The sequence below is a fragment of the Mirounga angustirostris genome, unplaced genomic scaffold (assembly GCF_029215605.1).
Source record: "Mirounga angustirostris isolate CCGP_5_RB_7025 unplaced genomic scaffold, mMirAng1.0.hap1 SCAF_5, whole genome shotgun sequence".
Taxonomy (NCBI): domain Eukaryota; kingdom Metazoa; phylum Chordata; class Mammalia; order Carnivora; family Phocidae; genus Mirounga; species Mirounga angustirostris.
Genome location: NW_026991713.1, coordinates 88,856,987 through 89,112,011, shown reverse-complemented (window position 1 = coordinate 89,112,011; position 255,025 = coordinate 88,856,987). Strand labels below are relative to the sequence as shown.

Sequence of the window (255,025 nt, the reverse complement as noted above, 5' to 3'; positions counted from 1 at the left end):
TTTAAGTACTCAGGAAGTATTTCTTAAATGAATCATTACACCTCCTAGAGCCCAGGTATGACAGTGGAAGCAGAAGTGATATGTCCCAGTGACCCTTATTTAAATAACTAGTAAAGTTGGTGATGACTTTTGAATATTAAAAAGGTGATACTCAGGAACAACTGTGAATAAGGTGTCAGTCCCTGCCTCACTTCCTTTGCCTTTGTCATTGCCAGCTACTTCGGGTCACAGGGAGCCCCACCTACAAGCTTAAACTCAAATGAATTCTCAAACCAATCGTAGCATGAAGGAGAGACATAAGCAGATGCTGGAGCCATGATTGAAATGGAGTTTGTAAAGCCTTGGTTATACCCAAATGGCTTAGACAAAGTTTGCTTAAATGGAAGGATCAGCCAAAAAATGCTCCCCAGGCAAGCATTGACTCTCACCATAGATAATGAAAGACTCTGGTTCACTAGAAAAGAACAAGGACATCACACCATTTGAATGATGCAAGCAAAGTTTTGAGTCACTATTATTAAAGATAGTGAATGGAAATGGTCTCCCACTTGGCCCATTCCCGGGGTCTGGTCAATAACCTGGGGCCTTGAAAACTGATCCAGAAGATCTGGCAGGATCTTTGGTAGAAAGAGTGCTGGAGCCTGATAGTCATTACAGAAAAAGGATTTCTTATTCTTTTCTGATTGAAGATTACAGGATGCTTAACCGATTATACGGAGTATGGTGTATATTAGGGCATGGAAAAGAAGTAAATCTTTTTTGGCAGAAATCTATGACCTTAGTGTTAAAGAAATTACATGGGCTATGTCATAGTATAAAATTATCAGTATTGATTCTCATTAACTAAGGATGTTATTACTTGGACCACAAATCTTGACTCTGGAGTTTCCAGGTTGGTGAAGACGTGGAGGTGCTGGAGACTAGGACACCCAGAGAGGGTATGGAAACCCCACCCTCCTTTCTCACACACCTTGCCCTAAGCATCTCTTCCATCTGGCCATTCCTGCTTTTGTAATAAACCAGTGATTTCAAACACAAGACACACAGAGAGGATACCACACAAAGACAGAGGCAGAGATTGAAGTGATGCATTTATAGCCAAGGAATGCCAAGGATTGCTGGCAACACCAGAAGTGAAGATAAAGGCATGAAACAGATTCTTCTCTAGCAACTTCAGAGAGAGCACAGTCCTGCCAACACCTTGATCTTTGTATTTCTAGCATCCAGAACTGTGTGAGAATAGATTTCTGTTGTTTTCAGTCACCTAGTTTGTGGTACTTTGTTATGGCAGCCCAAAGAAATGAATACTGGTTCCTTTATGTGCTGCCACCCCCACTTGTAAACCAACCACATCATAACAAAATTTTCCTCTGACACAGCATTCCCTTTATGAGGAAAAGAAGCACAACAATGGTTTGGTTCTTGGAGAATTCATTGTAGTGGCCAGGTTGTCTCTTATGGAAGGATTCAATGCATTTACAGTTGTGATGGGTTACTGTGATAAGATTAAAGGAAGGTGATTGGAACATGTTCTTTTCTGTGAACATTATAGAAATAAGCATGAAAGCTTGCCATTTGCAATGACGTGGATGGAGCTAGAGTGTATTATACTAAGTGAAAAAAGTCAGTCAGAGAAAAACAAATATGATTTCACTCATATGTAGAATTTAAGAAACAAAACAGACGAACATAGCAGAAGGGGAAAAAAAAAAAGAGAGGGAGGCCAACCATAAGAGATTCTGAACTACAGAGAACACACTGAGGGTTGATGGACGGAGGTGGGTGGGGGATGGGTTAGATGGGTGATGGCTGTTCAGGAGGGCACTTGCTATGATGAGCACTGGGTGTTATATGTAAATGATGAATCACTAAATTATACTCCTGAAATGATATTACACTATATGTTAACTAATTCAAGTTTAAATAAAAGCTTAAAAAAAAACCATTAAAATGTGAACTATTTAACTATAATTTACTTTGAATTTTTAATAATAGAAAAAAATCTTTACTGTAATTTTGTCTCTGCTTTCATTTATGCTTTTAACCAACACTGTAGCTAAGATTTAAATTACCATTTCAGAATTAGTACATTGAAAATGACACTAGAAATGGGGGAACCAAGGTGGCTTCCTAGAAATTAAAATTTTTCTGTTTTGCAAATATTAGTTCTACAAGAAGGTTGTGAAAAAAAAAAAAGAAGCAAACATATGTAGTGGAAAATGCACCCATTGTGTTGTTATGTGTGAATTAGAATATTACAGCCTCTGTCATAACCTGTAATAAATCTGCTTTAACTTTTTTCAATCAAAAAGAAAGAAAGAAAGAAAGAAACATGAAAAGAAGGACCTTCAAAGTTTAATTTGTAATAGTGGATAGAAGATGAGAATACAATTGGTTTAATTGCTTTCCAGAGATAATTTGTAAGTCAGGATTTTAAAATATATTGCCTTTTCTGACAAAAGATACATCTCCATATTCTCAATTGTATTCTACTGGAATTGCAAAGTTTTGATGTAGGACCATGAGGACTTAGCTAGACAAATAAGTGATAAAACAGATAACCAAAAAAATACCCACTTAAAACTATAAAATAAAAATAAAAGGCAACATCAGGAAGTTGCTGGAATGAACAGTGTCAAAGCAGAATAGAAGCTGTATTTTATACAACATAATATAGGCATTTAATAAATGTGAATGTTTTCACTAAAACAAAGAAACCTTGACTCTTTCTCTCACAGCCTCCATCTAATCCATCAGCATATTTTGTCAGCTTTTCCTTCAAAACATTCTAAAACCTGACCACCGTGTATCACCTCTACTGTACCACGTGGTACAAGTTTCCATCATTTCTCCAGGGGATTATTGCAATATCCTCCTAATTTGTGTCCCTTTGTTAACCTCAGATGATCTTACTCTTTTGTTCAAAACTTTCCAGTTGATTTCCTACTCACTCTGAGTAATAGCCAAAGTCTTTACAATGTCCTCAAAGACCTACATGACCTCCCCCGTGCCCACCTCCATCTCTTCTCACTTCATCTCCTACCAACCTCCAACTCGATGACTACACTCAAACCTTGGTGACCTCCTTGCTCCTCTCTTCCCTGAAATGTTCTTCATGCAGGTATCCATATGGCTTACTCCTTTATTTCCTTCAGGACTTTGATAAAATGTGACTTTATCAATGACACTTCCTACAGCTCATTATTTTTCTCCACAGCTCTCATCACCATGTGCCACACCATGTATATTATTTGACTATGTATCTACTCTCTCTGTCCCCACTAAAATGTAAGCTCCATGAAAGCAGAATGGGGGTGCCTGACTGGTTCAGTCGGTAAAGCATGCAACTCTTGATCTCAGGGTCAATGAGCTCAAGACCCAGGTTGGGCATAGAGATTACTTAAAAAAAAAAAAAAAAGGCAGAAATATTTGTGTGTTTTTTTCACTGCTCTAGGCTGGTCTTTAAGACACTGCCTGGAACACAGTAGCACTGTAAATAAATATTTTTCATACACTATACTTCTACATTTTTCTTGACTCCTTCACTAGACTCCATGTAAAGGTTATGTCTTATTCATCTATCTCTGTGATTTACAGTGTTCTTTGGATGAATTAATATGAAAGGTTTTTAAAAGAACTGCACAGCTCTACTTATTTCGAAAAATCACTTTACATTCACACCAAATTGCAATTAATAGACACAGATGGTGTTATTTTTAAGTTTGTTTGTTCGAAAAGATGAGAAAAATAATTGAAAAGCAACCAATATTCATTTTGAATACTGACTTCTAATCTTTTTATTTTAAAATTCAAATTATGCTCTGCAATGCACAGGACTGAAGCAGACATTTTTAATTCTCTAGACACTGAAGCCATATTTCTTAGTTTGATGCAAAACTTAGGCTCCCTGTTCTCTTATTTTAATTCTCCTTTTTTCCATTTCTATATGCAGAGGATAAAGAGAAACATTCATCCTCATAGAGTGGCAGAAGAGATGAGGGCTGCTCTGTAAGAGGATTAAACACACAAAGAAGATAATTAACTTGCTGAGGCTCCACAGAAAATCATGGAATAGCAAGAACAGCATTCAGAGCTTCTGTTATCCTAGGAAATATTCTGTCCAATAGCTCCAGTTCATGTCACAGAGTTCATTTGTAGCCTGAAGTGTTAACATAAATTAAGAAAAATATTGAACCTTACACATAATGCAAAGAAAATAAACTGTTAATAATTTACCAAACCGGCTTGTTCTTAAATATAGGTTGACATCTACTTTGAGAACAAAATGCACTATATTTTTTGCTATGGTCTTTAAAATCATTCCCAACAGCAACAGAACTCCAAATAAGAAAATGTCACTGGGGAAAATGATGAGAATGCAGAGATCCAGATTTACTACTCTAAATACAAACCCTTATAATTGGATATATATTATGGGATACTTTCCCTGGGTGGGGATATTAAGAGTGATTTTAAATTTTCTTCTTTGAGCTTTTGGAATAAAAAATTTTATAAAGAACATACATTTTTTTAATCAGAAAAAATATGAAAGTTATAAAGTGCTTATATATTCTTCTCTAATATATAGTAATTCCCCTTAAACATAATGTTCAGGCCTTAAATTTAGACATTAAAAATACACCTCACGTTTTGGAAAGCAAAAGCCCCAGTCGATCTGAAAAACAGCTCCAAGTCTTCCAAATTTGACTTATTCCCTGTTTATTGTAAATTGGAAATGTAATGCCAGGCAGATAAGTCATCATCTAACTAACGTGAAACATAGAGAGGAATTATTTTTTAACAAGCAATTGGACTTGGAAAGAAAGGCATAGAGTAAGAAAGAGAAAACAACTGGAGAGGATTTGGGATTTCTTTGATGCCTGCAATATCCTATATGCAAACAGCAGTGAGAAATGGGCAATAATTAATTTTAAAAATCATGCCTGAAGTTCTGGTATCCTCTAAAAACTTAAAAATAAATATTATCAACATCCTTGAATATATTATTTCAGGAAAGACTTTAAATCATTCTGCCATAGATATGTGTCAGTAGGGCATTCTTCACAGAAATATCCTTTCTCCTACTACTGTCTCTGACTTTGGAAAGCTTGACCAAATTCTTTTTTATTTATTTATTTTTTTAAGTTTTTATTTATTTGAGAGAGAGAATGAGAGACAGAGAGCATGAGAGGGGGGAGGGTCAGAGAGAGAAGCAGACCCCCTGCTGAGCAGGGAGCCCAATGTGGGACTCGATCCCAGGACTCCAGGATCATGACCTGAGCAGAAGGCAGTCGCTTAACCAACTGAGCCACCCAGGCGCCCCAGCTTGACCAAATTCTTAGGTCTCTGCCAACATGGAGTTAGTTGGTAGTCTCCAAGCCCTGAATAACATTAGCTAGACTAAGTAATTCCTTTGGGTATCATCTTTAAGCCTAAAGGTCTAAATCAAGAATAAAAGCAAAAGGAAACTCAAGCATGGAAGGAATTTCTGCCATCTTCTAAGTAGTGAGATGGGGCTATTAGAAACAATTGTTTGTGATGATACCAGTGAGTGTGAGGTGTTTAATAGGAAATGGACTTAAATTTTAGATAATTAAAAACCACAATTTTCTTAGCATGTATTGCAATATCTCCTAAAAATAAATATGTTATAATTTGTTGAAAAATAAAAATAAAAATCTTTATGTGAAGCGTGCACAATCCCTACAAAGGCACTTCAAGGTTATAAATGGGCCAACACATGTGAAGAGACTGCCATCTAGTGGCTAAAGAAAAGATATTTTTGCGTAGGACGGGGGTAAAAACTTGTTTAAGCAAATGTTAATATTTCCCCATTATCCCATTAATCACTTTTACCTTTATTCAGGAGTCAAAGAGGTTCAGATAAATAGATGTATCTTGTGTTTTTAAATATATAAATGATTTTGCTAATTTTATTTTTTCTGTTTAACTGTGTAGGTCAATGTAAAAAATTTCTAAACTACAGAAAATTATAGAAAGTAAAATCTATAAGCCTGCCACCTAGAGACAACCATAGGTAACATTTTAATTAATTTTGTTCAAGCATGTATGTTCAGGCATGTATGTGGGAAGTGGGAAGTGGGGAGCATGTTAATCTTCCTTTAGATTCATCACCAGTGACACAAACACATTTAGATATATTTTTTGTTTTCCCTATTATAAACCTTTGGGTCAGCTAACTTATCTTAGCTCCACCCACCCTTTAATTATCTCCTGCGTAGTGGGGGACACCTGGACTCTGCAAACCACACAGTAGGCTCTTCCAGCAGGGGCAAGAAAGGAAATCTACAATACGAGAGGAAGAAGGGATTTGCTCTTTCCTGTTTGATTCTTGGGTGCTTTCTATCTGCTAGGGGTTCTACTAAAAATCACTCTGGCCACACTTGTTCACCCCTGCAGCAGTCACGCTTTTCTGTGGCAGCAGCTGAATCCAGTTCGCAATTTTTTAACACTTGCAGAACCAGCCTCATCGCCACCCCGCATAGACACCAGCACTAACTGGCTGGTCTCTGCTCCCCAGATGTCTAGGTTTCAACACCCCAGGGCCCCTTCTCTACGTTTCTAAGTTTTTCTCTTTGTTCCTTTAGGCCTATACCTGCTTCCACTAGACCTACCTTACAAAAGAGGCTTAAAAGAGTTCTTCAAGCTGAAATGAAAAGATGCTAATTAGTCACATAAAAACATACAACACCCTGGTAGAGGTGTGTTAGTACCTTAGTCAGGAATATGATGGAGTGTTTACCACTTAACCCTAGAATAAATGTTAAAGTATCAGAGTATTAAAAAAATAAGTATAGCTGCAATAATTTGTAAGCGATACATATTACAAAGGTGAGGTAAATTGACATTAAAAACATAGTTTTTGTATGCAATCGAAGTTAAATTGTTATCAGCTTAAAATAGACTGTTGTATTTATAAGATGTTTGATAGAAGCCTCATGGTAATGACAAAGGAAAAAGCTAGAGTAGATTCACCAAATATAAAGAGAAGGAAACCAAAGAATATCACATGGAAAATCACCAATTTCAAAAGAAAGCTGCAAGAGAGGAAGAACAGAACAATGGACTTACAGAACAGCTCCAAAAACAATAAGATGGCATCAGTAAGTCCTTACCTACACGTAGCCTCAAAGTAAAGCTATAAAAAATATGTTCCATGCAAGTAAAAACCAAAGAGGCAGGGGTAGCTAAACTTACATCAGACAAAATAGACTTCAAGCCAAAAATAATAATGAGAGACAAAGAAGGTCATTATATAATGATAAAGGGGTAAATTCATCAAGAGGATATAAAGTTATAAATATATATGCACTCAAGTCAGAGCACCTAAATACATTAAGCAAATACTAACAGATCTGTGGGTAGAAATGGAAAACAATGTAGTAATAGTAGGGGACTTCAGTGCCCCACTTTCAACAAATGATAGATCATCCAGACAGAAAATCAACAAAGAATCATTGGACTTGACCCATATTTTAAACCAAAGGGACTTAAAAGACATACAGAACATTTTATCCAACAGCAACAAAATAGTCTTCTCAGAGAACACATGGAACATTCTCTAGGAGAGATCACATGATGTCACAAAACAAGTCAGAGCAAATTAAAGAAGATTAAAACTGTGCCAAGTATCTTTTCCAACCACAACTGTATGAAACTGGAAATAAATAATAGAGGAGAAAAGCTAGAAAATTCAAATTTTTTAAAATTTAAATATTTTGTTTATTTGACAGAGAGACAGTGAGATGGAGAACACAAACAGGGGGAGTTGGAGAGGGAGAAGCAGGCTCTCCACCGAGCAGGGAGCCCAATGAGGGGCTCAATCCCAGGACCCTGGGATCAAGACCTGAGCCGAAGGCAGATGCTTAACGACTGAGCCACCCAGGCACCCCGAAAATTCACAAATTAAAAGATACTTTTGAATAATCAATGGTTCAAAGACAAAACCAAAAGGGAAATCAAAAAATATGTCAAAGAAAATGAAAATGGAAATAAAACATACCAAAATTTATGGGATGCAGCAAAAGCAGTTCTAAGAGGGAAGTTTACAGAAACATTAAGAAAAAAGAAAGATATAAGGGCACCTGGCTGGCTCAGTCAGTAGAGCATGACTCTTGATCTCAGGGTTGTTGAGTTCAAGCCCCATATTGGGTGTAGAGATTACTTAAAAATAAAAAGATCTTGGGGCACCTGGGTGGCTCAGTCAGTTAGGCTCTGACTCTTGATTTCAGCTCAGGTCATGATCTCAGGGTTGTGAGATCAAGCCCCTCATCAGGCTCCATGCTCAGCACAGAGTCTATGTGATATTCTCCCTCTCTCTCTCCCTCTGCTCCTCCCCCTGCTCGCATGCTCTCTCTAAATAAATAAATAAATAAATAAAATCTTTGAAAGAAAAAGGAAAAAGAAAGACATCAAGTAAAAAAAAAAAAACCTAACTTTGTACGTCAAGGAACTAAAAAAAAAAAAAAGAAAAAAGACAAAGTAAGTCCAAAGTTAGCAGAAGAAAGGAAATAACAAAGATCACAGGGGGGAAAAAAAAGGGAAAGAAAGAAAAAAGAAATAGAACTGAAAAGACCAATGACACTCACAACCGGTTTTTTTTTGAAAGACAAACAAAATTGACAAACCTTAAGTACATTAAGAAAAAAGAAACTCAAATAAATAAAATCAGAAATAAAAGAGGAGATACTGTAACATACCACAGAAATAAAAAAGATCATAAGAGACTTTGAACATTTATCCATTTATATGCCAACAAACTGGATAACCCAGAAGAAATAGATAAACTCCTAAAACATACTTACCAAGATGGAATCATGAAGAAATATAAAATTGCAACAGACCAATTAGGAGTAAGGAGATTGAATCAGTAAAAAATTCTCCCAACAAAAAGCCTACTTACCACATGGCTTCACTGGTGAGTTATACCAAATATTTAAGGAAGAATTAACACGAATCCCTTTCAAAATCATCTAAAAATTGGAGAGGAGACACTCACAAAGTCATTTTATGAGGCCAGCATTACCCTGATATGAAAGCCAGATAAGGACACTACAAGAAAACTAGACAAATATCCCTGATAAATATATATGCAAAATTCTTAACAAAATATTAGCAAATCAAATTCAATAGCACATTAAAAGGATCATACATTATGATCAAGTGGAATTATCCCTGGGATGGAAGGATAGTTCAACATATGCAAATCAATAACTGTGATATATCACATTAATAGAATGAAGGATAAAATCATATGATCATCTCAATAAAGGCAGGAAAAGCATTTAACAAAATACAGTATCCTTTCATGATAAAAATGTTCAATTTGGGTATAAAAGGAACCTACTTCTACATAACAAAGGCTTCATATGACAAGCCCACAGCTAACATCAAACCCAATGATGAAAGGTTGAAAGCTTTCCTCTACAATCAGAACAAAACTATGGTGTGCACTCCCACCATTCCTATTCAACATAGTACTGGAAGTCCTAGCCAGAGCAATCAGGTAAGAAGCAATAAAAGCCTAATGAATCATTGAACACTACATCAAAGACTAATGATGTAATATATGTTGGCTAATTGAATTTAAAGATTTTATTTATTTAATAGAGAGCTAGAGAGGACACAAGTAGGCAGAGTGGCAGCAGAGGGAAAGGGAGAAGCAGGCTCTCCAGCTGAGCAGGCAGCCTGCTGCAGGGCTGGATCCCAGGACCCTGGGATCATGACCTGAGCCAAAGGCAGATGCTTAACGACTGCGCCACCCAGGTGCCCCTGGCTAATTGAATTTATTTATTTATTTTTTAAATTTAATTTTATTATGTTATGTTAATCACCATACATCATTAGTTTTTGCTGTAGTGTGCCATGATTCATTATTTGCATATAACACCCAGTGCTCCATTCAATACGTGTCCTCTTTAATACCCATCACCAGGTTAACCCATTCCTCCACCCCCTCCCCTCTAGAAACCTCAGTTTGTTTCTCAGAGTCCATATTCTTTAATGGTTCGTCTCCCCCTCTGACTTCCCTCCTTCATTTTTCCCTTCCTACTATCTTCTCTCTCTCTTTTTTTTTTTTTTTAACATATAATGTATTATTTGTTTCAGAGGTACAGGTCTGTGATTCATCAGTCTTACACAATTCACAGTGCTCACCATTGGCTAATTGCATTTAAATAAATAAAATAAACTAAAATAGCACAGAGTTCCTATAAAAAAAATCAAAGTCATTCAAAACAGGAAAGAAGAAATAAAATCATTTTTGTTGGGGATGATATGATTTCATATATAGAAAATCCTAAAGACTCCACCAAAGAACTGATAGGACTAATTAATAAATTCAGTAGAGTTGCAAGATACAAAAACAACATACAGAAATCATTTGCATTTCTATACATTAACAATAAAACTTATGAAAAAGAAATAAAGAAAATAATCCCATTTACACTTACACCAAAAACAATAAAATACTTAGGAATTAAGTATTTATTTAACCAAGGAGGTAAAAGATCTATATACTAAAGACTTTGATTAAAGAAGTTGGAGAAGACACAAACCAGTGAAAAGATATTTCACAATCACAGATTGGAAAAATCAGTATGATTAAAATGTCCATACTACCCAAAGCCATCTATAGATTCAATGCAATCTCTATCAAATTTCCAATGGCATTTTTCACAGAAATAGAAAAAAAAAAATCCTAAAATTTGTATGTAATCACAGAAGACCCCAAGTAGAGGTAACAATCCTGAGAAATAAGAACAAAGCTCGAGGCATTGAACTTCCTGATTTCAAACTATACTACAAAGGTATAGTAATCGAAACAGTATGGTACTAGCATTAAAAACAGGCATATAGATCAATGGAACAAAATCAAGAGCCCAGAAATAAACCTTTGTATATAGAGTCAGCTAATACTTGATGAGGGAGCTGAGAATAGACAATGGGGAAAAGACAGACTACTCAATAAATGATGTTGGGAAAACTGAATAATCATATGCACAATAATGAAATTAATTTGAAATGGTTTAGGGACTTAAACATAAGAACTAAAGTGATAAAACTAGAAAAAAATAGGGGCACCTGGGTGGCTCAGTTAGTTAAGCGTCTGCCTTCAGCTCAGGCCATGATCCCAGAGTCCTGGGATGGAGCCCTGAATCCGTTTCCTTGCTCAGTGTGGAGTCTGCTTCTCCCTCTCCCCCTCCCCACTGCTTACTCCCTCCCTCTCAAATAAATAAATAAAATCTTAAAAAAAAAAAAAAAAAAAAAAAACGAAAACAGGACGAAACGCCTTGACTTCGGTCTTGGCGATGATTTTTTGGATATGACACCAAAAGCATAAGCAACAAAAGCAAAAATTAGTATGTGAGACTACATCAAATTAAAACACATCTGCACAGCAAAAGAAATAACAAAATGAAAAAGCAACCCATGGAATGGGAGACATATTTGCAAATCATATATCAGATAAGGAGTTAATACTCCAAATACATAAAGAACTCAAACAATTCAATAGCAAAAACTCAATCTAATTTAAAAATGGGCAGAGGAACTGAATAAACATTTTTTCAAAGAAGGAATACAATGGCCAGCAGTTACATGAAAATGTACTCAACATCACTAATCACGAAGAAAATGCAAATCAAAACCATAATAAGATATCATTTCCCAAATCTGTTAGAATTGGGATGCCTGGGTGGCACAGTCGGTTAAGCCTCTGCCTTCGGCTCAGGTCATGATCACATGGTCCCGGGATCCCCACATCAGGCTCCTTGCTCAGTGGGAGCCTGCTTCTCCCTCTGCTTGCCGCTCTCCCTGCTTGTGCTCTCTTTCTCTCTGACAAATAGGTAAAATCTTAATAACAAAACAAAACAAAAACCATTGTGGCAATGGCACTGGATAAAAATAGAAAAAAGGAACAAAATAATAGTCCATATACAGAAAAATCTAATTAACGACAGGGCAACACTGTGGATTAGAGGGGAAAGAATAATATTAATAAAGTTCTTGATGGAGATTGGAGGCAGATATTTCCCTAGTTCAGCTTCCAGATGAGGACACAGTGGGCCCACACCTTGATTTCAGCCTTTAAAATAGTGACCAGAAGTCCCAGTTAAAACATGTTGGGCTCCTAATACACAGAAACTGTGGGATAACAAATTTGTGAAATTTCAAGCTGTTAAATTTTAAAAATTGAGGTATAATTGACATATAATAGTTTCAGGTATACAACATAATGATTCGGTATTTGTGTATATTGCAAAATGATCACACCCTTTGAATATGCAATACAGTATTATTAACTCTAGTTGCCATACTGTACATCACATCTCCATGGCTTATTTATTTTAGAACTGGAATTTTGTACCTTTTGACCCCCTTCACCCATTTTGCCCCCTCCCCTTTTCTCCATGCTCCACCCCCATCTTTGGACACCACCAATCTGTTCTCAGTTATCTATCAGCTTGTTTTCCTTTTTTAAATTTAGATTCCACATATAAGTGAGATCACAGAGTATTTATCTTTCTCTGCCTTAGTTAACTTAGCATAATGCCTTCGAGTTCCATCCATGTCGTTACAAATTGCAAGATTTCATTCTTTATGGCTGAATAATATTCCATTATACATCTATACCACATTACATATATATCACATTTTGTTTACTCATTGATCCATGGATGGACACTTTGGTTGTTTCTGTATCTTAGCCATTGTAAATAATGTTACAATGAACATGGGAGTACAGACATCTCTTCAAAATACTAATTTCATTTTCCTTGAATATATACTCAGAAGTGAGCTTACTGGATCATAGAGTAGCTCAATTTTTTTTTTCTTTTAGAAAACTCCATACTGTTTTCCATAGTGGTTATACCAATTTACATTTCCACCACCAAGGCACAAATGTCCCATTTCCTCCATATCCACACCAACAATTGTTATTTCTTCTCTTTTTGATGATAGCCATTCCAACATATTTTTTTCCCCAAGATTTTATTTATTTGACAGAGAGAGCACATGCACAAGCAGGGCAGTAGCAGAGGGAGAAGCTTGCTTGCTTCCCACTGAGCAAGGAGCCTGATGTGGGACTCGATCCCAGGACACTGACCTGGGCCAAAGGCAGATGCTTAACCGACTCAGCCACCCAGGCATCCCACCAATTTCAATTTGAAATTGAAAAAAAAAACTCATGATATTTAGAGAAGTCTTCTCCCTTGTTTTTCTTCTTTTAGAGTGTGTCAGCTAGTTTTGGTCTTTTGCTATTCTATATATTAGCATTAGTATGTCAAGTTTCATTTTCAACAACTGGGACTTTTACTTGGAATTGTATTGAATCTGTGTATCCAGTTTGGAAATATTTTAGTTTGCTCTCTTTCAATTGCCCACTCAGATTTATGGTTAGAACCCCCATCTTCTCCCTGGGTTTCACCATTTCTTGTTGGTTACTTTTTTTTTTTGAGAGCGAGAGAGTGAGAACACGTAAGGGGTGAAGTGGAGGAGGGACAGAGGGAGAAGGGAATCTTAAGTAGGCTCCACAATCAATGTGGAGCCCCACACTAGGCTTGATCTCAAGACGCTGAGGTTATGACCGGAGCCAAAATCAATAGAGGCTTAAGTGACTGAGCCACCCAGGTGCCGCGTTATTGGTTACTTTTGATCCTTACTACATCTTGGTAAATGATCTGTTCATTAAACTCTCCTCAATTTCTACATTTCAATGTGCCAGATTTTTTTTCTGCTGGGAAACATACTCGGTCAGATTTAATTTCAAGTACTCTTTATGTCTTGATGCTATTTTATATGGCGCATTTTAAAATTACATTTTGTTTGTTGTTAGTTATAGAAATTCAATTAGTTTTGCAATACTTTTTTAAAAAATCCAGCAACCGGGGCGCCTGGGTGGCTCAGTCGTTAAGTGTGTGCTCAGGTCATGATCCCAGGGTCCTGGGATCAAGCCCCGCATCGGGCTCCCTGCTCAGCGGGAACCCTGCTTCTCCCTTTCCCACTCCCCCTGCTTGTGTTCCCTCTCTCGCTGTATCTCTCTCTCTCAAATAAATAAAATCTTTAAAAAGTTAAATAAATAAAAACCCAGCAAACTTGCTAAACTTTCATTACTTCCAATAATTTATATTAGATCTTTAAAACATTTTTCTTTATATATAATCTCCATAAATAATCTTTAAATCATTACAGATTTGTAACTTTCAACACTTATGCCTTCTTGGATTATCTAAACATCTAATAGAATACTGTGTTGGAGTGATATTACATTAATTGCATTAATCTGTCTTCTAATATTAAACTCCCCTTGAAGCCCATACCATTGATCAGGATGCATAATACTCTCAAAAATCACAATCCAAATGAGGAGGAAGTACACTTTTTAAAAACCAATTTTCCCGTTTCCTTTTTTTAAAAAAAATTGAAGTATCATTGACATACAATGTTATATTAGCTTCAGATGTACAACATAATATGACAATTCTATACATTATGCAATGCTCACCACAAGGATAGTTACATCTGTCACTACATAAAGTCATACACATTATTTAGAGACATATCAGTTATATGCTTATCTACACACAATGAGCAGCAAATGGATATATATTAGTATTTTACTGACTAGCCGTTTTGTCTTTTATTTATGTCCATCATTAATGTAGTTATCTAATCAGTAAACAATCGTTTGTTGAGCATCCACTAAATGCCATTCGCTCTTCAGTACTAGAGTACAAAGATGCCAAAGCCATAACCATTGCCATTAAGCAGCTCATATTTTTTTTTTTTAAAGATCTTATTTATTTATTTGAGAGAGAGAGTACATGAGAGGGGGGAGGGTCAGAGGGAGAAGCAGACTCCCCGCCGAGCAGGGAGCCCGATGCGGGACTCGATCCCAGGACCCTGGGATCATGACCTGAGCCGAAGGCAGTCGCTTAACCGACTGAGCCACCCAGGCGCCCAAGCAGCTCATATTTAAGTGTATGAATGGAGTCTCTGTGTGTGTTGGACCATAGGGTGAGGTTGGCACAGAGGAAGTAGAACCAAAGATAATGGAAAACATATGTGGCAAGTCTGTACTATAGATGGATGAACAAAATAGAATGTGGAAGTACTTCAAGTCCTCATTCAAGACTTGAATTTTGAAATACGATACATGTTTATTACAAAAAAGATGACGGAGAAGGAAACATTCAATCATTTGTGCTGATTTATCGGTATGTGCTAAGATATTACGGTACTGGGGATAAAGTGGTGAAAGAATCACAAAAATCTGTCTTCGGTTTACAGTCTAGTATCAAAGGAAAGAAACAACTTGCCCCAGATAGGACGTTTCCTGCTTACAAAGGTTTCGTATGAGAAAACAACAAAGAAGTCCGGTTGTTACACAGAGCAGCGATACCCATACCCTAAGTGGGCTGCCTGCAGAAGATAATACCAGGGTTTCTATTTATATTTAGTTTATATTCTTCTAGCCTGTTTTTGCCTAATTATAACGCACATGCATTTAATATACACATTATTATCCCCATGATGGGAGTGCAGACTCAAGTTTTACTGACGTGAATATTTGATCAAAAAAGTTTGGGGACCACTGCTCTAGAGACCTTCGAAGTCCTTAAAAGGGAAAGCGATTTAAATTTAACTATTTAAAGTCACATAACACTCATGTCTAAAATGCTAGCAGTACAGGAATTTTTACATAGGAGTCCCTGGAGAAATTATTTTTCTTATGGGCCTTAAAGACAACCCCAGAGGGCCCGCCTTTGTAGTTGTTAATAAGAACTGAAAGAAAAAGTTCTTGGACGAGGTTTGCTGGTTTGGGCCGCCGCCGGGAACAACTCTGGTTGTCCATTCTAGATTAGATGTTCAGACAGCAAGCGCAGTCCAGCCAGCTGGATTGCTTGGCGCCTAATCCACAGGGGCCGCCAGGTCCAGAGTCTGAGACGAGCAGGCACAGCTTTCGCACTCACCAAACTCCGCCCGGAGACAGAAAGGCCGTTTCCGGCTGGTCAGAGCTCGGCGCGGGGGAACTCCGCGGCGGAGTCTAGAGCTCCTCCATGCGTACGTAGCCGGCGGGGGCCAGCGTCACGTGCCCAACGTGCGCTGATCTCGCGCCTGCGCGCTGCTGTCCTATTCGCTCCGCTACCGGGCAAACTTGCCTTCTCGCTAGATCGTCACTTCCGACGGACGCTTGGCGTCATCGGCATCGTCACTTCCTGCCAGTACCGGTGTGGACGGTGCGGGTCGTGGCTGCCGGTTCTCCGGTTTTCCCCCTCCCCTACTTTCCTCCCTCCCTCCCTTTCCCTCCCTTGGCGGCTGTCGGTCGCCCGTCGCAGACTCCCTGACCCATCCCCAACCCTTTCCTGACCTCGGTGCCACCCGATTGGCCTCTTTTTCTTGTTTCTCGGCCCAGCCCCGGCCCCCAGTGTCAGGGCGGGGGCCTTGAGCCAGAGGCTCTGCGGCAGAGGAAGGAAAAGACAAGACGACCCTCGGCTCCACAGCCGGATCGCTCGGTTCGCCGCCGCCATGGCAATGAGGCAGACGCCGCTCACCTGCTCGGGCCACACGCGGCCTGTGGTCGATTTGGCCTTCAGTGGCATCACGCCCTATGGCTATTTCTTAATCAGCGCTTGCAAAGGTGAGCAGGGTCCCTAACGACTAGGACTGGGCCGGAAGGTAGAGTGGCGGGTACTCCCCAGTGCGGAAGGGGGGATCTCAGTCTTTGAGATTGGGGCCAACAGTGGTCTGATGGGGAAAACACTGTATTAGGGATTCCGCAGCTGGAGCCAAGGGAGGCTTTTCTGATTGTCTGACGAGGCTAAATACTGCCCCCAATTGGGCCTCTCATTTCGCTTTTATTGCTATTTCTGGAGAAGCGGGACTGTACACTTGCCTGACGCCTCTGTCATCATATACTGTAAATAATCTTTCAAGGATATGGGGAATAGAGAAAACAGGAGGCCAGGCGAGTAATAACTTTCCTTATTTTAGAGACTTGTCATTGCCTTTATTTTACTGGACATTCCTATGTAGTATTAGCCCCATTTTTCAGTTGGAAACTGAGGTTCAGGTTAAGAAGTTGGTCCAAAATAAGACTCAAATCTAGGTTATTTTGATGCAAATCAATATTCCCACCGAATTACAAATGCTTCAGCGAGAATGTCTGGCTTGTCTCTTCAGTTAATTTATTTCTGAACGTTTCTTAGTGACCCCAGTGAATGAGAATAGTTACACAACAAAAGCAGTTTAACACTTTGTTATTTGACACGATCAGTTTATGTTTGAGTCTTAGATTTTAAGTAATTTGAACTTCTAAATCACACTTTTTAAATGTGTTTTAGACGGGAAACCTATGCTACGCCAGGGAGATACCGGAGACTGGATTGGAACATTTTTGGGTCATAAGGGTGCTGTTTGGGGCGCGACATTGAATAAGGATGCCACCAAAGCAGCTACAGCAGCTGCAGATTTCACTGCGTAAGTATAGCCAAATCGGCCAGTTTCGAAGATCTCCATGGATTGTGTTGTGAAGTACTCAAAACTTCAGCCTCAGTTAGTCATAAAATTCTGACCCAAAGCCTACCATGTAGAGCACGTGATGTTTGATCTCACTAAAACTCTACTCTGGTCCTTTCTGCTTTTTTTTTTCTCCTCAGTGGTTCTCATCAATTTTCAGAGACTTTAAATGACTTATTCTGTATGTCTGGATTGGGACCCAGGAATTTGCATTACTGACAAGCACTCTAGATAATGAATCTTGGTGGTTGTGCTTAAAAATGCTCAATGTAGGGCGCCTGGGTGGCTCAGCTGGTTAAGCAACTGCCTTCGGCTCAGGTCATGATCCTGGAGTCCCGGGATCGAGTCCCACATCGGGCTCTCTGCTCAGCAGGGAGTCTGCTTCTCCCTCTGATCCTCCTCCCTCTCATGCTCTCTGTCTCTCATTCTCTCTTTCGCAAATAAATAAAATCTTAAAAAAAAAAAAAAAATGCTCAACGTGTGCTTCTGGAGTGATATCACACATTTCTGTGATGCCCTAGTGCTCATGGCCCAGATTTTTAGCCCTGTCTTACTCTGGTTTTGTTAACTGGCTTTACCCATATTTAAACTCAGTTACTCTTCATTTTCTAAGTTTTTTAAGTTGAAATTTAAATATTCTTGATTTTTTTCCTTACGTCTGCTTTGTTGATTCTACCAGCAGAATGTTCTCTGTTTTTTATGCCTCTGCCACTAGTACCTTTCCTGTCTTTTCATCTTCCATAGTCTTCCTAAAAACAAATTTCATTGGGCGCCTGGGTGGCTCAGTTGGTTAAGCGACTGCCTTCGGCTCAGGTCATGATCCTGGAGTCCCGGGATCGAGTCCCGCGTCGGGCTCCCTGCTCGGCGGGGAGTCTGCTTCTCCCTCTGACCCTCTCCCCTCTCGTGCTCTCTGTCTCTCATTCTCTCTCTCAAATAAGTAAATAAAAGCTTTAAAAAAAAAAAAAAATTTCATCATGTCACTTCTCTAATGATCTTCCTGTCTTCCCTCTGCAGTTTCAGTGGTTCATGACCTGGGAAACTCGAGTGAACCCAAAAATAACCTGGGAAACTTTAAAATATTCAGATGCATGTGTCTGACAAATTCTGATTTAACTGGTCTGGGGATGGAGTCCCCAACATCTGTTTTTTTCTTTTTTAAAGTTCTAGTTGATTCTGATGTTAAGCCTTAGAATCACTGGCCTAAAGGTTAAATTTCACTTGTTGGCCAGTTTAAAATTTGGCCTCATCCTAGTTTATCAGTATTACCTGACACTGCACATCATATGCCCTACAATCTAGTTATACTAAACTTCTTGCCAGAATACACTTTACCTGTTTTGGTTTTTGGCTTTTGCATATGTTAGAGTGACTTGCAATGACCCACTTTCTCCTTCAGGGCCCTTTCATATTTTACATAATCTTGGTATTCTAGTTCCTAATTGTGTTTATGACATAGCAGACCCTTAAATGTGTAAACTGATGAAGGCAACATCAAGAGCTATTGCATATGGTAGTAAACCTTGTTAGACTCAAGTCTGGAAAGTAAAGTAGTCTTGTTTTTCTTTCTCCTTTTTCTTTCTTCCACAGAGTTCCAAACTAGGAGCAGTTGTAAATGTGCTGCTCCTTTGTTTTAAGCAAATCAAATATACGAAATTTATTATAAAAAATGAAGGCAGATTGATTGTGATGATGGATACATGACTCTTTGCATTTGTTGCAACATGTAAATTTCTATACCACAGAATGAATTTTACTGTATGTAAAATTAAAAAACAAGTTAAAAGTTTTTAAATAAGGAGAGGGTGATATGGTGCTTACCCGGTATTAAATTTGAGATGATGAGAGATCCGTAAAAAAAGTTATAAATGTCAGCAGCCTGAACTTTTTTCTGTGCCTTCAATGAACAGATTTCTAGTATGTCTTTATGCATAGCCATTGTAAGGCTTTGTGCTGTGCCCTGTTTTGATTGTATGTAATACTGATAAAATAAAGAGCTGCTTGAATTTATATAAATCCTTTAATGTCAACAGCTTCAGGTCAAATGTTGCTTTAGATGTCGGCATGCTACTTGCAATGTGTCATTCTCCTTTGTTAATTTGGTAAAAGTGATTCTCAGATGGAAGGCTTACGGTGAAAGTGTTCATTCCGTGTTCTGTGTTAAAACTTCTGGCACTTTTCGGGCGCCTGGGTGGCTCAGTTGGTTAAGCGACTGCCTTCGGCTCAGGTCATGGTCCCGGGGTCCTGGGATCGAGTCCCGCATCGGGCTCCCTGCTCTGCGGGGAGCCTGCTTCTCCCTCTCCCACTCCCCCTGCTTGTGTTCCCTCTCTCGCTGTGTCTCTCTCTGTCAAATAAATAAATAAAATCTTTAAAAAAAAAACTTCTGGCACTTTTATAGTACTTAATTGATTTATGTGTTCTTGCTTCTTGAGGTCAGGTTATATTTTTTATATTCTCTGGCTTATTTAATACCTTATGTTTGTTGAGTAAATAACTAGAGGAAGTTTTCTAAAGTAGAGGGTAAAGAATGGGTGAATTATAGATCTTGGTTTTGCTTCTGGAACACTTGTGTCTGATTGCCATGAGTTTAGCTTTTTTTTTTCCCCTTCACTTCTCCAAAGTTTGTTTTTTGCTCAGTCTAGTAGGAACATTGTCATTGGGAATGAATGTCATTGATTTTATAACAGAGGTAGAAATTGGGATTTTCAACTCTAGATTTCAGAGGTTTGGTGGGTGGATTTTAAAAAATGTCATTACTGAAACTAGGTCCCAGTGTGCTGTGGTAAGTTAATAGTTAATAAAGTGGTATTTTAAATTAAACATAATTAAGTTTTAAATGTAACAAGATGTTAGAGACTATAAACAGCATTAAAAAAAGACAGATTTTTGAATTGCAATTCTGAAAGGATAAGTTTTTGTTAACCTCAATTCTGGGCCCTGTCCGTCATTGTTAATTATGTGAGTAAAACGCTCTGTCACCTTCTGCCTGATGGTCTTGCCCTGATCTTTAAGAGACTTGTGCGAAAGCTTGTTGGGAAGGATGCCTGTCTCTGTAAAATCTGTGAAGACTCTCGGTTTGTACGTTTGATCGAATGATGATACCAGTCCTCTGGAAGATAAAGAAGTAGACAGAAATTACTGCATGTGATAACGGCCTCTGAAATGGAGAGAAAAAAAGGCGTGAAAAAATATGGCACTTTAAATACTTAATATATTGAGTCTTGGAAAGAATAGTCAGGATTGTATCTTGCTGTCAGAGGGACAGTTATCTTTATTTAGGTCACTTACAGAGCATTCATAGCCCAAGTCCCACATTCCAGGGCATGTCTCTGGATAGGTATTCAGTGTTGTTTTTATGCTTAACATTTCAAGTCTCAGTGTCTGTGTTTACAAGTAGCATTAGAAGCGTGAGCCCTGGAGCCTGATTCTGCATCCGAATCCTGTGACCTTGGGAATTTATTTAACCTCTTTTTCTCAGTGTCATCATCTATAAAGATGAGAATAGAAATAGCACTTATCTCAAATGTCAGTTGTGAATATTAAATGAGTTAAAATGTTTCTAATATTGAGAACATTGCTTAAAACCTAATGAGTATGTGTTACGTGTGTAAGGTCACAATGATAGCTCCCATTCGGCTAGACCAAATTCGTATTTGTCATTTTGGAACTTCTGAGGCTAAGGCCATGGAACTTTCTGGTTTTGTGCAAAGAAAGTTCTTAAATATTAAGAAGAAATGCTTCCCCCCCCCCCCCCCCCCCAATTCCCACTATATCATGGCAAGAAAGATGTAAGCATTCACTTTGGTTAGGTCTGAGTCCATGTGCTAGCTATGCTTTGTGTTTCCAGTTTGATCATGGGTTGCTTCTTAAAAGTTCGGCTTTGGTATCCTAAGATGGGTGTAAGACCACATGGTTATTGGGAGGATTTGAGAGATCTTTTTCCACTTATATCCTTGGAGTCTAGCATAGCGTCTTTTGCGTAGTAGCTGCTCAATAAATAGTAGCTGAGTCTTACTCCTAGTTTGTTCAGTGTCTGTCTTTGAAGAGTGGGAGTGTTATGTATATTCTCTTTTAATGATTTGTATGGAGCTTGCTGTTATGGAGCTTGAACCAGCTAAAGAATAGCTTCCCCAACTTAACCTGATTAATCATAGTTGGTATAAATCATTTTTAGGAAGTTCTCCCCACCTCCCCCATTCTTACGTTTCTCAGAAAATTCATTAATGTCATGTTTATGTAGAAGAAAATTTGGTTCTTTTGGAGCAGAGTTGGTCTGTGGGTCATTTGGGAATGTTATCTTGAGGTAATTCGGGCGGTTGTGTCAGGTGATGAGGACCCTATTCCCTGAAACCCCCTCCTCTTATTATCTTTTAATTCATGAAGCTAATATAAGCTTTACTTCCCATGATCCTCTTAGCATCTCCACTTTCCTCTTGTTAAAATCATCTGGAGGGAGTGCCAAAAGTGGAGAAGATAATTGTGCTCTGTTCCAGAGGATGATTAAATAGATCTGGAGTTGGGCCCTGAAGTCTATAGATAACCAAAGTGTATGATCACTTTTCTCTCTTGTAAAAGACAATGGGAAGATCAATTTTCCTCTGAATAAGGTTGTTGATAAATTGAAGGTGGTATTACCTCCTTTTTGATGACTTAGTCAGCATGTTAAGATAGCTAGGCAATGTTTTTCACCCAGAAAAGCTTAATTTTTTATTAAGGCTTTAAAAAAGGTAAGTTAAGTAAATAAATAAATTAATTAATTAAAAAGGGGGGGGCGTCTGGGTGGCTCATTCGTTAAGCGTCTGCCTTTGGCTCGGGTCATGGTCTCAGGGTCCTGGGATCGAGAGCCCTGCATTGGGCTCCCTGCTCTGCGGGAAGCCTGCTTCTCCCTCTCCCACTCCCCCTGCTTGTGTTCCCTCTCTCGCTGTGTCTCTCTCTGTCAAATAAATAAATAAAATCTTAAATAAAATAAAAATAAAAAAGTTAAGCATCTCCTCTTTTGAGACTTGTGGTAAGTCTGTTCTCAGGATATGAAAAGTATTGAACAGACAGCATTAATATATGCACGAAACAGGGGATATAAGGTGGGTCAGTAGTTGAGGGAGGTGACAAGTACTTCTAGAGTTGTGCAGGCAATAAATGCTGCAGGGTTCGCTGAGGAAAGGATACTGTTAATGATGCTTCATTGCCCTGATTTGAGCCTGCAGCCAGCTACGTAATACCACTTTCATGCCTGGAGATTGAAAAATACATTAGAAAACACTTAGGTTATTCCAGAATATTTTTAGGGCTGTAAGCCCTTTTTAGGACTCTTAACTGTGAATAATGAAATAGGCCCAAAGTTAGTACAGGTGATTAGAGCATGCTCTGTCAGAGCGTGTCATCTTCAATTTTAGTGGTGTTTCTAAATAGGAGGGAAAAGACTATAGATCTCTTGGCCCTACTTTGATCATGCTCTCCCCCCCAACCCCCGCTTATTGTTCCCTTTAGTTTTAAAAATAAATGTCAATTATATTAAAATGAAAATCTTTATGGAGCATAGCTTGTTCACTCTTAACAGTTCTTTTCCCAGTAAGCAAAGTTTTCGTTTATTTTTCAATGACCTCTTCTGTTATAAAGTGAACTTTTTTTCCCCTTCTCTAATCTTTTTTATTGAGAGAACCTCTTACAGTATTTTTCTAATGTATTATTTGACCATTAACCCCTAATGTAATGCATACATATATATGTGTATAGACACACAACCACACATATATTTTGGGTTGGAGGGGGTCAGAGAAACGGTTGAGAGGTTAAAAATCCTGTGTTAACATTATATAATCAAAGGTTGTGGTATTTTGGGGGGAAGTTAATTGGATTAGAATTTGAGAATTTTAAGAGTCAACTTTGAGGAAGACATGGAGAGAATATTTTCTTCTTTACTGTCTTGATTTAAAATTTTATGTAACCTGTATCAGGGCCTTTCATTCTCCTGTAAATTCTTTTTAGGATTTCTTTTTTGTTTGTTTGTTTTGTTTTGCATGTACATGAGAATAGAGAAACAAACTGGAAAGATGAAACTTAAAATTAGTTAAAATGTCTTACAGTCTTGCTAAAAGGATATTATGGCTGTAGGCTAAAAGTAAGGATGGGCTGGTTCATTGATCTCATTTACTTAAATTTGTAGATCTTTTCCATTGTCAAAATTAGATTGGTTATATGGCTTCTACGGGGATAAATTTCTTTTAGAATCATTAAAATATTTAATCAAAGGAATCTTAACAGTGAGGGATATTAGAGAGAATGGGAGACTTATAATTCATTTATATAACATTTTGCATACCTAACTTATTTGGTTATCATCAGAATTACCATTACATTTATTTTTTAACTTTACTCTTTACTTTTAGCAAAGTGTGGGATGCTGTCTCAGGAGATGAATTGATGACCCTGGCTCATAAACACATTGTCAAGACTGTGGATTTTACGCAGGTATCAGAAAATGGAGTATATTTTAGGGAGTTAAATTGCTGTTATTATAGGATGTAATAATGGTCGTGTATTTGATTGGTTTGTATATTCTATATTTGTTTGGGGGTGATATTAGGTGTATATTGACTTATATATGATTTAATTACAGATTAAGCATACAAATTTAGTTACTTGGTTAATCCTAAAATACCATGGAACTCTTGGATCAGTTCTCCATCAGTAGCAACAAACATCTAAAACATGCAAATAATGTTTCCTCACTACTTTCAGAAGAGAGAGGATAAATTTGAGATCATTAAAGAGGTGTTACTTAGGAGGGAGAGGATCAGGGCAGCTGGAGAATATTCTTGTGGTAGGTGGCATAATACATTTGAATGGTAGAGCTTAAAGGGTTTTGGCAATTATGAGAAGGATAAATGTTCTCTAGTATCGTCTCAGAAGTAATTGGCCTGTGTTGCATTTCTTTGTGATGTCTGCAAACTTTATTTGGATTTTAATTGGTGTTGAAGAAGTTTCAAAGAGATAGTAGCTATTAAAATGGCTCCTCCGTAAACAGTTTGCTTGTGTGTATTTTCAGGATAGTAATTACTTGTTAACCGGGGGACAGGATAAACTGTTACGCATATATGATTTGAACAAGCCTGAAGCAGGTAAGTGTAATTTATATGTGTTTATATTATATTTTCTTTTAATTTAAATAAGTTTTCTTGATTAAAGGAATCATGTTCAGTACTCAAATTTGAAATTAAAGATAGTCACGAAGAGAAAAATGAAAACAATTCATCATCCAGTATTAATCACTATTAGTATTTTTTAATTTTTGGTTCATAGTCTTCCAGTCTTTTTTTTTTTTTTTTTTTAAGATTTTATTTATTGACAGAGAGAGCACAAGCAGAGGGAGAGAGAGGGAGAAGCAGGCTCCCTGCTGAGCAAGGAGCCCGATGTGGGACTGGATCCCAGGACCCTGGGATCATGACCTGGGCCGAAGGCAGCTGCTTAACTGACTGAGCCAACCAGGTGTCCCTTCCAGTCTTTTTTCTATGCAGATATCTTTTTTTAATGTTCCTACATTGTGCTTTCATAGTTTCTTTAAAAATTAAAAATTCATCTTGCCAAATTTTTATCATTTAAGTTTAAAAAGGTACATAGCAGTGTTACTACTTTTTGGTAAGAAAGAATGGTTGTCTAGAAGGTGAGAAGTGAGAATTTTAGTGTGTGCATATTTTGTTCAGATTTTTGAACCATATGAATATATTAGCTAATCAGAAGAATTTTTAAAACTTAAAAAATTACAATTTTTTCATGTATTTAAATATTCTCTCTACTGTTTTTAATGACTATTGTTTTTTATGCTATGAATAAGTCGATTAACCAGTCTCTTACTGTGGCCCATTTGGGCTATTTACAAATTTTAAATATAAGTGGTGTTACACTTAACATCCTTATAGGTGCAGATATTTCCACAATTACTTCTATAGAATAACTACACAGAAATAGAATTGTTGGGACAAAAAGGGAGGTACACTTGGAAGCCATTGGTAGGTATTACCAAAGTGTGCTCCACCAAAGTATAAAAATATATATCTATAGCTAATCTCTTCTGGCAAACACTGATAACTTTGTCTTTTCCAATTTAATAGAAGAAAAATGATTCTGTGATATTGTGAACTTGAAAAAAATTATTCACGAGATTAAAATACTGTTGAATACCATTTTAATGTGTTCTTTGTGAACAATAGTCTGTTCATGCCCTTTGCCAATTTATCTGTTGTGATGTTCATCTTCTTATTGGTTTTAAGGTTCTTTATTATATTTTGATTTGTCCTTTGCTTTTAAATTTTGTTAATAAGGTTTATGGTATACACATTGTAAAGTTTTTGGTGGTGAAATTTATTTCCTTTATGAATTCTCTTACTGCACGGAAGTCATAAAAGATGCCTTTTTCCCCTGACCCAGATATTCATCTCTTTTGTAGTATCTTAATGCTTTTCTAGTCACATAATATGTAATATTATATATTTCAAAAGCTACCAGATTATAATGAACAGGATTTTGTTTTATTTATTTTATAGTCTTACGTTTTGTATCGTGGGTATTATTCATTAATTTATGAATTTCAGAAGTTTGTAGGAAAGTCAAAGCTACATTGGATATTAAGCAGTTATTCTCAAGACAGTCTCTTTCCTAAAAGCATTTCTAAGGTGAGCAAACAGACTACATTTATAGATTCTTCTTCATTGGCATCTGGAGGTATTTCTCTTCATTCTCTTTTATAACTTTACGCCAAAACATAGCAAAGTACTCGGACCTACGTCATTGTGCCTTTCTGACTTAGCAAGTTAGTTCAGGCCTTAGGCCCTTCTCAAAGCTGCTTTCTGAAAGTGGTTCTTCTGCTGTACTGGCAATAGAAATAATAGCAGTTAACTGCTTTTACTGTATGTCAAACTCCAGGTTAGAAACCTTAGGTGTATATTCTCATTTGATCCTCATACTCAAACTGTGAGGTGTAGTAACTGTTGTTATCCCATTTTACAGAAGAAAAAATGAAAGGGCTAAGTAACCTTTACTTCAGCAGGTTAAGTAACTTGCCCCAAATCAAAGTAGGGTTGGTTGGATGGCTTTGCCTCCAGAATCTGCTTTTGCCCAAAGATAACACTGAGCAGTTGTTCTTTTTTTTTTAATCTTTTGAAGGGAAAGTCTCCAACAGAGATAGGTTCCTGGTGGTGGTTTTGTTTTGTTTTGTTTTTTGAAGCTTTGATCTCATTGTAGAAATATTCTTGGGAATTACTGCATTGTTTTTTACTCTCTTTTTCTCCTGTCAGCCTGCTTCCCTCTTTTTTCCTGTTTCTACCAACAGTGGCTTGGACGAGGGTCCCAGTGTTAGTGGTAATGTTGGATTAGCTTTTTTTTATTTCATTGTGCTACAGTAATGCTTTTGAAAGCAGAAACATAGCCTGGAGGGAGTGGTGTATTCACTCCCAGATACATATAGCAGCATTGTTCTTGGGTTCTTTGTCATGCAGATAAATTTTTGTTCCAGTGTAGAAAAACCACATGTATTCTGTGGAAACAGTAAGTTTGCATTGTGTTGGGCTTTGAAAAGTTGCAGTTTAATTTGAAGTGTACTTCTTTTCTTTTTACATATTTAATTGTTCCAGTATTGCTCAGTTTAAAAAAGCAAATATTAACAAATGTAATTTAAATTGTTTCATTTTAAGAACCTAAGGAAATCAGCGGTCACACCTCTGGTATTAAAAAAGCTCTATGGTGCAGTGAGGATAAACAGATTCTTTCAGCTGATGATAAAACTGTCCGGTAAGTAATTTTTCTTTAGTGATTTAAAGTTGAAAAATATTTGACCTTAGTGATTATATTTTAAATATTTCTCATAACTGTATGTATGAAGGATTATCTCTAAACATTGAAACTTAAGCTGCACATAGATCACATTTTTCTGGAGCTGCCCATACTGTTATAAACCTAGAGCAGAATCCACAAGACACTTAATTAAAATTACTGACATCTTTATAAGCCTGTGCTCTTAACCTGATTCACTGGACAAGCTGGCTACGGGGGGGTCCATGAAACTCCTGGTATCGTATACATAATTTTGTGTGCTGATACCTGATGTTTTTTCCTGTGGAAATATATATAGCTATCATCAGATTCACAGAGTGTAAGAACTGTTCTTTAGAGTGATGCTAAAATTGGTAAGATTAGGACTTACATGTCTTATAGCATAGTTTGCTAAGGGAGGTATATTTAAATATTAAAGTTGACTTCACCAACAAGATACCAAGTAATGTAACATTGTATAGGAATCCCAAATTTCTCTGTATCATCTATAACTTATGAATTGGAATATAGGAGATTTTACTACAACTGTGATTATTCTTCATTGGTTAATCTGTAGATATAATTGGGAATTAAGCTTTTTCTTAAGTGAGTAAATACCACCATATTTTCCTCTTCCTTTTTTGCAGCCTTTGGGATCATGCTACCATGACAGAAGTGAAATCTCTAAATTTTAATATGTCTGTTAGCAGTATGGAATATATTCCTGAGGGAGAGATCTTGGTAATAACCTATGGACGATCTATTGCTTTTCATAGTGCAGTAAGGTATGTCCAAGAAATACCTTCTTTTTTTTTTTTTTTGGTATCTTAAATATTGGAAGGCACATGTGAAAGGTATTTAACTCTTTTAACAAGGCAAATCTTGGCCTATACTATATAATATGGGGAAAAGTTTCCATGCCATTATTAATATGTATTTTAAGAATTTGATATACTGAGGAATTAATCCAATTAATTTCCAATATTTAGGGGACATTATTGGTAAAATTTAGTAACTTCTAAATTTTTTCTTTTTTTAAATTATATTTTCCTTAAAAGGATTGCTAGACTGGTGTTATAATTAATGTGCATTACTGTAAAAAGCCACTGTCATCTTGATTCTCTTATTAATTTTCCTTTTACAATTTTAGAGAAATAGTGATTTTTTTTCTTCTATTCCGAAGTTTGTGTAGATCTAATGATGTTTTTTAAAAACAGATTTAATTTTTTTGTGACTATAAGTGTAGTTAAATGCCCTTGTTGAAAATTTGGAAAAGATAATTTTAAAAAATTTACCCACTGTTCTTCAACCATAGATGCCAGACTGTTAATGGTAGTTGTATTTTCCATTAGTCTTTTTTTCTTTGTTACACATGTATAACATTATATGTGTGTGTTTGTGTGGGTATTTTCTTTTTAGTTACTAGGGCCCTATGAGTGTAATTTTGATTTTTTATTTTAAACTATTCTTAGCTATTAAAAACTGTTTGAAAATATTTTTGCTAGGTGTATTGATAGGTTTTACTAAATTATGTATCAGTTTCTCTGAAAAGAGCTGATGTCCAAACTCATTGATGTTCATGTGCATTGATTCTTATTATAGCTGTAGTTCCAAATTTGGTTATTCTTTCAAAAGCTTGATAGTAAAAACGGAACCATCTTTAGCAGTTTTTATATTTTTGTAGTATTGAAGGTTTTGTTGCAGAAGCTTATAAATTCTCAGCAATTGAGAATAATGTATAAATAATCCATTATGTTAATTACTTATTATAAAACATTTTCTGTTCTCAAAGATGCGTGGTTGTCATGGAAAAATCAAACAATACAGAATTAAATTTCTTTCAATGCAAAAATCCAAATATATCAGCCATACTGTTGTTAATTAGCCAGCACAGTCATTTCCAGGAAAGCACTCACTGCACAAAGTGTCTTTGTATTCCTGGAATGAACTCCACTTGGCATAGTATCCTTCTGGACTTTTTTTGCTAATATTATTTAGAAGGCTTTTTTTTTTTTTTTTTTTAACATCACTATTTATGTTTGACTAAATGAAGACATAATCATTTCTTGGGTTTCAGAAATTAGGAACAGTTTAAAAGTAATTGTTTCCTGGTATTGTTTATGTAGTCAAAATTTATAAATATTACTTAAACTATTTTCCAGTTTGGACCCAATTAAGTCCTTTGAAGCTCCTGCAACCATCAATTCTGCATCTCTTCATCCTGAGAAAGAATTTCTTGTTGCAGGTGGTGAAGACTTTAAACTTTATAAGTATGATTATAATAGTGGAGAAGAATTAGGTGAGTTGCTCTCTTTTTCCTCCCTTAAAATGATACGGTTACATTTATCAAATGGTTTTCAGTAATTAACACCTCAGTTAGCAAATTTTTCAGCTAACTAAAGCTTGTTATTTCCAAGTGAAAAAAGTAAAGGATTTTTTTCCACTTTTGGTAGAAGTATTTACAGTGGTGTAAATAAAGCATGCCAGACTCTCAATTTTACCTTTTCCTTTTAACTTAAGTTCATTGTATTCTGGTAGTCTGTACAATAGGGCAGTATATTTATTGGGGGTAGGAGGAGGCAGTCGTACATCAAAATCATGTTAAACAGATGTAAGGGTATTTGTTTTTTCTGAAGTATAGTGCTGGTATGTAGTCCCATCTACCTGGCTCCCCCTATTGCTAGTGTAAGAATCTCTAAGCTCTGTTGAGAATAGTGTGGGCGAAAAACAGCTATGGTGTATTACAGGGATACCTTAGGCATCTGAATTGGAGGGGATTTTTGTTTGTTTGGATTTTTTTGGAGTCTGACTTTTGCTTCCACTTTCATAATAGTCCTTCATAAAGGCAGAGGAAGGGCATGTAAGATTAATTTGAAGTTAATGTACATCTAATTTTACATTTATCTGATTGAGTAGGTATGTCATAATCATGGTTCTCAGTGTCTACTTTTAGCCTTCACAAAATTTGCTTTTTGAACTAGTATATTTAGTTTTTATAATTTCTTTTTCTGTAAGCTGCTACTTTGTCTAGCTGTCCTGCTTTACCACCCAATGAAATTAAGCTTGTTAGAATTATGCACAAAGAACAAAAGACAGCCTTATGTTTTGTTTTTTTGGGAAAACTAATGGATTTGGGTTGGACTAGTGGAAGTTTGGTGAATGGACCATATAGAATCTATTATAATTGCTTATGGTTCACCCTTTATTATTTGAATATGTGACTTTTAAATCAGAGATCCTTTTTTATTATTTAAGGTCAGTTTTCAGAGTTTCAGAATGTTGTGGTCACGTTTTTTATTCTTTTTGAAAAAGAGGTAAATTATTTGCCTGAGATCTGTGGTCACAGTTAGTGAACACCAGACCTTGGACCCAGCTTATTCTCATTCCAAACCTCTCATATTCTTTCTACTCTCATGAAAATTTTTACTGTCATGATAATACTCTCTTGATTCTCTCTGGTTGGACAGAGATGGGGAAAGATGAGGGTCCTTGGGTTGAATGGACCTGAAAACAGAATAAAGCATTGGTCTAGTAAATACTAAAGACTTGGAAAACACAAAGGTGATGAGGCATTAGAAAATAGAAGAGGAAAGTTCATAAATAAGGATATGACTTAAACAGAACAATACTACTACTTATCTGTACATTTTCTCATTAAATTCCCCAGACTAAAATATTTAAGGAATGGCATTGATCTTGAATCTTCATGTTCTGTGTGACAGAATGACTAGTAGACTCTAGTCTGGTGGGAAATTAAGAGGCAGTGTGTGTAAAAGAGCTCCATCTGGTGGCTCTCTGTGGTCATAATAAGAATTGGTTCCCTGGTAAATAGGCAGTGAGTTTAGGATGTGGAAATTGGGATCAAACTGACAGACTTTAGATCTGCTTTCTGTAAAACTTACTCCCTTCCTTTACCCTTTTATGGGACATGAAGCCTTATATATATATATATATATATATATATATATATATATTTTTTTTTTTTTTTTTTTTTTTTTTTTTAAGAGGGACAGTATGACACCATAATGTGTGCTAGAATTGGAAGAGGGTAATTTTACAGAGAAATGGTAGACATTATATACCACTTTGTGATAAGAATCACTTTATTTTTAATGAAGTTTAGTTCTTTGAATTTGCACTTAGGATTTTCACATCTTCCCAATAATACAGACAGTATTTTCCTTAGTGTATCAATACTTAACCAACATTTAAGTATTAAATTATCTAATAGCCCTTCTCTTTTTCAGAATCCTACAAAGGACACTTTGGTCCTATTCACTGTGTGAGATTTAGTCCTGATGGAGAACTCTATGCCAGTGGTTCTGAAGATGGAACATTGAGACTATGGCAAACTGTGGTAGGAAAAACATACGGCCTTTGGAAATGTGTACTTCCTGGTAAGCATCTGTATTCAAAGTTAATCAAGTTAAGGGGGGGGTGCTATAGATTTTAACTTATTTGATATGGTTTAAGCAGAGAAGCCCATAATTATAAATTGGCTACTGTGTTACTTTATTTGGTTAAATTTTTTTGTTGTGTTTTCTGTGCTTCGTGTGTGTGTGTGTGTGTGTTTTCTATTCTTGAATTTTTTTACACCAGATCATTTGGTGAATGACATGGACCTATTTCAAAATTTGCTAGAGGGTGATATGAAGAATTTCTAAGTAAATGTATTTAATCTCTGGTATTACTCACTGATTCTTATTAATAAGGTAGACATGCTTTTAATAAAAATACTTAGTTATTGATCCCAAAGTAGTTGTGGTATGAACTTAAAAGTGAACTTTGATGGAAAGACATACTATTTTAGAGTCACAGTTATTAAAAAAGGGGAGGTTCCTATTGGGTTTTGTAGCTCATTGCTTAGAATAGTGTTGGTGTACTCTTCTTACTTATTAAATACTGGAGGTTGCTGGTAATACTGTAATTCACATAATCATGATTGCTTTTCTTTTCATAGAAGAAGATAGTGGTGAGCTGGCAAAGCCAAAGATCAGTTTTCCAGAGACAACAGAAGAGGAGCTAGGTAAATACTAATGAATTAACTTTTGTAGAGTCCTGGGGGATTTAAAATTGAAGTGTTAGGTGACTTTTACTCGTTGACAAAGGAAATTTATTAAATATGAACATACTTAAATAATGGAAAGTTTATGTATATGTATTTTTTATATACATATGTATTTTTATATACATGTTTATAAAATATTTTAAGTATCTACTGCATAGTACAGTCTCGGAGATGTAGTGTGGATCTGAGGTAGTTACTCTTATAGTCCTTGGAGTCTAACTTGAGGCAGTTGCTAAAATAAAAAAACAAATTGTCACAGTTACATTTGTTATTTAACATTTATTAAGCGCTTACTATGTACCAAGTGCTGTTTCCCAAATCTAGAATTACAGATTGTAAGATGCACTGATCATATAATATTGTTTGAAACTTGAATAAATAAAGGAGGGGGCCAGATCTTTCAAGATAAGACTTTAATTCAGTGCTTACTAGATAGTTGGAATCACTGAAAGCTTAGCCTAGAAGAGGGGACCCTGGGAAGTTCAGTTATGGTATAGAAGAGTTTGATGGGTGAAATATAGGAACTATTTTTTCATTGCATTTTCAGTGCCATGAGTCTAGTCATGAATGGTGTGTGCCCTTGTTCTCTTTTGCCTCCCCTCACCAGCACACTGAAAAAATCTTTTTATGCCTTCGTTACACAGAAATTTTCTTTATTAAGTTGACTAATGTGGGGTTTTTTTAATTGTTATTTTTTCATTACAGAAGAAATTGCTTCAGAGAATTCAGATTCCATCTATAGTTCAACTCCTGAAGTGAAGGCCTGAGCATTGGGCATATGCCACAGATAATGTACAAGTTATGGACTAAAACAAGCAAGCAGAGAGAAGCATCAGCCTCCCAGAGTTACTCTCTGCTTAAGGCAACCATGAGCAGTAAATAATGGGGAATGTGAATTAGCTCCAGTGCTGGAACTAACTTGGTGTAACCTGTACGTGAAAAGGCAAGAGTATCAGATGAAGGCAGGTGGAATTAGGCTCTTGTGGTATGATGGCCTGTTGTCTTTTTAATGAATATGTGCAAGCCAACATCCAATTTCTCTTATTACAATTAGATTTCTTGTAGCTGTTTATGTTATTATGGAGAAGAAAAATATATTGGCCTATTTTTCTGACTTTTCCCTTAAAGCAGAAAGCCTTTTTTTTTTTTTTTTTTTTTGCTTTAGTTGTAAAGAAGAGGAAATACATGATAAAGTAATTGGTTTGATTTCTCTTTCATTGTACATTGCTTCTGAATATCTAATTGTTTTAGTTGTCTAAATAAAATGCTTCTAAACAAAACAATGTTTGTTTCCTGGGAAAAATACAGATTTGAGTTTATAAATGGAAATTGCCAAAAGTTTTTCTACATTATAACTATATCAAAAGACAATATGGTTAAACAATCTTTAGTAAACATATTGTTTCCTAATTTTGAAATTCAGTTACTTGTACTGGATTTTTAAAATTTCCATGTTTTTCGCTGGGTTTGCATTTACTTCCTCTTGCATTGGATAGAAATGCTTGACCTGCTTTTTAAAAAAATTTCAGAGTAATGACTTACTTAAATGACACATGCTAGTTATAAGAAAAAAAATAAGGTGAGTCAGAATTGGCAGAAAGCAGGAAAATCGCTTGAAATCGCACCATCCCCCAAATCTGTTAAAATTCAGTGAGCATTAATGGCATTTTTGTGTATCTGTATGTGTGTATGCAGATAGAAAAAAGTGGGATAATTGTAGATCTGCAATGTTTATTTTACTTTATCCTTTAAGTGCAGATGGCATTCAAAAAACCTTTTTACCAGCCTTCTAATAAAATGGGTCAACTGGGTTTACACTTGTACTTATTTTTTAAAATAGGAGTATATTAAACTAGTGACAGAAATACTTTAGACCAATGAATAACATCTCTTGTCAAATTGCTTTTTGTCTCCTTATTCATCTTGTGAATGACCCTTGATAACTTTTTTTTTTACAAGAAATAACCAAGCAAAGAGTAAGTTTCCAGGGATTTGTGGTAATCTTAAGAAAGCACTATTGGCTGTGACAGCCAAGAGAGGTATGTCATGGGGATAGATAGCCACTGACCAGCCACACACGGTCTCATAGGATGGTAGTTTTGTGTCCTCTTGCCACATGCCTGGTCCTCTGCTTTGCTGTAGCAATATTGTCTGTACCATGGGCTGCTTAGAGTCTAGTCAGAATCTGACTTACCTTAAAGTTGAGATTTATATGCGCCAGAATGGAATCAATGAAATTGCTGGATATTTATGAAATTTATGATTCAAGGGGATTTCGTCTACTTAGGTTTTATAAAAATCTAAAGACCATACACAGATACATGCTTACACATCACTGGGTGGCAGATAGCTTAGAATCTATGAAAGTTGTTTTGAGTTAAGTTTGTAAGTTGGAGAATTTCAGGCCATGAAGTTCTGTCATACTACGCCTTGTATTTATTTTGTGACTAGAATGTTCATGTTGGTCACATCTCTGGGTTGATACAAACTGTCACGTTCTTAAGCTTTTAGCCCATTTTTAGATACTGGTTACTGAGGTAAGTCATATCAATTTTCAGCTTTTGCCAGATTAATAGAGTTGTTTTTGAACATTAGCTACTTCTGTTCTTGTTTTTTTTTCTTAAGATTTTTTTTTTTTATTCGTAAGTAATCTCTATATCCAATGTGGGGCTCAAACCTACAACCCTGAAATCAAGAGTCACATGCTCCATGGACTGAGCCAGCCAGGCACCCTGCTGCTTTTGTTTTTAATAACAGGGCATGTTTTCAGAGATTAATCAAACTCTGAACTAAGTGCAGAGCCCAATGCACGGGGCTCGATCCCATGACCCTGAGATCGTGACCTGAGCCGAAACCATGAGTCAGACGCTTGACTGAATGTGCCACTTCAGGTACCCCTACTGTTTGGCTCTTAAGGCTAACCTTGTTTTTCTTCGTAATCATATATACTGGGTATAGACCACCTAGGAGACTATGGAAACAACCAGTTTGGTATCCTTTGTGTATTGATTTTCTATTGCTGCTGTAACAGATTATCACAAATTTGTCTTACAATTAAGGAGGTCCAAAATGAGTCTCACTAATCTAAAAATCAAGATGTTGACAGGGTTGCATTTCTTCAGGAGAGCCTCTGGTTCCTTGCATTGTTTTGCTTCTAAAAGCTGACATTCCTTGGCTTATGGTCTCTTCCTCTGTCTTCAAAGCCAGCAGCTTAGTGTCTTCAAATCTTGGACCCTCCTGCCACCCTCCTTCACTAAAAAAAAAAAAAAAAAAAAAAAGGCCATGTGTGACTACATTGGACCTACCTGGAATAATTTCCCCAGTTCAAGATTCTTAATGACATCTACAAACTCTTTTTGCCATATAAGGTCATATTTGTAGGTTCTAGGAATTAGGACATGGACATCTTTGTGTGTGTGTGTGTGTGTATGTGCGTGGGACCTGGACATCTTGGACGCTATTAGTCTGCCTATCACACTATGTAATGGTAGAATCTTCTAGTAGAATTAACTTTAGCAAAAAGGTCAAGTACATATCTAAGTTGCACTTGTCAAAGTCTCCAGTGTTCTTCATGTTTCTAACCTATCACTTTTCTGTTCTTGTTTTACTAAACCTTCGGCAGCAATCAATAGTTGTCTGCTTTTTTTTTTTAAAGATTTTATTTGAGAGAGAGAGAGAGCACAGGCCACGGAGAGAGGCAGAGGGAGAATGAGACTCCCCGCTGAGCAGGGAGCCCGATGCGGGGCTTGATTCCAGGACCCCGGGATCATGACCTGAACCGAAGGCAGATGCTTAACCAACTGAGCCACCCCACCCAGGCGCGCCTGACTTGTTTTTGAAATACATTTTTTTCATTGCTATGAAACCACACTCTTGGTTTTCCTTATACTTTTCTGACTGCTATATTTGCCAATTCTTCCTTTTCCGCTGGGCTGTACTTCCTAGTTCCATTTCTCCAAAGGAATAAAAACCACATCTATTATTATGACATTCAGTATTTTCTGATACCTTCTAAATTTGTATATCCAGTCTGTCTCCCTGAGCACCACGGTTTAATGGCATAGTTGAGTGTTGCCCCTTAACCTTTATAAGTATCTCCGACTTAAGACAAATCTTAATTTTTCAACGAAACTGATTTCTTTCTCAACTTATTATTTATTCCAGTAGCCAGCACTACCTATTACTTGTTTAAACTAAAAGAGAAGTCCTTGGGGCACCTGGGTGGCTCAGTCAGTCAAGCAGCCGACTCTTGGTTTTGGCTCAGGTCATGATCGCAGTGTCCTGGGATTGAGCCCGAGTCAGGTTCTGTGCTCAGCACGGAGTCTGCTTGAGATTCTCTCTCTCTGCCCCTCTCTTGCTCATGCTGTCTCTCGCTCTCTTGCCCTCTCCCTCTCTCTAGAATGAATAAAATCTTTTAAAAAAATAGAAGCCTTTGAGTTCATTCTCATCCCCATTTCTATTTTGTACACAAATCCTGTGGGCTCTTCTGAATCTACCTTGCCTCTTCTCCACTGTTAGCCCTCTAGGCCAGGCTCTCTTTATTTCTCACTTGACACTATTGCCATGCCTTGCTGACTGCCAGGGGATTGCCTTGTATAAATCCGTAGTGGCTTCCCATTACACCGCTTTTTCTCATGATCAGACTTTGGCCTTCTGTGACCTCTTCATTTTTCCTTCGCTTGCTTGCACTGCTGTAGCCATGGTGGCTTCATTTCCATTTCAAGGCCTTTTCACTTGGCTTGCTATGTCCACTACTTGGTCCACTCTTCCCTAAATATTTGCATGGCTAACCCTTTCTTGTGATTTGGGTCTCAAGTCCTCCTGTATCCCTTCTCTTGTCACTTAACTATTTTGCCTTTGTTTTATTCATAGTTCTTATCACTATCTGAAATTATCTTACCTATTTTTCATCTTCAACAGTACTACCCTTTGCCTAGAAAAGAGGCTGGTATGCTAGTAAGTGCTCAAAAGTTGTTGAAACAAGGTCCTAAATTAGCACCAAATCTTATCAGACCAGGAAGATAATTTTCCAGTTATTCCGCATGCAGCAGACATCCTGTTCACTGAAGAAGCAGACATGGTAGGAATCCACTCAAAGCCCTTGCCCAGGTACAGCCAAAGGCAGCCTGAGGCCCATTTACCTAGGAGAGTCCGGCTTGTATGATGGTCTCATCTCCACCCACTTTCCCATTCCGTTTTTCCTATAGAGCCTCCTCTTTATGTCCTACTGTGCAGTAGGTCATGGAAACTGAATTCCCACCTAGTTTTTAGTCATTTCACTTGTGTATCATTACTTCTCAATTTTAGTATCATCCAGAGGTTTTGCCCAAGAAACCAGGATTGAGTGTGGTCAGTAAATTGTCTTGAGAATTTTTCCTATCAGTAAAGTTCAACACATTCTTTTAATGGCTATAAAATAGTATGGTAAATATGTGCCATAATTTATAATTTAAGGTGTTATATTTTTAGTAGTTCAAATTCAGTGGAATTATTAATTGAGCTGCCTTTTCTTCTTTGAGACTAAGGGTAGAGGGATAGCGCACATAGATGTAATTTTCCAGAAGGAGCAACAACAAAATGGGAATTGAAAATGCAGACTAGGGGAAAACATTTCTTTAGTAGCTACCTATGTTTTACACCAGGAGGATTAACATTTTGAAACAAAAAGTGATCCCTATTGGGTTGCCATATAAGTTACTGTACATGTTGGCTCTTAAAGTAGGGGGATTCACTTTTCCTTGTTCATAGGAATGCACAATTGCCAGTGGGTAGAGTACCACCTAGACCAGGATAGAATCAACAGAGTTCCTGAAGACACAAAGGAGGCATCTAACAAATTTACCTGTGGAAACAAGGCCGAAGCCTCTAAATGAACAGTAATAATACTTTACAGGTTGAGTCACTCTATATAATTAATGAGAGAATAGAACTTTCTCAGGATATCTTCAATAACCCAATGAAGGTAAGATATTACCCATTTTATATTTGGAGAACCTGACTTTCAGAGGTTAAATGGGTGGTCTAATGAGTTTGGCTTCAACAGGATAGTGGGAACAGCACTTGTGTAGTCTGTAGGATTATATTGCCTGGGTTTTAAACCATCCTCTAGAACTTAGACTAATTTTTCTGAGCCTTAGTTTCTTTCTGTGAAAGGAGATGACAGTTCTCCCACAGATTTTTTTTGGAAATACCTGGTTTTCTTTTTTGAAATAACGATAATTGATGTAAGAACTTAACTCATAGGAAGCACTTAGTATTATCTATTTATTCTATCAATGATTCTCTAACTTTGGGATTTTGTGGACCAATCGATTAAAGAAGAAAAGGAGTAGATCAGGGCAAGATAGAATGGTTTGCTTCTAATCTTGACAAGTGAGGTTGTTACATTTTTTTTCTACCACCACAGTCTTCGTAAGAGAAAAGACATTTTTAAATATCCAAGTTGGTAGTGAAAGACCCGGTCTCAGAATAAAGAACTGTTATTTAAATTGAATAAGTTTAGCTTCTATAAAAAACTCAATATAATTCTTACTCTCTTATTTCACCATGAAGTAGGAATTAGATGTTCTCTAAGTGTCCTTCCAGTTCTGAAATACGTCAATTCTGACATTCATACTTTTGCCTAGTTCTCCTTGCTTCTACACCTTCCTTCTTTTGACTTAGAAAAACTGGTTACAATCCATAGTCCAAGTCAGTATTTACCTAAGGAATCTGTGCGTGCTCTTAGAAATCACAGGATGGGAGACTGCAGGCAAATGGAATTGGACTGGATAAAACTGTTACCACTATAAGAAAAATAGCCCAGCCAGTAATATACAGTCATTCATCTAACAAATAAAGACATGTAATTACTATGTGACAATGACCCTAGGCAAATGAAGAACCAAACACAAAGGGTCTATGCCCTTTGGAAGTTGACAGTTGAGTTACTCCTAACTCCCAGGCCTTGTAGGTTCTTGAGGCTTCAAGATAAATATGATATAGTCCTAGAGCTTTAATTTTAACTGAAGGAAAGAGTGGGAATGGGAAGAGAGGTAATTTATCTGGCAATTTAAAAGTTATATTAAAAAAGGAGTAACAAAATTTGCATGGATTAAAAAAATAACAATACATAATACTTGAAAGAGTTTTACTCATGTAAGAACCAGTGTGGGCCATAACTCCAGATTGGCATGCATGGTTTACTCTTCTTTGCCCCTAGGTTGATGATTCCTTTCATTTAGGTTGCATTAACATCATGTGAAGGAACTTGTTAAAAATATGAATTCCAGGGTGCCTGGGTGGCTCAGTTGGTTAAGCAACTGCCTTCGGCTCGGGTCATGATCCTGGAGTCCCGGGATCGAGTCCTGCATTGGGCTCCCTGCTCGGCGGGGAGTCTGCTTCTCCCTCTGACCCTTCCCCTCTCATGCTCTCTCTATCTCATTCTCTCTCTCAAATAAATAAATAAAATCTTCAAAAAAAAATATGGATTCCAGGATCCTAGAGATTCCAATTCAGTAGGGCTGTGGTAAAGCCTAGAATCTGCTTTAGAAAAAATCTCTTGGGAGATTCCAGTGTAGTAGTGGTGGTCTACAGATCTTTCTTTGAGAAGCCTTTCCTTAGGGATACTTCAAAAGTTTGTTGTCGGGTTCACACAACAATTATGGGGCTGAAAAGGAAAAGTAATCCCAGTCTTACTACCCTACACTGAGCTGCCTCTCTGCTTTGTCAAGACATAGCAGAAACTTTCAGAAGTTTCAGAAGGCAGTAAGTTTAAAAAGGAAATTCACGAAATGAAACGTCAACACTGCTCCATCAATTTTTTTCATGGGGTGCCTGGCTGGCTCAGTTGGTAGAGCACGCGACTCTTTATCTCAGGGTTGTGAGTTGAAGCTCCGTGTTGGACAGAGCTTACTTAAAAGAATAAATAAAAAGTAAAAAAAAAAAAAAAACAAACAAACCCCTCACCTTTTGCATTCTATCCCTACTATCCTTCTGAATCCTGACAATTTAACTTATTTTCAAACTATAGAGATTAATTCCAGATTAGTATTAGCAACATGTTAATTTTAGACAAAGTCCTTGAGAAATTTTTGTCAGAAATACATTGCTAGGGGCGCCTGGGTGGCTCAGTCGTTAAGCATCTGCCTTCAGCTCAGGTCATGATCCCAGAGTCCTAGGATCGAGCCCGCATGGGGCTCCCTGCTCCACGGGAAGCCTGCTTCTCCCTCTCCCACTCCCCCTGCTTGTGTTCCCTCTCTTGCTGTGTCTGTCAAATAAATAAAATCTTTAAAAAAAAAAATTAAAAAAAAAAACATTGTTAAAATGTCTGCTGTTGGAGGCTGCCCTGATTCTGGTATTTTAACTGAGTTAGGATCTCACCACTTTTGTTTGTTTTTAATAAGTTTACATTATATGTGGATGTATAACAAATGGCTTAGAATCTGGCTTAGAATTGTATCTGCCCCTAAAAACAAAATTCCATTTATTGTCTTTGTATCTCTTAGGGATGTCAGGGCTTTCTAGCTGACCACAGGAACACACCTGTAGTTGGATAAATCTGGGTTTATTGATTTATTGGAATAAGGAAGAACACTTACCATGTGGCACTGTGAGCTGTCTCAGAGAGTGTTAGAAATGACATGGGGGGCGCCTGGGTGGCTCAGTCGTTAAGCGTCTGCCTTCGGCTCAGGTCATGATCCCAGGGTCCTGGGATCTAGCCCCGTGTCGGGCTCCCTGCTCAGCGGGAAGCCTGCTTCTCCCTCTCCCACTCCCCCTGCTTGTGTTCCCTCTCTCTCTCTGTCTCTGTCAAATAAATAAAAATCTTAAAAAAAAAAAAAAAAAGAAATGACATAGGATTTGAGCTCATGCTACATGATTTGGAGAAGGTTCAAGGAAGCAGAACATTACTCTGGATTGGATGCTGGCAGGAAGTGGTGATAATTCATGACAGGGCATCTTAATATTCTTATTTAAAATACAAGAATTGCCAGGTTCGGTTAAAGCTGATGGATAAAGAAGTGACAGTTAATTACATTAGCCAGGATAGGAACTTTTTGTCATTTTTGTGGTTTGGGCATATTCATGTTTTTTTCTGTGTTCAAACAGGATTATGCATGGTCTTATTTTTGTTGATTCATCACGGTTACGGTGACCTTGGCTGATGTTGATGTTCTGTGAAGTTGTTGATGTTTTACTTGGGAGCACCATGGCCTAGCTGCAAGGGCTCTGGACTGCCAGGGCCTGTTTTTTGCTTTTTCAGGGTTAAAATAAAAATAAAGGGAAAATGCTATCATATGAATGAGTAGAATGTGGACACATTCAAAATACTGAGCAATAGCTATGTCTTGACAAAGCAGAGAGGCAGCTCAGTGTAGGGTAGTAAGACTGGGATTACTTTTCCTTTACAGCCCCATAATTGTTGTGTGAACCCGACAACATTAACAGCTTTCATTTGTTGAGCATCTGCTACATGCAGTAACCTTACTTTGGTGCTTTACACACATTCAACAGCTTTGCAAGGCATATGTATTTTGATCTCTGCATTTTCCAGACAAGTAGACAGTAACATTCCTGGAACCACCTAGTTATTAAGTGGAATTGCAAAGGGGTTTAAAGGGGTTTGAACCTTTCCGAACCTACTCAGTTTCCACTGTACCAGGATGCCTCTTTATTCAGAACCTTGGTGTCTGCAGGTATAGCAATGGAGATGTAATACGTACTTGGCAGGATTGTTCTGAGACTGAAATGCTATTCTACATCTAAAAGCACCTAGAGGGGGGCGCCTGGGTGGCTCAGTCGTTAAGCGTCTGCCTTCAGCTCAGGTCATGATCCCAGGGTCCTGGGATGGAGCCTCGTATGGGGTCCCTGCTCTGCGGGAAGCCTGCTTCTCTCTCTCCCACTCCCCCTGCTTGTGTTCCCTCTCTCACTGTCTCTCTCTCTCTGTCAAATAAATAAATAAAATGTTTAAAAAAAAAAAGAGCACCTAGCGGGGTGCCTGGGTGGCTCAGTTGGTTAAGTGTCTGCCTTTGGCTCAGGTCATGATCTCAGGGTCCTGGGATCAGGCCCCACATGGGGCTCCCTGCTCAGCAGGGAGTCTTCTCTCTCTCTCCCTCTGCCTCTCCTCCCTGCTCCTGCTCACACTCATGCGCGCGCTCTCTCAAACAAATAAAATCTTTAACAAAAAAATAAAATAAAAGCACCTCGCACAGTGACTGGCTCATGGTGGACAAGCCACAACTGAGTTTTCTTCCTACCTCTGGGGGTAGAGATGAGTTGACTAGTAGTCTATGTTGAGTGACTCTGGACAATTTTAACCCGGTTACAGAAGAGTTAGGCTGAAAAAATGTTAGTATCACAGATTCAAAGTTTAGGGCTCCAAGAAATTGTCAAGGTCATTTCTAAGAGATGAGGACAATGAAGCTTAGAAAGGCAATTGATGTGCCCAGTGTCCCACTTAATTACTGTCAGTGCTATGCTGAGAAACCGGACTTCTCACTCCTAGAGCCCCCTCCCCGTCCGGCCCCCTCTCCCCAGGCAAGGGAGCGGCTTCACTTCATGAGGTCTAGGTTAGAGTCACAGAGTGCTCTGAGCCCTATTTGCTCGCTGGCCGCCCTTACACGGCGAGGGGATCGCCGCTGCCCTTCACGTATGGGGCTGCAGAGCTCTGCGCTTGGTCAGTAACTGGCAGGGATCCTCCCCGCTCTCGTTACTTAATCTTACAGTGAAAAGTTTCCAAACGTCTTTATTCAGTGCATTTGGCAATTCAAACATTTTAAAACGGGTTTTGGTAGCATTATTTCGGGAGCCAGGACTCGAGTCCCGCACCTGGGGGAGGAGGGCAGGAGAGGGGCGGCGCGACGTCCCCGCACGGCTGCGGGCGGGAGTCAGACCGCCGGACTGCGATCCGCGGCCCCGCCCCCAGAGGGAGAGGGGCGGGGCGAGCGCGGCGACGCCGCGGGGCAGGCGGGAAGCAGGAAGGGCGGGGCGGAGGGGAGCTCGGCGTTGAGGAGCCGGCGACTGCGGCAGCTGCCCCGCCATGTCCGCGCGCAACCGGGGCACGGAGCTGGGTAAGGGCCCCGCGGGTCGTCCCCGCCCGTCTCCATCGCCTCGCGCGCCCCCGCCCTCCGCCGCTCGCTGGGCTCGCCTCGCCTGGTGCTCTGGCGTCGGCCGCCGGGGGTGCTCGCCAGGGCCGGAGGCGGCGGCGGCGGCGGCGGATCCGTCCGCACCCACCCTGAGCAAAGGCCGGTCCACCCAGACTTAGGAACTCAAGTGCACATTGGCACCCAGGCCTTATGTGGTGAACGGAAGACGTGGGAAAGGATTCGACTTTTTCATTTTCCGGCTTAATTCGTTCACCTTCTAGCTCCCTGGTTGCAAAAAACAAACCAAAAAACCAAACCAAAACCCAAGCCCAAAAAACAAAAAAACAAACCCTCAAGCCCCCCAAACAAACAACCCAAGTAAAACAAGATAAAAGCCTTCCTTACCCACTCAATGGAACCCCTGTGCGATTTAATGCGGGATTTCCGTAGATAATTTTACCACTGCTGTATCCCTAAAACGGCCATGCTGGTGGAAAAGTTGTCAGGTCTTTGTACTGTATAATTTATTGTGAATTGTGTATGATTTTAGAAGTACAGAGGTTTGTGAAAGTGCCTGAAGTATTTCATAATTTTTCATCTTACAGATATTATCAAATATGACTGGCAAGAAAAATTTAGTTTTGATTTCCTAAAATGTAAAAAATTTGTAATTCAAACATAAGCAGAACCATAATCAGAGCCAGAGGATAAGGATCTCAGTTTAAGTATTATAGCTTGGATATCTGTATCCTGGATCTTCAATTTAGCTGTGTGACTTTGGGCAAATTACTTGATCACTCTGTGCTTAAATTTCTTAATCTGTAAAATGATTATACTTCATAGGGCGGTTTGGAGGTCGAATGAGAGGATTTAAAGTGTTTGGTACTTTGTGGGTACCTAGTAAGTTAATTAATAGTAGTATGATACAGAATTCTGATTTTAAGGCCTGATTTTCAGAAAATTAGCTATGATTCTATATAACACATACAGGCACTTTTTTTTTTTCCTTTAAAAGTGATTATTCTAATGAAATAGGCTAGACTTTAAGAGGTAGTTCAGGAATTCTGTTAAAAGGTAAGTGTCTGTCTCTATAAAGACACTTGATTTCTTCACCAAATTGATTCTCCTTTAGTCATTGCCCTTTAGCATATTATGTTTTAAACTCTAGTTGCATCCCTGAAATGTGGACTTTAGTAGTAAAGGAGTATTTCCCTAGACTAGGAGATCCAGAAAGATGGTGGATGGAGTACAGGGATGGTGTAGGTCTTACCTTGGTATCCTCAGGGATATGGCTCTCTAACTCTGTACACATCGAGGATTTAACGATTATTTTTCCAAAACTTAGACGTTTATTTATTTATTTTTCAAGAAATGCAATTAAAGCCATTTTTACTTTATTTTTTTTAATTGGTGTAATTGACACATGACATTTTGCTTTCTTTATTTGCAAGAATTAGCGTCACATCCATACATTTGTTGAAAAGTAACAGTCAAGACAAAAGACAGTTGCTATGGGGCGCCTGGGTGGCTCAGTCTTTAAGCGTCTGCCTTCGGCTCAGATCATGATCCCAGAGTCCTGGGATCGAGTCCCACATCGGGCTCCCTGCTCAGCCGGAAGCCTGCTTCTCCCTCTCCCACTCCCGCTGCTTGTGTTCCCGCTCTCGCTATCTCTGTCTCTGTCAAATAAATAAAATCTTTAAAAAAAAAAAAAAGACAGTTGCTATGTAGAATAATAGTAAATTTGATTTTTATGCAGCTATTTAAAGGATCATAGTTTTGTTTTATTCTCTTTGTTTAAATAAAATCATACATTTCAAGGATTTTTTTTTCCTTCACTGGTATTAATCATTAATCCAGGCAGAGGTTTAGCCTAAAATGTAAAATAAGTTATTTGAATTATTTATGTACTAGGAAAAAAAAATCATTCAGTATTAATTTATGTGGTATATTAACTGATGCCTTTTATAGTTTTCTAATTAAAAGTCTTTTTGAATAAACACTCACTTTTTAAAAATAAATTAACTTGTATTTCTTTATTACAAAAGGAATTCATGTTCATTGTAAAAATTTTAGAAAATACAATTAGCACAAAAAAACTAAAATTATTAATAATCCAATCATTTATTTATATTTTAGTGTATATACTTCTAGTTAATAGACTTTTTTAATAAATAGGCTCATTTGAGACTGAACCTCACCCTCATGATAAAACCCTTTAGGGAAAACATTCTTTTATCATGGCATTTAGGTATGTGAAAGAAAGAACACATCCTCTAATGTTAATTTTTATGTCCATGTTTAGTGATCAGTGCTGTCTGCTTAAGGTATTTTATACTTAAAATGTTCATTTCTGATTTTCTCCAACTCAAACATAAAGCTGAAAAACCTTTTCATTGGGCAGTGTTTGCCCTAAGTGGATAAAAGCTTGTCAGTTTGGAGTCAGAAGGGGAAAAAAAAAACCCTAAATCTGGGCCTGGTATTGAGTAGCTGAGGGTTCTGGCCAAGTCAGTGGTTGTCAAAGTTTGCTTCCTGGACTAGCACCACTGACATTGTATGAGAGCATATTAGAAGTGCAAATTCTCAGGCCCTGTTGAGATCCTAATGAATCGGAAGCTCTGGGGTGGGTGTGGGCCTTCTGAGTATTGATTAGTCCTCTGGGTGGTTCTCAGCACACCCAAGTTTGAGAACCACTAGCTTAATGATCTCCATGGTGCTATGGAACACTTCTGGCCCTACATATTCTATTAAAATGTTCTTTTCTTTATTCTCCTAGATGCCTCCAAAGTTTTGCCTAAAATGTAGGTACAGCACAGGCAGTGATCTTTCTTTTTGTTCAGTGATGTATCTCAGGCACCTAGAATAGTGTCCACCACACCAGAGGCCCTCAAACATGTCTGTTGAATGAACAAATTAATTTAAAACTACTCCTTGCTTGGGAGAACTGGGGCATCCACATAGGCCTTTCTGTGTAGGCAGGTGCTGGTGGATGTACACCTCCCCCTTTTCTGAATATTATTAAAGTTTAGATTTGTTACTTTTGTCTCAAGAGGCTTATGAAGGATGTTGACTATGGGGCTTCCTTTCAAATGTGATTTTCTTTGGAGGCATCTGGAAAATGGGGCTGTTGTCTTAGGTGACTTCTAAGGACCTCCCTACTCTGTATATCTGTAAGCTCTTGTGTGCAGAAAGAAAAATTTCAAAGATATCTGAAAAACAATAGGAAAAAAAGTAATTGAAAGCTGATTTTTAATTCAGAGGGATAGGAACAGTTCGGTGGCTTTCCTGTATTGCATTAACAAGAGATGGTTTTAAGCATATATCCTCAGTTGGAATAATCAGGGACCGTGATTACTGAGGAATATGAAGATTATTTTACTCTGTGGAGGCACTTTCTATAGTGCAGGTTAGAACAAACAGAAAGGGTAGTTTATTTGTTTAAAACACAGATAAAGGAGATTAGCTTTGGCTAGTTGCCAAACCAAGAACTGTGATGGGATTTTGTATTTTACAAAGCACATTTATTCATTCAAAAAGTAGTTATTGAGTACCAGTTGTGCACTGGGTAGTATTACCTTGGATACAAGATGGACGAGGATAGTTCCTGCTTTTACAGACCTAGGTCTGATGCAGGAGCTGGGCATCACGCCAGAGCTACAATTAAAATAATTACAAATGTGATAAGCAGTTATTTTTCATTTATTTTTGTCTTTTTAAGAAATTAGATGTGCCTAAACTGTACCGTAAATGGATTGTGATAACCAAGTGTTCTGCCTTCTTATATTATAACTTTTATTTTTCCCTTGAAGAACTAAGATAAGAACCAAGAATGTAGGGAGTTCCTTTTTGCCCCTCCTGCTAAGGCATAACTTGGATGTAGAATGTAGATTTTGGTAATAGTGATTTTTCCACTGCAAAGTTATATTTAAACAATTTAAAAAAATATATTTGGAATGAAATTTTAAATCTTAAAGTTAGGCCAAGCACAGGATGCTTGAGAATAATTCTAGGTACAAAGATAGTGGTTAACATAGAGCTGTAGCTGTGTACCAGGCCCTGTGTTAAATACTTTTTGTGTTACCTCAGTTACTCTTCACCACAGCCTTGTGAAGATTCTATTATGATGCCCTTTTTACAGATGTGCAAACTGAGGTACAGAGAGTTTTAAGTAACTTGCCAAAAACCAGTTAGGCAGAGCTTAGGCAGAGCTAATGTGGCAGAGCCAGAATTCAGACGTAGGTGGTTTGGTGCTGACGCTGCGTGCTTAACCACCACCTATTGTCTCTGGGTGCTAATTGGGGGCATTCAATCTGTAATACAAGAGAAGGGACGTCAGTAGCTGGTGACTCTCTTAGGTTTTGCTTGTGTCTTTGTGAGAGCTTTTTGTTTTCTTACCATAATCCACATCTTTTTTTTTTTTACCTTTTTCTTTCTTCTTCGTTTTTTTCCTTTTTAAAAGTAAACTCTAGGGGCGCCTGGGTGGCTCAGTCGTTAAGCGCCTGCCTTCGGCTCAGGTCATGATCCCAGTGTTCTGGGATCGAGCCCCGCATCGGGCTCCCCGCTCGGCGGGAAGGCTGCCTCTCTCCCCTCCACTCCCCCTGCCTGTGCTCCTCTCTCACTGTGTCTCTCTCTGTCAAATAAATAAATAAAATCTTAAAAAATAAATAAATAAATAAATAAATAAAAGTAAACTCTATGCCCATTGTGGGACTTGAACTCATGACCCTGAGATGAAGACTTGAGTGCTATACAACTCAGCCAGCCAGGTGCCGCCCACCTCCCCCTTAATCCACATCTTTTTTTTTTTTTTTCATAATCCACGTCTTAACCATTGCAATTTGTTTTAGAGAAGATGAAGTTTATCTTGTTGTTGTTTTTTTTTTTTTAAGATTTTATTTATTTATTTGAGAGAGAGAGAATGAGAGAGAGCACATGAGAGGGGGGAGGGTCAGAGGGAGAAGCAGGCTCCCTGCCGAGCAGGGAGCCCGATGCGGGACTTGATCCCGGGACTCCAGGATCATGACCTGAGCCGAAGGCAGTCGCTCAACCAACTGAGCCACCCAGGCGCCTGAAGATGAAGTTTATCTTGAGAGAGAATGGAAATATCCAATCTTTGGCGTATTAGGAGAGTAGGTTTACATGTCACTGAATAAGACATTTTCTGGGATGACATGTAAAAACCAGCCTTCCTCTGGGAACTTTTTTTTTTTTAAGATTTATTTATCTTGAGAGAGAGAATGAGAGAGAGAGCAGTGGAAGGGGCAGAGGGAGAGAATCTCAAGCAGATTCCCAACTGAGCATGGAGCCCAAGGTGGGGCTCGATCCCATGACACATGGGATCATGGCCTGAGCCGAAACCAAGAGTTGGATGCTTAACCAACTGAGCCACCCAGGTGCTCCTGGGAATTCTTAATGTAGATGTGCTGATGTGCCTCAGAGCATCATGGGTGAGACCTGGGAGTGATTGCCAAGTGATCAGAGTAAAGGGGTTTTAGGTTTTTTAATTTCTTTTTCTTGTCTCTTTGTATGTTTATAAAACCCCAGTTCTCATGTTTCAGTCTTTGGGCTGACCTTGGCTTGCTGGGTTTAAGAACCAATCCTGTCTCTTGATGTCATCTTAAGATTAAAAAAAAAGAAAGGAAATAAATACTGAAAATTTGGGGCACCTGGATGGCTTGGTCAGTTAAGTGTCTGCCTTTGGCTCAGGGCATGATCCCAGGTTCCTGGGATTGAGCCCCACATCTGGCTCCCTGCTCAGTGGGGAGTCTGCTTCTCCCTCTCCCTCTGCCACTCCCCCTGCTTGTGCTCACTTGCTCTCTCTCTCAAATCAATAAAATCTTTAAAAAAATAAGTACTGAAAATTTGTGATAATTTTGTTGATTTGAGATGACTTTTTTGTCCATTTTGTTTTTTTGGATTTCTAAGTCTGAGACCTCTCTAATTTCCTGAGAACTGAAATCTCTTTAGTTGTGAACAAGGCAAACAGTTTAAGGAGTCTATAGATTTCAGGGGAGAAATGACATAAATCACTCTTCAAGAATTCCATTTATTTATTTAGTTAGTTAGTGAGATAGAAGGTTGTTAAAGTTTGTCTTTGAGTTACAAAAGTCAATCCCTGCTTAAAAACAAAACAAATTGTAGGGTAGCAAATCTTTATTAGGTGGCATATGAAAATTTGGCTATAGTTCAAGTTAGGTAAGAATAGAATTTAAAAATTTATAGATTTCTGTAGGGAATGGCCCAAGTGGAGTTGAGATATTTTTTTTTAACATTAAAATTGATTTGTGCAATATTTTAAGTTAGTGTAAATTTTGTATCTGAATCCAGTATTTTTTCTCCTTAATACTTAACATATGTATATATTTTTTAGGTTTAAAAGGGTAATTTTGCAAACATTTTCTCTCTTAATTCTCCTAGTAATCCTTTGTGGAAAGATACTAATTATCTTATAGATGAGAAAACTAAAGCATTGAGAGCATAAGTAACTTGTTTAATGTTTCATAGTAAGAGTTGAGGTCATGATTCAAATCCAGAACTTCTGGTTGAAAGTTCTTTGTACCATAGCTCTGTGTGTGTGTGTGTGTGCGCGCGTGCACGCACACGCATATACACTTAACGTACGTGTGCACAATATTCTAGGTGCTAGGGAAGAAAGATAATATGAAAGTAATTATTTTTATGTAATTATGATGTTGGTAATGATGCATTTATTATCCTCCCATTAAATATAGATTATAAATCAGAATAACAAAATTTTTATTTTTTTGCTAGACTTTTTTCTTTTAACCTTTAACTTTTAGCCTCAAACTTTTAGGAAAGTCATAAGTATAGTTGATTTTTTTTCTCTGAACCATTTGAGGAAAATGGCTGATTGACATGATGTGTCACTACCTCTGGATATTTGAGTATTTCCTTGAGGATATTTTTCTCAATAGCTACAACAGCATTGCAGCCATTAAAATGAGAACATTAACATTGATGGATTATTACCATCCAGTCCATGAATTTCATTCAAGTGTAGTCAGTTTTTCAAATAATGTACTTTATTAAAGAAAAATCCAGCTCAGAATCATACGTTGCCTTTGTCATGTCTCTTTAGTCTTCTTCAGTATGGAGTAATTACTCAGCCTTTCACTGACTTGCAGGATCTTCATGCTTTTGCAGTCTACAGGCCAGTTACTTGGTAGAATTTTCCTCAGTTTCTGTCTGCATTGTTTTTTCGTGATTAGATGTAGGTTATGCATCTTTGGTAGGAATATCAGAAAAGAGGCTGTGTTGTTCTTTTTGCATCCTTTTAGGTAAGTACACGATTTTGATTTGTCTCATTATGGATGATGTTCATTTTGATCACTTGGTTAAGGTGGTATCTGCTAGCCTTCCCACAGTAAAGCTCATTTTTAACCTTTGTAATTAATATGTATTTTGTGGGGGTGGTACCTTTTTTGGGGGGGGGCATGGAGCCCAACACAAGGCTTGAACTCATGTCCCTGAGATCAGGGACTGAGCTGAGATCAAGAGTTGGATGCTTAACCTGCTGAGCCACCCAGGCATCCTGTGGGGTGGTACTTTGAAACTATTTAAATACTCTGTTCCTCCGCAAACTTCCAATTTATTTATATTTGCTTATTTATATTAGTATGTATTTGAGGTTTCTTATCTTCCCAATGGGTCATAATTGTTACTATTATTATTTAATATTCAGATTGTTCCAGATTTTGCTAATGGGAGCCCCTTCAGCCTGGCTTCTCTCTCTTTTTGACCTGACCATTACTTTTAAGTACTTCCTCATTTTCCGGCTTCACAGGTTATTCCAGGCTTATTTTATACTTTCTCTGCCCCAGCACCAGAGCCAGTCATTTCTCCAAGGAGTGTTTCTTTTGGTGGATAATGGTATTTAGAACTCAAGATATGGGCGGTTGGTATGCTCATGGTAAATGGAGTGTCTCTGTTCCCAAGCCTCCCACTTGGCAGAGCTAGAGAATGTATGTACTACCCATCCCATACACACACACACACTTACTTCTATATTCATCTAATTATCATCTATCTATATCTCTCTCTATAATGAAAACCTTGCTTATGCTCTCCCCTCCTCTGCCCTCCCCAAACAATGGTCAGGAAGGGAAAGGGAAAGGGGGGACAGAATAAACTTTTAGAATTTATTTTTATATATTATAAATTCCTACAGTTTTTTAAAAACAAACTATGTGGAGTGCCTGCTGTTCCTGGCACTTGTTTCTGGATGTTTATAGTGATGGCTGGGGTATCAAAGTAAGCATTACCTGTTCTCTGCTCTCCCCGGAGCTCCCAAGGGAGATAGTCCTGTAAATCATTACAGAGAAGTAGTCAGATTGCAGAGATACGGAGGAATTCATAGACAGTTCAGGGGAGGTTTTTTGGTAAAGGATATTTTTGACACGGAGTAGTTTCTGCAAAGGGACTGAGTAAAACCAGTGTGGCATGTTTTGTTAATCATAGGAGCCCAATTTTTAGGTTTCTAGTGTAATCTTCTCATTCTCTTATAATGGTTAAGAGTAATATTTTAGTGAAGAGAGAAAACAATCCTTTGTATTCTGTGTATGAAATACATAGTCAATATAACGATTATGTACATTTTCAGATTTTAAATTGGGCATCCTTTTATGAACGCTTTGATTTTTACCTTATAAGCCTTCTCCTTATAAGCCACTCCTTATGAGTGATGAGGCTGTCTTTTATTATTCTGATGCTGTTCTGATAAATAGAAAAAAAACTATAAAGTAATAATTGGGCTTGGTCGTGTAATTAAATAATTGAAAGTCCTTCATGGTGCCTCCTAAGTTAAAAAAATTTTTTTAAGCATCTAAGCCCCGTAGATTTTAATTGTTAGGAAGACGAACCTCAAGCAATCACTTAAAGTGGGATGCCTCTGCCAAGAAAGAAAGACTAGTAAATAGGACAGCAGATAGAGCCTTAGAGGATGCGATTTAAACATGTCACTAGAAATTGTTTAAGTGGAGAGCTCTGGCCCTTTTAAAACACTGTGTGTCACTTGAGGATTGGATCACCTTGAAATGTGTTCGTCTTTGAGTTAAAGGCATAAAAAGGCACTTTGAAATTTCTCAGTTAACTTTGGTGTGTGTTGTGTCTGTTTCTAACGGATGTACCTCTCGTCAGCCTGCCTCAGCTGTAAGTCGGTCCCCTGGAAACCATAGTGCTTGCAAGAGAAGGATAAATGTTTCATCTCAGCTCCAGCAAGCTATACAGAATTTTTAAAATGTTGAGACACTGGCTGCAACTTCTGACTCTCTTTGTATAGTCAGGTCTTCCTCCCCTAAAGCAAAGTCTGAGATAAGAGTAGCTTCTGGTAATTACTTCCTAAAAGAGTGCCACTTAACCCGTGCTTTGGTTCTTTTGGAATGTGGTTAATGATGTCAAGATTGTGGTCTTTAGAGTCTGGTAAGAATATCCGAATTAACTACTCTTGTAATCCAGATTTGGATAAGCTTTTCAGTTGAACACCTAGTGGACACACTCCTGCCCCCATGGCCACAGGTAGGAGAGTGTGTGTGTGTGTGTGTGTGTGTGAAATTTCATTCAGATTTAACATTTGACACTAAACTCGGTGTCCGGCATACTTAAGGTATGCAGACCCCTCATCTCAGATGTTGAGTTCCTTGAATGAACGTGTTTGAGCCCCTCAGTAGCTTTAACTATCCATAGCAGGGGGAGGAGCCCAGGAATCTGCATTTTCACAAGCTCCCCAGACGGTTCCTTTGAACACTTCAGATTCAGAACCCTTCAGGAAATTGTAGAGTCATCCAGATTAATTAGAGATTCAGAGAATCTTCAATTACTGTATATCATTTTTGACAAATCCTCTGTCACCTTTACGTTTAATTACTTTATCATATTTTTTATATTTGGTTAGCACCATTTCTGTAGGCAAATTTAAGAAGAAATTAGCCTTTTATTTTTTGATTGCAGGAAGTGAAGAAATGAGCATGAAGGCATCTTGGAAAAATCGGGGGGTGGTTAGGCAGTTAAGTAGTTGCATCTAACTGAAAAGTGCATTGTTTCTGAAAAGGAGCATATTTTATTCAAATAGTGCTGGTGACTAATGGGAAATCGAAGTGCTCTTCATGGTGATTTTGGAAATTGACATGAGTGTATCTTCTCCATGGTCTCAGGCACTGGAGCGGACAGACCCTAAAGATTTCTCATTACCTGAAGATGCAAGATGATCTACTAGAAAGAGTGATTTAGTTAATTTCCTGGTGGAAAAAAAAAAAGAACATGTTGATGTTTCCTTGGAGATTATTAAGTTTGTATTGTGAATTCAGTGGGAAGGTAGGTTGTGACAATTCTCATTATATTTGTATTTGGCAAAGTAGCTCAAGCTCTCTCTGTTTTGATGTGTTGAGGGAGGTATTTTTTCTCTTTAGTATATAGGGAGAAGCTTCATTGCTTCTGATAGTTTTCCAAAGAAGAAACAAGAAACATATCTTAGTCTTCTTCTTTATAAGCAGAGTTTGTTTTCCTTTTTTCTTTTAAAGTAAGCTCCATGCCCAGTATGGAGCCCCTTGCTGGGCTTGAGCTCACGACGCTGACATCAAGACCTGAGCCGAGATCAAGATTTGGATGCTTAACCGACTACCCAAATGCCCCTATTTTCCTTTTTATTTTTTCAACTTTTGACTCTTCAGGATACAATCATTATTATAATTCACATTCTTTTATTCAGCAGGTATATATATAGAGAGGGTACCTACTGTATACTCTGTACTTCCCATGTCTTTGTGAAAGACACAAGAGCAATAGAAGTTAGGAGGCCCTGCCCTCCAGAAACTTCCCTTAATCAAACTAAAATATCACTGGGGAAGCGCACTGCTGTACACAGAGCAGACTTTGCTGGTCCTCAGCATATGCAGCTGCCCTGTTTCAAATGATGAACCAATCAACATTGGATTATTAACCTTTAGATAATCAGTTTAAAATACTGTGGGAAATCTCTTCATATAGGCAAAGATCTGATACGAACCTCTATGAGTGAAAACACCTCCATAGATCTGGCTCCAGGAAGAAAAAAAAAATCAGTTTCAATCTGTAGATGGATACTGTGTTTGACTGATTGTGGTATTCCTTTAGTAATTACATAATATAGAGACTCTGTGGGACATAGTGATTCGCATGTAGAGTCTAGACAATAGGCATCGATGCTAACAATGCTGACGATGTCCCAGAGAAAAGCAGAGTTCTCTCTACTCCCAAAAGAAAGTTGTTTTGGTACATGACAGTGGTTACTTGTACAGACCAAGTTGAAATTTGGTGTCCTATGGGATGAATGATGGGAATACGTACTTGGCCATGTAAACTTCACTGAATGCGTTGTGGTTTATTTGGGAAGAATATAGGATTGGGACTTCAGCATTTTGGTCCTACCTCTGCATCTGGCCCTGTGACCTTGGGCAGGGGACTTCAATGTACTGGTTTATATGATGGAGGTTCATCAGTTGTAACAAATGTTCTTCTCTAGTGGGGGATGTTGATAACGGGAGGAGGCTGTGCATGTATGGGGGCAAAGAGAGATGGGAAATCTCTGTACCTTCTGCTCAGTTTTGCTGTGAACCTAAAACTTCCCTAAAAAATGAAGTCTATTTAAAAAATTAAACAAAAAAGCAGACACATGATCTCTGAGAATCCTTTCAGTTCTGAACTTCTTCGAGTCTTCTGATCATTACTTAGAATTACTCTTCTGTGGAATTCTAGGTGTGTGATGTTCCCTGTGCTTAGAATTCATACGTTTTTATTCCTCCCCTGGCCATCACAGTCCTCTCTGGCTTTTGAGGCTCTAAGTTCCAGTGATTGGAACATTCCAGTGATTTACATTCCTCCCACCCCCTTTCTCTGATGATTGAACATGATTGAATACATAACTATATATTTTCTTTCTCTCTAGATGTTTCATGAGTGTGCATCTTGACTTCATAAATCTTGATGTAGGCAGAGCCTTTTATTTTGTATTTATTCCTCTGCATGGCAGAGTATTGATTATAGTCTTACTGTACCGTCCATAAAAAATATCTTGTGGATTCACCCTTTTCTCTTTTCTTTTATTCCTGTGCTTGGCTTGTTCTATGACACACCTAAATCACAATGGTGGCCTCGTAGCTGATTTCTCCACCTCTGGTCTGTCTTATCTGCCTGCCCCAGGAAAATCTATATTCAGCTAAACTTTTTCTTATTGTTTGTTCACACAAAACAAATTATATTTATCTTCTCAGATTTGCTATTTTGGTTATTTGGTTTCTTTAAGAGTACTTCCATTTCATGAGAAGTATCTACCCCTACTTAATCAAATTAACATAACCACTGTCTTTAGTCAAAGGAAATACTTGAGTTAGTGGGGACAGCCAAATAGTGCTGGCAGGAAGTGGTGAATGGCTTTAGCCAGGGAGAAATTCTCACAAGACTGGGAATAGAAATGTCTGTTAAATTCTGTTAAGATTGTATGTCAAGTAGTTGAATTAGTAAATGTGTTTCTCACTCTACTGATTGTATGTATAGCATTCTGGAAGTAAATTGGGTTTGGAATCCTAGAGACTTGTGTTTGAATCTTAGCCCTGACGTGTCCTGCGTGATCGTGGACAAGTGATTTCATCTCTGAGTGTCAGTTTCCTCATCTGTAAAATGGACCGAATGCCTATGTGGCAGAGTTAGTGTCAGTATTTAATGAGAAATACAGTTGGATCACCCTTAACTTGATGAGTGACTAATAGATGGTAGCCATTATTCCAGTAATCTTCCTAAAATACTGCTTACATTATTTTATCTCCTCTGTGAAGACTCTTTGTCTCCTCTGCTGGACTCATCACTCATCTGCTGAGGTCCTCTGCCTTCTCTTCTGATACCTACTGATTTCCATCTTGTGATTATAAGTTATAATGATACTTTATTAATAAGCCACTTGAGGGTAGGACCTGTGTTTATTAGGCCTCTGTATCCCTCCTTGCACTTAGAACAGTACTTTTCATGATGTAAGTAATTTATCAGTGTTTATTAAATGGAATGAATGAAGAAACATTGTCGCCTTTTCTAGGAACTTACAGAGTGGCTTTTTATTGCCTTGTGTGCAAATTCCAACACTTCTGCTTTTTCTTTCTTTGAGGATCCTGGGTCATTTGGCCTGTTCCTGCTACCTCTACCCACCTCTGCCCTTCGAGGTCAAGTCTGATCCCCCCTCCCCCTTTCATGAAAACTTACTCCTCTTGTTTGATAGAAGTCTGTTAACAATTATTTTGATTTTTTTTCTCTACAAGTTTTCTTTCTTCTCACCATTTTTATCACATTTTCCTTAACACCAAGGACAATAACTACTATATAAGATACATACCTATCTGTGAACTTTGGAGAATGGATCACTGTGAAATGATTTAAAATGTTTAAAACTTATGTCACCTGGGATGAAATTTTCATAAAATTAAGTATCTTTAAAAAATGTTTTGGTCTACTTACAGAGGTAATACACAGTCATTATAGAAGTTTTTGAAAATTCATAAATATAAAGAAGGAAATAAAAATTCCCTGGTATCATCCCTTGGAGCAGTAGAACTCTGAAAGTTTAGTTCCTGTCTCAGGAAGAGTACACTGAGTAGAATTTTAAGAGTTTTGGGGGACTTGGAGGATCATCGTTACAAGCCTGTAACTCCTTGTGAGTTCTCAGTATTGTAAATACTCAGTAAATATTAACTTCTAGTATGAAAGGCATAAATGGACTCCTGAGGCTTTTAGAGCTACTTCCCTCTAATTAGGTGGCCAGGCTGCTCTGCTTTTTTGGTTCACTGAGTGCATTTTTAATAAACTTTTAAATTTCTCTCCTGTGTTCACTCCTCTGCTCTAGAGATTCCTACCTTCTGATTTGTTTGTAGTTTCTACTATGCTTGAGACAAGAGCATCAAGGTTACTAGAAATAGAGCAAGAGGGTTCTGTGTGGAGGTTCTAGCAGCCTTCGGCAGTTGGGGTTCTGCATAAGAATTAAGCCTTACTGCCCTAAGGCATCCATTATATATCACAAATTAACTTCTCTCTGATGCATCCGGAAGGGTACTAGTTCTCCTTTGGGAGGAATGAGAAAATAGTCATTCAAATCATTGTTTTATTCTCTGGTTCAGATGAGGAACCCTGTCTGAGAAATGCTGCTGGGCTCTCCTGATGAGTCGTGTGCATAAGCACCATCTGTGGATGCTGTGAAATCCCTATTCACAGATCAAAGCCCTTTCCTTTCCTTGTTCTTTGATTCTTGGCAACATGCCAGAAAGGTAAAGTTGATGCCTGCCTGCTTTTTCTTTTTAAGCAATGGTTAACTGTTATCTCATGTCACCAGTTCTATATTGGGCTCCTGGAGGATTCTTATTATATACTGATGGACCAATTGATTCTTTTTAACCTTTTAATTATGAAGGTTTTCAAACATTCACAGAAGTGGAGAGATTAGTGTAATAAACTCATATACCTGTCCCCCGGTTTCAACAGAAATCAATTTTGCCACCCTTGCTTCACTAGCCCTCCTTTTTTGCTGTAGTAACTTAAAGTAAACTCAAAATGACATCATGCCATTTTGCCCCTACTACTTTGATACGAGTCTCTAGAAAAACATTCTGTTGTTACACAACTACTTGATTGTTATCATGCTAACAAAATTAAAATTGGTTTACTTAAAAGATTTTGAAAGGGAGATGATCTTGTCGTCGTGAAGATAATATAAATATGATAAAAGTTAATATTTATCGAATACTTAAAATATGCAAGGCATTGTGCTAAGTACATGGAGTAGCCTGTGCTTTACTCTTCCCAACAATTTTATGTAGTCAGGTTTCATCCTGATTTTACAAATCCGGGGGCTGAATTTTGAGAGGTAGAGCATCTTGTGGTCATACATCTAGCAAGAGAGTGGTGACTTGGAATTCATCCCTGGTCTCTGTGACTGAAGAGACTGCTCCTACCCTGAGAACCACACTGCTTCTATATTATTTAAAAAAAAAAAAAAGTTTTTTTTACTTATATTTTTTGTTGTTGATATCACCTCACATGCCACATATGACCACTTGCTCATGACCTGTCTTAACTCGAAACCTGAAATGAAGGGAGATAGGATATTCTATAGATAATCTCCAAATGTTATTTTATTTTATTTTTTTATTTTTTATTTTTTTTAAAGATTTTATTTATTTGACAGAGAGAGAGAGCGTGCACAAGCAGGGGGAGTGGCAGGCAGAGGGAGAGGGAAAAGCAGGCTCCCAGCGGAGCAGGGAGCCCGATGTGGGACTCAATCCCAGGACCCCGGGATCGTGACCTGAGCCAAAGGCAGACCCTTAGCTGACTGAGCCACCTAGGCGCCCCTCCAAATGTTATTTTAATTAATAATTTTTAAATTTCCTGTTCATTCTTCCTCCTAGGGGGATTTTAAAACAAAAATGATTAAAATTCAGCTCTGTATATATACATGCTGGACATGCCATGGGCAAGCAATGAGAACGGGAAAAGGCCAGGGGCCTAGATCAACCTGTTTGGATCATCAATCCCTGAGTAGTTGAGAGTCAGCTGGTGTCAGGGATACTCCTTGTGAGGCAGGGGAAATTTTACCTCTGGGTGCACCAACCTCTTGTTGCACACTTTCTGCACCTCTGAGGTGTCTACTTTCAGGGTACCCTTCCCCTTGTTTAAACACTCTGGGAGAACAGAAAATTCACTTCCCACTCATGTCTGAGAGATTGATGACATCAAGAGCTGCCTTTTCCTGGGAATGCTAGATTGAATAAGTACCAAGGAATGATACTTTAATTGTGTAATTTGGAATATTTACCCGTAGGGAATATTGGGTGATGGGGAGCCTTCTTGCTAGACCTGAAATCCCACCATTTTCTCTTGTGGCCGCTCTGTGTTTTGTCTAGTCGACCTAAAGTCAAGTCTCTCAGCCTTCTCGATCTGTGGCTGTTACATCCAGCCTGCACACAGGGGTAGCCTTCTCTGTGAAAATTGGGCAAGACCCAGCTTCCCTAGAAGGCTGACTCAGTCACATGACTTCCAGAGCTGCTTCAGGTTGCCCCAGCACCAAGGAGCAGGCTGCGGGAAGCCCAGGGTTCCTGTGGTGCCCCACCAGGGGGAATGCTTCCAGATGAACGTGGCCGCCGCGTTGTTATCGTAGAGCTCACTCAGACTAACTTCTGAGTTGGCACATCTAATGACTTTGTAAAAGGAAGGGTGGTGGGGTTTTAAGTTTCTGGTGACTTGTCACAGAGCATCTGAAAGCACTGGGAAAATCAGCCACCTTATCAAAACCTGCGCCATGAAAGAACTTCCTGAGGAGACATTGCAGAAGGAGATGAGGTGCTTGGGGGAAGCGGTGTTTTGAATCAGCACCCAGCAGGTGGTGAATACCACTCAGATTCAGTTTGGAACAGATATTCCCAGGCAGTGTTGGCAATCGTTGTGCTCCATAATGTAGCAGGGGTTTGTTTGTTTTGGAAGACAATATCAACTCGAGCCCTGTCTGCTTACAGGCAGGGTATTTTAGCACATGTTAGATGCCTGCTGCTTAAGGGGTACACCTACATGCCAGGCTCCTTCTGCGTGTGTTTAAATATATTTTGAACACAGATAAAGGCATTACCAGAGAGCATGAGACGGTGGTAAGTAGGGATCTGGAAAGCATTTGATATTTTCTGCAAATCAAAGGGTACAGAGGAGGTGATATAAGGCTTGTGTTAATACATATGGTAGCTCTACCAGAAATGTTTCTCGTTTTTAAATTTTTCTTTTTCTCTCAAAACTTATTTCACTTTGGCTGTTCACTTAGTTCACCTAGTTCAAAGGATGATCTCTTATTTAAGTTTGAGAATTTGCTTCCGTAGTTCTAGATGACCCGGATTAAAATTTTCTGCAAACTAATCTATGCTTGAGATGGTTACCCATTTAATTAAATAGAGGTTTTTGGGGGAAAAGGAAGTTGGACTTTGAAGTCAGACTGCCTGGGATTCAGATCCTGATTCATCCATCTATGATTTTTGAGTTTGCTCACCTAAAATAAAGTGGTGGATAAAAGCTAGGTCATAGAATAATTGTGAAGATTAAATGAGGTATTACAAGTAGAGCAGCTGGCATGGTGCCTGGAACGTAGTAAGCCACAATGAGAATAATTTACCCTTCCCTTTACACAGATGGTGTAGGCATGTTGGAAAGTTCTGACCTTAAAGCCAAAGAACAACTGATTGTGAACAGGGGTATTTGTTGACTAGACTATAACATGGGATTATGAGGAAGAGATTCAAAGGGTCTGGAGCAAGTGGAGCCCCAGTATATGCTGGAAGGTAATGGGGGTTGAAACTAGATATATACTCAATACCTTTATAGGGATTTGCTTTCCTTCATATTGAAATGTGATAAAAAGTAGATATCACTGTTTTTTTTTTTTTTTGCCCAGATGGGAATTTATTCATCCCATGTTCTTTTATTTTTCTAATTTTTTCTTCTGCTATCAACATCTGTGGAAATTGATCAGTACCCAGACTGTGGAATAGGTGTTCATTCAGTAAGTCTCCTTGGTGCCACTCTATGACCATTTTAGGTAAATAATCATAGACAAGTGCTTACATGCCATTCAACTGAGAATAGCAATATTTTTTGGTAAAAGTAGACATGGGTTTCAAAATCCAAATATACAGATTTTAGTAGCAGAATTGTACTGATTCTCGGTGGGTCATTTAAAACATATTTGCCCAAAAGGTTAAGTATCAGGAATAATATAAATTCACAAACTTTTGGAAATAATTCAACATCCTTTATAAAACTTGTCATTCATTGTTTACTATATCTTATTACCATAGAGGTAAAACTTAAAAGTATAGGTTCCTGGGAGAGGTCATATATTACCTTAAAATCATGAATAAAGTGCAAATGACCAATAATAGATTTTTCCTGAAATGAGGTTTAGGTGAGATCGTGTATGGTGAGAGCAGAAGGACATTGCGTACTGGGCAGTGGAAATGGGGCAATAGGTTTCAGGAAAAATAGGAATAGGTTTTATATAAATCCTGGGTTTCGTTAACAGGTTTATTCTTTCTTTTCTTTTTTTTTATTCTTTATTTTCTTGAGCTTAATGTACTCATTTAAATGTAACTGAAATAGAGTTTATTATTATTGTTCGTTCTGTTCTGTAGCATTTAAATGATGTTTCTAATATTTCGATGGGGTGAGTTGTTTTAGCGCGTAAGTGTCCTTGCAGACTCTTAACTTGTGTGACTAGCACAGCATCCGGCACTGGTAGCAGCTTTATGAATAATCTTTTCTGTTGCCTTATGGTAGGAACTCATTAAGTAACAGGGCATTTTTGGACATTTTCAGATTTTAATTTAAGAAAGTCTGTCATCAACTTCTCATTGGGAGGAAAGAGTTAAATAGATTTTCTTGGCAGCTCTTAGCTCCTGGAATAATTAATCAAATCTTCTCAAAGGACTGAGAGTTGTATCTTTACCCAACAGGGGGCCACAGTTGTCTAGCTTCTTGGTGAATTTCTCTGAGGTCTAATGATTCTTTCTGAACACCAGGCACATTTAGGGGCTTGGGGAAATTCTCATCAGAAGTTTTCCCGGAGTACATTAAATTGAAAGGCTGTGTATTTGGAAATCCAGACATGGTGTATCTTCATGAGAGTGTAAAGGAGTAAAACCAAGATCTTGGCAATGAAATATCTTGTGATATGGGAAATTTTGTCTATTAGCAATTTTATTTGAGATGTTAATTTGACTGAAGAGCATGGAAGAAGTGATTTTTAGGTGACAGTTTCGAAGGGTATTGTCAGTTTAAGGATTAATTCACAGCAGTGTTTGGTATGTAAATGTGTGTGTGTGAGTGTGTGTGTGTGTGTGTGTGTTTCAAATTTGACAAGCGTGTATGAAACCCATGTAGATCCCTAACTTGCTTTGCCTGAAAAAGTCACAGGCACAGATAGAGGTGAATAACTAATACTTGATTTAGGTGGACAGAGTAAGTTCATTTCATAAAGGTGAAGGATAGGCCAGTTAGACAGTAAAAGAAACTGTAAAGGGGCACCTGGGTGGCTCAGTTGGTCAAGCGTCTGCCTTTGGCTCAGGTCATGATGATCCTGGGGTCCTGGGATCGAGCCCCAAGTCTGGCTCCCTGCTCAGTGGGGAGTCTGCTTCTCCCTCTGCCTCTGCCCCTCCTGCCCCTGCTCATACTCTCTCTCTCAAATAAATAAATAAAATCTTAAAAACAAACAAACCTGTAAAGAACTTTTTGTCTTCTTGCTTCTGGGATACTTTCTCTTATCCTTATAAAGCAAAGCATCTGGAATACAGTGATATTTCAGTCATGGTGTAAGTCCATATGTTAAGTCTCGAATGTAAGTCCTGATGGTCTGTAAGAAAGGAAGAGCTGCCTCATTTAGGAATATAATGGTTTCTAAGGACGTTGCTGAAGTAGAGGGAAAATGAAGTAGCAAATGGAACTAGAGAATTATTGGGAGACAATCAGTGACCCTTAATGTTGGATATGTCCCTGGCAGCAAATCTCTTGGGGGAATTATTAGAGTGATAAAGGAATTTGTAAATATCCAGTAGTTTATAAACACTGAGGAGAGGTTGGCTCTTTGGTTTTAATCTTGGGCTCAAACTCTCACACCTGAGTTTTTTTGTCAGTTAGTCCTTTGAGAGAACAAGAGAAATGTAATAATATTCTCCACACCCTTTTGTTGTAAGCTTGCTGGTATTGTCTTGATTAATTATAAAATGCTTCCCCTCTCCTCCCTTTTTTTTTTTTTTTTAATTTATTTATTTGACAGAGAGAGACACAGCGAGAGAGGGAACACGATCAGGGGGAGTGGGAGAGGGAGAAGCAGGCTTCCCGCTGAGCAGGGATCCCGATGTGGGGCTCGATCCCAGGACCCTGGGATCATGACCTGAGCCGAAGGCAGACGCTTAACGACTGAGCCACCCAGGCGCCCCTCTCCTCCCTTTTAAAATATTATTTTTATTGACCGTATGTGTGAGTATGTGTGTGTGTATGTATGTATATATATAAATATATATATATATATATATTTATTGACCATAGGTTATACTCTCTAACTCCATCCATGTTGTTGAAAATGGCAAGATTTCATTCTTTTTTATGGTTGAATAATATTCCATTGTATGTATATATACCACATCATCTTTATTCATTAATCTATTGATGGACACTTGAGGTGCTTCCATAATTTGACTATTGTAAATAATGCTGCAGTAAACATAGGGGTGCATATATCTTTTCAAGTTAGAGTTTCTACATTCTTTGGGTAAGTACCCAGGAGAGAAATTACTGGATCATATAGTAATTCTCTTTTTACTTTTTTGAGGAACCTCCATACTGTTTTCCAAGTGGCTGTACCAGTTTGCATTCCTACCACAGTGCACAAGGTTCCTCTTTCTCCACATCCTCCCCAACACATATTATTTTTCCTGTTTTTGATTTTAGTCATCCTGACAGGTGTGAGGTGGTGTCTCATTCTGGTTTTGATTTGCATTTTCCCCTATGATGAGTGATGTTGAACATCTTTTCATGTGTCTGTTGGCCATCTGTGTGTGTTCTTTGGAGAAATGTCCGTTCATGTTTCCTGTCTATTTTTATTTTTTTATATTTATTTGTTTTCTTTTTTTTAAAGATTTTATTTATTTATTTGTCACAGAGAGAGAGAGAGAGAGAGCACAAGCAAGGGGAGTGGCAGGCAGTCAGAGGGAGAGGGAGAAGCAGGCTATCCCCTGAGCAGGGAACCTGATGTGGGGCTTGATCCCAGGACCCTGGGATCATGACCTGAGCTGAAGGCTGCTGCTTAACCGACTGAGCCACCCAGGCGCCCCCTGTCTATTTTTAATTGGATTATTTTTTGGTGTTGAGTTGTGTAAGTTTTGTATATTTTGGATATTAACCCTTATTGAATGTATCATTTGCAAATATCTTCTGCCATTCAGTAGGTTGTTTTAATTTTGTTGATTGTTTCCTTTGCTGTACAGAAGCTTTTTATTTTGATGTAGTCTCAGTAGTTTATTTTTGCTTTTGTTTCCCTCGCCTCAGGAGACATATCTAGGAAGATGTTGCTATAGCCGATGTCAGAGAAATTACTGCCTGTCCTTTCTTCCAGGATTTTTATTATTTCAGGTCTCACGTTTAATCCATTTTGAGTTTATTTTTGTATACAATGTAAGAAAGTGGCCCAGCATCATCCTTTTGCATGTACTGTCCAGTTTTCCCAGCACCATTTGTTGAAGAGACTGTCTTTTTCCCATTGCATATTCTTGCCTTCTTTATTGAAGATTAATTGACCATATAATTGTAGGTTTATTTCTGGGATCTCTTTTCTGTTCCATTAATCTATGTGTCTCATTTTGTGCCAGTACCATACTGTTTCGATTACTCCAGCTTTGGTAGTATGTTTTGAAATTTGAGATTGTGATGCCTGCAGTTTTGTTCTTCTTTTCCAAGATTGCTTTGGCTGGTTGGGGTCTTTTGCAGTTCCATACAAATCTTAGGATTGTTTGTTCTAATTTTGTGAAAAATGCTATTGGTATTTTGATAGGGATTGCATTAAATCTGTAGATTGTTTTGGGTAGTATGGACATTTTAACAGTATTTGTTCTTCCAATTCATGAGCACAGAATATCTTTCCATTTGTCATCTTCAGTTTCTTTCACTGGTGTTTTATAGTTTGCAGAGTATAGATCTTTCACTTTCTTGCTTAAGTTTATTCCTAGGTATTTTATTATTTTTGGTGCAGTTGTAAATGGAATTGTTTTCTTGATTTCTCTTTCTGCTGCTTCATTATAGTGTATAGAAACACAACAGAATTTCTGTGCACTGATTTTGTATCCTGTGACCTTACTGAATTTATTTATCAATTCTAGTAGTTTTTTGGTGGAATCTTTAGATTTTTCTTTTTTTTTCAAAAAGGATTTTATTTATTTGAGAGAGAGAGAAAGCGTGTATGTGCATTTGGGCAAGCGGAGAGGAGAGGCAGAGGGGGAGGGAGAGGGAGAGGGAGAGAATCTCAAGCAGACTCTGCTGCGTGTGCACCAACACGGGGCTGAATCCCATGACCCTGAGATCATGACCTGAGCCAAAACCAAGAGCCGGATGCTTAACTCACTGAGCTACCCAGGTGCCTTGAGGTTTTTCTATACATAGTATCATGTCATCTGCAAATAGTACAAGTTCTGCTTATGTCTTTGGATGATTTTTATTTCTTTTTCTTGTCTGAATTGCTGTGGCTAGGACTTACAGTAGTATGTTGAATAAAAGTGACGTCTTGTCTTGTTCCGGATTTTAGGGGAAATCTCAGTTTTTCACAGTTGAGTGTGATGTTAGCTGTGGATTTTTTCATGTATGGCTTTACTATACTTTGTACTGTACTTTGTTGAGGGCTTTTTTATCGTAAATGGTTGTTGTACTTTGTCAAATGCTTTTTCTGCATCTATTGACATGAACATACAGTTTTTATCCTTTCTCTTGTTGAGGTGATGTATCACATTGATTTGCAAATATTGAACCACCCTTACATCCTAGGAATAAATCCTACTTGATCGTGGTGAATGATTTTTTTTTTTAATATATTGCTGAATTCTGTTTGCCAATATTTTTTTGAAATTTTTTTCATCCGTGTTCATCAGAGATACCGGCCTGTAGTTCTTTTTTTTCTTTTCTTTTTTTTGTAGTGTCTTAATCTGGTTTTGTATTAGGGTAATGTTGACCTCATAGAATGAATTTGGAAGTTTTCCTTCTTTTTTTGGAATAGTTTGAAAAGAATAGATACTAACCGCTCTTTAAATGTTTGGTAGAATTCACCTGTGAAACTGTCTGGTCCTGGACTTAGGTTTGTTGGGAGTTTTTTGATTACTGATTCAATTTCATTGCTGGTAATTGGTCTGTTCAAATTTTCTATTTCTTCTTGCTTCAGTTTTGGGAGGTTATATGTTTCTAGGAATTTATCCATTTCTGGGTTGTCCAATTTGTTGACATATAATTTTTCATAACATTCTCTCATAAACCTTTGTATTTCTGTGGTGTCAGTTGTTATTCTCTTTAATTTCTGATTTTGTTTGAGTACCCCTCCCCTTTTCTCTCTCTCTTTTTGATGAATCTGGCTAAGGGTTTATCAATTTTGTTCATCCTTTCAAATAACAAGTTCCTGATTTCAGTGAACTGTTCTATTGTTGGGGTGCCTGGTGGTGCAGTTGGTTAAGTGTCCGACTTTTGGTTTTGTCTCAGGTCATGATCTCAGGTTTGTGAGATTGAGCCCTATGTTGGGCTCTGTGCTGAGTGTAGAGCCTGCTTGAGATTCTCTCCCTCTCCCTCTGCCCCCAACCCCGCACACTCTCTCTTTCCCAAATAAATAAATAAATCCTTTTTTTTTTTTAAAGAAATGTTCTGTTTTCTTAGTTTCCATTTTATTTCTGCTCTAATGTTTATTATTTTCTTCCTTCTACTGGTTTGTATTTTGTTTGCTCTTCTTTTTCTAGCTCCTTTAGGTGTAAGGTTAGGTTGTTTATTTGAGATTTTTCTTGCTTCTTGAGGTAGGCTCTAAAATTCCCTCTTGGAATAGCTTTTATGGCATCCCAAGATTTTGGTCTGTTGTGTTTTCATTTGTCTCCATGTATTTTTTCATTTCCTCTTTAATTTCTTGGTTGACCTATTCATTGTTTAGTAGCATGTTATTTAACCTCTATGTATTTGGGTTCTTTCCAGACTTTTCCTTGTGGTTGATTTCTAGTTTCATGGCTTTGTGGTAGGAAAAGATGCATGGTATGACTTCAGTCTTTTTGAATTTGTCGAGACTTGTTTTGTGGCCTAATACATGAAATATTCTGGAAAATGTTCTGTGTGTACTTGAAAGAATGTGTATTTTGCTGTTTTAGGATGGAATATTCTGAATATATCTGTTAGATACATTTGGTCCACTGATCATTCAAAGACACTGTTTTCTTGCGGATTTTCTGTTTGAATGATGTGTCCTTAGATTAAGTGGGGTGTTAAAGTCTTGTAGTATTTTTGTATTCTATCATTACTTCCTTTATGTTTGTTACTGGTTGCTTCATGTCTTGGGTGCTCCTGTGTTGGGTGCAGAATTATTTACAATTGTTACCTCTTCTTGTTGGATTGTTCCCTGTATGATTATATTGTCCTTTGTCTATTGTTACAGTCTTTGTTTTAAAGTCTGTTTTGTCTGACATAAGTAATGCTACCTCAGCTTTCTTTTCCCTTCCATTTTCATGATAAATGGTTTTCCATCCCCTCACTTTCAATCTTCATGCCTCTTTAGGTCTGAAATGAGTCTCTTATAGGCTGCATATAGATGAGTCTTGCTTTTTTATACATTCTGGCACCCTATGTCTTCTTTTTTTTAATATTATTTTATTTTATTATGTTATGTTCGTCACCACACAATACATCATTAGTTTTTGATGTAGTGATCCACGATTCATTGTTTTCGTATAACACCCAGTGCTCCATGCAGTAATGCCCTCCTTAATACCCATTACCGGGCTAACCCATCCCCCCATCCCCCTCCCCTCTAAAACCCTCAGTTTGTTTCTCAGAGTCCATAGTCTCTCATGGTTCACCTCTCCCTCCGATTTACCCCCCTCCATTTTTCCCTTCCTTCTCCTAATGTCCTCCATGCTATTCCTTATGTTCCACAAATGATATGAAACCATATGATAATTGACTTTCTCTGCTTGACTTATTTCACTTAACATAATCTCCTCCAGTCCCATCCATGTTGATGTAAAAGTTGGGTATTCATCCTTTCTGATGGCTGAGTAATATTCCATTGTATATATGGACCACATCTTCTTTATCCATTCAGCTGTTGAAGGGTATCTCAGTTCTTTCCACAGTTGAAAGTGGGATAATATATTCATTTATCAATTCTAGTAGTTTTTTGGTGGAATCTTTAGATTTTTTTCCATTGTATATATGGACAGTTTGGCTATTGCAGACATTGCTGCTGTGAACATTGGGGTGCATATGGCCCTTCTTTTCACTACATCTGTATGCTACCCAGAACAATCTATACCTTCAATGCCATCCTGATCAAAATTCCAATGACATTTTTCAAAGTACTGGAACAAACAATCCTAAAATTTGTATGGAATCAGAAAAGACCCTGAGTCGCCAAGGAAATGTTGAAAAAGAAAAACAAAGCTGGGGGTATCACGTTGCCTGATTTCAAGCTATATTACAAAGCAGTGATCACCAAGACAGCATGGCACTGGCACAAAAACAGACATATAGACCAATGGAACAGAATAGAGAGCCCAGATATGGACCCTCAACTCTATGGTCAAATAATCTTTGACAAAGCAGGAAAAAATATGTAATGGAAAAGACAGTCTCTTCAATAAATGGTGCTGGGAAAATTGGACAGCCACATGCAGAAGAATGAAACTCGACCATTCTCTAACACCATTCACAAAGATAAACTCAAAGTGGATGAAAGACCTCAATGTGAGACAGGAATCCATCAAAATCCTAGAGGAGAACATAGGCAGATGTAGTGAAAAGAAGGGCCATATGCACTCCAGTGTTCATAGCAGCAATGTCTGCAATAGCCAAACTGTCCATATATACAATGGAAAAAATCTAAAGATTCCACCAAGAAACTATTAGAATTGATAAATGAATATATTATCCCACTTTCTTTTGCCCTACAAGGTTTCTGCTGACAAATCAGCTTAATAGCTTTATGGGGTTTTTCTTGTATGTAACTGTTTTCTTTTCTCTTGCTACTTTTAAAATTCTCTCTTTATCACTACGTTTTGCCATTTTAATTACTGTGTGAGTTGGTGTGGACCTACTTCGGTGATTTTGTTGGGGGCTTTCTGTGCTTCTTAGATCTGGATTTCTCTTTCCTTTCCTAGACTCATGAAGTTTTCAGCTGTAATTTTTTCAAGTCATTTTTATGCCCCCTTTTCTCTTTCTTCTCGTGATTGCTATAATGCAAATTTATTATGTTTGATTTATTATTATTATTTTTTCTCTCACCTGCTCAGCTTGATTGCTTTTCATTACTCTTTCGTCCAGGTCACTGATCCATTCTTCTGCCTTCTCTAGTTTACTATTTATTCCATCTAGTTTATTTTTAATTTCAGTTATTGAGTTCTTCATCTCTGGTTTTTCTTTACATTTCTGTCTCTTTGTGGAGAGTCTCACTGAGGTCCTTCAGTCTATTCTAAGGTCCACTGAATATCTTTATGACTATTATTTTAAATTCTCTGTCAGGCATGTTATTTATTTCCATTTCATTTAGCTCTCTTGCTATGATTTTTGTCCTCTTCTTTCCTTTGGGACATATTCCTCTGTCTCCTCAATTTATCTAACTCTTTGTGTCTGTTCCTATGCGTTAGGAAAGTCAGCTATGTCTCCTGCTCTTTAAAGTAGTGGCCTTGTGAAGAAGAGATCCTGTAGTGCCCTAAAGTACCATGTCCCCTGTTTACCAGAACCTGGCACTGTAGGGGTGTCTCCCATGTGTGTTGTGTGCACCCTGCTGTTTTGGCTGAGCCACTTTTGCCTTCAGTCCAGTTGTCTGCAATGGCTGTCTTTGCCTATTGTGGCCAGGGTTTTGTCCCTGTGTTTTTAGTGGGCCAGTCTGGGACCACCTTGGGCTTGAGTTGAGTCAGACCAGGCATTTGCCAGAGATGCAGTAGCACTGAACTGTAGGGCACTTTCCTTGTGTTGTCCCCTGAGAAGTGTTCTTTGGTCAGTGGGGCCTGCAGTCAGACCAGATGTCTGCCCCCAGCCCACTTCTGGGGCCATAGTCAGACTGGTGTGTGTGGTTATGTTCCCCTCTCCTCAAGGCAGGAGTCACTTTGGGGTGGTGCTGGCCCCTCTCAAGGCTGCTTGCATAATGCAGGCTTGTGGCACCACTTTAGATGGGATGTGACCAGGGTTGTATAGGAGGGGGCAAGTCTGCTGGTGAATGCTGGTCTGTGGTACACAGTGTTAGCAGGGTTCGTATAGGTCTGCTGTGGGAGGGGACCTGGAGCCATTTTAGGAAACCCATGCCGCAGGACTGGAAGGGTGTGGTGAGTCCTCAGCAGAATGCGGGGCGGGGGGGGTGCATAGTGTTAGCAAGGTTTGCGGGGTCTGGAAAGGAGACCTGGCTGGAGGTGGTCAGTGCACAGGAGAATGTAGGGGTGGGGTGCTGTTAACAAGTGAGGTGGAGAGCATTGGCCGGTGCTGGTTCCTACCGATGTCCATGTGTCTAGGTGGGGGGCAGAGGAGGAAAATGGCGACCACTAGCTCTTTGGTTCTTGGAGAAGTCTGGCAAGGATCCCTGCCTCTCCAGCACACTTTCTGAGATTAGTAAACAAATCTCCCTTCCGCATACCCCAGGCATTTTCAAACTGCTGCTTCTGTGCTGTATCTCCCCAGGGGCTGCTTGTTGTGCCCTCTTTCCAAGGCCAGGACTCAGTTTCCTCTCCCTGCTGCCCTCTGACTCTCCCAGAGCTGAGCCTGCTGATTTCTAAAGTGTCAGGTGTTAAGCCCTGCTGATTGTAAGGACTCATGAAATTAGGCCCGTCTGGTTTTCAAAGCCAAGTGTTACGGGGATTCATTTTCCTGGTCTGGGTTCCCTGTACCTGGGGTGCTTGGTGGGAAGGTCTGTTTTTCTCCCCTCTTTGCATCTGCATGTCTCTCCCTCCTGAGGACAGTCTGGTGGTCTGCCCTTCTACCCTCTTCTGTGTGGCCTCTTCTCTGCATTTAGCTGTGGAGAGTCTGTTCTGCCCGTCTTTGGGTTGTTTTCTGGGTTATTTACACTGATGTCGGTATTATCTAGTTGTATTGTGGGAGGAGGTAAGCTTAGGATCTTCCAATTCTGCCATCTTCCCCAAAGTCTACCGTATTCTAGACTCTATCGGTGTTCCTATTGACAAATTTGTTACTATTCTTTTTTTTTTTTAATTTAATTTATTTATTTGACAGCAGGAGAGCACAGGCAGGGGGAGCGGGAGAGGGAGAAGCAGGCTCCTCACTGAGCAGGGAGCCCAATGCGGGGCTCAATCCCATGACCCTGGGATCATGACCTGAGCTGAAGGCAGTTAACCAACTGAGCCACCCAGGCACCCAAATTTGTTCCTATTCTTATCCCTATCATATAATGTGAGCTCCTTTATTTTTCTTTATGGAAGGTGGAAAAATTTTCTCATTGTCTTCAGGGTTCTGAAATTTCATGGTGATGTACTTTGGTGGTGTGAACTTCTCATTTCTGCCATCACATTTTTAATTTCTAAGAGCTCCTTAGCTTTATAAATGTTTCTTTTTTTCTTTCTTCTCTCTCTCTCTCTCTCTTTTTTTTTTTAAAGTAACCTCCATGCCCAGCATGGAGCCCAACGCAGGGCTTAACCCCACAACCCTGAGATCAAAACCTGAGCTGAGATTGAGTTGGATGCTTAACTGACTGAGCCACCCAGATGCTTAACTGACTGAGCCACCCAGGTGCCCAACGCAGGGCTTAACCCCACAACCCTGAGATCAAAACCTGAGCTGAGATTGAGTTGGATGCTTAACTGACTGAGCCACCCAGGTGCCCTTAAATGTTTCTTTTTCTTTCTTTCTTTTTTTTTTTTTTAAAGATTTTATTTATTTATTAGAGAGAAGGAGAGAGCACAAGCAGGAGAGAGGAGCAGAGGGAGAGGGAGAAGCAGACTTCCCGCTGAGCAGGGAACCTGATGTGGGGCTTGATCCCAGGACCCCCGGGATCGTGACCTGAGCCAAACGCAGATGCTTAACTGATTTGAGCCACTCAGGTGCCCCAAATGTTTCTTTTTCTTAATAGCTTTCTTTTCTCCCTTTGTGGATGAGGATGTTACTTACAGTCATTTTCAAGTTTTCTTCTGCTTCCTACGAAACTTCAAGTTTTCTTCTGCTTCCTACAATGTTTCATTTCCTCTAAGTGGCCTCCACTCTCTCCTCTCTACTCCCCTCCAGTTGTTTTTATTCTGCATCTTTCTTATTAGAAGCTTTCCTCATATATCAGGCAATCCTTTTTTGTCCATTTATATTTAAGAATGAGGCACTTGTGTGGTAAAGAATTTAGTCTTGTCCAAAGAGGTGTCTCTTTTGCCCTTGGCACATATGAGGTAATCTTAAGCTCCTGAAATGTCTTGCCTTGTAGAGTGTCTTTGTTTATTTGGGGGCTTTGGGCCATGCCAGATAGTCTAACAGTGTGGTTCATGTTGAATGCTTTGGGTCAAGTGGTCTCAGTTCTTACCCCAAAGGGCTTGACCACATCTTTGTGACCAACCCCCAGTAAAAACTCGGGACACCAAGGCTCAGGTGAGCTTCCTTGGTTGGCAGTACTCTGCATATTCTCACACATTGCTACCAGAAGGTGTTAATGCTGTCCATTGCTCCACCGAGAGAGGACAGCTGGAAGCTCTGCATTTGAAACTCTCCTGGACTCTGCCTCATATGTCTCTTCCCTTGGCTGAATCTAATCCATATCCTTTTGTTGAGATAAACTATCACCATGAGTATAACAGTTTTCTAGCTTTTGGTGAGTTCTGTAAGCCTTCTGGTAAATTACCAAATCTGAGGTGGTCTTGGGGATCCATGCCCCACAAGCTTGCAATTGGTATCAGAAGTGAGGGTTGTCTTGTACATTTCCTCCAAGCTTTGTAGCAGTAAGAAGCTCATCAGAAGCTTTCTGGACATGGATGGGCTTATAAACCATAGAGTGATCTTGCTGGGTCGTTTCAAGTTCAGTGTCTGTGGGTCTTTTTTCTTGGCCTGGGCAGTTTTTGCAGAAATGAATCCTCCAGTCTTTTGCTTAGGCGAGCATAAACCTAACTGCTAGTATGTTCAGAGTTGAGTAGGGGGAGGGTAATAGCACTAAATATTGACTTTAATTTATTCCTTTTATTTTTCTCTATAATAGTCTTGACAGCAGAAGCAGCACAGGGCGTTGAGGGAGTACATTAACAGGGACACTGAATGTATATGGGGTATCAAGGAAAGATTCATAGAGAATGTTTAAATGGATACCAGTGGGTGGGTAGAGGAAGCTAGCTAGGTGAGAATGGAGGGAATGGTATTCTAGGCAGAGGGCTCATAAATTTATTTGAATATATGTGTCAGTTTTACTTGGGAAGGGGGAGCAAGTAAGATGTCAGTTTGTTATAATGGTCCATATAATCAGAAAAATAGTACCAGGGATATGATACCATAGGCAATTTGTAGATTATAAGCAATACCTCTGTTGGTGGTTAATTGTGTTAACTAGTCAATACCATATCTTTTTCATATATGTATATAAAGGCATTGAGGACCTAAAGTAAATTTTTGTTTAGGAGTCAGGATTTAAACTTACCACACTGGGTAAGTTGAATATTTACATGAGTCATATATTTTCTTGTTAATCTGTATTGAGTTCTTTGTTGAATTTGGCTTCCAGATATCATGAGTTTTTTGTTTTACAGTGGTAACGTGGCCAACTAGAGTAGTTTTAAGTAGATACTGAAACTTAGATTAGCTATTGCTTATACCTGAGTATTTAGATGGCTTGAAGAACTTTTGAATTTACCTTTAGAATACTAGGGCACTAGTAATATACTTCCCAGGTTTAAAACTTTCAATGTCGGGGCGCCTGGGTGGCTCAGTTGTTAAGCGTCTGCCTTCGGCTCAGGTCATGATCTCAGGGTCCCGGGATCGAGCCCCGCATGGGGCTCCCTGCTCGGCGGGAAGCCTGTTTCTCCCTCTCCCACTCCCCCTGCTTGTGTTCCCTCTCTCGCTGTGTTTCTGTCAAACAAGTAAATAAAATCTTTAAAAAAAAATAAAACTTTCAATGTCTTCCATTTGTCTATGGCATTAGATTCAATATAGTGTTAATTTTCCAATCTTCACCTTTCATGATATGTTCCCAACCTGTCTTTCAGCCTTTGTTTCTGTCTGTGTTTAAAAAAAAAAAAAAAAGTTTGATTATTTCTGAACTAAATTTGAGTTCTTTCCCCTCGGTGTCTTGCTTAGAATGCTCTTCTTGCCTTCTCAGCCACCACCCCCCACCTTAGAGAATGCATGTAAGTGTTCTAAGTTATACTTGTTCAGAATATCCCTTCAGGATATCCCCATTTTATTTACATCTTCATTTGACATTATAATTTGATATCAAAGGCAAAAGAGCCCACCCATTTGGCCCAGCCCCCTCCCCCATTTTTTACCTTTTTCTTTTAACCATTTTATTTATTTATTTATTTTAAAGTTTTATTTATTTAATCTCTACACCCAATGTGGGACTTGAACTCACAACTGTGAGATCATGCTCTTCCGACTGAGCCAGCCAGCCGCCTGTCTTTTAACCATTTTAAACTAAGCTTTAGTTTTTCCCTCCCAGGTTTTTAAAGGAGTAAATGTTCATTATACAGAACTGGGAGAAATTTGACCATAGTTTTTCTTTTTTCCATTCTACCGTCTACACCAACTGATCAAATAAATTAATAGTGACCCAATATTTCAAGTCTGCAGTGTCTTGTGGCTGAATTTCAGGATTCTCTGTGACCTGGTACCACCTTACCTGTGCAACCATATATTTACTCTCAAACACACCTTTTTGCCATTGTTAGTATTCTGGAAACGGGCTATACCCATTCCTATATTGGTCTTCATTCAGATCATACCCAATAGTTGAAATGTCTTCTCCTTGACCTGTAATTAATTTCTACTAATCTCTCAGGGCAGGTTGGCTTGTCGAAACCTTCTCTGGCCAGCCTGGAGTTCTCATTATGACAGAGTTGGAGCTAGTACCCGGCCTCTTGCCTTGTTTTTCATTGTCATGCCCTCTGCACTGTTATGCCAGATTGATTGAATGATGCCTGTGGTTAAGGTAATCAGAGAAGACCTACACTGTCAAATTAGGTATACTGGGATAAAACATTATAGGACCCCTATTGAGTGCCTGGCATAGGGTCGGTGCATCATCAACAGTTGTCCATGGTTTTCCAATTCCAAATCCAATGATGACGCATATCACAGAGCCAGAATGTGGAATTCCTTTCTTTCTGGGTAGTGCTGTGTACCCAGAGCTGACACCCCCACGAGCCTATGAATCTGCATTGTTGCCAGTCCGGTATTAAGCCCCAGTAGATAGCTGATGGGTTCGGGTTGTTACCACTCTACTGTTGAAGCTTTACTGTAAACTCACTCAGAACTATAGTAAATTAAAAACGAAATAGGTGGGAAACTGTTTAATATTTTAACTGCCTCTTTCTTTCACTTCTTGATTCAAGCCAAGAGAACATTTCTCAAACAGCTTTGATATGTGGATTGCTGAGGAAAACTATAGTGTTCCAACCTGGCAGGTTAAGAGTTCTTTGAAATAGTTAATGACATGCTTCATACTGGGAACCTAGTAGAAATACTTAGTTTCTGAAAAACCTTTTGATAATGCTTCCCTTAAGAGTTTAAGAAAAATGCCAACAGAGTAAAAAAGTACTGCTTTTTTCATAGATTTGAACATATTTAAACAATAGTAAAAAAAAAAAAATGCCAGTGAAAAGCTGCTGTTCATTCCCCAGAGAGGTCAGTCATTGGTCAACACCAGTTTTATTATAGTGCATGGTATTTTCAGTGCTAACAGAACTCTTTGGAAGACAGTTTAGAAAAACAATTGGTGGAGATCAAGTTTTGAAAAGCTAAAAAATACGCAAGCTTTGTAAATAAATTTGGCTGAATTTAAAAACATGGGTGTCCATCACAATGATATTTAGCTTCTAGAGTTTCACTAATTTCTGAAAATAAATTTAACTGAAGTAGGTCTTAGTCTGTCCAGACTGCTGTAACAAATACTGTAGACTGGGTGGCTTATAAACAACAGAAATTTATTTCTCACAGTTCTGGCGGCTGGGGAGTCCAAGATCAAGGCACCAGCAGATCTGGGTTCGGATGAGGACTGGCTTCCTCATTGATGGCTGTCTTTCACTGTAACCTCATATCTCTCTGGGGCCTCTTTTATAGGGGCACTAATCCCATTCTAAGGGCTTCATTCTCATGACTAATCAATTCCTAAGGGCCCTACCTCCAAATGCTGTCACAGTGGGATTAGGTTTAAACATATGAATTTGTGTGTGTCAGGGGAAATGACATAAACATGCATTCAGACCATTAAGACATAATATATATGGTGAGATGTACTAATCGTAAATGTATGGATACCTGTACAAACGAGTTTCAGTATAATTTGATTTGTTCATTTCCATTAGTGGAGTGTTAAATATTTACATTTTATTTATTTTATTTTTTTAAAGATTTTTATTTATTTATTTGACAGAGAGAGACACAGCAAGAGAAGGAACACAAGCGGGGGGAGTGCGAGAGGGAGAAGCAGGGGGAGTGGGAGAGGGAGAAGCAGGCTTCCTGCTGAGCAGGGAGACCGATGTGGGGCTTGATCCCAGGACCCTGGTATCCTGACCTGAGCCGAAGGCAGACGCTTAACGACTGAGCCACCCAGATGCCCCAAATATTTATATTTTAAAGTTTGGGGAAAAAAAATAACTCTTTGTCATTTTATACTTGGGACGCTGTTTGCTGTTGGCACCTTTTCATATTGGTTTTTGTATGTTATGTATTACTGTGAAATAAATGGCTCCAAAGCTTAGCAACCTAAAACAATAACCATTTGTTATCTCACAGTTTGGGGGGATCAAACTTGGGAGTGGTTTAGCTGTGTGGTTCTGGTTTGGGGTCTCTCACAAGGGTGTAGTGAAGTTACCAGCCAAGGCGGTAGTCACCTCCGCTTTCAAAGTGGCTCCCTCTGATGGTTGGCAAGTTTAGTGTTGGAAACTGGTCAGAGCCCTCAGCTCTTTGTTATGTGGACCTCACCCTAGGGCTACCTGAGTGTCCCTGTGACGAAGAGGGATACAAAGTAGTAAGGTCAGAGCCACAATGCCTTTTATTACCAAACGTTGGCAGTCATACACTATTTCCCCAGGATCTTAGTGATAGGTCAGTCCTAATCATTGTGGAAGGAGCATGAATACCAGGAGACGAGAATCACTGGGGGCAATTTTGAAGACTATCACGGTTTCCCTTATTCATGATGTTATTTATTTTAGCTTGCCTTTGTTTACTGTTTCCTTTAATTACTAAAAATTTCAAACATTCTGAAAAGTACGACTAATGTAAAATCACCCATAGATACCAATCACCTAGAGGTAATAGCTGTTAATGGTTTACAGTTTGCTTTGGCAATTTTTTTCTGAAATATTTCAAATTAAAATTACAGACATCATGACATTTCATTTATAAATACTCATTTGTGTCTTTAAGGAATAAAGATATTTTCTTACAATATCATATCATTATCACAATAACCAAATCTGAAATAATTCCCTGATATTATCTAATGCCAAGTCTTTATTTAGATTTCTTCACTTGTCCCCAAAATATATTTTGTAGCTGGTTTGTTCAAGCCAGAATCTAAGTTAAGGACCATGCATTATATTCAATTGTTGTATTTGTCTCCCTTCGTCTGGAATAATACTCGCTTCTTTTACTGCCGTGAGTTTAATGATTAGGGGTTATCTAACTTGTAGATTGCCCCAACTTTAGGATTTATCTGATTATTTCCTCATGATGTCATTTAACTTATTTTTCTCTCTCCTGTATTTCCTTTAATTTGGAAGTCATATATTTCGGTTCTCTAGAAAAACAGAATCAGTAGTAGATATATGAAGAGATACAAATATAGATGAAGAGAGTTAATATAAGGAATTAGCTCACGTGATTATGGAGTCTAGGAAGTCCAAGATCTGCAGTTAGTGAGCTAGAGACCTACGAGAGCAAATGCTGCAGTTCTAGTACAAGTATGAAGGACTGAGAGCCAAGAGAACCGATGATATCAATTCTAGTCCTAGTCTAAAGGTCTAAGACACAGGTGAGCAGATGGTATAAGTTCCAGTCTGAGTCTGAGAGCCTGGGAACCAGAAGAGCCAAGGCTGTAAGTTCTAGTCCAAGTCCAAGTCCGAAGGCAAGAGAAGACCAATGTCCCACCTCAAAGACAGGCAGAAAGAATTCTTTCGTACTCAGCCTTTTATTCTATTCAGGCCTTCAGCGGATTGGATGATGCCCAGCCACATTGGGGAAGGCAACCTCCTCTACCCAGTCTACTGATTCAAGTGTTGATCCCATCCAGAAACACCCTTGTAAGACACACCTGGAAATTATGTTTAAACAAATGCCTGGGCATCCCGTGGCGCAAAGTTGATGTATAAAATTAGCTATCACATATTTAAAACCTGATTAGATTCAGATTAAAGAGTTCTGGTAAGAGTACTTCATAAGTGATGCTGTATATTTTATATCATGAGGCTCATAATGAGTGTCTGGTTATCCCACTATCAGTAATATTAAGTGTGATCATTTGTTTAAGGAGATTGCAGCTGCATCTGCCAATTGTATAATTCCAGTTTACCACCCCCTTTTTTTTTAAGATTTTATTTATTTATTTGAGAGAGAGAGAGAGAGCAAGCAGGGGGAGCGGCAGAGGGAAAGGGAGAAGAAGGCTTCCCCGCTGAGCAGGAAGCTGGATGTGGGGCTCGATCCCAGGACCCTGAGATCACGACCTGAGCCAAAGGCAGACAAATGACTGAGCCACCCATGCACCCCTCCAGTTTACCCCTTTTGAGCTACAAGTAATGTATGAGGTGATACTTCCATATCATGTGAATATCTGGCTCCCCACAAACTTTTCACTCAGTGTCTTCTGCATCCAGGTCTCTGGGGATTAATCTCTCCTACAGCATTGATTCGGGCTGCCCTTGACTCACTTTAACCAATAGAATGCAGCAGAAATGAGGCTTTAATAGCTGTTTTTATGATTTTGGGAGCCCTGAGCTGCCTTATAAGAGGTTCAGCTACCCTGTTGGGGAAGGCACTTGGAAACGGAGAGGTTCTGGTCCCAGATAGAGACCTACCTTCCCAGTAGAGCTTGCCTGTGTCAATTATTAAGTGTGGCAAAATAATGTAGTTTGTTTTAATTTGAGTCTTTGTGTTAAGTCCCACATTTTTCTTCTCCCTTCCTCTTGGATGTCAATACTTCTTCCATAGTCTTTGCTGTTTTTGAATCCTTCTTCCTTGTCCTTTCATTCTGAGGTTTTCTCAACAGATAGCTATGTGATGAATCTTGGTTAAGTGAACAGCTGTTAATTCTTTTGTTCTAGTGTATCAAGGCTTCCTCAGACTGTCATTCCCCTTTCTCTATAATCTATGTGCGTTTTAAAAAAAGATTTATTTGAGAGAGAGAGAATGCAGGGGGAGGGGCAGAGGAAGAGGGAGAGAGAATCTTACACAGACTCTGCCTGCGCTGAGTGCAGAGCCCAATGCGGGGCTCGATCTCACAACCCTGAGACCACAACCTGAGCTGAAACCAAGAGCTGGCCACTCATCTGACTATGCCACCCAGGTGCCCCTATAATCTATGTGTAATCATTGATTCTTCAAGTGTTTATAGATGATTTGCTGCGTGTCACTTAAGTGCAGTGATGGGGAGCTGGGCTGGGGGAAGTAGAAATTTGTATACTAATGAAATGGTCTGAGTCTCTTAGCTTTGTGGAAGCTTCTCATGTTGGCAACATCTAAATTGTGCAACAAACAGTCCAACATAACCACTAGATTATGGGCTCGTGCCTGATACATAGTAAACACCTAAATATTTGGTGACTGACTTGGGTAAGAATTGTAATTGTATATTATCTATTAAGGTTCTAGTGGAGCCCAAAGGAAGGTTTTGTGCTTGAAAGGCTTGGGTAACTTGCTCAGGTGAACATAGAGTAGGAGTTTTGATAGGGAGAACCTAGTGTGCAAACTAGATACTTTTGACAGCGAAAAATGGCGTTAAAATACTTAAAATGATATAATTAAAAATATTTATTTATTGACTGACAAATTGTTTTTATATTTTTAGTGACCTTCTATTCAAGAGAAAATGGTTCTATTCAAAAACTTTAAAAAAAAATTTCACTCTAAAACAAAATATATTCATGTACATCAAAGCCAAAAAATGTATTCATCTTAATTATCTCAACATATAAAACAACGTAAGTTGAGTCATTGCTCTGCTTTAACCAGTTTCTGAGCTGTACCAATCTGTTATGTCATTGGTATCTTTTTGAAGAACATTGAAAAAATTTTTTAAGTAATTAATGTGTTCGTCAATTTTTTTAAAGTTGCAATTTATGTTTCTTAAATTTGAAACTCTTGACAATTCTTCTCTGTGGAACATATTATTTCTAATTGAGAAAATATTTTCTCTATGGATGCTGAGGTATCTGGTAAGCTTAGAGCAAATTCTGTAAGTAGAGGTTGTTCTTAGTTCTCATTTTTTAAAAATTGAAATGTATAAATATTTTGGCACAAATAGTTTCACAGCTAATGTATTTCTCCTCTATGCCAAGGTAAAATAATATATATTTTTATAAGATAAAACTTGTCAAATAAAATGTCTGTTTAAGGTTCTTTTGAATGTTTTGCTAAATCTAAATACTGTAAAATCTCAAGCCTTCTCAATTTCATTTCTTTCCGGTACAGAATATAAATGTATCCTATTTAAAATAGGAGTTTGTGGTAACTAGTCTCCAAAGATGGACCGGGTCTCTTGGATTGCCGTCCCCTATAGCATTGATTTGGGCTGCCCTTGATTCACCTTGACCAATAAAATACCTCAGAGGTGAGGCTTTAATAGCTGTTTGTATGATTTGGGGAGCCCTGAGCTGCCTTGTAAGAGGTTCAACTACCTTGTTGAAGAAGGCACCTGGAAAGTGAGAGGTTCTGGTCCTGAATGGAGAAAGAGAGGGACACCTAGCGTCCCAGCAGAGCCCAGTCTTCTAGCCGCCTTCTCTAAGGCACTTGGGTATGTGTGTGAAGCTCTATTGCATGTTCCAGTCCCACTCAACCCACAGAATCAGGAGAAATAATAAAGGGGTTGTTGATTTTAGCCGGGACATTCTGTGGTGATTTGTTTTACAGCAGTAGATAGTCAAAACAGAGAAGTTGTGGTATTCCAAAGTGCAATTTTAGACTTTTGAAACTAAGCCTTGTTTACTGGTTGAAATGCCCTCCTCATTTAATTTGTTGAAATCTTGTCTTTACTTCTGTAGGGATACATTTTAGTGTCTTCCTGTTTGCATCGTTTACAAACAATTGTCATCAGTAATTGTGGTTCACAAAGTTTCAAAAGCTGGAGGCTTTTGGTGTTTTATTTACTTAACAGGTTTTTTTAAAAAAAAGATTTTCAACTGATTTTGAAAAACAATAAAGCCAGCTTTAAAGGTCTGATTTACAAAATAGTTCAGGATTAGTTGTACATCAGCTTAGATTGACAAAATGGTTCTTCCAAGAGTCAAAATGTTTCTAATATTCAGCTGATGATGATCAGTAAAGAGATAGTACATACTGCCAGGAAGAAGTATTTATTTTTAATTAAACATCAGCTTTCTCACAAAGATCAGGTAGTTCACTTATTCTGTGTATATGTAAAATATTTAAAATTTGACAGCTACAGCTTGCACTTTGTTACAATATGGAAGCTTATTTGGATGAAATTATAAATTATTTGTCTATCACAACCATATCCAAGTATATTTCTGCTCTGTAGGTTTCTTAATAAGAAATTTGTTTTTATCATGATACTATATTCCAACAAAATTTGTATCCATGTTATCATTGCAAAATCAAATAATTATATGTTCAACACCAGCCTATTTAACTGAATTTATGGGGGCAGTCCAAATGATGTCAGATGTTTTACCTTCAACAAAATAGACTTCTAAAATTTTTCTTTGGGCACCTGGGTGGCTCAGTTGGTTAAGCGACTGCCTTAGGTCGCTTTGGCTCAGGTCATGATCCTGGGGTCCTCGGATTGAGTCCCACATCAGGCTCCCCCTACTCAGCGGGGAGCCTGCTTCTCCCTCTGTCTCTGCCCGCCAGTCCCCCTGCTTGTGCGTGCTCTCTTTCTCTCTCTCTGTCAAATGAATAAATAAAATCTTTAAAAAAAATAAAAAAAAATTTTTTTCTTTGATTTGATAAATTAGATTTTTAAAATGAGCCAATATTTGAGTTAATCTAATAGATTTTCTCTTTGAAGCACCTGTGCCTCTGATTTAAAACTGGTATTTTCTAGTTGTGAAATTCTGCTTCTGAGGCCAACAAATTAATAACCATTTCTTTACTTTCTATACATATACTAGGAAATTTGGATGTAAAAATGAGCTATATTTAGAGGACAGATCTTCCTCGACTTATGGTGGGGTCATGTCCTGATAAACCCGTCATAAGTTGAACATATTGTAAGTCGAAAGTGCATTTAATACAGTCACCCACCGAACATCATAGCTTTGCCTAGTCTACCTTAAACATGCTCAGAACACTTACCTTAGCAAGTGGGCAGGATCATCTAGCACAAAGCCTAGTTTATAGTAAAGTGTTGAGTAGCGCATGGAATATATTAAATACTGTACTGACTGACGGTGAGAAACAGACTGGTTGTTGTGGGTACAGGATGGTTGTCACTGGTTTGGTGGTTTCCCCTCGTGACCACATGGCCGGCCGGGAGCTGTGGCTGCCGCTGCCCAGCATTCCGAGGGAGGATCCTACCACATGTTGCTAGCCTGGGAAAAGGTCAAAATTCCACATTGGAAGTATGGTTTCTACTGAATGCGTATTGCTTTTACACCATCATGGAACTGAAAAATTGTCAATCGAACCATCGTAAATTGGGGACCATCCATACTCATTTTATCTAACTGGAAAGTCATGCTTCAGAGCTTTCTGTCACTGCATCTTCTGAGGCTGTGTTAAATTGCCATCTTTAAGTGCAGGCTTCTTAACATAACTGCTAATTTTTGCAGTGTATAAAGATGCTTGTTAGCAGATTTGGGTCTTGGAGTCAGTGATATCTCTTTAGAGCTATTTTGGCACGTGATGTTGAAAAGCATTTTGTACAAATTACAAATCATCAACTTTTCTGGGAAATGGAAATTCAGAATTTAATATTTCATTAAGCATCCTTTTTTGGAGCTCATTGTTGCTAATAGATTTTTTTTTTCAAAATGAAAAGGGTAACCCTAAATAGGTTTAGATTTATAGAATATAAAAATGACAAAAGCATTGCTTTCAGTTAGTTCCCCTCTAGGAATCTAGATATTCATACTGATTATTTACCTTACCTATAGGTTCTCATACTTCTCATCTCCTACTGACTGGGGGCGTGGTGTGTCTGTGTCTTCTCTGGGCTTGGGCCCGGGCCAGGGCACAACTGGCTCGTATCTTCAAATGACTGCAGAGACAAAGAGCATCGCGTACTTCTACCACCACCCAAGACTGGAAGGAATCAGCTTTCTTTCTTTTTTATTGTTTCTTTCTTTTTTTTTTTAAGATTTTATTTATTTGTCAGAAAGAGAGAGCAAGTGAGCACAAGCAGGGGGACTGGCAGGCAGAGGGAGAAGCAGGCTTTCTGCTGAGCAAGGAGCCCGATGTAAGGCTCCATCCCCGGACCCTGGGATCATGATCTGAGCCAAAGGCAGATGCTTAACGACTGAGCCACCCAGGCGTCCCAGCCAGCCATTTCTAGCCATAAAAATTTCAAGTGCCCTCAGTTGTCTGTGAGTGCCCTGCATGCCGGAAGTGTTAACTTTTCTATGTCTGGGAGATGGGGAATAGTTGAGTTTTCTCCTTACCGAGTGAACCACATGTTCAACTGAGGTCTCTCTGTTCACTGCACTTTCCTCTTACCCTACGACTGGAGAATGTGGTAGAAGCTGGTGTCTACGAAACCCAGCCTGGTTTATGTTGTTTATTAAAAAATGAAATACAGAAGCAAATGCTCAACTGGATGGGACAGGGAAGGGTAAATAGGGCACATCCTGGGCAAACCAGGATGATGGGGTCATCCTGGTGAGGACCAGAAGCTCAGCAGACGGAGGATTGGGAACAGTAGTCGATTTTACTCCAGCAGTCAGGGCCTGGAGGCAGAGGGCTCAGCTCTGATGGTTTGTTCCAGTCTGTGAATTCTTCCACACAGAGACTTATCTGAGCACATTTATGGGTCCTGACCAGAGGGAACTCTTCCTTGAATTTTGTGCTCTGTGAACCTTGGAGCTGCTTCTGGAATATCAACTTTTCTTGGACTGTTCACTCTCCAGACCAGAGAATGAGCAGCTCGTATTTGTTTGAAGGCAAATTTTAAAGACAGAATACAAATGCTACAGCCAGTGCACTGATGAGATTTTGACCATTCTGTCCTCCCCACTACTATTGTTCTGGTTCAAGCTACCACTTGCTGTTGGCTTACCCTTAGCAGCCGGAGGGGCTTTTTTAAAATGTAAATCTAAGTCAGATCATTTCATTCCTCTGCACAGAGTTTCTGAAGACTTCCTGTCTCACATCTAAAGTCCTTTCCATGCTGAAAAAGTCCTTCTTGAGGGGCTTTCAAACCTTACGGGCCATGCCTCACAACAGGCCATGTATTTTATATTGCCACACAGGACATGCCTACATATGTATAATTGAAACAAAATTTCTGTAAATGACCCCTACTTGTAGTATATATAAGGTGTCCTGATGTTTTCCATTTTATTGTTTCTTCTTCTTTTTAAAAAATACTAGTGGCAGCTAACAAATTTGATTTCATGACATGTCCATGGGTCATGACTAGAGTTTGGAGGACATTTATATGATCTGGTCCTTGCCCTGCCTCTCTGACTTAATCTCCACCACTCCCAGTCCTCCTTGCTTACTGTCCTCCAGTTACACCTGTGTCCCTACTCTGCCACAAATATGACATGTTCACTCTTGCTTTAGGGCTTTTGCGTTTGCTCTTCTCTCTGCCTAGAACACAGTTTCCCCAGGTTGATGGTCTCATTGCTCATTTCCTTATTTTTTTTTAAAGATTTTATTTATATATTTGACAGAGAGAGAGAGCCAGAGAGCACAAGCGGAGTGAATGGCAGAGCAAGAGGGAGAAGCAGGCTTCCCACTGAGCAGGGAGCTTGACATGGGGCTCGATCCCAGGACCCTGGGATCATGACCCGAGCCCAAGGCAGACGCTCAACCATCTGAGCCACCCAGGCACCCCTCCTTATTTTTTGTTTTAAAGATTTTATTTATTTGAGAGATTGAGAGAGAGAGAGAGAGCACGAGGTGGGGGGGGCAGAGGAAGAGGGAGAAGCAGGCTCCCCACTGAGCAGGGAGCCTCACGTGGGGCTTGATCCCAGGATCCCGAAGAGGATGAGCCGAAGGCAGATGCTTATCCGACTGAGCCACCCATGTGCCCCTCGCTTCATTATTTTATAGGGAACTCTGCACAGTTGTTTTCTTATAGGAGACTCCCTGACCATTCCCCCCATCTCGCCACTATCCATTCTCTTATCCTGTGTAACTTTTCAATGTAGCCCACATATATTGTGTAATAGATTCGACATATATTTACATGTTTGTCTCTTCATGAGAAGAAGCTTTGTGAAAGTAAGGATTTTGGTTTTTCATTCACTGCTGAACCCACTGAGCCTAGAGCAGTGCTGGCATCATTGTATGTATCCCTTTTTTTTTTATTAGTTGAATGAATGAATAAAGGTAATTCATAGACAGATGTATATTGACTAAACTTTCTAGGAGCAAAGTCCCTAACCTGTCTTATATCTTAAGTTTAAGGTACGGACTTTGGGTCGGAGACCTCTGTAGACTCTGGGAGCAGACCAAATGACATTTGGTCTGGGAATTCTGGGGTCCTGCGCACCTTGCACTTAGACTGGAAGGAGAATGTGATCTCGGGGAAAGTCTGGACCTTTGACTCCATAAACTCCTTAACTATGGGGAAGGGCATTGCTATGGGCAGGCCAATGAGGGCCCGTCTCACTCAGGTGTGATCTTTGTATCATCTAGGATTTATATACTAATCAGGTTCTGTCTGGTGGCCCGGGTGCTAATGTTTTAGTGATCTTTTCTATGGGAGCAATAATAGTGGCGTTCAGAGGTTATCATTTCTGCCTGGCATCATGCAGCTAAGTCAGACTGGATTCGTGGAAGGACTCAGTGGCAGAGTTTGGTCATGACAGGTTTGGGGTGTGAAATGCCCCAGGGAGGCGTTGTACGATGCTGATGCCTGGACCATAGCAACAGCCATCTTGCTGGTTTACCTACTGTAGTCTCTTTCTACCTGTCTTGCACACTGCTGCTTGGCAATGCCTCTCAATTGAAAAGAGTTAAGTATATTTTGTTTTTACTGCTCAATAAAGTAATGCATACTCTTGGTAAAAATTTTCAGTGTTATGGAATTGTATAACATGAGAAAGTAGAAATCTTACGTAATTCTAGCTCTGAAGAGAAACTCTTCTATCAATTTGGTATATATTCTATTATTTTTTTGCACAGGTACCAACAGATATATGTTTTATACTTGTATTTTTGTTTTTATAAACATTTTTATTTTAGAAAATCACAGCTGTGCAGGCTACTTGTTTTCACTGAGTAAAGTATCATAATTGATTTTCCATGACAGTATTTACTGATCTACCTCATTCTTTTTAATAGCAGGTCATATTCTGTATTATGGATCTGCTATATTTGAAGCAATCATGGATCTTGGTGTCACTTACAACAATACTAACATAAATACCTTTTCATATTTGTACTTGCATATTTGTGTAAGCATTTCTATGGGACATATTCTGTATGCTGATTATTTTTAGAAAATACTTCTTTAATTCTCTTACAGCCCAGTTTGGAAATCTTCAGTGGCTTTGATCACTTACAGGATAAAGTCTAGCCCAGTGCTGTCTAATAGAAATATAATATGCAACAAAAGTAATTTAAGATCTTCTAGGGTGCACATTATAAAAGGTGAAAAGAAACAGGTGAAAATAATTTTAATACTTTTTATTTAACCAAATGTATTCCAGGTATTATATTTTTGGTGTATAATCAATATCAAAATGTAATTACAGAGGGGTACCTGGGTGGCCCAGTTGGTTGAGCATCCGACTCCTGATCTCAGCTCAGGTCTTGATCTCAGGGTTGTGAGTTCAAGCCCCACATTGGGCACCACGCTGGGCTTAAAAAAAAAACCCAAACCAAAAAACATAATTACAGAGATATTTTGTGTTCTTTTTCTGTATTAAATCTTTGAAATCTGCTGAGTACTTTACACTTAAAGCACATCTCAAATTGGATTGTTCCACATTTCAAATGCTCAGATGGCCACATGTGACCAGTGGCTACTGATTGGATAGCACAGATCTAGACTCTTAGCCTAGTACTTAAGAAGCTTTACAGATAAGCCACAGTGAACCAAATAGAGCCAGATTGCCTCTGTCTCTGACACTCCTGTTTCCCATTTTTCCCGAATCCTGCCCATCCTTTGGGTAGGGTTTCTCAGCTGTGGCACTGTTGACATTGGGGGCCAGTTAAGTCTCTATTATTGGACTGTTCCATTGGTCCTGAGACTGTTAAGCAGCTTAACAATAACCCACAACCCTCGGACCAACTTGGTCCTGAGACTGTTGATGGTAGCGCCCTTGGTTAGGAATGCCTGCGGTACTCACTTGGGCACATCACCTGTGGCAAATTCCATAGACAGTTCCCCTCCCGGGGCTCCTGCTTATGGGTGGTCCGTCTCTTCCGGTTCTTATTATGACTGCAGAACACACAGTTCAGCAAAAACCATCAGGGATCTCTGAGGATCAGGATTTATTACTCACAAGTCCTGGAGAGTGCATGACATACCCAAGGGCTGCACTGTGAGGTTTCGGGTAGAAAGAGCCAGTGTGCACACGCAAGCAATGACCTGAGTCTTATTAGGGTCTGAGGGTGGGATATCTAGGGTTTTGTGGGTTAACTCTTTATTGGCTAATTTAAAGCAAAAGAGCAGGGATTGGGGCATGCGAAGGGGAAGCAGGGTCACTCGAGCAGGCAGTTATTTAGGTTACCCAGGGCTTTCTGAAAGAGGAAGCTTCGTGTGTGGGAGCTGTCTAGTTTCTTGTTGGTTGGTTTGTTAGTAGCTGTGTCATACGACTGGCCATATGTTTATTCAGGATGGATGTCTTTTGAAATGGATCCCTCAGCAGTCAAAAGCTTAAGGTCAGGCACTTACGCTACAATTAGAAAGCTTAGTATCAGGCACTTACACTATTGAGAGACTGTCTTGTACATTGTAGGATGTTTACCTGGCCTCCACCCCACTAGGTGCAAGTGGCACCAAAGATGTCTCCAGACTGAGAACCTCTGCTTTAGCATCAATTGCACATCTCCACTTGATCCAAGAGTTTTTTTTAGCCAACTGGATGAGCCTACTCTGACCTTCCCTTTCTCTGAACTTGACTTACTGTCCATCCAGTGTGGTAAGCATATGTTCCAGGGAAAAAGCCATTTGTGGTCAAGTGTTTGAGAAATGCCGAATCAAAGACCATTCGAGAGATTTCTTTCCTGTGGGACTTTGTCATAGAGTCTAATGTGCCCAATGCTTTATGCATCTCCAAGAGAAGCCAACCCATCTAGCATGTTCCAAACTCACGCTCATTGTAATAGAAATTTGTCATTTTCTGGCTGGCCAGCAACCAACACGTGTCCTCTTAGTATTGGGTCATTCTGTCTATAGAACGTAGATCAGGTTGGAGGTGCTACAGAGGAAGGAGTGGATCTTCCCTCTTCCCTGCCCCCCACAGGCATGCATGGGTCAGGCTTCGGATGCTTTCCTATGGAACCTGAGGCTCTGAGTGAGTTGGGGTAAACGGCAGTGGTGTTGTCTGCAGCCGCTGCTGTGAAATCTCGGCCAGGCTGTTGCTGATCAATGCTGGCCTTGTTCTTCTAGCTTTGTCTCTGTATTGTTGTCTTCGATTCCTGTCTGTTGTCTGAGCTTGTTCTTCCAATCTCTTCTCAGTTATCTGAGCTTTTACCATCCTTCCCGTTTTGGTCCCATCACCAAAGTCAGTTTTCATCATTTTTAACTGAAAGATTCCTGACTGATGTGACCAGTGGGACCAGTTGGAGATGTTGGTTAAATGCATTGATTGCTCTTTGTCCCCATATGTTTGCTTATATTTTCTCTAATTCAACTCCGCCAGTTGGTGGCGTTATTCCCTGAGCTTTGTCTGGACAGCAGCAACCTATTTCAGGCCACTGTGTTTCTCGCATTGTGTTGCACGGAGCCTGCACACCAGAAAGGCTAAAGTATGCAGAGCGGTAGGACTTGCACATGGGTGCCTCCCTCTGCTGAGGGCTCGTGGCTCTCTAGCTGCCTAACTGCAGCCACCACCTGCTGCTGAACCGTGGAGGCTGGTGACTGAGTGGTGAAGGGCATCCTGGGAACAAGTGGAACAGAAATAGGCAACCTGGGGACTGCACCGAACAGTATGTTGATGTCAGAATAAGTGACTAGGTTCTCCTTCTAGTGCCTCGATCAACCTACAGACATGAGCTGATGATTGAGAAGGAGAGTAATCGACAGAAATTGATTAGTAAAGAGCAGCGGTAGCCGGGAAAGGGCTAATGTCTCAAGGAAGGATGAAGGGTAAGAGGAAGGAGGGAGACCTTAAAATCCCCACATGATGCTACTATGTGAAGCCAGGTCCAAGAGCACACGTATCTTGTAATGTGAACCCAGACTCTGTTCCACTGTGATGATGTGTTCTGAGAATGTTATAATCCATGTGGCTGTGGATACAAGACATACTGGAAATGACAGCCAAAGGGAAGAGGAGTATAAGCAGAGAATATTCAAGGTTGGTACCAAAGGAACAAGTGAGCAGATCACGTTGGCCTTTAGCTTGGTGCCAGAAATCTACGTTGAAGAGGGTGTAGTAAACTCATCACTCACCTGGACTTGGATTGATATCCTAAAGAATGGTTAGGGATGGAGAATGTATGTGGGATGGGAGTTGGAGATTAGGGTCAGAGCAGCTGTGGGAAGATGTCATAGTAGTAAGGCTCTGTGAGCGGTGGCAGTATATGCTGTCAAGTTGTTGGTGTCTTTGTTTCTAGACCATCTCTCTGGGTTCTAAGGATTGGGCTTACATGGTAGAGTGTTAGAAGAGTTGGCTCGTGTCCACTGGGGGCATGGATGCCCTAGAGAGCTCACCTGGGGCTTATGGGGTGGTAGACTAGACTTTGGGAAGAAAACAAGTTCTAGTTTCTACCTGTTAGTAAGGATGAAGCTCCCGGTATGGTTTCTGTCTTGTGTCTTTGGTTAGGAACTGGACAAGGTCGAGTCTGCTCGTTTATAGAAGTTGAGTATCTTCTGAGCCTGAATGGATCAGGCATGCACTGACATCCAGGGCTCTTTTTTCTAGCCAAGCTAACCTTTTCCAGGGCTAAGATTGAAAGACTAGACATGATCAAGTTGATATTTCACTGGTTTCAGTGTCTGAGGTAAAAAATAGATGTACTGTGATGCAAGGGGCTTATTGAGCAACTATTTCTATGCTGGGCACTTGCACATATGGGAAGTCGTGGCTGATTCCCGGGAAGTTGCAAATTAGAATTAAAAATAGAAAGAATGAAAAGAGAAAACATGGGGGCGCCTGGGTGGCTCAGTTGGTTAAGCGACTGCCTTCGGCTCAGGTCATGATCCTGGAGTCCTGGGATCGAGTCCCGCATCAGGCTCCCTGCTCGGCAGGGAGTCTGCTTCTCCCTCTGACCCTCCCCCCTCTCATGTGCTTACGCTCTCTCATTCTCTCTCAAATAAATAAATAAAATCTTTAAAAAAAAAAAAGAAAAGAGAAAACATGGGAAATTTAATCTTTCTTTCCCCAAATTTGGGAAAAAACAATCTCTAATAACATATCACAATTTACTTCTCTCCATTAGGAACAAAGGTAAAATCAAAATGCAAAATAAACCCCCCTTCACAGAGTTATCGTTTGGTGTTTGTGTTTGAGAAATATTGTGAAGAAGCGCGAGAACATCCATGGAAGCATCAATGGACGTGGCAGAAAGACCACGTGGTGGATTTGTAGGGAAGTGATTTGTCTCCACTGAGACATAGGAAAAATAATAATAATAAAAAATTGTGAGAAGAGTATTTGAGAACAAATTTATAACTGACAGAAGGGCCTGAAAGCCACCCAGATGACATACTAAGAGACACAATAGGATATTTTTTCACGGGAGAGTTTTGAGAAAAGAGTATTATTGCTTTCCAATTATGGCTTCATGTCTCTTCTCCCCAAAGGCACGTGTACTTGAAACACTTCTTGGCCCCCGTAAGAGAAGATTCTGTGGTACTGATGAGATTGTGTGCATTAGAATCACTTCTCCTGGAAAGGAGATGCTAAAGGGTACTCGAATAAAATATTAAAAATTATGAAGGACATAACAAAGGCCAATCAGTCCTTTCTTTTCCCCAGACCCCATAATATGAGAACAGGGGTTATTTGATGAAATTAAAGAGTAGCAAATTAAGTGCTAATAAAATGAGATAGTCACTTATATAATTCATTACCATGGGAGGTCACAGAGGCAAATTCTGTGGCTGGATTAAATATGGGGCCGGATAATTTTATGACCGCTAATGATATTTTTAACAGTGGAGGCTGATATTGCAAGAAGAATAATCCTATTACGTCCTCCAGGAGGTGGTTCACAGGGACCTCTGGCAAGTGGTGTCTGAGAAGTGTGAGAGCAGGCCTCGTGGGTTCTAATCTTTGGTGGGGAATTGTACTAAAAATTAGTTTTTAAGGTGGATGCCCTCAGGTATTCTGTTCATGCGTCAGTCCCAGCTTCTCTTGTGGAGATCCACAAGTTCTTTAATCAGAAGCAGTTGGGGTACAGAGTTCCATCATTCAAGGTGAATAAGTTCCAGAGATACAGTATACAGCACCATGACTATTGTTTTATGTTTTTTTTTAAAAGATCTTCTTTATTTATTAGGGAGAGAGAGAAAGTGAGCCCGGGGAGGAGCAGAGGGAGAGGGACAAGCAGACTCCGTGCTGAGTGCAGAACCTAACGCAGGGCTCGATCCCATGACCCTGAGGTCATGACCTGAGCCGAAATCAAGAGTCGGACTCTCAACCGACTGGGCCATCCAGACACCTCCAGTGTGACTATTGTTAACAATACTGTATTGTTTGGTTGATATCTGCTGAGAGAGGAGATCTTAAATGTTCTCAACCCACTCAAAAAAGGAAAAAAAAAAAAGGGAAATGTGTGAAGTGATAGATACGTTAATTAGCTTGATTGTGGTGATTATTTCACCGTGTAGATGTATATCAAAACATCAAGATGTATATCTTGAACATATACAGTTTTTGTCAATTATACCTCAATAAAGCTGGCGGGGAGGGACGTAAACACTAAAAGTTTTTTTTTTTAGAAAAAGCAGTTGGGAAAGATATTGCCCAGAATTTGATCATTTCTGGTCTCGGGGAACTATTCATTTTATTTATTGAATGCCACCCACGTGTCAGGCACTTTGCTTGGAGTTTTAAAAATCTGTTGGGACTGGGGCGCCTGGGTGGCTCAGTTGGTTGGGCGACTGCCTTCGGCTTAGGTCATGATCCTGGAGTCCCTGGATCGAGTCCCGCATCGGGCTCCCTGCTCAGCAGGGTGTCTGCTTCTCTCTCTGTCCCTCCCCCCTCTCATGTGCTCTCTCTCTCAAATAAATAAATAAAATATTAAAAAAAAAAATCTGTTGGGACTGAAACATTTTGACAAATCAGTGCATTCAGAATAAGGGGCCTTCACTAAAGGTAGACTATAAAATTGCATTAAGTGCATAGAAACAAAGGAATAGCTCAGCCTGTATGGTTCAGAGGAAGTTCACAGAGAAGGTGGCATTTGAACTAAGTCTTAAAGGTTGGGTGGGAGTTCACTCTGTTGGCAAGATAACGAAGGGCAGAAGGAATAACCAGCATGCACAGGTCCAGAGACGGAACGTGACATAATTGCCGATGAACTCCTGGTAGTTTAGAAAGGCTGTACCCCAGGGCTGGAGGGGCAGAAAGGGAGAAGAGGGGTCTTATGAGGGCAAAGGGAGCCAGGTGGTGAAGTCTTGGGATTGCCGGAGGCGTCTCTCCAGTAGCCAGGCTTCCTATGGTGGTTGTGTGGGTGGGGAGTAGAGAGGAGGCGGGGAGGGGTATCCAGGAAGGGTCATATGATGGATAAAGGACAGCCCCTCAGAGCTTTGCCCCACCAACACAGGCTTCCCTCTTTTGGCCACTGTCAACAGTTGCTTGTTGGTGAGCCTTGTGTTTCACACAACTCTGCCTCATTGACTGTCGGAAATGATCTTTACCATAAACCTAATCACGCTTAACAGTTGTTTTTTTTTTTATAAAAAAGAATCTCCCCTGCCTTTGGGTGGAGAGGGGTTCTTATAGGTCTTGTAAATTAGGGTGAGTCTGGTCTTATTTCTTTGGGCTTTACCTAGAACCCATCTTTGGATGGGGAAGAAGAGGCAGATACCATTTGCTTGACCTTAGATTCTGTGATGTTAGCTCAGCAGATGAGCAGGAAACCATACAGTGTCTTGGAGGAGCAGATGGATTGAAATGATAAAACTCTTGTTTTGTTAAATGATTTCAGCTAACAAAATAATTTAATTAGGAGAAAAAAAAAAGCACCCAGACTCTGCTCCTTATTCAGTGGTATTTAAATAAGCATATCATTATTAATCATTCAGACTCTGACTTGGAATTTCTACAATATTAATATTGATAAGAAGAATCAATTGGAAATGAGAGAGAATGTCTTTTGTAGAAACGTGGTCTTATTTTTGTGGTGGATGCAAATACTGTATTATTATTATTATTATTAGTTTGGTTACGTAGTGCAGTATGCAATTAGCGGTTTCCCCTCCACATTATAGAGAATTGTGTATGGTAGTCCCCTCTTACCTGTGTTCCAAGACCACCCCCAGGGGATGCCTGAGACTCTGGACAGTACTGGACCCTACCTATATATATACTATATTTTTTCCTATTCATATACACCTACGATAAATTTTGATTTATCAATTAGGCACAGTAAGAGATTAACAGTAGTAACTAATAATAAAATAGAAGAGTTATAACAATATGGTATAATAAAAGTTACGTGAATGTGATCTCTCTCGGGATATATTATCGTATTGTAGTCACCCTTCTTGTGATGATGTGAGATGGTAAAATGCCTGTCTGATGAGAGGAAATCAGGTGAATGATATAGGCATTGTGACATAGCGTTAGGCCGCTATGACCCTCTGATGCCTCAGAAGGAGGATCATCTGTTTTTGGACTGCAGTTGACCACGGGTAACTGAAACTGCAGAAAGGAACATCATGGATAATTGGGCCATATTTCCTTTTCCACAGTAGTTTTTTACAGCTCTTCTAAGAAGAAGGTGCTAGAGGGATATAAAAATAAAGTTAGTTATAGAAGGTAAATGGGTAAGTGCTTAATTTACTGTGAAGTCACTGTTGTGATAGAGTGTTGGTGGATAAAACTGAAATACAATTGAAATACACCCTGTGTTTGGTGTTAGTCACTCAAAGATAAGATCGTGACTCACAATATAGTAAGTACAGGAGACCATTTTACCATGACTCCTTGATGAACTAAATCCCAGTTTTATAGTACAGCTGTATCCAGATGTTAGCTCTATCTGGGGATCTGGCAGTGTTCTGAAGCTAGGTGTAGGCTGGGTTTAAAATAGAAATTATGTTTAACTCAGAGAGATGGAGGGTAGGATCGGGGTGGGGAAGAGCCTTTTAAAACAGAAGCAATAGAGATGTCTCCCAGAATTTTGAACACCTTGGTTTTTGTTTTTTTTCTTTCCCTTTTTCTAACTTCTGTTCTATCAATGTTGTAACTTCTAATACATTCTGAAAAAGTCCCTTTTGAGGAAAGCATGGGCTATATCATATCATATCATATATCATATCATATCATATCATATCAGCATCTAGTAGATATAAATCTTATCAGTAAGGGGAGTAGTGATCAAGGATTCCTTTAAGCCCCAACATTAATTCACTTAAGTATTTATTAATCATTTGTTCTCCTGGACTGGGCACTTACAAATAAGTCTTTGCTGTCAGAAGTGAGGCACGAGTAATATAACATTTTTCTCCCCTGTTAGACATATCTATGTAATGAATCAATACAGGTTCTTCCAGTTCCAAATGTACTTGATTTTACATGAAGAATGCCTTTTCAGGGCTGGGTTTCTTTCAACAGGTTCTTTATTTGTAATTGTGCAAAAAAGAAGCATAGGCTTTAAAAACAGCTTTGATGCAAAATGGTATATCCTTTCAAGGACCACGTAAAAATAGATGAATATATTTAATAAGAAGTGTTCCTCTTTCCCCTTTAGACCTTAGCTGGATCTCCAAAATACAAGTGAATCAACCAGCAGTTCTGAGGCGTGCAGAACAAATCCAGGCTCGCAGAACCGTGAAAAAGGAGTGGCAAGTAAGGTTTCTTCTGGAGCATTCTGTTCCTGTAGTTTGCAATGCTTGGTCTCTTCCCTCAAGGCCACAGTATTGAATTTCACTCAAGAAGCATCTAAACTTAAAAGATTGCAGCTGTCCATGACTTATTTTAATAATTCATATATGATGATGATGGGTTGGAGAAAGATAACACATTTATCCAAAAAAGTTAAAAATCATACCACTCTTGAGTGGCAAAGCCGCAAATGAATTTGAGGCATCTTTATTCATGAGTGAATTAAATGGCATATTTCCTCAACACATTTATTCAGTTCCTTAGACATACCTTCTTTGGTTGTCTTCTATTTTAATTTTTAAACCATAACATCTAAACCTGGTGTGTCTGCTCTTGAGGCACTTAGGCATAAGAGTTGACCTCCTTTGACCATTGTGTTTACCTTACTATTAATTTTCATAAATCATTTCCCAAAACTCAAAAAGTGATGTTTCATAGGGTACTTGTGGTCAGCATAGCCTTCAGTGTATACTGACCAAAGATGTGCTATGCATCACAGGACTAAAAGGAATTCAGAGTTCATTTCACAAGTGAGGCAAAATAGTGTGATTGAATCCTTTAGGGTGACATTTTACATTTTGTTCATCCTTGGAAATATTCCGATTGAAAGATAAAAGGAAATTCATTAGAATGAGTTATGAACTATGAATATTGTTTTAGAAATGGAATTGGATTAAAGCGAACAACAACAACAACAACAACAACAACAACAAAATTAGAGACTCTTCTTTAAAGAGTCTCATCCCAGATTCCAAGGCTGGAGGTAAAATATCAGATAGAGACCCTCTTTTTCCCAGGTTCTGTCATATGGTAGCCATCAGGGGCCCCTAGTGGAGGAGATGGAGAGGTCTGGTGTGGAGAGGCTTGATCTATTAGGGATTTCACTTTGGGATAGCTATGGAAGGAAAAATAATTTTTTTTTTAAAGATTCTATTTATTTGGAGGGGGGAGAGAGCATGCATGGGGGGGGGCAGGGAGAAGAGAGGGAGAATCTCAAGCAGACTCCGTGCTGAGCCCAGAGCCCAATGCGGGGCTCAGTCTCACAACCCTGAGATCATGACCTGAGCGGAAATCAAGAGTTGGACGCTTAACTGACTGCACCACCCAGGCACCCGGAAATATTAATTTTTAAGGCTACTCTGTATCCCTCTTTTATTTTGTTCTATGCAGTGTTCATCTTGTTGGTCACTCTTGAGCAATGTTTGTATCACATGTGAGAAGGACATGCCTTAGAACAGGGTAGACGTCAGAAATTAGCACCCACGTTTGTCTAATGATTTTCTACTAACTAACTGGGTTGGAGATGAATTTTTTTTAATCTTGTTTTTACTTTCTTTAAACCAGGCTGCTTGGCTCCTGAAAGCCGTTACCTTTATAGATCTTACTACACTTTCAGGCGATGACACATCTTCCAACATTCAAAGGCTCTGTTATAAAGCCAAGTATCCAATCCGGGAAGATCTCTTAAAAAGTTTAAATATGCATGATAAAGGTAAAATCATTGTGTATAATCTGTCTGTGTTTACCTCTTTATGGTACTAATCACTAAATCTAAGAGGATTTGAGAAGATTCAGTTGCTAAAATGATAACAGCAATAAAATCCACAGTAGAATTGTGTACATAGACAAATAATTGGGATTCTTCTCTGAAAAACAGCAGGGAGAGAATCTGAGTCTCATTTTTAGGTCAGTTCTTTCCATCCTGGATTAAAGTTTCTGGTAGAGAGTGTCTTTATTTTTCTTTCCAGTTCTTCAGTGTGGGAAATTTTCTATCTAGTGACTCTAAAATACTGATTCTCATTCCCTAGCCACATGTGCAAAAGCCAGTCTCATTACTTAATAATCACATCTCATACATAAAGTATTTTCTGTGAGTAAATGAAATACTTTTGAGAATAAAATGCAAATGGGGAATATTGCGTGCTCGTATATTAGGTTAAATCTTTTGAAAAAAAGTTATATTCACTCTCTTAGTATACTTGAAAGAAAGGACTTTCTAAAGTTGCCATAAGTTTAGAATCTTAACATCTTAGGAATGGAGGAGACCTTTGAGAGTTGATCCCCTATTTCTAAACGAGGAAACCGAGTTCTGGAAGGCTAAAGGGTGTTTCCAAGACCATGTGTCCTGGTACTCACTGGGCTGATTTTAGGAGCCACATCTTTCGATGGAGGGATGCTTCATGATTCCCGAGTGCCTGTTGGTAATGAATATGCAAGTGGAGATGTTGCATTGGCCCAATGCAGGTATTTTATCCCAAATAATTTGAAGATAATTTATAGACCTAAACAACTCCACAGCTTTTGAAAAATATTTATTATGTGTCTTTTGGGTTGACAATAAAAACACCACCTATGTATAGGCATTGTTATACAAAATTGTTGAAAGTAGCAACTTTATAGAAGTCTATGTTTTTGCTTTGTTTTATAGTGGCTGTTTGATTTTTATTTGATTTTTTTTAATTTAAGAGCTTATTCCTCCAAGTGAGGGCTCCAGATCCAGATTGTATTATTTCTTGCAAGAGAGGGAATAGGATCAGTTAAATGTCGTTTTGCTATACTACCCTCTCAGGTTCTCATTCACTTTTTTCATCCACTGTCTGTTAGCTGTACAAATCTGGATTTTGTTACCTACATGAAATACAATATTCTCATTGAGTCAAGACCATTAAGTTTACCACTTAGGAATCTTTAAAAAGTGGCATTATATTGACCTCCAAGACCAGTGCATCACAGTTATTTTATTCCGTGTCTTGAACATGGAGAAAAAGATCCCTATTGTCAAGAACTGGAAGGGAATGTTAGGGAGTCAAAACTTTTTCATTCAGTGCAGTGTCGCAGGGGAATTATTTCTTCTCTCATTTTGATTTCTGCCAGGGTGGTGGTGTAAATAATTAAAAGCCTCTTGTTCAAGGTGAACTTCCCATAAAGCAGGCTGTTACGATTTCTTTCGTCACAGGCCTTACGACCGCTGCTGTTTGTGTCTACCCCGCGCGGGTGTGTGATGCGGTTAAAGCGCTGAAGGCCTCGGGCTGTACCATCCCAGTGGCTTCCGGTAAAATTGTTTTGGCTTTTGCTCTTGTCTCTCAACCTGTTTCCAGTTCTTCAACTCAGACACCTGGGGGTTTTATATACAGTTTTATACTATGATTTTAATTAGCTTTATATATTTAACGATTTCTATTTACTCATTCTCTCCATATCTGCTTGCCTCCTAAGTAGCAGACCACATTCATTCCCAAGAATATAGAACCTTATCTCCGTCCTTAAGGAAACTTGGTTGTTTAGGAGGAATAAGCAAGTTTAAAACGTGATAATGCAGGATATGTAGTAATATATATGAAAAAGATGACAATAAAGATACGCAGAAGGTACAGTTATAACTCGGAGCAGGGAGTGATTTATTTTGCAGAGGTTGGTGACACTCAGAGAGTAAGGGAAATTCTTTACAGGGGAGATGATAACTGCTGGGGGTCTCAAAGGGGAAGGGGGAGTTGACGGTGTTGGTGAGACAGGGAATGGCATTTTAGACAGAGGAATTAGCCTGTGTGAAGGCACAGAAGCACATTCAGGGAACCACAAGTGGTTTGTCATTGTTGGATCTGAATTGGGATGAAGTGGGGGGTGGAAGGGGGCTCTGGGAGTTGAAGCTGGGAAGGTAGATCGGGGCCAGATCACATAGGGGAAAATGGCCCGGTGGTGGCATTTGGGCTCTATTCTGGTGTTGGGGAGGATACTGCAAGATTTTCAGCAAAGGCATGTCATGATCCGCTGCATGATGTAGTGAGTTACGGGGGTGGTCATGGATCCAGTAGAGGGGGTGACAGGGAGTTAGGGAGACTTATCACAGTCCAAGTGAGACGTGTGAGGAGTGCCACTCCAAAGCCTGGGAGGTAAAGACAAGAGAGTATGTTCAGGAGTTATTCCCTTAAGATAGACTCAACAGGACTGGGCATGAAAGACAAAAGAGTCTTTAAAACTTCTGTGTAAGTGAGTGTGTGAGTGTGTATGGATGGATAGATATAAAATTAGATTGTACTTTTAGAAGATGTTAAGAGGAATATCTTGGTTCTTTAAAAAAGGAGTCTAAAAAGATGATTAATTTATTTTATTAGGGATACATCAAAACAAACACATAGTATTGATATACAAGCTATTTGTGAAGATTCCGAAAGTGTTTGGCAGCTACCTTAAATTTTTCATCAGCCTCATTCAATTCAGCTTTTCTTTTATACAACAGGGAAACATGCTTTCCTCTAAGATAGCAGACCCAAGGAATTTAATAACATCAAGGAAATACAAAAGGTTATCTTTAGTAATGGAAATGGGCTTAATGATGCACGTGTAAAAAATGTTAATGGTTTTTCAGAAGTGTAGCTGTATTTTCATTTTTTTTAAAATATTTATTTGGCCTTGCTCTTCCCAACTCGCCCCTGCCCCAGTTTTGTGGACAATATTAGGTCTTTTTCCCTCTTGCAATTGCTTCCCTTTATTCTCATCTGCTTGGTCTTCATTTTAAGATAGGCAGTGGGAAGAACCTATATTGCAATTTGGTTGCAACAGCTATAAATGTGAGTGATTAAATCAAGAATACAGTGGTAACCAACTTAATTAAGAGTAGGATCAATAATTAACCAGTGTCCATCAGGACAGGGCTATAGCTACTATGTTATGACTATCACTGTGAGGATACATATTTTCTTAATTTCTATTTACTTAAAGCCCCCTCATGAGCATCTCTGCAGAAACTTAATTTCAGGTTTTTCAAATTATAAAATACTAATATTCATCTTAACACCAATACTATATGAGATGACATTCTATTTCTTTGCACTTCTCTTTGTAAGATAGGCGTGAAGCTCTTTAGTGTCATTAATGCTTTGGTCAAAATGCTGTTTTGTTTTTTTGTTTTTTTGTATGAAATTCCTTATTGAGATACTTACAAACTGAAATTTGTCTTCCTTCCTTCCTTCCTTCCTTCCTTCCTTCCTTCCTTCCTTCCTTCCTTCCTTCCTCCTTCCCTTCCTTCCCTCCTTTCTTTTCTCTCTCTCTGCTAGTGGCCACTGGCTTTCCAGCTGGACAGACTCATTTAAAAACACGATTGGAAGAGATCAGATTGGCTGTGGAAGATGGAGCTACAGAAATCGATGTGGTGATTAACAGGACATTGGTGCTGACTGGCCAGTGGGAAGGTATGTGCAAGTCCTTACCTAAAAGGGAGACTAAGTTTTACCTGCATGAATCAAATGGTGAGGATTGGAAAAGGGGCAGCATGTTTTGGAAGTCGTTGTTCTAGGTTACAAGTTACCAGATTAGAGGGTGAATTTCAGAGAAAACATGGCTGGTATTGCTCATGGCTTGTTCCCCTCATAAATCCTAAGCAGTTGCCCACCTGCATGAACTTTTTAGATCCCTTTGAGTGCTTAGGTGATGGTTATTTCTATGCAGTAGGTTATTAATTTTTATTCTATTCTCTACTATTTTATTACTCAATACATAAATCACTCTAGGCAAGTCATTTATGCAAAGTTTATTTTAATAGGTGGAGGAAACTTCCCTTTTTTAATGTTAATCTTTGTGGATTTTGAGAATGTGGGATTAGTAATGAGTATGCTAAGTCTGTTTTCACTCCTACTGTTCTTACACATAATTCCTATGGATACTATTTTGTATTTACCTTTGAGATTCATGATTTACTATCACACCAATTATGATAAAACATTACCCATTTCAATAACAAGCTGTTGTTTTTATAATTAGATATTAAAAAAATAGATTTGACCTGTGCCTTAAATATATTTTGTATATTAGAGATTGTTGATAGCTAAAAAAAGTATAATTTTCTACTTTGAAAAAATCATTATAAAAGTAGTCCAACTAAAAATTTTTAATAAAATCATAAGATAAAGCCAGAATAATATGTTATCTCCTTAGATATGTGAATATCAAATACGTGGCATATTTTATTCTAATTACAGAGGTTATACCTGCTCGCTGTTAAAAACAAAAATTCTAACCAGTAATAAAGGAAGTAGATGTTCTACATAATGTCGTCCACTAGAAATAACCTCAATAACAGTATAATGCACAACTTCTCAGACTTTTTTCTCTTCATATATACACATGCAACTGACACCCTTTTTAAAAGTTTAAATAAAAAGTAGGATTATACTTAATGTATTTTTTCTTAATCTACATATTGGACTTGCTAGTATTTCATGGATATCTATTTTTAAAATTTTATTTATTTATTTATTTATTTATTTATTTATTTATTTATTTGAGAGAGAGACAGAGAGTGAGAGAGAGACAGAGAGCATGAGCAGGGTGAGGAGCAGAGGGAGAAACAGACTCCCTGCTGAGTGGGGAGCCCGATATGGGGCTCGATCCTGGAACTCCGGGATTTTCTTTGTGTAAGAAGATCAAGCCTGGAGGTAGGTATTTCAGGGGTACTGTGGCAGTCCCACAAAGTCCTTGGTGACTTATGCTACTTTGATCTTCCACTTCTAAAGGATGTGGCTTCTACCCTCATACTTAAGGGCACTCCATTGTCTAAGGTGACTTCTGATGCTCCCGCCTTTCCACCCATCTCCCAAATAACAGGAAAGAAGGGCTGTCCTATTCTAAAAACTTCCCACAGCACTTTTGCGTCTACCTCCTTGGCTCAGACTGAGTTACGTGGCCACCTTGGCTGCAAGTGAGGCCGGAAAATGCAGTCTTTTAGCTTAGAATATTAACTACGTTCCCGTACATTCTTAGTAAGTTAGATGGTGTACATTTCTGTGCCCAGATGGAAAGGACTGAGGGGAGTTCTAGCACGGAAGGACAGTGTGCCATAGGAGCTCAAAGGGGTCTGACAGTAAAAAGCTTAATAGCAAAGGGCCTTGTGAAACAACAATAACACAAATATTTAAATAAAAAGAAATAGGAAGTCAAAAGGCAGAGCACTGTTAACTGTGGGGTGGGTCACCTCAGAGATTTCAGCAGCTCGAAGAGCATCACAATCACTGATACCACAGTTCTGAATGATCTAGAAAAAAATGTTAAAGCCATTCCTATTGCCCCATACTCCCAACTATACTCATCAACATTTTTAATCCTTACCCTGTTTAAATTCTTGACTGTTCATAAATATCTTTTTGTGCTTTTGATTTTTGTTCCTTTTTTTTTATGGTTCATGTGAGCTTTGGCCAATTGCAATCATTCTTAAAAGACATACTTTAAATAGATGTCCCTTATCCCTATATATTGATTCTTGTTTCCTTCTAGTTATAGATTTCAGTTAGGATTTCAGGCCAGAGTAAGAGGGAAAAAAATGAATATGCATAATATTGAAAAAAATTTGGAAATAAACTATACATGATTTAGATAAAAAAAAAACAACTATATGCCCTTTATGTCTTTTTTTTTTTTTTTTTTAAGATTTTATTTATCTGACAGAGACACAGCGAGAGCAGGAACACAAACGGGGGAGGGGGAGAAGCAGGCCTCCCTCCGAGCCCCGCCAGGCGGGAGCCCGATGCGGGGCTCGATCGCAGGACCCAGGGATCATAACCTGAGCCGAAGGCAGACGCTTAACGACTGAGCCACCCAGGCGCCCCGCCCTTTATGTCTTTTATTAAACAGTTGTAGACATAGAAGTGTAGTTTCTATTATAACTTCTGCTCTTGTCTCTAGAATACTAATTGGGAAATAAAATATAATAGGAGATGGGTTTTGATGTAATTGTCTGTCCCTTAATGAACTAGCAATGGTTGTTTTTAGGAACTGATTATTTCCTAATAACAGGCATTCATGCAAAATATAATAACACATCTTTGTCCTAGACCATACTTTTCTATTAACTTTTTTATGGTGTTAATAACCTCTTGACCCAAAACAAATTGAAAAAGAACATTTAATACTAGAAATTTAATTCTGAATAGAAACCTGCAATGACTGAAGCCTTTTTTCACTGCAGTATTTTGTCTTAATTTGCCTCAATTTGATTACATATTATATTTTTCAGTGTTACGCTTTCATATTAGCTGTTTACTAAAATATGAGCCTAAAATTGATTTCTTGGAATGTGCTGACAGAAGTGTCTGTCAGGCTAATACACATTCAAATCCAGGTCCCTCTCCTCTGCGCACTGAGGTGTGTAGGGCACTGGTTGAAGCACAAAAGAAAGAATCCTGTTTTTAAAGCTGGCCATTCAGAGTGTATCCTAATCATTTCTCATGGCCGCAGAGTCCACAGTTTCCGGGGTGAACTCAAAGAGGAGACTGGAGCGGGGCTTGTACTCCTCTTGAATTCTCCCTGGTGACAGTTTAAAATCTCTGCTCTCCTCAAGCTTCTAATTCTTCTGTTCACCTTGAGGCCCATTCCCTCTTAGCAGAAGACCTAGCTGCTATTTCTCAGAGAAAACAGACACCATTAGACAGGAACTCCCCCAGGGTCCTTGCAGCAGGGTCTGCCTGCCTTTGTTCCTCCCTTTCTCCTCAGTCCAGTCCCTCCGCTGTGTGGTGGCTCCCATTTCCTCCCGCATTTTCGGAGGCCTTACTCCATTTGTCGGCCATTTTTTTTCTGCTGTGCCTTTAGTCTTTGTCTCTACTAGCTCATTCCCATCAGCATCTAAACATATGTAAGCTTTTCTTCTCCATTTAAAAAAAACTCACATGCCAACATTCCCCCTCATCCCCAGCTAAGTCTCCCTTTCTGTTCTTCCCTTCATGGCTAAAGTTTTTAAAAGAGTCATATGTATTTGTTTCTCTTGAATCTCTACTAACCAAGATGCTAATGACCTGTTATTTTCCTGTGTCCAGGGAATATTCTTCAGTTGTTTGTTTAGCTTTACCATTCAGCATTTGACACAATTCACTGTCCTCCTTCTGGAAACACTCTCTTGTCATGCTGTCCGTGACCCTAAATTCTTCAGGTTTTCTTCCATGTTTCTGATTACTCCTGCGTCCCTGTGCCTTGTTTGCGAGCTCCTCTACCTCCTCTATCATCCCTGAAGTGTTGGTGGTCCTCAGGTCCTGTTCCAGCAACTCTCAAATTTCTCCTCAAACTCTGCGTACTCTCCCTGTCCTCACCTATTTCAGCCACATTCCCTGTGCTGGACACTACAAAACCTCCTGAGCACCGGAACCTACATCTGCTGACTCTGGAACTCGTGCTCTATTTCCCTGCTAAACCATGTTGCTTTTCATGCATCATTTTATAATTTTTTTAAAGATTTTATTTGAGAGAGTGAGAGAGAGTTTGCACAGGCAGGGGGGAGGGGCAGAGGGAGAGGGAGAAGCAGACTCCCTGCTGAGCTTGGAGCCTGCTGCAGGGCTGAATCCCAGGACCCCAGGATCGTGACCCGAGTCGAATGCAGATGCTTAACCGACTGAGCCACCCAGGTGCCCCTCATGCATCATTTTTACATAAGTAGAACAGTGACTCTTGATCCAGTCAGAGAATCTAGCCATTTTAGAAAGAAACCCATTAAAAAATATTTGACTTGAACGCTTTCTCTTAAATAGTTTAATTTCAGAACTGTGGTATCGGTGACTGCATTATCCTGGAGCACAGTGATGCTCCCTGAGCTGTGGAAATCTCCGAGATGACCCACCCCCTGGCTAACAGTTCAGGCCGTTGTGCCTTTTGACTTTATATACCTTTTTATTTAAACATTTTTGTTATTGTTGTTTCGCCTGGCCCTTTGCTGGTAAGCTTTTTACCACCAGATCCTGATTTGCTCGTTATGGCACACTGTCCTTCCCTGCCTGTCCTTCCCTCAGTCTTTTCTATTCGGGCACAGAAATGGACACCATCTACACCATCTAACTCATCCCTCGGGACCATAGTTGTAACTAGATAGGGCACAGAATATATTGCTGGTTCTCAGAATTCCCTGACAAATGTTTTCAAATTACTTGCCCCCAGTCGTCTCCTCCCAGAAGCTAGCCTTTCCCTCCCTGAGTGTAGGTACTGTCAGAACTGGGTGTTGGAGGTGAGGGCAGTAGATTCCTGGGCTGCGAAAATTGCTCCAGGTGATTTTGATCCCACCCCCGCCCCCACACCATCCTATAGTCGTAGAGAATCACTAACTTTTAGCATCTATTTTTTTTTTTTTTTTAAACATACTCCTTGTTCTTGGTTCCACATAGTTTCGATGCAGGGTACTTGAAGCATTGTTGAATTTATATGTTGGTTAATTAGTACAAATAGTGTTTCCTATGTGTTTCTATTTATTTAGCCTGGATCTGCAGTTAGCTGTAACAGAAGGCTTAAGGGATAAAGAGTTACTGCGGCAAGTTTAGCCAGAGAGTACATCTACCTCTTAGGCTCTTGGGAAGAGGATGGTTTTCCTCTCCCTGGGAAGGCTGGGCTGGACTAGGAGAGAGGTGGGGGCACCCAGCCAGCCAGCATAGAAGCCAGTCATGACTGGAGGCGGTCAGACCCAGAGCTGACCCAGAACAAATATACTGTGGAGTAAGAAGGGAGCATAACTCTGGGAGACTAGAGGGTTGAAAGCACATCTTTACATCAGACAGACCTTGGTTGGAATCCGGGCGCTACCATTAGTAGCTGTTTTCTCTTAGGCAAGTTACTTCTCTGTGTCTTCCGTTCCTTCTCTGTGAAATAAGAATAATGGCATACACTTTATAATGGGGATTCAGTTAGATAATGTATGTAAATCGATCGTCCCAGATGAATCCCTCCGTACCAGCTGCGGTTTCTTCTCTTTCCTTCTCCTTCTGGTGCTGATAGTATGTTATCAAGGGAAGTAACCATGATAGTACATGTATTGAGTAAATGAAGTAGAACTCTCAAAGACTTGGATTTTAGTCTTTGTAATTTTGCTAATTTATACCTAGTCCTTGGGCAAACACTTCACTTCTTTCTGCCTCCATTTAAATAAGCTACCAATGAGAGGATAAAACTTAATGATTTCTACAGTCCTTTAGAGCTATAATGGCCTGTGACTTATATATTTGGCGTTTTCATTGTCTGGGAGTATTATTCCCTTGATAAGGACCTGTAATACAGTATTTTTTCATGATGATATTAAAGTTGACATCTAAGTTGCATTTCTTTAAACAATTCTTTGAAGAAAGCGTTCACCAGAAGGGGTTCATCATCTCATAAATCTTATTGAACAGGTTTTGAAAATGAAATGCATTCCATGCTCTGTAAATACAGAGGTGTTCATTTTTTACTTTTTTTATGACCTCTCTCTGCTGCATATATTTACCTTAACATATTACCAGTGACTTGGAAATGGTATCAGATTCCGCCTCTTTCAAGAATCTTCTAGTTCTCTGAGCTCAGGACCTAGAGCTGAGTTTACTAGTTATTGGAAACCCATTCCCTACTGGAGCACCATCAGACACAACCCCAAAGGTGCTTCTTCTGTGACATTTTTCAGCATAGTGTGTTCAGTGTCGCACTTGGAAATATTGTTTGTGTCCTGTATCCAGAGCCCTATTTTATCCTCTTCAGTTCCTCAGCCCTGACTTGCTCTCCTAAACTTGGTTTGTGGAGTACATGCCTCACACTATCAAGAGTTTTAGGGTGAGAGAATGAAATATTTGGGCCAATGCCACAGTGTCTGTCACTGTGTCTTATGAAGTGGATCCTGAAAATCTTGCATCCGGGCAACAATTATTTTTCTTATTTGCTTGTTTTTGCACAGGAAGGATGGTAGAAGGAACATCTCTTAAAAGAAACTGGAATTTTTCTTTCTTTTGTAGAGCTGTTAATCATAATATCTTATGAGAAAAGCAATCTTTAAATCTATAGACACTGTTTGGAGAGGAATCACATAATCTGTAATCTGTGTTTTCTCTGTTTGGGGGGTTGTTTATAACAGAAAAATTCTGGAGATACTTACGGCAGCTGTAGGCTTTTATGGTTTTTGTTTTTAGGCTATGATTCTTTAAAACTTCAAATACTATTGACCAAAATGTGTGTGTTTTATCCCTTGTAGGTTATTTTACTACCAGGTGTTTTAGCTCATCTCTGTTTTAGTCTTACAAGATTAATTAGTTACCTTGGTGGATGAAAACTGTTCTTGAACATTTTGTGACTTTTTAAGTTTCAAAGGTTGCTGTACAATTTATATTAAGTGTTTTACTGTACATATAATTATCTTAAGAGTTATTTTCAGGCCATTCTTTTGCAGTGTTGAACATCTTTCTGGTACTCAAAAAATAATTGCTTAGATATATTCATTAACAATTATTTTTTAAGTGTCTTTGAATAGCATTAAATATAAAAGGAAATCTACTTTATGACTTTTAGATAGGAAACATGGTCTTTAAACACTTGGATTTTTACTTAAATCATAATTTGTATTCATGAAAGCTTTACTAATCACATAGTTTTCTTTGTCTATAGCAGTGCTTTTCCAGAAAACCTAACTGATTGCCAGGAGCCTCAAAATTAAGAATCTACTTTCCTTATAGGTGGAAGCTGGAGAGAAATAAGATAGTTTTGAATAGAGAAAAGTAAAACGCTAGAGATGCAAGTTCCTGCTGACACAGGGAGGCAGAAGGTAAAGCCAGTTGTCAGCTGTTTGGGATGCTGTTTAAAACAGATGCAGTGTGACCCCCTCTGCTCCTTGGATCTACATGCTCATCACACAGACCTTTCCCATTGTGGCTAGGTTCTCTGATTCCTGTCAGTGAACACACTCCATCAGCACAGCCTCACTTGTTTTTCAGCTGGGAATGACGAGCATAAAGTCAGGCTGCGACCTCCATTTCTCCTCCTCAGTGTGGCACTAGTAGGAGGGATGTGAGGGGGCAGACAGGAGACAGCTCCTCTGCTGGTCGTGCTACTATATTGATTATGCATCTACAATGTAATATATCCTGGGTTTCTAGTACACCCACTTTTGCTACTCCTGAAAACCTCATTATAAGTCAAAACATTTATTATCAGGTTTTTAATGTGACATCACGGTGCCAGCCACTTCTCTGGTGTATGTGTTTTGTTATATTTTTCATTATTCTGACTAATTTGCAGTCGTGGTGTTTGAATTCCATTTTCGTTTGTCAGTCATCTTTTATAATGGCCTTCCAGATTATTATTTTTCTGTTACGTGCAAGAATTATTCTTTCTTTTTTTAAAATGGGGGAATTTTTAGTTTCTGTAATGTTTGAATTTTTAACAATGAACGTGGATTACGTGTGAGTATGGGAGCAGAAAAATTAATAAAGGCTCCGGGGAATGAGGTCATGATGTATGCAAAGATGTAACCGTAGGATGTTTACTCAAGTATTATTCGTAATAGCGAAAAATCTGAAACCTTAAGTATCCAATAATAGAAAAATGATTGAATAAATTATTTATAACCATGCAGTGGGAGATTGTGCAGCCATTAAAAATTGTGCTACAGACCTATATTTTTTAATATGGAAAGATGTCTGTGATATTTTGGGGGGGGAAGCAGGTTACCAAATAATATGTACCATATATAATCACATTTTTTTTGTCTAAAAAACAGGATGACTGATAATCTCAAAAGACCTTCTGTAAGAATAATATCTAGATGTTAAATAAATTACAGCAGTGTATGTGAAAAGTGTCTTTTTAACATTTATTTTTGAATAATTTTAAACTTACAGAAAAGTTGCAAAAATCATAGACACAACTTTTACTCTCCACTGATATTCCACAATTATTAAATTCTGCCCCATTTACCTTTTGCCTTTTCATCGTCTGTGAGTATGTATACGTGTGTGTGTGCATGTGCATATATATAAAATTATGGATGTGTAATTGTTGTTTTAATTATTTGAGATTAAGTGGCAGACCTGTCGATCCATTACTCATAAATATTTCAGTGTGTATTTTCTAAAAACAAGAACACTTGTACCAAGCCACAGTACACCTTCAAAATCAGGAAATTAACATTGATAGCATACTACCGTTAAATCCGTAGACTTTGTTCATTTGGCAGATTGTCTCAATAATGTTTTTTATTAGTTTCAGGATCAATTGTTACATGTCTCCTTAGTCTTCTTCAATCTGAAACAGTCCTCAATCTTTCCTTGAGTTTGAAGAATAGTGCCTACCATTTTGTAAAATATGCTTCATTTGGGTTTGTTTGATGTTTTTCTCATGATTAGATTCAAGTTACGTATTTTGGGGAGAAATACCACAGAAGTTTTGCTCAGTGCACCTCAGTGCATTATTTCAGGAGTCATAAGATGTTGATTTGTCCCATTATTGATGATGTTAATTTTTAAGTGGCTAAGATGCTGTCTGGCAAGTTTCTCCATTATAAAATTAATAAGTATTTTGTGTTTTAACAAGTAATTAATATAGTATATGAATGGAGATATTTTGAGACTATGTTAATATCCTGTTCCTCATCTAACTTTTATTCAGCAGTTTTAGCATTCATTCATAATTCTTCTGTTGTTACTCTGATAGTTGTCAAATGGTGATTTTCTAATTCTTCCATTTCTTCTATACTTATTAGTTAGCATTACCTTCTCCTCCCCCACTTTCTTTCCCTCTCTTTGTAAGAACTTGTGGAGTTCTATTTTACTCAATTGGTTATAATCCATTACTGTCATTGTTATTTTGGTACTCAGATTATCCCAGATTTGGCTAGTGGGAGCTGCTTCGGATGGTTCTTCTGTCCTTTTGACATATTCTTATTACTCGTTGAGAACTTTCCTTGAATTCTTATCAAAGATATTTCAGGCTTATCTTTAACTTTTTCTGCCTGAGCTCTGGAATCAGCCAATTTCTCAAGGAGCTCTGCTTCCTTTTATTGAAGACTGGTATTTAGAAACCAAGATTTGGGTGCTCAGTGTGCTCCTTGCTGCAAGGCTGTGGTTTTTTGGCTTTCTCAGTGGACAGATCTAGGAAACACATGAATGTTCACATATACACGATGAGCATGTATAAACACACATGCATTTATATCTATTTATTATCTATCTCTATCAGAAACCATGAGTTCACATTGATGACTTCCTCACAAGCCAACATCATATGGTTTTCCTTGCCCTTTCTCTTCCTATATTGATGCCCCTCTTTCTTGTCACGAGAAATCTTGTTCCCATCATCCTCAGTATATTTATTTACTTGATCAGTTGCCTTGTATGTAACAGTCTCCTGAACACGCAGCCTGTCTCCCTGGTCCAGTACTGCACACTCAGGCTGGTTGAGCTTGCCAAGTCCTCCAGAACTCCCAGCCCTCACTGATGAGGATGTCCACCCCCCGACCCTGATCTGGCAGCATGTGAGCCCAGAGTTTCCCAAGGCCCCAGTGACAATGCCAGTCCCAAGTTTACCTCCTCCTTCACAGCAGCATGCAAATGAGAGTACCTCTGCTCCCCCACCTCTCTCTGGCTGGGAGCTCCCACGGGAGTAGAGTTCCAAATTGTCTTTCTAAACCAATAACAAGAAGCTGTTTGGTCTTAATTGTAAAAGTATAATGTTTTAGAGCAAATCATAGTTTATCTTCATTTTTATAACTGCTTATTAAAGGTGAATCCAAGAGAAAAACAGTTAACCGATTACCTTCATAATCATTTAAATAATTACTTTTACATTTGAGATGTCTTTGAGTTCCAAAAGTAAAGATCTTTTATCCAATCTTGAGTAGAAAAATGATGCTTGGAGAGGTTCAGTAACTTTCCCAAGTGACACAGCTAATTAGTGGGCAAACAAGTGCGGAAAAGTCCTGATTCAGACAAGTGAATGTCACTACAACATAATGTGCTGTTCTCATCCCATCCAGAAGGCTCATAGAGCAATTTATAGATTTTTTTTTAGTGTATTGAATCATACAAAATTAAGTATTTTATGTTTCTGAATTATTCTGGAACTTTTCAATTTCCTCAACTTTGTTTTCCCTAGAAGAATGAAAATCAGGTCCTAGGGTTGTGATGCTCATCTGTAATGTTAGTAATTTGAACTAAATGGGAGTTGACATCCCTTTAGGTTCTAGGTTTTGATTAGTCTATTCATTAAGTTCTTCAGTTTATTTCCTTGAGAATGTATTTTAACGACAGCATGTGTGTACCTGCCTGCCTATATGTATGTGGTGGGACAGAGGGAGAAAAGTGTGAGGAAATTTTAGGCAAGTCATTCATCTGTCCACATTTCACTTTTCGCATATGAAATGTGGAGGTAATTGCCAGCTACCCCACAGGGATACTTAACTGATGTGAAGAAAACACTGAGCATTGTTGAAGGAAGATGCTTTGAAGACTTAGGGGGTTTCTCATTCTTTTGAGTAGCTGCTCCTCATGAAGAGTTTTTTGGAAAGAGGATCTATTGAACTTGTTAATTCCACTGTAATTTCCTTCACATGTGTATTCCGGGAGCAATTATATAAATCCACATCCTGCTGCTTCCTTTCCTGCTGATGTGGAGGAAAATCCACCCATTCGTTTTTCCATTGTTTTACTCATCTATATTGAAAGGAAAGTGACAGTTGAGTATGTTAAAGGACATTATGATTCGAGATTGTCTAGGTTACATTTCAGCCATCAAGCCACTTGGATTTGCATATATGTCATCTATCACTGTGATGCCAGGGTGCTTAAAACTACCTGGACACTAATAATGCTTATTTGTGGCTTCCATGGTTTGTGTTGGAGTAAAGTGGTCTATTTTCCTTACATGTTAAATCTGTGAATTCTAATTATGCCTTCATGAGTATTAAGACAGTGCCTGTTCCGTTTTGTTTTTCAAAGTTACTTTTGCATTTCTGGAAGTATATAAGGAAAAGTTTGGAAATCTAGTATTGAATGATTAAATGCCTACTAACTGCCTTGTTCTGTTCTAGCCATATGTATTATTTTATCTAATCTTCACAAAAATATGTGAGCAAACTGCGGCTCTCTAAGTGATCAGGCATAGGAAATTTTAATGATTCCTATAAATTTGCATAACTAGCACGTAGCAAAACTCTTATCCTAGAAGTCTGGGAGCATGGGCTCCAAGTTAAAAAAATGTTTGTGATATAGTAAACATTTGTCCCCCAGCCTGCTTTCTAGGCCCTAGAGAGGTTGTGTTTATGTTCTTTAAGAAACATAGGTCACTAGAGGGTATTATGCTAAGCGAAATAAGTCAATCAGAGAAAGACACATATCATATAATCTCACTGATATGAGGAATTCTTAATCTCAGGAAAGAAATAGGGTTGCTGGAGTGGAAGGGGGTCGGAGGGATGGGTTGGCTGGGTGATAGACATTGGGGAGGGTATGTGCTATGGTGAGCGCTGTGAATTGTGTAAGACTGATGAATCACAGACCTGTACCTCTGAAACAAATCATACGTTATATGTTAAAAAAAGAAGAAGATAGTAGGAGGGGAAAAATGAAGGGGGGGGGAATTGGAGGGGGAGATGAACCATGAGAGACTATGGACTCTGAGAAACAAACTGAGGATTCTAGAGGGGAGGGGGGTGGGGAGATGGGTTAGCCTGGTGATGGGTATTAAAGAGGACACGTTCTGCATGGAGCACTGGGTGTTATACGCAAACAATGAATCATGGAACACTACATCAAAAACTAATGATGTAATGTCTGGTGATTAACATAACATAATAAAAAAATTAAAAAAAAAAAAAAGAAGGAAACGTAGGTCACAGTATCCCCTGCTTTTATAAGTCCCTCTCTGTCAGAACCTAATAAACACTCAGCAGTAACTGTAACAGCACCACCCCCAAGGCCAGAAACAGGAAAACAAGTAGCTGACTTTCCCTGAACATTAACCTATGTCCCAGAAACTGTCCTTAGCACTTTATACATATTAGCCTATTTAATGCTTAAAATAACTCCTTGAGGTGTGCATACCTCTATTATCCCCATTTTATTGAAAAGGAGACAGAGACAAAGTTTGAGGTAATTGCCCAAATCAAATAACAAATGAGTTTTGGAACTGGAGTATGAACGCAGGGAGTGGGGCACCCACGCTCTATTGTCCCACACTTATACCACACTTCTCAGTAAGTATTTGTTGTACTAAAATTCTGAGTTGGAAACTAATGAAACCAATTCAGATTAAGTTAAACGGAAAAGGTGTCTATTGGGCGGACATAGAGTAGCTCACTGAGTCAGTAAGAAGCCTGGAGAACCAGGCTTGGAAAACAAGCAGGACCATGAAAGACTGGGGCACAGAGAACACGGCCGGATGTGCCACGGGAAGAGTGGTTATGAGGCCACTCCTGGTGCTGCCACCACTGGCTGGTGGCCCCTGGGTTATGCGCTGTTGGATCTGCTGCCATCGGTGATCCTGCAGTAGTAATACTAATGAACATCCTGACTGTATTGTCATCTTAGCATCACTCAGGAAGATTCAGAGGCCCAGGTAGAAGCATTTGCTTGATGGAATTCAGGTCACATTATACAAAGGACAGGTTTGGTATATACTTTTTGATTGAATTGTTCTGGTATACTCTGGGCAGAATAGTAACAGGAAAGAAAATGACAACTTTCCAGCGTGGAACTCTAAAGATTAAGATACTTGCTCAGAAAAACTGGACCCTGTTATGTGGTGGAATAGGTCAGTAAAATGATTTGAGGAGTTGGCAGGTAGAGAATGAGAAGGCACTGGGTTACGTATTTGTTTAAATCCAGTTACCCTCCGAGTGACCAGTTTGGATCATGGATTACAGAGCATCACTTGGTGGCTGATGATTGAGTCATAAAATACATCTTTTTTTTTTTTTTCCTAGTTAATTTTAACGATAGATGAAGAAATTGACTGGGTATCAAAAGGTGATACTTTTTAGAAAAGGGCTGATGGTTTTGTTCATAAATATGATCAGGATCACTGTTTTAAGAATTTTGTACAGATCAGACTTCACCTCCACAAATGTTGTAATAAAACATTTTCAAGCCTTATCTGATGACTCACTGGTTGTAAGCACTAATCCATATAACAAGATTTTGGTCCAGTACAAGGGGTTGGGTCAGGCCACGAATAAGATTTGGCTTTTATCACACAACACTTAATTGAAATTCATTTTCCTAGAATTCTGAGCTTAAGAGTCATGGTTAAACTTTCTTAGTGCTTACAATCAGCCAGACAACGTGTAGAGCATTTTGTATATATCTTCCCTTTTAATCCTCATAATAACCCAATAAAGTATTATTATTGACACTTTAAGGAGGGGACTGAGGCTGAGAGAATAACTTACCCAAGATCAAGCAGGAAGGGATGGAGTTGGGTTTTAAATCCACATTTGTCTGACTCTCGAGCCTGCTTTTGATCGCAGTGCTGTACTGTGGAAGAAGAATCATTAATTAAGTCTCAGGTTAACTCTGGGTTAGCATTCTTGAATTTTCAGATCAAGAGATTTCCTTGTCACCAGTTCTTAGCGAACAACTTTCTGTTTTTAGATTCAGTAACTCAAAAAATGTCATTCCATCCAAGATTTGTTCCCTGAGTTAAAAGAATATAAATTGTTATTGCCACTTAGTCTTTGCTGTCTATACCATCCTCACACGTTTTCATATTGGATGTTGGGTGAGATGACTTCTCACGGTTTGGGGAGGATGGGCAGGGTGAGGTAGTCAGTGTGGCATCTGAGATCATCTCTAATGCTCCAAACCACTGATTACTAGGGATTTATGAAAATACTCAGTCCTTTCTTGAAAAACCTTCTGTGGGTGCCATCTCTTGACAGTGACAAACACTAAAATTTGCCAAGCATCCTGTAATAGAATATTTGCTTTTATTTGTGTTCAGTTTTAACTTTGAGCTTCAAGTTAAGTTCAGGTTTTCTAGGATTGGGAAGCCAGGTTTTCTTCACCTTCTTATAATTTTCATGGTTTTGACTGAGTTTGCTGACTTGTGACTAATTTTTAGTATTTTACATGTACTTTAATAAACCTGTGAATTAAGGAAGTCTCATGTCCACATTAAAAACTGCTTACCCTAACCCTAACCCTTATTATGAATGTTTCTTTCCTGCTCAATTTCGTCCATGTGCTTATTTCCTACAAAATATACACATATACGGAGGAACAAAAAAGCCCTGATAGTCCTGTTAGTGTGGTAATAGCCCAAGTTCAAGGAATGAGTGCAGCTGACCTGATGCAGGGTCAAAGCCAAAATCCACTGGTATCATGACAGAAGACTATGTTAAGTAATTTTTCAAAAATTTCATACTCATTAAACTGATTTTGTTTACTAAAAGTCTGTCAGTTTTGTTTGAATATGAAGTGTTTTCCCCCTTGATTCTTTTTTTGTGGTTGAGTATAGTTTTGCGTTTTTCTTTGGTGTCTGTATATATATATATATTTTAAAGATCTTATTTATTTATCAGAGAGAGAGAGACAGAGGCAGGCAGAGGGAGAAGCAGGCTCCTTGCTCAGCAAGGAGCCCGATGTGGGACTTGATCCCAGGACCCTGGGATCATGACCTGAGCCAAAGGCAGACGCTTAACCGTCTGAGCCACCCAGGCATCCCTGGTGTATGTATATTTTTAATCAAGCTGCTTTCAGGGTGCAATGTGGAGCCCTCAAAAGCCAGATTTGGTACTGGGTTCAGGGGTTAATAGATTCAAGACTGCACCTGCGAGTCTCTCTACAACTGGCTTTGTGCACATACATCCAGCATACCTGGCTAGGCTTGATGCTTTTTTGTCAGATATTTAGACACATGCCCTGGCAGATAGTGGGGAAGGTGGTTATGTCTTTATTGTCATTAGCAGAGCTCTCAGGAAAGGCCTGCTTTAGATTCTAACAAGAGAACTTATTATGTGTGAATGGAAGAATTAATAAGGACCTGAGGATTTTTTTTTTTTTTTAGTTTGCAAAGTGGGACACCCCCATATATGATAGATAAATGTCTTTTTTCTTGTAACATATGGGAGAGGTAGAAATTATTTGTAATTTGCATGTCATTAGAACGATACCTAAAAAGCTGCGTGGCTCTGGACCTTGGGCAGGGGCTTAGAAAGTTCCACGGTAGCAAACTAAGCATTTCTTATAACGGGATGTGAACGGCAACAGAATGCTGTAGGCGATATTAAATTGGGGTGATTTTTAGAAAGTGACAAATGTTTTATGTTTCCTGAATCCGAGATGGGTTCTACCAGCTGCACATGGCTGCCAAGTTATGTTATCACTTGCCTGCTTTGTAACTGCTTCAATTCCTTCTTCCCCCAGCCCTGTATGAGGAGATTCGTCAGTTTCGCAAGGCCTGTGGGGAGGCTCATCTCAAAACCATCTTAGCAACAGGAGAACTTGGATCTCTTACTAATGTCTATAAAGCCAGTATGATAGCAATGATGGCAGGTAAGTGTTCTATATTCAAATGACGATATCTATTGAATTGATGTTTTTAGGAGAAATAAGTAAGCTAAAATATTTGGCTATTAGCTAAAACATGCTAACCACTTGGAAATTTGGGTGGGAGGACCCAGATATTTTGTGAATACGTGTACAGTGTGAAGTGGTCACAAACGGCTTTCTTGCACGTTTTTTTGTGGCATTTCATCGCTGCACTATCCTTATAAGACAGTAGATGGCTCTCTTGTTAGTGAATTGCCTTCTTGTTGCTCTTTGATTATTCATTCATCAACATATGTTAGACAGGAATTTCTTTAACCCTGACTTATTTCTCCCTGTGAATTTAAGTGTTTGATTTTTCTCAGAGATGTGTATCTATACTGGTTCAGGCAGCCTGTGCTTTTGTTTGTGTTAATTTTTCTTTTAAATGTGGCGCCGTATCATTGCTTTTTATACTTTGAAATGCAGGTTGACTTATTCTTCATCTCCTTGAACAGCAGGCCTGTCCATTCATACATCCAAGCTTGAAACCTGGGAGTCAGACTTGATTCCTTCTTTTCCTCATCTTCCCCTAAACCAGCGAATGAGTCTGGAGAACTCTACCTCTTCACTGTATCTAACACATCATCTCTGCATCCTGCGTGCTCCCTTCTCTGGTCATTGCCGTACCCCACACGCATCACTTCAGTCTCCTCACTGCTCTCCCCTGTCTCCGCTTTTGTCCCCTTCCAATCTGTTTCCCACACAATTGCCAGAATGGTCTCTTAAAAATGCTAATTGGGTTTTGGTCCTGCTTGCTTAAAATCCTTCGGTGGCTTACGGTGCCTCTGGACCCAGCTGGAGACAAAGGAAGATACCTGTGCACCTGTCCACTTGAGCTCATATTTGCCAGCAGGGCACCTCAGAAGCCGGTGAGCTTTATGTAATCTTGCCACCAAAGGATTCTTTTAAATGTGAAGGTGTAGGGCAAATGAGAGAGGTGACGGAGGGGAGCAGCCTTCTTTTCAGCAAGATGTGAGGGAAATATAATTCACTTCCGTAAATAAGAAACAACACACACACAAGGTCTTCACCAGAAGCTGCACTCTCCACCCCCTGCCCCCACTCTCACATCACTGTCAGAGAGTCAGGGTCACCACAAGCCTCACCCGGCCTGCCCACTCAAAAAACAACAACAAAAAATCCTTCAGTGGCTTCCCTTAATCGTCAAGGTAAAATGTAAATTCCTTCAGCCTGATTTTAAGAAAAGGTCCTTCTTGGGGCGCCTGGGTGGCTCAGTCGTTAAGCATCTGCCTTCGGCTCAGGTCATGATCCCAGGGTCCTGGGATCGAGCCCCACATCGGGCTCCCTGCTCAGCGGGAAGCTGCTTCTCCCTCTCCCACTCCCCCTGCTTGTGTTCCCTCTCTCGCTGTGTCTTTCTCTGTCAAATAAATAAATAAAATCTTTAAAAAAAGAAAAAAAAGAAAAAAAAGTAAAGGTCCTTCTTAAGACCCTGCCTGTGCCTCCACAGGCTCCTCATTTCCCCTTCACACCATATGCTCCAGCTCTATGAAATTCCTCATAGTTCTCTGCTGATGGTACCCTCCAAACCTTTCAAGGCTTCCTACATGCTGTGGCCCCTGCCTGGAATGCCTTTTGCCCAAGTAGTTCCTTCACATCTTTGGCTTCAGCACAAGTGTCCCTTCTTTCAAGAGTATTTCCCCAATACTGCTTCCTCCCTCACCACTTGGTTCAGTATCTCTTCTGTGTGCCTACGTAACATTCTGTTGAAACCTCTGTCAGATGAAATATCCCACTATCGTGTGATTGAGTACTGAATTTTGAGGTGCCCTACCAGTGGCTCTGCACGTGGGTGAAGATACCTAAGTTCTCAGGTCTTCAATCTGGGCTTCTATTGTAGTCCCCCTCTAGATTTTTAGACTCATGTACTTTTTGAGTCTTGTCAGACTAGCTTCATTCCCTGGGGCTCTACTGAAAATCAGCCTGCTAGGCATTCATGAAGCTATTGCTGTGCTCATTGCCCCTGTATCCAGATGATCTCTGCTCTGGTTGTCTCATTTCGAGCACAGTCTCTGAAAATCTAAGGTGAGGAAGGGAACACGTTAAACAGTGGGTCATCTGTTATGTTGGCATTTCAAAGGTCCACAATAATAGAAGCCTCACTGCAGCTCTTATGAGCCTGGGTGAAGCCCCCTGAGTCCTAAGTACACAGGTAACTCCCTTTTCATGCTCCTTGCTGGGACAAGGGATTGTTAGCCTAGAGTGCTGTGATCTAGGTCGCAATGAAAGTATGTTCATTCTGGGAGGTCAGCCAACCCTGTCCTCCTTACTGCACCTACTGCTCATGATAGGAACGCGGTATTTAGGTCATCATTCCAGGAAGTCCCTCTTCTACCCTCTGCCCCACACACCCACAGAAAAAAAAATGTGGGTAGATACATGCTCTCCCCTGTCTCTTCCTGTCTGCTTGGATCCCTGTCCATGTTGTTCCTTATCTCTTTCATTTCTTCACTTAAGCAGTGTCTGTTGAGTACTTACTATGGGTAATAAAACTTGTATTTGTGGTGTGCTTTACCAGATGCTTTAAAATAATATTCCTTAATCTGCACATCAACCCTGTGGTTGATAAAGAAACTTAAAAAGTGACTTGTCTAAGGTCACAAAGCTGATAGACCACAAAGAGTCATTATTTGAACCCAGGTCTTCTGGCTCCAGGAGTATTGCTTTCTCAGCTGTAACACAGCTGTCTCCCAGGGCACTGTGCTTGACCTTATAATGAGTTAAAGACATACACAGTCTTTGCAAGGTATAATAAGTGAAAGCATCCAGCATACTTCCTGGCCCATAGTTTCTGGTTCCTATTCTCTTAAGAAGGTATATAATAGAAATGAGGTATGTTTTGAAGAATTTTTAAAAATTTTCGACTAAATTTACATTTATATAAGTTACAGCTCTACTTTGGCATTTTTAATTGATTTTTTTCCCCTTAAAAATCAACTGCATTGAGGTAAATTTATACACATTGAGGTGTTAAGTCTCCAATGTGATGACTTACAATTTGTATTTTTCATCATCCCCAAAATATCCTTTGTGCCCCTTTGCTTTCAGTTCCACTCTTTTTACTTCTGTCCTAGCTGCAATCAGTGCTCTGATTTTATCACCATAGATTGACTTCGCCAGTTTTAGAACATCGTATAGTTATACAGTATGTACTCTTTTGTGCTTGTTCTCCCTCCACCCCCAAGATAATAGCTGTGAGATCTATTCATGTTGTTCTGTGTATAAGGAGTTTGCTTAGGGGTATTCCATTGTACAAATATACTGAGTTGCCAAACTTACTGATATAAAGTTCATAATATTCTGATGTCTATAGGGTCTGTAGTTATACCTCCTTTTTTTACTTCTGGTGTTGTCATTTTTGTTTTCTTTCCTGTTGTTTCTTTCTTTCTTTTCCTTTTTTTTTGGTAGAAGAGTTTTGCTAGAGGTCTGCAATTTTATTAATCTTTTCAAAGAGCCAATTTTTTGCTATGCTGTTTTTTCATTGTCATTGAGTTAAAAATACTTCTAATTTCCCTTGTGATGTCTCTTGATATTTAGAACGTTTTTAGAGTATTATTTAGAATAAACCTTTACACTGGCACACCTAAATACATAAAGCAAATAGTAACAGACATAAAGAGAAATCGACAGAATATTTAATTTCCCAGTATTCTGTGCTTTTCTGGATATCTTATTGTTATTGATGTATAATTTAAAATTCTTTTATGCTCAGGGAATATCCACTGTAAAAATCTTTTGTCTTTTGAAATTGAAGAAATTTATAGGCCATTTTTATGGTATATTTAAGTATAAATACACTTCAGGTGCACTTGGAAAGAATGTCATGTATTTGCAGATATTAGTGGTAGTATTCTGTTAATATCAAGTAGGTCAAGTTGGTTGATCATATTTTTCAGATCTGGTTTTGTTTTATTTTGTTTGGTCTACTTATTCTATTTATTATCAAGAGGACAGGGGTGTTAAAGTCTCCAAATATGATTGTAGATTTGTCTACTTATCCCTTTAGTTTTGTCAGTTTTTTCTAAATGTATTTTGGAGCCTTCATATTAAGTATATACACTTTTAGGATTGTTATGTTTATCGTTGAATTAGTGCATTCATTATGACATGTCCCTTTTTATCTATGGTACTAGTCCTATCTGAATGTCTACTTTGTCTGGTATTAATCTAACCACACCAGCTTTCTTGTGTGTTTCTTACCATTTGCATGGCATATCTTTTTTCTATCTTTTTTTATGAAAAAAAATATATATGTGTGAAATCTATAACCCATCTTTGGTTATATATTTAAAGCCATTTCTTGTAGGCTTTTTTTTTAATCCATTGTGAGAATCTGTACTTTTTAATTAGAATGTTTTGTTCATTTTCATTTCACACAATTTTTGATATGATAGGAGTTAAGTCAGTCATCTTGCAGTTAGTTTCGTATTTGTTCTGATCCATTTTTTGTTTTGTTTTTTTCCTGCTCCCTCTTGGGTTCATTAAATATTTGATAGCACTTCATTTTATTTTTTTTTGTTGGCTTTTTATCTACAGTCTCTTTGTACTTTTCAAGCACTTGCTCAATTATAATATGCATCTTTAACTTACCACAGTTTACATAGATTTAATATTATTCTATTTACATTTCATGTGTCATGAATGTAAGAACCTTAACAATAGTTGCGTTTACACCCTCTTTAGTCCTTTGAATTATTTTAGTGTTCTTCTTCCACCTATTAATAAACTCTTTAATATGATGTGATTTTTGTTTTAACAGTCATTTGTCTTTTAAGGAAATTAAAAGAAAACTAAGTAAAACTAGTCTTTTATATTTTCTCACACATACATCATTTCCTTCTTTATTCCTTCTTGTAGGTCTGCTGGTGACTAATTCTCTTAGATTTTGTTCATCTGAAAATGTCTTCATTTTACACTCATGTTTCAAGGATTGTTTGCTGAATATGGTGTTCTAGGTTACAGTTTTACTCTTATTTCAGTACTTTAAACATGTCATTCCATTTCTTGGAATTTGGCTTTTTCTTGTTTTCCTGTAAGTACTGTTTCATCTTATTCTGGCTATGGTCAATCTGTATTTTCTCTTTATTTTTCACTAATTTGACCATGATGTGCCTAAATATGGTTTTCTTTGTACTTATTCTGCTTTTAGTTTGCTAAACTTCTTGGATTTTTAGGTTGATGTTTTCCACCCAGTTTTGGACATTTTATAATTATTTTTTCACAAATGTTTTCTACCCCATTTTATCTCTCTTTCCCTTCTAGGACTGTAAGTACATGAGTGTTAGATATTGTCCCACAGGTTACCGAGGTCCTGTTTATTTTTTTAAAGATTTATTTATTGATTTTAGAGAGAGCATGAGTGGGAAGGAGCAGACGGAGAGAGAGAGAGAGTGTCTCAAACAGATTTCTCCCTGAGCGCGGACCCTGGTGCGGGGCTTGATCTCATGACTTGAGTTGAAACCAAGGGTCTGATGCTCAACCGACTGTGCCACCCAGGCACCCCCTGTTCATTTTAATTTTAATCTTTTCTCCTCTCTCTGTTCTTCTGATTGGTTTATTTACACGGATCTTCAAGTTTATTGACCCTTATTTTCCATCTCAAGTTTGCTCTTAAGCCCATCTAGTGAAATTTATTTTATTGTACATTTTTAGTTTTAGAATTTCCATTTGATTCTTTTTTAGGGATTTTCATTTCTCTGCTGATGTTCAACATATTTTCTCTCATAGAGATCATATTTTCTTGTAAGTCTTTGAACATATTTATAGTAGTTGATTAAAAGTCCTTATCTGCTAATTTATATGTCTGGATTATCTTGGGGTCTCTATCTTGAGCTGCCAGTTTTCCAGTGCCTGAAAATAGTTGCCTTTTGTATTTTGTTCAGCTGTGTGGTTGTTTGTAGCAGGAGGGTAAGTCTGGTACACTTATTCTGTTGTGTCTTTGTGGCTTTTGTTTTCTCATTAATGTAGCATGAAAATCTCAAAAGGAAAGGTGTTTTATCATTATATTCGTAATTGTTACCTTGTTATATTGATAGCCATTTAGATTATTACAGAAAAATTATCTGGAGAGTAAGCTAGAGATATGTAACTGTATTAGTCTGATATCATACATCATTGTAAATAAATAGTTAACCTAGGTGTTCACATTTTTGGTCAACTAAATGTTTACTAGCTTACTTTTGGTTTAATTTTGTTTAGGAATCTTTCGGAATGTTTTAGGGGAAGGAGCCATAGGTCATGGGAGCTAGAAGACTTGGATTCTTGTTCATTTTTGCATAATTTATGACTTTAATTGAATCAATTAATCTGATTATTATAGCTGCATTATAAAGTGTAAAGTAAGTACATTGCAAGTTATTAAAAAATATCAGCATACCTTCCTATGCTATCCTACCTCAGTCAGGAAGGAAACATAATTGAATTGAATCTTTTTTTTCTAGACTATTACAAGGCATTATTCAGACTGTCACTTTTCAGAACCATCTGTGTAGCTGCAGGAGATAGAATATATTGAGTTGGATTCCATTCTGTACTGATCTCAAAGCTTATTAATATGTTAGTATGATTGTTTAGTGAATCTTTTTTTTAATTTTTTTTAAAGATTTTATTTATTTATTTGACAGAGAGATACATAGCAAGAGAGGGAACACAAGCAGGGGGAATGGGAGAGGGAGAAGCAGGCTTCCCATTGAGCAGGAAGCCTGATGCGGGGCTTGATCCCAGGACCCTGGTATCCTGACCTGAGCCGAAGGCAGACGCTTAACGACTGAGCCACCCAGGCGCTCCTGTTTAGTGAATCTTAAATAGGAACTTGTTTTTGCCAACTTTTGGCTCTGTCTTAAAAAATGAAAGTTTCAAAAGAATCTGATTAGTTGAGAATCACCATTAGATGTGGCCCAGTTAATTTTTTTATGCCACACTTCTCAGCTATGGTTATTTGTCATATCTTCTAATTCTTTTACTCTGGAAAATATAGCAGCCATCTTAGCTCTTTAGATGTGTATCAGAATAAAATATTTAACTGGAGATCACTTCCTCAACAGCCGTAATGATCCAGAACCAAGCCAGGAACAAGGAGGAAAAAAAGAAAGAAAACATTTCAAAGAGATGAAATATATATAATATAATCTACAGTACAACAGTAGTAATAGACAGTAACATTTCTTGAACATTTACTATGTGCTATTTTTAGGACTTTATGTATATTTACATTTAACCTTCACAGTGACTCTCTAAGGTAGGTACTTTTCTGCGGGAAAATGGGAACATCAGTTAAAAAGGATTTTTTGCTGCAATTCTACATGGTCATTATTGATATTTGGAAACATTCCAGATACTCTGTCTTTGTTACATCATTTCCTGTGTCTGTTATAGCTTTCTCTTCTCCTCTTAGCTGTTTTTAAAGATTTAAATATAATTTTCATCCTTTGTCAAATCTCTCCATGATCCTCTAGAGGCAGAATTAATTAATTGTTCATACCATCGTGCTCCTAGGACAGTTGTAAATATCAGTAGCATTTGTCATATGGTATCATCATCCATTGTTTTAGCTGTTGAATCTTTTGCAAAATTATGAACCTTCCTGAGCCAAGGACTATATCTAACTTATTTATATTTCTCTGTGATTACTGCTATGCCTGGTATCTAAGAGAGCCTAAGAAAATATCTTGATATACACAAATGAATGAATGGATGGATGGATGAATGAGAAAGAGATAAGGAAAAGTAAAAACAGGCAAAGTAAATGCTGAAGACCTAGACTCATCGTTCCAGATGTGCCATGATCTTGTAGAGTTTGGACATGTTATCTTGAGAGCAAAATTTTACTTTAGTTGAACAAAAAGATAATTTATACCATTGACAAGGAGATTATGTATTTGAGGCATTGTTTGGGCGACCTAAGCAGTGGTGTGACATATAAACGGTTTGTGTGGCTCTAGGGCTAAGAAAGGACTAACGAAAACTTTCTGCCTTGGCTTTTTGGCCAAAGAAAATGGATCTGACTTTCACATTACTGGCCATGTGGTGAGAGAAATGCAAATAAAGAAGGAGGGGAGGTAGGAATAAGCAATTCGAAGGGAATATAATCAGGAAAGAGAAACGAGAGCCATATTTTTTCATCAAACAATCCAAGAACAAGGTGATAGGAAGTAAGATAGAAAGGGAAACATGCTTATAGAAAAGAGAAGTCTAAAGCAGGTCCATCTACTGCTAAGGGATTTCAGGCCCGCAAATGCACACATTAAGAATAATGCCAGGGGGCGCCTGGGTGGCTCAGTCAAGCGTCTGCCTTCGGCTCAGGTCGTGATCCCAGGATCCTGGGATCGAGCCCCACATCGGGCTCCCTGCACCACAGGGAAGCCTGCTTCTCCCTCTCCCACTCCCCCCACGTGTGTTCCTGCTCTCGCTATGTCTCTCTCTGTCAAATAAATAAAATCTTTAAAAAAAAAAAAAAAAAAGAATAATGCCAGAATGTAGAAAAGTGCCTTTATCTTTCAGTAGCGGTGGACTGTTCATAGACACGCAACAGCTAACAAGCTCCGCTCTGAAGTTATTCTAGACCTTATCTTTGGAAATAATGCAGGCATGATAAATAAGGTTGGAGTAGAAAAGCACTAAAGATGCAATCATAATGTCATCAGGTTTGAATTGCTGATGAAGATCTGTGGGTAGAGTACAAACACAAAAATATGGGGCTTGAGAAAAGCAGACCTTGAAGGAATGCAAAATGAGTTTTGAACTTGGCTGGAATTTTGTAATGTATAGGAAATCAAAAATGAAAAAAGTAGGAACCAGGGGAGGGGATATTTGAAATTCAATCCAATAAGATCAGAGTAATTCAGAAACAATAAGATGAAGCAGAGAAATAAAAGAAAATATAAGGGAAGCCATTAAAAAAAATAAAACGAAGGGGAAAAAATAAACAGTGGGAAACTTGTTATGACTGAAGGAAACCAAAGCTCTAAAAGAAATGCTGTGATTGGTAGCAAATTAAAATCTAAGACTTTTAAAAAACCATTTTTAAAAATTTAAATAGGAGTCAAATAGTAGAGTAAATGACAGTGTACATTTCTTTTTCTAAAGATTGTCACAAGTCACACTGAGTCCTTCATCTTGGGCTGCAAATCTTTGTATACTCAAGAAGTATTGATCCAGATGGCACATCTAGAGCCCTGTGGTGATCCAGCCTGGTTTTCTTGTTTGGGGGGTTTTTAAAAATAAGATCTTGCCTTTCATAGGAAAAACATTTAATTTATGAAAAGGTATGCTACAGTTGAAAGTTCACCACTGGGGAAAGCATAAGAATATAGATGTGTATTGGGGGTGAGATGTAATGGATTTAAAACATAAATTCATTTACAGTTCCTTAAACTAGCCCTGAGAATTAAACCACTTCTAGGGTAAAAACTGATTAACTTGCCATCTCATTCAGGGAGCAAATTTAAATTTAGCGCCCCTCACCAAGCAAAAATTTCAGAAGGTTTACCACCTCACACCGACCCACCCACCCTACCCTGCAGTCCTCATCCACCCTCTTGCCATCCTTTGTTGAATGCAAAATAGAGAGCTCAGTAGGAGAGAGAAGCTACCATGTTTTCTGGCCTCCCAGTGGTATAGGAACCTCTGATGGTCCATTTTGGTATATGTGTATTATTTTAAAGAAAATCAGTGTACATTTAAACGTAAAGTGTTTTTTTGCCTCTTCATGGCTGGGCTTCTAGGGAAAAAAAGAAAAAGCTTGTAAGCATACTTTTGTATGTGGTGTATACTAGTGTTTGCAAAATTTTACTGTGTGAGATTTTTAAAAATATAAGCCACCTGATTCTAAAATCTTATAATGGCCTTCTCCAGACCTAGTTTGCTCAGAGGAATTTATGGGCGTAGAGGCTAGCACATATAAGTGCCTAGGAAGTGCTTGTTGATGGGGTCAGTTGTCAGGTACAGGGGCATCAATAGATATTTGTAAACAACATGTATAAAATTCAGTTTTTTAATAAATCTATATTTTGCATTAAAAGAAACATTAAGGGACTTTTTTTCATGTCTGGGTGAAATTCTGATACTTGACATAGAGGCCAAATACTAAATATTTGCTCATGTTTCTGAGTTTCTATTACTCATTTGTCTTTGATTCCTAACATTTGTTATTTATTCTTTAATGTCTGTGCCGGATAGTTACTGATCTATTAGCAAACTCTTAAATGCTGGGAAATTGGAATCCTTGAATGGGTCTCTTAGCATATTTCACCAGGTGGATACTTGATATGCATTTTGTTGAATGAACAAATGAATAAAAATTAATAAATCATGTGAGGTTACTAGTTCACAGATTCCTTTTGCAACTGTCTTAAGAGGGAACTAGAGGAGGTACCTTATCACCTTTTAAGGGATGAAAACCTGACGCTCGGAAGTTAAGTGACTAGACCAAGGCCATACATTGAGGAAGTGGCAAAATTCTGAAGCACTTGACTCTAGATTCTATACACAACCCTGTTCTCCACTCTGTAATTGCTCTGTATGTAAGATATTATATATAAGCTATGTGTAATCTTTGGGGGCACAGATGTATTTCTAGAGTCCCTGAATGAGATTTACATGTTGAGCTTTTTTATTGACAAGCAAAGTAAGGACAATATAGAAGAAGTAAGGACAACAGAGAGACACGGTATTTAGACAAAAACTATAGGGGGTGGCAGACATGAAATAAACATGAAAGAGAACAAAGAAAGCAAGCCCAGGGGCCCATACATGATAGGCCCACAGTAAATCCTTGTTGGAATGAAAAGGAAGGGTGCCAGGGGCACTCCCACCTCAGGTACATTGCATGGTTTTTTGTGTGTGTTTACCTGCTCTGCTGATGGTCCCATGATGATGCCCTGGGAACATCAGTGGGGTCATGACTTAACGACCGCTGCTTGAGTTCTGCACTGAAGTTCTTGGTTAATTTCATATTCCCCTTCCTGGGTGCTGAGAGGACAGCTAGGGAGTGATTTGGAAAGTGGACCTTTCTCTTAATCCACCCGATGGGGGCAGTCTGAGAATGAAGGAGCAGAGGGGGTGGCATAAGAGGGTATGGGACCATGGTAATGGCATTGGAGCATATGTGGAAGAATGTCCCAGCATAGGATGAGGGTCATGGAAAACTTCCTGTGAAGAGGGATCGAAAAGAAATTGGGCATCTTATTTGGGAAGATGGCAGTCGCTGGGGTTTTGATACTGTATTCAGATGTATACACCCATACAAAAAGGATGAGAAAGCATGATTGTTCTCTATGATCCCAGGGTAGGAGGACTGGGACCCAGCTTTTAGAAGTTATGGAAAGATGGATTTTGGCCTGGTATAAGGCAGAGTTTAGGGAGGGTCCAGATTTTCCAGAAATTGGAAGGGCCACATCAGGAGATAGGAGGTGTTCAAAGCACAGGCTAGATCATAGCCTGATGGAGCTACTGTTATATATGAGATACTCAGTGCCCATTAGAGATGCTGGCTATTTCAGAGCTCAGTGTGATCCTATACAGAAGAGAAAAACATATCTCTCTTTCTCTCTCTCTCTCTCACACACACACACACACAAAGCTGTTTATATGTGTGTGGGACATTTCAGTGTAGATTACGATCCAGTATAGACGGGGCCCCAAATATGGAAATAACGAGAAAAGAGGAGTACATTGGTTTCCTCGGTTTCTACCTCAAACTGGGTGGCTTGAAACAACAGAAATTTATTATCATGGCTCTGGAGGGTAAAAGCCTGAAATCAAGGTAATTGGGCATCTTATTTGGGAAGATGGCAATCGCTGGGGTTTTGATATTGTAGTCAAATACTTGTATATACCCATACAAAAAAGATGAAAAAGCATGATTGTTCTCTTCCTGCCACGCTCCCTCTGTAATCTGCAGGGTAGAATCCTTGCTTGCCTTCTCTAGCTTCTGGTGTTTGCTGGCAATCCTTGGCATTCCTTAGCTTGTAGATGCAACACTCCATTCTGTGTCTCCATCAACACATGGCCCTGTGTACTTTTGTCTGTCTCTTCCTTTTTTATAAGGACACCAGTCACTTAATGGCCCCACCTTACTCAGCAAGACCTTGTCTTTACTCAACTAATTATGTCTGCGATGACTATTTCCAAATAGGTCACTTTGTAAGGTACCAGGGATTAGAATTTCAACATACCTTTTTGGGGGGCAAGATTCAACCCATAACAAAGAGAAATAGGGTTTTTGTGCTGTGATTCTCTTATTTCCTGTAAAGACTTGAAGAAGTTAGAAAAAAATACTTTGAGTTAAACCAGCAAACTTAAATTCAGGTACAAAAGATTGATTTTTCCCTCTAAGCAATGTTGGATGGTTTTGTAGATAGGGGAAATCTAGTAGATATTAAATATTTTTATCTGCAAAAAGCATTTGGTAAGGTTCTCAATGGGAGATTAATGGCTAAAATAAAGAATGAGGCATTAGGAGATAAATTTGCTTATGAGCAAGAGACAGACTAACAGTAGAAGGAAATACTTTTTAGATTGGAAAGGAGTGACATACAGCACAAGCCAGGAATCAGTTTTGGGACCTATGGGTTTTTCACTTTATTTTTATTGGACTTTGTAATAAAAATACAGATCTTCAAACAGTCCAAGACAGAGTGAGTAATACTACAAGCATCAGTAATCAAAAGTTATTCTCTATCATAAACTAAATGACTGATAATAAATACTGACACAAGACTACACAATGTACCATAATATTATAAAATGGAGCAAGCGATTCTCCTGTGTTCTGTTTTCTTCTGCATGGGTGAATATTTCTTTATTTGCTTTTTAACAAGTATTTGCACATTTCTAGGTTTACTTTATAAGCCAAATAAATGAAAAAATATATATATTTTTTAAATTTAGGAAGATGTGCTAGCTGAGAGAAAAATTGGTTGAAGCAAGACAAAGGTTATATCGCCATTACTAGTATAAAGAAATTAGGGACCCTGTGTGTTAAATTGCTCAGCAAACTATTCAGTAAAAAGACTTAAGGAGTGAGGGGGCGTTCTGGAAATCATCAGCTTATTCTGCAGTCATGACTTTAATGGAAGCATATACAAAAAAGTCATTGTTAGAATGGTGAAGCTATGTATCTGAGGCTGTGAAATATCATAGTACGGAACTTTTCTCTCTTCTTTTCCATTTTAAAAATTTTAACAAAATGGCTCGAAACAATCCATAACATTCAGTGATTGTGTAGGTAACTTGTAACAGGAACTAGTTAAGTAGGTGGGAAACACACTTGTGAAATTGGACTTTTGCTTGCAACTCCTTTTGTCTAAGTCACGAAAAGGTCTTTACAAATTAATCTCTGTTTCTCCTTGATTTGTACATTGTCAGAGGAGACGAGAGAAACAGAGCCACTAAACATTTAAAAGTTAACTTGTAGAAGTTGCAAATGCTTTGAAAACTGGAAAGGATTATAAGGTATAAAGAAGCCTCATTAACTTCAAAGCTTTCATTTTATAGGTGAGAAAACCAAGATCCAGAAAGGTCAAATTCACAAGGAACTTACCCAGGGACAAATATTCTAAAGCCAAAACAATCTAGAAGGAGGTTCTCAACCCAGGCTGCATGTTAGGATTTCCTGAAGAGCTTTTTAAATAAGCTATTTAAAAGATCCTACCACCACAGATCCTAATTTTAATTGGTATTAAATGGAGCCAAGGGAATTAGTACTTTTAAAAACTTTCTTGAGTGTTCCTACTGTCTAGGCAGGAATGAGAACCTCTATCTGGAATCTAGGTTTCCTGATGTTAAGACAAGAGTTCTTCCCACTCACCCTGGTAGTTTCGAAATTATTTAGAGAAAGAATTTCAAATGCGGGGGCCGGTGGGGGGGAATTCCGTGAGCCTAGATAGCTCATAGTTAACAAATCGATTGTCCTGGTGGTTGGCTCAGCTCATAGTTAACAAATCGATTGTCCTGGTGGTTGGCTCCTTTCCAGATTGCTTGTTTGGAACCCTAAGCTTGCACTCCCATAGAAATAAAATTGTAAATGGTCAGAGGTACAGCTGTAGGTCCTCACCAACACACGAAACAGTGGTTTTGGAAGGACATGAATTTATATTTTTAATTAAGTCTCCAAGAACTTAAGGATTAAGGATTTTTAATCCTTTCATCTCCTTGATAGAAGTATCTTGGTTTCTCCTCCTTCCACCTTTAACATATTAGGCATGGGGTTTGAATGGGGTCTCCCCTAGATCCAGGCTGTGCCAGGAAGGAAAAAAGGGGCTGAGGGGGGTGGTGGTGAGGCTGTAGTGAGGACTGAGGAGCCAGGGGAGAGGGAAGGAGGCTAGTCAAGAAGAGAAGGGCTAAGGTGTTCTGCCATCTTGATGCCTGGAGACATTCCTTTCTGTTGAATAGGCTTATGCTATAGGCAAGTATTTAGTGAGCATCTAATGTTTATCAGACGCTATTCTGCACATGGGAAAAGCATAAGAAGAGAGAAAGGGGAGAGAAAAATTAGAACCCCTTCCCTTTAAAACACTGACAGTATCTCTTCGTCCGATGAGGACATGAAAGGTGAGGCTTACGATTGCCTCATTGGCAACCTGTTAGGAGCCACAGGGACATTTCCGCCAAGTGCTGCACGAGCAGGGCTACCCTCTGGAGAGGCATAGAAGGGTTTGCAAAGCAAGTGGCATTTGTGTAGGTGTCCTTAGGTGCAGATAGATGTAGAGGAAGGTATGGTTGGGGTGGAGGGTCAATGGAGAAATGGCAGGAGAGGCGGAGGAGGAAGTTGCTAAGTTGCTGGGGGCTTAAGGCCCTGCCAAAGAATTTGGGTTTTCTGTTTGTAGGTAGGGAAAGTTTTTAACCCTTGAGAGTTTCTAGCCTGAGAAATTCATGCATCCAGCTCTTCATTCACTAGGGTTTATTGAAGTCTGTTCTGTGTTAGGCCCCCCCAGGGATAAAGATCAATAAGACACCCTTACTCCACATGCTTTGTAGCAGTAAAGCAGTGCCCAGATTTTCATTTTAGGAACATGGCCTTTGGGCAGTGTTTTTGGCTGCCAAACAGGGAAGCTGTTGGGAAGCTGTTATTACAGGCTAGTTGACCATGACGTGGGGCTGAATTAAGGGAGTGCAGAGGGGATGAAGAGGAGTCCACAGCTGAGGGAGCCGTTCAGGGGGCAGCATGAATAGTATATGGTGAATGATTCTAGGCTGAGCCAGGGCGGGAGGGGGCGGGGGGCAGGACAAAACAGCTCATAAGGGTGCCATTTGTCCACACCCTCACTGCGGTCACTCATTTCCACAGGGTAGGGAGTTCAGGACATATGAGGCTTCTTCCCAGCCCCGGAACCCGAGTCTCTGCTGCCTTCTGCTAAGACCTCCGCCTGTTCATTCCTTTGCTGGCTTACTGCAGAATGCATCAGAGTCTTACCCCTTTTCCTCTACTTTTCTTGTAACAAGGAAAAAAATATTTAGTGTTTTTAAGGAAATCTGATTAAGGCTGTGGCAGTGAAAAAGAGCCTATTTTTCTATTGAGAACACATGAACAAGACAAGGCGTATAAAGCAAAACGGAGAGGAGGAAAAGGAAATTCATGCTTTTACTTGAATTATCGGGGTGATGCTTTGCTTTGCTAGTGGCCCAAGAATGAGTGTTATAGTATGCTTTTTGTAAAAAATTTATCATCAACTGGGGCATCGAAAGGAAGTTTCTTGTGCTACAAAGCTGCTAAATTGGGCAGGGACAACAGAAGAGGCACTGAATAGTCAATGAAATTGGAAAGAATTTAGATCATCCGTGTCACACAAAGCCTGCAAAAGGCTGTTTGTAGAATGTTAGCTGCTATCACACTGGTTTGATATTAACATTCTAGTGAATAATTAAAATAGTCCTGTTTATTTTTTAATAAAAAGCAAAAGCATATAAATTACCTCAGAGTTTATAGTGTTACCTATAGTTGTATTCACAGATGTTGAGGTTTCTGCCTAGGATTATAGATTAGATAATTTAGGCAATTAAAAAGCAGATTTTCCTCTGCCTTTCTTGGTGTTCTTATTTTATAGTATTCATTATTATAAGGCCTTTCAAAAATATTAAACAAAAAATCCTTAAAACAGCTAAGACATTTTCATTATAGATGGTATTCTCTAAATTGAGTGGTTATTAAGTATATTCTTCTACTGAAATTATTTTTGAAGTGCATTTCTCATTTTCATCTCCTGTCCATAAGCACACACCCAGGCATGGCTGATACTGGATTTCTTCCTGCCTGGCTTTTTAACCAGACTCCCATGAATTGATTAGGTACCCCTTATAACAATATAATTTTCAGTTTCACCCATCCCTTTCCACTAACTGTTTTCTTTGGTTGTTCCTTCAGGGTTAGACTGGAAAAGTTCAGGGTTTTAATTCAAGACAGTTGGCTCAGAGAAAAGAGTGCCTCCCATAGAGACAGGAACAAGATTCATGCTCAGAAACAAAGAGGGCAACAGGCACTTGTGAAGCCATAATCTTATGGTCTTGTGCAATGCTGTATTTGCTGCTCTTAAGGTGTGCGGTGTTTAAGTAATCTAGACATGGATGCAATCATTGGAGGCTCTGCCTGAGTTTATGTCTACTGGATGGTGGTCAAAGAGGGGAATGCAACTAGGAATGCAATAGTATTAGAGGAAGAATTTCCTAAGAGGGCAAGGTAACGAGAGAACATAAGACTGACCACCCTGCCTCCTAGTCCCCAGATTTGGTCATGGCTGGGACACAGGGTTGGGGGGGAAGGGGCGGGGAGGCATTTGGCTGCAAAGTTATTGAGAGTGTGGGTGTTCCGGGAGCTTAGAAAGGAGATCTCAATGTGGACTTTTCAGACCAAACATCCCTTTCCTTAGTGCCCCAAATAGGTCCAGTTAAATAAAGTTAGGATGGTTACCAAGCACATTTCTCTAACTACTTGCTAGAGAAATTACAGATGTAGAAGGAAATACCAGGTAGGACCCAGTGTTAATAACCTTGACTTAAATGTGGCTCTTCTTCATGACCAGGGACTAGGAAGAACATTGGCATAGAACTCGGGAATGTCCCTGCTCCTCAGAGCTGCCCTCACCACCCACTCCCCCCACAGACCTGGATACCCAGCCCTTCTCTGCCTTGTCATCTTGAGATTCCTTGTCCAAATGCAAACCCTGTTGGTAATTTAAAGCTCAGTGTGACTCATCCCCAGCCTGGCAGGTGATAGGGGTGTTGGGTTATAGAGATGGACAGTCAGATGTACCCAGGCCTTCCCCTCTTTTCTTAGGGGAGTTGCTATGCAGAATGCTTATGAGGGGTTAATAGAACTCAGGTTCAGTAAAGGTGAAACATGCTTTTGGGGGCTGACCTGGGACTTACTATCAGAGGAAATATTGTTTATATGGAGAAGTACAGTTTGATTTCCAGGCAGCCATGAATTTACAAACTATTGGAATGTAATCCATTTCTAGATTGGAGAATTATGTATTAAACCTTTCAATTTAATAATTAAAGGTAGAAAAACATAACTGGTTTATCAGTGTAGTCAACTAACAGTTTAAAATATGCATATCATTTAAATCTGAATCTAAAACCAACTGTGCAAAATACAAATACAGAGAAAAAAATTAAAAACACACATAATTTCCTCCAGAGACCTTACATGAGGCAAAACTAAACTAAAAAAGCTTTAACCGCTCCCTGACAACCCTGTTCCCCCACCAAATCTTGTTTCTTTAATGTATGAATCTAGAAGTCTCATGCCTGGTCTTTAGTAAAAGATAACTTTTAAATGCAACAATTCTCAATTTTTGTTGATGAAAAAAAAATGAAGCTAATGAGGAAAAGGGGGGGCATTATTTTCTGACATAAGAGAACTGGCCATCTTCCTAAATTTTTATTAGTAATCACTGTAACTTATGAAATTGTATGCTGTCTTCTTAAAGACAAGAGGGCGTTTGCAAATGTATTCTTTGTACAGTGGCAACAAATGACTTAGTGGGACTTTGGTTCTTTGTTGCATTCTTCTTTTTTTTCCCCCCCCAAAATTAACATGGATTATGTTTATGAAAAAAGTCTTTTTAAGAATTAAATTTTTTTTTTTTTTAAGATTTTATTTATTTATTTGAGAGAGAGAATGAGACCGAGCATGAGAGGGGGGAGGGTCAGAGGGAGAAGCAGACTCCCCGCTAAGGAGGGAGCCCGATGCGGGACTCGATCCCAGGACTCCAGGATCATGACCTGAGCCGAAGGCAGTCGCTTAACCAACTGAGCCACCCAGGCGCCCCTCTTTTTAAGAATTAAAGAAAATCCTACTATAAGTTGGATACCTTGGGAGTTTTCAAAATCAGGGTTAGGAACCACTGACTTACAAAGATCATCTGTGTATGTGTGTGTCTTAGTGCAAGGGGTTAGAAACCTTTTGAAAATTTAAGGAGATTTGTGAACCAATTTTAACAATTAGTCTGTGAATAACTAGATAAAGAAAAACAGCAATGATGATTTGGTTTCATGTCCTATAAAGCTCAAATAAAATTTTGCTAAAAAAAGAGTTTTAGAAGTTTGAAAGATTGTTTTCTTTCTTTTCATGCAATCTACTTCAAAACACATTTTCAGGGGTGCCTGGGTGGCTCAGTCGGTTAAGTGTCTGCCTTCAGCTCAGGTCATGATCCCAGGGTCCTAGGATCGAGTCCCGCATCGGGCTCCCAGCTCAGCGGGAAGCCTGCTTCTCCCTCTGCCTGCTGCTCCCTCTGCTTGTGCTCTCTCTCTCCCTCTCTGACAAATAAATAAATAAAATCTTTAAAAACAAACAAAAGACAGATTTTCATTAGCTAGGCAATATAATGAACTTGACAACACATGGCCTTGGATGATTTGGAATACTGGAAAAGTAGAGTCAGAACTGAAAGGTTATTCTAAAGACCAGCTTGTCTCCCAGAAATGAACAAAGAAAGGTTGTGTATTGGGGGGCAGTTTTTCAGCTAAAATAATGATTTCTAAATTGTGTTCTGTGACACAGTATTTCGGTGAAAACTTCTCCGACAAACGGGTCTCATGGTCATACAGCTTTGGGGATACTGTGTAATATATACTCCGGTAAGACACTCCTAGTGCACGTGTATTTAGAAAAGACCCCGAAAGCTTACAAAAAGGAAAATTGTGTATTTTTGTTTAAGCCCATCATATCAAACATTCCAAAGTATGGCAGAGTTTTTCTCATGTACCATTATTAATATTGAACCAAAGAATAGAGTAAAAGAATCCTCATTAGGTTCTGTCAGGTCCTGTAGACAGAGGATTGCAGTCTTTGGAAATGTAACTTTTTAAGCAGACAAGATTACAGTTAACACACAGCTGTAGAAGCATAAGCATACCACTCATTGTAAGGGGCCAGTTGGAGAAAACCTCCCTTGCAATCTCTGGTAACATTGCCCCCTTCCCCTTCCTGTGGCTCATGTCTGAAATTCCACTGTTAGATTCTCATTCTTTAGTTTAAGCCTTTTAAAATTTAAATCTCTGTGAAAGAAGTAGTACATTCGGTAACTGTGTGATATTACTTGTGCAAAACTAGTTGATAGGTGACAAGAACTAGGTGTGGACTTCTTGAAAATATTTGATTAAAGAAAATCCATTGACCTGAAACCATAGGTTACAAACCCTTCCTCACCCTTCCTCCCTCCCCACCAGTCAAGTCAGGACATTTGTCCAACCCAAATCAGAAACTCTTCCAAGAAAAGAGAAAATTTTCTCTCTAGGCTGAAAGCAGCCTTGCCAATCAAGGTATTATGTTCATGTTCTAAATAACAGAAAAGGAGAGCGGAAGAAATTTAATATAAATTTGCTCTGTTAAGCTGATGGAAACGAGGACTAAAATCAGATAATTGAAACCCAAACTATACCAGTTAGTGAGGAACCCTAATTTTTTTTTAAAGGTTTATTTATTATTTATTTGAGAGAGAGAGAGAGCACATGAGAGGGGGGAAGGTCAGAGGGAGAAGCAGACTCCCTGCTGAGCAGGGAGCCCGATGTGGGACTCGATCCCGGGACTCCAGGATCATGACCTGAGCTGAAGGCAGTCGCTTAACCAACTGAGCCACCCAGGCACCCAGTGAGGAACCCTAATTTAGAATGTCCTGGAACTAAATTGTTCTTTCTCCATCTACTGTTCCTCCGGTTCCGTTGGCTGAGGAGAAACCTCAGCCCCTCACTCCGTCATGTCTCATCTTGTGGACTCCAATCTGTCGTTACACCCAGTTGTACTTTCCAACTGGGTCCCTCCCCACTCCAGCACTCTGTACAGGCCACTTAGCTCTCCAGATTGAGCCACTTCCAGTCAAGGAAGCTTCTTAGTCATTGCTGAGCACACAGCAGTCATCCACAAATACTTGTGTTGGGACAGACTAGGTTGAGGAGAGATCCCCGAGTCAGGAAACATCATCCTGTGTTGCCATCAAGGATTTCTCAAGATTTCTTCTTGATCACGTTAGCCTTCAAAATATGTCTTCCCCCCTCTGTTAACTCCCAGAATTTCTCAGCAAGTTGGCTTCATTTGGAGTTGGAAGCGTCTGATAACTGCTTTATTTGTAATGATTTGTCAGGTTATTTTTAAAGCTCTTAGGGCAGTGTCCAGCACATGGTAAGTGCTGTGTTAAGTGTTGATTAAAGAAAATTAATTAAATAAAAACCATTTGTTTATACAAGTAGGCAGCTGTGGAATCATTGAAGAGTTCATTTGTGCTCAGTGTGGTCGTTATGTTTCACTAAAGCTTGACTAATACGGAATTCATGTGGATTGTGTCATTATTAAGTTTATACTATGACCACTGGGCTAGCTGCACATGGCCAATATCATGATGACGAATGAGGTAGTCATGGCCCTCAAAGAGTTGTCTTCACTGGGCTGAGGAGTGAGGGGCAGACGTACGTAGAAATTTCTCAACTTATTCAGGCCCCATATCTTCTCCAATTCTCTTTAAAAGAAAAAAAAAAAGACTTGTACCTTAGTTTCTTTCTGCATTTTCTACTGTTGCTAGAGCTCTTTATATTCTCTGTTCATTGATAAGACTGTTCCTTTCTCTTAGTTTCTTGCATAACTTGTTCACACAGTTGGTATATAGAGGCTCCGTTGACTAGTCTCTCAAATGGTTGCTTCTCCAGCAGAAATCTCTGCTGTTCTGTGGCTTTTCACTTTTAGCTTTTCCTAATAATTCCTAATAGCTTTCTTGAATCTCCTTTCACTTGCTACTTTTCCTTTCACATTTTATTCAGCTGGACTCTGACTCCTGTCTGATTAACCAACGTGGACAGAGTGGGGAGTTAGAGGCCTGGATAAGCATAGCTGGTGGTATCGTAGGGTCTCAGCTGGGCAAGCAGAGCATGTGTGTGTGGGGGGGGGGAATAATACTTTGTGTCATGGTTGCAGAGAGTAATGCCCCGGGAAATTAACAGATGTAGTGTACCATTGGATTTGTAGGTCAGCAGAGCGAAAATGAATAATCCAGAGATTGCATCAGTTAGGTTTGCATATGGCTGCAAATTGCCTGGAACTTGACAACAGTGACTTAAATAAGGAATTATTTTTCTTACATAACAAGAAGCCTGGAGGTAGTAACCAGTCACTGCTGTTGGCTCATCATCAGTACCAGGATTGATGCCTGTTATTCTCTTGGCATTTCCCTCATGGTTGAAAGATGACTGCCAAGCTCCAGTCATCATGTTACGTTCAAAACAAGAAGAAAGCAACGATGGTGCCATTTCCTATTGAAGGGAACAGTTGAACTCGGCCAGATAGGATTTTGACAAGGAGAGAAAGAACAGAGAGTACAAAGTTGATAGGGTAGAGGGTGTTTCTGCCAAACAGTAACTAGGCTGGGTTAGGAGGCAGGGGTGTGTAGTGGTTAAGAGCCTGGACTTAGAAAAAGCTGTGTTAAATTCCATTCATGATGTTTAAAAACTGTGGTCCTAGATGAATTCCTCAATATCTCTAACCCCCGGGTTTTTTCATTTGTAAATGGAGATCCCGAGAGCACCTGCCTTTGAAGTTATCCTAAAGATTAAATGAGGGTAGATGTATGATGTGTTTAGCCGGAGCCAAGCACCCGGTGAGTTCTCAGAAAGGGGGACCTATTCCGTCACTACTACCACTGTTACTGCTGTGTCATCATCAGCATCAGAGTTTCCTGGAGTCCGAGATACTTGTGAGTGAGTAGCAGGAGAGAACAAAGTCCGGGATACTTGCGAGTGAGTAGCAGGAGAGAACAAAGTCCGGGGTACTTGCGAATGAGTAGCAGGAGAGAACAAAGTCCGGGGTACTTGCGAGTGAGTAGCAGGAGAGAACAATGGCATCATACTAGATTAGATTCAGATTCTGGAAATCCTAAAGTTTTATTCTTCAAGCAGTTGAAGGTTGAAGATGAACAAAGGCCATGATCAAACCTGTCTTATCTGTCCATTCCATATCAGAACACTTTTTAGCTCCTCATACTTAAAAAATATGCTCTTTAGTTTCCATGTGTAAGATAAAAAAAAAAAAGTGGGCCAGGTCAACTCAGAAACTCTTCTTTCTGAAGAGTAAATTTATGATATTTTTGACAGAAACACAAGTAAATGGATCTCCAACATAAGTTGACACAGTGAACTGTCTCTCACCCAGTTTTTTAGATGCCATTTTACCTTATAGGTTATCATTGTGAATCCCATTTCCTATTTTTGGTCATAAACTTAACAGCTGAATTTTTTTCTTCACTGAGGCTTTACATTTTTGAGTTACCTGTGTGTTCACTTTGGATTTTGACATTTAATGGCTCCCTGAAATACCTGGGAGAAATTATATCTGTGATATAACATGTGCTTTAGAGGGAGGAAATAAATGCCACACTCAAAGCAATTATATAGGTAATATTAAAAACATTAAATATGTATCAAGAATTTTAAATGTAGGTTTAAAAGGAAGGTAGGTAGAGACCTAACTTACACATGTTAAGGAACTTTATATTCTGTTTTCTGGTGGGGGGAAATCGCCTAGAAATGAATAACCTTTTAATCAAACCTATTAATTTTGTAATAGGAAGTTCTGTGAGAGACAGATAAAACCTCCGTATGAAGTGTGTAGTGTAAGCTATTTGTCTGAAATATACATCATTACCGTATGGTTATATGTTATTTCTATTTCTATTTAGTTTCGGAAAAGAACCCATAGCCTTTCTGCTGTGAGGGAAATTCAGGCATATATATTCATTGGCAAGGCAGTACTTTAAAGAAAAAAAAAAGTGTGTGACATCCAGGGAGATCCTAGATGAGTTCGAGTGAATATGCAAAATGGATCCAGCTTGCAAGCGTGTTGTTGTATTAGTCCATGACTTTTGCAGAGTCTAGGTCAGGACTGTTCTTCCTGCCTAGTTCACAAACTGCCTCTTCCTTTCTTTCTCCTTGCCTCATGTGTTTTCAGGCATTTGTGAGGGATTCTGATATCCCAGTGATGCACATGACTCGGCAGAAGTGTGTGGTGACCCTTTGTGATTATGGGCGCTCGCCCATAGAGGAGCTTTGCGGGGCTCTGTCACTTTCTACTTTGCCAGCACATACCTCTTGTGGAGGAATCAAGGCCTCTGGTGGTGGCGGATGAAAAGGAGAAAGAAAGCTAAAAATGAAGGCATGCCTCGTTGAAAAATAGAGACAGAATTTGCATGTGAGAACTGCTTGTGAATAGTAGGAGAGGGGCGACATTGTCTTTGGAAGTGGTTGGTGCTAACTGCAGTAACCCCAGTGGCCAACTCCAAAGCTCCACATGGCAAATATTTCTGTTCTGAGCCTTTTCAAGGTGTGCCCATCTGTAGATCCACTAATGGGAAGCATATGATTGGAGTCTCCAGGTACAGCGAAACAATTGCCTTGAGATAAAACTCCCCGCAGAAGAATTAACACAACTTCTTTTATGAAAGACAGGTCACTGTAGAAAGTAACTCTACATACTTATCATCCATTGTTGGGGAAAAAAAAAAAAGATTTATGATGACATTGAGGTATGATAATCTCAAATATGCTCTGCATTGTTTTTAAAAGCTTTGTGTTTAAAATTCATAGCACTTTCTAATCCTGATAAAGTAGCCTAATTTTCTAGCTTGCTTTGTTCAGTAAAATGTATTTCTAAATCCATTTTAAGCAGCTATTTCTTCAATTTGAGTAATTTTCTCTCAAGTTAATAGATTCCATACAAGCATACCTGACTTTTAATGTTAATATATACTATATATTCCAAACTTGCTAGTGACAATAGAAAGCACAATCAAAATGAAATTCACTTGTTTGAAGCATATCTAGCTTGTTATTTTGTTAAAATGCTTCTTCATTTTACTCTTCTTTGCCCAAGTATAGTGATACCAAATCACATTTTACCTTGTATTGAGGCTCCATCTCCCTCTTCCCTCCCAGCAGATGTGGAGGAAAAAAGAATATGTTAGATATGGTTGTGTCATTTTAAGATAAGATGACTTTAAAACTACCATATCAATAGAGGACTTTTGCTTAACATAGTAAATCCCTACATCAGTAGGTTCGGCTGCAGAGGCTGGCTAAAAAGGAAAGCATTTTGATTTTGAGGCATTTGGCATCAGTAACTTGATTTACAGATTGATGTTTTCACTTTCTATTGAGTCTAAAACACTTTACTACTTTATCCAAACCATTATACCTATACAATAACAATGCCTGTGGGTATTTCTGGCATTTTTGTTTGATCATAGGGTACTAGCCTAATCTCATGAATCTCATTTTTTTTCTTCTCAGCAATGCCACAGTGCTCTCTGAAAAACAGAGGGTAATGTGATGGAGACAGACAAAGATTTTTTTTTTTTAATTTAAGTGGCCAGACTGAGAGAAAGCACTTATAACTTCTATAACTAAGTCAGGGTTGCCTCTCATGGTACAGAGTCCTGTAAAGGAAAGCCTTGGCTTGTACACGTCGCTGTGTCTATGTGTGAACAAAGGTACTGGCACATAGTAGGTGGTCAGTAAATATTAGTTGAATGTATATGTAAGGGTTGAGAAAGGGAGTGGTTGGGTTGAACACGGAGCTGTGAGTACAAGTCATAATCAGTCAAGTGTGGTTTTAGAGGTAGTCCTGTGTGTTTGAAAACTGAAAGCAAGGCCAGTTCTAGACAGGATTAAGGGCTGGCCAGTCTCTGAGGGTGCTAATCCATAAGAGACATTGAAACCACTGAAATGTTCCAGACAGAGAAAATTGCAGTTACTAGAATTCCTCTGCAGTATATGATTGGAATTGGGTATAAGATATTCCAGGGACATGCTCTTAGGTTCTCCAGATGGACAGTCTACACTTTTCAAGAGAAGTGGGTCTAGTTAATTACAGAGCTTTTGTTTGGCTGAGCGAAGGATTCAAATTTGGGGGCAGAGCCGAATTGCTTGGGTAAGAGAGAATAGTTAAGTGCCATCACCAGGGATCTTCTTGCTCTATCTCTAAGGCGGAATTAAACCTTTTTTTCCTAAATAGATTTAAACCAACATGTAAAGGATATTAGTTTAAAAAGGATATCAAATTGTAGCCTATGCAAGGTGATTACACTTTGGTGTCTCATTGAAGCTCTAGACCAGTGCTGTCTAATTGAGATAAATAATTTAAAAAAGTATAATAGCTACATTAGTAAAGTAAAAAGAAACAGGTGGAAGTAATTATATCATTTCAGTGTGTAATCAATATAAAACTTATTTATGAGATACTTGACATTCTGTTTTTTAAACTAAATCTTCAAAACCCTTTTGGCACATCCCAGTTGGGATCAACAACACTCAGTAGCTGCATTGGTGAGGACTGCCATGTTGGTCAGTGCGGCTCCGGACTGTGCACAGGGTGGTCTCTGAACCCCAGCAGGCATCATGAGCTGGTCCTGAAAGGTCCTTTCATTAAAATTCTCTTCTTTGAGCAGCACGAAATTCTCAGTGTTGGTGCCACTCTTCCAAAATCTTTTCAAGGAACTATAATGATAAATGTGTCGAAGTAATTTTTCTTCAAAAGTAGTGCTTCAGGTTGTTTAGTACTTTGAATATGAATGCTGTTCATTTGGTTAACTTCCATCTACTGAGTAAAGCATTATCAATGGGTACCATATTGATTTCAGCCAATGACAGCTAAGTGTTGTGTTGTAATAGTTGATGACAATGAGAGAGGAGGCCTGGATTGTGGATGTCCTACTTGGGAGCTGGTGGGAACCACTTACAGAGAGGACCAGGAGTTGCCTTAAAACATGAGTTCAAGAAAGGGGTGAGGGTACAGTTGATTATATATACTCGATTTGTCAACTTGTTGATAATTTTACTTAGAGTTAGTTTTACTAGATAGCTTTTTTCCTCCCCCTTTCTCATGAATACATTCTCTTTTGCTTTTTTATTTTAAGTTGAGATATAATTCCCATAAGATAAAATTCACCTTGAAAGTGTGCAGTTCAGGGATTTTTAGTATATTCACAAAGTTTTGCAACCATCCCCACTATCTTAATTCCAGAACCTTTGTTTTAATTGGAAATCTTCTAGGGCTCACTTATCTCAGCTTTCCTTCCCTGATAGCCTTACTCAAAAGAGGGAGTGGGAAGAGGAGAGGTAAGAACTCAGAAGTACGGCATAATTTTGGGAGCTCATTTCTGAACTGTAAACTCCATGTAGATATTCACAAACATCCTCAGGAGCACTAATACAGTGTTAAAAATTAGGGGTGCTTGGGTCACTCAATTGGTTGGGCTTCTGACTCTTGGTTTTGTCTCAGGTCATCATCCCAGGGTCGTGGGATGGAACCCTTTGTGGGGCTCCGTGCTCAGCACGGAGTCTGCTTGTACCGCTCCCTCCCCCACGCCCCTCCTTCTGCTCCCACACGTGCTCTCACTCTCTTTCCCTCTCTCCCTCTAAAATAAATAAATCTTTAAAGAAAAATTAGAGGAAGCGAAGAGCTAGGTTTAGGAAACATTCTGTTGTTTCTCAGTTTGCTGACAATATGGCCTTGTAAACAGTGGAGTTAAATCTTTTTCCAAATTTGTAAAGGAAAACAAAGCAAACAAAACATTTAGAATTGTTTGAAAGATTCAACAATTTATTTTTTTATTTTTATTTTTATTTTTATTTTTTTTTAAAGATTTTATTTTATTTGACAGAGACATAGTGAGAGAGGGAATACAAGCAGGGGGAGCAGGAGTGGGAGAAGCAGGCTTCCCGCGGAGCAGGGAGCCCGATGCGGGGCTCGATCCCAGGACCCTGGGACCATGACCTGAGCCAAAGGCAGACGCTTAACGACTGAGCCACCCAGGTGCCCCAAGATTCAACAATTTAAATCCACTCTAAAAGAGATGTTGTTTGCATTGACTGGAAACTCATCTCTAGCATTAGTACGGTTCTGAAACCATTTCAAATCACCTAAGTTTTAGAAGTGAAAGGAAACTTTTGTCACATTAGACATAACTCAGGGACTCTTGTTTGTGTCAAGCAGTTCTAACACATATCTTTGTATGGTTAGCATAATGGTTTAGAATATTCTCCCAGGGACATTACTGTCAATTGCCAAGGGTTATATAGTCAGAGTCCCCACCTTGTATTCCATTTGAATCATACTGTTCTGCATTATTTTAAATGGCCACATTTTTATTTTTATTGAGGGGAAGGCAACTGCAAGGAATGTGGTTATCATGAACTAATCTTACCCTTGGGGTATTTGAGGTATTTTCTAACTCCGAGATTGTGATTGCTTTCTGATTGCCATTCTGCTTGAACATGCCTTGCTGCTTAATTATGATGCTCTGTTGCCTTTCTCATGTGACGGACTAGACCAACTGAGGAGTATTTTCAGAGCTTACCAGTTAGATTGAAGGAAAGAACTGAGGAAACAGGTTCTTTTATTTTTCTTAAGCTTTTCCTCTCTCTTTTAGAAAACTTCCCCCTTCACAAGGTTAGTTATTATCCCTGGATCATGTAAGGATGTCTTTGTGGTTTAATTGTCTCCAGATTGACTATTAGCACCATAGCGATACCTCCCCCCGTGGTCTTCTGCTTCCGTCTTTACTCTGGCCAGTTCTCCATCCATAACACTGGATCTTTTATCTCACCCCAAATTATTGTCAAGCCTGTGTTGAGTGAAAGAACATAGTATCAAACAAAATGTTTTAATTTGGGGCTTCATATTTTTGTGCATTATATTTGTTTAAAAAAAAAGTCTCCCATTGCAGATTGCAAGTATAAATTAGTGTCAGAATTACCATACAAAACTCTCTTGCTAACTTTAATCTGTAATTTCTTAGAGAGCGATAGAAAACATGGTGCTAATGAATAATGTGCCCAGAAGCTCTTATTATAGGGTTGGCATGAATTCCGCTTAATGACAAGCTTTCTCAAGCAGCAGTTGATTTTAAATCCTATTTTTCATTAGCGAAGTATAAAATGTTAATAATACCTTCCGTTGTGCTGTTCTTTTGTAACACAGGCGCATGGGTCTTCCATGTTCACCACGACTGTCTTTAAGATCCTGCTAGCAACTTCCTCTCTCATAAATAAGATTTGTTCGGGAAATAAAAATGTATGTTTTCCCATTGTTAGCTATATGTTTTTCTAATAATCACATCTGAAGCTTATTATGCAGTAATAGCCTTAAGATATTATTTTTTTTAATGTACTACTGTCGTCTTAATACTAGTTTTTAATCTCTTCTTGTTTCTGTGAAGTCTGAATGAGATTTTCAAAATTGAATAATAATTTGATCCGTTAATCTTTTGAAGCTAGTAATTTTATTTTCCTCTCTTTGCAGTCTCTGAGGTTCGCAAATGAATAGAGCTTCATTACTGCAGTCTGCATTTAATAACCATTATCCATTATCTTGTAATTAAGACTCCCTGTAACGAATCATGAGGACAATGCAAAAATACATAGTACATTTCTTTAATGAACTGGAAAATGTTCATCTTGTTCTATTTAGTAATGAGTTGCTGAATAGTCATTAAATCCACTGGAGAATAGAGCTAGATGGATTTTGAAGACTGTCTTGAGTTTGTGGTTAATCTATTAGAATTAAAATTTCATCTTCTATTTTTATCAACAGCTGATTAGAAGTCATTCTGTTTGACCAAATTGATTAGAAGACCATATACAAGGGCAGCTGTTGTTTAATGAAAGTTTTTAATGAAACTGTACCACGGAGACTTGTAATTATAGGCCTTAGAAAAGCTTTGAGTTGCTTTAGACCACAAAAAAAGTACTGTGCTAGAGATTTCAGATTAAGAAAATAAAAAAAAAAAATTGAATTTAATACTATAAATTTATTATTAATGTTAATTTCAACTAATCACAGTTGAATTCTGGTCCATTTAATGTGTTACTTTGGACTTTTCAGGCCTTTTTTCTCCTAGTTTAGTCATTTCCTTGAAATTGTGGGCACTGATAGAAGAACATTTATATGGATAGCTGTTTTAATTGTGAGATATTTCTCAGAAGGTTTTTTTCCCAAAGCTGAGCAGAGGTGAGCTTGGTTAATGTTGGATTTACATGAGCCCCGAGGAGAGTTTTTGGTGCTCTGTGATGTTGGTAATTTGAAATCTAGCATTTATTTCTCTAAGGTAATTTTATTTTAGCAGAGGGGCAAGGGAAGCAATATTAAAATAAGTAGTAAAACAAAAGTGTGTGCCCACTTAGTCCCACTGGAAAATCCATTGTTCTTTTGACAGTAGTAAAATACTAATGTACCTTCTGAAGTATTTTGTGTAATTAAAGCTAAGACTTATTCCTGGACATAAAGAAATAGCTGTATGTCCGAACTGCTGTTTTAATCTCTTGTGAGGTCTCTGGCTCTCAGTTATCCTCGGCTGATCCAACACACACCAAATTTACTGTCTTTAAACACTAATATCAGGTGGTCGGACCCTATGCTTCCTAAAGAACTTAGGTCTCAGGGCAAACTGCCACTTCAAAGTCTGGAGAGATAATGACTCCTGAGAGTCAACCAAGATCTGCTAGAGCCATAAATAGGTAAGAACATTTAAATGAATTTTAACAACTTGTTGGAAGCTGAGTGTGGCTCCGGCACTTTTGTGGGTCTTACCTCCAGGAACCCCAGGTTCTCACAGTGAAGAGCCGAGAAAGATCTTCTCTTGGCTGTGGCGGGGGGGGGGGGGGGGGGGGGAAGATAATCTTTGCAAAATATGTACAAAGCATTCTCCTTAACAAACACCTGCTCTCTAGGGCAAAAGATTTTGCTAGAATCTTACCTCACCTGGGAGAGCATTTCCCTTTCACTGTTCCTGGCTCATCAAAGCGGGAGAGAAAAGCTAAGACACATTTGTGAAGGTTACAACCTAGAGACATGCATGGGTCCACTAAAAGACTGAAGTTTAATCAGAGGATTATGAAATACTTGCTCTCCCCTCTACATTATCACCACACCAACAGAACTCCAGTAATCTAATGGATTACAACTAACAGCTTAAAGACAGAGACTCTCTCTGAGGAGAAAGACTGAGGAAGCCTAGAGTAATAAACAGGGCGGACAAAAACAAGGATACTGTTGCACTGAAGACTTTGGCAATGGTGACTACAGCAGATGTAAAACACAGCCTAGCTCCTAGCCCGATTAGCATAAAATCTCGCACGAAAGGCCGGTTTATCTCCGTTCCTAATATGTCATGTCTGGCTTCCAACAACAAGTTATAAGAGATGCTAAAAGGCAAGAGAAAACACAGTCTGTAGAGACAAAACAAACATCAGAATCACATTCACACATGACATAGATTTTGGAATTATCAGAAGGAGAAATTTAAAATAATTGTGACTAATATGTTAATAATTCTAATGGAAAAAATAGACAACGTGAAAGAATGATAGGTCATGTAAGCAGAGAGATAGAAACTCTAAGAAATACTCAAAAGGAAAAGCTAGAAATCAGAAACACTGGAGCAGAAATGAAGAATGCCTTGATGGGCTCATTAGAAGCCTGGATAGAATCAGTGACCATGAAGATAGAGCCAAAGAAACCTCCAAAACTGAAACGTAAAGAGATAAAAGGACGAGAAAAACAGAACAAAAACTGAGGGACAATTTCAAAAGTTATGACACATGTATAATTGGAATACCAGAAAAAGAAAGAGAAAATGGAGCAGACAACATATTTGAATTAATGGCCAAGAATTTTCCAAAATTAATGACAGAAAACCAAACCATAGGGGCGCCTGGGTGGCTCAGTCATTAAGTGTCTGCCTTCAGCTCAGGTCATGATCCCAGGGTCCTGGGATCGAGCCCCACATCAGGCTCCCTGCTCAGCAGGAAACCTGCTTCTCCCTCTCCCACTCCCCCTGCTTGTGTTCCCTCTCTCAATGTCTCTCTCTGTCAAATAAATAAATAAAATCTTTAAAAAAAAAGAAAGAAAGAAAGAAAACCAAACCATAGATCCAGGAAGCTCAGAGAACACCACAGGATAAATAGGGAAAAACCAAACCAAACAAAAAAATCACACCTAAATATGTCAAAATCAGCTTGAAGGAAACCAAAGACAACTAGAAAATCTTGAAAAAAGCCAGAGGAAGAAAACACCTTACCTATAGAAGAAAAAGGAAATAATTATAGTAGACTTCTCACTGGAAGCCATGTCAGCAAGAAGTGAGTAGAATGAAGTACTTACATGTTCAAAGAAAAAAAAAAGGCCCAAGCAAAAAATCTGTATCCGGTGAAATTATCCTTCAAAAGTGAAAGAGTTCAGACATATAAAACTGAGGGAATAGATTGCCAGCAGACCTGCCCTGTAAGAAATGTTAAAAGAAATTCTTTAAGGAGAAGGAAAATGATATATGTCAGAAACGCTGATCTACATTAAAAATAGAAGAATATCCGAGAAGGAATACATGAAGGATAAAAATAAATTACTTTTCTTTCTCAATTGACCCAAAAGATAACTGTTTAAAATAATAGCAATAATGTCCTGGGTGATTAATACCACATGAATAGAATAGGAGGGAGGAATTAGGAATACTTCATTGAAGGTACCTCCAATACCTGTGTAGTGGTAGAGTATTATTTGAAGGTAAATTTGTTAAAAATGTACATTGAAAACTCTAGGGCAACCAGTAAAAAAATGGACAAAAGAAAGTATAATTGATATGCTGAGAGGAGATAAAATGGAACCATATAAAATGTTCAGTGAAAGCCAGAGAAGGCAGAAAAAGAGGTGAAATAAATAAATAATAAATAAATAAATAAATAGGAAAAAAAAAGAAAAAATAAGGCAAAAAGCCGTATCTTGGTGAATGTCCTATGTGAACTTGAGAATATGTAGTCTGCTGTTATTTTTTGTTTTTAAGATTTTCTATAAATATCAGTTTAATCATGATAATTGATAATGCTATTAAAGTAAAATACATCTTTGCTCATATTCTACCTATCAATTACTGAGAGAGGGGTTTTGAAGTCTCCAGCTATACTAGATTTGTCTGTTTCTTTTTTCAGTTCCACCAGATTTTGCCTCACATATTTTGATGCTCCATTATTAGATGCATACATGTTAGGATTGTTATGTCTCCTTGGAGAAATGACCCCTTTATCATTATGTAATACCCTTTATTATCCCTGATAATATTCTTTTTTCTGAAGTCTGCTTTGTCTGAAATTAATATGGGTACTCTACTTTACTTTGATTAATGTTGTATCTTTTTTCCATCCCTTTATTTTTTTATTGTTATGTTAATCCCCATACATTACATCATTAATTTTAGATGAAGTGTTCCATGATTCATTGTTTGTGCATAACACCCAGTGCTCCATGCAGAATGTGCCCTCCTCAATACCCACCACCAGGCTAACCCATCCTCCCACCCCCCTCCCCTCTAGAACCCTGTTGGTTTTTCAGAGTCCATCGTCTCTCATGGTTCGTCTACCCCTCCGATTTCCCCCGCTTCATTCTTCCCCTCCCGCTACCTTCTTCTTCTTCTTTTTTTTTCTTAACATATATTGCATTATTTGTTTCTGAGGTACAGATCTGTGATTCAACAGTCTTAAACAATTCACAGCGCTCACCATAGCACATACCCTCCCCAGTGCTTATCACCCAGCCACCCCATCCCTCCCACCCCACCCCCCATTCCAGCAACCCTCAGTTTGTTTCCTGAGATTAAGAATTCCTCATATCAGTGAGGTCATATGATACATGTCTTTCTCTGATTGACTTATTTCGCTCAGCATAGCACCCTCCAATTGCAAATGGCAAGATCTCATTCCTTTTGATGGCTGCATAATATTCCATTGTATATATATACCACATCTTCTTTATCCATTCATCTGTTGATGGACATCTTGGCTCTTTCCACAGTTTGGCTATTATGGACATTGCTGCTATAAACATCGGGGTGCACATACCCCTTCAGATCCCTACATTTGTATCTTTGGGGTAAATACCCAGTAGTGCAATTGCTGGATCGTATGGTAGCTCTATTTTCAACTTTTTGAGGAACCTCCAAACTGTTTTCCAGAGTGGTTGCACCAGCTTGCATTCCCACCAACAGTGTAGGAGGGTTCCCCTTTCTCCGCATCCCCGCCAACATCTGTCATTTCCTGACTTGTTAATTTTAGGCATTCTGACTGGTGTGAGGTGGTATCTCATTGAGGTTTTGATTTGGATTTCCCTGATGCCGAGCGATATTGAGCACTTTTTCATGTGTCTGTTGGCCATTTGGATGTCTTCTTTGGAAAAATGTCTGTTCATGTCTTCTGCCCATTTCTTGATTGGATTCTTTGTTCTTTGGGTGTTGAGTTTGATAAGTTCTTTATAGATTTTGGATACTAGCCCTTTATCTGATACGTCATTTGCAGTTATCTTCTCCCATTCTGTCGGTTGTCTTTTGGTTTTGTTGACTGTTTCTTTTGCTGTGCAAAAGCTTTTTATCTTGATGAAGTCCCAATAGTTCATTTTTGCCCTTGCTTCCCTTGCCTTTGGTGATGTTTCTAGGAAGAAGTTGCTGTGGCTGAGGTCGAAGAGGTTGCTGCCTGTGTTCTCCTTTAGGATTTTGATGGATTCCTGTCTCACATTTAGGTCTTTCAACCATTTGAAGTCTGTTTTTGTGTGTGGTGTAAGGAAATGGTCCAGTTTCATTCTTCTGCATGTGACTGTCCAGTTTTCCCAACACCATTTGTTGAAGAGACTGTCTTTTTTCCATTGGACATTCTTTCCTGCTTTGTCAAAGATTAGTTGACCATAGAGTTGAGGATCCATTTCTGGGCTTTCTATTCTGTTCTATCTCTTTATTTTTAACCTTCTAAAAATTTATTTATTTATTTATTTTTATTTATTTATTTATTTTTTATTTAAGATTTTTTATTTATTTGAGAGAGAGAGAATGAGAGACAGAGAGCATGAGAGGGAGGAGGGTCAGAGGGAGAAGCGACTCCCCGCCGAGCAGGGAGCCCGATGTGGGACTCGATCCCGGGACTCCAGGATCATGACCTAAGCCGAAGGCAGTCGCTTAACCAACTGAGCCACCCAAGCGCCCTAAAAATTTATTTTTAAAGTCGATTTCTCAGGGGTGCCTGGGTGGCTCAGTCGTTAAGCATCTGCCTTCGGCTCAGGTCGTGTTCCCAGGGTCCTGGGATCGAGCCCTGCATCGGGCTCCCTGCTCTGCGGGAACCTGCTTCTCCCTCTCCCATTCCCCCTGCTTGTGTTCCCTCTCTCACTATGTATCTCTCTGTCAAATAGATAAATAAAATCTTTAAAAAAAAAAAAAGTCGATTTCTCATAAACAGCATATAGAAGGGTCTTGTTTTTTGTTAATCTCTGATTTTAACTAGTGCATTTAGACCACTTTTAAAGTGATTGTTAATTTTCAAGTTGGATTAATATATGCAAGGAGAAATAATCCAAATAAGCCCATATCTATTAAAGAAATTATTTTAATTTTAATTTAATTTAGTTTGTAAATATTATACATAATAATATATAAGCACATATTTATTTACATAAAGTATGTTGTAACCTGTTATAAAACTATATTTTAATTCTAGAATATTATAAAATAATTTTATTATTTATTTAATACTTTAATAAATTATTGAAAAATTAAAAATTTCCAAAAAGGAAAGCACTGGCTAAAGATGGTTTCACTGATGAATTCTACTAAACATTTAAGGAAGAAATATTACCAATTCTCTATCTCTTCCAGAAAATTGAAGGTGAGTACTCACTCTGTGAGACCATCATTACCCCAATACCAAAGCCACATAAAGACATTGCAAGAAAGGAGAACTATAGATCACTATCACTCATGAACATAGGTGCAAAATCCTCAAAAACATATTAGCAAAATGAGCTCAACAATGTATAAAAAAATACATGCCATAACCAAGAGGGATTTACTCCAGGTATGCAACCTGGTTCAGTGTAATGTAATCCACCATATCAATACACTACAGGGGAAAAATCATATGGTCATATCAAAGGACACAGATGAGATATTTGACAGATTCTAACATGTATTTATAATAAAAGCTCTCAGCAAACTAGAAATACTAGGGAATGTCCTTAGCTTGATAAAGAACATCTACAAACTTTAGCTGACACACTTATGAGAAACGGGATGCTGTTCCCCTAAAGTCCTCCTAAGAATAAACCAAGAATGTTCCTATTCGACACTGTACTGGAGAGTTTTAGCTAGTGCAAGAAGACAGAAGAAGGAAATTAGAAAAATACGAATTGGGAAGTGGGGCAAGCCAATAATGGCTCCCAGAGATATGTCCATATCCTAACCCCCAGGACCTGTGACTATTACCTCATTTGGGAAGAAGGGTCTTTGCAGATGTGGTTAAATGAGGGATCTTGAGATGAAGTGATTATCCAATCCAAATGCCATCACAAATGTAATTATCAGAGAGAGGCAGAGCAAGATGCAGTTTCTACCCAGAAGAGAAGGCGATGTGAAGATGGAGGCAGAGGTCTGAGTGACGCAGCCGAGGAATGCCGGCAGCTCTAAGAGGCTGGGCGAGTTAGGGAACAGATTTTCCCCTAGAGCCTCCACAGATGTGCAGCCCTGCTCACAACTTGATTTTGGACTTCTGCCCTACAGAACTATGAGAAAATAAATTTCTGTTGTTTTAAGATACCAAGTTTGTTATAATTTGTTACAACCACTACAAGAAATTAATACAGGAAGAAAGATATAAAGCTGTCTTTGTTCACAGACCACATGTCTGTGGAGAAAATGCACCCCCAGACCAACAAACTCTTGAAAACTACTGAGTTTACCAAGGTTGCATAATACAAAGCTAATATAAAAAGTCTCTTTCTTTCCTATCTACCAGCAGTGTGAACAATTGGAATTTGAAATTCAAAAAAACTATCATTTATAAGAGCAATCCATAAATTGATTACTTGGGTATAATCTAACAAAAATATGTACGTAATCTATATATACACCTATTAGATTGGATAAAATCCAAAAACTGATAACGCCAATTGCTAGTGAGGATATAGAGCATCCGAAACTCTCATTCACTGCTATTGAATACAAAACGATACAGCTACTTCGGAAGATAATTTGGCAGTTTCTTTCAAAACAAAATATGGTCTTACCATATAATCTAGCATTTGCCCCTCTCAGTATGTGCCCAACTAATTTGAAAATTTATGTCCACACAAAATCCTGCATATGAATGTAGCAACTTTATTTGTAATTGCCAAAAACTGAAGCAACCCAGATATCCCCTAATAGGTGAATTGATAAACAAATTGGGGTACATCCATACAATGGAATATTATTTATCAATAAAAAGAAATGAACTAAAGAAAAAGAAATGAACTATAAAGCCATGAAAAGGCATGAGTAAACCTTAAATGCATATTGGTCAGTGAAAAGGCGGTCTGAAAGGCTGTATGATTCCCACACATGACATTCTGGAACAGGCAAAAGCTTGCAATAGTAAAATGATCAGTGGTTGCTGGCGTGGGTGGGGGAAGATGGAAATGTGGTACATGCGGGTTTTTATCTTGGTGAAAGTGTTCTGTGCGATCCTGTAATGATGCGTGTGCAACACTATACATTTGTCAGAACTACTAGAAGTTCCACAAAGAGTGAACTTTAATGTATGCAAATAAAAAAAATTGTTTATGTGATCAGGGAATTCCAGGATAGAATGTGGCCTGTGAGCAAAGAATCTAACTGTATTACAAATATATGAAACAGCCTCCCTGAAGGAGGTAGGAAAAAAGATGGTGACCTACATAACATTATAAATGAGGGTGGGCTGGGCACCTGCGTGGCTCAGTCCGTTAAGCATCTGCCTTTGGCTCAGGTCATGATCTCTGGGTCCTGGGATCCAGCCCTGCCTTGGGTTCCCTGCTCAGCGGGGAGTCTGCTTCTCCCTCTCCCTCTGCCGTTCCACCTGCTCTCTCTCTCTCTCAAATAAATAAATAATCTATAAGTGAGGGTGGGCTATAAAGCTAAAGACAGGGGAAAGTGCACATAAGCACTGTGCAGTAGTTGATAAAAGTTGTTTCCCATGGTGTAGGTAACACTTCTGATAGCGCTGTATGCAGATACTGGATGTGAACAATTAACTAAAGGGGTGACAGATGTGAGTGCTAGGTTTCTCACTATTCACGTGGGAGGTGGGAGTTTACAGATAAAGAAGGGGAGAGGGCTGGAATGATCCATGCAGTAATGGGTCAGAGTTGGAGTCATCAGTATTATGCATGTTTAGTTATATCTATATAGATGTAGATAAATGTGGAATTATTAAAAGATGTGTGTATATAAATGGGTTAGGATACACAGATTTCCTTGCTAGTCAGCAGAGAGAGCTGGAAACAAGACCGTGCAGTAGCAATGAGTATACCTAGCACCAAGATTTTGGGTTCTAATACCATTCTCTAATAAGAGGAACTAGGGCTCTTTGGAGAAATGGCTTATTCTAGGAGTGGGGCAGAAAGCCTAAAAGATGAGCCCAGAGCATTTGGCAATACCAAAGGAAGTGCTTTAAAAAACAAAAATTCTGCGTGATGGAGGTGTGTTGAAGGAATATAGGAAGCAACTGAAAGAGCCCCCAGAGGCCAAAGGTAGAACCATTTGAGCAATGAAATAAAGTAATATTGGATTATAAACCCAAGTATAAGATAAGTGTCTTTGAGTCTGTACTGATATAAATGATTGTAAATAAGTAAAGGAGAGGAGACAAATCTCCCATGCAAAAAAAGTCCACATAATTTATATAGTTATTCCCCCCAAAGGTGGTAAATTATAATTCCTCATTCCTTAAGTGTGGGATACAGATAAGGGCTTCTTTCCAAGGGGTACAGTATGGAACATAGGGAAAAGAAAGTGACTTTGCAATAGAGAAACCTGGCAAACACTTCCTCCCAAGTTCTTACGGTCAACATCAACAGTGGTAGATCATGTTGATGGTAGGTATATTTGATATGATATGGTGAGAATGGCAGTTTACCTCTATGGTCTTCATCCCCCAAATGCATAACCTCAGTTTAATTATGAGAGAAATGTCAGACAAGTCCCAATTGAGGGAGATTTTGTAAAATACCTGACCAGTACTCCTCAAAACTGTTAAGGTCATAAAAATAAGGCAAGTCCAAGAAACTGACACAGCCAAGAGGAACCCATGGCAATATGATAAATATACATATCAGAGTATCCTGAATGAGATTGGATTCTAAGTAAAACTAAGGAAATCTAAATAAAGTATGGATTTGGGTTAATAGTGATATATCTATATTGCTTCATTAATTGTAACAAATGTTAATAATAGGGGAAACAACTCTGTACTACCTTGATGTTTCTGTAGCTTTACTTCTGTTCTAAAATTTAAAATTTACTTAAAAATAAATAAAATGATATATTCTTCTGAGCCACCTGTCCAGTTTTGTTACCTGAACTGGAATGAAACTCAAAACTGTCTTCCCTTTCCCATTCGTCAGTTAAAGATGGGAAATATTGTAGTTTGCTTTTTCTTGGTAGCTGTGGCCATCCATCTATCAATTGATCCAGCCATCCCTCCGTCCATTCGTCTGTCCATCCATCCATCCATCCATCCATCCATCCATCCATCCATCCATCCGTCCGTCCAAAATTCCTATTGAGACTTGCATGTTTGTCATGCTCTGGGGATACAGAGTTCACAGAAAGATACAGCACCTGCCCTCAAATGTGCTTAAAATACAATCAAGAAAGGGGGACAAACACATGATGAGTAGGGCATTGTTACTGTCAATGTGTAGGCTCTTGTTGCTCTAATGATAGGTGTTCTGTTCTCCTCCCAAATATATTAGGAGGAGAGTCTCCTCCCTTATCCTAACTCTGGACTCTTTCAAAGGAGTTGGGCTCTTTTGGTTAACTTTAAATTGTGTGATTTTTGTGACCATACCTTTTTTTTTTTTAGGTCTCCAAATTTGGCCTTGGACTTATAATAATCTTCTCTTCTAGGGTGCTTGAAAGAATTTAGATGATATCTGGTGTTGTACCCAAAAGCTTTCTAATGATTCAGAAGACAATGTCTCACCTTAGGAAAGCACATCATGGTCTCATTGTGAATTCTTTGGGGGTGTTCCCCTCACCTCTTACATCTGTTTGGAGGCTTTAACCTCTTCCCCTTGATTGTCTTATTTCTGGTGTTATAGGGAGCAGGACTTGGTTCTGTGATCCTATTCATTCATTCATTTATTAATCAGTTTAGCACATGCCTACTTCAGGGCCTTCATACTTGCCATTTCCCTGCTTATGGATGTTCTTTTCACAGATTCCTTTCATTCAGTCTCTATTTGAATTTTACTCTTGAGAGATGCCTTTATGATAACTCTGTTTAACTATAGCTACCTCTCCCCAACTCTGCCACTCTCTAACTCATTACATTGCTTTTTTTTTCATAACACTTGACATTTATTATATATTTATTTGCTTATTGTCTTTTTCTTCTAGAAAATCTTCTTACAAGGGTGGGAACTTTATTATTTTGTTTAGTGTTCTAGGACATAGTAAGCACTCAAAGACATAGTAAGCGCTCAGTGAATATTTGGTAGATGAATGCATGCATGACAATGTCTCCAATTCTTCCAGTGGGCCTACAGACTCCTCACCTCAAAAGGCTTCTGATGACCTGCTTTCATAAATCAGAATTTCTGTCATGTTTTTACATATTGAAACCCTACTTCAGTCCTTGATCCATTTATATTTGTAAATGCTTGAGAGTTTTCGAGTGCTTTCACATAGATTGTCACTTTTAATTCTTTGTAGGAATTAAAGCTATGAAGCAACTAAGAGTTTTCAGATGTATTTTACAGACATGAAAGTTTGGGAGGTGAAACCAGATCTTCTGACTGCTAGCTCATCAAATGATGACCCAGGATTTATGTTTCATCTCCATCTGTACCTAGAATGTATGCTTTTGAGGGCAAGGGCTTGAATTATTTGTTGTTTTATTTTCCACTATGTCTTACATACAATGTTTTTACTTAAAGGTGTGTTGATTTGAACCTTTCCATCCACAGAATAGTTGTGGAAGTATCTTTTCCATTTGAAACGAAAGGGGAATATTTTAGCCCCTTCTTTCCCCCACTTCTATTGACTACTTCTTTGATGGACCTTGGGAGAATCTCAGAGATGAGCCTTACCTATGGTCCCACAGAATCAGTGGGCTAGGGCTGTGAATTTCACAGGAATCACTTAGGAACCTTGTTTATATTCAAATTCTGTTTCAGTCATTCTAGTACAGAACCCTTAAGTCTGCATTTTTAGCAGGCGCCCTGGTGGTGCCCATGCTGCTGGTCTGTGGTCCGCATATTGAGCATGTCAGGGGTAGGTAACCACATGAAAGATGGAATCTCTGTTTGGCTACCTGACTTTGTCACCCTGGGTAAGTTTCTTGGAGACACTATAGTCTGTTGGTTAAGCTGTATTTCTTTGGTTAGAATTCTACCCCCCTCACTTACTACTGTGACCCCAAGCGGGTTATTTAACCTTTCTGTATCTCAGTTTCATCTTTTAAAATGGGGATATTAGTACTTACCTTATACAGTTGCTGTGAGGAATGACTGAGTTGTTACTTGTAAAGCACCTAGAATAGAGCATAGCACACAGTGAGTCTTAACTATTATTATCATTTGTCTCCTTGTGCTATTCTGTTAAACTACATCAATAGGTTTAAGATACATGTGAGAGACAGAAAGTTGTCTGAAGTATTTGTAGGTTATGAAATAGCATGATGTCTTTTGTGAAACTCCTAATCTTGCTGGAAGACACAGTGCTTTCATTAATGAGCAGTGCAGTACAAATCATTCTTCTTGTGTCGTCACAGCTGTACTGTGTAGTTCCCATCAAGCGCAAGAAAATGAGTGGGCACTCCAGTTTTGTAGTAAAGTGTCGTGATATATGATATTAAGCATGGGGCATAGCATTGTATTATTCATCTCAGTTATGCATTAAATAAACCAACTTGATTTTCATTGATGATATGGAAATAAGGAGCCAAGGGGCGCCGTCTGCCTTCGGCTCAGGTCATGATCCCACGGTCCTGGGATCGAGCCCCACATCGGGCTCCCTGCTCAGTGGGGGGCCTGCTTCTCTCCCTCCCTCTGCTTCTCCCCCTGCTCATGTTCTCTCTCTCTCTCTGTATCTCTGTGTCTCGAATGAATAAATTAAAAAAAAAACTTAAAAAAAAATCTTAAAAAAGGAAATACGGAGCCAGGGGCCCCAAGAATCAGTGAGAACCCAATTGGTTCTTAATTTCATTCATCTTATAGTAATGGGGAGGGGAAAGTATGGACAGAATTATTTCAAAGAGAGATTTTGTTTTTCCTTTTTCAAATAACTAACGAAAAATAAAGTTATGTTCCTCTGGAAAAAAATTTACATAGCTCATTTCTTTCACTGACTAAGAAGTGTAAGAAGTAAGTTTTTAATTAACACAGAGGTTTTTTTTTTTCCTTTTGTTTTAGGATCAGATTTTATTAAGACCTCTACTGGAAAAGAAACAGTAAATGCCACTTTCCCGGTAGCTATAGTAATGCTACGGGCCATTAGAGATTTCTTCTGGAAAACTGGAAACAAGGTATATTATTGCCAGCAAATCTTTCTTCAGAGTAAAGATAATGTTATTTATAATACTAGTTACAGCCACAGAAACTGTCTTTATATGCAGAAGGTGTGAATGAGTTACCTTTATGAAGATAAATGTTTAATTTACCTTTCATTACAAAAGAACACATTCATGGAGAAAAATGTGCGATTAACAGAAAGTGAGTGTGAGTGTGGGAGTAGGTATGTGTGATCAAGATGTAAACTCACTTTATGTCCTTTTATTAACTGAAGACAATTTTATCACTGACAAGAGATTCCTAAATGGGTTCTTTAACGAACTAATTCTGCTACAGCACAGAGGCTTTCTGGTAAGGCGTTGGCCAGCGAAAACAGGTTAATGCAGAAATTAAACTTCCTTGAGGAATGGAAAGAATTGCAGAGTAACATTTATTGAATGATAAGCTGTGGTGGTGATATGAAAAGTATGCAATATAATGGGAAATAATCTTTTCCTGTCATTATTGAAGGACACACATAAATTGGTTTTTCTGTTGGGAAACCCCCGGTCCAGAAAAACTTATTACTTTTAATAATATGAGGTGAAGAGAAAATTCTCGAGGAGATGAACTTATTAAACAAAATAATGAAATGCTGTGAAACAGCAGGGAAAAGGTAGCTAGACGTTATATAGCTCTTGAATTAAATATCCATTTTTGCGTTTTATGGCAGTTGGATGTGCTCTTTGGAAGACTGTTAAGCTGAGGAGGGTATGTGCTAGCTTTTGTCAGCTTTTTGAAAAATAATACATATTTTTTGAAACATATGAAGTTAAAAAGAAAAATGTGTATGAGGTTTTTTAAAATGAGTTTGGATTTTCCTTTTCACTTCAAGTTGCTTGTTTAGCTGCAAATTATCTCAAAGGATTTTTTTTTTTTTACATCATTGGAGAGAAAGGTAGTTTGTTTTTTTTGTTTGTTTGTTTGTTTAATGAGACTGTCCCTTCCTCAGAAGGCATCTTTTAAAACCAATCTCTGGATTTCTGCCAAATGGAAACCCAGAAAAGACCTTTAATCCTTCGCCAACTAGATATGATGACTTTATATGTGACTGTATCTTCGGTTCATTTTAGGAACTGGAGACCATTTTTAGAATGTACTGGGTTTGAGAGGAAATGAACTCCTTCCAGAATTTTCTCCTTCAGAATAACTTCCTCTCTTAAAAAAAGTACAAATAGGAAAGATAGCTACTGTGACCTTACATATGACAGTTGACTCCATTTGAGTAACCTCTTTGTTGGTAGCCTTTCTGCACTGATCCAAATAAAAAAAAAATGTTTAGCCGTCAAAAAGAGAACTCTATCTTTGGTCCCATCAGCTGAGACCACCACCATTTTTAGACCAGTGGTTCTTATTTTCCGCCAAAGTACAATAAAATAAATGTGCAGCTTTTTACGCTTGTAGATGCCTGGGCCCTCATCCCTAGCACTTCCGGATGAGAGGTAATCCTCAGGCATCTATATGTTTCATAAGCTCTGTAGTCAGGATTAAAACTCACCATTGGAGACCCAATCCTGCTGTGTTCTCAACAAACATTTATTGAGTAGTTAACTGTGTGCCATGTTAACCTATGTTAACAGGGATACAAAATGAACAAGTCCCTTCCCAGGAGAGCTCGTAGACAACAAGCAAAGAATTTCAATAAAAGTTTTAAGTGCTCAATATTCTAGGCCAGAGTATAGTAAGAAGGGACTTTTTTGCTGTCTTTCAGTACTTCTTTTTAATGGTAATGACCCTTTCCTCAGATAATAAAGTTCATCCCAATTTTATTACGAAACAGACAGATGCAAGTCAAATCATATTCATTTTAATCACATGTGATTTCACATAGTGAGGACCTGTGTATATGTCTGCAAATCAGGTGCATCCTTCCAGGTTGTTGACAAGTTGCCTGGGCAGCCCTTAGACTGTAAACTTTCTACATCATTGATTTAAGGGGTGTTTTAAAATGTGATGGGCCGTCTTCCAGACCATGCTTAGTGTCACTCTGAGCGGCAGAGGTTTAATATTTCATAACTGATTTCATTGCAGATTTATGTTTTCCATATTCTCTCCCTTAAAAAAAAAAAGGATAAACTTATGCTAGAACCTCTTTTTAGAAACGTTGCCAAACAGACTTGCTGACACAACTGAACTGTATAGAAAAATCTATATGCAGCACAGTCTAATTGACAGAAAAGCGCTTATGATTAACATGTATGCTAATATCAGCTAATTGATTTTGGGGGCCTCTTCTCAATAAATAATCTCATCCTATTTATCTCCCCCACTCACCCCGTGCCCCCGCAGTCTTTCAGAGCCACTTGGGCTCCTGGGTAATAGGCAGATAGGGTTAGGATCAGTATACAGCTGCTGCATAGCCATGTGGTAATGAGTGACTGAGGCGGGGAAGCCGGTCAGGAGACCGACCGGTATTAATGAGAACTAGTGAGGGTCTAAATGAAAGCGGCAGAAGTGTGTGTGGGAGTGGGGGGAGATACAGAAGTTAGGGAGGGAAGATCGGTAGGACTGGACTGTTGATTGGGTGTGGTGTGGTGGGGAAAATCGTGGAGTCCAGGTTAACCCTGAGGTTTCCAGCTTGGATTAATTATGGGACCATTCATTTATTGTCTCCCTTCTCTAGCATTCTGTTAGCCATAAACCCCGTGTTGGGGCTACCCATCGAATTAACGGCTCTTAGTGTTCGAATGCCTGAGCTTTAGTACTTGGGCTATGCAGTGTTTTCTCGACTGCTCCTGTCTCTAGAGTCTCTCCTATACTGGATTCAAGTTCTTGAGACAAGTAAATCCAGATAAACAGGTTTTACTGTTTATAGAACACATTTATCCATTTCTAATGGACTCAGGGACATCATTTGTGAACATCAGATATGGGCTGAGTTATGCTGTTTTATGCTCACCTTCAAAGACTACTGAACTGTGAAGAGCTCCTACACTGTCTTTTTCTACTGTGCTTATTTAACTGGTCTGGCTGCTTCATAGAACTCTTTCCACTTACAACTTATAAAAAAGTCCCTACACTTAAGTTGATGAAAATAACTGTCAACACTCCTTTCTGATTGCTGCCAGTTTGGTTAGTGTGGCCTCCCTGATTCTCTTCTCTTACTTTGAATACATGTATGTGTCTTTTGCACCTCAGGATGAAGGGCTGAGAGGCGACTAGACAGGCTTACTTATAGAAATGTAGAATGGATGTGCTTTTGTGATCTGTTTTTCTTAGTTATTGACACCTCTCTTGTTTATCCCCGGTTCACAGCTATAGTCTAGATGGTTGAGGTTTATGACTTTTCAATAAGTGCAATGTTAATGAGGGTTATTAACGCTCATTAGTGTCTCCTCAGAAACAGTGACACTCTTCCCATTAATCTTGAAAAAGTCATTTTGTAGCGTGAATGGACGCGAGTCAGTGATCTAAGCTCTTTTGCTGGGTGAAGTGAAATAGACTTTAAAAAAAGAGAGAAAGAGAATCGAGACCCTGTACTAACACAGTACCCTTTTTTGTTGTTGTTAAAGATTTTATTTAGTTTTGAGAGAGAATGAGAGTGTGCATGAGCAGGGGGAGGAGCAGAGGGAGAGACTCTCCAGCAGACTCTGTGCTGAGTGTGGAGCCTGACGAGGGTATGGATCCCAGAGCTCTGAGATCATGACCTGAGCTGAAACCAAGAGTCAGAAGCTCAACCAACTGAGCTACCCAGGCGCCCCCATGCAGGTCCGGTTTTTAAAGCACTCCGATAACATTAGACCCTGCTCTCTTTCCCACCTTTCCTTATAGGTAGGCTTTAAACCAGCAGGAGGCATCCGCAATGCCAAGGATTCCCTTGTTTGGCTCTCTCTCGTGAAGGAAGAGCTGGGAGATGAATGGCTGACACCAGAACTGTTTCGAATAGGTGCCAGTACTCTGCTTTCGGACATCGAGAGGCAGGTGTGTAATAATCCATTGTCCTTGGGACAAATTGACAAGTGTGTTTTTGAGAAAGAAACGAAAAATCCCCTATTGGGCTATGAGAGCTAGAGAAAAAACTCATCTGATTTACCTCATCACACCCAAACTTCTGCTTTCGTCCAAGCAAACCTCCACCTGAAGTGGGTTGAATGGAGAGTCTGCGGAAATGCATAATAATATGGGGCTTTATAAGGAAACATTAATTATAATTATTAATTATTTAATAGTATAATTATTAATTGATATATATGATACATGATAATTATTAATTAACTAAACTCTGGTTTTCCTCACAGATTTACCATCACGTTACTGGAAGATATGCGGCCTATCATGATCTTCCGATGTCTTAAATCAGCGACCAGTTCCAGAAAAGTGCTTTACAGCAACATGTAAAATGTGTTTTTCTACGTAATTGCTAAAATTATTTAATTAAAACATGAGGGAATGAATAGATAACTGACTTTTTTTTCCCCCTTAAAACTTTCACTGAATTTAATTCAAAGAATAAAAGAAAAAACAACTAATCCATACATGGTATTCTTTTCAGGTGCCTCTGAATGGTCCTAATTACTTGAAGATCTGTATTGTTAATTTTGTGAAGATTTTCTCTTAAGAATTCTGAGTAAAATATGATAGCTTTGACAGCAATAAATTCTAAGGGGCAAAAAAAAAACGTTAAACTGCCCAAGAAACGTGCCTTTAGCGAGAGAAAACATAGCATCCCTGAGCTGCTGGCCGTACTCTGATGACTTCAGGAGTCACTGACTTGGCACTAATTTCCTGCCATGAAAATCTGTCTTTAATTTTTGCAACAGATATGCTCTCTTATTAATTGTTTTGCTAATGAAACTCCTGTCGTTGATACATGATACTATGGCTATTGCATTTTTTAAATAAAAAAATCTCTGTAGTTTATTTTTTTGGAAAAAAAAAACAACACTTTAAATTGTAACAACACCAAATGAAAAATAATCCATTAAACACAGAAAGAGGTTTTATCAGTGACTTTCTGAGTCTGTCTAGTAGAGTCTGCATATTTATATCATAAAGCACCTCAGTAACACTATTAATGAATACAACTTACGTATATATCCTGAAACTTTTAAGATTTTCTGGCATAGTGAATAGAGGGGAAAACAGCCAACGCTAATGTAGCACTTAATGCATGCTAAGCTCTTTACATAGATCAGTGTATTTAATATTTATTTAATCCCTGTAACAGTCAGTACTGATATTATCGTCCTTTTATACAGACAAGGGCCTGAGTCACAGAGAGCTGAAGCAACTTGTCAGAGATCACAGAGCTCACAACCGGCAGAGTCAAGAATCAAGCCCAGGCCCAGTCTGGCTCCCGAATACGTGCAGTCACCCGGGGGGGTGCACCACTGTCCCTCAGCACACACAGGCTCATCATCAGAGCTTACTGTCCGCTCTGGGGAACGGTCATCTGCTTTGTGGGCTACTCATTCCTTGGCTCCCTGTCCCTCCCAGTGTTCCCCGTCTGCCAGTTTGGCTTGCTAGCAACTCTCCCACATGATAGAACCTACGTTTTCTTTTCTTTCTTTCTTTCTTTTTTTTTTTTTTTAAAGATTTCATTTATTTATTCATGAGAGACAGAGAGAGAGAGAGGCAGAGGGAGAAGCAGGTTCCCCGCAGAGCCAGGGAGCCCGATGCGGGACTCGATCCCAGGACCCTGGAATCATGACCCGAGCCGAAGGCAGACGCCCAATCAACTGACCCACCCAGGTGCCCCTAGAACATACGTTTTCTTAAATGGGGATTTTCATGGAGTGAGTCTCCAGCTACTCCTAAGTGGGAAATCCCAGACTGGGCATCTGTATTGGTTACACCTTCTGATTGTGGGATGATAGCCAGCTTCTTCCTTGTTCTAGCCCTATGACCTTGGTTCAGTCCGTTCACATCTCTGGACCTCAGCTTCTTCATCTGTAGAAGAGAGGGGTTGGGCAGGTGCTATCAAGGTCCTTTCAGACCTAAAATTACATTACCCTAAGGATAATTATAACAAATTCTAGAATATATTTTATGGCTATAAAGAGAAAACACTTTTGTAGCAATCTGAATTAGAATTTGCCTGTTGGGAATCAATTAGGTCCCTAAAGCACCTCTCCAACTGTAAATGAAATGACTAAAATAAGAAGGGAGAAGAAATCCTGCTTTCCCCATTCCCTTAGCAGAAAGCTGACTCTTGACTTACACCTTTGGATACGGTCAGTAGCTCCGAATGTCATATCTACTCTCATAACATGGCAGCCCAGGTGCCCACGGCACAATGGCCAGTCACCCTTGGAGAAGAAACTTTGCAGAAAAATAATTACATTCTATCACCTTTGAAGCTATTCCAATTTCACAGGGGTTTCTGTTTTCCTCCCATTAAACCCAGCTGGTCATTTTAGTTGATCAAGTGAACAGGCATCATTATCTTCAATTCTAATTTATATGAGGCATCCACTGAAATTGACCCCTGCGGACAATTATAGGTTCACATAGGAAATTAAGACTGTGAGTCCGTCCAACCTATTAGAGACTGACGAACATGGCCTGATCTGAAGGTACGTAATCTTATATTTTGGGGGACAATTTATTCCAAGAACTATCAGGCTCTTCATCATCAATGTCTGCCCCTTACCTGGCTCTCGAAATCAAATGTAACACAGATGACTTTAATAGGAAGACCCTAGTAAATGTTGATTGCTAGGAAAACATAAGAGGAAGAGATCATTTTCAAGGTGACTGTGATTTACTACAAGCAGAACTGTGTACTTCAGAACATAGGCAGCAGATGCTTTATACGATCAGAAAATGAGGGCCGTGTCTCCTAAGTTAATAAAGCAACCCCCACCCCAATTGTCCCAGTTGCTCAATAAAGCATATTAGTCCTTAAAGTTACTTTTTAAACAACAAATCATATAATTTGGGGGCTTAAAGAGACTTTAGAGAATATATATTTCTAACTAACATTCTTTATGTAAGAAAAGAAACCGAATGTAGGGAGGTCACTTACGTAAGACCATGTAGAAAGTCAGAGCTGAGACCAGAACTTGGGTCCATAGTTTGGCCATGAAATATTGTACAAAACAGCCAGGGCTTTGGAATTGAAAGTTTCTTGTTTATACACCCTCCTGCACCTAACATTATGTTTCTCAGCGTGTGAAATTCAGACTTTGAAATGACTCACTTTTGCCTCATAAGAGTCTTCTGGGGGCGCCTGGGTGGCTCAGTCAGTTAAGCTTCTGACTTGATTTTGGCTCAGGTCATGGTCTCAGGATTGTGGAATCTAGCCCCACATTGGGCTCTGTGCTCAGCCAGAGTCTGCTTGTCCTCTCTGCTCCGCCCCCCAACTCATGCTTTCTCTCTCAAATAAACAAAATCTAAAAAAAAAAAAGTCCTCTAAATGGTGTTTTAGAGACCAACCATCTAAATCTAGCCCAGGTGACGATGTGGTTAATTCCATCCATTAGACTTTTCCGAATTTGGGGTGACCTTGAAAACTGAAATTAAAAAAAAAAAAAGTTGCATGTTGCTTTATTGTGTTTGTTATTTTTTTAAGGACAAAACTGAGAAGGGGGTTGTTTGGATTCTGGTTTGTCTACAAATGGAGAAAAAATGACTAGTGCAATCACAAAACAATTTCATAATTACAGTATCTTTGCCTCATTCTAGATTATTTCAGCGCTAACAGGAAATTTAGGCAAATTAGTTTCCATGAAAAATAGCTTCTAAGGAGACCTGTATAAAAGCAGGAACTGTTAGAAATCCTATCTGGAAGTCTCATCCTCTGTGCACGGAGTCTCTGTCTTGATGGAGCAGAACAGTTTGCTAGGCCGTGTGTAGATGTCTTACACAAACCACATCTAGAGAAACCAAATCAGTTTTTTGGTTTTTTTTAAAAACAACTTACACTGCTAGTACCAATATTAATTTTTCTTCTACCAACCTGATAATTTTTTGATGCAACATAAATAGAGCCAGAATGGAGATAGAAGAAAGAATTTGAATAGATCATACTTTCAAAGGAAATGAAGCATTATGGCCACCTTGGCACTAAGAAAAAGGTATGAGGTGAAATCAATTTCCACATTTGTTTTCCTGATCGTGCTCAAGAGTCTGGCGTCCCAAAGGAAAATATGTATTTTATAACCACCACGAAATGATCCTTTCCAGAAATGACCACAGGTAACATCTGGCCAATATATAAAATACGTAGTAAAAATAATCATTTTTAATTAACTAAAACCTGCTCAGGAGAGAGAGTCAGAGGAATATCCATCTGGTCAATTCTAATTTAATAGGGCAAATGAGGATCAGAATGTTTAATGCAATATATGTGAAATACTTAGTGACCTTACAATAAACTAAAACTTTTTTTTTAAGGAAGAACAGGGATGGGGAAGAATCAAGATATCTTGAAATGACAGACCTAAAATTTGATTTTTATTTTAGAAGTACATGTACTTTAAAACAGAGGTGGAATATAAGAGACCTAGGTTTTGTGGCATTATTTTCTATGGTTCAATGACAAAGTGTATTTTAATCTATTTGAATGGTAAAATGAGGTATTTTATTCTGGAGCTTGACAAGGATGACGAAGAGTTTTAAGTGATTATAAATAAAGGTAAAAGGAACAAGGAGAAGATTGAAGAGTACTTGATGTCTAATGGTCCCAAGAAAAGTTATATATTGGCTTGTAGTAACCAAAAGTCCTCTATCCCCTCTGTAGAAGAAGAAATGAGTGTATGCTACATGAGAAGTTAGGTTAGTTCTAGGGGAGAACTCCTTTAATAGTCTGAAATATGCTGTTAAGAAGGTACATCTTTCTCTTCCCTTCTCAGGAGTAGATTGTCCTTTGATTGGAGTGGTTTAGTTGTGCTTCCAAAGAAAGTGGTTCTCAAACTTTAGTATACATGAAAATCACCAAGAGAAGTTTTGTTTTTTTAAAGATTTATGTATTTATTTTGGGGGTGGTGGGAGAGGGGCAGAAGGAGAGGGAGAGAATCCTTAAGCAGACTCCCCGCTGAACATGGAGCCCAATGCGGGGCTTGATCCCAGGACCCAGAGATCATGACCTGAGCCAAAACCAAGAGTGGATGCTAACTGGCTGAGCCACCCAGGCACCCCGAGTTTTTTTTTTTATAAAACACTGAATTCTGGGCCTCACCCCCAGAATTTCCAATTCAGTAAATTGTCTGTGGGGCCTAAGAATTTGCATTTCCAGGAAGTTCCCAAATGATGTTGATGCTCAGGAACCACACTCTGAGAACCACTGGACTGGAACGCTTTGTACTCAATACCTAGATTCTGAAGTAAATTAATCTCTTCGTTAGTAAAATTCACCAGCTGCAGTACTTCTTTATCACAGAACTGCAGGATGAATGTGTACATTTTGCTGCTTTTCATAGCCATGAACAAGAGAGGGAGCAATGGAAATGACATTTTACCATAACCCTTTCACAGTAGGCAATGACCTTGACTACACTTGGGGCTTAAATGCAAGCTTTGGAGCCTAGAATAAACGTTTTAGATGAGTTTAGGATCATTATCCATAAAATCTTCCCAAGGCTTTCAGCAAGCCAAGAGTAAGTTTCAGTTGTATTTGATCTTACCTACTTGGAATGCTTTGACTTTGGTGATTCTAGTGTAATTGCACTTAAAACTAAGACCTATTTTTTTAAATTTTATTTTATTATGTTAATCACCATACATTACATCATTAGTTTTTGATGTAGTGTTCCGTGATTCATCGTTTGCGTATAACACCCAGTGCTCCATTCAATACGTGCCCTCTTTAATACCCATCACCAGGCTAACCCATCCCCCCCTCCCCTCTAGAACCCCCAGTTTGTTTCTCAGAGTCCATAGTCTCTCATGGTTCATCTCCTCCTCCGATTTCCCCCTCTTCATTTTTCCCTTCCTACTATCTTTTTTTTTTTTTTTTTTTAAACTAAGATCTATTTTAACCGAGCCCATTCTTTAACTTACATTTAAAGTAGATAACATGTTGTAGGGAAGGGACGTTTCACAGATACTTGGCTTCTTAATTTGAAGCTACTGTGTAAGTGATCTCTAGACTAGGAGCTAATGAAAACAGTAGGCCCTTGGTCTTTTTAACACGAAAGGATGTTTGAATTTTGTTTTTGGCTTTTTAAGTGTGTGTTCTGCCACGATGATGCATTATCAGGCATGGTTCATAGTTGCAAATAACAGAACTCCCCTCTATCTAGAAGGCAGCCAGCTAGGAATAATGCCCAAAGCACTCTTTATAGCTGCTCCACTCTTTAGACAATGCTACCACCACTGGGCGCTTGATATCAGAACCTCTGCCTTTGCTGTCCCTGAAAGCTAGAGTCCTAATTTAGCACAATGGCCAAAGATGGATTCCTCCCATTGCTCTCTTGGGTGTCAAAGTCCTGTGTGGTTGTGTCTGATTGCTGGAGCCTTGGTTACGTGCCTGTACTCTAGCTGTAAAGGAAGCTGGGAAAGCAACTTTGGCCTCCTTGGGGAAAGTGGCACATGATATTCCAAAGATGTTGGGTGATCACTCATCGTGACAGTTTATAAACCACAGTATAATAAGGTAGTGCTGGAGAGATTGTTCATATTTTGTGGTAGGGAAGGATTCATTGCCCCTCAGCTGTCTTTCCACTTCTTGTGAGTCCCTAAAGTTGAATTCTGCAAAAGCTGCCCTTTGTCTCTTGGTCCCACACAACAGGGCTAGAGAAGTCCTATGAAGTCCTTCCTGTAGTCACTCTCATTAGCCATATATGACAGTGCCCCTTCTATTTAAACTTCTATATCTCTGGACAGCTATCTATTGACTTCCTACCATGAGGAATGATGAAATTAGTTTTTCTATTCCTCCCCCATCTTTCTCCCCAACGTACCTGATTTTTGATGATCATATAATTTTTCATATCATACTCTTTAGACTTTGAAATGTACTTGTAGCTTTATTACATGATTTATCAGCTTCAATAATCTTTCTATCCTCTGCTCTAGCGGATGAGAAAATCAGCATATTGACATTACTACCCACCATCTGTCCTCTTCCCCTCCAAACCTTTGCTATATTATTTCTACATCATTAGAGTTTATCACATTTAAATTCTGTTCTGTGACCATAACCTCCACAATTATTTTAGTTTTAGTCCTACAGTTAAATGAAGTCAATACTTAGGATCAGTACTCCACTTATCTCTTTGCTTTTCAAAATTTGGCCCATAGTAGTTTCTTCAGAAAGGACTTGGTACCCCATTGCCTGAGTTTTTGCAAGCTCAAAAAATGTTCATTTTCATTATACTTTAATGACTCTTTGGCTGTGTATAATTCTTGGATCATGAACTTTATTTCCTGAGGACTTTGCTATTATACTATTGCTCCAGTGTCTTCTAGCACTGAACATTTTTGTGGAAAGTAACAATACGACTTAAACTTTTTGCCTTAATGTACAACAGCTTTTTTCTTGGAGTTCTAGCAACTTTACTGAAACATGATTCAGGGTTGAATGTTTTGTGTAAATTTTTCCCAGGGTTCAGTGAGTCCTCTCAGTCTAGAGTCTTGAGTTATATTTCTGAAAAGCTACTTTGAAGTATAACTTTTTTCCTATTTTATTCTTTTTCAATCTCTTCAAGATATTAGTTATTGTGTATGTTAAGGCCTTTTTTCTGTCCTGTCTAGCTATTATTCTTTCATAATTCTTTTGAATTTTTTTTCTACTTCATTGAATTACACTCTTTTTCTATTCCTCACATACTTGTTTCTTTCCATGTTTTTAACAGAATCTGGTTGCTGCCAGTGAAATGTTTGATTCCTGGGCTCTGCGAAATCATATTTCATTTCCAATTGGCTTGCAGTATCTTCCCTGAGCTCTTGTATATCCAATATGAGCTCTTGCTTTATAGGTATGGGAGCTCTGTTTAGGTCTTTTACCTTTCAAATTTTTGGCAATATTTTTGGCCCAAATATTTATTTGTTTTATGGAAAAATTTTTTTCTGTTGTATATTCTTGGCCTTCCATTTTATCTCTGTTTCTTCTCTTATTTTCCTATAGTAGCTTTGCATGGATGCTTATTTTTGAATGAGGTCTTTTTTTTTTTTTTTTTTTTTTTTGCTGGACCAGCTACTGGCAAAAAGTTTGTGTGGGAGAGATGCCATGTCCATGTTTTCCACTAGCAGGCGTTCTTGCTGTTTACAGACACATAAGTTCCTTATGGCACAAAATTTTGTGTTTGCGTGAATTCTTTTTCCCTAGCAACCAGAGATCAGTGGCTTCAGGGATTCACAATGCAGTCCTATCCTCTGGCTCTGTCTCAACGACAGGCTGCTGCTTGCAAATTTTGGGTTGCTACATGATTTTTCCTTTAGCCTTATCTTCCCTGCTTTTCTTTGATGCCAATCTGGGTCCAGGGAAACCCCTGCTGCCAGGCCGTGCACCACCTATCCCTGTCAATCCAGAGAAGTTCCGGGTCTGTCTTCCTAGGGTGGGCCACCTGCTTTGATCTGCTGCCTTTGTCTGAGGCCACTAGTTGGAATTTGTAACGATGTTCCATTTAAATAGGAAAAGTTGTTCATTGTGTTTGGGGTGACTATAAAGTCTGACTCACTTTGAAATCAGTAGCAAAGGCAACAGCAATTCTAAAACGCAAAGTGCCAAGAAGTGGGAAGCTGTGGTGCCCGAGGCAGCCGGCATGACTCAGTATCTCACTCTCAGATAAAACATCTTCCCAGCTGGAATATGGAGGGGAATAATAAGTAAGACTGGGCTTGGAAAGTGTCTGGCATGTAGAAACTGTTCAAAAAGTTCTAGTTCTCTCTACCAGCATCCTGACACTATTTTTAAAAAGGTGGAAAATCACACATGTAAAAATATACTATTTGGGTAAGAAAAATCTTTTTGTTTTTTTTTAAGATTTTACTTATTTATTTGACAGAGAGAGACACAGCGAGAAAGGGAACACAAGCAGGGGGAGTGGGAGAGGGAGAAGCAGGCTTCCCGCGGAACAGGGAGCCCGATGCGGGGCTCGGTCCCAGGACCCTGGGACTGAGCTGAAGACAGATGCTTAACGACTGAGCCACCCAGGCGCCCCAAGAAAAATCTAATCATTTGATGAGTATCAACAGGCTTCTGCTCTAGTTCCTCCTACTGGGCATCCTTGAAGCCCATCCCTAAGCAGCATCAAGAAAAGAAGATTCAAAATCAGAAGCCATTTCGCATTCTTCCAACTTACTGTAACGACTGGTATCTATCATTCTGTATGTCATCATTATACTAAAAGATTGTCTAGTATTTTTTTCTGATTTCCCCTCTATGGCAGGCAGGTTGTGAGGAGAAGGGGAAGCAAGGGATGAGGAGGGGTCTCAGCTAAGTAAGGTCAGTCTTACAGTGCAGAACTGGCAGGCAGATCTCTTACGTGGAGCTTTGCAAGGCTGGGGCTCAAGAGCGGAGAAAAATCCAAGTCAGCCAAGAGGCTCCAAATGTGTCTGTTAACAAATGCACCAACCTGGGGTGTGTATAGGGAAACATTTTCAACTAAGAGATCACAGAATAAGAAGTTGGAGACAAATGGCAAACAAGTCAAGCAAGAGTGGTCTAGGGCAGAGGTCTAGATCTTCATCATGATGACATAGTGGGCCTGGAACTGGTAAAGGGACAGGGACAGAGCGGAGAGTCTTATATTTGGTTTATTCATTTGCCTTACCTTTCTGCCCTCCCTAAATGGGAAACCTGAGGGGTAAACCTGTTGTCACCAGCTGGACCCCCCCTTATAATATCCAGCCAAATACCTCATAAAGAGTAGGTGACCCAGAGTTATTTACTAATTTAAAAGATAATTATCACTTTGGATAAATACAGGGAGGATGTGATTATAAAATAACACCGATCTACAAGATAAACATAAAATATCAGTGCCATCCAAGGAGACAAAAGTGCAATTTTGCTAGTGAATGCAATTCCAAAGTAAATGCATGATACATGTTTTTAGAGTAGTTTTTCATAGAATAACCACACCTTGAATTTAATGCATTTTAATCTGGGGGGACAATGATACATTTCACCAATGGCTTCTGTAATTTCAGACCTGGGATTTGCTGGATGAGTTGCAAATGTATGAAAAATGGTTTGGGAAAACAATTTTTATTCATTAAGTTGTTTGTTTTGATAGATAAAAAAGCACATATCTTTCTAAAGTGATGTTTATTTCATGTTTTGAGTGGCAGAAAAAATAATTGCATGTTTGAAATCTTTGAAATATGTTTTAATGCTTTTAAAATGACTTAAGAGCAAATGTGCCAAATTTACCCACTTCTTAAGCCATTCTGTGGTTGAAAGTTAGCTTCGCTTTCTAAGCTTTATGGAATTATTCAATATGTTCTTTGATTATATCTTTTAAACTGCAGTCAGTGTCTGTACCTGGTGGTATGATTAGAACATTTGACACACCTGTAGCAAGATTTTGCCAAGAAGAGATATTACAGATATTGTGTAAATGCTTGATTGAAGCTCTAAAAATGGATATGAGTATTTTTGAATATAATAGAACTATACAAACATGGTCTTATAATAGGATTTCATTGGTAGATTCAACATGTATATGCCTGGTATATATACTGGGAATTAGTTTTTAGTAAAGACTAACTGCCTTTCTAATTTGAAATGTTTTTATTTTAATGAGACATGGTATTTAAAAGGATTGGATAAGGCTATAAAATTCAGACCCAAGTTCGGTCTACAGAACTTCCTGAGTGCCTATTAAACGTGTATTTTAAGTTACTGGGGATTATAGCATTCTCTGAACACATATTTGCTGGTACTAACTGGTAATTGATACTTTATTGTACACTAAGTATATGGTAGCCACTGTTCTAAGTGCTTATATATATTAACTGTTTAATCCTCACAACATGCCCTATGAGACGGGTATGATTAGTATCAATTTACAGATGAGTTGATGGAGGCATAGAGAAAGAAGTGATTTGGGACGCCTGGGTGGCTCAGTCGGTTGGGCGTCTGCCTTCGGCTCAGGTCATGATCCCAGGGTCCTGGGATCGAGCCCCACATCTGGCTCCCTGCTCAGTGGGGAGCTTGCTTCTCCCTCTGCCTGCCACTACCCCCTGCTTGTGTTCTCTCTCCCTCTCTCTCTGGCAAGTGAATAAATAAAATCTTAAAAAAAGGAGAAAAGAAAGGAAGTGATTTGTTTTAAAGTCACACAGATAGCCTGGATTTGAGGCCAGTTACTCTTGGTTTCAGCATCTGTACTTCTAACTACTGTGACAGACTATGTGCCAGGAGCTTTGGTAAAATGAAGCTTTTGTGCCATACTTCCAAGTAGAAGAAACTCACCAGAATTAGAGAATTTCGGGGGGGTAAAAGCAGACCCCTCCCAAAGGTCATTTAATCTAACCATTCTGCCGATGATCGTGCTCTCAAGGAGTCTGCAGGCTGCCATGGAGATGGGGAGAAATAACAATGCAGTGGAATCTCTGTAATGAGCTGTTCAGGGACAGAAACAGTGCCCTCCTTATAGGTTAAACATGTTATATCAGGCTTTTATTATATTTACTGCTGGGTCTTAGGATCTGGGATTTGGCCTATGTTATTTCCAAATCCTTATATACTGAGCTGTGCTACGGCAGGTTTCTACCATTATAGCTATAAATACAATACACACAAACACACAAAGGTATGCACCGAAGTATAAAATTACGAGGGAAATGGGAAGGATAAAAAAATGAATTGTTAGGTTTGAGGGATTATTACTGGTGGCACTGGTCTGGCTAGATCTTGATAGGAAATGAGAGTAGTGTGGAAAGATTTCAGGGGCATCATGCAAGTTGAATACAGATTTGTGAGGGTCAAATGATGTAGACAGATTTCAGATGGTGCAATGACATGCATAAATTATTTCATAGAAAAAGGGTGTCTGTGTACTTAGTGCTTCCAAATATGTTGACAGAATAAATGTAGGGGCTAAGAATCTGAGAGCTATATCAGAGATGCTGTCATAAATATCATTTCCCCAAGTTTTGGAAGGCAGAAATAGTACATTATTTGTATTTGTGTTCTTCATGTCTCGCATGTAATAGTTTGAGTATCACTTGTTGAATTTATGTGTACAAAATGTTATGTAAGCAGAGGGGAGAATATGTCAGGAAGTTAAATGAAGTGTCATCCAATAGGTAACATTTGAGTATGATAAAGGGGTATGTAGATAAGGGATATTGTTGGTGGGGTGTGTGTGTGGAAGTAGGTGGAGAGTATGTTTCATTCCCATTCCTGTTTTCTTTCATGGGAAAGAAAACCACAAGCATAACACCCCCCTCAGTTTCTCCCAGTTTTTCCCTCAGTCATCTGCCTTCCAGAAAGATGGAGTGAGGTACCTACTTGTTGACTCTGGGATAAGGAACTGGTGGTTGCATGTAGCTCAAGTATTTCCTCCTTTCTCCTCTTTTGAGTAAGCCCCTTTTCTTTCTCAAAATTTAATAACGAAGGGCGCCTGGGTGGCTCAGTTGGTTGAGCGTCTGCCTTCAGCTCAGGTCATGATCCCAGGGTCCTGGGATTGAGCCCCGCCTCGGGCTCCCTGCTCCTTGGGAGCTTGCTTCTCCCTCTGCCCCGACCCCCTGCTGTGCTCTCACTCTCTCTCATGCTCTCTCTCAAATAAACAAATAAAATCTTTGAAAAAAAATTTAATAAGGGAGCAGGGAGACTCTGTTGGAGGCCCATAGTTGCCCAGCACTGTCTGCATCTGGGTGGGTCTATCTGTGAAGTTCCGGGAGTAGACTATCAAGAAGCCCATTGCTGCCATATAGTAAGCTAACTCTATTCTTCAAAATCAGCCCTATTGGTAATGAAAGTGATACTTGGTTCTCTCTGTTTTTACTTTTTTGTTTTATTTCTTAGTTTATTCAGAGCTTGGAGAGGGTTATAATTTATTGAATTCCCTCTAATCTCAATATAGCCACCAGGGACAGGAATTCCTGGAATCAAGAATAGTATTTATAAAAACATATAGAACTGAAAATGCATAATGTGTTTGGGAAGGAGTCAGACTTCTGTATGGCTGTAAGAATGAGCATGATAGAATAATCAATGGAAGTTTAGGGTTGAATCAAGAAAGGACTCATGGCATGCTAAAGAGTTAGACTTGATCCTTTGGACTTTATGGTTCTCTAAGTACTGTCTGCAGACCCCTGAGGTCTCCAAGAACCTTTGAGGGAGTCCATGAGGCCAAAACTACATTCATAATAATACTAAGACATTGTTTACTTTTTTCATTCTCCTCTCCTGTGGGTACAGGAAAGTTTTCCAAAGGCTATATGATGTGCAATATTGCAACAAATTGAATGCCAAAACAGATATGAGACTTCTGTTTCTACTATAATAAAATATCTTTTAAGCCAGAATTAAAGAGATTTGCAAAATGTAAAGCAATGCCATATATCTCACTAGTGTTTTTTTTTTTTTTTTTTTGGAAAATAGTTATCTCTCATAAACATGGTATTTGTGTTAACACATATGGGTTTATTTTTTAATGAATTAAATAAAAAATTCAAATTTTGTTTATATCAACTTACAGTAATATATTTATAATACAGGAAATATTAATAAGTATAATTCATGTAAATAAAAGCTCTTTGGGGCCCTTAATAATTTTTAAAACCATGAAGAGGTCCTGCTACCAAAATGTTTGAGAATGGACAATGGAGAAACTCTGGAGGTTTTAAAATAGAAGAGCAACACGATCTGTTTCATATTAGACATTGAATTCTTCAAAAGTTACAAAGGATGTCTATGCCCAGTGTTGGTAAAGATGTAGGAAATGAGCATTCTTATGTTCCATTGGTAGGAATATGAATCAGTACAGCCTTCAAATGGGTAGTTTGGGCAATATGTACCAAACAAGTGTAAATGAACATGCATATTCTTTGACTTAGAAATTCCACTTTTAGGGATTTATCCTAAGGAAATAACTGACCAAATGTTAAAGATAGAAACACCATATATTAATATTATTGTAGTATTATTTATAATGACTAAAAAATTAAAGAAACAACCTAGATGCTCATGTTTTAGGTTCTGCCAGTTTTGGAAATCAACCCACTGCATGGGCCAGACTGTCTTGATTCCTTCTTTTAATTATAATGAGATGGAGCCTCGCATTTCAAGAGGCAGAGGCTTATGAAAGGTTTGCATGTGCCCTTTATCCTCTGTCAAACTCAGTGCCCAAATAATGTTCCAAACCCAACTGCACTGCTTTCAGCCATCTGCCTCAAGTTGAGAGACTTAGAAGTCCAAAGTGTCCCAACACTCAGGGCTGGCACTGTCCCCCCAGGGCCTGCAAGACAGCAGGGATAGAAATAGTACATTGATTGGGGCACCTGGGTGGCTCAGTCATTAAGCGTCTGCCTTTGGCTCAGGTCATGATCCCAGGGTCCTGGGATCGAGCCCCGCATCTGGCTCCCTGCTCAGTGGGGAGCCTGCTTCTCCTTCTCCCACTTCTCCTGCTTATGTTCCCTCTCTCGCTCTGTCTCTCTCTGTCAAATAAATAAAAAAAATTGTAAAAAAAAGAAAAGAAATAGTACACAGTTCTACATCCACAGATTTGACTGGGCTACCTTTCCTAGGGTAAAACTGTAAGCCCACAATAAAATTCTTTTACATCTTCCTGTTGCCCTATGTAGGATGTAAAAATATGAGTTTTTCACAAAATACTTCATTTTTTTTTTTAAAAAGGAACACAGTTCATAAACTACACAAGCTCTAATCAAAGGATTCAGTGAAGTGACTTGTTTTACAACAGTGCAAATACACAGATTTCTTAGTGTGAGAGCACACTGACTCTTGACAATATTAGATTTGTTCCCACAAGAAGAAAAGGAAACATTCATGGTTGGCACCAGAATTTTCAAGCCCATTTAGTATTTCCTTAGGAAATCCCAGCAGTAATCCACCAATATGGAATTGGTAAAATTCTGGTATGGAAAGACTATTAGTAACCTCAAGAATGAAGAAATATGTACTCCTTTTTTTTTTTTTTTTAAAGATTTATTTATTTGAGAGAGAGTGAGAGAGCAAAGACATGCGAGTGGGGGGAGTGTCAAATGGAGAGAATCTCAAGCAGACTCCTGCTGAGCTCAGAGCCCGTCGTAGTGCTCGATCCCATTACCCATGAGTTCATGACCGGAGCTGAAACCAAGAGTTGGAGCCTCAACCGGCTGAGCCACCCAGGCACCCCAATAAAGATGTTCTTCTTATCTTTGTGCCTCTATAGGTAAGATTTTGTCACCCTCCCCGGTTTCTTTCAGGATTTTTTCCTTTGACTTTTTCTGGTTTAAAATTGATATGCCTAGGTATACTGTTTTTGGTATTTATCCTATTTGGTATTCTCTGAGCTTCCTAGATCAGTGGTTTGCTGCCTGATAATCAATTGAGGATATTCTCAGTCATTATTGTTTCAAATATTTCTTCTGTTTCTTCCTCTCTTTCTTCTCCTCTGGTATTCTCGTTACATGTATATTACACCTCATGTAGTTGTCTTGGATATTTTGTTGTTTTTCTCAGACTTTGTGCTCTTTGCTTTTTGGTTTTCAAGGATACTATTGGTATATTATCTGAAGACCTGGATGACGAGAAGGAGATGGCCTGGGAAGATCCACAGGAAAAAGGTGGGTGGAGGGCCTTATAGGCCATGGTAAGGGGGTTGGACTTTTCTGCCTAACTCGAAGTAGGTAAGGGAATGGGAAGCCATTGCAAGAATGTGAGCAGAGGAGTGACACAATCTGAATTAAGTTTTAAAATGATTACTCCTCCTGGATTGAGAATGAATTGTAGTGGAGCAGGCTGCAGAAAGAGCAGCTGGTTAGGGAAACATTGCAATCAACTAACCACCAGGAAATAATAGTGCTTGGGGCCAAAGGTGTGGCAGTGATGGTGAAGGTGGGTGGATAGTGTGCAAACACCTGTATTCACAACAGTTTTCTGAAGTCCAGGTTACTGCCCCACTTTACAGATGGGGGATAGGGTAATCTTTTTTTTTTTCTTATCCTGATCCTTTTGCAGATAGTTGATAGGTTTAAATATTTTCCCCTAATTCTAATTTGTAATTTTTTCATTCCCATATAGAAAGGAAAACACAGACTAGCACATTGCCCAAGTGTTACCTCCCTATTACAATAAGAAATCCACATTTGTAGCTATCCTTTCTGAGAAGGTGCACATTTCATATTTCTAATTCTAGCCCAATTTTTCTCTTACCGTTTTTACATGTTGTGACAGGTGGCTTAGAAATACTTCGATTTTTGTCTTTTCATCACAACACACTGAATGTTAAAATCCAGTTGTTGGGTTTTTATTGGTTTAACATGTCTTTCAACATTTTATTCCTCAAAATGTCATCAATATTAGAGATATATCAATGTATATCAATAGTACTCAGGTACTCAGAGGTTCTTTCTTCAGCAGTGTCCAGAATAAGACCCTCAAGGCATTCATCATTTCTGTTGCAGTGTTTTTTATCTCTAGCATTTTATTTTGTTTTTTTTTTTTCCCTTGGAATTTCTCTCTGCTTATATTGCCCATCTATTCTTGCATGTTGCCTACTTTATCTATCAGCACCCTTAGCATAATAATCATAGTTGTTTTATTTATTTTTTAAAAAATTTTATTTATTTATTTGAGAGAGAGAGCACAAGCGGTGGGGAGGGGGGAACAGAAGGAGAAGCAGACTCTGCACTGAGCAAGGACCTTACATGGGGCTCGATCCCAGGATCCTGGGATCACAACCTAAGCTGAAGGCAGAGGCTTAACTGACTGAGCCATCCAGGTACCCCTCATAGTTGTTTTAAATTCCCCATCTAATAATTCCAACATCTTTGCCTTGTCTACTTCTGATGCTTACTTTGTCTCTTCAAATTGTGTTTTTTGCCTTTTCTAATGCTCTCTAATTTTTCCTTGATAACTAAACATGATGTACTGGATAAAATGAACTATTATAAATAGACCTTTAGTAATGTGGTGTCGAGGTATGGGGCCAGGGGAAGTGTCTTATATCCCTATGATTAGGTCTCAGTCTTTTAGTGAGACTGTGACTCTGGACTGTGAACTTCACAAGTGTTTCTAAGTTTTTCTCTCTCTCCATAGATGGGACAAGATGGCTAGAGTGACTGGATTTGGGTATTTCCCTTCCTCAGGTCAGTTACACTTTGATAATACCTGACTAGGTTAGAATCTGGTTAATTCTTTCCCCTGAGGGTCGGTCTTATTAAAAGGAGAATCCTCTGAGGTATTTCAAAATCATTCCTTTCCCTCCCCCTACGGAAGCCCAAGGGGATTTTTCTCCTATACTTACTGTGGGAAGCTGGTTGTGCTCCTCAGGGGTAAATCTCACAATATAGTCAGGACTCCCCTATGACTGGGTCCCTTTGGAATTTTTAACGTAGTCAGACTTGTCTGCACTGAGCCTCTGGCAATTCATCAGTTACAGTTCGTATTTTCCTACCCTGGCACTGGTTCGTGTAGTGGTTTCTGCTTGTGAGTCTCTGCTCTCCTAAACTACAACTCTTTGCATTTGCTTGTCTGTCTCTCCAATCTTGGAGGTGGTGATTTGCCCTGGGTCCTCCTTTCTCTTGCAGATCCAAGAAGAGTTGTTGATTTTTCAGTCTCTTCAGCTTCTTCCTTGTTCTTAAGGTGGAGTGTCAACATCCAAGTTCTTATATGGTGGAACCAGAAACCAGAAGTGTAAATGATTTAAAAAAAATAAGAATGACTGCATTAAAATTTATGTTTAAAATCTCCGTTAATAGATTTAAAAATAGGTGAAGAAATCTATATAGGTCTGTAATCTATTTAACCATTTTTTACCAATGTCAGTTTCTTGGTTTTGATAATACACTACAGTTAATGTAAAGACATTACCGATGCAGGAAACTTGGTACACAGAAACTCTGTAGTGTATTTTGCAACTTCCTGTGAATCTATAACTATTTGAAAATGAAGTTCTTTTTAAATTAAATGAAGTTAGCACAAGAAGAGAAAAAATTCAAAGCCTTGATATATAAAAAGCTTACCAATGAAAAATACATCCTAGTAGAAAAGTGGACAAAAGTCATAAATAGGTATTTTGCAAAACATAGGTAGCTAAATTTATGAAAAGTTGTCCAAACTCACTAATAGTCAAGAAACCACAAATAGAAGACTTACCACTTTCTATTTATCAGCTTAGTAATGTTAACAATGGACATAATAATACCAAATGTGGCCAAGTGTATGAGTAGTTGGGCACTTCATCTAATGCTAGTAGAAAAATAAGTTGGCACAATTTTGTAGGAAGCCAATTTGATAACACATAAAGTCACAAAAAGTTGCAAATTAACATACAGGGATTTATTTTAGGAAATAAGGATGTGTACAAAAACATCTATAAGAATGTCCCTTGGGGCACCTGGGTGGCTCAGTTGGTTGAGTGTCTGGCTTTTGATTTTGGCTCAGGCCGTGATCCTGGGGTCCTGGAATCATCCCCCAGTGCGGAGTCTGCTCAGTGCGGAGTCTGCTTGAGAGTCTCCCTCTCCCTCTGCCCCTTCCCCAGTTCTCATGCTCTCTCTCTCTCAAATGAATAAATATATTAAAAAATGAATGAATAAATAAGTAAATAAATAAATAAAATGAATAAATAAATCTTAAAAAAATGTTCCATAAGCATTATTTATAATAAGAAATCTTTTTTTTAAAAGATTTTATTTATTTATTTGAGAGAGAGAATGAGAGAGAGAGAGCATGAGAAGGGGGAGGGTCAGAGGGAGAAGCAGACCCCCCGCTGAGCAGGGAGCCGGATGCAGGACTCTCCCGGGACTCCAGGATCATGACCTGAGCCGAAGGCAGTCGCTTAACCAACTGAGCCACCCAGGCGCCCTATAATAAGAAATCTTAAGGAACAGTAACAAGAAAATGATTAAATAAATACAAGCGTTATCATCATTGTAGAAGAATTTTAAATGGGGGACGCCTGGGTGGCTCACTTGGTTAAGCATCTCCCTTCGGCTCAGGTCATGATCTCAGGGTCCTGGGATCAAGTCCCGCATCGGGCTCCTTGCTCAGCAGGAAGCCTGCTTCTCCCTCTGCCTGCCGCTCCCCTGCTTGTGCTTTCTCTCTCTCTCTCTGACAAATAAATAAAATCTTTAAAAAAAAAAAAAAGAAAGAATTTTAAATGGTGTGGAAAAATGATGTCTGCTACAAAAAATCAAATTTAAAAAAATATGAGAAGAGAGTTTCCAAAGGCTCTCCTCATGCCTCAGTTAGGTCACTACACAACACCTCTTTCCCAACTGCACTTACTATCTTGACTTCTAATAGTATATCTTAGTTTTGCTAAACTTTAAATGCATTCAAACAGTATATATATATATATGTATATATATATATATATATATATAAACTATATATGGTTTTTATCATTCAACTTTATAGTTTTGCATTTTTTCCATGTTGCATGAAAAAATAATACATTAATCTTTATAGCTCTTTTCAATTGTATGCATATAATAAAATGTATTATCCATATAATTGTACTATTATTAGTTTGGTACTACTAATAGTGTAAGAAAATGAAAGTATATATAAAGTATGATGTCAATTATATTTGCAAAGGTTATACATAGAGAGAAAAACATGGAATAACAAATAGCAGTAATTGGATATCCTGGGGTAGTAGAATCATGTATGATTTATTTTCTTCCTTGCAGTTGTGTAAGTTGTATTTTAAAATATTGATCATTTATTCTTTTTAAGATTTTAAGCAATGTCTACACCCAAAGTGGGACTTGAACTCACAACCCGGAGAGCAAGAGTCACATGCTCTACCGACTGAACCAGCTAGGTGCCGCAATCATGTATAACTTTTATAAAATCAAACAGACTTAAACAAAATTTGTCATCCAAATTTATTAAACTCCAATTAGTCTAGGTGATACAGGAACAATACTCTTTTATATTTTTAAAGCTTATAATCTCAAAGATCAGCTAATATAAGATGGTAGGAACACCTAAACATGTGTAAGTCAAGTAAAGCTCTATAGCAGAGCCAAGAGGAAATCTGTAAAGAAAAGAACGTGAAGTTGGCAGTTAGTCAGATCTGGACTTAAGTCCTACCTTTAATGATTTAAAAAAAAACCCAAAAAACAAAAAGTTCAGTTTTCCCAGCTAAGAATGGGGATAATAATATTACATCATCTGAGCTATAATGAGAAGTAAATGACATAGATACATAGATGCCTAATATACAGAATATGTTCAATAATTGTAAGTTTCCTTTTCCAAAGAGAGTTGTGGTAATAAAAGAAGTAGGTTTTGGAAAGTTTGGAAAGAGAAAGATAAAAACACAATGAAGAGGTAAGAGGTCCTAGGTTATTCCGGTGGAGTCAGATAGGGTGGGGTGGGTTTGTGGGGGAGAAAGAAGGTACCAACAAAGACTGAAATGGAAGAGAGCTACCACTTGAGTGACGTACAGCTTCTGACTGGGGGTGGGCGGTGGGGAGGATTGTAGTAGAAGGGGAAATGGAAAACCTACTAAAATATTTCTTACTGTCCCACTGGATGTATGCTTCTTGAGGGCGGGCACCTGTCTGTCCAGTTCCTCTTCTACCTCAGCCCTAGAACAGTGCATGGCACCTGGCAGGAACTCACTGAATATTTATGGAATGAACAGATATTAAATTATAGTATTTATTCATGTGGAATGTTTATTAATACAACTTCTTTTTATTGCCCTGGTCAGAAGTGCGTTATTTATTTATTTATTTATTTATTTATTTATTTATTTATTTTTAAAGATTTTATTTATTTGACAGAGAGACACAGCGAGAGAGGGAACCCAAATGGGGGAGTGGGAGAGGGAGAAGCAGGCTTCCCGCTGAGCAGGGAGCCCGATGCGGGGCTCGATCCCAGGGTCCTGGGATCATGACCTGAGCTGAAGGCAGACGCTTAACGACTGAGCCACCCAGGCACCCCAGAAGTGCGTTATTTATTCATTTGTTTACTCATTGACTGTAATAGAGTTACTGGATGCCTACATGTGCCCTAGAATTGGACCTACAGTAATGAATAACAGGGTGAGCCGTGTCCTCAAGCAGGGGTGGGCTGGAGCCAGCTTGCACGTACTTGTGAGGGTCAACTGTTAAATTTTTAGGAATTTTGTTAAGCAGAGCCATTGTAAAAAATAAAATTATATGACTTTATAAATAAAATAAATTATATTACAAATAAAGGTAATAAACACTCAAACATATTACTTCCCAATTACATTTTACCATCATGGATGCTTTTGAGATTCTTTTTTTTTTTTTTTTTTAATTTTTTTATTCTTATGTTAATCCCCTTACATTTCAACATTAGTTTTAGATGAAGTGTTCCATGATTCATTGTTTGTGCACAACACCCAGTGCTCCATGCAGAATGTGCCCTCCTAAATACCCACCACCAGGCTAACCCATCCTCCCACCCCCCTCCCCTCTAGAACCCTGTTTGTTTTTCAGAGTCCATCGTCTCTCATGGTTCGTCTACCCCTCTGATTTCCCCCGCTTCATTCTTCCCCTCCCGCTACCTTCTTCTTCTTCTTCTTCTTTTTTTTTTTTTCTTAACATATATTGCATTATTTGTTTCAGAGGTACAGATCTGAGATTCAACAGTCTTGCACAATTCACAGCACTTACCAGAGCACATACACTCCCCAGTGTCTATCACCCAGTCCCCCCATCCCTCCCACCCCACCCCCCACTCCAACAACACTCAGTTTGTTTCCTGCGATTAAGAATTCCTCATATCAGTGAGATCATATGATACATGTCTTTCTCTGTTTGACTTATTTCACTCAACATAATACCCTCCAGTTCCATCCACGTCGTTGCAAATGGCAAGATCTCATTCCTTTTGATGGCTGCATAATATTCCATTGTATATATATACCACATCTTCTTTATCCATTCATCTGTCGATGGACATCTTGGCTCTTTCCACAGTTTGGCTATTGTGGACATTGCTGCTATAAACATCGGGGTGCACGTACCCCTTCGGATCCCTACTTTTGTATCTTTGGGGTAAATACCCAGTAGTGCAATTGCTGGATCATATGGTAGCTCTATTTTCAACTTTTTGAGGAACCTCCATACAGTTTTCCAGAGTGGCTGCACCAGTTTGCATTCCCACCAACAGTGTAGGAGGGTTCCCCTTTCTCCGCATCCCCGCCAACATCTGTCATTTCCTGACTTGTTAATTTTAGCCATTCTGACTGGTGTGAGGTGATATCTCATTGAGGTTTTGATTTGGATTTCCCTGATGCCGAGCGATATTGAGCACTTTTTCATGTGTCTGTTGGCCATTTGGATGTCTTCTTTGGAAAAATGTCTGTTCATGTCTTCTGCCCATTTCTTAATTGGATTCTTTGTTCTTTGGGTGTTGAGTTTGATGAGTTCTTTATAGATTTTGGATACTAGCCCTTTATCTGATATGTCATTTGCAGTTATCTTCTCCCATTCTGTCGGTTGTCTTTTGGTTTTGTTAACTGTTTCCTTTGCTTTGCAAAAGCTTTTTATCTTGATGAAGTCCCAATAGTTCATTTTTGCCCTTGCTTCCCTTGCCTTTGGCGATGTTTCTAGGAAGAAGTTGCTTCGGCTGAGGTCAAAGAGGTTGTTGCCTGTGTTCTCCTTTAGGATTTTGATGGACTCCTGTCTCACATTGAGGTCTTTCAACCATTTGGAGTCTATTTTTGTGTGTGGTGTAAGGAAGTGGTCCAGTTTCATTCTTCTGCATGTGTCTATCCAATTTTCCCAACACCATTTGTTGAAGAGACTATCTTTGTTCCATTGGATGCTTTTGAGATTCTTTATTCCATCATGTCTGCATAGCAGAAATACTCTATAATGAGCACCGCTCCTCATCTGTTCCCAACTTCACGATAAATGATGTCATGTTGGTAGCCTGAGTTTGGTCTTGGTGGGAGTATCTCTACCACAGAAATTGATAAACACTATAAATCAGGGTTGTTGTTTTTTTCCTCTGGGAGAATCCATTTTTATTTTTAATTTTTTTGCTTTTTAAATTTTTTATTATTTCTTAGATTTTATTTTTAAATAATCTCTACACCCAACATGGGGCTCAACACCCATAACCCCAAGATCAAGAGTCACATGCTCCACCGACTAAGCCAGCCACGTGCCCCCAGGAGGATACATTTTTAAAGATTATGAGAACACCATTGCTCTGAAAAAGAGAGTATCTTACCATGCATAGAGATCCCTGGGAAAGAATCCGGTTTGTGGGTTTTATGGTCAGGGAGTAGAAAGTGTGGCTAACTAGGGGTGTCTCTATGGTACAGCAGGGCTTGAGCCACTTTAGGAGGCTAAGAGGCAAGGTTTTAGTCCCCCAAGAAGGGGAACCAGGAAGAGCAGAATGGGGCAGAGGTGATCAAAGTGGCAACCTATTCCTGAGATCTGATACCTCCCAGCCAGCAGTACTGGGGATCCCAGTGATCGCCCTTTGGCCACCAGACCCCAGGACTTAGTGTCAGCGAAGGGACACAGGAAACCCCATTGGTCAGCATCAGAGTACATGGGAGAATGACTGATACTAAGTCCCCCTAAATATACACATATGCACATGTACGTCTATGTGTACATGAATAGGCGTGTGTATATCTGTTGTGGGGGGAATGGAATTGAGACTATTGAAATACTCACATCTGGCCTTAATTCCCGGAAGAAGTGAGGTCTGAGTCTTCGTGTGTGATATGGGAGTGAAGCTCATCTGACTTGGGAGTGTGGTGTGAGAAGGAAGATGAACGGATTTAACTCTGAGATTCTGGGGAGGGGGCAGAAAGTGAGGAACTGAAGTAGGTGGATGAATCCTGGAAACTGGAAGCCCACGACCTGAATCCAGTTCATATATGTGACTACCACAGTAAACTCTCCTTTGCCTGCTCCTATGCCATGGACCCATCGTTCCTTGCAAGCCACCGTTTTCTTGTTTCCAGATTGGAGAAGGCTTTCTCTTCCTTCTTGACAACGAGGTCCTGATAAACGTAGAAATATGGTAAATAATCCCTGCACCATGATTCATTTCTTCTCTATCACAATGTGATAAATCACCATAGGTTAGTAAGTGCTGACAAATTAGGTTTCATGTTTTGTCAAAGCAAAGGCTTAACAGCTGGTTTTTCCTACAGGCTTTGGACTCAGATGGATGGGAGTGCAAGTTCCAACTCTTCATTTTTAGCCGTGTAATAGCAGTTGCCCTCGATAAACCTCAGTTTTCTTGTCTATAAAATGGGGATAATAACAGTACTGTGTCCATTAAATGATACAATGCATATAGAACACCTACCACATATAGAAAGCACTCAAGAATTTTTTTTTTTTAATTTTTTTTTTAAAGATTTTTATTTATTTTTTAGAGAGCGAGCGAGAGAGAAATAGCATGAGAGGGGAGAGGGTCAGAGGGAGAAGCAGGCTCCCGCAAAGCAGGGAGCCTGACGTGGGGCTCGATCCCAGGACCCTGGGATCATGACCTGAGCCGAAGGCAGACGCTTAACCATCTGAGCCACCCAGGCGCCCGAAAGCACTCAAGAATTTAAAATTATTTTAAAATTATTTATTTTAGAGAGAGAGAGAGCACAAGCCGGGGGGGGGGGCGGTGGCTGGGGGTGGCAGAGGGAGAGGGAGAGAGAATCTCAAGCAGACACCACGCTGAGCATGGAACCAAACGTGGGGCTTGATCTCACAACCCTGAGATCACCACGTGAGCCAAAACCAAAAGTCGGTCTCTTAACCGACTGGGCTACCCAGGTGCCCCTAAATTTAAAATTATTTTTATGGACTTAATCTTAATGTAATGATTTTACATTCTTGCATGCCAGAAATTGTGTGTGTGTGTGTGTGTGTGTGACAATAAATATGCTATGGAAATGAGAACCAATCTTTGTGGATATAATAGAATAGTCATTGCCAAGCTGATGATATGCTCTGCTATCTGGTTTCTTTTTTTTTTTTTTTTTTTTAAGATTTTATTTATTTATTTGACAGAGAGAGACATGGAGAGAGAGGGAACACAAGCAGGGGGAGTGGGAGAGGGAGAAGCAGGCTTCCCGCGGAGCAGGGAGCCCGATGCGGGGCTCAATCCCAGGACCCTGGGACCATGACCCGAGCTGAAGGCAGACGCTTAAGGACTGAGCCACCCAGGCGCCCCTGCTATCTGGTTTCTTTCACGCAAGATAGTATCTGTGAGAAGTATCCATATTGTTGCTGTATCAGGAGTAGCATCCGATTTTATGACTATACCACAATTTTTTCACCTGTGGATGGACATTTGGGTTATTTCCAGTTTAAACTTCTGTGAATAAATTTGCTATGAACTTTCTTGTACGCACAGATTGTTGTACACATCCGCTTTCATTTTTATTGGGTAAATACCTAGAAGTGGAATTGTGGGGTCATTGTTTAGGTTATGTTTAGCTTTATAAGAAACTCCCACACCCATTTCCAAAGGAGTTGAACCACTGAACATTCCCACCAGCAATTTGTTTGTGTTCTGATTGCTTCATCTTCACCAATCTTTGGTAACATCCATCTTTTTACTTTTATCCATTCAGCTGGGTGTGTACTTATTTCTTTGTGGTTCAATTTACGTTTCTCTGGTGAATAACAATGTTGAGCATTTTGCCAGATTTTTGTCCTCTGTGCTAATTTTGTGTTCTCAATCAAATGGAAATGACAATAATCAAAAATCAAGCACCTCCACAGTGTAAAATACCTCCTACAGTTTGCTTATTGATTTGTCTTTATTCGAACCCCAGTTGAACAAAGTGTTATCATGTATACACCTCTAGGACATTACGTGAGTTTCTGCCTTTTCTGAGCATTTTTATTATTACTGCTATTATCTAGCCGGATTTAGCACAAAGTAACTGCTCTCTTGGTAAAATCCTCCTGATTATTTATATGATAATCATGAAGTGGAGACTTTCAGATTACTTAATGCCTTGTATTTGGAGGCATGCCTTTCTTCAGGAATGCTCAAAGCCCTTTGAAGTTAATATTCACAACATCTTTGTGAAGTGGGTGGGAAGCCCTGGGAGAAGAAACTGAAATTTCAGAAGGCAAAGAGACTTAGCCCAAATCTCAAAGCGAACCGGTGAAATTCAGGCTGTAACTTGAATCACTGTCATCAGATATGTTGCCAGACCTACTGTCACCTCGTAAACCAAGGTATGTCTCCTTATGGGGTCAGACTGATAAAGCTTTCAAATAAAGTCAAGTTGCTTCATCTGCTGATATAAAGTTAATATAGTTTTCCCCCCAAATCTTTGAAAACTGGAAAGTTATCATAAGCCGTGCCATGGAGAGTCCCTGTGGATTTGTGAGCTGATGGTTATAAAGAAAACCAGAGTCATTCTGCCCCATGGAAAAAGATGTGTGAGAATGCAGTAATGTAGAAAAAAAAGTTTCAAAGAACAATGTACAAAAATCTCCTATCCTCTCATACACACATAAATATTTTCAAATAAGAAGACTGTGTTTTGAAAAAAACAACAAAGAAAAGGATCGGACCTCTAGCAATAAAAGAAATAAAACACACCAGTGTTCCGGGGTTGGTTTTTCCCACATCTGAACATATTGCATATTTAAAGAGTCACTCTAAAGTAATATGTGTGATGTTTAACAAATATGCCAGAATCCACACACCCAAATAGGTGCTTTTTTCTCCAAAGTAGGCATCTAGGGATGTTTATACACTTACTTCAATGTCACTTTGTCACTGATGAAAACATTTTTGGAATTGCTATATTGGAATTGCCTTCAGAGCCTTAGGAACATTCTTTTGAATGTCTTTGGGATTCTGTGGCTCCATAAAAAAGTATGCCTCAAATATTCTCTCACCACTTTATTGTCTGAAGTCTTAGGCTCCTTATCTTGGGTCTCTTCTTACTCATCTTGTAATTCAGACACGACAACTGGCTCCACAATTTTAGCTGCAACCCTCCCTTCTCTTCTTGACCACGATCTTGATTTTTTTTTTTTTTTTCCCCTGCCTGCGGTGCTCCAGGTAGCTCTAGGTGAAAACTCTCTTGGTCCAGCCTGACACCAGGAACAATTATCTCGCCCAACCCCAAGGTACAGGACTACACATCCAATGCACCCGTCATTCCCAGGAGCAGTGGATAAAGACCTAGTGGCAGTAATTCTCATCCTCTAAGAGCAAAACTAACTTGGTAAAATGGCCCACAGTCATTTGGTACCAATGACTGACATGTAGTGAATGATACGTAGGTTCAAGCCACATAAGGAAAATAAAGGTTGCAAAATGGCTATAAAATAGAGGGATGGGCTTTATGCTATGGCTCTGAATGCTGCATCAACTTTCTCACTAGATGAAGGAATTTTGCTTTCAGGTGCAGCTCAAGTTCATGTCTGGCTCCCGCTATACTTGGTTGAGCTGCGGCTCTATTCCATGCCTTCTCTCTGGGACCCACACTGATGAGACCTGTCTCTTGATAGAGGAAAATGAGACATAGGGAAACACACCTCACATTCAGGGCGCTGGCAGCAGAATTAGAATTAATATACTGTTTGCTGTTGTTGCTTGAAGGGAAAATGAATTCAGATTTATTTTTTAAAGGTAGATTTTTGTCGGTTTTGTTTTAAATATCTTTATTGTGGGGAGGGCATTTATGTTCCTATATATCTCCAGCAACTTGAGACTATTTACATTGTATAAGCAAAAGCAAGGGATGGGTAACACCAACAATAAAAGCACATTAGTATTTTCTTTTGGATAGTACATTTTTATAGGGGCATTTACCAATTTATTTTCCTAATTGCATTTTACCTGAATTAATACCAACATGGGGTGTATTTTCCAAGTGTAGGAAAGCCGATTATCCCACATATAGAAAGGTGGAGGCTGTGTTTGTTTGCAATCCCCGGAGTTCCCAGAGGGAAATTTGAAACTGGTCCCAGACCTGGAGGGCAAGGAGAGAACAAAGAAAGAGGCAAACCATTCCCGATTGGTAGGGGGCAGTTTTCGTTTGGTTTTATTTATTTTTGAGGGTGGGGGGAGGAGAGGGAGAGAGAGGATCTCAAGCAAGCACCAGGCCCATTGCAGAGCCCAGTGAGGGGCTTGATTGATTTCATGCCGCCAAGTTCATGACCTGAGCTGAAATCAAGAGTTGGCCACTTAACTGACCCAGCGATTCAGGCTTCCCAGTAGGTGGCAGTTTTAATAAGCAAGGGAACTTACATAAGAGGCTTGTGCCCAGCGGCTGCAAGACAAGTAAATCTCAGCAGCCAACTGTCAGAATCTTGAAACTTTATATAGAGACTTATTGAGGCTCAGTCACATAAATGACCCGAGGGAGGGGCGGCGGGGGAACTCAGCAACACCTGACTGTCAGGGTTGCACCCTGGAAACGTCTCTGGCTCTGGGAATGGTGGGCGGAACATACATTCCAAAGATAGAGAAGGGGGTGGGGAGCCTCCCTTGCCTGGGGCCAGCGCTCAGGTCAGCCAGACATCACGTCCCCTTCAAGGACCTCCTCCAACAATGTGGTCATTGCTTCTGCTCGAAGATGACCCGTTTGTAGGAATCCCGGGATACAGTTCATAGGCTGGGGTAAGTCAAAACCCAGTGCATACTTTGCAGTATTTCCCATGCCAGATGCACCTGACGAATCTGACTTAAAACCAAAAAGAAACCCACCTACTTAACGAAGGCACTATGGATTAGTGTCAGGATTTAGATTGATGCCTAAGAGACTCAGGTCGTTCTGTAAGCGCGCGTGGGAAGGAGGCAATCAGGAGTTTATAGGGAGGGCAGGGGAGCCCAGGCAGGAGGGGAGGGGGTGCCGGCCAGCCCTGCTCTTGTCTCCATCAGCAAGGCTGCCACACACCCTCATGGAAGAAGAGCAGAATAGTTAAGGCAGGAAGTTACATTGCATTTTGTCTTCTGTCCACACACTTAGCTTGCTTCCTGACATGCAGGGGAGAGGATAGAAAAGGCACCCTGTCAAAGCTCCATCATCGAAATCCTACAAAGGAAACAGATTTTAAAAGCCGCAAGAAGGATTTATGACTTCAGGGACCTTTGTGAGTCCTTTTATTAGCCTAGTACATCACTTCTCTCCCATCTTTATGCTGACAACACTCCTCAGGCCTTCTCTGGATTTCTTGTCAAACTGGGCAACTATATAAAATGAACAGGCAAGAGCTACCGCTGATTGATTCCCGCATTCACTTGTACATTAGGAGCAATTTTATTCTGCTAAGAGGTTCTCTTATGCAGTCTTCCAGTGAGGGGCTCTTGGATTGTTTCTGACAACTCTGTGTTTTTAAAGAGTTTTATTTTTTCTTACAATGGTCTTCCTAGGAGCATAAATCAACAGGCAGAGAGAATAGCATGCTAGCCTAAATAGTGCTATAGAAGTTGTGTGAGAGTTTGGAGATGGCTCTGATTCATGTGGCTTGGCCATCAAAGTCAGCAAATGGCGTAGACCCTTTCAAGCTGTCTGTGTGGCTGGCCTCTTATTGCTGCTCAGTTTACTTAGGGATGGGAAGTTCATAATGGAAAGCTCAAATATCTTCTCTGTAAAACCTTCCTTAATTTCTGCAAGAATGAATGAATTTCTCCCTCCTCTATAACCCAACAACAACAAAAGAGTTGCACAAATTTCATGAATATTTACATGTTCTGTAGGCATTATTCTATGCTCCTACCCACTGATTCTCTTCAACGCTGTGATGTCTGCACTGTCATGTTCTGAAACCCAGACTACGTAAATGACTTGCCCAAGATCACACTGCTATAAAGTAGAAGAACATGAATTTTAACCTATACTTAAGCAGTATGACTCTAGACTTTATTCATTTATTGTTAATATTTTTGATTGAAGTATAATTGACATACAATATCTTGTTAGTTTCAGGTGTACATCATAGTGATTTGATATTTTTATACGTTACGAAATGATCCTCACAATAAGCCTAGTTACCATCTGTCACCAGACAAATTTATGACAGTATTTAGGGCATTAACCTGGGCCCTCCACGGCATCTTTTTTACACTATTAACAGCATAAAACTTCAGGGACAATCACAACTTTAGTAGCCAATCTCTACTGGGTACTGAATATGTACCAGATAGTCTGCCAAATGCTTTCACAATCACAAATCGGCTACCTAATTTGTGGGACCGAGTGCAAAACGAAATTGGGGGTCCTTTATTTAAAAAGCTACTAAAATATAAAGCTTTTTCCTTTTCTTCCATGGTCTCTCTCTTGACTTGATCATGGTGTTTTTCCCTTTGCTACTTAATTGTGGTTAAAAATTTTTATTGGTTACTAGTGTAAATTTTTCCATTTATCTTGATATTTATGTGTGCCAATTTTAAATGCAAACAAAAGAATATTTAACTCCTCTGCAGACCCAACAAAATTACACAACTAGGATTGCCTATGTATTTTGTTGTATTGCTTTTTATTTTGTTGTTTTTGTTCCTATCAGAGTAGTGGAATACTGTGCAAAACTAGCTCAAGTGTTTTTATTTCACTTCTTGAGACTCAGAGTATATTCTGCCAACACTCTCTACATTTGGTTTACTGTTGAGTAAGGAAGGGCTGAAAAAAGAGGAACTAGGGACTACACTATCTTTCCCTTTCCCTTACCCTCATAATTTTCAGCATAAGTGGTTGCTTAATGCAGGGAAGTGACATTCAAGTAAAGAGGGTATGATGGGGTTCCTTGGTTGTTCCTGCTTCTTTGCATGCCCTGCCTTCTTTTCTTTAAGGGAGAACTCAGCAGTATAGCCGACCGATAACATTACAGTAGTTTCAGATGTACGACATAATGATTCAGTATTTGAATATATTGTGAAATGATCACCACGATAAGTCAACATCCATCACCATACATAATTACAATTTTTTTTCTTGCGACGAGAACACCTCTTTTCTTTCTTTCAAACAAGGTCTGGTTCAGAAGGGAAGGAATAGCTCTTAGGCTGTCGGTGCCCCCATTTACTCAGTTAGATGCCTGATTCTTGCTTTGAATCTCCCTGCACTCCTGTACATGATGGGTCCACTGGAATCCTGTGCTCGTGGGGCATCCTGAATGTTATCTGCTTGTGGAGTAAACAAGGAATTCACCGAGGCACACATCTGGTACACATCTCCTCTGCCCACGTGCATGATCCATTGTCACATTGTGCTTCACTTACAATACACAAACTCCATGATGAAGTTCTTAAGAATTTCAAGTTAGTGACAGCAGAGCATTAAACCAAATGTGGGGCCCTTCTGTGTTAGTACTCAGGTTGCATGTTTATGAAGTTGGCCCTGGCTATGAGATAGTACCTAATTTTATTTTTTTTTATTTTCAGATGAGATAGTGATGGTGGGAGAAGTAATATTCTTAAGGGGTGTCTGGATGTCTCCATCCTGTTAGGCATCTGAATTTTGATTTCGGCTCAGGTCATGATCTCAGGGTCCTGAGATCAGGCTCCGTGCTCAGCAGAGAGTCTACTTGAGATTCTCTTCCTCTGCCCTTCCCCCTGCCTCCATGCACTCTCTATCAAATAAATAAATAAATCATAAAAAAAATAAAGAAGTAATATACTTCAGCTCAAACAAACAGAAATGGGAGGAGCCTGGATTTGAACTCTGGTTTGTTTATCTGATTCCAGAGCTCCCATTCCTAACTATTCAGTACTCTAATAACTCAGCTATGCAGCTGTGTATCACAGTTTGTGGATTTTAGAAATCTAAAAATAATGATCACTGTGGGCCATAAAGAGTCCAAAGGGTTCACCCTCTCTACTCATTCTCCCATGTAGCACTTAGCCAAAGTACCTTACCTCCTATTGTACTTTATATTTTTCTAAATACATTCTTTCCCAATACACTACCTTCTTTGATCATCACCACAATCCCAGGAATGACTTGGAGTTGTTACTCACTTTGTAGGTGAGGAAATCGAGGCTCAGATTTATGAAGTGACTTTCCTAGGCTACTCTTTCTATCAAGGTCAGGTCCAAGTCTGGAGTTCTTCCCCTTACAAGTCACCTCTTTAGTCAAAACTCAAATAAACATAACAGGACTTGTGGACAGGTGATAAGGGGAGGAAGAATATTGGCTTAAAAAGCAAAATGAGGTTTTCAGATTTCCTTTACATAATGGGGAGCATGAATGAGCAAGCAAAACCTGTGAATTGAGGTCAGAAAGGCTGGACTTTATGGCTGCCACTTATTAACGGGGGAAACTTGGAAATCTCCATTTCTCAGCCCCCAGATTCTCATATGCAAAAAAAGGTATTTATACTGACCTCAGAGGAGTGTTGTATCGAATAAGAAAACTTCTGGAGCTCAGTAATAGTTAGTTTTCCTGTCCCTACTGGTCATGATCTACTGCTCTACAAATGGTAGAGAACTCAGTCCAACATCCTTTATTCCAAGGAGGCCATTCTGGCCAAAGATGAGTTCAGAATGAAGGAAACACCTGGAATTTTATGTTCCTTTCTTCATCTTCCCATGATCTTTGACTCTGAATCTATCATGTCATTAATATTTAGGTATGAGGAAGACACACCACCATGTACTATGGTTAATGCATAAAAGATATGCTAAATGTGCAAGACCGTGGACATCCCAGTCTTCATATAATACCAGTTCAGAAATTTCATTGTGAAGTTATTTAAAAATATGAACTAATGGGTACACACTAATGGCTAGTTTGGCCAAACTTACTAGATTTGAAATCATTATTAATTTCTTTAATATTATAATGACATTGATTTAGATAACCTTTATAACATAGAAAGTGTATTGTATTTAGCAGTAATTAACATCCTTTAATTAGGAAGAATTGCCAAGTAGTTTTCTCTCTTGGCTTTGTTGTAGCTAAGGGCAGCTGGATGAAAATTCTGCTTAATCACAAAGGGAATATCTTAGGTCTTATGTTAAATTTGCCTTCGATGGATTAAAAAATATTCTTTGGTACTATATTTTATCATAAAAAGGCACGTTTGAATCACCAATGTCATAGAAGGTGAGTCGTACAAATGCCATAAACCTTATAGCTAAAGCCATTCACCTAGAGATGCATGTAGATGATATAAAATGAGTGCAGAAATTTGATCTGTCTGTCCATATGCTCACTGACTTGTGTGGGTCTTTAATACTGGCTTTGCTATTATTATTCCTCTAGAATCACAATATAAAATTTCATATTTTCATGTACATTTATAGTAAATGTTACTCTTTGCTAACCAGAGAGGCATTTAGGCAATTGCTGGGTTTGAAAATTGCTGACATTTTCTGAATTTCAAATGACAAATGAGATGCTCCTGTCAGTTTACTGTGTAACTCCATAGCATATGGTGCTTCTGCTGGTGGGTGTTATTTCAAAGTTTGCAAATCACACCATGAGAAAGTCCCTCTGGTGGGCTCCTGGAACACTTAGCAACTGTGAATCTGAAGTGACAGTACAGAGGGAAATGACTAAAAAAAAGAGCTTTTTTTTTTTTTTTTTGACAGTGAGAAGGCAGTACAAAGTGAATGATAAGTTAATTCAGGGAGGTGGTGGGGTAAAGACACCCATCCAGCAAAGGGGAAAAAAAAAGAAGCAGTTTTCCCTTTTATAGAACAAACCAGGAAGTTATCTAAATTCTTAAAACAGAGTGTATAATGTCAGATTTCAGAGAAAGACTAAGAATTAAGAAACTGACTAGAATTAGAATAATCATCAACTTGGCTTAGAAATAGAGGGGAGATTGTTTCAAGGGTTAGAGAATGGTGTCAAAATTATAGCTACACCAGAAATTACAAAATAACTCCAAATAATAAAGATTTGAAAAGAAAATCTCTGCTTCTATTCAAAATGAGTCAGCTTACTTAAGACCAGCTCCTAACAGAATCCCATTTCTTTCATTGTAACATAAATTAATGGGTCCCTTAATTTTGCTGTGTTCCATAATGCCCTCATCTCAGAGTGTTTCTACACAATGCTCAAGCTACCAGTCAGTCAAATGAAAAGCCATTGAGATTGGTTGCTGGAACTGACTGTCTGGCCAGTTCCATCACAGAAGTTCAGCTAACTGCCCGAAGGACCACTGCCCAAGACTCCTCCTTGGAATTCAAAAACTTTTCCTGTTATCAACCACAAACTTTTAATTTAATTGCATGCCGAAAGAGTGCAGAAGTGTGAGTGACTTAAAATGATGCCTCCAAACTAGGATTGAACTAGACCACCAGCTTTTTTGGGTCTCCAGCTTGTAGACAGCAGACATGGGACTTCTGAGCCCCATTAACCACATGAGCTATTTCCTAGAATAAATCTCTACCTACCTACCTACCTACCTACCTACCTACCTACCTACCTACCTACCTACCTATTTATCTATCATCATGTTGGTTCTGTTTCTCTGGGGAACTCTGACTAAATACACTACCTAGAGGCTTGAACAGTGCCTGGCTCACCAAAAGAGTTCAGGGAATGTTCACATTAATTGTCATTTTTATTATCATCATTATACCTCTGACCCCCTTCCTTTACCAATGGCATCATTCCTACATTCTTTGGATTAGTACTAACCAAGCTTATTTTCAAAATTCTATAGAAAGACATCATTGGTGAGTAAATTTGATTTAGAGGAGCTTTCTGTGTTTCTTTTCTTAAAAGTAATGGTTATTAGGCCCACTACATCTTATTTGCTTGCAAATCTTAGTTTTTCTGTACTTCTCCAAGAAATGTGGCAAAACACTCAAAGTTTCTCTATAGATTTTTGTTTTGTGTGACACTTTTTGAGCAGATAAAGAATTGCTTACCGAAGACATTTTAATAGAACTAGATTTAAATTTACTTTCCAACTGTTTATCTTTTCCAAGTTTCTTTAGTAAATGAGGATGTACATCTCAAGATAAAGGAGATGGTTGTTGATAGTAATGCTCAACAAAATCCAGAGAGTCATATGGTGCAGCTCTCCAGTGTTCTGCTTCCATTTAATATCAAAGTATCAAGGAAAAAAGGAGAAATAATGTAAAACAAAAAAAAAAGTGCAGTATACAGAATCCAACAGAAAGCCATGACAGGGAGTATTAGATTGTATGTTACTTTAGGGCAAGGTTATAATATGTTCTTCTTTCTTTGTAGCTTCACCAGACTTAATAAATGTTGATTGAACTAACTGCCATGGATTCTGCCCTTCATACATTAGAAACAGAACTTTTTCTTCAACATATAATTAGCATATTTCTTCAGAGCAGCAGGATAAACAGAGACTGCTAGGTGTTTATAGCAATGCCATCGTTTCATTTTATAGAGAAATAATGCAAAGAGAAGGAGATGATAAGCCATAGTTTCATGCTGGGTAACTCTAGGCAATTAATTATCTATTACTATTAAATCCTTATTAGTAGAGATGCTATTGTGATTTGATGTCACAAAACATTACCCTTCTCTGACAGATATTTTAAGCCAAACTGCTTATAAGAGCCAGTTGGCCTCAAAATGACAGATGTCCTGAATCCCCATCAGATTCAGGGTTAAGAAAAGTTTCATCTTTCATCTGTCACACTTCCTTGATGGACGTAACATCAATTGCAAGGCCCACATTTGTAGTAACAAGGTGTGTAGGTGTTCGACTGACATAATGCTCAGAGGATATAGGCTGCTGCACCGTGGGAAAGAAAGCTCCCCGGATAAGGCATCGATGGCCACACAGGTGAACGTAGTCCGGTGTGAGACATGGAGGAGTTCCAGGAGGCTACTAAGTTCAGTTTGAAGGCACGGCCAGTACAAATCACTATGAGACTACAGTAGTACAAACTGTCTCTGAGAAGTAGCCATGGGGGCACAACAGTTGCTAAAAACAAACCAGACTAAGAATGACCCTTGAACACTAGGTAGGTACCTCAAACCAGGTTTTCATGACCCTAACAAACAACCGGGTCCACAGAGTGCTTTTGTGAGAGTCTGAACAAAGCTTTTCTATAGGTGGACACATTAGAAGAAGGCTGCTTTCCAGTTCATTGTGCCAGTTAACAATCTCTGGCCTCTCAACCACAAATCTCCTCTTCATTGCCCCGCTAGTGATCCTGGAAGTCGCTTTGAGATGAAGATGAATTGCTGTGTCTCAGCTCTCACGATGTCCTTAGGATAGGGGAAGAGACAAGTAAAAAGAAAATGGGGAGTAGGCTTTGTTGGGCAGAAACACAGGGTACAATGGAAAAGTGTAGGAGAGAGACCCTGTTTCTATTGCTGCATAACAAATTACTCCAAAACATAGAGACTTAAAACAACAATAAATATTTATTATCTTACATAGCTTCTATGCATCAGGAATTTGGGAATAGCTTAGTGGAATGATCCTGGCTTGGGATCTCCTAGGTTATAGTCAAGGTGTCAGCCAGGGCGCAGACATTTGAAGGTGCACCTAGGGTTGCGTGACAGGCTTTGAAGATGGCTCCCTCACGTGACTGGCAAGTTGACACCAGCTGTTGGCACAAGGCCTCACCACATTGACCTTTCTGAAGGCTGGTTGAATGAGTTCAAGATATGGCAGTGGGCTTCTATCAGAGTAAGTGATAAAAAAAGAGCAAGGTAGGATATACTATTTTTATTACGACCTAGCCTCAAAAGTCACACATTTGGCCATGCCCTACAGGTTACACAGTTCAACTTTATTCTGTTAGGAGGAGCTCATAAGAGTGTGAGTATCAGGAGGTAAGATCATTGTAGACCATCATATAGGCTGGCTACTGCAGACTCCCCAGAACAAGCTGGGGGGCAGAAAGCTTCCTGCGGGAGAGAATACCGGAGCTGAGTCTGAAGGGCTGTGCTAGCAAGTGATGTAGAGTAGAAGGATGTTCCGAGCAGAAGTCTGAGTATGTGCAAGGGTATGGCAAGATGAAAAGGTAATGGCAAGTGTTTTAGTACCACTCTGTGGTAGGATTCAGTGTTTGAGGTAGGAGAGTGGTGCTGGGCAAATGCAGTGAGAAGTGAGTCTGGATAAATCATCAGGTAAAATCACAAAGGACCTTGTTTGGCATTAGAAGAGATGGGTAGTTATGAACTGATTTAAATCAGGATAAAGTTTCCAAATACGTGCATCTCAGAAGGAAGGCACCCAGATTCAGTACATCTACTACAGTCTTAATTTCCAACTCTTCTTAGAAGCAGAGTCAAATGCCTTCAGTGTGAACTTCCTGCTTTCTTCTTTGTTCCTTCTCCAATGTTCTTCTCTTTAAACACATCTGAAGCATAAGGGGTATGGCCAGGATAAATTGAGAAGTTATGTTCCAGAAATCCCCATCAATCCTGGGAAGTTCCCTTTAAAAAAGGCCTGCTGCTGAGCTGTGGGTGTTGCAAAGGACTCTGGTTGAAAACAGATCAAGGAATATCAGCCTTAGTCAGTGACAGTGCTTGAGTCAAGGGATATCATTGCTTTGAAGGACATTTTATACATATGTTAATGTGGCAGATCTTTTCAGCTATAATCATAAGCCAGAAAAATAATGCTGTCAACATTAGCATTTTCTTTTTTTTTAAATTTTTTAAAATTTATTTTTTTTAGCGATAGAGAGAGAGAGCGCGGGAAGTGGGGCAGAGGAGAGGGAGAGAGAAGCCCAAGCAGACTCCATGCTGAGCACAGAGACTGACAAGGGGCTTGATCCCACGACCCTGAGATCATGACCTGAGCCAAAAATCAAGAGTTGGATGATTAACTGACTAAGCCACCCAGGAACCCCAACATTAGCATTTTCAAAGGTGAAAGACAACTACACACACACACACACATCAGTTAGTCCTGGGACCCTGGATTAGGAAGCATTATCTGTCTCTTTCAGGAACAGAAGCAATCCGTTAAATCAATTTCCAGTTTTCCATAGAAGAAGGAGTAGGAATAAGACAGAAAATTAAAATCTTTACATGATCCTCCAATCTTACTTTTATTACTACTGTCCTATTCTTCTCTTGAAAAACTTCAGTGGTGTAAGCAAGTCAGTTTACATGTAGCAGATTGCCTAATTTCCATCTCTTCCATGAACTCATTCACATGCCTTTGGTAATTTGCCTTCCTTTCTTAAGACCGTTGGCTAACCCACAAAACTAAGGAATAGGCATGGTTAGCCTTCACATCTCTTTCAGATTGAAAAGATCCCTTTTTACAAATTTCACTTTTCAAAGCCATACTCTTATTGGAGATGCTAATGGATGTGGGGAGTGTGAGATACGAAGAGAGATACAGTAATTCACAAGTCATATAATCAAGTCTCTGAATAATTTAAAGTTTTGTGTACTACTAGACCCTGTGTTTTACTTACTATTGACATGATTCAGATAACAAGGGGAAGAGTCATCAAAAAACTCTTAATGCAGAGGAAGTCCATATTGCTGATTCCTGATCTAATTTTTTTTCAGAAGTACCCTAACCGAACTAGTATAGCTCTTAGGAAATTCTCATACTTTTAAAATTCACTGTCCATTTTTAAAAAATGTAATCTTTTTTAAAGATTACCTTAGGATCTTATGCCTCCTTATTCAGTCCACTCTTTCTAAGATATTTTTGGGTTCCTTATACGTTTTCTCAGTGCTTTGCTACTGACTTTTACTACTCATGATCTGTAGAGGCCCAAGCACTGAGGAGACTTTCCAGCAGCTGATAGAGATACAGGAAGCCCTTTCTGACCGGGGCAGAACTCCGAAACAGGAAAGATGCAATGGCATTCACAAGGCAAGGGCAGGGTGGAGGGCGCTAAATGACCCCAAAGTTCTCTTCCTCAGTTACGGCTATTTGAGTTGATCGTGGACAAAATCTCAATTGGTCACTTAGTCTGTTAGCAAATCCAATAGTTAATTTGATGTGTCGACTTGACTGGCACAGATATGTGGTCAAACATTATTCCTGATATTTCTATAAGGATGTTTTTGGATGAGATTAACATTAAGTTGGTAGAATGAGTAAAGCAGATTTTTCCCCCTCATGTGGGTGGGACTCATCCAGTCAGTTGATGGCCTGACTAGACCAAAAAGGCTGACTCTCTCCCAAGTAAAAGAAAATTCCTTCTGCCTCTGGGCAGAACTGGCTACCTAGGTAGAGTATAATTATTTTGGGGGTGGGATGGGACAGGGAAAACTTCTCTCTTTCTAACCTCACAAAAATCTTCTCTATTTAATGCAAGGTGCTCAAAATTCTCCTTCATTCTTTTTTTCTTGATATATTTCCAACACTTCCAACAATATAACATTTCAGGCACGCCAGGGTGGCTCAGTTGGTTAAGTGTCTGCCTTTGGCTCAGGTCATGATCTCAGGGTCCTGGGATTGAGCCCTGTGTGGGGCTCCCTGCTCAGCAGAGAGTCTGCTTCTCCCTCTCCCTCTGCTCCTCCCCCCTGCTCATGCTCTCTCTCTAATAAATAAATAAAATCTTAAAAAAAAAAGAATATAACATTTCAAACAGTTATTTATAGCATTTTGGGATCAGTTGGGATCCAGATAAGAAATCAGAAACCACATTAGGCATTGCCACAGAAGGAATTTAAAATAAAGCACTGCTTAAACAAATGTTGGAAAAATGAAAAAGCCAGATGTGAACAACATTAGGTGACACAGCAATAATAATTACAGGAAGTAGCCACCACTCTGGGTCCTGGAACAAAGGAAAGAGGTTGGAGTTATTTAAACCTAGAAGCTTAAAGAAGAGGCCCTGCAAGGTCAGAATTCAGGCTTCTCAGAGAGGGGAGCTATTCAGCAGCTCCTGGTACCTCAGGAAGTCAGAGGACTGGTCCCATGGATTTAGGACTCAGAACTTGGAGGAAAGATTGCCAGCTGGCGCTTCTAGGTACCTGGGAGTGAGGCAGAAAGCTGGAAAAGGGACCACTGCTACCACTATGCTATTGTTGACAAGACGGGAACAACTGGCGTAGAAAAAGCTAGTCTCCTTTCTCTCTCTCTTTCTGTCTCTCTCTACTGTCCCCTATTGGTCATCTCTAAAAGACAAAGGAGAAATAGAGTTCTAGTTCCGCAGTATGTGTGGTTTCGGTTTTGTCTTCTGTGGTTTCAGTTACCTGTGGTCAACCTTGGTTTGGAAGTAGGTAATCCTTCTGACTTATTGTCAGAAGATCAATAGTAGCCTAAAGCTACGTCACAATGCCTACGTCATTCACCTCCTTTATCTCATAATATAGGCATTTTATTATCTTACATCATCACAGAAAGAAGGATGAATACAGTTCAATAAGATATTTTGAGACAGTGAGAGACCACATAATATAACTTTTATTATAGTATGTTGTTATAATTGCTTTATTTTATTATCATTGTTGTTAGTCTCTTACTGTGCCTAATTTATAAATGAAACTTTATCTTAGGTGCGTATGTCTACAACATAGTACATATAGGGTTTCAGACATCCACTGGGGGTCTTATAACATATCCCTGTGGATAAGAGGGGCGACTATAATAGTTTTTGCCGCATCTGAGCCCTAGCATTACAGAGTAGAGAGGGATGGGTTTTGATTTAAAAGTAGCTTATGGGGCGCCTGGGTGGCTCAGTCGTTAAGCATCTGCCTTCGGCTCAGGTCATGATCCCAGGGTCCTGGGATCGAGCCCCATGTCTGGCTCCCTGCTCGGCGGGGAGCCTGCTTCTCTCTCTCCCTCTGCCTGCCACTGTGTCTACTTGTGCTTTCTCTCTATCTCTCTGTCAAATAAATAAATAAAATCTTAAAAAAAATCTTTAAAAGACAGTAGCTAAAAAACCAGCAAGCTTATTATGAACAGAAAGATTTGAAAACTGGTTTTGATAAAGAAGAAAACCTAGGGAGATAGATTCTAATGGAATTAGAAGGGAACATGAATGAAATTTCTAGGAGAGTAAACAGAGAACAGGAAGTTACGCTTTTGCACAGTGTCAGCTTTGAGATATTTGATGTTTCTAGATAATAATGTTAACATAGAAAGGTTAAAGCTAGTTGTAAATATTAGCAAGTATATGAATAACAAAATAATAGTATACATTTATGCTTATAATCTATATTGCCTATTCAACTATGCCGAGCATGGTATAGAAATTCTTTATATCCACATGGATATTTTGTAATCTTCAATAACCTTGTAAAAATGATTAAACTTATTATAGATACAAGAAATAACTATAGTAACATAACTGAACATTAAAACATAATCACTTTGCTGGGCACCTGGGTGGCTCAGTCAGTTAAGCTTTGGACTCTTGATTTTGGCTCAAGTTATGATCGCTGGGTAGTGGGATGGAGCCCTCCATCAGGCTCAGTGCTCAGCGTGGAGTCAGCTGGAGATTCTCTCTCTCTCTCTTCTTCTGTCCCTCCCCAGCTCCTGCTCTCTCTCTAAAATAAATAAATAAAATCTTTTAAAAAAAACATAATCACTTTGAGAAATTATATACAATATTCCAAATACTTAAAGAGTTAACCCTGGATAATTACCACATGCCTGGCAGTATTTTAAGTGCTTTACATGTATTAACTCACTTAGTTCTTACTGTAACTCTTTCTTTTATTTTCCCATTTTATAGATTAAAAAATAAAACTGTGATAGAGAGAAGTTAAGTAACTTGCCAGTAATCACACAGCCCTAATAGGCAGAACCAGGATTTTACTCCAGTATTCTGACTCTTAAGCATTCCACTCTACCTTGTTAGTTTAAAAAAAAAAAAAAAATGGATTTAAAAAATCCCTTCAAGTTGTATTATAAGCCGTAGTTTCTTCCTCTGTAAATATGGTTAATAATTCCTGCATGATGGGATTTGTGTAAAGATTAGATAGTACAATATTTGTACAAAGTACTGGTACAGGGCCTGTCATGTATTAAGTCCATAATACCATACATGGTAGCTATTATTTGTACTTCTGAGTATCATGATTGAGATAGTGAAATGTAAGTCATCTGTGGGTGCATGTGATATTTTGGAAATAAATAAAAATGTCTCCTCTAACTAAGATTCATGAGTGAAGGGAGAAGTCACACCGACCATTAATACAGGCTGATAAACAACAAGCTGTTCTCTTAAGGATAGCATGGATTTTATTATGTGCTTTCTAAATGGCTAGTTATATTAAGATCATTATCAGAAAAATCATCTTAACTTAAAACCTCAATGTCCTAAATAAACGAGGAAGCAACAAAACAGAGCAATTACTAACAGAGCCCTATTATGGGGCTCTACCTTTTGGCCTGCCCTTCTAGCCCTACTCGATCCATACTCAAGAGGGAAAATACCACTTTGGTACTGGAATACTGATGGGCTGTAGGGTGATTTATTTTTCTGTTTGCTTTAAAAAAAAAAGAGAGATGAGAGTATAATGTAGACTAATGTCTGCATTGTGTGATTGTGGATAGAGCAAATATAATAATATGCTTCTCTAACACAAAATAATAACTGATTCCTTCTCATTATTCTTTAAGTGCATGAACACGCAATACAAATGTTCTAAACGAAAGCCCTGTGTTTCAAGGTTATTTATTGAAGAGACCTCATAAAAATATCTGTATAAGACTAAGACTCCATATTGGCTAAAACTAATGTAGAGGGGCCACAAAGAAGAACGGAAGGAACACTTTGCTCTTGGGGTGTTTTAGTAAATTTCGAAACACAGTTAGAACTGTAATACCCAAAGCATCTCAGGTTTGCAACCAAGGCAACTTCTCCTGATCTGCATTCGGGCTTTCCTATTGATTATCTATTGTAATGCCAATAATTGCAGCTGAGAGGAGTCTCTGTTTGTTGTGAGAGACAATTAGCACTTGAAATAAAATAACAAATTTAAATAAATTGGGGGACTCAACAGTGTGACCTGATCTCTTAGGAACAAGCAACAGCTTTGGAATATGACTGACTCTTGTGTTTGCCCCAGCTTCCAGAGCGAGAGAGCCATCATCCCAAATTACTTGAGGGCTTATTGGCGATTACTCTAGTTGTTATGGTCAAAAACCATTTGTGTCTTCTTAGATTATATTGGAAAATGGTTTAATAAGCCCAAACCTGCAAGAAGGTGATACTGAATTTTCAATGATAGGCTTACTCAAGCAACTTGTCTTTACATGTAATGGTTCTTTAAAAATATTTCTTCCAATTGTTGTCATAATTACTCCTCACTGTTACATAGACTGTATTTTAAATTGCTGTTTACTTTAATTCAGACGTGAATGGAAAGCTTGCAACTCCTGATCTCACCTGCAATTTTTGCTTTCAAAACGAAAGTCACCATTGGTACTATGACCATTTACAAACTCTCAAAATCAGTTTTAATTAACTCATGGACCCATGACTCCTAGGGAGTTTTTCCTAAGTCCCCATAAATCTTGAGTGTTCTGAGGACAAATAAGTTTTCCCTGACTCAACCAGTTTTCAGAGTCTCAACTGTTACTTGCGTAAAAAGTCACTCCGGTTTCATGTTTCCACGTGATGGGATTTCTGCCAGATACTCTTGGCCTCTCCCTTCAGCTATCTATCTGATTTGTGAATTCAAGAGAGGAAACCAAACATCCTGGACCCAGCCCCTTCTGGACTTCTCTTTTTCAGAGTGAATATGTCCATAGGATTCATGCAACCCCACAGCCCTTCTTGCATGTGGGAAGGGCTCTGTTTCTAGGGGGAAATGGCCTGCGGCTGTCAAACTATACCAGTGAATAAGGAAACAAGTCTTTTAAATTCAGTGATAAAGGGGCGCCTGGGTGGCTCAGTCGTTAAGCGTCTGCCTTCAGCTCAGGTCATGATCCCAGGGTCCTGGGATCGAGCCCCGCATCGGGCTCCCTGCTCAGCGGGAAGCCTGCTTCTCGCTCTCCCACTCCCCCTGCTTGTGTTCCCTCTCTCGCTGTCTCTCTCTCTGTCAAATAAATAAATAAAATCTTAAAAAAAAAAAAAATTCAGTGATAAAGGCAGATTTAAAGCCACAGTCTCCAATCAGCTTTAACTAATAAAGCTGTTGGTTTGATCTCCATCTACCTATCTATCTCTTCTATCTTTAAATTGGTTCTGAGTTCAGTTGTGAAAGAGAGGTGTTATTTATTGGCTGGCCAAAACACCTAACATATGTTTTTCATATCAAATGTAGTTGATAAATATTAAATAATGACAAAGTCATAAAATGTAAATTCCATGAGAGCAGAGTCCTTCCTTGTCTCGTTCACTGCCATTTCTCTCATACGTAGGGGTTCTTAAAAACATCTGTTGAATGACTGAAGTCATAGCTTCTCTAGTTCAGATCACAAGTATTCTCACTCACATCTTAGAATAAAGCATGTGGGGCACTTCCTATTTTTCTAACACCCAAAAGATTAATGAAAGATGATCTCAATGTAAATGAAAGGATTGGAACCACAGAATCATTGAATTATTCACAGCAGAGATAGACAGCATGCTGTGCCCCAGTTGGAATGTAGGCTTCTCTAAGGCTTATTACCCAGTCTAGGACCACGGTACTGGAAAATCTCAAAGGATGGAAAAGGAACAAAGGACTGACGTGGGCCAGTAGTAAAAACTAGTCCTAAGGAATACAAGGAAAGGATTTGAGTATGTGAAAAGTGGATCACGTAGGAGATAAGAAGCTCACACGATACTGGATATGAAATAATCAAAGAGTAATGTCTCTGAGCCACTGTTTCTAACAGGATGTGTAGACAGACAGAAAGTATCATGGCATGGGACGCTGGGAAATGCTTTTTCGAAACAGAAAACGCTTCTTGTTGCCAACACAAGTGTACTTTAAAATCTACACTTTGAGCCAATCTGTCAAACAGACAGTGACTGGCCGAGAGACCTCTAGCTGGACAGACCATTAGCCAAACACAAATGAGGAGTGTAAGCCCCCGGGGGTGCTTTAGGAGTACCTAAAGAGAACTACAGGCATTTGCAAAGGAAAAGACCAAGATTTTATCCTAGATACCTCAAAACAGAGAAGACAATCCTAGAACCCAAGAGTGTAGAAGAGCTGGGCAACGCACAGAGAAAAAGAATTGGGACCACCACAAAACAGAGATGAGCTATTCTTTTGCTCACATGAGGTTAAGGTTCCTATGAGGAATTGTTATGTCCTCTCCAGGGTACCGTGCTTTTAATTTGTTGTCTATAACCAGGCCTAAGACTAGCAAAATGTACGTAGGTCTCATTCCTGTGTATGGATTCAGACATTCCCCAGAAATCCCTTAATGAAGTCCCCAGGCTGCATTATTCTTTGGGGTATTGTTATATATAGCACTTGACTATTAGTGTTAAGATCATGGCGCCTAGCATGGGTAAGAACATGCAAACAGAATTGCATAATCCTGTCTTAATAAGGCATATTACTTAAGTAACAGAGTCTGGAGAGCTCTAACGGAGCAGTGCCTGAATGGAGTTGAGCACCTGGTTTTGAACTCTGCCGGGCCATTTACTAGCTAGCTGTAAAAGCTCGGGTTAGTTACTCATCCTTTTGAGCTTCAGTTACTCATCTGCAGACATGTAGAATATAGATAGACTGTAATACTCCTTACATCATAGAACTGTAGCAAGAATTCAGTAAGGTGAATCATACACACTAAGTATTTATATGAAATGAATTATTACCTGTTTATATAAATTTAATGAGTTTTCCGAAATAGATGATTCACATAAAGCCCTTGCATCATGATTGGCATATGATTGAGTTTATACAAGTGGTGAGATATTACTATTAACGGATCCTGTAAACATGTGCCGAGTCCTTGCTGTGTACTAAGTGCCTGTCTAAAATGCACTGAATATCCTGCTACCACTATCTTACCATACTTTATATTTCATGTTAATTTCAGTCTCTTTAGGAGCTGATAATTTTCCCTTTCTCTTCAATAGTAGTCATTTTTTTCATTCCAAAAAGCATAAACAGTATATGATTGGGCTACCTCTCCCCTTCCCTAAAGAAATTTTAGTGACAAGTGAGTTGGTGGGACAGTCAATAAGCCTTGGGTCTCCTGCTTTTCCCATCTTGGGAGTGTTATTTAAGGACTCTTCTGTTTATTGCCCACTTCCTCCCCCTTTCCCTCTCTTCTTTCCTTCTTAATTTATTTCTAAGCTTTTGTCATATATAGAACCTGTGGAAAATCCCAAGAAACACACACACACACTCCATGTTCTCAAGCACTTAGAATCCATTTGAAGAGACAAAACATGAAAAGTTAAATATAAGAGTTGAATGGCAATACAAGACACTATTGTGAGGTACACATTAAGGCTGTTGATGATATGCGATCAATGATATCCCTTACATATTCAGCATATCACATTATCAATCTCTGTTGTGAAAAATTTAGTTTTTGATTCCTTCTTTCACATAGAGATAGCTTTAGTCAAAGCTCGTGAAGATGTAGAAATCATGTAATTTCAATGATACTGGAAGAACTTAGTACCTTAAGCTGGAATAAGTTAGAGATCCAGATGACTACATAAAAGAAATTCAGTTTATCAGTAACATTTTTGAAATTTGATGCATTATTTTTTGAGGGGCTGTCAAAATCATCACCAAATTCCTATTGGGGTGTGTTTGAGCATAAAATGTTAAAAGAAATTTGCTGACTAATGATACACAGAGAATTGTTCCAAACAGTGATGTTTTGATAAATGGAGCCAGTGTATTTGGGAAACGTGAAATGAAACACAGACACTCATACAGGAGGAAAAACTTGAAAAGTAGTAATGCTAAATGGACTGAGGTGATAACCAGCAGCAAATTTATATGAACGTGTAATGCAAGGCGGTGTAGGAAAAAAAAAAAGCAATATGACTTTAGGTAGACTACACAAAGAAATCACATTATAGATCAAGAAAAATATAGACAAGTCTGTTTATATCTTGGTGAAACACTTTTGGAATAATACACATGATCTCAAGATTTCAGCACAAAGAAGACATTGAAAAACAAAGGAGATTCAGATGTGAAAAGCACAAGTGATTATAAGGACCCGCCAGATTGATTTATGAGGTATGAATGGCACAACGACCACCTAAATATGTGCGTATATGTGAGTATCTCTTCCAGAAACCCAACGATTATCAAAATAATTATAGTCTTCTTTTGCAGTTCTATTGTCAGGGATAAGCATTTGTTGGCTTAAGTAAAATCCCTTACCTTGAAAAGGAGATCATTTTAAAATTTCTCATCAGGCTGGCTCTCTCCAGGAAATAAAAATGTGTGCAATTCACATACAAATGTCAAATTCAAGCTCATTTGTAATAAACTAAGGAGACTATGGTTCTAAAAACAAATGGTTCTCGGGACAATAGAAATGAAAAATAACCCTAGCTGATAGATAACTAGTAGTTGCTGCTGAACTTATTCCTGGCCAATAGCCCATGTGCAGGGTTTGAAATTTTATAAGTATATTATCTTTTTTTTAAATTTATTTTTATTTTTTTTTAAAGATTTTATTTATTTATTTGAGAGAGAGAGAATGAGAGACAGAGAGCATGAGAGGGAGGAGGATCAGAGGGAGAAGCAGACTCCCCGCTGAGCAGGGAGCCTGATGCGGGACTCGATCCCGGGACTCCAGGATCATGACCTGAGCCGAAGGCAGTCGCTTAACCAACTGAGCCACCCAGGCGCCCTGAAATTTTATAAGTATATTATCTTAAAGGCAGAGGTGACTAATAACTTTAGGAGGGGAGAACTAATAGAATGGAAGAAAGAAATGGGAGAAAATAAAAAGGCCAAAGGCTGAGATGTGTCCATTCAGTTACATAGTTTCTTAGAAAAGGAGAGAGAGCTTGAACTAATTTAATTATCACAAGGAAGTGCATAATTTACCTTGTTCACTTAAAAAAAGAGAAAACTATATTATAAGGCACAAATTACTGAATTTATTATATGAATATATTAAAACACATGAGTGTTTTTACTATAGGATAAAAACAGTCCTTGTTACAAATCCTATTATTCAAAAGGCTGACTACGCATATATAAATGTTATGAAAGAAATAACTTTCTTAATAAAAATAACATTCTTTATGTAATCAACTGACATTTTGGCATTTTAAAGTGAACAGCAAAAAAAAAAAAAAAGCCAACAGCAAACGTGGAAAATTTTAGAATACATATATCTCAGAAATGATTACCTTTTATTTATAAATGGACTCTAGAATATATTCACTGTGAATTATTTTCCATTTGGAAATAATTGCCTATAAGTGATATAAAGAAAAGGAAAATTATTGGCAAACACATAACTTGTAAAACTATTTTAATGATTGTGTTTCCACATATATTTATGCTGGAATTTATGGGAAGTGTTTTGAAATTCATATAGAGCACTGAAAAAAATGTTATAGGACAAATGATTCAAATTGAGGTCAACCAAGTTATAAATCAAAATATAAATGTACTTCACAGTACATTTATTTCCAACATAGTTCATAAAATAACCTGTTTATATGTATTGGGATTAACATAAGAATAAAAAAAATGCAAATAAAAAAATAACCTGTTTATTTCCTGAAATAAAGCGTATACATTTTAAAATTTATTTTAGTCAGAATTACCATCTTTTGAAAAAGCCAGAATTAGCTACAATCATATCACTCCTCTATGTAAAAACTGTGATTGCTTACCATTGTTCATTGAATTAAATGAATAATTTTCAGCTTATGGGCAACTCCATGATCTTTTTTAGTCTTCTCTGAAGTGTAGATGACTCAACCTACTTTTCCTACTCCAGTAATTCATGACATAACTTAAGAGCTGGCCGTTTCTTTCTTTCTTTTTTTTTTTTTTTAGGATTTTCAGGGTTTAATTTTTTTTAAATTTTATTTTATTATGTTATGTTAATGACTATACATTACATCATTAGTTTTTGATGTAGTGTCCATGATTCATTGTTTGCGTATAACACCCAGTGCTCCATTCAATACGTGCCCTACTTAATACCCGGCCGTTTCTTTTTAAAGTGAACAGAATAATTTTAAGCACTTTCCTAATCATACTGACATTGCTTCAAGTTCTTAGAAGATATTTCATGTGTTTCTTATGGATTCGTTGTTGCAAATTCAAATGCCTACCAAGGTAGTGTAAATAAGTTCAGTGGATCTGGAGGAGACCAGTCGGATGGACGAAAACGCACCTGCCTAAGGGTCAGGCTCTACACAATTTTGATTGTTGACATGGCTGTAATGGTGTCCTTCGTTACCAGCTCTTCCAATTCTTTTTTTTTTTTTTTAAGATTTTATTTATTTATTTGACAGAGAGACAGCAAGAGAGGGAACACAAGCAGGGGGAGTGGGAGAGGGAGAAGCAGGCTTCCCGCCGAGCAGGGCTCGATTCCAGGACCCTGGGACCATGACCTGAGCCGAAGGCAGACGCTTAACGACTGAGCCACCCAGGTGCCCCGCTCTTCCAATTCTTTAAGAGGAGCCAGAAATCACTCTTCTGTGGAATTTCCCACTTGCGAATGTGAGAATTGATTTGAATTAAAAAAAAAAAAAATGCTGTAGACCCCAGAAGAAAATAAAAAGTTTCCAGGCCGAATATGGTCTATGGACTGCTAGTTGTAAACTCTGTGACAAACTCTAAACCAACTAAATCCCCACCCCCCAGTTCAGTTTTCTGCTCCAGTCTCCTTGTTCAGGACAGTTCAGGAGCCAAGAACTGCCTCCCCTCTTTTCCCATCCCTTCACTCTGAAACTTCCTTTGATCCTCTTCTTTATGAAACCTCTCTCCTCTATCTTCAGATCTCTTTTTTCTCTGAATCTGTGTCATAATAAACCCTTTCTACACCAAATTCTGCCTTGTATCTTATGTGTTTTATTCTTACTGTTAACAGTATAAACTCCCTGAAGGCAGAGGTTATTTTACTATGCTTGGCACTTAGGAGACATTCAGTAAATGCTTGTAGAATTAAATTGAATTGGAGATGGAGGATATCATTTAGAGATGACCCATCAGCAATATTTTTCATGGAGACTTTCATTTGAGCTGAACAACGTAGAGTTAATATTTCCAACGCTAAAGTCTAGTGAAAAAAAAATCAGTTAAATCATGTTTCCTTAACAGATGGTGCATCTGTGTTTCCTAATGCACTATCTTGACTGTGTGTAGTTGTCATAATTAAGTAATAGCTCTCTGCACAATCTTTGGTAACAAGAACCTTTCCTATATGTGGACTTCAAGTATGTTCCAATCCTGATCGATAACTGCTCCTGCATTTGATTCAGTATGGACTGTTTCTGGGTGGATTTCTTTCTTTGACCCCCCCAATATTGATGAAATTCTTTTTGGTGTCAGTTTGGGAAAGCAGGCAGTTTGGAATGAACTGGGCCTGTATGGTTAATTCCTGAAATGACCTGGAACTCAGGACACAGAATTTTCTGGCTTTGTGGTTATTCACAGCTTGGCATAATGCTCAAGTGAGTGTCATGGGGGACTCAACAGAACTTGAGGAGTGTTGATGGATTTTTTTTTTTTTTCAGGCTCTTGAGCACTAACTACACTTACCCCTGGAGCATTATTTAGAAATTTTACAATTCATACTTCTTCCTGTTTGATCTGTATAGAGTGCATTGTTTATGAGACAGTTGGGTATGTGGTAGAAAGATCCTTGAAACTGAAATCAAGAGATCAGCTGTTTGATCTTGAAAAGCAAGGAAGTTACCTGAGCACCCTGAGTCTACTTTTCTCATGTGTAAGATAAAAAGATGATGTGCCTGCCTCTTAGAGTAATCCTTATTTCAAGATTAAATGAAAATATTATATGTGAAAATCCTTTGTGAACATTCTTTCCAAGCGTTCGGTTTTTGTTTATTTAAAGGACTTATGTACTTGTTCCTTTGGTGGTAGACATTTAATTTCTTGGGAACCCTTCTGAGTCAGCAAACAATGGCTGGATCGAATTGGGCCAAGCCCATCGGTTACACATTGCCTATGGCTGTTTTCCTCAACTGTGGCAATGCTGAGTACTCACGATAGAAACCTTTGGTCCCACAAAGTAAAAAATATTTAACATCTAGTTCTTTACCAAAAAAGTTTGCCTACTTCCACAGTTTCTCATTTGCAGGAGATATTCAAACATTTGGCTTCAGATCTGAACTTGAAGAGCACCCCAACTAGACCTTCTCAGATTTACTGTTTATTTTTCCTGTGGTCACAGGGCAGGAATGAAAACACCTGTGGGATTTGGAACCAGAACAATAATTACTTCTCAGTCTTATCTCCTGCAGCCAGAAGAAAACATCTGCTTTTTTAATTCTGCAGAGAAGGGCAGAATTAAGACTCTCTAGGGACTTGGGCTATATCTCTGGCACAGAGAAGGAAGGGTAGAGGTAGGAAAGAACATTTCTGGTTTAACTGAATGCAAAATTAACGCAAATCAAATTAGCTGAAGGTGAAGCTCTGGCTTTAAAGTTTAGACCTAAATAGGTCTCATTGCTGTTCTTGAACCAATGGATAGTTGTTGGCAAAAGTCCCACCAATTCTTTGATTTGTTTAATAAAATTCATTAAAAAAAAATCAAATGGATCACTGGGCAGGAATTTGACCAGAAACACCTTCCAAGTGATAATTAGCTAGCCAATTTTTTCCTGAGTTTTATGTTACCATAAATATTCATGACACATTCCCCATCAAATTGTAAGTTCTTCAGGAAACACTGTTATCAGTTTAAGAACATGAATCAGACTGATAAAGCTAATTGGTTAGGGTTCTTTTTTCTCCTTCATTTTAAATAAAGCTGTCGAAGGTTCCCAGGGTAATGAAGAGCTTTGTTGTTATGACAACTGCTTATTCCTTTCCCTTTGAAGAAGCCTGTGATGTGATAGGCAACACATCAGGAATAATTAAAACAAATGATGAGCGAGACACATCCACTTAGAGGAGTAAACCTGCACAAATTTAAACCATTTTACTGGTTTTTAGGTACTCCTTGCATGGCAGGAAGTTCACATCATCTGTGCTGGTCATTTGTGCCAGTTTCCACCACTTCTTGATCCAAGAAATGTGTCACTCTGAGAGGACCTAGGTACAGACTGAGATCATTGTTTTGTCCAGTGCTTCTCACTGTCTGACCTACACTCTTCAGCAGATGGTCTGAAACATAGAACTGATGGTTTATCGGGGCAATGGGGGCACTCTAAAATGATTCCAAAAGCTCACGTGATTTACTTACTCTGATTTCTTCAAGCAAAAGGGAAATTGTGCTATGGCCTTTGCGCTCCCTCCCCGGAACCGGAACATGGTGTTCATTTGTTGCTTCGTGCTAGGCCTTTCACATTCCCTCTCTCCCTTAACCTCTACAACAACTCGGGGGACTTGTTGATATCATCTTTGTTTCACAGAGGAGGAATATAGTCCCAGCAAAGTCTAAGGGACTTGCTCAAGGTAATATGGCTGAAAATAGTTAAGCAAGAACTCAAACTCAAGTGTTTTTTGACTCCAATTGATCTTTATATAATTCTATAGCTGAAGGAAACAATTGGTTTGAACAATTAAAATTTAACAGATAATTCTCTACTCGGGTAGGCTGTTACCATTAATCCAATTCCTCCTCATGTATTTGCTAAACACTTAGCCTAATGCATTTCCCCCCCACCCCCAACTCCAGGACTCGAACCATTGGGGGTTAAAAAAATTTTATAGATAAAACACAAATTCTTGTATTTTTTAAAAAATAATGTAAGACTAGGGGCACCTGGTCTTTAAGTCTTTAAGCATCTGCCTTCAGCTCAGGTCATGATCTCAGGGTCCTGGGATGGAGCTCCGCATGGGGCTCCCTGCTCAGTGGGAAGCCTGCTTCTCCCTCTCTCACTCCTGCTGCTTGTGTTCCCGCTCTCGCTGTGTCTCTCTCTGTCAAATAAATAAATAAAATCTTTAATAAAATAAAATAAAATAAAATAAAATAAAATAAAATAAAATAAATAAAATCTTTAAAAAAAATAATGTAAGACTAAGATATAAAATATTGGGGTTCCTTCACACATAGTAAGGGTAAGTATTGTTTTAGGATTTTTTCTTTTTTTTTACTTTATCTGTGCTTGTGTATATGTGGTGGGAAGTCATGGTCTGAAATGTTTGAAAGCCACCTCTCTAATACTATCATCATTCCCCTGCTGAGTCTCTAATTCCATCTCACTTCTCTTTCTCTGCTTTTTTTGATGCTGATAAACATGAAATGCACTGGGAAATATTTGCCTTTAATAAATGGTATCTGCAAAAACAGACTTGGCTACTCCTCTCTGAAATAATACTAAGAAAAAGTATGCTGTCCCTTTACATGAAATTCAAGATTCAGTTTTGTCATCGTGAGGGTCAGGGAGCCAAGACCTCAATGAAAATGATACTGCAGCCATCTAAGCCAGATTGTCATGCACATTGACATGTTTTTCTTCCGCATTTTCTGTGAACTTCAGTAGTTTTACTGAACAGTTCCTGGGGCTTACTTGCTGCTCTTCTTGGAAATAGCCACAGAGAATTGGGAGGGAAATATATGGGAGGAAAGAATATGAGAGTGTATTGGATAGATGGGTATACTTCTATGATGTCTTCTTGCCCAAAATATTTAACCCGGATTCACTGAGGCTGTAGACCTAATCTGTAGTGTAGAGGAAATATAGAGGACAGAGGCACAAGTTAAATGATACCATAGAGAAACAGATGAATCCAGATTGTGGGGTACTCTAAAAGACAAATTGGTCTGGACTTTCCAAAAAGGAAATGTCACAGAGAAAAAAAGAAGCAGGGATTAGATAGTAGATTAAATGAGACTAAAGAGGTAATTAACAACCAAATGTAATAAGTGAGACCTGACTGAATACTGCTTAGAAAAAGAGTTTACAAAAGTCATTTTTGGCAAATTGAGGAAAACTAAGTATGAGCTGGATGTTAGATATTATGGAATTATTGTTAATTTTCTTTCTTTTTTTTAAAGATTTTATTTATTTATTTGACAGAGAGAGACAAAGCAAGAGAAGAAACACAAGCAAGGGGAGTGGGAGAGGAGAAGCAGGCTTCCCACTGAGCAAGGAGCCCGATGTGGGGCTCGATCCCAGGACCCCGGGATCATGACCTGAGCCGAAGGCAGACGCTTAACGACTGAGCCACCCAGGTGCCCCTATTGTTAATTTTCTTAAGTGTGATAATATTATGGTTATATAGAGAATGTCTTTATTCTTAGGATATGCATGGTGAAGTATTTAAAAATGAGGTGTCATGCCCATAATCTGTAATTTAGTTTCTAATGATCTATCTATTTATCTATCTATCTATCTATCTATCTATCTATCTATCTATCTATCATCTATTAATCAATAATCTATCTATTCAAAGAGAGAAAGATATATTGAGAAGGGTGGCCAAATACTTGCAACTAGTAAATCTAGGTTAATGATATATGGGGTTTTTTTTTATACACTCATAACTTTTCTGTAGGTTTAAAAGTTTTCAAATAAAAAGTTGGGAGAACAAACAAAACTTATGGTATGATTTTCCATTTATATAAAGTTCAAAAATAGACAAAACTAATTTATAGTGTTAGATGTCTGGATATCCATTACCTCAGGGAAGGGCTGCAGGGATTATGATTGGGAGGGGACACAAGTGGACTGAGGTCTAGGACTGTACAAATTCTTAACTTGGGAAATGGTTACATGGCTGTGTTCCCATTGAGAACTTACTATTTGTGCATGTTTTCTATACATCTTGTGCTTAAAAAATTAAAAGGGAGTAGAGAAGTGATATTTTAGAGTAGTTTGTTTTTGCTAGGGCCCAGTGATTGATTTTTTTTTTTTTTAAGATTTTATTCACTTATTTGAGAGAGAGAATGAGAGAGAGAGAGCATGAGGCGGGGGGAGGGTGAGAAGGAGAAGCAGACTCCCCGCTGAGCAGGGAGCTGGATGTGGGACTTGATCCTGGGACTCCAGGATCACAACCCGAGCGGAAGGCAGTTGCTTAACCAACTGAGCCACCCAGGTGCCCCCAGTGATTGATTTTTCAATGTGAGAAAAGGGAAGGTAAAATGTTGGACTTATCAAAGACCACGTCTGAGCTTTGGCAAGGCTTTCAGAAATCTCTTTGAGTGTGGGAAAATGGGGGCTTAAGCTAATTTGAATAGTTTCTGTATGTGCCTAATTAAAAAATGTTTTGCTGTTAAAATTGCTTACTTAAATGTAAAATAAATTATAGTAATTAAAAAATGATTATTGCTTCAAATGTTGAACTTGAAAGCCCTGCTATACAATGTATGATTATCATACTACTCTAGGCTTATTATTATACAGTTGTGTTATAGCTATTTCTGTAAGATTTTTACAGTAGGGGGGGCGCCTGGGTGGCTCAGTCGTTGGGCGTCTGCCTTCGGCTCAGGTCATTGTCCCAGGGTTCTGTGATTGAGCCCCACGTAGGGCTCTCTGTTCCACAGGAAGCCTACTTCTCCCTCTCCCACTCCCCTGGCTTGTGTTCCCTCTCTCCCTGTGTCTCTATCTGTCAGATAAATAAATAATATCTTAAAAAAAAAAGATTTTTACAGTAGGATTCAAAATAGTATCTTTTTTTTTTATCATGAGAATTTGTGCTTATCTTCCAAAGGTAGTGGTACTGCCAGGTGGAATGGTATCTGGTTTATGAGCAAAAAGGGATTTCTCTCAATTGGTATCTCTCTCTAAGCCTTTTACTTTGGCTTAGGAAGAGAATGACTAATTCTCTTCACCTTCTACTACTCACCTCCCACTATGGATGGTTGCAGGTCTACTGGATGATGGTTTGGAATGCTTTCATTTACTGAAACATTTGCTGTTCACGGGGGCTGCTAGGTGTGTATTTAATTTTTTGAGAAATTGTTAAACTGTTTTTTATAGTGGTTGTTCCATTTTCTGTTCCCTCCAGCAGCACATGAGAGCTCTAGTTGCTTCATGCCATCAGTATTTTTAATTTTAGATATTTTAGTATCTAAAATGTGTAATGGTATTTCATTGTGGCTTTAATTTACATTTCCCTAACTACTCATGATGTTTAAAATCTATTCAATACATTTTTATTATTTTTGCTTTACATACTAATTATCCTTTGGGGGAGTTAAAAAATAAGAAAAAATGTTTCTTTATTGTTCATAGTTTTTAATGCATTATTTCTGCTTGTGCATTTAAAAAATATTTTGCCTTCATTCTTGAAAGAGTTTTTACTGGATACAAAATTCGAGGTTGACAGTTTTATTCTTCCAGTACTTTCAAGATGCTGCTCCATTGTCTTCTCAGTTGTCATATTTCCAATGAGAAGTCTATTATATTATCCTCCTTATCTTTGTTCTTCTGTCCATAATATGACTTTTTTCTTCTTGCTCCCTAGATACTTTTTTTGTTTACTACTGGTTTTAGGCATCTTAATTATGATGTTCTTTGGTTTAGTTTTCTTCATGTGTTGTATTATGTGTAGGACTTGTTGGGTTTCTAGGATTTATGGGTTTATAGTTTTCATCGAATCTGGAAAAAATTTGATCATTATACCTTTAAATATTTTATCTGCTCCTCTTTTATGGGTACCATTTGAAGATGTTCTACAACTTGTGGAAGATCTGTTCATTTTTTTTCCCCCAGTGTTTTTCTTTCTGTATTTCTTTTTGGATGGTTTCTAATTCTATGTCTGAAATTTCAATAATATTTTAATCTGTAGTATCTGATCTATTGCTGTTCTCATAAGGGGCATTTTTCATTTCAGACATTGTAGTTTCATTCCTAGAAGTCTGATTTGCATCTTTTATATATTTTCATGTCTCTACTTAATATGTTCAATCTTTCCTCTAACTTAGTAAGTGTATCAAACGGTTACAATAACTGTTGCAGTATCTTTGTCTACTAATCCCATCACCTGTATGATTTCTGGGGAGAATTCTATTATGGGGTATAATTCTTTTATACTCCAGGGAGACCCACTGTAGATCTCCACAATGCTGCCCACAGCTCCCTCTTCCCTGTGAATTCGAGCTGCTGTGGCTTACCCAGACTTCCAGCTCTGTTTCCTCAACTCAGGGACACCTCTGGGCTCTACTTGGGTTCTCCTTGTCTGTGCTACAGCCTGGAAACTCTCCCCAGTTAGGAAGCTGGGGCATTCCTAATGTTCACCTCATTTCTTTCTTGTCTCTGAGTGATCATTGTCCTTAATTTTCTGATGCTCGGATTTCTTGAAAACCACTCATATAATATATTTTGTCTGGTTTTTTTTTTTAGTTGTTTCAGACAGAAGGGTAAGTCTGGTCACTGTTCTTCATCTTGGCTGGACGTGGATGTCTCTATGTCATTCTTGACCACCCCTTAGAAATTCACTACGACCACCCCTACTATCACCACCAAAAGGAAAAAAAAAGGCCCTAGCAGAGCATTGAATAATGGTGAAGAACATAAATGTCTTACACACAATTGATACGTAATCAATGTTACAGGTAAATAAATGAAGTACTGTGTTTGAAGAGATACTTCTGAGGAGAAATAAAAAGGAGGAAAAGAAGCAGAATCGTGTTTGCCTTCTTCATAGCACATCTTGGTGGGGATAACAGAAATATACCTTCAGTTCTGCCATTTGTCAGGTATTACTGGTTTAGAAAGCAACGGTGGCCGATGTAGATACCAGTGAAATGAAGAATTACTATTTAGTGGAATGGGAATGCTTCAGTTTTTCATGGTAATGTCTTCCTAGGAATAAAAGAAAATATTATTTTAGCTGATACTAAAAAAAGTGCTGAGATTTATAGTGTCTGCAATGTAAAATATCTTTGGATTGAGATGTGCAGTTTGTGAAATAATGTTATAGCTCTTCAAAGACCAGTCTCTTGCTGCCCAGGTCCCACCCTGGTATTTCTTCCTTCCTCACCAATGAAACAATGTATTGCATGAATGTAGGCCTGTTTTGGAAAGCCCAGTGTGTCAATGTAAAACATCATTTTAGCTGTGTGTAATGAGGAATATTGCAGCCTGAAAAAATGGGAAACCGCTGTGCCTCCAGCATTACTGCGAGCGCATTATTCTCCACAGAGAGCTGGGGGCCACTGCTAGTTTGGAAAAAAAAAAAAAAAAAAAGCACAAACTAAGCTAATTGAGTATTATATAATTCTTTTTTTTTTTTTTTTAAAGACTCATTTATTTGACAGAGAGAGACAGCGAGAGAAGGAACACAAGCAAGGGGAGTGGGAGAGGGAGAAGCAGGCTTCCCGCAGAGCAGGGAGCCCGATGCGGGGCTCGACCCCAGGACCCTGGGATCATGACCCGAGCCGAAGGCAGACGCTTAACGACTGAGCCACCCAGGTGCCCCGAGTATTATATAATTCTTGAGATACAAACTGCCCTGCACTTTTCTTTTAGATCCACTTAAATACCCGAAAAGCTTTAAGAAGGGATTTTAATGACTTAATATAAGAACTGTGCATAGAATTAGCATGTCTAAATTTTTTTCTCCTTTAAACTCTTTTTTTTTTTTTAAAGATTTTATTTATTTATTTGACAGAGAGAGAGGGAATATAAGCAGGGGCAGTGAGGGAGGGAGAAGCAGGCTTCCCACCAAGGAGGGAGGCCAACGCGGGGCTCGATCTCGGGACGCTGGGATCATGACCTGAGCCGAAGGCAGACGCTTAACAACCGAGCCACCCAGGCGCCCCTGCTTTAAACTTTTGAATAAAGGATGGTAGTTTTTGAGATTGAGATATGTGGCTTATTGACATAAAAACCATGTATCATAGGGACCATTTTAGACAATGGGAATACGGCTTTGTTTTTAATCCCTCAGGGAGGGACTTACTCTCCACTGACTTCCACAACACAGCCCATGTCACCAAGTTGTCAACTGAGAAGATGAGCTAAGACTGTGGTTTCTCTATAGTGCATAACAAATCCTGGAATCTACCCTAACATGTTTTTCAAATCAAACTCTATATCATGTAAAAATTCTGTCTCTGCTATACTTAGGCAATATGACATGGTTGCAAACATCCTCCAATGAATCTCAAATTTTTACCCACTTCTCATTCATTTGCTTTTGTTAAATTTGTGCTATCCCGTTGACCTCTCAACATGCAAATATTCATGGGAGAGGTATCATGCATTTCACAGTGAAAGTTTTTATCAGATCATTTTTTTCCCTCTTTCACAGAAAAGACTGGTCAACATGAAAGGCTTGAATGCCTTGGGAGAGGAAAGAATAATAGAAAGGATGCAGGAAAGAGAGACAGGATGCAAAGATAACACCTTCTGCTTCAGCATTTTGGTAAGGGGCGGTAATGCTATCATTCATTTGTTTATTTATTCAATTATCAAACATTTACTGAGTGTAAACAATTTATTATTTTTACCATCCTTCTTACCAAAAAGGAACTTTTGTGTTACGGACTAATAGCGCAAAGCCAGTTCTCCATGGATGCATGACATACATAGACCCCAAAGCTACAGAATAACAAGTGATAGAAAAATGCAAAAAAACAAAAAAACAAAAAAATGATCATAGTTCAAAGTACAAAGTGCTATATAAGTGAACGTATCAGGTTATGGCAAGCACAGTTCAGAAGAAAGGAGAACTCTAGGAAAAAAACTGTAGGATTTAGTGAGGATGGCCCCATGATTTCTAGTCGGACAGGTAAGAGTCATCACCATAACTGAGATACAAAATGCAGGCAAAGGAGCACATCTGGGGGAAAGACGATGAGTTCAATTTTGGAACTATCAAGTTTGAAGGCAACATCCTGTTGGTGGTTGGATATACTAGGCCTGGAGCTAAGGAGAGACATTTCTAAACCAGAGGTAGAGATTTTGGAGTCATCTGTCTCTAGATGGTAGTTGAATATGTTGTTTGATGGGATTGACCAGGAGGATCAAATACACTGAGAAGAAGTTCAAAGAAAGCATAATAACTTTAATAGGCAACACAGGCAAGGCAGAAAAAACTGAATTAGGAGGTAGGGGCCAGAAAGGCAAGAAAAAACCAAGGGACAGTGATGTGACAGAAACCAAGAGAGGTGAAAAATTTCGTGGGAGGTGGGAGGGAATTGACAGTGGGTCAAATGCTTTGGGTTTAGTGCAGTCAATCTGGAAATTAGAAGTTGGAGGAAGATTCTGACAGATTCAGGCGTCAAACTTCAGTGGGTTGAAGAGTCAACGTCAGGGAGAGAAGTGTAAATGCGAAATGCAGTCTTGGAAGGCAAGTTATCTGTGAGTCTATTAAGCCCTTCCAAAATGTGGTCTCTGGCCAAAAAAATTGCACTTTGTTACTAAGGAAATTATCAGAGATATGCACAAAAATGTATATATACGGATACTAATCACAGCATTATTTATAATGATAAAAAATTGGAAATACCTTTGATGTTCAATTATAAGGCACTAGTTAACTAATTCATGACTCAGTCATATGATGAAAAAAGTTCCTCACTTAAAGTTATATTGAATAAAATATAAAGACATAAAAAAATGCTTATGGGGCGCCCGGGTGGCTCAGTCAGTTGAGCATCTGCCTTCGGCTCAGATCAGGATCTCGGAGTCCTGGGATCGAGCCCCGCATCGGGCTCCCAGCTCAGTGGAGAGTCTGCTTCACTCTCTGACCCTTCCCCCTCTCGTACTCTGTCTCTCTCTCTCTCTCACTCTCTCAAATAAATAAATAAAATCTTTAAAAAAAAAAAACCCAACAAAATGCTTATGTAGTATGTTTTCTAAGACTTCTGCATTGAGACTGCATTCGTTTTTTTTTTAATTTTGGAGAAAGTCATTAAAAATTCTGTCTACACCCAAACTAAGCCTGGCTATGAAGGTGGGGCAGAGATAAGGCAGTTAGTGGAGGGATCAGTCAAGGAATGTTTTGTTTTCTTCATCTTCCTCTCTCTCCTCTATTCTCCTTCTTACTCTTTAATTGGAGACATTGGAACATGCTTATTTGCTTAGAGGAAGGGGGCAGTAGAGAAAGGCTTAACATACTGAGGACTGGGCATGGGATAGGGACGAGTAAGTGAGGAAGCAAGATTCACCTGAAGTTGGGAGAAAATTAGATCCAGCGAAGAGATGAAGAGTATAGTGTTAAGCAAGAATGAAGATGGGTGAGGAAGGAGACAAATAGGTATATAAAAGTGTATAGGTGAGGGACAGGAGAGAGAAAGTTTGAGAAATGTTCATTCAAGGAGCTTTACTTTTTCTGTGAAAGAGAAAGCTAGATCATCCATCTGCAGAATGTAAATGGGGCATGGCAGGACTGAAGACTTTTAAGAAAGGCTGAAGTTTAGGAATAGGACCGTTTGTAGGGGATGGGATATGACACAGCAGTCTTGTGAATGAAAACTTACAGTGCATGCCTTATTTCCTTTCATATCAATTCCATGATAAGACAAAAAAAGGGGAGTAGAGTGTTAGTGCGCTAATGATAGGAATTTACCTGCGCGAATGCGTGAGTGAATAAGGGCCTGCTTCTCTAGCTCATCACCATTATTAATGTGTGTTTATTAAATTCTTGTGATCAAGGCACTGAAGAGATGGCAAAATGATAAGATATGGTGCCCATCCTTATGGAACTTAAGTCTGGTTGGGGAGATGAATCACAGCCACTTGAAAAGTTAACTACATTACAAGGTAATTTTGCCGTAAGTGATGAAAGTGGCATAAGGAATCAGAGAAATGATTGATCACTTACAACTGGAGTAGTCAAGGAAGATTTCATATTATTCTTACATTGCCTTTGTGTATTTATTTATTTCTCCTTTCCAATAGAGTAGGCACTGCCATATTCATCTTTAGCTTCATCACATTTCTTAGTACATGACAAGCACTCAATAACAATTGCTGAATGAATGGACTAATGAATAAGCGAATAAACAAGTAAAGTAAGATTTGAATGGGTGGAGGGGTAGAAATTCATTTCAGTGAGGTTATGCTAATGTATAAGAATGTACAAGAAGAAAAGAAGAAGGGAAAAAAGAAAATAGCCTTTACTGTGTAATTCTATGCCAGGCACTGTTACATATGCTTTCACCTATGATATAGACTCATTTCATCGTCATGATAATGTTGTAAAAAGACATAAATATCCTCACTTTGATGGATGAAAAATTTTCGGAGAGATTAGGTGACTTGCTCATGTAGTGAATAAATGTCGGTTCTGGGACTGGAACCTCTGAATGCAGGCTGGTTTTGGGCAGTGGAGAGGTGGGTTTTTATATACTCCCTTGCGAGGATGTGGCTCTCTCCAGTTTGACTATAGCACATTGTGTTTTTTTCTATTTTTAAATTTCTGTAACTACTAGTTCCGTTTCAGTTCAGGGTGTAATAGATGGCCTGAGTTCCTGCTGCTTGAGTTGTCAAAGCAATGGGAAGTCTTCAGTATGGCAAAGAGGCCCTTGGTGGCTTGGCCCCCGGCTTGTCTCCCCTGGTAACTCATTCTCAGTAACTATCCTTATTCACCAATATGAATATGAGGGCTGCTGGTTTCCTGAGCTCTGCTTGCTCATTCACCCTTCTCCACCTTCCCTCATGTTGTTCTCTTTGTCCCAAATGCTCTTACTCATCTTGGTACCTGTTCATCTCTCAAAATTTAACTCCACGGCCACTTCCTCTTTCTCTGACTTGCAAATAATATTGGTTGGCATGAACTGAAACTTTTGGCTTTATGAGTGTTCATCATATTCTCTTGTCTTTTCCCACAAATAGTGATGTTAAGGGAGTCTTATCTTCTCTCTCCTCCCTGAGGAGATATTCAACCCCTGACCAGTTGAATATTTCTACAGCTACAGGTGGCCTCTGTACTGCAGTATTGTGAAACACAAGGGAAATTTGTGCACTTATCCCTAAGGCTATGACTCTGAGATTTTGTACCCTCTGTGACTATGGAACGTCCTCCCCTAATTCCATGGGATAAAGAAAAAAGAATTGAAGTTAGGCATACAGGCATTGATTTATTCAGAGCCTGTATAATTATGTAGTTTCCTCACGTTCTGGAATTCTTGAACTGTTCTATCTACATCCTGTTCTGCCCCTATTATATTTCTATCCATTTGAGGGATATCTGCTAAGCTGCTCAAGAGAAGTAGAGAGGATGCTGCCCCAGGCAGCAGAGGATGCTGCAACCGTGCGGGCCCCCTCCAGAGAGCTTTTGAATTTCAGAGGCTGGAAGGGAAATGCTGGGGCCCTGAGTTAGGCTCTTTCTCAGGAACAGCATGAAATAACACCCTTGTCCAGCTCCAGGGATTAATTAGCACTGCTCTAAAATAAATTCCTTAGAAGAATTTTGCTTCTCTGCAACAGAAAGCCATTTTGAAATTTGGACTAATTTGCTCTTCAGTGAGACTAAGGATGATCTCCTCACAGAGTCATCTGGAAGCAGCTGATGACTTTAAAGCCAAATACCACCTTTACTACCACTATGATTAGGGCTTGCCCCTCAGGCATGCAGAGGGTGTGGCAAGTGTGGTCTTTGTCATAGGCTGTGCCTAGAGTTAAATGTTCCAGATGGTGGCGGTAATGGAGATTGGTGTTGATAGTTTAACCTGACTCAAGTTCAAAATATTTAGATAGCCCTGTTGACACCCATTGGATAGAAAGCCAGGAAGGGAAAGAGGACTGTTCCAGGAAATCTTGGGAGAGTCTTTGCTGATCCTCTTCTCTATGGTTAGATGGCAGCTAGAGGAGTAGAGCAGCCACTAAGCATCCATAATGCACCAAGAAGTCCACCAAGATTCCCAGCTAGTCCACTCCTTCAGATCCTCCCTTTCTCCCTCATTAGTGCTGAGAAACTCCCCAAGGGGCCCTACTCTGCAGTTCTCCCGCCATCTTGCTCTAGTAAAGTAGTATCACAGAACAATTTTAGGCTACCTTCTGTACTTCATTAAGTTTTACAAAGTCTGATAAAATTTTTGCTTCTTATCAAAGAGAACAAATGTTGTCTTCCAACAGATATAAGGGCCATATACGGATGTGCACCTAAGGATGTTATGACCAGAGGAGGGAATGTGGAAAGGTACACTGGGAGACCAGTGTCATAAAGGATCAAAATTACATCTTAAAGTGTTCATTAATATGGTGACTAAGATTCCTAAAATCTTTGTGTATTAATAACAACTAAAAGCCATCAATAACCTAAATAAATATCCAACCTTTTTGCTAAAGGTTCAAGTTTTTTGTTTTGTTTTGTTTCTTTTTGAGTTTGGACAATGAAATTTGAGGCATCCTGGAAACCTAAATATATTCCCTAAATTATAGGAAGTGCAGTGACTAAAGATAACATGGATCATCCAAGTTTCTAAGAGCATTAAAGAAATAAACAAAAGCAAGAACCCAAACATCATTTTGGCTATATATTTGTATATAATTAAGATTATTTAAGATGAATTCTTAGATGTGACTTTGCTGTGTTAAAGTATATAAAATTTTTATAGCTATTACCATCATAACGCAGTTCTGGGTCCTCAAGTTTAATTCATTTTCATACACTTATTTAACACATTAACATTTAACACACTTAGTGAGTCCCTTCCATTAACTGCGGTTCAAGGGACTGCATTTAGGCTGGAGGCAAAAAAGTAAATAGAATGTAGTCCCTTCTTTGAAGTTCACCAGGTGTGGAATAACTTGTTAGAGGGATTCCAGAGCCACCACGAAGAGCAATGGTCATGAGTACCTGGTGTGGGGGGCTGCATGTGGGGGGTCCAGTGGAGTGCAGTGAGAGATGAGCTGGAAAAGCAAGTTTGAGTCAGGATACATATTTTGTTCTTTTGACTTGGGGCGGGGGAATCTTTAGAAGACACTCAAGAAGAGGAGGGACACTCTCATGTGTTTGTTTAGAGTTAACACCTCTGTTGGCAGTGTTGTGACTAGAGAGAGACAGGAGGTAGGAGGGCATACTAGGAGATTATGGTCAGAAAAGATCAGAAATAAGGCAGAAGGGTGGGGGAGAAGGGATAAATCTATTTGATGCCATTGGGTAAAGTAGTGAGATTTGGTAACCACTCAGTGTAGGATAACACTAAAGAAAAGAAAGGTTGAAGGCACTTTGAGACTTGGGTTAGGTGACTGGATTGATGATTATGATGAGGATTATGAGAATAATGTGCATAGCTTTGAATGTATTGAGTCTGAAGTACATACAAGTGTCCAGGTAGAAACACCTCCTAGAAACAACGGGAAGAATGTGTGTGGATCAGGAGGATAAATACTTTCAAAGGTGAAGACTTTGGAGAAAAAGCGAACACATGGCAATTAAAGTTGAATGTGGGGGTAAAATTCCCCAGGGGTACATAGTAGGGACGAAGGGAAAAAATTGCTTTAAAATATCAAATTTAGTGAACATTTGAGAGTAGGAGAAGCAATGAATTGGAGTCAGAAAGGTAAGAGAACTAGCAGAAAGGGGTGTGAAAATGCTAAGGGAGGAAAGAGTTTGAAGAGGAAGAGTTTGGTGAAAACTATAAATAGGGGAAATAGAAATAAGCTGCACCTAATGATTGCATTAGTTGACATTCTCCAGAAATACAGAACTACTAGGATATATATAAAGTTACTTGTAAATAAATAAAAATAAATAAATATAAAACATTTATATATAAATAAGTATAAAGAGATTTGTTATATGGAACTGGCTAATGTAGCTATAGAGGATGGGAAGTACTAAGATCTGTAGCTAGCCATCTGGAGACGCAGGTAAGCTGATGGTATAGATCCAGTCTGAGTCTGAAGGCAGGAGAAGATGTATGTCCAGCCCAAAGACGGTCAGGCGGAGAGAGTTACTGTACTCTCTTACTCAGTCTTTTTGTTCTGTTCAGGCCTTCGGTGGTTTGGATGAGGCCCATCCACTTGGGGAAGGCAATCTGCTTTACTCTCAGCCTACCAATTCAAATGTTAATCTCATCCAGAAACAACCTCAGACCCAGAATAATGTTGAACCAAGTATCTGGGCACCCCATAGCCCAGGCAAGCCGATACACAGAATTTACTATCACAGTAGTGAAAAATCACTAGTGACCAGCGAACTTACCAAGAGGAATTCTAGTAGAGTGGTTCTGGTGATATCCAGATATCAAAGGATTGAGAAATAAACAGGGAAGGGCGTAAATGGAGATAGTAAGTGAAGACTTCTCATACAAGAAAGCTGACTGCACAAGGAAGAAAAGAGATAAAGCAATAAATTCAAGAGGAACATAAGTTGAGGAGGAGATTTTTTTTTTTTCTTAAGGTGAAGGAAATTTGAGTGTGTTTAATATTTGTTGGCTGAGACAGGCACTTGTGAAGAGCATTGAAGTGACACATGAAAAGAAGAAATAATTGATAAGGCAGGATATGGAGGGAGGCCAGGAAGAATGAGGTTTATATGTAAATAATTAGAAAATAAAGCAACCCAATGGTAAAAATAATAATAATAATAATATAAAGTGAGAAACATGTTCCAGTGCTCAAGTACTAGGTTTAGGCTTTAAACATTCAGAGATGTGAAAGATCTATGGAGAATTATATCCCAATACATGTTCCATGCATTTATGCAAGAAAATGAATAATGCCAAGTGATTACAAACACAGGTGGTGGGATTTTGTTTTCAACTGCCCCAGAGCATGAAACTTGATCATTATAAAGGTGTCAGGAACACTATCTTGAATCACTATCTAAAGCCCCTGCCTAATTCGTCTGGCTACAATCTCAAACAGATATCAAGTCAAAGAAGCTACTTAGCTCGGAGAAGAAATGTCACAGAAAAATCTTGAAGTGTTATAGATTTTTCAAGAATGACATAATTATCTTCTGTAGCATTCAACCCCAGAATGGAAGTGAAATGAGAGATTACTCTGAACAGATGCAGAATGTCATCGTTATGCAGGATTGAACAACACTGAATGAGAGTAAGCTTTAGCAAATAGGGGGCTCTGTTCTATTCATCACCGTCTTGCAGGGCTTGGCACTGAGAAAGCACTTAATAAATATTGGTTGAATGACTGAATGAGAATGTTGTGATCTTAGAAATGTGTTGCAAGTCTTCACTTAAATTGAATTTCAACATACAAAGAAAATTCTTTAAAGACCAAATTCCTAGGCATCTTTGGAACTCTGAAGCAAAACTCTTCTTCAACACTTAAGACCAAAAGATCCTGAAGGCGCAAGGTGAGATGCCAGCTTGTAGAAACAAAGCGTGCCTGATACCTGGCTTGATGGAAGAGAAGTGAGGTATAGTGGATGCTCTGGTTCCCTGTCCAGTTCCCCTTAAGACTGAGGCACTCCTGTCCTAACACATGGGAATCTTGGTGGCTGACAGCTTGGTGGCTGAGGGACCCTCAAAGAATTACCCTCAAAGGAAGAGAGAGCTATTTAGCCTAAGGCCCCACTACTTCCCCAGGAGCAGCCCACATTCAGTGAAGGGGGGACATGGTGGTACTTTTAAAGCCCCATGCCCCTTGCCTCAAGTGAGGCAACTCTGAGTGGCTATCCCAGCTCCAGAGCTTTCCCGAGGATTGTCTGAGGTCTGTTTTGCCTCATCATGCTTCCATTCTTTGCTCTACCCAACTCGTTCACTCCTTCACAGCCGTTGGTCCCCATGAGTACTTCTTACCAACCTTACACATGCAGTTGTCTGTCAGAGTTGGCCTCCTGTGGGAGCCCAAAGGGAGACATTTTGTGACACTTACTGTTTCTGGATAGACAAGAGTATTCTCTTTGAAGAACTAAAATGTTGGGTGAAGGGCCTTGGTTCTGGTTCAGTGCTAAACTCCCATGTGTTCGAAAAAATTAAAAATGGTAACCAGAGAACCCGGGAGGGCTGGGTTGGCTCCCATGAGTCCGAACGGGTATCTTTGCCATCTTATGCAGAGAAGGTCTATTCCTCACTCTTGTAGTGAACAACTGCTCAATGCTACAGGTCCGTGCCATTTAGCTCCAGAACATGCTTTGCTAGGGTTCTCATTTTCTTATCCCAGTTCTTCCAAAGGTTATTTCTCTTTTGTTTCTGTTGTTCTGAGCACTTAGAGTTAATTTTTTCTTTCTTACGGGAGCTCTGGGCAGATAGGCAACTTCTCTTTCTGACCCAGGAGAAAACCAAAGCTCTTTAATTTCTTATCTTCATTAGAGTCTGTTCCCAAGACTAGAGCTAAATCTAGGTATTTCCTGAGACTCTTAGAACACCTTAATTTTGAATCTGTCTTTTCTACCACTTGGTTGCTTATTATAATGTCAGGACATTTAAAGATGGTTTCCATTTAATTTTAAATATTGGTAATATTAGTTTAGCACTTGTCATTTATTTGTGTGGCATTTCTATTTAAAATAAAACACAGATACAGAAAATCACACACAAATACGTAGATTAGTGAGTTCAGGTTAGGAAAAGGACTTTTCCCGCTCGCCAGAACCCCCGCCATGTACCCCAACCCAATCTCAGCATGCCTCCTCCCCAAACTAGTCGACATCCTGAGTCTATAATAATGGCTTCTTTGCATTACTTTATAGTTTTCTCAAGAAGTAATGCATCCCTATACTGTCATTTTGTCTTGCCTATTTTTCAAATGTAGGTCTTTTAAATCTCTTTTAATCTGCAGTTCCCCTTTCCATCCTTTTCTTTTTCTCACAAATTCTCTGTTGGAGAACCTGAAGCATCAGATCTGCAGTTTTTCATGGTCTAGATTTTTCCCTTTAACACTTTCTTCTCTCCTGTGGTCCCTACAAATCGGCAGCTGGATCCGGACACTCGGCCAGACTTGTGTTTGATCCCTTTTGCAGAGAAAGGAATTTCAGTCCCATTCCATCCATTCAAATGTCTTTATTGAAGCTCAGATTGCCCTGTATTTGGCTCGTAGGGGCCTCAACATGTTGGCTTCTGAGTCCTTTTAACCAACTCTTTGATAACCTCTTTGCTATTTGGTATAACAAGGTTTCCAGGCTCATCTTGTATATTTCCAGCCCCAGACGTGGAAATAGTTATTTCTCTAGGAAGCATTGGGTGGTATTTTTGGGGGGTGGGGTGGGGTGGCGGTGGTGGGGGGACTTCAAAACCACAATGTGTTTGCTGGGAATGATGATTATTTCCAGGTCTCTTCAGTGGACAGAATTACTTTATGAGTTCCTACGGATAGGCTTGATTTAGATTCAGGAACACAGTTGTTTTTTTTTTTCTTTTTTTAAACTAAACTTCTGTATTACACCTCTATTTCTTTTCTTCCATACCAAAAATCTTAGTTCTTAAGGACACAGGGGATGACAGAATCAGAATACTGCACTGTTGTTCATTTAATCAGTTCCAATATTATATACACATATACTGGCAATATGATCCCTAAAAGTAACTAAAATGCTTTTTGCATATACTTTCCTCATCTCGCATTAATTTTAATAGCTGTATTATATCTGCATTGCTTAAGCATGTAGCCATTAATCCTATACTTTTCCCTTTTAATGCTCATTTGATTTCTAGAAGAACTATGTTTTATTTATTTAGTCCTTACCATCAGCCCTTGTGTCTATGTCTTCTTGGTGATTTTTATTCTCATTTATAGTATATTCTGAAGCTCATTTACAGTATATTCCTCAGGAAGGGCTCATGGGAATACTATTCCTTGAATTCTTACATGTTGGTAACAGTTTGTTTATGCTCTTCATAGCTGAAAGTCAGTTTTGCTGGATAAAAAATCCTTTTTTTATATTTCCTGTAGACATTTCTTGAATACGTTAATTAGGTTGCTGTATTTTTTTTTCTGTCATAAAACATTGCTGTTGTAAAGTATGATGGTAGCTTAATTTTTTTTCCCTTATAAATCACTTGCCTTTCCCCCCAGATGCTCAAATAATTTTTTTCTCTTTAAAACCATATGCATTTTTTAGAATATGCCTTGGCATTGGTCATTCTGAGTTGGTAGGCTCAAGTGGGTGGTGTGTTCTTCCACTATATATTCTCAATTCTTTTTTAAATTTTAGGAAAGTTTTCTTGAACTATTATTTTAGTGTTTGTTCTCTTCTTTGCTTTGGCTTTCTTCCTCGGGGATTTCTGTATTATGGACTTTGAATCTTCTTTGCCTATCTTTTCTTTGTCACGTTCTTTTAAATCCTTTTTATCTCTTAATTTCTTTTTGATTTTTAAAATCTTTGTCCTTCTCACCTTCTATTTTTCTGGAGGCATATTTTGTGCTTATTTGCTTTTGTGTTCCTTCTAATGTAGTCTTCATTTCTGAAATGTCTTTTCATTTATTTATAATTCTTCCCTATGCTCTGTCACTTCATTTCTGAGTTTTTCTAATTCTGATTTATATTGTTCTTTTACATCTTGTATCATTTCTTAATGTTTTAGCTCATTTTGAAATAGGTTACAGTTTTGATCTGTCCCTGTCTTTCTGATACGCTTTTATTATCTGTAGTGATGTTATTCTGCTCTTTATTCTCTTTTATCTTATAATAACTTTGCATAGGACTTGACTTCGATACTTTTCTGCTGCTCATTTTTATGTGAAATCAGATTCCTGAAATTTTAGAGGCCTGGTTCAGGGTAGGTTTTCTAACTTCACAGAGTTTACTCTTCTGTTGTTTTTCAGGACTTCTGTTTCTGAAATTTTAAAGGCCTGGTTCAGGGTAGCTTTTCTAACTCAGGAAAGTTCCCTCTTCTGTTGTTTTCCAAGACTTCCAGGGCTTTTCCAAAGCTTCTGTTTTCCTCCTCCACTTTATCTTCTCTTTCTTTTCTCTATTGGGCCTATTCTGTTCAATTTTGATTGTAGTCCAGCAATTTCACCATAGTGCGGGGCCCTTTCCTGAATGGAAGCCTTGTCCTGGAAGAAAGCTTAGAAGTGCTGGATTCCTCCAATGCCTCCAGTCCTCACAGAGAGTTCTTTTTGCACTCACCCATTTATTGGATTAGCTAAAACCCTCTTGGAGTCAGTGGCTATTGCCAAATGGGTACACGGTGATTTGTCTTTGTTTCTGTCTACTTTCTTCTGCACAGACCCTGGTACTAAGCTTGCTGGTGTTGTGGCTATGGTAGTTTATCCTCACCACCTGGTATTCTGAGGTTTGTAAAGAAATCTAATCATCTAGTTTCATTGTAAATGTTGACCGTGCATTTTGGTTTGCTATTTAATTGATTTATCTGTTTTAATGTAGATAGAAAAGAAAAATATACCATGTCCACCATCCTCTTCTCCCAAGCACTAAGTATTTGCCAAGCACTCTACATATATTGTCTCATTCGATTTTCAGGATGTCCCAGTGGGTTAGGAATAATTATTATTTTATTCTTATTTCACATACAAGAAAACTCATGCTCAAGGAGTCAATGTTTTTTTTTGCCTTTTTTTTTTTAATTTTATTTATTTGTATGAGAGAGAGAGCACAGCAGAGGGGGAGTGTCAGAGGGAGAAGTCGACTTCCGGCTGAGCAGGGAGTCCGATGTGGGGCTTGATCCTGGGGCCCCAGGATCATGACCTGAGCAGATGCTTAACCCACTGACGCCCCAAGGAGTCAAATATTTTTTTAAGATCACCTGGCCAGTAAGTGGTAGTGCTAGAATTTGGACCTATGTCTGTTTGATCCCTAAGTCTGCTAAGCTTTATGTAAAAAATATTTTTAAATCAGTTCCTTAAAATTTAAAATATACATTTCCATAGAATGTTTTCCTAACCAAATGGTTGTAATTAATGGTTAAAAAATATTAGAAAATGTGCATCTTTAAACATAAGAATAGGATGATCTTTTTCTTTTGTGCACATTCACAAATTTCTCTAATGAGTATATATTACGTTCAAATTGAAACCCCAATACACCTTATTTTAAAAATCAAAATGAACATAGTTGAAAGGTTCCTTGACTAGTATCAAAAGTTTATTTAACCCATGATGTACCTGAAATACAGTACAAATATGTGTATGCATGTATATATAAATATATAAATACGTATACATACACACATTTGATTAAAGCAGCAAATCATGCATCTGCAACATTAAATTTTAGTATAGCCGTTTAGATGCATAAGGGTTAAAGATGTAGGGTTTGTGTTCAGATAAACCTCATTTTGAACTCTAGATCTTTATCTTATTTCAGTTACCTTGGTCAAATTTTTCAGCCCATCCAAAATTCAGTTTCCTTATTTGTAAAATGGGGATCATTTCCTATAGTTGTCCTGAATATAAAATGACATAATGCATGTGAAGCAAAGCACTCAAGACAATGCCCAGAAAGAATAAGCACTCACTAAATATGAATAGTTGTTAACACAACAAAAACAATAAATAAATTAGGCATAGTTAGGGGAAGTAGATGGAGGATTATAGCCATCTTGAAAATAAGTTTTGTATAATATCAAACTTTTAGAAATAGATGACTTTCTTGTTTGTTTTAGAGGGGAGGATTTTTAGAAAATTTATCAAAGATCAATGAATGCCTTTAAAGGATTTTCCCACAGCTGGGAGAAACAAGAGTTTCAGCAAGTAGCCTTAGAGTAGGTGGTCCAGTGTGGACATATACAGTTCATACATAACATAAAAAGCATGTACAGTCGAGGTATTTTGACAAGTAGGGGCCAAGGCAGGCTGCCCCAAGAAGGGCCACTTTGGCATGAACGTTATTTTGAGTTGAAAGTAGTCAAAACCCAGCAGTTGCAGGAAAAGCTCTCTTCCTCAACTGCCTAAATTTACATTGGAAAGGAGAGTCTGTACCAGGAAAAGAGCTATTAACAGAGAGCCTTTACCTAAGAAACTTACCTGCACAATGGGGCAACTTTTGCTTTTCTAAGCATCGCCTTTCACCTTCTTGCTAATGAACTTTCTCCCCTTTGTATCTTTAGACCCTACCCCTCTCCTTAGCTCATATAAGCTTCATGTTGCCACATTGTCTTTAGAATTTCTATGTCTGTGTGGATTCCCTGTATGTATACCTATTAAATTTGACTTTTTCCTGTTAGTCTGTCTCATGTCAATTTGATTCTAAATCCAGCGAGGAAGACCTTAAATGGAAGAGGAATTTCTTCCTCCCCAACAGGGTGTCACTTGGAAAATGACTTCCTGCAGTGTTGTGGGGCCAAATTGGAAATTGCCCCACTGGGCCAGTATGTACTTGACAGAAAACTTTGTCAGGCCTCCCCAGAACATGATTTGGAAGGCCATTTGTAACACTGATAATTTAAACAAATTGTACTGAAGTGGTAACTTGAAATATGCATTGGTGAGAATTCTTAGAATATTCACCTGCAGTGAGTTTAACTGGATATAAGTGTGGTTCTTTTTGGATAATGTAATACACCCTACCTCCCCCCACTAGATTTGTTATTTTGTGATGTTTGCTGTAGAGATAATAGAAGCATTTAATTTCATTGACCAAAATATGTGATTTGAAATGTATAGATGTGATGGCTCCTTCTCTAATTTCTGACTGTAACCTCATTTGTTCAATGATAAGATGCCTGTTAACATACAGAGGACAACATAGAGGTCATTTTCTGTGTCCAGAACCTGGAAAGGATAGAGAAAGTTTGGGTACAGTGCATGTATTGCAAAAGAAATCACATGGTACCTCAGACAATGTTGCCATTTAAGGTGCATTCCTGCCAATTAGTGATTGCATTTGTGCACCTGCCTTCCCAGGCCCACTCTTTCCCCCACTTCTCTCCTCAAAACCACCTGGGAAGTCCAGTAGTGCAGACAATAAGCATGGGTGAGAGCAAATGGGCATTTCCTCCAGTGCATTCTATGAAAGAAAATCATAATGTGAAAAGAATCTGTTAGCTAATATTAACTGTAAAAAACCTCCTGCTACAAATGTTAGTTGTGATACATACGTAACAGATGATAGTCAGCTCCAAGAATCTAGAAGATTCTTTTCATGTTCCCAGTTCCTAGAAAAGGTGCATTTCTTAGCAACTAGTTGTTTTTATTTTCCGATAGGTATTTTGTGAACTTTGAAACAAATGTCAGGAAAGAAGACTCCTCTGCGGGTGCCTGGATGGCTCAGTCGGTTAAGCGTCTGCCTTCAGCTCAGGTCATGATTCCGGGGTCCTGGGATCGAGTCCCGCATCGGGCTCCCTGTTCCGTGGGGAGCCTGCCTCTCTCTCTCTCTCTTTCTGTCTCTCTGTGTCTCATGAATAAATAAATAAAATCTTAAAAAAAAAAACAAAGAAGACTCCTCTGCACTTCAAGGTCCTTCTAACTGGACTTAGACTCAAACTGGCACAAGGCAGATGAACAGGAGAAAGTCAAATTTAATAAGTGTAGGGCGCCTGGGTGGCTCAGTTGGTTAAGCGACTGCCTTCAGCTCAGGTCATGATCCTGGACTCCCGGGATCGAGTCCCGCATCGGGCTCCCTGCTCAGCAGGGAGTCTGCTTCTCCCTCTGACCCTCCTCCCTCTCATGCTCTCTGTCTCTCATTCTCTCTGTCTCAAATAAATAAATAAAAAATTAAAAAAAATTTAATAAGTGTACATTTGGGAAATCCCACACAGACCTGGAAATTCCAAAGACAATGAGGTCACAGGAAGCTTATATGAGCTAAGTAGAGGGGTAGGGGCCTGAGGATACAAAGGGGAAGAAGACCATTAGCAGGAAGGTGAAAGGAGATGTTTAGAAAAACAAGGGTGCCCTATTATGCAGATAAGTTCCTTAGGTAAAGGGGGCGGGGAATGTCTCTGTTAATACTTCTTTTCGTGGTACAGACTCTCCTTTCCAATGTAAATTTAGGCCGTTGAGGACCAGGAAGAGAGCTTTTTTTGTAACTGCTGGGTTTTGATCACTTTTATCTTTTCTTTTCTTTTTTTTAAAGATTTTATTTATTTATTTGACAGAGAGAGACACAGCAAGAGAGGGAACACAAGCAGGAGGAGTGGGAGAGGGAGAAGCAGGCTTCCCGCGGAGCAGGGAGCCCGATGCGGGGCTCGATCCCGGGACCCTGGGATCATGACCTAAGCCAAAGGCAGATGCTTAAGGACTGAGACACCCAGGAGCCCCGGGTTTTGATTACTTTCAACTCAAAATAATGTTTATGCCAAAGTGGCCCATCTTGGGGCAGCCTGTCCTTGGCCCCTACACAAATAATGATTCACTCTTTGTTTTGGTCACTAAGAAGTCACATTTGTGGACAATCTCTACAAATCCTACAATATCTAAGCCCTAAAGACATGAACTTTTATGTAGTTAGTTATCTGGAGAACAGGGATATATTTCTAGATATATCTGTCTTCATTTTCCCTTCATTGTGATTTCCTCATTTATCATTTATTCCCTAGTATATATACATTTCTGTCAGTCATTCCAAATCCTTTTTGAATCTAGTTAAATTAGATCCATACCTAACATTTTCCAAGCCAGAACAAGAGTTCCTAAGGAGGCCTACATTCCTTCACATTGCTTGATCCAGTAATGAAATCATCACTTATTTTAAAAGATAAAGTTGCAAGGATTTCGTATGGTCTGTTCCATTTATTGTCTTTTGAAGAAAAAAAAAAACTTTCTTGCTCATTTACTTGTTATGATCTGTAATTACATCTTTACCAAATAAAGAATTTGTAAGATCCTGTTTCTGAATTCTATGTGTGGTGTAATATAGTTTTTAAAAATTCTGTCTTGACTCTGGCTAGAGGTGGGTAGTTGACCTTCTTGAGCAGCTAAGTTCACACCCACAACCACCTGCTTTATATGGGGCGGTCATACTCAAGGACACCATATACCTGCTTTAATTGCCCCAGGGCCAGAGGCCAGACAGCCAGAGACAGCCTATCTGCCCCAGAGCCTGAAGAATTCATTCACATTAGCGAATCCTAAACCTGCTTGCTCAGCCTCATGCTTTCCTTCCCACAGAAACCACAATAAAGGTGCTTGCTCCCCACATCCCTCTTCTGCCTCATGATTGACCTGGTTGCTTCCCCTGTGTGGTCCTTTGTGGGCATGCTGTGTTCTCCCCAGGAAACTGCAACAAAACTGTAAACTCTTTCCGGTTCCTCCCTCTTGATCTGCATCTGTCTTACCATATATCCCTCAAGGTGATGTGGTTAAACCAGGGCGTGATACTTAATAAATGCCTATTCAGTTTCATCGTTCCTGCTTTATAAAAATTTTAGCAGTCCACTTTTTAAAGATTCCCTATTTATGTTTTTAGGCTTTTTGTTTTGTTTTCTGAGATTTGCTTTGGTATTTTCTGTCATTCTTTCAATTAATTTAAAAGATTTAAAAAAATGTAACCCACATAAAATACATTGCAATATATTTTTATCAAAAAATGTAAATTCAAATGAATTTATAAAACAAAAAATTAAAACTTTTTTCATATATGCTTGCAAAAAAGTTATATTCTCCTAAAATATTAAAAGTCTATTAAAATTAAAAAGCAAAATACAAATTATAATGAATGCAGATCAAAATTTAAAATGTTATTTAGTAGTGCTGACATTTTAAATTTAATTTTTAAGATAATTAAATCTTATTAAATATTTTTAGACAGAACTATTCACAATCTGAGAATTCAGTATCCATCAGGTTGCAGATATAATGAAACAATGTCATGTTTCATGTGTGTAATGTCTAGCCTAGGGGTTCTCAGCTGGGGAGATTTGGCAATGTCTGTAGACATTTTTGATTGTCATGAGCAGGGCTGGGGAGAAACTATTAGTGGATGGAAACCTGCAATGCTGCTAAGTCTATCTTGCAATGCATAGGAGAGCACCCCCTCTCCACCAAAAAACAAAATAGAAGACCAAAAACAACTCAAAGAATTATCCTACCCCGGGATGCCTGGGTGGCTCAGTGGGTTAAGCAGGTGCCTTCGGCTCAGGTCATGGTCCCAGGGTCCTGGGATCGAACCCCACATAGGGCTCCCTGCTCAGCGGGGAGCCTGTTTCTCCCTCTCCCTCTGCCTGCCACTCCCCCTGCTTGTGCTCTCTCTCTGTCAAATAAATAAATAAAATCTTAAAAAAAAAAAAAGGAATTATCCTACCCCAAATGTAAATAGCTCAGGGGTTGAGAAATCCTGCTGTATGTGTATGTATGTATGTGTGTGTGTATGTGTGTGTATATTAATTATAAACACACAAATGTAAGAGTAGTATGAATCATTTAAGACTGTACAATGTTTCTCAGCAATCATGTATAATGGCTGCACCTATTGTATTAATTTGTAAGTACCTCTGGAACCATGAATTGGAACACAAAGAAAATCAAGAAAACATTTAGCATGGCTGGGAAATAATACTTTGTTATGCAATAATCCTTGGTGTTCATGCTACCTCAGAGGAAACATTTGGCAGGTTAATTAATTTGTCTTGTCTCTTCAGCACCTCTGTCACTGAAATCTTCTTCATACTCCAAAGCAGGGCCCATTCAGCCATGGCACCACCCACAAACTTTTCCAGCAAGTGAGTGAAATCACTGTATGTGTGGTGGATATGGGGCATGAGGCGAAGGGTGTTTCTCTGGGGTCTTAACAGTGTTGGTCATAAGGGTGGATGTTTAGAATATAAAAGGTGCTGAGCCAGGGCCAGATCCCAAGGGACAGAGGCACCTGTGCGGTCCTTAAAACATTTATTTGTGTGTGAGTGCAGTGTGCTATGGGGACCCTCTAAAGCACCTACCCAGCACAGAGGTCCCTAGGCTCACATCCAAGGGCAGTACTGACATAAATACTTTAAAAAAAAAATGTGTGAAATTTGAGACCTTGGATTTTCAGCTTGAAACTGCAAGGTGTTTAGGTGGGAACCAAGTCAGAAATGAATAGAGCATACGGTAATATTAGAATTTGTTTTACATTTATACTTGAATACTGTAATAAAGGACAAGCATTTCTGTACATCTGGTAGACTCCCGAGTATAGGGGAGAACATGTGTAGACTAATCCCAGGCAAAGTGTTTGTGTCTAGCGCAAGATTACAAGTGAAAAGCCTGATGTGGGCGAGGCCTGAGGGCACAGGGACCCTTGATCCTGAAGCTGCCTTTGCTTGATTCGACCCAGGGGATCACAGTGAAAGAAAACTTAGGTTTAAATACTTTCATTTTGCTGGATCTTATTTCCCTTCCCCACTCCAATTTCCCTGGTTCATTTTCTCTTAATTGGTCCTGATTGGAAGTCATCATAAATCAGAATAATTTCTCTTTCATGCTCTTCAAATTTTAACTTACCAAAAAAAGTCTTTAGCTGGAAATGTCCATAAAAGATGAATGTCAGTGGTTTCATCTCTAACAGGGAGAAAATGAAACTCAGACATTTTGGAGTCACAGTCAAACTACCGCAGTATGATTGTGAATTGATTTATACAGGGCCTTTAAGAAACTTCATGTCCTTTTTGGAATATACTAGGCAGGACTCACTCTCTCACAAATCCAGAAATTATAGCCACCCGTGAAGTTAAATGCTGTATCTGTCTTAGCCTGGGTCTGTACTAGGCTGATAATTTACTTCAAGACTCAAAAAAGCGACTTGACTCTGCTATCTAGTTCTCGAAATGACTTACTTAATACTGAGTATTTAGATAAAGGCTGAAGATTTCTTTCTTTTCTTCCTTCCTTCCTTCCTTCCTTCCTTCCTTCCTTCCTTCCTTCCTTCCTTCCTTCCTTCCTTCCTTCTTTCCTTCCTTCCCTCCCTCCCTCCCTCTTTCTTTCCTTCTTTCCTTCTCTTATTCTTTCCCTCCCTTCCTCCTTCCCTTCTTCCCTTCCAGATTTCCTTCTAGATTGTTGAGATTGAGAAGAGGTAGAATATGTGTAAGTTATGCCATTTTATTTGGATAGTCACTGAATTTATCCTACCTATTCATTAACTTCCTCAGTTAGAATCTGGGCATAAACCTCAGAGAAAACTTGAGAAGACACTTTAACAAAACAAATCCAAGTTCCCAACTTAAGTCATGGGCTAGTCTATTTTTTGGAACAGTTTAAAAAATTTTCAAAATTCACTACCTTAGTGCTGTATAGATGAGTCATGAAGGTCAACCAGAAAGATCCAGAAAAGATTAATGTTAAAAGAGTAAACTTTCATTTTGGAGCCATGTCTCACTCTTTCTTTCTGTTCAATAGTGACCCTTCCAGGGCGCCTGGGTGGCTCAGTTGGTTAGGCAACTGCCTTCGGCTCAGGTCATCGTCCTGGAGTCCCGGGATCGAGTCCCGCATCGGGCTCCCTGCTGAGCGGGGAATCTGCTTCTCCCTCTCCCGATACCCCTGCTTGTGTTCCCTCTCTCGCTGTGTCTCTCTCTCTCTCAAATAAATAAATAAAATATGTAAAAAAGAAAAAAAAATAGAGACCCTTCCAAATAGAGCTCCTCTCTTGCTGTCATCTCCGTTAAGGCCAATAGGAAGGCTGTTTTCCATTATTTTTTACTTTCTGGCCATATGACCTTGAATCCCTGAGCTTCACTTTATCTATTTGTAAAACGAGACAGTCGCTTTATTTGCTTTGCAGAGTTGCGAAGCCTAAGAGCGGTAAGTATCAGTTATAACCCCGGTCAAACCCCAGAGCTTTATGCTGATGCAAAGCAGGAGTACTGTGGCAAACATCAGGTGTGGGTTTTTTTTTTTAAGTTTTATTTATTTATTTATTTATTCTGTTGGGGGAGAGAAAGAAAGAGAGAGAAGGGGAGGGGGAAAGAATCCGAAGCAGACTGCACACTGAGCATAGAGCCCAACTTGGGCGACCTCTTGGGTGCTTAACCTACTGAACCACCCAGGCCCCCCCAAACATCAGTGATTTTAAAGAATGAAGATAGGACAGTTATTTTATGGAGAACAAAAGGTGCAGAATAGAATCCTAGGATTAGGTGGGTGGAATGGGTAAGGTGCCTCTAAGAGGAGGGGTAAAAAGGCAAAATATAAGTTTTTCTCACTTTCAGCTTTGCTCAGGCTTTGTCTAGTATTTAATCATTCCTCTCACGTGATAGGGCCATTTACATTCAGGCTACTGAAGGAAAAACAGATTTTAGGGTTTTCAAATTTGAGAGTGGCATCTACATGAGATACAGGAATATTTTCTTTTTTTAGTATTTTCTTTATTTATTTGACAGAGAGAGACACAACAAGAGAGGGAACACAAGCAGGGGGGGTGGGAGAGGGAGAAGCAGGCTTCCCGCTGAGCAGGGAGCCCGACACGGGGCTCAATCCCAGGACCCTAGGATCATGACCTGAGCTGAAGGCAGACGCTTAACGACTGAGCCACCCAGGTGCCCCCAGAAATATTTTCTTTCACAGGGATGTATAAAAGACTACCTGGCCAGAAAACCATGTCCCTCCCCTTAGCCTTCCAACATTTCTGAAAAAACAAAAAACAAAAAACAAAAACAAAAAAACAAACCAAAACCAAAACCAAAAAAAAAAAAAAAAAACCCACAAAAAAATGAAGACTTCCAAGTATTCATGTCTTGAATAAGATTTCCTATTTTACTAAAGTAATTGGGTTTATAAGATACACATCTGCCTATTTTTATGCCTGTGCATGTACAGTACAAGTATAATAAGGTGGTAATGGAAACAGATGGGAAGGGGAGGGAAAGGAGGGGACGGAGAAGGAAGGGAAGGAAGGGGAGAGAAAGGACAGGAACGTTTATTGGGCATCTGCTGTTTGTCAAACACTGCATCAGGCATTTTACATTTTAGAAAATTAAACCATAGAGTCTTGTATTTTCTTTGCCAACTCCAGTGCCTACTGGACATTGAGACTAATTTATTGTTTTCAGATTAAGTGGTGATAATTTGAAAAATCACTTTTTATTTCTCTGAGCCAGGTGGTATCTTTAGGTGGTATTGTAGTCAGTTTGGGCTGCTATAACAAAAATACCACAGAATGGGTAGCTTTAACAGCAGACACATTTCTCACAGTTCTGCAGGCTGAGAAGTCTAAGATCAAGGAGTTGACAGATTTGGTATCTGCTGAGGTCCTGCTTCCTGCCCCATGGGCAGCCATCTCCTCACACGTGGAAGCAGGGAAGAGTTCACTGGGGTCTCTTCTTTTACTGCAGTAAACCCATTCTAGAGGGTGCCACACTCCTGACTGAATCGTCTCCCAAAGGCCCTACTTCCTAATGCCATTAGGTTGGGGGCTAGGATTTCAACATATGAATGGGCGGCAGGGCACAAACATTCAGTCCGGAGCCGATGGGAAGAAAGAAAAGCCTTCTGCCTCACTAGATAGATAAGGCATAATCCTATATATATATATTTTATTAAAGATTTTTATTTATTTATTTGAGAGAGAGAATGAGAGAGAGAGAGCATGAGAGGGGGGAGGGTCAGAGGGAGAAGCAGACTCCCTGCTGAGCAGGGAGCCCGATGTGGGACTCGATCCTGGGACTCTAGGATCATGACCTGAGCTGAAGGCAGTCGCTTAACCAACTGAGCCACCCACGTGCCCCGGCATAATCCTATATTTTTAAGCCAGAGTTTGGTACTCGACATTGTAGCCCAGCAGCTGAGTATCATAGACTCGGGCAGAATGCTCGAAGTCCTGATGAAGCTACTCACCAGCTCTTGAGAATTTTTCTGTGTTGCCTCCTTAGGAACAGCAAGTTTAGTGATAAGAGATAGATGAATAAAGCCTAGAGACCAATTAACAGGCTAGATGTGCCTTATCTAATCAGACTGTGACATTCAAACAAAAGCTTTCCTTGAGTGCCTGCCTAGAAGGTATTTTGTGGAGAACACACATGCTTAAAATGAGCACCTGCTTTTAGGTGAACACACTGGGATTACAGATCTGATTTTTTCCAGGGTTGATGAAATATTTGCCTTTTTTTTTTTTTAAGAGTCTTATCTTCAGGCTAAAGGGATTTGAAGTCTTCAGTGAAACTTTATGTTTTCACATTTTAGATTGACTTGACTCATCTGGCCTGCTGGAATTCACAGATCAATTCCTAGAATTCATAGAAAAAACAGGGGAAACAGAGACAGGGATCATGATGAATTTGGCAGTCCAAAGGATTTCTTTCAGGTAGCATAGTGAGGTGCTTTTGCATGGTGGTCCACATGGTCTGCTGTTGTGTCTGATACAACCAACTCTCTGGATAAAAAAGTCCCAAATCCTCCCATTTCTTATGTGGATGAGCAGCTCTTCTGTTAGAGCAATAGAGTTCTGGGATGGTGGTTATTTTTACTTTCTGTCTCTTTATTGTAAAACACCTCTCCCCTCCAATTAACTTAAGATCAAGAATGCAAAAGATGGAACCAGTTTAGGGACGAGTAGATTGGGAGAGGGGAAGGAAAAATGAATTCTATCTGGCCATATTGAAATTGAAGCTCTCCATGTGGAGATACCTAAGAGATGGGTTAAGAAATAGGTTTGGAACCCAGAAGAGAGGTACGGGCTGAAGATAGAGACATGGCTTTTATAGGCATAGATGGTAATTGGCACTGTTATGGGCACTGATGCATAAAGTGAGAAATGGAACCTAGGGTGGGACTGTGGAGGGAATACCAAGTTCTTGTGGTGGTGGTGTATCAGTACAAGAAAATCATCACCTGGGAGTGCCTGGGTGGCTCAGTTGTTAAGCGTCTGCCTTCGGCTCGGGTCATGATCCCAGGGTCCTGGGATCGAGTCCCGCATCGGGCTCCCTGCTCTGCGGGAAGCCTGCTTCTCCCTCTCCCACTCCCCCTGCTGTGTTCCTGCTCTCACTCTCTCTCTCTCTGTCAAATAAATAAATAAAATCTTAAAAAAAAAAAAAAAAAGAAAAGAAAATCATCACCTGAACACATGGTTCCCGACTGGGATTGAAACTGAAACTTTTTTGCTGGTCTAAGCCATGATGATAACTTTTTAGCTATCTTCATAAATTATGCTCTGAGATGAATGGTCCAATTAGTGGGGGCTTGTGGCAAAACGGAATCTTTCAGAGTCCAAGTTTGCATAGGAATTTGTGTGTGAGGGAGTCAGGGGACCAGAGTGTGGAAAAAATGAGAGAGGTAGAGAAAAATATGCTGAAAAGGAGGGAAAAGCAGAGCTATATGTGTGTGTATGTGTGTGTGTGTATGTTTGCATGTGGATGCAGTTTGAGCTGCAGAATATTCCGTGAGTATCCCTTGTATTTAGCAGTCATTTAAAAACGAACTAATACAGTGAACAGAAATATGCTCCAAAAATAACTGATTATGTACTTGACTCTTTGACCACATGCATCAGTTACCTAGTAAAAACATTACTATGAAGTTTAAAATTATACTTCAACATTTATCTCCATCAACAATGTGCATTTAAAATTTAAGAAATTTAAAATATGAGGGTACATTGTCTTCCTTGGGTTCATTTATTAATTTTCAGATTTGTTCATCAAATATTGACTTCACTTGTTGTCCAACATTTATATAAACATATACAAGATCAGGGAAAATTATTTCCTCCTCTTTCAGGGCAGTAGGGTCACACAGGTGAGAAGTGTAGAGCTGCCTCCTGTGGATCCAGCAAATCCTCTACAGATAAACCTCCCCAGAATGTCAGCTATAGGAGCCAAGAGTCGGGCCATTAGACAGCTGTATTGCAACAAAAACAGCGGGCGAAGTTTTGGTTCCTGACAAGCAACATATCTAAAACTCGTTTCTTCATCTTCCCTTCTTCCCTTCCACTTCTCCTCTTCTTGTATTTACTTCCCTATGATAGCATCACCACCCCTCAGTAAGTGTTTTCCTAAGCACTTTCTAAATTGTGACCCATTAATGGGCTGTAAAATCAATTTGATGGGTTGTGACCAGCATTTAAAAACAAAACCAGAAAAGAACACACCACAGTGCATTGCATATAGTGAGGTTAAATGTTGTTCCAGAAAATTCCAATATCCGTTCTACATAGGTGTGTGTGTGTATGTGCATACCCTGGGTCTCAATGTAAAATGTTTCTTGGGTGGATTACACTAAAAAAAAAAAAAACTTTCTGAAAACTGCTGTTCTCTATCCAGTTGTTATCCAGCTGAGAAACCTGGGAGTCACATTAACTTTCTTCTTCCGATTAGATATATTTCCTTTCCATCCTTTCCACTACTGCTTTCATTCAGGTCTCTACTGTTTTAGTGAGATTTATAGCAGTAATCTCCTCACTAGTCTCTGTCTCCAGTGGTGTCTTTCTCCCACTATCCTTCATGTATTTGCTGGAGCCCTGCTTCTGACATGCATGGTCTGGCCCCAGCCCAACTCTCTGGCCCCATCTCCTTCTACTGTTTCTCATACACCTCTTCCATCAGTCCCACTAAAAGAACGCCAGTCCCTGGATACTTTTTCTTACCTCTGTGCCTAAGCGCATGTTGTTCTCTGCCTGGAAGCCTCTTGCATTTTTCATATCCTTCGTTGCTATGTACTTAGTTCTTATTCTTCCTGTGGGGTTTAACTCAAGACTGCTTCTGATACACACTCCCTCTGGTTTCCCTGATCTTTGTGGGTCAAAAATATTTTGTACACCTCCTCAAATGTACTGCATAATCTGAATTTCTGTCCCCAACCTAGGGAAGGAAGAAGTATAAATATACTTTTTTTTGCTACACCTCAATTTATATGTTAAACCCCCATTCTCCCAAGGGAGATGGACACTTCATGTCAGTCAAGTTGAGGTTTATTCTATTTTTTTCCCTGGAGTAGAGGCTGAATTTTAGGGGCTTGCATGGTGCTAAGATTTGGTCGGAGGGGAGGATCTGGAGAGGGAGAAGAAAGGATCCCTGATGTTTTCTCTAAAAACCAACATCTACAAAATCTGTATCATCTCGTGTTCTGGGTTGCATTGTGGCCCTCAAAAGATATGTCAAAGTCCTAACCCCTGGTCCCTGTAAGCATGACCTTATTTGGAAATAGGATCTTTGCAGATATAAAGCAAATTAAAATGAGGTCATACTGGAATAGGGTAGGTCCTAAATCTAATGATTGATATCCTTAAAGAAATAGAGAAATTTGAAGACAGAGGGAGGAGAGCCCTGTGAGATAGAGGCAGAGATTGGAGTGACGTGCCTACATAGGATTGCTGGCAACCACCAGAAGCTAGGAGAGAGCATGGACTAGACCCTTCCCTAGAGCCTTCAGGGGAAGCATGGCCCTGCTGAGACTTTGGTTTTGGACTTCTGGTCTCCAGAACTATGAGAGAATGCATTTCTGTTGGTTTAAGTCACCTAGTTTGTGGTGTGTAGTTATGGAGTCCCTGGGAAATGGATCTACTCCATCATCCACGTAGGCCCTTCAGGTCCCTGCTCCTACCATGCCTTGCTAGGTAGGAAATCTTTCTGATTTCTGCAGGATCTCACTGTCTCTCTTCTCTCCTCCTGTGTTGTGCTTCAGTTTGGCGAAGTTACTTAAAAAAATAATATCCTGCCGCATGATTAACACACTTTACTATAGTCCCTGATTTACTTGACTGTTTCTGGAACAAAGCGATTATAACTTTCTGATTTCATATCCGTAGGGCCCAACCCATAGTGTGTGTTTAATAAATGAGTCTGGTTGACAGTGTGTCCAAAGGAGAAAATAATGAGCAGAGGCTTTCAAACATCTGTGTGTCAACACCCTTTGCAATACTAGAATTTCTTGTAACACACTTAAAGGGTTTAGAACACAAAAGTTGTTTAAATAAGCAAATTGGGAAAACCGAGAAAAAAAAATGTTCATTGTGATCATGCTATTCACTTGCTGCCATTCAACAGCACAGGACTGTTTACTGCCCTGACCATGTTTTCTTTTTATTTATTTATGAAGCAGAGTTCTGACAATTTAGTAATCACATGATGTGAGATCACAGATATGTTCAGATATGCAAAGAGAATGTAAATTCTTAAATTTTCAATAGTAATCTGTTCCTCACAAGTTTTCTACCCACTGGATCATGGCAGGGGCGGGGAGCCACACTATATTTTATTTTTAAAAAAGGTTTATTTATTTATTTGAGAGAGAGAGTTGGGAGGGACAGAGGGAGAGGGAGAGAGAGAGAATCTCAAGCCAACTCCCTGATGAGCGCAGAGCCTGACACAGGGCTCGATCTCATGACCCTGAGATCATGACCTGAGCCAAAACTAAGAATTGGGTGTTTAACTGACTGAGCCACCCAGGTGCCCCCAATATCACTTCCAGAAGCAGGGTTTTTTTTTTTTTTTTTAAGATTTTATTTATTTGAGAGAGAGAGTGCACATGAGAGGGGGGAGGGTCAGAGGGAGAAGCAGACTCCCTGCTGAGCAGGGAGCCCGATGTAGGACTCGATCCCAGGACTCCAGGATCAGGACCTGAGCCAAAGGCAGCCGCCCAACCAACTGAGCCACCCAGGTGTCCCCCAATATCACTTCATCTTAACCATTCATATCAGCAATGACCTTATTTCCAAATAAGGTCATATTCTGAGGTACTGGGGGGTTAGGAATTCAACATATCTTTTTGGAGGGCACAGAACTGAAACAGTAATACCCATCTTTTCTTGAAGGTGGAATTGAGGTACATGAAGGAGGATAATTGCTTACCTGACAGCAGGGCACTATTTTTGGCATCCTTGCTGGTCTCTGCTGTGAGGCGGCTGTTTTTTTTTTTTTTTTAAAGATTTATTTATTTATTTGAGAGAGCAAGAATGAGAGAGAGAGCATGAGACGGGGGAGGGTTAGAGGGAGAAGCAGACCCCCTGCTGAGCAGGGAGCCTGATGCGGGACTTGATCCCGGGACTCCAGGATCATGACCTGAGCCGAAGGCAGTCGCCTAACCAACTGAGGCACCCAGGCGCCCCTGTGAGGCGGCTGTTCTGAGTTGCCCGTGGGCCTGTAAACTTTTCCTCTTCTTGTCCGAATGGTGTCCTCTGCTGAAGTGTGATACTGGCGTGACCCATTCTGTCTCTGGTCAAAACTCCACTAATTTCCTGGCTTTCCTTTGGGAGCATGTGGGAAATTTGCAGTCCAACTTCTCAATCCTGTCTCATCATCAGAGACTGAGGGTGTTCAGGAGAACTGAATTCTGGCTTTCCTTTTGCCTAAATGTAATGAGTCATGGAGATTACATTATTGTAGCCACTCACAGATAAAAGGCAATGCATAAGGCAGTTTCTTTCCAGACTTATAAATAGGAGACGTCGGGGTTCTTACATAGCTAACTATAGGTTTCTCTAGCTTTCCCTGAACCTATCCCGCTACTCCCACAAGGTTTTGAGAAGGCAGGGGTAGGGGAATAAAATAATAAAGCGTTCTGATATCTGCCTCCTTTTTCTACCCCAGTCTTCCAAATTCTTTCCAAAGTCCCTTAGGCTGAAAGGGGTGCACCTTTTTTTTTTTTTCCTGTGTGTCCAGTGAGCCTTCTACCTTAGGGCAATAACCCTTATTGCTAGGTGAGGATGGAGGAAGGCGTATGCCCTTTTCAGTTTGGAAGGAACCCCTCTGATTTGTGTCCTCCAGACATGGGTTTAATATGGGGGCCTTAACATGCTTTTGAATGGAGCATAACCAAAGATAACCAAGTAGATTGGTTTCATATGACAAAAAATCTTATGCACTAATAACTTGAATTACAACGTATAAATTAAGAGAATAGGCTTTAGAGTTGAGCCTGCCTGGGTTCAATCCTCAGCTCTATCACTTTTTGTTTGAGATTGGGAAAGTTACTTAATTGTTATGAGTCTCTATTTCCTGGTCTTGAAAATAGTAATAAAACAAATACCACCCGGAGGGTTATTGTGAAGATTCAAGGAAGTAATAAAGAGTTTCAAGAGCACCAGGCACACAGCAGTTGCTCAGTACATGTTGGCCGACATGGACTAGTCGCATTTGTTGGGCATTACCTACTTTGCTATTATGCTATGCCTTTTGCTTTTTTACTCCCAGGAAATTGTAGTCTTCTCTCTGGCATTTTATCTGACAAGACATTGCCTGTCACACAACAGTATATATCCTCAGTTTTAACACAGATGCTTCTCACATTTGGATCACAAATTGCTGTTACGCCTACGGGGGGTTGGCGGCCCATCAGTGTGTGGGATAAGACTGATTAGGAAACACTGATCCTGTGGTGAATAACCCTGTGGCCCCAACATAGGCGTGAACTTTCTAGCTGAAGAGGACAAATGGTTAGCCTTTTAAATGCTAGACTAGACATGACATCATTTACTTTTTGTTTTATTTTTAACTGGTGTTTTTCTTTGTATCCTGAATATATAGGCAAGATGACAATTTTCATCTGTAGGACAATTTTCATCGTTCTATGGGATCTATGTAACAATGCAAAATAAAAATAATGGGAAAATGTTATGAAACAAATCTTATCCTTCCTGATGGAAAGAGGATACTTTGATATCTTATTTTTAATTCATACTGCTGTATGGAAAACTGCCTGATGATTTACTGATTTTGAAAATGAGATCTCAATGAGAGAGAAAGTTCTATAAGAACAGAAGACTGCCATAGCCAAATTTATATTTAGCTTATTACTTTTGACAAAGGACTTAGTTTATTAGACACATTACATGGGACTCTATTTAGCAAATGTTCTTATGGCAGATTTTGGAGAGTAATGGAACCTAATTCACAAGAGTTGCTCCATCTACCTTTGTGCTCTTAAATGCTTATTGAAATATAACTAAGTCTACTAGTTTTCTTTCTGGAGATTATAGGGTTGAAAATTGTTGAAGTGAGAATTAGTGAGGTTTTGCTCTATTTAACCCAAGTTTTGTCTACTATAGCTTAAAAGCCATTAGTTCTTGTTCTGTCTTCTTGACTAATGAGAATAATTGATTCCTGTCTTCTTTTTACATTATCCTTTTATGTGTTTTTGTCCATTAAGCTTTCCTTTTTAAAGGGATGTTTTCAAGAAATGCCATATAGATGATCTGTGAGTAGAGGTTCCTGGTTATACTAATATGAAAGGGTGAGTAACCTTATTTCTGGGTCATTAAACCAATTGGCAGAATTGGAATTAGACAAACAGATCTTTTCCATCTCTAACTTTAGTATGTCTATCAGATTGGAATAAAATGCTTTGCTTAATGCTTTTCATTTCCCTACTTACACACTAATTACTTGAGTCTGTTCTTTATAGAATTTTAGAGCAGGAAGTATCATTTAAAACCATGTAGCTCAATTTCATCATTCTACAGATGGCCCAGGATGGTTAGGTTCTTTCCAGCCTCAGGTTTTCTCACACGCTTGAAACATTTCCCCCTCATTCTTTATATGGTTGCTGTCCTGTTACCCATTGGCTGAGAGCTGAAATGTTAAATGTCATGACTTTAAAAAGACCTTCTCTGACTCTCCTATCAGGAAAGGCTCTTTGTCCTTCCCCATCACTGTACCTTCTTGATTTTCTTCCCAGTACCTACCGTGCGAGTCACAGTATGCTGTGAACTACTTGTTCATTTTCTGCCTTTCCTGCTACACTATAGCATGAGGGTAAGCTTGGTGATAGAGCTAGTGATCACCCAGTGCCTGGTGCCCAGGAAGGTGTCTGATGCTGTGTAGGCACTCGCTATAACAGCTGGAACCAGAACTTTCTCTTGTCTCTTTAGTTGCACGCACATGTGGGTGTGTGCACGGACACATGCACACACACATTCTTGCTATAAACCAGCAACATTGTTTACCTAAAATTCTTGGTGCCCTGACGGCCAATAGGCTTTTGCAAATGGTGTTGAATACTCAGTCCACATAGGAGTTCTCATGTTAGTGTTATGGGCAAGGGACTAATACAATTACACCGAAAGCATTAGCTGGAGCATCTGGGAAGTGGAATGGTCACTATATTTTCTCTCCCAATAGGGAATGTAGATTCTGAAAATGGAAAATTCATGGTAAGCTAAAGACCCAACTTTCAAAACAGTATGTAGACATGGCTCATGTAATAAGCTGGAGCCAGGTATTTTGGAACTTGGCTGCAATAAGAAACTGTGCTGAGCCCTAGTTTGCAGGTGTAATTCAATTTAGGATCACCTATAGAGTTTTTGAAAAACACAGATATCCTGGTTCTGACCCTGGAGCCATTGGATCAGAAACTCCCATGGGGGTTTCTGGGAGTATATATGTTTAAACATTGCCACTTGTCATTCTTTCGGGTACCAGAATTTAGAACAAAGTAGGGAAAGAACTTTGGTCCTGGATAAGCAAATTTGTGTTCAATGTGTTGAGTATGTCCTTTTGAAGGCCGATAAGCCAGTAACTGCTGTGGATGCAAGATTATGCCCACTCTTTAAGTTTTTTAATTGAAGATACTTTGTAGATAATCACGGATCGTATTACTTTAGGCTCCAGTCTAAATGGGTTAGAGAACAGTTCTGAAAATGGTTCTGACTTATTTTAAATGCAGTCCATCTACATGGTAATTTTGTTGGAGTGATTACTTTTCCTGGAAATAGGCCAGTTGTGCCTTCATGTAGATCTCTCACCTTTCTCTGCCCACTCACCATAAGGATTTCTTCTCTTGTTTTAAGTCAGGGTTCAGGACTTGCCCCTTTCAGAAAGATTTCCATAAATAGCTCCCTAAGCATACGGTCTGTCACACTGATCCTGATCCACCTTCGTAAGTCGCTACGTCTTATGCACATACTTCCATGAGTTGCTTACTAGTTGAAAAGTTTACCTTCCTAGCAGTTCAGCAACTTTTTAATATGGATTACAAGGACCCGAAAACATATGGCCCAGCTGATAAACGTTCAGTAAATATGTGTTGACTAAATGAATGGCCAGTCCTGCTCATTTCAGGCAAGCGTTTTTACTCGGGAAATTTTAAAGAAAAAAGTGGGGTCACGGAGTTGTTGGCAGTTTGTTCCTGTGAAATAAAAATGAAATAGACTTCTCTTTTTTCTTGTGGCTGACTCCCTTTCACAGGTTTCTTCCCCAATTGGCTAGTGTCCAACTTTGTCAGAGCGGAAACATCAGACAGCTAGAAAAGAGGTTCTCAGTTGATAAATATTTGATTTACAAGGTATTGAGAAGTTTAAAGCAATGGAAGGGAGTTTGCCTAATGGGAGATGTGTTTAATATAGTGAGGAAGATCACCAATAACCAGGTCTGTTTTTCTTTCCAATGGCCGGTGGGTACCTAACTTTATCAGCCTTGTTGCAATACAGATTGTTCTGGACCAAGCTGACAACTAAGCCAAACGAGGAGGACTGGGATGCTCCTGGTTCCACAACAGAAATACAGCTGAAGGGAATACTCTTAGATTTTCTTTTCTTCTTTTCTACAATCTGTGATAAATATTGTATGTCTCTGCAGCACAGGGAAAAAAAATGATTGATCCTTTCTCAGTAATATAGATATGTGGTTGTATATGTTATATGCAGAATGAATGATGGAGAGAGAATGGGGAGGAGGCAGAGTGAGAAATGCAAGCCACTATGTATAGAACTGCCAATAGCAATCTATCAAAGACATGTCAGGAGTGCTAGCATAGATGGGGAATTTTATCTCTAATTTAATCATTTGTTATTTTTCTGTTCTCAAAGTTTTGTTTTCTTTTTAAACGTTACTTCTCACTCCACCTCCTCAATGTTTCAAAGAAATAGGAACGATTAGGGGAAAAAAAAATGAACTGGTTGAATCAAATGCTTAAGAAAATGACATGCTACCTTTTATATATGCTGTAAATCTTTGGTACAAAGATAACCCTACAGATCCAGCATTGCATTTTAAGATCCAGCATTGCATTTTAAGAGCATTGCATTTTAAATTGCTTTTTAGTTTGTTTTGTTTTCCATAGGAATGGTGCACACTATTCATTCTCAGTGGGGGTGATATTGCCCCCAAGGGAACAAAAATTGTCTTAAGGGGAGACAAAAAAATATCGGATCTTATTATAGCTTACGATCCTCCAAAGGGCTATAGGACCTACATAGATATCCAGTGTCTATCTTTTATTTTAATTTCCCCTGAACTATTGAAATTTTTCTTTGCTGGATATATTGTATTTGAGGACATTCAACCAG

The 255,025-nt window shown here is 39.0% G+C and overlaps 2 protein-coding genes and 2 long non-coding RNA genes across 6 annotated transcripts; all 4 read left to right on the top strand.

Annotated features, from left to right (window-relative positions):
- The first annotated feature begins 15,760 nt into the window (after positions 1-15,760).
- Positions 15,761-35,920, top strand: STRAP (serine/threonine kinase receptor associated protein). Of its 2 annotated transcripts, none has more exons than XM_045873801.3 (10): positions 15,761-16,663; positions 17,367-17,502; positions 23,925-24,006; positions 24,584-24,656; positions 27,225-27,321; positions 27,990-28,127; positions 29,505-29,641; positions 31,590-31,739; positions 32,303-32,368; positions 33,116-35,920. In XM_045873801.3, the coding sequence occupies exons 1-10, from the start codon at positions 16,552-16,554 to the stop codon at positions 33,175-33,177; spliced, it is 1,053 nt and encodes a 350-aa protein (XP_045729757.1). In that variant the 5' UTR covers positions 15,761-16,551; the 3' UTR covers positions 33,178-35,920. The 2 variants fall into 2 exon arrangements, with proteins under 2 accessions (XP_045729757.1, XP_045729758.1); XM_045873802.3 differs by having other exon boundaries at positions 16,226-16,663; positions 32,306-32,368.
- A 7,397-nt stretch (positions 35,921-43,317) lies between these two features.
- DERA (deoxyribose-phosphate aldolase) lies at positions 43,318-167,272 on the top strand. 2 transcript variants are annotated; one of them, XM_045873799.3, is made up of 10 exons: positions 43,318-43,458; positions 95,818-95,915; positions 97,296-97,443; positions 98,908-99,003; positions 101,006-101,140; positions 117,068-117,196; positions 159,183-159,295; positions 163,092-163,241; positions 163,559-163,654; positions 164,519-167,272. In XM_045873799.3, the coding sequence occupies exons 1-9, from the start codon at positions 43,428-43,430 to the stop codon at positions 163,613-163,615; spliced, it is 957 nt and encodes a 318-aa protein (XP_045729755.1). In that variant the 5' UTR covers positions 43,318-43,427; the 3' UTR covers positions 163,616-163,654; positions 164,519-167,272. The 2 variants fall into 2 exon arrangements, with proteins under 2 accessions (XP_045729755.1, XP_045729754.1); XM_045873798.3 differs by lacking the exon at positions 164,519-167,272 and having other exon boundaries at positions 163,559-164,263.
- A 4,118-nt stretch (positions 167,273-171,390) lies between these two features.
- On the top strand, positions 171,391-183,681 carry LOC123839809 (uncharacterized). The gene is made up of 3 exons (XR_006789751.3): positions 171,391-178,549; positions 178,871-178,943; positions 180,418-183,681. It is a non-coding gene; the product is annotated as an uncharacterized LOC123839809 (long non-coding RNA).
- A 25,897-nt stretch (positions 183,682-209,578) lies between these two features.
- On the top strand, positions 209,579-220,947 carry LOC135364457 (uncharacterized). The gene is made up of 3 exons (XR_010411603.1): positions 209,579-210,311; positions 217,219-217,373; positions 220,486-220,947. It is a non-coding gene; the product is annotated as an uncharacterized LOC135364457 (long non-coding RNA).
- Positions 220,948-255,025: the final 34,078 nt, after the last annotated feature.

Bases quoted from the DNA above. Each gene is read 5' to 3' on its own strand.
- STRAP (XM_045873801.3), top strand. From the start codon at position 16,552: ATGGCAATGAGGCAGACGCCGCTCACCTGCTCGGGCCACACGCGGCCT. The intron at 16,664-17,366 runs GTGAGCAGGGTC...AATGTGTTTTAG, and splicing joins CTTAATCAGCGCTTGCAAAG to ACGGGAAACCTATGCTACGC. The intron at 32,369-33,115 runs GTAAATACTAAT...TTTTCATTACAG, and splicing joins GACAACAGAAGAGGAGCTAG to AAGAAATTGCTTCAGAGAAT.
- DERA (XM_045873799.3), top strand. From the start codon at position 43,428: ATGTCCGCGCGCAACCGGGGCACGGAGCTGG. The intron at 101,141-117,067 runs GTATGTGCAAGT...TTCTTCCCCCAG, and splicing joins GCTGACTGGCCAGTGGGAAG to CCCTGTATGAGGAGATTCGT. The intron at 163,242-163,558 runs GTGTGTAATAAT...TTTTCCTCACAG, and splicing joins TTTCGGACATCGAGAGGCAG to ATTTACCATCACGTTACTGG.